Here is a 286,145-nt window from a genome sequence, read left to right as displayed (position 1 = left end):
CTGCAGCTCACAGACCCCAGCCCCTGTACCAGACTGGCACTGTAGCTCACAGACCCCAGCTCCTGTCCCAGACTGGCACTGCAGCTCACAGACCCCAGCTCCTGTCCCAGACTGGCACTGCAGCTCACAGACCCCAGCTCCTGTCCCAGACTGGCACTGTAGCTCACAGACCCCAGCTCATATAAGTACTGATGGAGTTTGATGATCAAGGGTTATTCAGTGTCCAGGCCTGATACTCTGACACAGGCCTCTAGGGGCTGTAAGACATTCCAGACCTGCCAGGTGACCTAACTGGTTTTGCCTCTCAGGCGATCTGATGCACTTTATGGGCATTCCCTTCTGGAGACTCCGAGAGAGATGGGCATGGAATTCCTGCCTGGGATGAGCTGCGAACACCACACCTCCTCTCATCTCACACCACAGGTTCAGGCATTTTCCTGCTTTTTACTTTTAAGAGGGAGATGTCTTTATGTGTCTCCTAAAACAGTGACATTGAAACCTATCAGTTTCTGGTATTTCTGTTAATCTCTCAGTTACTGAGTTGGTAGTGACTGAAACTGACACGCATTCTCTTTAGTCCAATGAGATAACATTTTTGTGCTACATGTGCCATTGGTTTGTTCTCCACTCATGAGGAAAGAGCAGTTCAAGGAAACTCGGGGCCAAGACAGACAACCCCCCATGTGCTAGAGATAAGGTTAATCTGAAAATATATGGTGGAGCAGCAGGTGGTGCTCATACGTTGGGACCAGAATTTCAATTAGCGAAGCAATTTCTCACACCTGTGCAGGGGGCTGCTGAGTGTCTCAGTGTGGAGCAGCGCTTCAGTGGAGGATGAATGATGAGGTAGATATCTTCCTGTGCAGGAAAACTGCTGTACCATAGCAAGGACACATGATACAACCACTATGTTTGAATGCCTTTAAAATAACCTTTGGGCTGGGTTATGAAATAGCAAAAGCCATTTGTGTCAGTCACAGCAGGAGAGCAGAACGGATCAGATTTATAAAAACAGGTGCTATGGGGTAGAATAATGTATTGCAGTCGATACAGACTTTACAAGAAATGGATCAGAACAGTTTTTTATTTTTACATTTCACTTAAAAATAACCAAGCTACCGATTATTTTGTTGATCTATTGTTTGATTGCTTACAGTATTTTGTTGAAATGACCGCTCAGTTTAAAACATTATAATGTGTTAGATTGTATTACAAATACAGTAGACGCTCTTCTCTTCGATTGGACACTAAGAAACATTTACCTTTGACCTGTGAAGTCAGCCCGTGCCAGCTCCAAAGATGGCTGCGCACATAATGCTGCCCAAAGTAACAAGCATGATATCAAACATTAAATATTTGTGTGCACTGAAGAGTATTAGGAGGTCTTTAGGTTTGTCGTCCACAACAGGAACCACGGAATTCACGTCCAGGAGAGTTCGTAACATGTTTACGGAGTTTTTTAAAGAGCGATACGGCCACCGAGTGGTCCCATCCGCACCGGTCCGACCAAGAGGAGATCCCAGCCTCCTGTTTGTCAATGCGGGCATGAACCAGGTGAGACAGTCGTTTGTTTCAACTCCCCTACCCAAATCCCAAAACCCAAAACCCAAATACCCAAGTCTGATCTGCAAAAGCAGTCGTGTCTGTGTGAAAGCTGCGGGGATTTGTGCAAACAGTAAATCTAAACGCCACTGTAATATCTAAAGACACAGTCTTTATAACTGTGTCTTTACAGTTTAACTGCGGAAACAACTCTGTAGTTAACTACTCTGTAGTTAAAAAGATATAGAGTAATGTTTAAAAAGACTGGATCTGCTTGCTTTCAGTGTAGCGCTCTGTTCAGTGTTAGCTAGTGAAGTATTCATAGCAGCTTTGCTGTAGTGCTGTTGCACAGGGGTCTGTGTGCACAAGCCACCCTGATCATTTGGTCACTGGTTGCTTGTTGATCCCCAATTCTTGTCAAGCAGACACGGAGGGAGTAAGGGAGTAAGTAAGCAGTATTGTCCAGGTGCCCCATAGCTGCCTGTGTGGAGAATACATCTACAGACATTTTGAGCTGGTAAGAAATGAGTGACAGTTTGCTGCTACATTACAGAATCCAAGGATCTAGTTGAACTGTTTCCTGTGGCACAGGAGCATCCAGGATGTGGTTTGGCACATTGACAGCTGGTTCCAGTCACTCCCCCTGTGTGTGTAAAGAGATGCCCTGTCTTCTGACTGCTGCCTCTGGGCCAGTGTTTGAGGAAACACCAGCTGCAGGTCGCCTTGGCTGCTGCCAGTAAGAAGTGCAGGTCTCCGCAGTGACGGCTCCCATCTTCTCCCCTCAGTTTAAGCCTGTCTTCCTGGGCACCGTGGACCCTCGTAGTGAGATGGCGCGGTACCGGCGCGTGGTGAACAGTCAGAAGTGTGTGCGTGCTGGCGGCAAACACAACGACCTGGAGGATGTGGGCAGAGATGTGTACCACCACACCTTCTTCGAGATGCTGGGGAACTGGTCCTTTGGAGACTACTTCAAGGTGAGCCCCAGATTTCCTGAGGGGCCCTCTGGACACCCGCCTTGTCTGTGGGAAGAGTGGGGTCTGTGGTGCTGCAGCTATTGTCCAGTGGTCCTGAAAGACACGCAAACATGCAAAATGAGTGGTGTGAAACACAACGTGAAAACAGGTTAAATTGTAATCACTCACCTGCGTGGACAGGTGTCACTCTGCTGCCATTGCCCAGGCGGTAATGGAGTGAACTCCACCCCTGGGAAGATGGTAACCTCAGGTTACTGAGTGTACTGTATGAGGAACAGTTCACAATATTGTATAAGACTAGTCTGTAAAGCCTGCAGTTTGGCACATTATCTGTTTGATTCTTTCAAACAGGTGGTGCTTTTAATGAGACTCTGGGGCTGGATAGCTGCTCTGATAAAGGTTAAACAAATCAAATGTCATTATTATTGGACACTCTACTTAGCTGGTATTCTTATGCCTGATATTGCTCTGATATTTGTCTGTAATGTACTAGCAAGTAGAGCCTTTTTTTCCCAACATGACACATTCTCAATGGAGAGTCTTGGATTTACCTCTTAGGAGCATAAGAAAGGTTACAGAAGAGAGGAGGCCTTCTGGTCCATCTGGTCTTTACAGCCAATTGCTCCGATGATCTCATCCGGCCCTTTTGTGATAGAAATGAGGGTATCGACTTCATCAACGGGCTAGACAGCTTGTTCTAGACTCCCTCAACCCTCTTGTTCAAAACCTCATGTCCTTTCACGAGAGATTCCAGCTGAGCTCAGACCCCAGCTGGGCGGTGGGTTCGTACCGCTGTGTGAGAAGGAGGGCTTGTGGGAACAGGCCGCGATCTAAGGCAAGAATGTGTGATGTCACCACCTGCAGGAGGAGGCCTGTGCCATGGCCTGGCAGCTTCTGACGGACGTCTATGGGATCCCCAAAGACCGTCTCTACATAACGCACTTTGGCGGAGACCCTGCTCTGCCCCTGGCTGCGGACCAGGAGACCCGAGAGATCTGGCTGGGATTGGGGTACGTGTCCCCTAGGCAGGCCTGTGCGATAATGCCCTCGGCAGCTCCTGAGTCCTCATAACTGCTCTATGCCCAATACGTGAGTGTGGGATCCCTGCATCTGACAGGCTTGTTCACCTACAGTACATGTCATTCACATGTGTGAGATACTGTTTGATAAACTGCTGAGTCTCCACTGAGGCATCTTCTCACTCTCTTGAAATCATGTTCATATTCATAGCTAGGAGTGGTTAACATGTTCAAGTGAGGGAATTAATTTAAGGTGATAGGAGGAAGAATATTTGTCTGTACATGTGTGTATAAAATTGTGAATTCTGCTTGTTTTAATTGTCCACAGTCAACCCAGATGAAAAGAGTCATTAACAAAAGACACCCAGCTGAGTTTGGATTAATTTACAGTAATTAGCTCTCTCCTGAGAGGAAGTAAATTTTGAACTCTATTAAATTTATTATATACAGTGAAACACCAGGCAAAACCAAATACTTTCTGGTGTTAATTTTTTTATTCATTTGTACAAAACTGACTTTTTTATGGATTTAAATGCCACCAACTTTCACCTCCTGTGAAGTGTCTATCCTCTGTTTGATGAACTTAACAAGAGTGTAGTTAAGCACTGTGGGTCTGAAAGAAGTGTTTCTGGTTTAGAGTCCAGCCAGATCACATCCTCCCATTCGGGCTGAAGGACAATTTTTGGGAGATGGGGGAGACGGGACCCTGCGGTCCGTGCACAGAGATCCACTACGACCACCGTGGTGGGCGGAACGCTGCAGCCCTGGTGAACCAGGACAGCCCTGAAGTGGTGGAGATCTGGAATCTGGTCTTCATGCAGTACAACAGGTACGGGAGTGGAGGACGGCAGATCAGAATAGCCAGGAGAGGCACTGGAGCTTCTGGGCTTCACTCCAGCTAAGAAGTTGTTTAACTCAGCGTGACCCTGCCCCGTGTCTGCCCCAGCGTGACCCTGCCCCGTGTCTGCCCCAGCGTGACCCTGCCCCGTGTCTGCCCCTGCGTGACCCTGCCCCGTGTCTGCCCCAGCGTGACCCTGCCCCGTGTCTGCCCCTGCGTGACTCTGCCCCAGCGTGACCCTGCCCCGTGTCTGCCCCAGCGTGACTCTGCCCCAGCGTGACTCTGCCCCAGCGTGACCCTGCCCCGTGTCTGCCCCAGCGTGACTCTGCCCCAGTGTGACTCTGCCCCAGCGTGACCCTGCCCCGTGTCTGCCCCAGCGTGACTCTGCCCCAGCGTGACCCTGCCCCGTGTCTGCCCCAGTGTGACTCTGCCCCAGCGTGACTCTGCCCCAGCGTGACCCTGCCCCGTGTCTGCCCCAGCGTGACTCTGCCCCAGCGTGACTCTGCCCCAGCGTGACCCTGCCCCGTGTCTGCCCCTGCGTGACTCTGCCCCAGCGTGACCCTGCCCCGTGTCTGCCCCAGCGTGACTCTGCCCCAGCGTGACTCTGCCCCAGCGTGACCCTGCCCCGTGTCTGCCCCTGCGTGACTCTGCCCCAGCGTGACTCTGCCCCAGCGTGACCCTGCCCCGTGTCTGCCCCAGCGTGACCCTGCCCCGTGTCTGCCCCTGTGTGACCCTGCCCCGTGTCTGCCCCAGTGTGACTCTGCCCCTGCGTGACCCTGCCCCGTGTCTGCCCCTGCGTGACCCTGCCCCGTGTCTGCCCCAGCGTGACCCTGCCCCGTGTCTGCCCCAGTGTGACTCTGCCCCAGCGTGACCCTGCCCCGTGTCTGCCCCAGCGTGACTCTGCCCCAGCGTGACCCTGCCCCGTGTCTGCCCCAGCGTGACCCTGCCCCGTGTCTGCCCCAGCGTGACCCTGCCCCAGCGTGACTCTGCCCCAGCGTGACTCTGCCCCAGCGTGACCCTGCCCCGTGTCTGCCCCAGCGTGACTCTGCCCCAGCGTGACTCTGCCCCAGTGTGACCCTGCCCCGTGTCTGCCCCAGCGTGACCCTGCCCCGTGTCTGCCCCAGCGTGACTCTGCCCCAGCGTGACCCTGCCCCGTGTCTGCCCCAGCGTGACCCTGCCCCGTGTCTGCCCCAGCGTGACCCTGCCCCGTGTCTGCCCCAGCGTGACTCTGCCCCAGCGTGACCCTGCCCCGTGTCTGCCCCTGCGTGACCCTGCCCCGTGTCTGCCCCAGTGTGACTCTGCCCCAGTGTGACTCTGCCCCAGCGTGACCCTGCCCCGTGTCTGCCCCAGCGTGACCCTGCCCCGTGTCTGCCCCAGCGTGACTCTGCCCCAGCGTGACCCTGCCCCGTGTCTGCCCCAGCGTGACTCTGCCCCAGCATGACCCTGCCCCGTGTCTGCCCCAGCGTGACTCTGCCCCAGCGTGACCCTGCCCCGTGTCTGCCCCAGCGTGACTCTGCCCCAGCGTGACCCTGCCCCGTGTCTGCCCCAGCGTGACTCTGCCCCAGCGTGACTCTGCCCCAGCGTGACCCTGCCCCGTGTCTGCCCCAGCGTGACCCTGCCCCGTGTCTGCCCCAGCGTGACCCTGCCCCAGCGTGACCCTGCCCCAGCGTGACTCTGCCCCAGCGTGACCCTGCCCCGTGTCTGCCCCAGCGTGACTCTGCCCCGGCGTGACTCTGCCGCGTGTCTGCCCCGGCGTGACTCTGCCGCGTGTCTGCCCCGGCGTGACTCTGCCGCGTGTCTGCCCCGGCGTGACTCTGCCGCGTGTCTGCCCCGGCGTGACTCTGCCCCCGCGTGACTCTGCCGCGTGTCTGCCCCGGCGTGACTCTGCCGCGTGTCTGCCCCGGCGTGACTCTGCCCCAGCGTGACTCTGCCGCGTGTCTGCCCCGGCGTGACTCTGCCCCGGCGTGTCCCTGCCGCGTGTCTGCCCCAGCGTGACTCTGCCCCTGCATGACTCTGCCGCGTGTCTGCCCCAGCATGACCCTGCCCCAGCATGACTCTGCCGTGTGTCTGCACCAGGGTGACTCTGTGCATGTCTCTGCGTGTATTTTCTCTCCAGGGAAGCGGATGGCAGCCTGCGCCCTCTGCCTCAGTTCAGCGTGGACACTGGGATGGGTCTGGAGCGGCTGCTCACCGTCCTGCAGGGCAAGCGCTCTAACTATGACACTGACCTCTTCACCCCTCTGCTTGCTGCCATTCAGGAGGTGAAACTCCCTGCCTAGCTCCAGGCAGTTAGGAGGTTTAGGCTGAGCTTCCAAATGGCTCATCTCTTTAGTGTAGAGCAGAGGAGATTCCAGGAGGATTTTGTTCAAGAATGTACTTATGTGTGGATCTGGGCTGCTGAAATAAGCATTCTCAGGCATGATCCTGTGTTTTAAATTGCTGAATTTGAAATCTTAACTTCTGCTTTCTGTGTTGATTAAAATTAGGATAGTCTCATCAAGTAAACAACTGACTATATTTGTTCTACTTACTGACTGAATGATGTAGTAGGAAATGAGGATGCCAATACTTAGTCTGTGATTGTATTGTATTTAAGGAAATATGATTGCTATAGTGCAATTGAAGTTTATTTTGATGTCACAGCTCTGTGATTTGTGGTGGTGTAAGCGTGTTTCCTCCTGTGAGCGGCAGGCAGAGTGATCCGGGCTTGTCTCGGCCCATTCTGGAATGCGCTGCTGTCTTGCAGTGCTCCCAGGGCCCAGGGTACCGTGGACGGACTGGGGAGGCCGACGTGGGTGGAGTCGACATTGCCTATCGGGTGCTGGCCGATCACATCCGCACACTGGCGGTCTGCATCGCTGACGGAGTCTATCCTGGCATGTCCGGAGCCGAGTGAGTCGCCCACTTCCCGTCCGACGTGAAAGCAGTGGTGATTCGCTGAAAGAATGAGCTGTTTTATTTCACCCTGTTGTGAGACACATCACTAGTGGACATCGCCAAACCGTCCTGCGTGTGAGATCTGCACAGCCGCAGTTCGGGCCTTCTTGTGTCACTTGTACACTTAATCAGCCACAGTTCTTCTCGGGCTGTATCCGCTGTTCTCACGATGATCCCACTTTGTTTTGCTACACTGTGCTCTGTTTTTACTGTATGCTGTGAGTGTAGTTAGGGCTTAGTTATAGGGTTTGAAGAGCCTGATGGGTAAAGGCAGGAAAATGAAAAGACTCAGGGGGTCCTGAGGACTGGCGTGGGGAAATCCCTTTGTAAGTGCTGTTATGTGTAGATACAGGGACTCTGCAGGTGAAAGAGTTTTGAGTGGACAGTAGGGCACAGTGAGGGCATCAGGTGGTGAGAGTGTGTGACCTCCCGTCTCCCTGTCTCCCCGCTAGGCTGGTGCTGCGGAGGATCCTGCGCCGCGCTGTCCGCTTCTCCGCTGAGGTCCTGCAGGCTCCTCCAGGGGCCCTGGCCACTCTTGTGCCCACTGTGGTGCAGGTGTTGGTATGTCCCTGCCTGGCATCCAGGGGCCTTGTCTCTGGGCGTGCCCATTCATTGTCGTACTAACATTTATTGTAAAATTCCAAACTTTAAAAACAAATGCAGAATTGCCCCAGAGTATGTGATGACATTTGGGAAAAATACTCTGAAGTAAATGCACTCACCCCATTTATCTGGCTGCTGATTGTATCCAAAGCAGCTTTGTACCCATTTATGCACCTGGAGGAGTTTTTTTTACTGAGCAGCCTGAGTGACGTCCCTTGTTCAGGGGTACAACAGCAGCATTCTGCTCAGGATTTGAACCCACGATCTTTATGGTACAAGTCCTTGTTTTTTGTTTTTCGCAGGGGGAAGCCTATCCAGAACTGATCACAGAAACAGAGAGGGTAAGCTGATATTGGTGTTTTATAAGGATTTAAATTTTCCCCTAATTAATCCTGTCCAGGAACTGAGCGTGTCAGTTTCCACAAAGCATATTTGATCATCAGGCAGTTTGAGAGTATTGTGTCTTCTTGTTTCCAGATCAAGGATATAATTAATGACAATGAGGCCCAGTTCCTGTCCTCTCTGAGGCAGGGGAGGCGTGTTATCGACAGGACGCTGCAGAAGATGGAGAACAGCAAGGTGTTCCCAGGTGTGCTACACAACCTCCATGTTTTTTATTTCTTCTTGTTTCTCTGCTGTGAAATATTGTTGGTGGCCATGTGGTTCAGTATAAGGGAGACAATTGGAGCAATGATACCAGATGGACGTCTTCTAAAACAGGTGTTTCACTTATTGTAGTTTGTATTTTGTAATGTAGACAGCTAATTCTTCCTGCATTTACAGGGGCAGACTCGACACATTTGAGGGTTGAAAAGGGAGGAGGGGGTGAGAGGTGTTACAGTCTAGATGTTTTTCAGATGTACTTTATCATTGTAAGGGTGCGCACGTAGTGAGATGGTTGTAACCAGCCCAAGATGTTTCTGTCCGTGCTGAACTCGTTAGGGTCTGTGGCCTGGTCTTTACATCGCAATTTGGGCTTCCCCCTGGACCTGATTGGTTTGATGGTGGAGGAGAGGGGTGTCTCTATGGAAACAGATGTACTGGATAAATTCGCTTCAGAAAAAGCAAAGGTATTATTTTTGTTTCTTAGCTTTTGTCATTTGCAACCTGCTACTAATAATATTTTAATACTGTTAAGTACATGGAAAGGTTTACATATATAGCTGCACGTGTCTGGAAGAGGTACAGTCAAGCATTTTGCTGCTGATCTCACTTGACTGTGGTTCCTGAGACAGATGCTTTTGTGAGGTCTGTCACAGCAGCTCTGTGTTGCTGTGGTCTGTAGAAAATTCATACGCTTCTCATCATTCACTCCCAAGAGAGGAGATAATTTAGGCATGGCAATGGATACTGAAACAGGGAGCCTGCTATGTATTGTACAAAACATTATGTTTCAAAACCCCCAGACCATTGAATTGTTCATGTTGTACATGTATGTAGCTCCTCCAGGTGACTGAAGTGTCATGGCTGCCGGTTCTGTGTGTTTTGTTAGTAACGTCAATTTAGACATTGTTAGTATAGCTGCTGCAAGTCCTTCGCTTGCTGTCAGCAGAGAAGCAAAAGGGATGGGTTTTGTTGCCGAGGTGAAGGAGCGAGTGGGAACGATGATCCCTTTGATGCTTTCCAGCTCTCCGCCCAGGCCCGCCCTTCGGAAAGGGAGAGCCGCGCAGCTCTGGATGTACGCTGCCTGTCCGAGCTCAAGCAGAAAGGGGTTCCAGCCACAGATGACTCCCTTAAGTATGCCTACACCCTTGGACAGGATGGCAGATACGGTAAACCACGACTCTCTTTGAGCTCTTGCAATGTCATATGCCTCTACATTGAACTGAGCACATTTCATTTGTATGTTCCATCCCTCGTTTGGAAGTGCAAGTTCATCTGCATGCCGTCTAGAGCTGCTTGAACTTGTGGCGATAGCTGACACATCTTCTCTCCTGTGCCAGTGTTCCCCCCTTGCCAGGCCACAGTTCTGGAATTGTACTGTGGGACGGCCCTGGTGGAGGAGGTGCCAGAGGGCCAGCGGTGTGGCGTCATTCTCGACCGAACCTGTTTCTACGCAGAACAGGGGGGGCAGGCTGCTGACCAGGGCTATTTCACTCGAGATGGACTACAGGTGTGTCTCCTCACACTGCTTACTTTCCCAGCCCACTGCATAGTGGTGCCTTTTTGGGTGTGTAAATTGATATTCTAATCTTTCAGTTAGATGAGTTTGCACATAATTTAGGAGATATATGTGCATGATGACGCCCATCTCTCTTCTGTTTTCCATTCTTTTCTGTCGCTGACTACCTTTCTGCAGGTCACTGTTTTTCCTCAATGATTAGTAAAGAAATCTCACTTGATTACTGATACACTGATCTTGAATGCCTGTATTGGCCCCAGTTTCTTTCCTTCTTGATTATTAAAAAGGATTTTTTTTTTCTTTCTGTCTTGATATTAAGTTCTGAATAGCCAGTTCTGAGTTACAGTAGCTGGTTGAGTTTCCATGACAGCGGCAGGCCAGCCATGAAAAACATCATCCTATGTTTTATTTTAAAAAATTGTCCTTCTGGAGTGTGGAAATAACAGGAGTGACCGCGGTCATCTTCTCTTGCCCAGGATGTCCTGTTCCCTGTGGAGGATGTGTGGCTGGCAGGAGGGTACGTGGTCCATGAAGTGACCACAGCAGAGACCCTGAGAAGGGGGGACCAGGTGCAGCTCTTTGTGGATGAGGTACAGTGAAAACCTGAGTGGAGACCCGGGAGAGATCCAGACGTGCTCCTCTCTGCTTGGCCGCTGTGCTGGGGTAGGCTGTCTGAGCGCGGGCCTTGCTGTATTTCAGGCTCTGCGGCTGGCCTGCATGGTGAAGCACACGGCCACCCACATCCTGAACTTCGCCCTGCGGCAGGTCCTTGGGGAGGGCGTGGAACAGAGGGGGTCTCACGTCACCCCTGACAGGCTGCGCTTCGACTTCAGCGTCAAGGTACCAGTCCTGAGCTGAGCAGCTGCCTGAAGAGACAGTGTGTGCCATGTTAACATGTTCCAGCATGTCCCTTCATAGCTTTGATCATTCATTCTAGTGTCCCCTCTGAGTCTATGCCATAAAATGACAAATCCTGATGTTATGATGCCATTTATTTCATTCATTTCCTTCCAGCTCAGCTTTTAATGTCCTAGGTCAGCTCATTATTGGCTAATGGGACCGATTTAACAAGTTCTCCCAGCCCTTCAGATACTGGTGCTTTGAAGAGACCTCCAGGTTCAGGACTGGCCAATCCTGGTTACACAGTGGGAGAAACACAGTGTGAAATTGCTTCTGTTTCGTGTTGCTGTCAATACAGGAAGCGCTGAGCACACAGCAGCTACAGCAGGTGGAGTACACTGTGCTGGATGTCATTTGGAGTGACGACTGGGTCCACACTGAGGAGCTCCCACTGGGTCTGGCCAAGGGACTCCCAGGGCTGAGAACAGTGGATGAGGTGAAAGAGGGTGAATTTTCCTTGGTTAAAACCTGGCTTGAATTAAAACAAGGCCAGTCAGAGCCAGTCAGCGAGAGAGTTCGATCGTGTCTTTGTTTTCCAGATGTATCCGGACCCTGTGAGAGTGGTGTCAGTGCGGGTCCCACCCAGAGAGCTGCTGGAGTCTCCCTCCTGCCCTCAGACCTCTGTGGAGCTGTGCTGTGGAACGTACGTCTTAGACATGTTCACTACCTATCTAGTTCACCTGCAAATACTCAAATGATTTATTTTATGGTGTTACAAATATTTTTTTTAATTTCCACTTTTATGGTGGCAAACATAAATATTTGCATCTTGTGTCATCACATACAGTAGTTACACCAAACACATGCCAGGATGAATGTCTTCAGTTTGGTCATGTCTGCCTCTTAAGGATTTTACGCAAATTATTCTGAGGCACTGATTAAAAATGAGCATATTTGGAAATTTGTGGTTTTTTGAAAGATAAGCTGAAATCTAGAAAACACTATTCTGCTGTATGCTGATGCACAGATGTGAGTGCTTCTGCACCTTTTGCCTCTGAGGACATTGAGCTGAACTAGGACATAAGAAATCTAATGTAGAACTATTTGATTCCTGTTGATGATTAGTCAACTCGAATCTCCTGTTGACAGAGATTAAGTCTCCATTGCAGTGGAAATTTGTCTCAAGTTCCCTACCGGGCAGCAAGAGAGGCATGTCCACGTATCTGACATTTCTGAGGACTGCATGTCCACTGTAGTGGACTGTGCCAGTGGCCAGTGATTTCACTGCTCACTGGCTGCAGCCGAGTGATGTCATCAAGCTCCTCCCACCTGTACATTGTGACATGGGGGCTCTGTGCTAGGGCACTGACAGACACAGCCAGTCCAACACTCGACTTCTGCCCTGCAGACACTTGCAGAGGACGGGAGAGATCAAGGACTTGGTCATCGTGGCTGAGAGGCAGCTGGTGAAGGGAATCAGCCGGATTGTTGCCGTCACAGGGGAGGAGGCCAGAGAGGTAGAGGTCTGGAGCCTGCAGGGCTCCTGGAAAGCGTCGCGTTACAGCCTGGGCTGTTTAGAGTTCGCCCAGCTGAGAGCTCGTCCTCGTGTTAGACCTGTCCTCTAGTGCTGGTGATTAGGCTTGTACTTTCCGCTGTCAGGGTGCCCCTTATTCCAGGGGTCCCCAGCCCTGGTCCTGGAGGCTCACACACCTGCTGCTTTGGGATCCAGCCCAGCTCTCGGTTACAAAACCTAACCCTTAATTGACTGAATTTGAACTCTCGAACTGTTTTCTGCTCTTAAGCGTGTTCACCTTTGCCTCTTACCACTGCATTTCATAAGAAACATAGAATTTCATACTTATGAAAAGAAATGAACTTGCATATGTTCCAATCAAGCAGCTTACTAGTTCAGTTTTAAGGCTTCAATTCAGCTTGACTAGAATAGACACCTGCAGGTGTGGAGGTCTCCAGGACCAGGATTGGGGACCCATGTTTTACTCCACTTCAGTGACCTTCAGTCCTGGTACTGGAGAGCCACATCCTTGGAGGCTCAGATAAACATTGCTGAAGCGCTGCTGACCTGCGACTCATTAATTTAGTGTTTCCAAGTACACCTGGAGTAAAAGCCAGACCATGCCGAAGCTCCTGGGATTAGGACTCGTGTCGCTTTTCTAGCACGCTGGGAAGCTGAGCTGATGAAACTGGTGAGGAACACTGAGTGGTGCTGCAGTGTGGGGTGCAGGTCTGGCTCAGGGGATTTAAGCTCCTCTGTCCTCTGGGTTTATTCCAGTAAAAACATTTAGCATCACGGATTTTATTTTTCTTCTGTGTGTTGTTAAGGAGCTGGAACCTTGGAAGGGCCGGGGTTTAAATCCGCGTGTGTGAGTGATGGTTGTCTGTTACTGATGTCTGTTTCGGTGGGAGTGGCGGCTGTGAGCTCCGCGGGCTGACCCTGTTCCCAATCTCCAGGCTCGAGAGGCGGCGCGCCCCCTGGCGCAGGAAGTGGAGTCACTGTCGGCGCGGCTGGGTGCGGCCAGCCCCTCCCTCTCCTCTGCGCACAGACTGTCCAAGGAAGTGGGCCAGCTGACCGACGTGCGTAGCTTCCCTGCTCTTCACAAAGGAAGACCTGAAAGGGATTAGCAGATAGGATGGAAAATGTAAAGGTTTATTCCATGCTGAAAAAAGAAGAGAAAAAACGTTTCGGCTGTGGAGCCTTCTTTGGGTGTGACATCCAAAGAAGACTCAACAGCCGAAACGTTGTTTCTTTTTTTTTTCAGCATGGGATAAACCTTTACTTGTTCATTTGCAGCCTACGCATGCTGATGCAGCTACCTACCTGAACTGGGATGGAAAATAACTGTTCCCAGTTTTCCAAGTTAGTTTTTTCATGATAGTTGATAGTGATGACCAGGGTTAATTCTGTTCTTGCTGTGTTCTTGCTGGGTCTTGTGAAAATGGCTGCAATCCAGTGCAGTTCAGTATTATAGTTATAATTAATCTAAGTTATAACTGTTCACGTGTGTGTAGCGGTGGCAGAATGTCAAGTATAACATGCAGACTGGTCACTTATTAAGATTTTTTTTAATGCCGCATGCCATTTCTACAGCACCTTTTATAATGTCAAACTTAAAACATGACTGGGTTATAAAAGTGGTAGCTGTTAATAATAAATTATATAATTTTAGCATTACTTCTCTTAAACATAGATTTAATGTGTTGAATCTGTCTCTGCAGGCTGTTGAGAGTACTGTTATACCCCAGGTACAGAGGAGGGAACTTCAGAGCAAACTGAAAGCCCTGCAGAGGACGACCAACACCACTGTCAGGAAACTGGAGATCAGAGAGGTAGAGATTGAAAATTAAGTGCAGAAAGTTATTTGCACAGTTCCCCAGTTTTAAAGAGAGTATGTAGCCTACTGAAGAAGATTGTTAAAATGTTCACAGCAGAGCTGGTAAGTTACAGGACTGTGTGGAATGCGTGATTCAAGCTATTATATGAATGAGAAGTCATGTTACAACCTTGTATTGTCTCATGAGAAAACAATCTTAGTTATCTGTCATGTAGTAACTTGTGTTTGGAATTAAAAGAGCAGTTAAGATCCAGGAATCTGTATTGAACAAACAGCTGGGTGCTGAATCTATCCACAATAATATGGTGTTGTATGTTCTCCTCAGACATCACAGCCAGTGTTGCTAATTAATTGAAGATAAAGGTAGCTCATACTTAACATTGCTGTTGTTTATCATCATATTGCTTTTGTCTGTTGTCCAACAGTAATGCTCAGTTTGCACATAGCTATTGTTTTCTCTGAAAATAGGACTCTGAGTCCATGTGATTATTCCTCATATACAGTCATTTGAAAAAGAAAGTACACCCTCTTTCAATTCTATGGTTTTATATATCAGGACATAAAAAATCATCTGGTCCTTACCAGGTCCTAGAATTAGGTAAATCTAACCTCAGGTGACAAACAACACATAACAGGTTCCACTATGTCATTATTTATTTAACACAAACTAAGCCGATATGCAGAAGAAAAACTAAGTACACCTCATGATTCAGTAGCTTGTAGAACCACCTTTAGCAGCAATAACTTGAAGTTATCGTTGTGTGTATGAGTTTATCAGTCTCTCACATCGTTTTGGAGGAGTTTTGGCCCACTCTTCTTTACAACATTACTTCAGTTCATTGGTGTTTGAGGGCATTTTTTTATGCACAGCTCTCTTAAGGTCCCACCACAGCATTTCAAAGGGGTTGAGGTCTGGACTTTGACTTAGCCATTCCAACACTTTGATTCTTTTCTTTTTCAGCCACCCAGTTGTAGATTTGCTGGTGTGCTTGGGATCATTGTCCTGTTGACCCAGTTTTGGCCAAGCTGTCGGACAGATGGCCTCACATTTGTGCCTAGAATACTTTGGTATAAGGAGGAGTTCAAGGTCAACTCAATGACTGCTAGGTGTGCAGGTCCTGTGGCTGCAAAACACACCCAAATCATCACCCCTCCACCATCGTGCTTAATTGTTGGTATGAGGGGTTTGTGGTGATATGCTGTGCTTGGCTTTCACCAAACATGGCGTTGTGCATAATGACCAAACATCTCCACTTTGGTCTCGTCTGTCCAAAGGACATTGTTCCAGAAATCTTGTGGTTTGTTCAGATGCAGCTTTGCAAACCTAAGCTGTCCTGCCATATTCTTTTTGGAGAGAAGGGGCTTTCTTCTGGCTACCCTTCTATGAAAGCCCATACTTGTTCTCGCTTTTTCTGGTCGTACTGTCATGAACTTTAACATTTAACATGTTAACTGAGGCCTGTAGGTCCCTAGATGTAGTTCTTGGGTTCTTTGTGATTTCTCTCAGCATTATACGGTCTGACATTGGGGTGAATTTGCTGGGACGCCCACTCCTGGGAAGATTGGCAACTGTCTTGAATGTTCTCCATTTGTAAACCTTCTCACTGTAGAATGATGGATTTCAAATTGTTTGGAAATGGCCTTATAACCCTTCCCACATTGATGAGCAGCAGCAATTGCTTCTCTGAGTTCATTGCTGATGTCTTTTCTCCTTGGCATGGTTAACACACATAAATGATCCAGACAACCAAACTGTCAAAAGGTCTGCTTTTATAGAGGTGGTCACACTTCCTGATGAGCAACTAATCAAGTGCATTTGATTAGCAGCACCTGGCTGCTCATTACCTTCTTAATCCTATGGAAGCAGTTAGGGTGTACTTATTTTTTTCCACATGAAACACAGTGAAATCTGTTATGTGTTGTCTGTTATCTGAGGCTAGATTTGTCTTAATTATGGAAGTTGGTGAGGACCAGACGATTGTTATTTATGCCCTGATATGTAAAACCATTGAATTGAAAGAGGGTGTACTTTCTTTTTCACTGGACTGTATGTGTATGTATTGAAAAGGGAAGCTTGGGTTTGAAGTGAAGGCGGACTCTTGATGAGAAAGGACAGTGCTCACCCTGAGCACTACATGAATGTTGCAGGATAGCTTGCTAGAAGAAGGCTGATGCAGGAAAATGTTTTATTCAACACCAGGCTGCCAAGAAGGTGCAGGCTCTGTTGAAAAGACACACAGACAAGAGGCTGGTGGTGGACACTGTGGATACAGACTCAATCTCTGTAAGTCCAACCTGTTTTTCCTAAAACTCTAATCTTCATTGACTTAACAGCTGTCAAATGTCTGGAGGAAATCGACTTTGAAGTAACTTGTCAATATCTCTTGTATTGAGTATACAAAAGTATTGTATTGTCAAGTCAATCTGTTCATTTTATTTAAGCAATTATTCTAAGCAATGCTTAGCGTGCTACAGATACCCAGAATCCTTTGTGCAAAACAGCAGCTCTATTCAGTGATTGTTCATGGCACTTATGATGTGATTTGTTCCAGGTTGTGATGAAGACGGTCAATCAGTACAGTGACCAGTCGCCAGGGGCATCCGTGATGCTGCTGTCCCACCTGCCATCGGGGAGGGTGCTGTGTGCCTGCCAGGTTCCCAAGGTGAGCCCCAGCAGCTGGGCTGTCTGTGGCTCGAACCAGTGGCCTTCTGAAAAGCGCAGTGAGAAACACTGGAAAGTGGACAGTGACGTCCTTAATTTTTACAAATGCTTTGTTCGGGAGGGAGGGTGTTTCAGATGGGTGGCTTGTGAAGGTAGTGTATGAGAGGGGTCCCAGGCCAGTGTCTTTTCAGTCTACTTCTCAAGGAGGCCTCACTCTGATACTCCACATGTTCTCTCGTGTCTTATTCCAGCGGTGTTGTGGATTTAGACAATAATTATAGCAGACGGTTTTATACTACAAACTCCAGCATCTGGTATCAATTCTTGCTGTTATTTCTCTGGTCTAATCATTGTGAATTGAGCAGCTTTGAGGTAATTTTGCTGACAACACTCCTGAAACCACACAGCTCTCATCAGTGTTCTTTTCAGGGTGTCTGTTACTCTTTGAAAACTGGGTAAGGAAAGCTCAGTGCTCTAATTCACACAGTGACCTGCACAACACAATTTAATTCAGTGATACCAACCAAAATAGCAAAATTTCCAAATTTATTTTTTCATGTTTTGTTTTATAAGAACATCCTAGATCCTGGAGGTGCCCTACGATGCAGGGATGTCTTGTTTCTACTTGCTGTTTAATTTCTTGCACAGAAAGACAGATCTAATAGTAATCCATTGGGAACTGAGCGCACTAAGAAAGGCGACTCTACTTGTGATGCACCTTGGCAGGAACTACCAGAGGGCAAATTCACTCGATCTCCTTTCCTGCAGAGCATCTAACATTTGCTAAGTAATATCATACCTCACAGTTAGACTCTCTTCATTTGTATCTTCGGGATGTAGCTTGCAGCGCTGGCTCTAGTTGCCGATAGAAGAGTGACCCGCACAGCTGTGCTTCTGTCCCTCTCCTGATCCTCCCTCTCTTTGCCTTCCAGGGCTCCCGATCTCTCTCTGCTTCCGAATGGGCTCTGGCTGTCTGTACCCGGCTTGGTGGCAATGCAGGGGGCTCTGCCACTGTGGCCAAGGGCACAGGAACTGCCCAGGATATTGGAGAGGCTCTAAGATGGGCTCAACAGTTTGCACAGAGCAAGGCTGCACACTGAGCTCACTGTGACCTGCATTAATGACTTTTGCAGACTGTAATATTGGGAACTGGCAGGCTCCAGTGTGTTGGCTTTTTTATAGGATTATGTTGGATTTATGGGATGAGCAAAAACACTTTTCATAATGATATGATCCTATAACCTGTTGCTGTGTACAGTTTTTGTATGCAAGTTCCAGCATGCAGCTAGAAAATCCACATTAAGAATTTGGAGTAATTGCATTTACTGGAAATATTCATGAGGCTTTTTTTTTTCTGAAGCCCCCCACACAATAGTTTGTGATGTCAATGTAGCACTTGTGACGAAACAACGGTTGTTCTTAAACTGAACAGGAACTCACTTGTATGCCCGATGTTACCTTGTCTGGCCAGAGGCCACGGTGCTCCAGAATGTGCAGTTACCCCAAGGGCTGAATGAACAGGGAGGTTTCCACCACTTCTTCAGATTCAGCCACTCAAAGCGACTTTCTTTGTATTGTGATATCAAATTGACATTATTCATAAAAATCTTGAGGGGCCGCGATGTGCTTTCATGGTCCGTACAATCCCTCGCTCTGGCTTGAATGATGTGCTTTCCTTCACAGCAGAGGGGAGTCCAAATGCAGTTCTGATTGCTTACAGTCCCTGCAGCACCACCACCCAGCTGGCATTGTGCCTGCAGCCGCCTGGAGCCCCTGTGCCCTCTCTGGCAGGCAAATACATCTGAGGCTGATGAGCTGCTCTCAAATGCAGCCTCTCCCTCTCGGGCTCTGCCTGTGTTCCTGAACCTGCTGCCTGGGACTGTGGTCCTGCGAAGCGAGACACTTCAAACGCTGATTATAGCTGCTGTGCAGAATGTGTTGGTTCTGAACCACTGTAGTGTTGATCGAGGTCAGTATCTTCTGGTGATGCTGTATAACAGCTGATTATAAAGTCGACTTCCTCTTCTCTCTCAGTTTACCACAATGGGTTGGTCTGATAAGGACAATGTTACTGACCTGTTGTGAAATTGCCCAATGGATGCACTGTGGACACTGCTTGTGCAACACTGTGGAGATCCCTGTTGCAAATCAGTAATTGGTATAACTCCTCCTCTGACCAGATTCCGTTGTGTGCCGTGGAAGGGGCAAGCACAGGTCTCTCAGCTTTGAAGAAACAAAGGTACCTGCCCTGTTATTACTCAAGGAGATTGTCATTTTGCCACAAGGGGAGCGCCCAGCACGGTATGACGGTATGAGTCATCGCCCAAACTTGCCCAGACATGCTGGATGAGTGTAAAGTCTGATTCAAGTCCAGTCAGGCTGTCAGGGTGGGAGGGGATTGGAGGTGCTGTAGTTCAGATCAACATAAACCTTATTCAGTGCACAGGGACAAACCTGAAAAATAGTTACTGGATGGACTTTAAGGCTTTTAGATCCACTGTGAAAAATGTAGAGTTAGACCTTAAAATGTAACTTTTCTAAGACCAGTACCAATTTCTAAGACCAGTTATTAAATCTCAGTAACAAAATAAATGTATTAATGGTACAGAAATTGTAAATTGTAAATTTTGAATTTAATTACAAAATTGTGAACTTTGTGAAGATACTGTAAATTGCCATGTTGTCGCAAAACCCTGGTCTCGCCATGGGTGAGAGCAAGAGTTTGCACAAATTGTGACATTCCTTCTTGGTCACTAGTCACTGTAACTGTAATGCCAGCAGCCATGTCACCCTGCAACTCACAACTGGCAGCCCACTGAAGCTCAGCAGGTGTGAGCCTGGCCACTACCTGGATGAGAGACCTCCTGGGAAAAACTAAGGTTGCTGCTGGAAGAGGTGTTAGTGGGGCCAGCAGGGGGCGCTCACCCTGTGGTCCATGTGGGTCCTAATTCCCCAGTATAGTGACAGGGACACTATACTGTAAAAAGGCGCCGTCCTTCGGATTAAACGTAAAACCGAGGTCCTGACTCTTTGTCGTCATTAAAAATCCCAGGACGTTTCTCTAAAAGAGTAGGGGTATAACTCCGGTGTCCTGGCCAAATTTCCCATACACCCTTATCAATCATGGCCTCCTAATAATCCCCATCTATGAATTGGCTGCATTACTCTGTTCTCCTCCCCACTGAGAGCTGGTGTGTGGTGACATTCTGGTGCACTATGGCTGCCGTCACAACATCCAGGTGGGGCTGCATATGCTGGTGTTGGAGGGGATCCCCATTACCTGTAAAGCACTTTGAGCGGAGTGTACAGAAAAGCACTATTTAAGTGTAAGCAATTATTAATTATTATTTGAAATGCACTCATCAATGCCGATACTTTCTAACCCCGAAATATAAAAATAACGTTGCAGTTCCCTTTTTATACAGTGGGTTTCAACATGCTAAAGAACATTTGCTGTGGATGGTAAACCCTGTTGGGAATTGTCATGCTCTGCTTCTACAGTATATCATGTTTCCACATTGAAACACATTTTTACAAAAGGACAAAAGTTAAAAAAATTAAGGAATGAAAATTATCTGCAGATTATATAAAAATTGGATATTGACAGCAGGGAAAATGAAATTGTTACAGCTCTCGCAGTATTTCAATGTAAAAGAAGTTCATGCCAGTGGAATTATGGGTAACAGACTCAAAAAGATAAGAATTAACCAACTTGCCCTACCCACTGGAGTTAACTTTTAAAAAAAGGGCTGCTTGTGAAATGTTTTAGGAGAGAGCCATCCCCTTGGTGAACTTCCTTGAACTTTACACGTTGTGGCAAAGTATCGATAACTGCAAACTGGTCAGCTTGTTAAGCTTACTGTACAAAGTGCTATCCCATGTTAAACTTGCACTGCTGCTGAAACTGTATGCTGATTCCAACCTCATGACCAGTGTCACCAAAGAGTCAAAAGCACGTAAAGCACAGCTTTAACTTTATTTTTTCTGATTGCATTTATTTTTCTCTGTTACTTTTCTCACACCTCTAATGAAAACTTTTACTAGTCACTTCTACACATGAATAATGCAAGTGCAAGTTTTCAAAAAAGATCTTCCTTAAAGTCTTAATAAAAAAGTCTATTAAGGAACAAAAGTATTTGCTACTGCCTGTTATCAACTTAATCCTAATACAGGGGTGACTTCAGATACCTTGTTTCCTCCAGGCTGGAGCCAGATAGCAACAGCATACAGTGGTCCAGCAGGAGTACATTTTGTACAAGACAACACTCAGAAAACAGCTCAGCCAAGATGGCGGCCCACTGAAACTAAAAACATTTCTGTCCCAGCAGCTCTGAGGCCGCACCCTCTTTCACAGCGTAGTCAGCAGGAGAGAGAGGAGGGCAGCAGCACAAAAGACACCTACAGTACAGACGCTGAGGAATTCAAGCTGGGGAGAGCTCCAGGCAGCTGGATGCCCAGGGCTCAGGAACAAAGCTGCCTTTTCAGCAGAGCGAGTCTGAGCAGCTTCTGTTGCCACGTGTGAGCAGAGTACAGGCCTGACTGAACACAAACCTGAGCTACAACTGGTTTCTGCACCTGCCAGGCGGGCAGCAGAGCTGCAGCCTGACTAGGAGTCAGTGATGCGCCTGCCTGGGCTGTACTGAGGCCCCTGAGGCTGGTGGACAGCTGACTTTCCAGCTGTGAAAGTAGACAAGTAGACAGCTTTTTTTCTGTCATTTAGTATAGACTTCAAAAACAACAAAAGTCAGTGAATTAGTTCAAAAACAAGTTTATTGACCCCAATTAACAATGACAGTTTTCTGTTCTTAATTTCTTTACAGACACAAATTTTGAAAGAGCAGTGCCTGTCTCATATAGTACTGGACACCATTCAAGCATCAAAAAATAATTTGCATAGGAGAATGTATTTTTAAAATGTATTGTTCTGTTCTTGTTTTTTTTTAGTTCTATGAGATTTATTGCTTATTTATACATTTTTCTTTTTAAGCCATACAGTAGCAAACCGTCTATATAAAGTTAGAGGAAGAAAATGTAAAAGACAGCTGGCAGTTGCCTCATGGGATTGGGCACTCCTCTCTCACTGTGCTTCAGGTAGGGCGGAGGGGGGGTGTCTTGTCCTCAGCTTGTCCAGTCCCCACCCCTCTTGAGCATTACAGCATAGTGAAATTCAGCCACTGTGGAGGAGAGGTCAAGCAGTCAGGTTGGAGCAGAAGGAAGCCCCAGGTCAGCTGCGGACTGGGAGCTCTGTACACACATGCAGGCAGCAATGCCAGACAGTGAGCTGCTGATGGTCCCTGCTGAGGGTAAGGTGTAGCTCACACCCCAATCTGATGACTGGTTGTGTGACTTACAGGAGTCACTTGTGCTACTGGAGTCAGGATAGTACCAGTCTGGTCTGAATGATGGTCCAGTTTTACAGATACCAGCACATGAGTGCCCATATTTGTGACTCTCTTCTATTTAGTGACTAGTAAATTAAATAATTACTATCAGATATTATTAGATCAGTGGAATGATGTGTAATAGATTTAAACTATAAACAATTAACCAACTTGCCCAACCTACTGGAATAAACACATTATTTTGGGAAGAGTCATCTCATTGTGAGACAGGAAGGAGAGCTTTTTTTTATCTTTGTATTGATATATTGGTTTCATCGTTGCAGGAGGGTCAATAACTCCTTAACTGTCCAAATATGTTTTTAAGGTGTCTAATGAGGTGCATAGCTCAGTATGCCTGCACTAGCTTACCTCCAGAAGAGTGAACTCCACCTCTCCCTGTTTCTTCTGGTCCAGTGTCTTGAAGATCTCTGCAGAGAAGCAACAGTGCCAATGAAGACCAAGCCAGTAACTGCTAAGCTTAATTTCTGACTCGTACTGATGTGAATACCACATCACATCAGTTTGCTGAAAATCACAGATTTGTAGAAAATGTATACCTTCAAGAAACTGATCAGTTTGCTATAGTCAAGTAAACAATTAAAGACATCCACTACAAATAAACCAATCAGACTGGTTGGGCCAAGAGGCCTTCTGTCTTTTGGAACTGTTCATATATCCTTAATTCATTATTAAAATGCACATAAAAGTCACTTACTGAAAAGGGACTCCAGACGAATTAAACAGCCAACGAAGTTATCAAAGTCGATGGTAAGGTTTGGGTCACTGTATCGAGCCACAAGGATCTGGTGCAGCGCATTGTTTAATTTGAAACCTAGAGTCAGAGAGACAGCTGCAGTCAGAACTGGGAATGTCTAGCCCTCATTAAGCAGGGTTTGCTCGTACTGCCACAATATTGACAGAGAAAACGTGAGCAGTGTGGTTGAGAAGTGTGTTGGGCTTCAGGCTGTCCAATCCTGTGAAGAGACGTTGCCGAGTTCACAGGATCTCACCTGCCTCCTCCACTGCCACGCGCATTTCTGGGGAGCTCATGGTTCCAGACCCATCTGCATCCTTTCCGCGGTAGATATTCTGCAAGGAGCAAAGACTCAAATCTTTCAACAGACAAGCTACACAGAGCACTGCAGGCTCAGGCACAGGGTACAGGGCCTCACGGAGAAACTGTGAACAGCTCTTTGTATCCAACTTATGTGAGGCCCTCATAACGTGCTCTATTGTAAAAACAAAGTCAGGTGTGAAAAAGCACTGTGAAAACTTGAAAGAAGCAATGGAAACTGTAAAAAAGCATGATAACACCTGAGGGAAACTGGAACTGCAGAACAAATTTAACAGTTTAAGAAGTTTGAACTTGGGACTTGAACAAAGAGCATCTGAGTGTAATTGAATCGAGAGGCTTCTCCTTCATCTTTAATCTGATCTCAAGCAGAGATCGGGATCAGCTGCTTGCTGTGTTTCTAGAATTCCATCATGGCATGATAACTGAGATATAGAACTCTGACTTTTTCAAATCAATGAAAGCTGGTGTCTGCAGGATTAGATACCAGATAGCTTTCAATCTTGGTCCACAGGATCTTGAACTCCAATAGGCCCAGTTTACCACTTCCATCCTTCTGAGACAGGAGTCAAGGAAACAAGCAGGGAAAAACCATGTTCTTAAGAAGAAATTTCAGCTCCTCCCTTTTCAGATTTCACATCAGAATCTGAAATGAGGAGTGAGCTACCGGATTATGTTATTGTGATAAAAATATTCAGAATTGAACAGAGCACAGAATTTCCAGCTGTTTTCAATTCCGGAAATAATTTTTACTGTGTAGTGTACTGAGCCTAGATCTATGACAGTGTCTTACCAAAACTACAAGCTTTAACTTGAGAACTTGAGAAAGGATACGTCCAAGAGGTCGACCATGTTACGGCAGGTTTCCAGGCTGAATCCATCAGTTTTAATATCTGAACCTAAAATATATATATATAAACACACTCACGTTTCTCTGTAGTGACAATTGAGATTCATGCAATTCACCGTTGGTAACCTAACCCAAGAGAGGTGTTAGAATGGCTCAACAAGTGACTGTGCTACAGGGGCACCTTCCTGCTATAAGCTGTGCCTGTTACTTTACCGAGAAAATGTGGGTGGAGGCAGAAAGGTGTTGATTTGATTCAGGACACCACAGTAACACCCACTGATAAAACCTGACCGATTCAGCACTTTTTCAGATTCAGGTTAACAAGTTGAGCTCTCTCTTAATTTAGCACTTCCTTAAAGCGTCTTGGAAATCTGAAACTTTTCAAAAGCTCAAAATAAGGGTCCAAGTAAATAACTGGGGCTTGGCTGGCGTCGCAAGGATTGGAAAGGGAATTTGGATTGGGATTGGGGTTAGGAGGCTCAGACTTCTTTCCAATTCAAGGAGGAAATGTTTGAAAAACAGAAGAACCAAGATAAATTAAAGAAACTTACGTCGTGTCACCACTTTGTTGAGGATGGAACGTAGCTCGAATGCTGAGATTTCACTGTCCTGTGAAAGAACACAAATGTGTGGATCAGGAATAATTAAGCAGGGGATGAAAACGAACATCCTGCTGGCAGCTCTTGGAAGACAGTCACGGTCTCTCCTGGTTCTGCCGTGAGTTTCCTGTTATGTTCTGAATGTTTCACCCTGACTTACAGGGGCTATTCCATATATGTATATCCATAACTGCTGCAGTCAAGGTAACAATTAATTCCATCTGATCATTACGATTGGGCTGTAATGAAAACCCTCCTGGGTGTGTGTGAGCTCCTGCTTTAAGAAATAAAGCTCAGGTACTCACCTCTCCGGCCAGCTGTCCGAAGAGCTTCTTGAATCTGTCGTCAATATCACCCTCAGATAAAACTATCTGCAAGAACAGAGAGAGAGGAGGTATTCCTTCGCAGACAGTCCCGTTTTCCGATGGACTTCGAATCCCCATTAAGGGTTAGATCAGGATTGGCCAGCCCTAGTTCTTTGGAGCCACTATTGAGCAGTCTTGTGTGCCACCCTAAAATGATCATTTTCTGAAGACTTTAAACATATTTTAATCAATTTAGTAATTAAATTGATTTAACTAAGTGGGGAATGGCTATTTGTGGTGGATGAAAGCTACAGAGTAGCATATTCACATCTCATGATCTCTAAACTACCCACTTAAGACAACAGAACAGAATTGCTCCCAGTGTTTGGACACTGATAACCTGTGGGGGACCCATCAGACCTGCTGGACTGTGGCCCTCTGGGAACAGGGCTGGTCATGCCTTGGATAGAGACGCAGCTCAGTATTCTGAATAAGATTCTACCCCACATCTTCATGTATGGTGCTAAAGTTTCTAGAAGTCCTTCAAATTAAATTGTCTGTAGAAATGTCTCTGCAGAGACCTTCAGTGGCTTTGTCTACTAATGATGACCAAGAAAAGGCTGAAGGGTGAAAGCAGAGAGGGGCGCCACAGCCTGTCGGTGATCTTTACCTCCTCCACATTGGACTCAATGGGGTCGTCCATTTCTCTGAAAAAAACACAAAGTCATAAGCTTTCCAGTTTAGGATTTGAAGTACAAATACTGCACTTCCCACATGTCCAGTAACTTTTGAGTTATGTGGATTTGGTAAGAAAGAGCTACCTCAGCAATTCTAAATATAATCAAACTTTTCAGGTGAACATTTATCTGGGCTTTGATTATGCAGGCTTCTGATGTATTGGAAAATTCAAGCTAACAGAACCCTGAAGAAACACAGAACAAATACATTTTCTTTAATCACCCAGTAATAATGGTTGCTGGCTCCAGCTGAAAAGGGCTCTTCTACGCCCCCGTGTGGCTGTGCTATATATTAGTGTCTCTGTTATATCCCAGACCTGTTCAGAGACGCCTTCGAACAGGGGTGAGCTTGAGTGCCTGGCCTGCCTCGCCCTTTAAGTGACTAGTCTGCAGCACTGTGAACCTACTGGAAGTCGGCCTGCTTCTCGGAGAAGACACGTAGGCAGAAGTCGCCGTTCTTCTGTGGCTCGAAGGTGGAGGGCACGATGAGGTACTCCCCTGGGGGCAGCGTGAAGCGGTTGCAGACCTCGCGCAGGTTGATGAAGGTCTCGGAGCGAGCACTGGACTGGTGCCTCAGGAAGAAGTCCCTGTTCAGGTGAACATTCCTCTGCCCTGAGAACTGCAGGCAGGGAAAGCCACTGTCAGCTGCTGGCTTCAGGTTTTGTTCCATTGAGCTCACAAATGTATTTACAAAAGGTATTTACTGGTGTAATTTGAGCAAAACACCATCTCATGTTTAAAACAACAGCAAGTTTAAGATTTAAACCTACATACTGACAGTGACAACAGTGACAAATAGCACTTGGAATCTGGAGAAGACTGTCCTTGTTCCTGAACTTGTTTTTGTGGACGCATAAATCTTAATATTATTTTTCAGTGATACTGTGCAATACTGCGCATATTTTGTTTCTCTCACAATAAAATCACACAATTTTATAATAACAGATCTCTATTTTAACTTTTTATCGTTTTCTTGCAAATGTTTTAGCAATACGCAGGAGGGCTAATGTCTTACAATTGATTTACAAAAGCATAACAATAGCTTGTTATTTCACCTGTGGCTTTTGGCTGGAAGAAGTACCAGCCAGGTAGGATAACAGAAAAAGGCAGAATGCAAACCTGAAGAATTTGAGATGTACTGTGGCGGAATACAAACTACTTCCTCAAGAGTGTAATTCCTCTTGTAACATACCTCTTTGGGAACCTATAATGACAAGAAAGGAAACACACAAATTCACAGATATTAAAAGGAGATAACAAAGGTTTGATGTAGCAGAAAGTGTAATAAAATCTAGGAGTGAGTATCCAACTATCTTCCTGCAATGGTTCATTCACTGCAGTGGGTGATTGCACAGTACATCTTCATCCCACTGATGCATTATTAATACAAGTAAGAACAGTTCATACAGGTGTAAGAAGTAGTTTAAAAGGTGCTGTAGTTTGAATACAGCAGGAAACAGTGATGAAACTCATTATGTCCATGTATAAAACATAGGCAGTTAAACAAGGAGCCATGAGAGACAGGTGGAGCGTAGAATCTACAATACAAGTTTTGTATAGCACCACCCTTATTCACATTTGACCTTTAGGACCTTTAAGAAGTCAATGATCAAATCCAGCGCAAGGCTCAGGAGAGATACTTGGAGTCCAGAGTGCCACGGCCAGCTGGTTACATCAGAGGGGACAGGAGAGACGGAGCAGGCAGGAGGGATGAGAGTGGAGGGGAAGGCACGATGCCTTCCTGCAGACAGGAGAGAGTGGTGCAGAAAGGGCAGCAGGAGTCTAGGACTAGGACCGCAGTTGGAATGGGCAGCCGGGGAAGAGCTGGGGCAGAAGAGGGAACCTGAAGCCAGCAGCTGCAGTGGGAAGAGCTCCAGGGGGCTGGCACATCCAGTCACTGCCCTGGGAAACGTACAGATATGTATGATGATGTGAGACACTGTAGGATGCTGCAGGTTCCGGGTCTGCTCACCTCGTAGATGGCGAAGCCGATGGTGTGCATGTCCTCGCCCGCCTTCCTCAGCTGCCGGCGGTTCTTCTGAATCAGACCAACCACGAAGCTGCAGCCCACCTCGTTGTCTTCAGGGTCATCATCCTCCTCCTCCAGCTTGATCACAAACTGCGGGTTCATCCAGAAGGTGTCTGGGGAACAGGAAGGGGCAGGACCTCATCAGTCAGAACTCCCTACTGTAGAACCGACAATAACTTCTGTTCCGTCAGACATCCAGTATTTCTTACAGGCAAGGTCTATAGAAGATGGCTGTACAAATTCCCAAAGGTCAAAAGAAGAAACTGAAGTGCTTGTTTTATTGTTATATTAATTTTAGCATAACATATTTAATGATACCCGCTCTAGTTTCAGTTAAAATTTTCCAGTAAGCTCTGTAATGCATTAACTGAGTAAAGAGCAAGAAAAAAAATCAAGCCTCTTGATTTAAATCTCTATTTCATTTTGTCCACTACAGACCAGTCTCTCTGCTGATGCAGGTCCAGACCTTACATTTAGCTCTGCAGGAGCACAAGAACAAGAAACACTTCAAGCAAGAGAAGATCACTTGTTCAAACCAGATTGCTGTGGCTCAGAGAGCAGCAGGGTGGAGCTGGGCAGTTCACAGTGTGTTGTGAGAAGGGGTCCTTGTCCTTACTGGGGTAGTTGCGACAGCCCCCTGCTGTGGAGCCTCTCCTCCAGCTCTCATCGAACTTGGAAAGTGCCCACTTTTTGTAATTCTCGGACAGGGCGTCGGGGGTGAGGTTACAGATCTCAACTCGCGAGTAGTGCCTCAGGAAGTCAGAGAAAGACATCCTGGACGACACAGGGAGAAATAAGCACAATTAACCGGTGTGTCACTCTCTACACCACAACCCAGCCTATCTGGCAGAGCTATTATTATATTAAGACTTCAGTTTGTCCTTAGTCTCAGTTCAGCACAGGTTAGAGCAGATGTGTTGTCTCCTGATTTCCAATCATTTTCTAACTGCTTTATCCCCTACAGGGTCACAGGGGAGCTGGAGTCTATGCTGGCAAGCATTGAGCACAAGGCAGGGTACAGCCTGGATGGGAAACCAGTCATTTGCAGACACAGACACATACTGGGAGGATAACCATGTGAACATGGGGAGAACATATAAAACTCCACACTGACAGCAACCCAGGTCCAGAACTGGACCTTCCTTTTTGCAAAAATAGAGAAAACTCAGGAAGAGAAATATAGGACAGGGGAGGATGAATAAAAGAAAAGCTGGTTTTACCAAAACTCTCCATCTTCAGCTTTGTTGCTCAGTCTCCCTCTGTCTTCATCACTGACCTCCCTCCACTGCACAGAGCTGTGCACAAAAAGGCATTTCACCATTTGCAGTATTCTGATAAAGCTGCTGTACAAACATATGCATCAGTTTGTAAGATTTCTGCAATTTAGTTCCTCAGTTGTAGCACCTCCTGTTTGATGGATGTAACTCGATTGTTCTAATTAGATTATTAATAATACACAGGAGGTGAAGATGAGTGATGTTCTCTGTGTGAGAAGAGACAGGTGACACAGACAGCAGAGCCTCACCCGTCACTCCAGGGTCCAGTCCACTCCACCTGGCCCCAGGGATTCCTGATCCTGATCAGCTTCTCCTTGTCCCCTCTGTAGTTCACCTGCCACAGATAAAGCCAGTCACCCCTCTCACAGATGTGTGGTGATCTGCGAGAGAGGAGCTTATTTCTGCTCCAAGCAAGTCAAACTGTTCAGCTCTAGAGATTCTGTGATATATATACAGACAAGCAGTTTGCAGGGTAGGGTGATCCTGCAGGTTGAGCACCGACGCCTGGATAAGAACTCTGTACACCTGCAACCCTGAGTCTATACGCACAAGGCTTTACTAAATCAAGAGTCCCGTAAGAAAACATCCAGCTACACTGACAGCAGGAAAGACATCTAACATTTACTGTACACTGTAGTCTGGTCACAGGCAGGGACTTAAATTCACTGCAGTTCCTTCTGAAAACAAGTCACCAACATGACTATTTTCAAGTAACCTTTTGACTTAGATGCTTAGGGAAGATAAGGATAAAGGAGGTCATCTGCAGCTCATCTGACCTTGAAGGCTGCTTGCTTAATCGAACCTTCAAACCTTCAATCTAGAACTTCTAACCTTTAAAATATCCATTCTAAATACAGTATTTTATCTAGAACAATAGGAAATGGGGATGAAACTTTTTTCCAGACGGTAACTGAGAAGACATTTCGACTCCTCCACTCCCCCAGCCCAGCACGGCAGGCTCACACTGACCTCATCGGCGCCGGTCACAGAGTAGGCATGTCCCTTCACCAGCTTCTGTGACGTCACAGCTTCTGTCTCCGCTGAACTGGTGATCTAAACAGTACAGCCAACACATCAGCCAGCCTCCATGTGTGCTCGTGTACCAATGATGGCCATGACAGCGTAACAGCACAGCTTCCTCAGCAATCACACTTTTCAACCAGATCTTTATTTCCTTCTTTCTTACACTACTCTAAAATTTTAAAACGTTTGTTTTCATTTACCCTTTCGACACTGCTATCCAATATAATGTTCCTGTCTTTGTTTTGATCCCCAATATAAGTATAACCATTTCCAGCTGGACACCTCTGAAGGAAGAAGAGCTGAAGACAGCCACTGTCAAACCACACTCCCTGTCCGTCGGGCTGTTCCCCAATCGCTGGCTCTGCAGACCTAGCGAGCTCCCTCTATGTCTCGATCACCTGTCTCTAGAATGTCCTGAAGGTGTTTTACAGAGTGGTGTTGGTCAGGACTGAAGACCGGCTGCTCTGTCCTCTGGAGTAGAGGACTGAGGAAGCTGCTGGGTCAAAGTGAGGTGAGATGAACTGCGGTGAACACCCCAGGGTTCCACTCACATCGATAGAGCAGCCCAGCAGAGAGCCCCTCTCGATGGCTTTCTGGATGATCTTGAAGAGCTGGGGGTTCTTGCTCTTCAGTTCGTACACCTCTGCACACCCGCCGGTGAAATCCTCAAACCCCTCGGTGGTGCTTCCGCCCGACAGGGACTCGTAGGATCCATTCAGTCTGTCGATAAAAAATCTCTTTACTGGCCTGCGACACACTCTGAGGAAGAGCACAACTGCAGTTATTCCACAGCAGACAGGCCAAACCACATCACATCAACACAGCATGAAATCCAATTCTGCACACGCAAATTACAGCTTGCTTACAGAGACATTTTGAACATCTTCTGAGGTACACAGACGTACTGGGATGAAATGAGTCAGTATGCAATATCGATTCATTACAAACAATCACCTTCTCAAAACGAAAATGCCACAGAAGACACTTTCTGCTGGTATTTGTCAGCAAATATTTCCAGTGTCTTGTTAACAAGAGTCAGTGCACTCCAGCAGATTTCTGGACATATTTTCACACAGCCTTAGCAGAGCAATCATTTTTGTCCATTCACTCTGAATTATTCCAACAATATATTTATATCTAGCTACTCTCGATTTTTAAACTTTCCTGTCAAGCTTATCACTGAGTTATTTAGGGTTATGGTGTAGGATCTCTGTGTGATGCTGACCTCTGTCTGTAAAGAGACCAGTGACCCTACTCACTTGGCGTAGGCCTTCTCCAGCAGGGCGCTCCAGAACTCCGAGCCCTCAGCTGAGTGGACAAACAGCAGCTCCCCGTCTCTGGTGGGCAGCCGGTCATCGATGACCACGTCCACCCACTCTCCGAACTGCCAGAACTGTGGGCAGGGAGACAGAAAGCATTTGAACTGCCAAAGAACGATTGTGCTACACAGTTTATTTGCTGGTTTAACTGCCCATTGTCAGACTTAAAAAGGAAAACCCCAACATACCCCATCTCATGTCCCATCTCTGCTTACATGCTTTTTTTAAAAAATAGCATTTTTCCTGTCACTAATTGAAATTGTCAAAGCATTACATTGTGCCTTTTATTAACAACTACTTACAAGCTGAGAAATATGTTTCACTTGACCAATGAATTATTCCAACACTGGTGGCAGTTTTCCACCGCAGAGTGAAATAAAATACCGTAGGTTTCTGAAAAAATAGTACTGTACATTACAACAGAAACATGTGGCTCATCAGAAGTAAATGGAACTCTGTCACGGCAAGGTCATCACCTGAAAGAAAGATCCAGACACCTTCTTCTGGCACTCACAGGGGAGAAACCCAGTCAGCAGGATCAATAAGGCACACAACTCCAATATAATAACACACCACTGGAAATATGTGCTGTTCCCTAGTCCTGTTGTGTTTTCTTGTTGGTTCTTTTCCTTGCCTTACCTGGAAGTGGAAGATCCCGGCGTAGCTCTCCTGGAAGCTCTGTCCACTGGGAACGACTCGAGCCAGGACTTCCTCGTTCAGAGTCAGGGAAGCGATGGCAGCCAGGAGCCAGCAGTCGCCTGGGCAGAAACACAGTTACAGACTGGCGTCCTGGGCTTGCTGAGAAACAGCACACCCTTCACAATTAAAAAGAAAGATATTAATTACAAGGATTACCAGTCTCCCCAATTTGAATTACATGAAAAATACATTTTGAAGTCAAATAATAGATCATTTTCACTCTGCTGGTTACAAAACTGAATGGATTGTTGTGTTGTAAATTGTCCAGTAGGTGGCACTATTTTGTAAGCAGCATGGCATCTTTGCTTTTAGAAAGGACAGCTTCATTCTTTTTGAACAGGTTGTCATTCTCCTCAGCAGGTGAGCTGCCCCCAATAAAGCTCATTATGCAAATCCCACTATCAATGAACATCCAGAAGAAAAAAACATGCAGGGATTCCTTTAGCTCTGCTGAGAGGGAGAGGGGTGTGGGGTGAGATCTCACTGTCTCGCCTGCAGGGAAACAGGCGTATCCCAGAGATTTCAAATTCATCCACACATCATTTCCTTCCCTGTGCTGTATCTTCCTGCTGCTTCCAGGCTAACTGAGCTCAGAGCTGGCTGTGCTACACCCATGAAAACTCAGGCATCATGCACAGCACTGGAATGAGAAAGCATAACCTGTACAGAACAGATATATAATTATCTTTGCATTCCTGACATGTATGTCAAGGTGCAATAGAAATATCTTTCACTAAGAGACCGCACTGCACCTTGGGTAAGCTGTGGGGTCAGGCAGGTTATGGGTGGTGGCCCAACCTGCTGCCCCTGTCTGAGTGTCAGAGCTGGAAAGAATAAGGGCCGGGACTCAACCTCCTTTCCTTTAGAGAAGGGGTGCCCAACCTTTTTTAATGTAAGATCTACTTTTTCATTTGCCAGACCAGCGCGATCTACCAGAGTGAATTTGAAGCTCTTATACAGGGAAAACAGACTGTGGACACATGAGTACAATAACGATACCCATCACTAAAATGACAGCAAATAAAAGCAAGTGACTCATGCTACAGTGAACAAGTAATGTTCCCCATTTTAGAAAAAAGAATATCCTACCATGACCATTGTCACTGAGAAGCTTATTGGAGAACTCTTTTTTTTTTAACGTGTTGACACTGCTGATCATGTCGATGACAGTTTCATTCTGTCCCTGCAGCTCAACATTCAGCTCATTCAGCAGTTCAGTCAAGTCTGTGAGGAAGGCTAAATCCAGAAGCCACTGGTCATCCTCTAGTTGGGCATATTCACCGTGTTTAGACGACTTGAGAAACTCTTTGATTTCAGACAACAGCTGTCTGAACCTCCCCAAACATGTTTGTTTTTGAAATCTACAAACTGCAAGTCAGCAGCCTCAGCAAACGCTTTTTTTATGACTTCTCGATCCCTGAATGACTTGTTGTGTTGAGCCAGGACGTGGCTCACACGGAGCGATGCAATGATTGCTGCTTTCCCTCTTGTATTAGGCCTCGTGAAAACCGATTGCTGCTGGTTGAGATTTTAATTTTTCCATTCTTCTTTTCCGTAACTCACTTTTAGCGGGAAATTCCACATCATACATCTCGTGTGCAGTTTTGAAATGTTGTTCTATATTTCCCTTTTTCGTGTAGACGCTAGCATTGCAGATTTGAATGGAAAAGTACAAAAAATAATCATCCTCCCATTCTTTGTGGTACTGGTAAATTTTCAGTCTCTTTGCTTCATCAAACACTACAACTATCGGAAAGGCAATCAAACTTATCAAACTGTTGGCCAATTTGTCACGAACAGTCTGTTTCTCTCCACTATGCACTGTAGCGAATGTGGGGTTCTTGGGTAGCACACACAATACTCTTTATTTACGGAGCTCCTGTAGCCTTTTTTTCCCAGTGTCAGCCAGCAGGGAAGAGACTTTTACAACCCGTTCGCCAAGAACTGAATACACACAAGGGCAGTCAAATGTATGACATTAAATGCACAGATCTGACTACATTTTTAGGCTATCGAAAAAAGTAAATAGTCAAATAGCCCATTTATTTTTTATTTATTTCTTGTGATCGATTGACTGGTAGATCGTGATCAACTGGTTGGGCACCCTTTCTTTAGAGAGCTTCCCTGTTCCCTGAGGGCCTTTACTGTCAGTATAACACATAAGTATAGGAACTGACTAGGAATTCAGCTGCAGCTGGAATTATTTCTGGAAAAGTACTTTAGAATCTACACACTGGGGAGTCACTCAATACAATCAGGGCTCTACAAACAATAGAACAATGACCAGCACTCATGAGCACAGTCAAAGTGGATTTCACAGGCATGATTTAACATACAGTATTTAAGGATCAGCAGAAAATAAGCATCACAATATGAGAAAAATGATCTGCTGTGCTGACATATGAATTTATATTTAAAGTCAGTAAATAGGATTTGTTTCATCTGGGACTCATGGTAAACTGGAAAACTGGGCCTGATTCAGATTCAGAGTTGATACAGAAAATGTTGATTGAAGGAGCAGTGGTGGTGGAATAAAATATAAGAAACAGTGACCTGTTTCTGGACTAAACGCATATACACATCTACTGTTCTCTTTCTTTTTCTTTTTCCCGTTTACAACCACTTTTGTGCAATATATGCCAGGGACCTGTGCAATACATTATATTTATATTTATATCTATGGTTACATCTATATTTATATTCATACGTGTGATACGATTTTCTGTGTACTGTTCTGTTCTAGTTTCCTCTTGTGTGTCCGGACTGTGAGTAACTCTTGTATTGTATTGTATGAATTGTACTATTAGTATATAATTCGTTACACTGTGGCTGTGTTGTGTGTGTTAAGCTGCTGTTGCACTGCAATTTCCCTCACGGGATCAATAAAGTATCTATCTATCTAAACAAAACCAAGAAGCTTGCAAATCCAGCCAGAGTAACGGAGCAACATGACAGCTGAGCTTCAGAATTACCTGCCAGTGCAGACATTGAAGCTAAACTGATGAACCAATCAAAGGGACATATGTAGCCATCTTCAACACACTATACTACACTGACAGCAGGATAGGCAAAGGGGTTTGCAGCAAAGTTTACATTAACTAAGAGAATTTAATGTTAGAGTTTCAATACTGCCTTATAATATTAAATGTATCCACTTGACAAGGGTATGTTTGTGTCCTAAATTACTATTCATACATTCAAGAATTATACAGCAGCTCATTGTAGACAGAATGTAGTAATACCACTGCACATTCACCTAGGTTACTATATCTCTCACTGCACAGCCAGACACTGCGAAGACCTCTGCTGGGTTTTCTAATTACAATTACAGGACAATGTTAAGAAATTAGGTTAACAGAATATTTCCCTGAGGAAAACAATAATCTTTTCCATACTTTACTGGAAAACAAGCTGTGGTATAAAAGCAGCTTTGTGTGCTGCCTTTACCACAGAGCTTGTGACAGAGATTCTGTTTCTGTAAATATTTTGCACCAGAGTTGGTAAAAAGTTTGATGACTAAACTACACAGATAGCAGCAGAGAGGTACGAACTGTACAAGGGATTTCTGGATCAGGAGTTCTTTTAATCACTACAATCACCTGATGAGCCTTTCGATTCATGCAGGCTTTCCTGTCCTTCCACATTCAGATATCAGTGGACTTAAACTAGCAGAAGAGTTGTACTAACACCACCATACAAAATAATTGCATTTTATTAGGAGAAGCTTTGTCAGTCATTATCCCTCCCATCTGCTTTACTCTCATTGCTGCTGAGATTATTGTCTGTTGCTCCTAGTAGCTCCACCAGCAGACTGGGAAGCCCACAGGGAGACTGGACAGACAAAGAGAGACAGCAGACCTTTTCCATCAAGAGCCAGGACAGACAAGTTTAAGAACAAGAGAGCTGCTCTTTCTTCATGGTAATTGGCAGATAAATACCAGCCCCAGCTGTTACAATACCTCCACCGTTCTTGTTTTAGAACATCAGAGACAACCCAGCCCTCCAGCAGCTGGGCCTATCCAAGTTAATATGGTTTATTTGCATTCTCTGTTAGACTCAGTTTAACATACTGTAATTAATTCTAGTGCTTCAAGCTCAGACTGTCCCCTGTGCTCTTTCTGACTAGCTCTGTGAAAAAACTACTGAGCCCACAACGGAAGGACTGCCTCAGGAAATTAATCAATTTCCCTCCGGGATTAATAAAGTATTATCTATCTAAACCCAGCAGACCACTCCCTCTCCTCCTGTAGGCTGTCACCTTGCACAGCCTTCTCAAAGTCCTCCTGAGACTCACTTCCTCGGCTCTACCTTGGTTGCACACAGGTCATGTTGTGCTTTACTGTGCCTCTCTGTTCTTTAGAAAGTCTTACTGATGTTTACTGGAATACACTTAATTTTGTAATGATTTGTTTGCACAGGTCTAATAACAGAATGTTATCAGATTTATAATGATTTAGCTAAATCACTTGAATTTAATACTTTAAATGCTACAAAAATTAATCCATTATGTATTTTATACAAATTATTTGAACACTAGTAGTTTGGTGACCAGTGTCAGGTTTTAGAAATCACTTATAGACCTGGTTCCGTATTTTAATATTGATGGACATCTCTCCACCACAAGTGTTGCTGCATATGAATTAATAGCAGCAGAACCAGTAGTTAATCAGATTTTATCTACCATCAACTGGCTGTTACAACTTTCTGTCCTTCATGAGTTTGTGAAAGAAAACATTTATACACTAAAGGATTTCTTGCTATTAAATAAATTAAAAGACTGTTCTACTTAAACAGATTTTTTCAATAACATTGTATTTTTCTGTGCAAGATAATTCGCTTCTCAAATAGCACATTGAATATATTATTGAGTTAATAAACATAAATTACTTGTATTAAGGTAACTACTCAGTTACACAAATAATTATAATTAAACAACAGCTGTTTATGGAGATACAAAAACTACATAGAGAAAAGGCAAAACTAAATTAGACTTGTGGGTGCTGTTCTGGTGATCTGGAGTGAAGCGCTCTTTGTTAAAGGTTATATGGCTGTATTTTCAAGTTTTTAGAGTATTTACTCAACTCTCAGATTTTCACAATGAAACTCCTGTGCTAAAGTCAAGACAGAAAAAGTGTGGCTGTGACCCTGAGCCAACAGCAAGCAGACAAACAAGAGTGGCATTCAGAAGAGCCCCTGCTGGCAGACCGAGCCGTGCAGAGAGGAGAGCAGTGTGGACGCAAGAAACACTCTTGCATTGCAGTGAGTGTTACACTGCCAGGGCGGGTGTGCTGGCTGACCAGCGATCCATACTGAAACTTACCAAGAGCCCCTTGGCAGATATCAGTCCGGGTGGCACCTCCAACTATAAACTGGGGCCTGGAGCACAGCTCCTGCAGAGGAGAGCAGGTATGAGTCAATCTACAGGCTGTGCTGAACACAGGAAACACTTACAGCACCAACTGGCTCCAAGTGCTGAACCTCTTACTTCAACACTGCTGTTCAATATTAAATGGTAAAAGCTTAGATTAATAAATCCTTCAAGTCATCTATTTCAGATATACCACAATAGGTAAACTTTTGATATTTCAGCAAGATTTGAATTTCTGATATAATAATTATTTTATTATATAATAAATGCATTTCTGAAATCATGAATGCAATATTGATAATACAATAGTTGAATAATTAAGTACAATAGAATAATTAAGTCATCATTATCAAAGACTAGATATTTGCTCTAACAGAGAGCTCTAAATGGAAGGATACTGTCAATGCAGGAAGGCATTGCACAAGCAGAAGAGAAATGGTAATTCTGTACAAATGGGCCTGTAAATCATCTTTGTAAACGAGTATTTGTTCTCTATTGATTCACCTGCTGGAATGAAAAAGTTACCCATAACATTAGCTACCCAGTCATTTCAAGAAATGGCTCGAGGCGTTCAGAGGAACGCTTAGCCACAGAGAGCAAGTGAAACAGATGAGCTGCCTCTCATTTGGAATTTCATCACATGTGTTCTCTTAGCTCCATGACTATGTACTGTAAGTGAATCAGAGTGTCCATCTACAGGGCTCTGCAGGGCTCCCAAGCCTGCAGGATCGTTTCTCCTGGGAGCTCTGAGGCTCACTGGTTGACCAGTTCTCAGTGTGTGTGTATGTCTGCAGAGAGAGACACAGCACCGAAGGGCAGCCTGTGCTATCCGCACTCTCCCTCCTTTCAAACCTTCCTGTCATCAGCACACAACACGAGCAGCAAACTCACACCAGAAACATGGAAATGTCTACCCCTGGAATATGAGAAAGGTGATTTCAAAGCTGAATAGAAAGGTGCCTTAGGGTCAAGACAAGTCGCTCCTAACTCGGTACACTCAGTCAGCTCTGAGGTCTGTGCCAGAGGAGGTGGGACTTCTGCTTTGACAGAATTTGCTGTAAAAGTTTGTGGGTGTGGTTGCTCAGTGGAATGCCCTGGATACTAGACAAAAATAATAACATTTTCCATTTTCTAATAATAAATTATTAGTATTTTCAAATTAATTACAATTCCAAAATTAATAATTTGAGGTCGATTGGATGGTAAAAAAGGATTGTGATTTTTTTAACAGAATTGTAATTCCTTTTAAAAGCTCAAGTTCTAAATTCCTCAGTACTTTTAAAATAGCAAAGCAATTCTGAATCCAGCACAGCGAAAACCTACATGTTGAAGGGATTTAAAAACAACACTGACTGCAGGGCAGCCACGGCACAGCCTGCTTTCCGCGGAACTGCGAACTCCTGCCCATCAGCCAGCAGCGACGCCCGCAATGTCTGACTGCGCCAGGAGATCATATCATCTTACCGTCGGTCTTTTCCAGGTTACACCGCGGATTTTGGAGGAGCGCGGTCCCAGTTCGTTGAAGCCCAGGGCTGAGGGCACGGGGGGGAAGGTCTCATCCTCAAAGAGCACACCTGACGCCAGGCACTGCTGTCTCAGAGCTTCAAAATCCTGGCCCAGGTATTTCACCGCTTTTTCGTTGGTGCCGAAACCGTGCGCCTTTGCCCTTTGGTGCTGAAGCTTAGAGGCAATCCCAGACATGTTGCACAAACGGCTGAGCTCTGCTCTGCTTTGCTTTCCTGTCGCTTGCAGCTGAGTGCAGACTCCGAGCGTTCAGTACCGCCTGGGTGTGGCGAAGCGTCACTTTACAAACACGGGAAAAGGGCTGATCAGGGCTGAACTGCGTCTGTGAGTCACCAAGATGTATTCAAGATTTTTTGGGAGGATGTACCTATTCATTAATCAGTTTAGATCCAAATAAACTTTTTGTATTAAATTCAAGAATAGTTTAATCACGCCCAATTAAAAGTATTGCGAAATAATGTAGTTTTTTTCTCCATAGGATTATGTACAATCCCGAATTATTATTCACTAGAACCAAGAAGATTGCTGCTTTTTATCAAGTGTAGGAACGTATATTTTTCGATAGACCAATATGTTATATGTAAGTTTGTTTTTTCATTGATTTTCTCCATGTTGGTATCAAAGAATATTAATGACCCCTTTGTACAGGCTCTTTTCCAAAAGGCAGTGACGATCTGGAAAATTAAAAGAATACATCTGGATTTATTTCAGTTTATTTTTCAGTGTGGACTTGAAGAACCTGTCCTCTCTCAAGAGGCTCGCTGACCCACCCTAACAGTCTAATCGAGTAATTGGCACCAGTCTTTCTCCGTGGGCACGCGTGCCGCGCCCCTGTCACAGACTGAGTCACTCACAGCTGGAAAACATGACCGTGTGCCTTCCTTCCTGTGCTCTGAGTGTGCGTCTGCTAACAACACTTAGATATGAATAATGTACAGTGATCACTATGTAAATCATTTTTAACGTATCACACAAATGTTGACTGCGTTTATGTTTTATCACCTAGCACAAAGTGATCAATCATCTTCTTTAATAATAACAACAATAATAAGTGGGTCCAGAGCACAGTTAATGAACATTTCAGGAAGAAACGAGAAATATTACAATTTATAAGTATTACAGTGGCAAAATATCTGTTTTCAAAATTAAATTTATTTGTGCTTATAAAAACTTGTTTCCAGATGGTAATTAATTTCAAATTCAGGTTTTAGGCTTTAGAAGACTGCACAAGTCTATGCAATGGTAGCATTCTCAAAGTAAGATGATAAGGAATAGAGCCCAGAATAAAGAACAACATTGCTTTTATTCACAGAATACAATCCCATTGCCGATAGTGTGTATCACTGGGGTATACACAAGAATTCTCTGGATTTATTTTTATTACTGAAAGTTCACTTGTAGTACTGTTGTGTCTGTACCTATTTCAGGAATACTGAAAGTCACAGTTTGGGCTGCTGATACTTTATGGATCTGAAGTTCCATGTCAAAGAGCAAGTGGAGGGAAGTTATTTCTGCCTTTACATATACAGTACACTTGTTTATATGTCCTTATATATATAAACCACACACCAGAAATAAAGCTATGTTTCAGAGTCAAGATAACAAGCATACTAAATGAAATGTATTCCCCAGGAGGTAATTTTCACATTCATACAAAACCTAAGAGGTGTTTAAGGCAGTGATATCCAGCTCAATTCTGTAGAAATGGAAGGGGATGGAGTGTCCAGGCATTAAGGGAATGGTCTTCAGGAGAAAGGAGATTTAGTTGATAGCCAGGCACAGCCACTGAAAGGAACAACAGGACAGAAGAGGTCAGCCATGAGTGACACATCAGCATCTATGGCACAGCAAGCCCACCTTCTCTCACAGCCACCAAGAGCTTCACAGCACACAGTCTGACCATTTTGTTTTACAGCCACGTTTTCTGAGCTGATATTAATTATTACATGTATGTCTCTGTGCAATAAAGCTGTAACAGAAGTGATTCATACTGAAGTTCATACTGTATGTCTGTGACTGGAAAGTGCCCCCAGATTGTGCTGTAAGGATGTGAGAGAGCATGGCTGTACTGAATTCCTGCTCATTGCCTGGCCTTGCACTGACCCCATTGCAGAGTCCTACAGCACCACACACAGAGTGTGTCTGGGGTTGCACTGAACCCACCAACACTGGAAAGACATACAGTAAATATACCAGTGCCTGATATATTTAATATGTTTTTCTTGTAGGTAGTTATAGCCCTTCTTCATTTGCTCCCTGTGTGGCAATCTGTAGATATAATTAGTGACTGTTAAGAAGCTGTTTAACAGTGTACTATTAATTATACTTACGTGACTTCAGTATATTGCAATGTTATACAAGCTCACAGACAAATGGATTGCTGCCATTTCCAACATGGTAGTCAAAACTTTTGGCTCTAACAAAAACTTTGTTACAGCAAACAGTAGTTTAATACATCCCAGTATTTTACCAGGGCCCTGCTGGCCTGCACTGGCTGACCTTTGATCTGGGGCCGGGGGTGACCAGCATCTTACGGACATGGTGTTGCACAGAGTTCAGGCCCCCTGTCTCTCTATTCAGGACTAGGAGTCAGTGCGTTACCTGTGACATGTTCAGCTGCACAGTCCCGGTCTTGTCCTTGTCAAGAGTGTTAAACATCTCTGTTTGGGAAAGAAAACATGAAAAGATGCTGAATGATGTTTGCAAGATATCTCCATGAGCAGTAGTACTAATTTACTGTTCAGTGCCCTGACCTTTAGTATGAGTGAAGAGGTTATTATCTAAATATAAACATGAGCTAAAGGCAACATTCCTTCCACATCAGCATGAAAAGGAATGTGAGTGAAATAAGTATTATTTCATCGCAGATGTGAATGGTGTCTTCTTTATGATATATTGGTCTGTGTCACAGGATGTAATCAGGATGATCAGGCTGTCAAGTTGGGACTGGGACAGAGGCACACTGCTGCCACCTGCCAGAATGGCCAGACAGTGTTTCCTCAGTCTCCAGTGACAAAACAGTAAAGCCTGTCACCGTGCATGAAGACGGACTTACTGAAGAGCATCTCCAGTTGGGTCAGACAGCCCACGAAGCTGTCAAAGGCGATGGCGTACTCAGCGTTCGCATATTGATTCACCAGCAGCTGCAGCACAGTGGTGTTGAGCTGGAACCCTGCAGAGACACACAAGAAGCTGAAGAGATCACAGCTACGTCTGTTCACCTCAGTCAGCAGCTCCCTGCTTGTTAAATAAGGCAGTGTGTATTGTTAGTAATTTCCAAGTGTTATATGAAAGGAGGTCAGGTGCGCTCTGATCACAGCTGGAAAGACAAACTGGAGGCCAGTTACCTGCTTCTAGCAGAGCTGCTCTCAGCTCATGGGAGCTCATGGTGCCGGAGCTGTCCGAGTCATATTTTTTGAAGATTTCCTGGGGGACATAAATACAGTTTCAACTAAACACACTGAAACTCCCTCTGTGTGGATTCAGGAGACAGTCCTTTTCTTGAGCACTGAGCTCATGAGTCAGTGCTTTAGTGTGATACAGAATGTCACAGAGAAGCCAGATCATCGAGATGAAAAATAACAATAACATGCACATGAACTTCCCTTTTAAAAGTCAAAACAATGTATGAAGTTTAAAATATGCCTGCCTGTATGATGTACTTTGTTTTAATCTTGAAAGATCTACTAGTCTTAGGTCAATTATTTAATGAGTCCAAGGAGCTGACTGACTCTCAAAGTGGGAGGCACCACAGCTCTGCAGCGCAGTGCCGTTTTTCATGGGGGAGCAGTCTGGCGCTCACCAGGTACTTCTGAATCTTCATCCACAGCACATGGAACTCCACCAGACCCAGCTTCCCAGTTCTGTCATTCTGGACACAGTTAAGGTCATTTTTACATGTAGTGAAATTTCATGAGGGTGCTCACACAAAGCTGTTGACTTTCAACAATGTTACACAGAGGTCTTATCGAATATCGGGATTTTATCCAAACTCACAAAGTGTTAGAAACTGTTCCACCAGATTTTCTGAAAATTTAGTGAAGTCACATACTTGTGGCTGGTACTCATCATGTTTTGTGAGATTTTTGTTAGGCTAACATTTATAGAATTAATTGCCTACTAATTATTCAAGCATTGTAAATTTCTGAGTTCTGTTACTTCTGCTTAAGGTAAGCTATAGCTTGCAATCTATAACCCATAGTGTTTTATGCTCAGAAGGGGAGTTCTTGTAGAATAACTGGCTGAGGGGTCCATCCATATTGGTCTATTTATATCTCACAGTTTTGAAGAAGCTAATCATTAGACAATTCAGCTGAAAACTACAGCTCCCATAACGCCATAGTAGAGATGGATCTTTTGAAGACAACCAATCCATTGTGTGTCCTCTGAAACACCAATGACACTACCGTGTTACAGGCCCCCTGGAGGCAGAGCAGCCTCTGCAGCAGGGAGCTGAGGGAGTCCAATCCAACACTAACAGCTGCACCACACTGCCTAAGCAAGAGCAACTAAGCAACAACAAACTTATACTTGTGCTTAAACATTATACTGCAAGAAATCATACAATTATACTCAAATGTAAAAAATAAAAGACACAACTTCACATGAATGCATCTATGTTTAGGATGAATTTTCCTGACTGCAGAAGGATACGTCCAAGAGGTTGACAATGCGACGGCAGGTCTCCAGGCTGAAGCCGTCTGTCTTAATATCAGCTCCTAGAATTGCAGCAGAGAAGTCAAGTGCTGAGCAGCAGCAAGCAGGCCAATCATGACCGCTCACAGGTTAAATTTCTCTGTCGATCCCTAGCAGGCCAGTCATGACCGTTCACAGGGTTGGATTTCTCTGTCGAACTCCAGTCAGGAGCATGACCCTTTTCTCAAAGAACATTAACTGAAAGTGATGCTTACTTTTGGACACAACTCTGTTCAGAATTTCTTGAAGTTCAAAGACGGAGATCTCAGAATCCTATGGAGGAAAAAAAGGTTTTGAAGGTTAATCAGGAAATATGTATGACATTACACCAATTATGTCTGGGCACCTAAAGAGTACAATTCTGTAGTGTAGCCTTACAAAACCACAGTGAATACAGAGTTTAGCTTTTGTTACCAAGTTCAAATACAAGACATTGCTGTTCAGGAAAGAGAGTAGCCACATTAATCCCTTGTTTGTATCTTTGGTCCTTAACGTCAGATAAAAAGGCAGCTTCAGGAAGAGCTGGACAACAACAAGGAAAAAGGATCAAGGTACCAAAAAAATCCACAAACTTAAGGTAAAGACATGAACATTCAGGACTCAAACAGCAGGCCTTTACACTAGTAATAGTGTTGACTGGAAATAGGGGTGTTCCAGTGTTGACTGGAAATAGGGGCACAGCACTGTTGGGGAAACAAAAGCTGGGTTCCCTCCTAATTAATGCGCTAGTGGGAATAGTCTGTTCCCTTCGATCAGAAACATTGCAAATGTAAGAACTTACATTTCCAGAAATCTGTGAAAACAGGCGCTTGAAGTGGGGATCCACATCATTCTCCTGGGCCTCGGGCTGTGGAGATACAGTAATATACAGCGACTAAGAGGGAGGAATGAGGAAAAGAGCTGCTGGCTTGGCTCTGATGGCAGCCTGGCTAGACGAACACAGAAAACACTCAGAGAGCTGCTGGAATGATCTCAAGTATGAATAATGAGACACCAAGAAGCAGAGTGAAGGAGATGGAAAATGGCTCATCTTACACTCAGGTTTTCAGAGCTGGTGTTAAAAACTGAACCGTGACCTTTTCCAACAACACGAATATCGCCCTTCTCTCTGCTCAGCCTGTTCCCCAGTTCAGCATCAGTCCTTATGCAGGCGGAATGGGGTATTGCTCTTCACTGACATCAGGCCCAAACAAATACAAGAAAACCGGAGCGGCTGACACTTGCTGTCGGCCGGTGCACATGTGTGGCTGCTTCTTTCCACTCAGTCAAGCTGCACCGCATCAGAAGAGATGATGAAAGGGCTGCTTACCTCCTGGATTTTTGCTTTAACCTTATGATCCATGGGGCTGCAAGAGCAGAAAGAAACAATGTCCTGGCATTAACATATGGCAAGTACAGTATATCAAACTCTGAGCATTAAACTAAATAGATACGTAGTGGTTGTATTTACAGCCCAACCTAACTGGCTAATCCTCGGGGATGTTCCCTGACCTGGCAGTGGCCTGTTTCTCGGAAAAGAAGCGCAAGACGAAGCTGCCCTTCTTGTGCGGCTCGAAGGTGGAGGGCACGATGATGTACTCCCCTGGGGGCAGCTTCATGCGGTTGCAGACCTCGCGCAGGTTGATGAAGGTGTTGCTCGTGGCCACAGCCCTCTGCCTCAGCAGGATGTCGGGCCCCAGGTGGATGTTCGTGCGACCCTTGTACTGTTTCGGCACCAGGAAGAGCAAAGGTTCCTTTCAGCGAATAAAGTCAAGTTGGGCTGTTCTTGTCAGTTTACAGGTAAGAGGATTGCCCTCTGAGCATATAGATCTTTTGAAGAGCTCAGCCTCACACTGCGTTTGATTTGCCCTCATATGCTGTGCGCAGTCTAGTCGGCAATGCAGTGTACACCTTTCTCTTTATCCATCCGACCTTTTTTCACCTCAGAAATATCGCTAGACTACACCCTATGCTATCACTAACTGTGGCTGAACAGCTGATCAACACATTTGTGTTCTCTCGAATTGACTACTGTAATGCTCGACTCCCTGGGGTATCTAAATCCACATTGAACAAACTGCAGTATGTCTAATATTCAGCAGCCAAAATCCTGACCAGGTCTAGTGCACATGATCACACTACTCCTATCCTGGAGTCCTTGCACTGGCTTCCGGTCAAATTCCATGTAGACTTTAAAATCCTCATGCTCACCTATAAGACTCTGCGTGGCTTGGCACCTCAGTACCTGTCTGACCAATAATCACCCTACTCCCCATCTTGCAACCTTCGCTCTTCTAATTCTGGTCTCCTAACTGTCCCCCAAGCCCATCTACACTCTAGGGGTGACAGACCCTTCTCCTGTTATGCCCCCAAGCTCTGGAACTCTCTGCCCAAGGATATCAGAGAGTCACCCTCTCTAAACTTCTTCAAATACAGACTCAAAACCTTCTTCTTTAGAAAAGCCTTTACTTAGTACCACCATCTACAGTCTCCTCTGCATTTTACCTTCAGTGAAGAGAAGCAAAGAGTTTCACACTGACTTAGGAAAGTTAGATTCAAGCTCCCATCCCTTGTACGTACCTCCTTGGGAACCTGAAAAAGAAAATCAAAACAGCACTTCTTAATGTCTTTTCTCTTCTTCTTCCAAATGGGAAAGTGTTCTCTTCTTTCAAATGTGACATTTTCGAAAAAAGTCACAATGGACTCCCTTCTCTGCTCTACTACTGGCATGGCAGTTTACAGCAGGATATAGCAAAACCACGATGAACTTTGACAATATTTAAAGAAAAAATCAACGTAATATTTAAAAAACAGAATATGTGATCTAGTATGTGGGTCCCATGTGCAATGTTTTCAAAGACCGCAGGGACAGCTCTCACACAGGCTTGACAGTTACACTCCATACCTCATATATAGCAAAGCCGACAGTGTTGAGGTCACGCCCGAACCTCTTCTCTTTCCTGGTGTCCTTCTGCATCAGCCCCACCAGGAAGGTGCAGCCCTCCTCACCGTCGTGGGGGTCATCGTCCACTTCTTCCAGCTTGATGGCAAACTGGGGGTTGGAGCAGAAGGTGGCTGGAGAGACAGAGAAGGCAGACTGTGGTATTTTCTTCTTTCAGAAAGCAACAATTTCTAACGATTCTTCATTCAGGGCCATTGCGATCTCTCTGCTTTTTATTACTCTGGATCAAGACAATAACTTTGATACTTTGGTGAGTTGTGTGGAAATGTTCCACTTTGCTGATAAACTTTAGAAGTGTCCCAAAATAACAACACTGTCACACCTCAGCGAGTGGACTGTCACAGCAGGAAACAGCCTGTGTTAATAAAGGCTACATTCTCCCTGAGCACAGCAAACTACCTGGGTAATTCCGACAGCCCCCAGCTGTGGAGCCCACACTCCAGATCCCAGAAAACTGATAGTGGTTCCACTTGTGCACATCGTCGCCGGTCAGAGTGTCCGGAGTCAGGTTGCAGATCTCCAGTCGGGAGAAGTGGCTCACAAAGTCAGAGAAAGACATCCTACACAAAATAGAAACCGCAGATCAACTACGGAGAGGAAGAAGCTGCCTACAAGGGTTCTTTGAAAAACATCCTAGAATTCCCATTTTTCCAAGGTCTGAACTGGCCAATTCTCATTTTCTTTATAGCTCTTTGGAACTGTCTACTCAGCTGTCTTGTATGAGATGCTTGGTGCACTTATTTTACAGCACAATTTCAAAAAGTATTTTTGCCAGTCAAATGATTCTGAAGCCTGTTGTTCCAGTTGCCTTAGTGCTTGGACAAACAGGCCTCAGGACACTGGACACTGCATACCAGAACTCTCCATCTTCTGCAGCATTATCCAGCTGGGCTTTCTCCTTCGGGTCAATGTAGTCCCACTCCCGCGAGCTGTCAAGAGGAAATGGGGCTGAATCAGAGCCTGATGATTACAGTGACACAGCTGGACCAGCATGGAGATGAAATCTCAGGCAGAAATTGTCTTTATGCGGACATTGTTGTAGAAGACACATTTATATATAAAACAGAGCATATTTATATATTCATTGATTTATCCAGCTCAAAACCATCTTTGAGCTGAAATCATGACAGCTTGGCAGCTGATACTCCACAGCTCAGCTCAGCTCAGCTCAGATTGATTCTTACTTTACTTGGCATTATGACTTTCTGACAAGCACCACTAGTTCACTAGTCCAGTCCAGTCATTGTGAAGACAGTGTGTCCTGTACAGCATGTAGCACACTCTGGTCTGGGCTCTTGTCCCAGGATGTGGTGTCAGAAGCCCTTACTTGTCACTCCAGGGCCCGGTCCACTCCACCTGGCCCCAAGGGTTCCTGACCCGCACCAGCTGGACCGTACTGCCCCTGAAGTTCACCTGGAGAGAAACCAGACTCAGGCTCAGGCTTATTTTACAGTCTCAACACGGTATATTACAGCCTCAATAAGTGGCCTGAAAATACATCTTTTGAACTCCAATCCTAATTACACACTTCATATACTTAAACGTGCGCAGTCTGCAATGCATGTATCAATCTGTTAATGAAACATACTTAAATAACAGTACAGTATAAATATATTTCAGACATATCTCATAAACTTTTCTGTTTCCTTACAGGTATTTTAATAATGATATGAGTGTTAGGACGTGTTAAGTCCTAACCTCTTAAGTTCTTTACACATTTTAATATGTGTAGAGAAGTACAGTATAAGGAAAGCAGTCCTAAGTATCTTGTGCATGTACAATGTAATATGAATCATTTCAAAATGTGTTTGAAAATATAACGAGCTAAATTTCTTAAAATCATTTCAATACATATACTGTATACGTATTCAGTTCATAAAATATGTGTGTGCCTAAAATGTATTTAAAATCTTATAATCACATATTTCAGCTGTGTCATTCAGGACATTTTAGTACTACAGAAGGAGCATGAGGTATACTTTCAGAACCTGTCGTTTATGGTCACAGACACTCCCTCTTCTTTCCCTGCTGTGTTTCTGGTTTGTCTTTACCCCAGAGAATCACAGCAAACACTTCTAAACCTTTGTCTGCCCTGCAGCCAAGCCACCCTGAGGTCTGAGCTGGATTGTGAGAGAGAGGGGTCCGATATCACCAGAACGGGCTTGGCAGTGTGGCCCTACCTCCTCGGCCCCAGTGAGCGAGTACGCATGTCCTTTCACCAGCTTCTGAGAGGTCACGGCCTCAGTTTCATAGGCGCTGGTGATCTGGACAGGAAGACAGAGTGAAGTGTCAGAGCTCAGCTGGTGAGACCAGAGCCACTTCAGGACAAGTACTACAGAACCAGTACAAACACTGGAAAGAAAACATAACATATTTAAAACAGCAGAATGGAGCACCCCTCATGTTGTACAGCTGGTATTAAAAGAGTTCACATTGAGCCCATGCTGTCCAAACACATTCAGCCTCTTTGTCCTCCATTTGTGAGCCCAGCCCATTTCACTTGTGCTGTTTGTCAGGATTTCCCTGCTGAATCATCTGAGCCCTGAGACTTTGGCCTCAGCCACTGCACTGGCGCACTTACATCAATGGAGCAGCCCAGCAGAGAGCCCAGGCCCAGGGCCTTCTTGATGATTTGGAAGAGGTTTGGGGGGGCCTGCTTCAGCTCGTACGTCTCCGCTATCCCCCCGGTGAAGTCCTCGAAGCCTTCAGTGGTGGAGCCCCCAGACAGAGCCTCATAGGAGCCATTGACCCTGCAGGAGACAAGCCCAGCACAACACAGACATGTTTACTTTGAGTTACCCTGAGAGTGGGGTCATACAGTCATCTGACAAGACAGCCATTTGTGGAAGGTTTAATTTGGGATACTGTCTTAACATGAAAAACAAAAAACAGGGACTGAGTTTTCTCTTTTTCTTCGATGTGACAGGAGAAAACAAACAGCAAAATTAGTTGTTTGCAAACAGGGCTTCAAATTCATGGTTCAGCTGTTATCCAAGACCAGCCTTTAAATGTTTACTCATGTCCTTGACTGTCTGCCCAGCTCACTTCCTTCATGAAAATCTCACTTCCTGCATGGAAATACAAGTGTGCTTCTTTTCAGAGGCTGAAATAGTTTCATGCAGCAGTTTTGAAGCACCATCTGAATCGGGAATGTTCTAGCTGGAAAATTACAACTTTCGTTATTCTTTTCTTAAGATTTTTTCACTCAGTAACAGAATTTGTTTCCTATTTTCTGAAAAGTGAACATGTGTATTGCTGGCTCTTTTCAAGAGACAAAAATGGACTGCTCAGGAACTTTCCCAGTGAGGACTACTCACTTGGCGTAGGCCTTCTCCAGCAGGGCGCTCCAGAACTCCGAGCCCTCGGCTGAGTGGACGAACAACAGCTTCCCATCTCTGGTGGGCAGCCGGTCATCGATGACCACGTCCACCCACTCTCCGTACTGCCAGAACTGTGGGCAGGGAGACAGCAAGTCACTTGATGGCTATCTAATCATGCATGAACCATACAGGGTTTTCAGGGGTTCCTGACTACAAATTATAAACCACTATTCTTCCACTTCCACTGCCTGTCCTGCTTTTTTCCTTGCCTTACCTGGAAGTGGAAGATCCCGGCATAGTTCTCGTCGAAGCTCTGTCCACTGGGAACGACTCGAGCCAGGACTTCCTCGTCCAGAGTCAGGGAAGCGATGGCAGCCAGGAGCCAGCAGTCACCTGGTGGAACCAGAACTAGACATCAGTCTAAGCAGATCTGGATGGGCTGAATCCAGATCAAGTCTTTTCAGTTTTTGGTTGCCTTTTGCAGTTAGTAACAGAAGGTAATCATTCTTTAGTGAGACAAATGCTGACAGAATACAAAACTGAAAAATATGTTAAAGCTTTGAAACCAAATTAGAGAAAAACATTCATTTAAAATCTATCTATACCATAAAACAAGTTAAACCCTTTTCACCTTTCCTAATTTATCTTTCAAAACAACAGCCTTTTTTTATTTGTGGGCAGATAGGCCACTGCAGGGCTAACTTGTCAATGCTCATCAGCAGGTAGAGGGTATAGGCAGAGGATTTTACACAGCAGAGCAAACAGTGGAACAGAGCATGTGCTCTTGGTTCCCATGTGATTAATGTCCAGGCATGTCACACTGACAGGAGACACGCTCTCATATGCACACTAGCATTCTCCAGCCAGAAGATCATAGTGCCACTTGCACTGTTCTGCTGTACTGACGGGGTGATTGGTGACTGTTGACATGTTGCACATAGATAACATAAGATAGTTATTTCTGCTTGTAAATTGTATTTTTTTGTTGCTCAATTTTAGTTTCAGTCTCACTGCTATAGCAAACTGTGCTGTGCTCATGCAAAAAATGTTTGGAATGTTTAAATCTGTCATCTCAAAGCTGAAAATGTATTGCAGTGTCTTGAGCCTCTGAAACACATTATATCTGCCAGGACACCTGAGTGTGGACAGGACTGTGATTACACAGCTCTCATTCCATGGCCTCTAAGTACTGGGACTGGGAGAGGGAGATTAATTGGTACTCAGACTCAGACTCTGACTAGGATAGGAACAGAGACAGAGAAAAGGAGAGAGACTGGGACAGAAACAGAGACAGAGACAGGGAGAGGGACAGGGACTGGGACAGAGAAAGGGACAGGGAGAGGGACAGGGACAGGTAGAGGGACTTGGACAGGGACAGATCCTGTCTTTCTGTGACCCTGATATGAGTGCATGAGTGTGTGTGGCTGTCAGGGCTCCTGCTCTGTAGCCTGGAAGTGAGCTAGTGGGCACTTTGAGTGCAGGGAGTGCTGTGTGTTCCATCTGCCTGCATAGTCTGTCCATAATCATTCTTACACTATTACACACTATTTCAAGCCATTGAAAATACAAGATAGAGTCTCAGATGCAAAGAGATCAGGTGAGCTGGCTCTGCAAACACCCATGTAAGAACAGAAAGGCAAACACAGGCTTGTATGACTGGGTGTGTGCTAAGGATATGCTAACGTCCACTAGTTCAACCCTTCTGTGGTCAAGCCAGGCTATAGAAAGTTTAAAAAAGAGCTTGAAATACAACTAAAAGGGATGGCAAAGCCTCTTTCTTTCCTTTTCTAAAAGTTCATGTAAGCATTCCCATTCCCATTGTGTAAGGAATCTGAACAGGGTGCAGCCAGGCACATATCTGTGGAGGTGTTGGTTGTTGAAGCGGGATGGGCAGTGTCCAGTCCCACCCATGGCGACTGGGGCAAGCAGGAGCCTTCTCTCCCTTCAGGGGGCTTTAGTGTACACAGAGCAGGAGGCTTCTGCCCGCCACAGTCAGTGATCATAATAGCAAGTAACATTAGCAGCCACCTGTAGACCGCAAGATAAATAAACCAATAGAAACTGCCATATACTACGTTTTTCTAAAGTAGAAATATTTTCTAAAAATTCTTCAAATTGCTCAGATCTCTTTTGTATTTTCAATCTGGTCAGCTGACACACAAGACATGCAGAACAATATGCCTTAGACAAGAAACTGGCTTCTGATGTTTTTGCTTGGAAAAATACATCATTATACTGTACATCCAAAACTGCAGCTCTGCCCGTGAGTGGCAGCAGGGGGCGCTACCAAACCAGCTGGCTGCTGTGTCTTTTTAAATGCAAGAGCCGAGACGCAGCACTTCCCTGACGCAGCGCTTGAGGAAATGTAATTAATTTAGAAATGCAATGTTTTGCGACTGAGCCATAACCTTGTCAACATGGCTTCTTTCCTTGATTTGGGTGAAGAGGCTCCCTAGACTACAGGTTTAAAAAGTACAAAGGGCTGTGGAAAACAGAGGACAAGACAAAATAACCAATAAGAATTCAAGTGTTACCGTGGGGCATCACAACCCAGTTGGACAGGTTGGGTCACTACTGAAGCTGGATAACGTTGTATTTTAGATGCAGGCAAGTTATAGTATTACACTCACGCTCACTCACACGCACACACACTCAAGCACACACATACACACCCTCACACAAGCACAATGCACACACATTCATACTCATGCAAGCACACAGAAACACGAATGCAAAAACACGCATGTACACACACATATGCGCATATACATACATGCACACATGCATACACACTCTGCATTGGGTTTTGCTTCTTTTTAACTAATGGGCAGGAACAGTTACCTTGATAGACCATTGTGAATGTCAGTTTTTTTTCTTTTTTCTTCAAGAGCAACAACATAACATATTGCTTTCCATATGGATCCCTTATCAAATTACAATAATTTAGACACTAGTTTTATACAGTACGCAAAGCAAGTATATAATGTCACTAACTGGAATTGTAGCTGCTTCCAAGTGGAGAGCCTGGGTCATCTACACTGACACCCCACCCAGATTCACATCACCACCTGAGTCTCTCCCCAGCATTGATGCAGATTTCCAGCACCAAAGAGCTGCAGTCCTGCGAACTAGCCTGCTGGACTGGAGCTCGACCAGGCCCGTCACAGCCACACTCTGCACAATTCCCACTGGCTGCTGTTAGACAGTAGCTCATTCTTATAGGATCTTCTGAGCTGTGCGACCCAGAGTATCAGATTAATCAAACAGCTGCCCAGTGCTCCCCTCCTCTGCCCAAGTACCTCTGACACCAGAAACCTGCCTGTCTGCGGCACTTCAACTCACCCAGAGCTCCCTGGCAGATGTCTGTTCTGTTCGCTCCTCCAATGATGAACTGAGGATTTGAGCACAGCTCCTGCAAAGAGGCAATTTTAAAAAGCCATGTTAAGATTTGTTAAAAATATATATGATACTAATGTAATATAAAGTCTGAGATAAAGTCTTCTGTTTCATGCAACATTTAACTGTGAACACCTGAAAAATGCATTAATGAATTAGATGAACAGCCAACTGAACAAATGTACGTTAACTTTAAAAAACAAAGTAATAATAAGAATAGAAACAGTAACACCTGTTTTTAATTTATAAATGACTATTTTAGGATGCCTGATCACAGTAATATGAATTTAGCCTCAACCTCTTCTCTGTGTCTGTTTGTGCCTGTGTGTGTGTCTATGTGTGCTTGTGTACTGTATGTGTCCGTGTCTGCGTGTGTGAATGTGTGTTCCTGTGTAAGTGTGCATGTGTGTCTGTATATGTGTGTGCATTTGTGTGTGCATCTGTGTTTACCTGTGTACGTGCATATGCATGTGTATGTGTACAGTATGTGTGTGTCTGTGCGTGTGCATGTCTGTGTGAGCATGTGCCTGTGTATGTGTGTGTGCGCATGTGTGTGTGCCCGTGCATGTGTGTGTGTGTGCACCTGCGTGTGCATCTGCATTTACCCGTGTATGTGCATGTGTATGTGTGTGCCTGTGCATGTACCTGTGTATGTGTATGTGTGTTTGTCTGTGTATGTGTGTGCATGGGTGCCTGTGTGTATGTGTGTGAACTGTGTGTGTGCCTGTGTGTGTGTCTGTGTATGTGTGTGCACATGCGCCTGTGTGTGTACTGTATGTGTCTGTGTGTATGCCTGTGTCTGTGTGTGTATGTGTGTCTGTGTGTGTGCTGTATGTGCGTGTGCACACTCCTACAGGAAACCTGATCCTGACAGACCGGGTCAGAGTTGTCAGGGTGACCTTGGGTGATAATAGGACAAACAGTGCCAGGTGTGTCAGTACACTTCCCTGTTACCACTTCACAGGGAGACAGTGAGGCTCTGATAGTTCATCTCTTCCTTTATGATTCTGCTGTGAATGGCTTTGTTTTCATATGAAGCCTAATCCCTTCAGATAATTTCTCAACCAATAAATTATCTGTAACTGAACACAACAGATTGAAGGCTTTCCATCTTGAGTGGTTGGGTAGTTAAAACAAAGTTACCAAAATACCCCAAACATTTCATACTCAGCAAGAATAACAAGGCCAGAAAAATAAAATTATGAGCTAAGGGCTAAAAACTGATGCACAGAAATACAGTTTTTCATGATTTTGAAATGTGATTTTCTTTAAAAATATAACCATGCTATTAGGCCTATCCTCCATCAAGCAAAGCCACCTGATGTGGCAAATTCTTGACATGCACGCAGAAGGACTCAGCTGCATATTCAGACCACCTCCCTCTGTACAAACAACAGGAGCACAATGGCTCTACACCTATGCAAATTTAAACAAGGTCCCATTTAAATCCCAAATCCTGTCTTAAACCGTTCACAATGTAAGAATCCCAGAGCCATAAGATCCTTTCTTCTCCAGGACAGAGAAAGCTGGCGTCACTGTGTAATTCTAGAGTCTGCAAAGGTCTTTATGTTGGAGAGAAAGTAATGCTGGTGCAAAATAAATTTTCTTACAGCTGATACACCCCTTTCTTTACAGTGCACAGTATTTAAAAAAAATCCTGATAGATTTCTAGTTAGAATCCTAATGCTTTCTTTTATTTGAGCACCCAGGACACTTTTTAGTTTGAGTTACTTTTTCTATGTTTCTAACTTTCTGTCTCTTCAACCAACTTTTAAAAGCAAAGCAAGCAGAATTCCCTGATCACAAGACTAAGATGAAGGAATCCAGCCTTCCATAAGGGCTCTTAAGGGCTCTGAGGAACACTGAAAGCATAAAAGCATATTCCTCAGACAATCTGTTGGATTGTGCACAGAGCAATGAGGTGAATTAAAACGACACGTTTTCGCTCCCTGATAGTTACCATGGAAACAGCCTTGCTCATAGACACTCAGCAGAGTGACCCGTGCCAGGCACAGTCATAGGCACACACTCTTTGCCTATGGACATGTGCCTCAGGTGAGCTCCCAGTCTATGATTTTTTTCATAATGCTTTTTCATTATTGCTTTCAGCTCTGCAACAGCAGTGCGTTGTAAGATACAACATTTCAGGGATGAAGTTTATAAAAGCTTTAACAAAATAAAAAATAAACAGTGATGTTAGCCTAGTGTTTAATGAAGAATTGAAAATTCACTTGGAACAAAGGCCAGAACAGCCAGTGTGCCCAGAGGACTGGGTCCGCGAGACCCTGCTACAGGCGAGGTTGAGCTCTGTACACCTGTCTGTACACCTGTCGGAGGAGCAGAGGCTGCCTATGACTGAAGCACACCTGTGAGTGCTCCTGTCCCTTTTCAGGCAGTCTTCTCCTCAGTTTCAGACATTGCACCATGCCCCATATGTCCAATGATGACCGTTGAACTTTCATGAGGTCAAGCCACACTGAGCTTGGTGCAGGGACCAGGTTACCCTAATGCAGATTCGGCACCTCATTAAACCAAGCAAAAGCTCTCAAAGCCCCTGTTTCATTCAAGATGAAAGGAGTCAAAAGTACATCATAACTGTACGTCTTGCAAGGTTTTGTGGGCAAAGTCATCAGTCATATTAATTAACAATACTATTGTTACTGCTGCTGCCATTATTGTGCACAAAGGAGCACAGTAACAAACAGCACCACAAATGACTCTCAACTGAATTTATTTGTTCAGACAGCCCTGAGCAGGGCAGATCCGTTCCCTAAGATGAATTAAAATGTACAAAATAAAAGAAACAGCATGTGATCCCCCGGGGACCCATAAGCGAAGGGCAACAATCTACGATGAGCAGCAGATCCCGAGACTGAATTTGTTGAGCTCTCTTACCTTGGGTCTCTTCCACACCACCCCTCGGGTCTTGGACGAGTAGCGACCCAGCTCGTTATAGCCCAGGGACTCAGGTTCAGCAGGGAATGTCTCATCACTAAACAGGATCCCCTTTGCTAGGAACTGCCTCTGGAGGGACTCGAAGTCCTGGTTGTTGTACTTGACTGCATTGTCATTGCTGCCCAGCCCTTCCTCCACGGCCTTCTTCTTGGCCAGGTGTGAGGCGATGCCTGCCATGCCTTGGTCCTGTGTGTCTGTGTGCGGGAGAGAGAGCAGCAGTCGCCCCTGGTGTCAGCCGTTCTGCTCTTCTGCATGTGTTTGCTTATAAATCCCTCTCAGGAGCCTGAGGAGGAGTTAGCGAAGGTAAGGGAGGGGCATCCCTGACTGCCCTGTGCCGGTCTCCACAAGGATAAGCAGGAGCAGAGCCTGAGCAGACTCTGCTGGTGATGCTTCTACACAGAATAAGGAAGTAGTACTCTGGGCAGGCTGCTCCTAAGCTAAAGGTGTCCCTTTATATTTTATCCAAAGTCACTAAGTCCAGGAACAGGAACCCGCTTCCCACACTGACTTCCAGCAGGGTGAACTGACCACGCGATCCCTAAGATCGCTGATCAGGAACTTTATAACAAGATAAAGTTCTCACTTCACACCCCAGTCCTCTGACTGTACTGTACCAACAGAGCACAAACCTCTCGCTATCTAATACTAGGCACCAAAAGAAGAAACTTTGACTCTTTCCATAGAGACAAATCATCAGATCATCATCTTCACATTAATTTCAAGGTACAAGTTGCCACTTCACACTTCAGACATCAGACACACAAAACAGAGCTATGGCTGGAGACACAGTACAGTACAAAGAGATCAAACAAAAGCCAGACATCTGCTCGACAGTAGGACAGGAGAACAGGAGGGATGAGCGTGGGGGCCAGACCTGAGAAAGCAGACGTTATGGACAGACAGGATAAACAAGTGAGTCACGCGAGCTGCCACTCCCTACTATTATGTGGGAGACTCTGCTTCCCCATTCTGCCTCACGGCCATAGAGAGTGGAGGTTTCTGGGAATAGGTCACTTTGCAGATGTGTGATTGTTAGGTTATTGTAGAAGCACTCAGACAGGGTCCATCAGCAGAGCCTAAGAGGTCTGCTGACCTGCAGTCAGTAAAGACAGCATTGTTCCCACCTCTCAAATCATCCTATAAGTTCAGCAAATGTTTATTACTCAGACAAATAACTGGTGTAACACCATTATGGTAGCAAGCATCCTTTACTGGGAGGATCACAGGCAACAGACACACGTACATGGCTGTAAGATTAAAAAACAATGCAACAATGCTATTAAGTTGATAAGGTGCAATGTTCCAAAATAATGAAAAACGTTCACTCCTCTTTAAGCTCTAACTTAACTTCTCCTTCAGTTGTCCTCCCTATTAACAGCTAAACTGCTTTCCGGATCAAAACAAGACTTGCGTTCTCAATTTGAAAAGCTTACAATGTAATGTTAATGCATTTCCTTGCTGCTTTCCCTCTGGTGTAGCACATAATAGAGCCTCTGCTCTCTTCCTTGTCAGCAGAGGTTTACAGACATCAGAACCTTCCCCTTCCTGGTTCATCACTGTCTCCTGACTGATTTTCTTCTTCCACTTGGTGAAGTGACAATTTAAAACCAGGAAGTGGAGGTTTCAAGAGTTCTGCATCTGCTGTCAGGAGACAGAGTCCATATGCACTGGAGCGGATTGAAAAGTGACAGAGCAAGCAAGCAAAGCTTTGAAACTGTGGGTGACAGATTGGATAGTAATGTGGAGGAAGGTTTGACTGGTTATGACCAGTTTTGTGTTCCGTGAGCGCTTTGGGCTGTCAAGAATACATTTAGTGCTCAAAAAGAGAGTTTTTTTTTGATGATCTTTTGCACTGTTTGCTATCTCTTTTGAGAAAAAATCTAGATAAACATTCATCCCATCAACACTGTTGCCACTGCAGCGCGATAAGTATGGTGAGTTGGGCAGGGTGGTCAGAGTAGCGTTTCTGTCTGAGTGAGGAGGAGCGATTCTCCTTACAGAGCCCTGTCTTGATTTGAAGTGGTGCTCCATTCAGAGGCATATTGTTGCAGAAAGACAGTGGGAAGACCAGTATTGTGCAACAGCAATCATGGTTTCAGACAAACTACAGACAGGGGATAAGATGGGGATGGGCTGGAGGTGAGACAGCTGTGGTTGTACCTCTGAATCCTAAGGAGAGCTATTGCTTCAAAACCCTGGGAGGAGGCTACCCTATATTTGGAAATGTTTGGGATATGTGAGACACACACAGAAACCCAATAAGTGGGCAAGACAGGTCTTGTTAGTTGATGAAGGTCTTGAACATGATGAAGGTCTTAATGGTGAAACAGTGGTGTCACTCCCCACCAATGGGATTTGGACCCATTTTATAATATTTCATTTAAGAAAAGATAAAAAACAAAAGACCCTGGAAATGTTAATTGTGATATCATCATCAAAACTGTTATCCAGAAGAACTTAGACAAAGCAAGTATAATTCAATGTCTTAAATTCTAATATAAATGTACTGATGTTCTGTGGATGCACAGCCGAAACGTGTTTTCTTTCTTCTCTTCTCAGCTTGGAATTAACCTATTACTTGTTCCTTTGCAGCCTACACATGCTGACACAGCTGAACAACAATAATAATAATAAACTTTATTTTATATAGCGCCTTTAAATGTGGCTTCTCAAAGCACTATACAGAATGACAATAGCAACAACAATAATTAAAAATAAACAATAATATATTTATAATAATAAAAATACACAAGATAAACATGATGAGAATACACAGAGGAGACAGTAGATGGTGGTACTACTGTAAAGAATGGAACCAGTTAAGTAAAGGCTCTTCTAAAGAAGAAGGTTTTGAGTCTGGATTTGAATGAGTTTAGAGAAGGTGACTCTCTGATATCCTTGGGGAGAGATTTCCAGAGTTTAGTGTGTAAATGGGCTTGGGGGACAGTTAGGAGACCAGAATTAGAGTAGTGAAGGTTGTGAGGTGGGGAGTAGGGCGATAATAGATCAGACAGGTATTGAGGTGCCAAGCCACACAGAGCCTTATAGGTGAGCATGAGGATTTTGAAGTCGACATGAAACTTGACAGGAAGCCAGTGCAAAGACTCCAGGATAGGAGTAATGTAATCACTTGCACTAGACCTGGTAAGGATTTTGGCTGCTGAATATTGGACATCAATGGGGCAGAGGGAAGTGAAACAGGACTGAAATAAAGTGGTGGGAACAGGATCTAAAATAGAGGTGGTGGATTTCATTTGTGAAACTTGTTTACTGAGGGAAGAAGAGTCAAGAAGAGAGAAGTTGGAGAGGAGGGAACCAGAAAAGAACGATATATATAAAAGCAAAGCTCAAGTGAGCAAAATTTTCATAAATATTAGTACAGCCTATTGATTCACAAATCCAGTGTGCTCATTCTTGAAATACAAAAACCTGCTTGATATCATTGATAAGGACACCGATTACACGCATTATTTTACTATTTAAATAAAATTTACTCCATGGGTTCTTCCATCATCTTAAAGAATACTGCACATGATGATTTTGATTAATAGCTTCTAGAGGGTTTCCAACACAGCATTTTAAAAATAAGAGCTAATGTTCTACACATTAAATTTCACTAATGTATACATCAGACACTGTTTCTGAATCTGTCACATTTCATAATAACATCAGCAATATCTTATGTTACAGTAGGACTATCATTATTACTCATACTGTTACAATAAAGCCTTTTCTCTGATTTTTTGTCTGATTGGCATTTGGCAATGGTAGGAGGATACGGGATGGAGAACATTGTTTCAACCACATTTCCCAGCAAGCTGTGGGAAATGACCCTCTGCCCTTTTGTCACTTGACCAGTTGGAGGAAGATGATTGGTTAGTTGACAATTTAAAAACCAGGAAGTGGTGCATGAGTGTGGTTGAAGTGAGGATCTCCATCTTAGAACTTTGTCTCTCTTAACGCAGCCTTGTTTGTTACTGTTCTGTGTATCTGACACATTTGGCCAAAGCAGAAACTAACCTTGTTAGTGCTGCAGTCTGCAGCTATAGGACAACAATGAAACTGATCCTAACATTAACTTCACCATCATCCCTAACCACAGCCCTGCCCCCTCTCCATTTTCCTGCAGCCTGACACTAACAGCACTGAGCACAAAGACAGGGTGGAGTCTCCTGTATTAGTTACAAGCACTGAATCAGCTAAACAAACAGGTTAAGCACAGAGCACCACATTTGTTTGCTTATGTTTCTGCAGATAACGCCAGCACAGCACCACACCAGATCTGCACCGACTTGGACATCATCGTGACACAATATAACAAGATCATAATGGTCACTTACAGGGTTTTCCTCTCCCTCTCTCTGCATAGTCAACAGGGGCTTTACATACTGTATAGACATAAATAGTGGTTAAACAATTTGTCAGGCTCTTCCTGAGGCTATACTATGGACTGACTCATCCCTGTGTGGCCTTCCAGGAAATGCAGAAATTTGCATAAATACGAGGAGGTCCAGTGGCTTCATGGAGTCTCCTATGAGGATTTTGTATGTTCTGTTTCCTCTGGGTGCTCCGGTTTCCTCCCACTGTCTAAAGACATACTGATATTTAAATTGGCACATCCATGTTCGTGCATCTGTCCTGCGATGGACTGGTGTACCCTGCCTTGAGCCTGTTGCTTGTGCGGATCCCCTATTACCCTGAATTGGAAGAAGTGGTTAGAATATGGATAGATGGACATCATGTTAATAAGAAATCACTGAGAATATTGTGTTCAGTGTATCACTGCTCTGGAAAGTCTTTTAAAAGATCAAAATATTTAAGTCCTCATTTCAAATGCAGAGGTAAGTGAAAAGAAAGTGAATGTCTTTAATCTTGAAGAGAGAAAATAAAGCCATGCAAGTCTTCGGCAAGTTTAACCTAAAGGATAGTATTAAGCTGAATAAACAAGGACCTGGAGTTACAAAAAATAGTAAAGTGCAGACCATTTAGGGCTGAATATAGGAGTTCTGTACACAAGAATAAGTTTTCTTGAATGTGTTCCAGGCATGATATTGATCATCCTTGAGAACCAGGTGGTCAAACAGCTACCAACAACCCCATGAACAAGATCTCTCATAGGCTCCTTCTCGTTTATAACTTACTGTACCATCTGACTTTTAAAGGACCATTCAGCAACTGGTGGTTTGCAGAGGATAAGTAAAAACAGCACGCTATCAAAGGCACCTGTCTCTGTCAGCATGAATTTGAGCCATTCTCATTTGCAAGGATGATTTTGTGATACGGATGATTACTTTATCTTGAGAATCTCCATACCAATGTTAGTACTGCAGAGATACGCAGTGTTTGACTCAATGAAAACTCTTCACAGGGATAAGCTTAACATGCAACTTTGTGGTACATTAGTGGAAATGAGATTTTAAATCCAAAAGTGGGTTTTAAGAAATGTATTTTCTTTGGAAAAAGTAATAGGTTTATTCCATGCTGAAAAGAGAGCAACACAACGTTTCGGCTGTGAAGCCTTCTTCAGGTGTGAGCATGTACTTCCTTCAGCGGTTATGAGCTCCACATTACGAGCTACTCTTAGATTAACCTGGGGGGCATTACTCTACTGAAAATGTTCCTGTGGAAAGAGTCATGGCTGAGATACAGACTGCTTATACACCTTGACTGAGAAAGAAAACTTTGTTTGCATAAATAGAAAAGATCCACCTATTATCCATACTGTTTTAATTTCAGAGGATCATGGAGAGCCATCTGTTGACCAGGAAAGCACACAAGGCAGGATGCACACTGAATGGGATGTCCACTGCAGGACATGCATTTCACGACATATAGAAATGGCAGTTAACCAGGACAGCATGTTTTTGGACTGTTGAAGAACACCAGAGTGCCCTGATACAAACTCCACACAGAAGGTCCTTCCGTCTGGAGTCAAACCCAGGTCTCAAGAGCTGTTTGTACGTTCCCTTTTGTTTTTTCCTTATTCAACCTATGTTTTTAAATAATTTTACCAATACTCTTCTGATTGTGGGGGGCATGACATTTCTGTATCTTGTTAACCACTTAACAGGCTATTTGTCTGTACTGCAGTTCAGTCTGCAGTCCAGTTGTACAGCTGCCCCATTCCTTGGACAAGAAAGATAAAAGCATCAGTCATCAGCAACACTGCTTTCTAATTTGCTTAATGATGTTTGTATAGGACTCAGATAAAGTGGATATTGACACCAGTCCATGGAAATGTGATACTGGTGCAGACAGGGCTTTAATCTCCACAAGAGGAGGTGGCAGCTACAACTACTGTTTGCAGTCACATGTTGGCATGCTGGAGTGGAGTGACAGCTTTACTTACCATGAGCCACACCCAGAGCATGCACACTGGACAGCGCAAAACCTGGCCGCAGCCGAGAAGAATGTGTGTCTGCCATGCTTTCCCAAACTGCTCCCAAACTGTTCAGGCTTCTGAAGAGTATAAGGCAAGGATTTTATTTTGTTGGTGGGTTCTACTCTTTTTTCAAGAAGAAAACTGCTCCCAGATAAATGATACAGTGGCCTATTTATTGGTCCAAAGCTAAACAAAGTATAAGGGCGTCAGTCTCCCTTCTGTACTTCTGATAGCCTTGTCAAGTTACACCTGGGCTGTTATTTAAAGTTTCCTCCTTTTATAAACAGACACAGGCTGTTTGTCAATATACTTGTGGAAGATGTATAGCATGAGGTACACAATGAATTAGGGAGTTTTAAAAGATTTGCCTATTTTGCAAAGACTTTATTCCTTTGCTAAAATTCACTCAACTTCTCTCTGACTCTGTAATGTAAAACAAACATGTACACGTAACAATTATAAAGTAAGAAAATACCTCTTTATAGTTTTTTTTCCCATAACACCTTTCTTTGGTCTATTGTATTTTCCTCATCAAAACATTCTGTGGTCAAAGCAGAAAAGTAAAATAAACAGAAAAAACATGAAAAAGCGAGGCATGATAAGCCCCGATGCAGGCTGCAGAAAACAATGACAAAATAGTTCACGTGTCTGAAGGAAATATATAAGGTCCTCAATTTCAGATCTGCTGCTCTGCTCCTGCAGCCTTTCCTCACCCCGCTTGAGAAACAGTATTACTCTTCTGCTGCAGCTGTATAATACCTCACTGTGTCACAAGCAAAGATACCTGTCACACACAGGACACACACCACACCAGACCAAATTTAAATCTGTAAGATCTTAACAAATCAAACACACTGGTATTGTCAATTTTATCCACAGCTCTTTCCTGGTTTATATTCCAGGCCTTACAGCCAGGTGCTGCTGTGTGTGCATGTGTCTGTGTATGCCTACCAGTTTGTGTGGGTATTGTGTGTGTATGCGCATATGCGCACCAGTCTGTGTAGGTGTTGTTTGTGTGTGTACTAATATCGTCTCTCTTTGATTATAACTTGGCTCTGTACTGTCTGCATTCCAACAACAGTAGTGGGAAGAGACTGTGTAAGGAGTTGCAACAGTGAGTGGTTAGGATACCTAGTGTATACCCTTCTCTTGGGAAATCTCAATATTTACAGCATTCTTACAAGATTAAACTCAAACCCTGTATGAATAATGGACACAAAAACATGGTGGTGTTTCAAAATGACTGTTGACTCTGAAGCAATACATCTGTGTACAACATAGGATATCTACATGCATGAAAAAGAGAACATCATCATGGTGACAAGACAACCACTATACAAACTGGGTACTGGAGTTTCAGAAAGACACAGAGATTAATTCCTGGCTTGAATGATCTACAGTTTTTGACTGCATTTCATTAGAAAGTAATGGGTGTCTGGCAGAAATTACACAGCCAGAGATCAGCTCAGCATGGCTGGACCTGGTCCGTGCAGGGATGGGAGGCCTCCAAGGAAAAGACACCCAACTGCAGCTGCAAGTCCAGCTCCGCAGTGTAAGGTGACAGGAGACACTCCAGTAGGAGGTGCTACCTTTGGTGTCAGGTAAGATGGTAAATCAAGGTCCTGACTGCTCTTACTCTTCAGTGCTGGGGCCCTGGGTTCCATTCCTGCGCTGCTGTCTGCGTGGGGCGAGGTCCTCCAGGCCCCAGGCTCAGAACACGGGAGGTGTCTGGGATGAGGCCTATGCCCTCAGAAGCACGTAGGGTATCCTGGTGCTAGGTGGGCCTCGTGACTTCCGTACCTTAATCTTGAGCCCTGAGGACCGGAGGAGCTAGGCTTTAAATCGCAGTAGACATAACAGGCTACACCTGGGGAACACAGCAACAATCACGGAACTAATGACAGGAGTAGTGGAGCGCCCTCTAGGGGAGGAATGTTGGCCTTGACATTTAAAAAACAGATTATTATTATAGTTATATGAAGTGATGACAGACAATGGTACTATGACGTTTTGATACCTTCTACAAAAACTGAAAAGAATCTGAAATGACCTCTAGTGGTCTCTCAGGTGAAATGAAAGAAATTCGCCATGAGAATTCCTGCAAGAACTTGAAAGGTTTCGTTTACAGTGCTACATGCAAATCTTTTTCAATGGTACCTTTGTTTTATTACAGTACTTAGTGTTTATTATTATGTTTATTATTGTTTCTTATTTTCAAAAACAACATTATTTCAGCGTTGTCACTGCTCCTTCATATATTGGTTCAAAATGGGTCACTTTAAACAGGAAAACAGGAGAGAAACAGAAGAGAAATAGGAGCTCTGGAGATGAAATGTTTATAAATGCCTGCTAGTTAGTCTTCATACATTAATAATGTGTTCCACCATATAAGCAACTTGTTGGCACATTTTATTGATTTGGCAATCTACAAAGTACAGTCTTCTTCTTTGCTGACACTATTTACTATTTAATTACTTGTTATAGATTACCCTTTCATTTAGTCACATAAATTGAAACAATGATTTATTTTAATTAAATCTTCAGTTTTAAAGACAGATTATGTCTCCATCTGCACACAAGGGCACCTGCACAGAAATCTCTAAAAGATAAGGACTTCTCGGCCCAATTACTCAGGTGGCGTTCCTGGCAGAAGAACTTACTGCACTGTCCTCCCCGTGCCCATGCCTGTCAGCTTCAGTTCTGCTAGTGATTTGTGTATTGATTCAGACAGCCCAGTGGAGGTGCTGATGGTAAAAACGGGTGAAGACTGTTACAGGCCTCACCTGTGAGCTGGCCAACTCTTCTCTTAGGGCTCTATGCACTGACTCCTCCCTGTGAACAGCCACGCCCTGATTTACCATCCCCATGGTTACCTGATCCTCTTCCCTCTGAAAAGCCACGCCCTGAGTAACTATCACCATGGTTACCTGATCCCCTCCACCCCACTGCTTCATCCCTGTGAACAGCCATGCCCTGAGTATCACCATGGTTACCTGATCCTCCCCACCCCACCCCCTGCCTACAGCTTTGGAGGAACACCAGAGTTACTTTGTTAACAGGGAACCCTAGCCAAGCCCAGTATGGGAAATCTGGGGATTTCTGGATCACGTTTTATCTAGAGTGTGGATTTGAATCAGGGTGTGGGCTCTTGCTCAGTTCCCTGAGGGACGTTTGACCACTCCTTCTCTCCTTCAGAGCTGACTGTCCTTTGGATGAACGTTTGCTCAGGTCCTTATAATATACTGTATATTGTTTTGGTTGAAACAGAATGAATATTTGCTGGGGAAAAATCATGTGTAGTCTGTTCTCAGCTCACCAGAACAATACAGTTTAGGATAATTTATAAATTGCATCCATGTATGTTATTATAAGAAAAACCAAACTGCTTTTAAACTGGCAAGTTATTCATTATTAATATTGCTCCTGCAAAGAGATTAATCTTTGTACATCTAGCAAAATGTATTTAGAGTTTAAAGCAGCCATACAGTTTTGTTATTGCTTTACCACATCTTGTCTGTTACCATGCAGAGTTAACAGAGTTAAAATATCGTGGAGGACAGCTCCAGGAGGACAGATCCTACCTCTGTCTGTGTGTCGTCATCCTCCCAGTGTGGCGGGAGGGCTGCCTCTGTGTCTCCTAAACAAACGGCTGGGATTCTTCTGAATGAACCACAGCTGGCCTCCCATGCCACGGTCTGTCTCCGACTGCTCAGTCCAGGGCCTGAAAACTCAACACGGACTCTGTGTGCAGGTGAGAACAGAGGTGCATATTTGAGGAAAGAAACTTCTTACTGCAGCCACAGATACCTGGGTGGAGCCTTGACAAACATGTCTGAACCAGAGAACACTTTATGGTATTTACATGTAGGTGTTTCAAAGCACCTGTTTGTCCAAAAGCTTGAACCATTAACTAATGTGCTTAGGTTGTCTGAAGATCTTTATTCTTGCATAATGCATAACTCTTCCCACCCAGTACAAACAGATTCAGATGAAGGGAACAGGTAACGGGTTTATTCCATGCTGAAAAGAAAAGAAAGGAAACACAATGCCCACAGCCAAAACATTGTGTTTGCTTTCTTTTTTCAGCATGGAATAAACCTGTTACCTATTCTTTTGCAGCCTACACATGCTGACGCATCTACCTACTTGAACAGATTCAGATGAAGCCTAGGGGGGATATTCCTTTCTAATTTCACTTTATATCCTTCCAGGGAGTTCTGAATGATTCAGAAATTCTGGTTCAGGGGGAAGAATCCCTGGTCCACCAGCACCACTTACAGCAGCTGCTGTTTCCCTAGAGGTCTCCCTCCCAGAGCTGAGCAAGTCTGGTCCTGCTGGGGTCATGAGCAGACAGGATCGGTCCCCACAGGCTGATACTGGAGCAGGGCAGCCCTGACTGGGGTACCAGGGGACTTGAAACACTGTGACAGACAAGAAGAACATCAAGAAACTATTTATTGTTTACAGCAGTGGTTCTCAAACTGTGGTACGCGTACCGGCAGTGGTATGTGGAGTGCCGCCAAGTGGTACGCCAAATGACCCTGGAACTGTGTCGTGTGCACTGAAAAATCGGGACAGGTTTTCATATTTTGTATTTTAATACGTGTCGAATATGCAGCCTACGTACTACGATACACTGTGCACTAATACTTCAGTGGACACAAGAGATACTCTGTAATTCTATAGCACTCTATAGGAATGCGTGCTACGGATGCAAGTGACCAATTGTATTTAAAAAAAGCTACTGTATCTCCAGCAAATAGGGAGAAAGGAGAATGTGCGTGATTTTGGAACAATGCCAACGTTGTAAACACAGGAATGCATAGAAATACGTGCTACGAACGCAGGTCATCTTGTGAGCACACGAAAGCGTGATAACAGAAAAATATTTAAGAGCTGTTCTAATTTGACAAAAATACACCGAGCGTCTCTGTGTTTCGCTCCCATGCGCATGAAATAAAAACTTTAAATATGGAAACAAAAACAGAAATGCGGAAAAATGCAAGCTTGCGGATTGCTAAAGCAGGTAAGCTACACTATTTTTGAAGAACCTTATTTACCGTTGGCAAAAGAGCTGACACATATTATGTGTAGAGAAAAAGCTGCTAAACAGCTCGACCTGCTGCCCCCCTCCCCCTGAAAGACACAGTCATTCATAGAATTATTGAAATGAAGGATTAAATCAAAAGTACACTGATAGAGCGCGTTAAGGTGAGCAGATGTTTTTCACTGCAATTATATGAGTCTATAGTCGATTTGGCCAATTTGCTCGTTTACATTAGATACAAGTTGGAGGGTACGTCCCATGAAGACTTTCTGTTCTGTAAACCGCTACCAACAGGAACTACAGGAGAGCACATATTTCAGCTTCTGAATGAATTTATTGAAGAGAATGGCCTCGACTGGATAAAATGCGTCTGAGTTTGTATAGACAATGCTAGAGCAATGACAAGCTGGCATAGCGGTGTAGTTGCACGAATTAGATAGGTTGCTCCAGAAATTAATGTACGGATTACAAGATCCACCGCGAGACCTTTGCCATCAAGAAAATGCCTGACGATGTAATATCTGTTAGACTCTGTTGTGAATTGTATCAAGGCTCGAAAAATTAATTCACATCTGCTTTGCTCAACTAAACAGGCTCACCCCTCTCACTGCAATGGTGCTTTTTTATTAGTTGTTGTTAATGTTTTTTTTTCTGTAAAACACTTTGAGAAGCCACCTTTAAAGGCGCTATATCAAATAAAGTTTATTATTATAATATTATATGTATGTGTGAGTGTGTGCATGCACGCTCATGTTGGTCATTGAGAATTTCTGGGGTTCCTATGAGAAGATGACTTGTAAGTGGTACTTGGATGCTTTGGTTGGATTAGGGGTGGTACTTGGTCCAAAAAGCTTGAGATCCACCGGTTTACAGGAATTTCCTGCTGCACCTAAACCATGGTTGTGCTTTAAAGTATGATGCTTTGGAGTCTGAAATTCTAGTTCAGCCGTTCCATCTTACTACCCCTCCCCCTCCTCCCTGTCACCACTGTAGTGGAATCAGCCCTCCCTGGAACACCAGAACTAAACTATCTCAGTCCACCAGCGACCCAGGACCACCAGAACTGAGCCATCTCGGCCCATCAGTGACCCAGGAGCACCAGAACCGAGTCTTCTTGGCCCACCAGTGACCCAGGAGCACCAGAACCGAGCCATCTCGGCCCACGAGCACCCCCGGGGGCACTAGAACCGAGCCATCTCGGCCCACCGGCAACCTAGGAATACCAAACTGAGCTGTTTTGGCCCATCTGTGACCCAGGAGCACCAGAACCGAGCAGTCTCAGCACACCAACAACCCAAGAACACCAGAACAGAGCCGTCTTGGCATTATCAGGATTGCATGGGCCTGCTACCAAAAATTACTAGAAGAAACTACATAAATAACAAATCGTATTTTATTAAGTTATCCTCTGTATAAAGTTAGCACCCTGAAACCTCAAAAATGATAATCGCGATCCTCAGTTCAACAGCTGAGCGTCTACAAACGTGCTGTAAAATGGCAGTCAAGACGGGCCGAGTCCAACAAGAAAGTACTCAAGTCTGGTTTGCAGTTTGTAACCGGAACAAGTCTGTCATAACTTATTGTGGGTCCGTTTTCCTGCAGCTCTTCTTGTGATGCTTTGATATTGGTAGAAATGTTGTATTAAAAGTTTGAAATCGGTGCCATAGATCACCTCCTGCGTCGGAATTCACGCTTACACATAGGCGCAGGAAACAGCACCATCAACCCAGATCTGTGTACAGTAGCTTGTTCCTGTTCAGATTGCAGTTCGTCCGGCGTAGTTGCGTTATTGAAAACCTGCTTAGTTCTGTCGCAGAACTTGGCTCCGAGTACAGCTGTGTTACCGATTGCAGCAGAAACCTGGTTGTTGTTTCAGGGCAAACATCATCCACAGTTAACTGGTGCAGGCTTGCTGTAAAAGACCACGCCTGAGTAGCAAGGGGCGGAGAAGGAATTTAACTTTTGCAACATATAATTTGGCTAAGCTTCTCGGTCTGCGTGTACTCCTGAACGGCTCCTGGCGAACATGACCGGCATGGCATCTACATTGGCCAAAAAGCGGGCACTGGCGGCGGGGTTCGGCACCAACTCCAACGCGGTGAAGTACCTCAACCAGGACTTCGAGGAGCTGAGACGGCAGTGTCTCACCGCGGGCAAGCTCTTCTCGGACTCGACCTTTCCAGCCGCGCCCGAGTCCCTGGGATTCAAAGAGCTCGGTCCGTACTCCTCCAAAACCAGAGGAGTGCAGTGGAAAAGACCAAGTGTAGGTTTTTTTCCTTCCTTTACATTAACGTTTTGTTTCCGCTAATTCATTTTCTGAGCCGCTCGCGTGTTTTGCAGTCGTCAAAAAAGCTCATTTTAACTCTTGTGCCAACTTGGCTTACGTCCTTCTTAAGCAACTGTGTGAATCAGGACTGCAGCTGGCAGTGCTAAAAACACATCGATTTCGAAAGAGTTTTAGGAGCACTATTAATTTTTACAAACAAAACTAGGACATCCGCCAGCGAAGTGTTGCCTGCTGTAATCTTCTGAAGTGCGTGACAGCTGGAGTGCGTTGCTCTTCAGTCACTACATTTTAGTTTCAGAGCTACGCCTATGTATTTCTGGGAAATCGGGTTTAAAAAGCAAAAAAAAAAATAGTGATGCACCCGTCGGACCTTTTCACTTGTAATACTTGTCAATAATTAACACTGTCGATTTTCTGCGTTTTATAAGTAAATCAGACTGTGACTTAAGTGGTTAAGACTTTTTTCTGAGGAATTTCTGAGTCTCTGTTTCTAACAACGCACCCCTCGTAATGTACACATAGTCGCATAGAACATAAGACAGACCAACAAAGCGCAAACGTACGAACATAACATTATTATGTACAAGACATTACTGGCCCATCTAGCCCGTTTGGTTGCTAGCAGCTAATTGAAAATCCAATCCTGCCGTTTCGGTTTTGACAAGATGGCTGGGCAGCTTTTTCCAAACTCCTGGTGGAGATAATGAGTCTTAGGAAGCCGAGCGGAATTTGTTTAGGAAAAACAGTATTTGCTTCCAAAAATGGAGTGAAATTGTTAAAACAGACACAGTCTGCCCATTTGTACAGGTTTTGTGAGACAGTGCTTGCTTTGGGCTGTACAGTGTTGTGATGGAGTCCCACCAGTTACAGTCAGGAAATAAAGTCCTACATCAGGGATGTTCAGATCTTCTGCAGAGCTGCAGGCTGCAATGTTTTCATATTTGCAATACAGCTTTCAGATGCTATTGGCTGGTTTAATGAGTCGAGGTTCCACAGCCAGTAAAGGTTTCCCTGGAAAGGAATTAGATCTTTATGTGTGTCTCTCTCCCTTCTGTTCACAGGAACTGTGCTCCAGGCCTGAGTTCATTGTGGGCGGAGCCACGAGGACAGATATCTGCCAGGGGGCGCTTGGTGAGTCACAGGGCTGATTTAGAGCACGGGTCCGAACTCAGGGTTCGGGCAGGCATCTCCAGCTCTCTCCCCGAAGATTAGTTCCCTTGATTCTGTTCCCTTGATTAGTTAATTATACAACTCGGTCTTCTTAGACATAAAGTATACAGGAATTTTAAAAAGATTTTTTACATCATATTTCTCAAAACACTCACTTATTATAAGACAATTTGGAGTATGCTTATGAGTATTACATTAGTGCAGCTAATTAAATAATTAAACCAGCTACATAACTAAGAGAAACCAGAGTGTGAGATCCGGGTTTATGATTCTTAAATCAACCGCTTAGTTTAAGACCTGAGGCCCAGATCCTGAAGCCAGTAACTGTGCACAGTTGATCTGGAGGCCCTTGGTCACTGCCAGTGTCTGGATCCTGCCTCAGAGAGGGGTGTCTACTGCAGTCACATGACACATTAGAATTGCACTTGGGTTTGAACCCCTTCAATCTGGCTTCCATCAACTTCACAGCAGAGAAGCTGCCATGGTCAAAGTCACTAGTGATCTTCTAATAGCTTCTGATTTTGGTTCTCTTTCTATACTCAGGCTTCTTGATCTCAGTGCTGCTTTTGACACTGTTGACCATGACATCTTACTTTCTCATCTTGAGACTGTTTGGAGTTTCTGACACTGCTCTCAAATGGTTCAAGTTTTACCTCACTGATCGCTTTCACTTTGTCTCTCTTAATGGGTATAGGTCTGAAATTGGTCTTGTTAAGTCTGGTGTTCCTCAGGGCTCAATACTGGGCCCCGTGCTCTTCAGAATTTACATGTTTCTACTTGGTCATCTTTTAAGATCACATGGCCTCAGCTATCATTTCTACGCTGATGATAATCAAATATACATCCATACTAAACCTGACACTGATGTGACTTGTCTCTATTCTATCTAATTGATCCTCTGACTCAAAATCTCCTTCATCTTAACTGTGACAAGACTGAAGTCATGCTTATTTGCATCCCCCATCAACTTCGTAAAGCCAAATCTTGTAACCGTATCTGTAGGTGGTTCTGTACTTTTTACAGTTTCTGTACAATTTAGCTTCAGTCTAAATTGAAAATCCTTTGGGTGATATTTGATTCTGGCTTAACATTCGACCCACATGTGCAGCATATTGTCAAAACATCTTTTTTTCACCTCAGAAATATCGCTAGACTGCGCCCTATGCTATTCCTAACTGTGGCTGAAAAGCTGATCAACACATTTGTGTTCTCTCAAATTGACTACTGTAATACTCTACTTGCTGGGGATCTAAATCTACTTTGAACAAACTGCAGTATGTCCAAAATTCAGGAGTCAGAATCCTGACCAGGTCTAAGTGATGACATTACTCCTATCCTAGAGTCCTTGCACTGGCTTCCTGTCAAATTCCGTGTGGACTTTAAAATCCTCATGCTCACCTATAAGGCTCTGCATGGCTTGGCACCTCAGTAGCTGTCTGAACTATTATTCTAATTATGGTCTCCTAATTGTCCTCCAAGCCCATGTACATTCCATGGGTGACAGGGCCGTCTCCTGTTATGCCCCCAAGCTCTGGAATGCTCTGCCCAAGGATATCAGAGAGTCACCTTCTCTAAACTCCTTCAAATCCAGACTCAAACCCTTCTTCTTTAGAAACGCTTTTACTTAACTGGTTCCATTCTTCACTCCTCTGCTTTTCTTAGTATCGCCATCCATGGTCTCCTCTGTATATTGTAATTGTGTTTTATCTTATGTATTCTTTTTAGTTATTGTTGTTGTCATTCTGTAAAGCGCTTTGAGAAGCCACCTTTAAAGACGCTGTATAAAATAAAGTTTATTATTATTATAAAGACAGCCTGAGGATCATGGGAAATAGACACAAATCCCACCGGGTCAACAGGACCCCGATCCAGGACCCCTCATGACTGGGGTACAGCCATGCGCTATTGCTCATTGCTGGGCTTCCTGGCACTGCTGCTGGCTTCCCTGCCCTCATGCCAAGCTCTCTGGGCATCAACTGCCATCATTCAGCCAGCCTGGCACTCCTACTGCCTGGGGTATAACTGTTCCCACTGCAAATACTAAGGATATGTTTTCCTTATTTATTGTCCTGAAGAAGAGCGTGCAGTTGAGCTATTTGCAATGAGGCAGGTTTTGAAAGGAAAATTAAAAGAATGTCAGACATGACAAACTTGTTATGCGTAAACCAGCTCTCTCATGTGCTCAATTAAAAAGCGCTCCCTCTCCAGCAGCACTGCTCTGGGCCCTCAGCAGGAGGTCCAGTGGCCAAAGACGAACGTGTGTGTCAGGGCACCTCAGGTCGAACAGGTTCCTTCAGGAGGCATTAGGGATCCCTCAGCAGTGTGTACTGCAGGATACTGTATTTGTGCAGGAGTATTCTCCCCAGCTCTCTCTGCATTACCATGCTTTTGCCGTGACTTCACGGTGCTCTCCTACGCCTTGTTTTACAGACCCTGACACATGGTGCGGAAAGCACTAACATTTTGAGGACTCCTCTGTTGTTGGACTCCATTATTTCAGAACTGGAAATGTCTTGTCTTTCTGGAAAAAAAAAAATGATCTGCTCATCTAAACAAAAACTAAAACTATTAGTGAAAATGTCGGGGTGTTGAAAATAAAACCCGTGACATTCCCAGGATGTCCGAGAGAGAAGACAGCCTGAGGCCTTGTAGCTGCAGCAGAGCTGATTCTGGCACGCAGCCCCCTGTACTAAAACATGTCACGAGTTTGTGCTCAGGCTCAGGGCTTATACTGTAGAAGCTCCTGGTCCGAAACAACTAACTGATCAAGTTCCCTGTTTGTTCTTATTAGAAAGACAAATTAGTACCCAAAACAAATTAAAAGACCTGTGATTCCAAATGAAATGCCATGCAGTTCTGTGATTAATTCAATACATTGTAGTTATTTTCTTTAAGTTTAGTTTGCACAGCTAGCTCATTTGCAAGTTTTAAGCTTTTAAAGTTTTCTCCAGATGTTCTAACTGGCACTTGTGCACTTGGCTAACGACAGGTTAGCCTGGCTGAGCCCTGGGAGCAGCAGGTTGCTCTGCAGATCAGCCTGCAAGCCGCAAGCAGACCAGTGTACTGACTGCGCACCTACAGGAGTGAGGGACAGAGCACAGGCACAGCTGCCCTATCCTTGCATGGCCCTAGAAGCAGGGCTGCTGTCTCGGCTGGGAAAGGTGACAGTCTGGTAGTCTGCAGGAGAGAGCAATGGGGGCACGACAGTGGGCAACCAGAGCAGGAGGAGGTGACTCTCATCAGCAGGAGCGATAGCGGGCATGTGTGTCACATGAAGCTCTGGGCAGGTAGTGTTTTCTTTTCAGGGTGGGCTATCTCTACAGCTCACATGCAGTAGAATTCCAGCCCCACAGTACCCAAGGAATGAAGAAGGGGAGAGTAAGAAAGTTGCACTCCTGCCAGTTCTTAGTCTCTACTAATGCCCATCAAAACCTTGTGTAGCCCCAAGCCACTTCCCCACACAGCTTTCAGATCCCTATCAGAAACCACTGGCACAGGACCAGCTAGCATGGCTAGTAATGAGGGTGGCAAACAGCAGAAATATACGATCAACAAGAAGAGTAGGAATTCAGAGCAGAAGCAACTTTAATACTGATTCCTTAATGGCTCTGTTTTGGAAGAATCTGTAATTCAAGCACAGCCTAGGTAAAGTAACTAAATCCAAAACCCACAAATGAATAACAGATGTGTTCTGCACAATGGAAAGCTTCTCTCTTTGGCATCTGTAGTGCCTTCTCTGTGCAAGCTCCATATTGTGCTACCCTGGAAAAGTGATCTATACCATAAACTTCTGGAGCTCCCAAATTAGATTTTATTTTAACTAATTCAGCTTGTTCAAGAAAACAGGCGACAGAAACGCTTACAGCTTCCAACGTGAGATTCTTGTGAGATTCTTGTTAGCCAGTACCACTAAGCCCCAGAAATAAGTGTAATTATACAAATATATGGGCCTTGATCTTATATTGGGAAAATTCTAAAGGTGACTGTTTAATCCAGTTGAACATTTTTTAAATAAAATGTTTTGCACAGTTACTACTGTAATGAAATTTGCTGTTGCCGTCTTTGTTGTAATTCATCAGCGGAATTTTCGTGACTTTTCCTGAATTAGCGTTCGCCAGCTGACCACTGAGAGGTCTGTTACTAGAGCCTTTTGTAGGATTAAAGCAAACAAGAACAAACAGTAGTTATACCTAGTTAAAGGTACATTTATTCTCGTTTATGCAACTTGAAAAACCTGTTCTGAGTTCAGATGTTCAGCTAATCTGGATCCAGCTGGTTCCTCTCACACTAAATTACCATTGTCACTTGGCTGTCACCAAGGCCCCGAGACCCTTGTCTAAACTTCTCAGTGACTACAAGACAGCATTAATCATTCAGTAGCCTTTCATGAAATATTTCCAGGGACTAAGTGTTGAATAAAAAATGTAAAACTTTATTTCAAACTTTCTGCTTTAACAGGGAAAACTGGCAGTTATAATTACATGGAAATTCTTATCTTATACTACCTTGAGGGAATTAAGCACCAGTATTCATTGAGCAAATGCTCAATTTACCCAATAAAAGTTGTTAAAATGTTTGGTCTCAAAGTGCCTTGGTTTTAAGGGACTAGGAGACATTATGGTCATCAGGTAGAGTACTTTCCCAGAGTTTGTGCTTAAAAGAAAACCAGTTGAGTCTCGGTTTGTTTTTTCAATCCTGAGAGCTGTTCGAACTGTTCTGTTTCACTAGAGGAGTATCTGTTTTTGTGTCCATGCCCTACTTCCTGTCACATGTCAGTGCAGTGTCGCTGGTAGTTACTATGGTGGTGGTGATCAGTGTTTGCCTTAGAAACGGTGGATCAACAGCTGCTCTCAGTAGAACAGAAGCAGAAGCATGACTTGGGTTCACAGATGCAGCTAATTTGGTGCTGATACTAATAGGATGTCTTTCTCTGTGTGGTTTTTCAGTTTTTGAAAAAAAAATTGCTTCAAATTTTTTTACTTAAAGATCCAGTGTGTGATGGGTATAAGGGCAAAAAAAAAGTTTGAAAACCGGATGGTCCCCTCCTTCCTCACCTTGCTGGTGCTTATGCGTTCCGCCGTCAGGCCTGAAGGGGTGTTGGCAGGGAGGAAATGGTGTGTGACTCATCCACAAGTGGGCATGACTTGTGGTGAGGAGTCTGTGGGTTGGACTTTTTCTTTGCTAATCTGCTTTCTTTTATGGTTGATTTATAGATATACGTGTATACATGTGACTTGGCATCTTTTAAGCTGTACTGTTGTTGAGTTTAAAACATTGGTCCTTATTATAAAACACAATACTTTAGCGGTTTTACTAAAGATATTTATAGCATCTGTGCAGTGTTTCAGTTCTTGTGTACTCTCGCTGCTGCTCACAACTGCTGTGTTGTTTGAATAATCTTGTATTTTTTAGAATAGTGATTTACCTATTGGTTTTCACAAAGTTATGCAACCTTCTTTCATGTCTCTGTGCTCTTGACAGTGGCTGTGGTTTTCTAAGGCATGCCAACAGGAACTGGAACTGGCTTTGCACATCATGCTGGTCCAGTCAGAATCAAAGGATTGTACCATAGATGAGTACTGTATATGTAAAGTCCTGTTTACACAGGATGAGCTTGTCTAACATGTAGTGGATTCAGCCAATACTATCTGGAGTTTTGTTTCATACAAAATATAAAGATATTTAGCTGTTTTTACAAGCTTTGTAAACTTTTTTTAGTTAAGAATTTTGCAAATGCTTTTTTCATTAAAGAAATTTCATTTCTGTGACCTTTCTTGGTTCCATCTCCCAGGTGACTGCTGGCTCCTGGCGGCCATTGCCTCCTTGACCCTTAATGAGGACGTCTTGGCCAGAGTTGTGCCAAGTGGACAGGGCTTCGGAAATGACTATGCTGGGATCTTTCACTTCCAGGTAACGCAGAAAACAAAAACCCTTTTGGCCTCTGGAGATCTTTTTCCTTACTCTGACATGGGCTGTTGAAGAAGCCTGGCGTGCCTAGGGCTTCCTCCTCGGTATGCAGCTGTACATCCTTCAGTTTGCATTGAAAACCTGACCTAAAGACACAAGGAGGTGAGGGGAGTATTATTTCTCAGGGTGTTCCTGCTGTGTTACATTGTGCAGTATTGAGAACAACATTGTCAGAGGCCCAGCCACGATAACTTGTTGTATAGTCAAATCCGGCAGGCTTTTTCGGTGTCTTTGTATTGCAACACAAATAAGGGGACTAAATTAGTTTTATTAAGGTTTGATTGTGTCAATTTAATGCTCTTCTGTTTGAAATGAGTTACAAATTCAAATGGTTTACAGATACCTGCCCTTAGGGAGCAGCCATGGGGAGCCCTGGTGGTCGAGGTCTGGCCAGGTCAGGCTGCTGTGACAGTCTGTAATTACTGTCCCTGTCCTCACAGGTGCTGCTTGGCTTTTAAGAACCACTTGCCAATTAGAGGAGTAAGAGTGTGTTGAGATATTCAGTAACTAAAAATTTATGATTTTTACAAAACCAGTAATAGAACAGTCATGCGATATTTCACAGTGTTGTGCCAGTGTGCCCTTGGACAGCTCATTGTTAGCTGAAATGTGGTCGAAGGAAGTTTTTGGTTTGGAATAGGAAGTCAGGCTGAATCACAGCAATGAATTATTACAACATGAAAAAAGACAGAGTTTGTGATTGATTTCCAGAGTGATTGCCAATTATTATTCTATTTATAAACATATGAAAGGTTAAAATAATAATATCTGACACTCCAACACAGCCCCTGTCCACCACAAGGGGCAGTAAGACACTAGAGATGCCGCCCTGTCAGCCTGGGAGGGGGGCAGCTCTGGCTAAGCAGTTGCAGGAGTGGCTCACATGTGGCGGCTTGCCAGGAACACCCTGGCTGAGGCCTGAATCACACACTCCCTGCTGAGGCCTGAATCACACACTCCTTGCTGAGGCCTGGGGAATCCCAGTTACATTCCACTGACAATATTTCCCATTTTGTCCCAGAGGCCCAATCTATCCTTTTTGAGCATAAACATTTTGAGTCCATTTGGGTGCCTCAGCTGTGCAGTTTTTAATGGCTTGTGTTTTTTGTGTAACACCAGTGTGTGTGTGTCTGTTGTTTACAATGCTTCTGTCTTTATTTTGTCTTCTGACAGAAAGGCTCCTGGCTGTCCAATAGACATGCCTACTGTCAGAAGCAGTTAACTAGACATAGAGTTCAGTCTTGGTAGAAACTGGCAGAAACTATAAATACTGTCAGATTCAGATTCCTAACATTTCTTTTGTAATATTTTTGTCTTTATATTTTACAAGAATTATGATTTGTCCACAACAGCTGCAAGGCTGCCTTTGTAAAAATGCAAGTTTTTGCACGAGAGCCTTCTCTGGTGTGTACAATCTAGTAATGCTTAAAGGCAATTTTTAACCACTAGAATTTTTTTTTCCTTAGATAGAAACAAATGCTGGTTTTATTAGCTGCAAGATGTAAACCAGTGTCCTCTGGGAGCTATGCTAAACACTAAACACTTATACTAGGCTCTCGGCTGGTGGAACCAGACCTCCAAAGTGAATATTATTAACTAATTCTAATATAATTAAAGCAATAGCAGGGAGACTCTGACTTGTTGGATTGAAGAGGTGATGAGGGTGTCTTGGCCTTTATTAGTCCCAGGACAGGAGGAAACATGTCAAGCTTTGCTAGCCAGCACAGCACCCTCTGAGCAAATGCCACATCTTGATGGGACAAGGCTGTGCACCCCACAACCCTATGAACACTGTCCACCCAGCTGAGTGTAGGTTAGTGTAATCTGGCCATCCTAAATTGCCCACTCTCACTTTAATACAAGAGGAGTAGAACATTGTGCTTTCGACACACTGTGGTGAAGAGCTCTGAGATCCCTTATTGTCTCTTCATATAATGTATGACAAGTGTGGTACTAAAGTCAGAATGGATGATATTGCACTGGGGGGATATAAACAGTTCAGACGTGTATTGTTTTGTGCAAGCAGTTTCTCAGTGCACACTTTCCCCTCTGTAGTTCTGGCAGTTTGGAGAATGGGTAGATGTTGTCATCGACGACCGGCTGCCCACCAGAGACGGGGAGCTGCTGTTTGTCCACTCAGCGGAGGGCTCGGAGTTCTGGAGCGCCCTGCTGGAGAAGGCCTACGCCAAGTGAGTAGGGTCACTGGTCTCTTTACAGACAGGTCAGCACACACATGCGCTCTGACCCCAAGCTCCTCTCCCTGTCTGTGTGTCTCATGGAGAGCAAGTTGGGGTATCCTAATACAAGAAATTGTATATAGCCAATAAAGTGATCTTATTTTATCTTACAAGCTTGCAAAATGAAAATGTGTCTCCTGCAGGGTCAGCGGGTCCTCTGCAGCTCTGTCTCATCTCTTCTTCGTTCACAGTGGTTCAGAACTCTGCTATGTAAACTCCCTACTCAGATCTACTTAGTCTTTGACATGTGGACCAGTTTTTGTAGTTTTTCATCAATATACCCATGTACAGTGCCTTGCGAAAGTATTCGGCCCCCTTGAACTTTTCAACCTTTTGCCATATTTCAGGCTTCAAACATAAAGATATAAATTTTTTATTTTATGTGAAGAATCACCAACAAGTGGGACACAATTGTGAAGTGGAATGAAATCTATTGGATTTTTGAAACTTTTTTAAGTAATAAAAAAATGAAAAGTGGGGCGTGCAAAATTATTCGGCCCCCTTGCGTTAATACTTTGTAGAGCCACCTTTTGCTGCGATTACAGCTGCAAGTCGCTTGGGGTATGTCTCTATCAGTTTTGCACATCGAGAGACTGAAATTCTTGCCCATTCTTCCTTGCAAAACAGCTCGAGCTCAGTGAGGTTGGATGGAGAGCGTTTGTGAACAGCAGTTTTCAGCTCTTTCCACAGATTCTCGATTGGATTCAGGTCTGGACTTTGACTTGGCCATTCAAACACCTGGATACGTTTATTTGTGAACCATTCCTTTGTAGATTTTGCTGTATGTTTGGGATCATTGTCTTGTTGGAAGATAAATCTCCGTCCCAGTTTCAGGTCTTTTGCAGACTCCAACAGGTTTTCATCCAGAATGGTCCTGTATTTGGCTGCATCCATCTTCCCCTCAATTTTAACCATCTTCCCTGTCCCTGCTGAAGAAAAGCAGGCCCAAACCATGATGCTGCCACCACCATGTTTGACAGTGGGGATGGTGTGTTGAGGGTGATGAGCTGTGTTGCTTTTACGCCAAACATATCGTTTTGCATTGTGGCCAAAAAGTTCGATTTTGGTTTCATCTGACCAGAGCACCTTCTTCCACATGTTTGGGGTGTCTCCCAGGTGGCTTGTGGCAAACTTTAGACGAGACTTTTTATGGATATCTTTGAGAAATGGCTTTCTTCTTGCCACTCTTCCATAAAGGCCAGATTTGTGCAGTGTAAGACTGATTGTTGTCCTATGGACAGACTCTCCCACCTCAGCTGTAGTTCGCTGCAGTTCATCCAGAGTGATCATGGGCCTCTTGGCTGCATCTCTGATCAGTCTTCTCCTTGTCTGAGCTGAAAGTTTAGAGGGACGGCCAGGTCTTGGTAGATTTGCAGTGGTGTGATACTCCTTTCATTTCAAGATGATCGCTTGCACAGTGCTCCTTGGGATGTTTGATGCTTGGGAAATCTTTTTGTATCCAAATCCGGCTTTAAACTTCTCCACAACAGTATAATAATGCTTTAATGCTCTTCTGTTTGAAATGAGTTACAAATTCAAATGGTTTACAGATACCTGCCCTTAGGGAGCAGCCATGGGGAGCCCTGGTGGTCGAGGTCTGGCCAGGTCAGGCTGCTGTGACAGTCTGTAATTACTGTCCCTGTCCTCACAGGTGCTGCTTGGCTTTTAAGAACCACTTGCCAATTAGAGGAGTAAGAGTGTGTTGAGATATTCAGTAACTAAAAATTTATGATTTTTACAAAACCAGTAATAGAACAGTCATGCGATATTTCACAGTGTTGTGCCAGTGTGCCCTTGGACAGCTCATTGTTAGCTGAAATGTGGTCGAAGGAAGTTTTTGGTTTGGAATAGGAAGTCAGGCTGAATCACAGCAATGAATTATTACAACATGAAAAAAGACAGAGTTTGTGATTGATTTCCAGAGTGATTGCCAATTATTATTCTATTTATAAACATATGAAAGGTTAAAATAATAATATCTGACACTCCAACACAGCCCCTGTCCACCACAAGGGGCAGTAAGACACTAGAGATGCCGCCCTGTCAGCCTGGGAGGGGGGCAGCTCTGGCTAAGCAGTTGCAGGAGTGGCTCACATGTGGCGGCTTGCCAGGAACACCCTGGCTGAGGCCTGAATCACACACTCCCTGCTGAGGCCTGAATCACACACTCCTTGCTGAGGCCTGGGGAATCCCAGTTACATTCCACTGACAATATTTCCCATTTTGTCCCAGAGGCCCAATCTATCCTTTTTGAGCATAAACATTTTGAGTCCATTTGGGTGCCTCAGCTGTGCAGTTTTTAATGGCTTGTGTTTTTTGTGTAACACCAGTGTGTGTGTGTCTGTTGTTTACAATGCTTCTGTCTTTATTTTGTCTTCTGACAGAAAGGCTCCTGGCTGTCCAATAGACATGCCTACTGTCAGAAGCAGTTAACTAGACATAGAGTTCAGTCTTGGTAGAAACTGGCAGAAACTATAAATACTGTCAGATTCAGATTCCTAACATTTCTTTTGTAATATTTTTGTCTTTATATTTTATATTGGATTCAGGTCTGGACTTTGACTTGGCCATTCAAACACCTGGATACGTTTATTTGTGAACCATTCCTTTGTAGATTTTGCTGTAAGGCCAGATTTGTGCAGTGTAAGACTGATTGTTGTCCTATGGACAGACTCTCCCACCTCAGCTGTAGTTCGCTGCAGTTCATCCAGAGTGATCATGGGCCTCTTGGCTGCATCTCTGATCAGTCTTCTCCTTGTCTGAGCTGAAAGTTTAGAGGGACGGCCAGGTCTTGGTAGATTTGCAGTGGTGTGATACTCCTTTCATTTCAAGATGATCGCTTGCACAGTGCTCCTTGGGATGTTTGATGCTTGGGAAATCTTTTTGTATCCAAATCCGGCTTTAAACTTCTCCACAACAGTATTACGGACCTGCCTGGTGTGTCCTTGGTCTTCATGATGCTCTCTGCGCTTTCAACAGAACCTTGAGACTATCACAGAGCAGGTGCATTTATACAGAGACTTGATTACACACAGGTGGATTCTATTTATCACCATCAGTCATTTAGGACAACATTGGATCATTCAGAGATCCTCGCTGAACTTCTGGAGTGAGTTTGCTGCACTGAAAGTAAAGGGGACGAATAATTTTGCACGCCCCACTTTTCATTTTTTTATTAGTTAAAAAAGTTTTAAAAATTCAATAGATTTCGTTCCACTTCACAATTGTGTCCCACTTGTTGGTGATTCTTCACATAAAATAAAAAATTTATATCTTTATGTTTGAAGCCTGAAATGTGGCAAAAGGTTGAAAAGTTCAAGGGGGCCGAATACTTTCGCAAGGCACTGTAGATATTCATGCCGGATAAAGTTTTTCATTTTTATTTAAATTTACACTAAAAAGGAAATTACAGTATATACAGTGCCCTCCAGAATTATTGGCACTCTTGGTAAAGATGAGCAAAAAAGACTATGAAAAAATGTCTTTGTTGTTTGCCAGCTTGATCTTACACTAAAAATATGAGAGAAATCTAACCTTTCAGTGAGGTAAAATGATTCAAAGAATCAAAATTTAAACAAAATTTAAACATTTTTCTCAAATGTTTCTCAAATGGGCACTGTACTTACATTTAAAGTCTTTAGGAATGCAGGTTTTTTTTAAATAGTCACATATTAAGATTTACATTTGAAGTAAATTATTTTAAGGTAAATTAACAACTGTAAATTCTACATGTTTTTGCTTAAAACTGGGTTGTTCTTTTTTGTCATTATCGTGATTCATGTCCATGACATAGAGAGGTTCAGATTCAATGAGACAGAATAATTAGTGCAAAGCCAAACTGGGCTTTTCTCCTGCAGGGTCAATGGCTCCTATGAGGCTCTGTCTGGGGGCTCCACCACTGAAGGCTTCGAGGACTTCACCGGGGGGATAGCTGAGACGTACGAGCTGAAGCAGGCCCCCCCAAACCTCTTCCAAATCATCAAGAAGGCCCTGGAGGCTGGCTCTCTGCTGGGCTGCTCCATTGATGTAAGTGATGATCCATTGATGTACTGTACTGTCTTCTGCTTTAGTGACCTTAATCTCCCATCTCATCTTTTCTGGTTTAGCATTCCAATTCTGATCCATGTGAAGTTAAAACCAGGACCAAATAACCAACAAATGATTTTGGTATTCTACTTTAAAATCTGCCATACTTTTATGTACTTTGTCTCACATGTAGTACTGTAAACAACCCTACTTTTTTCCAGGTATAATTATCTCTCTTTGAGCTATGAAAAATGATTCAACTACACGGTAATGTAGAATCAGTGTGGCTGTTCCTATTACAATGTAGCTCTGTTGTGCTGCCGAGGCAGGTGAGTGTGTGCTTCAGGGGCCTGACAATGTTTACCTCTCTCCAGATCACCAGTGCTGCCGAGACGGAGGCCATCACCTATCAGAAACTGGTGAAGGGACACGCCTACTCCCTCACTGGTGCTGTGGAGGTAAGCAGAGGAACACCGGTCACTGCTGATGCCATGCAAAATCTGCTCAAAGTGCTTCGTGCCGCCATCAGGAAGGACCTGATGCTGAGATGTGTCCTGTGTTGCAGGTGACGTACCGGGGACGCCTGGAGAAGCTGGTCAGAATCCGTAACCCCTGGGGTCAGGTGGAGTGGACAGGAGCCTGGAGTGACAGGTACCTGACTGAGGCATCAGAGAGAGCTTTGGAGGAGGGGGAATGGGCTGCATTTTAAATTTTTACAGAGGTCTCTAGCTCATCCTCTTAAATACAGTTTGTGTGTCATCTAGATAAGTGGTTCTCAAACTGTGGTACACGTACCGGAGCGCCGCCAGCTGGTACGCCATATGACCCTGGAACTGTCTTGTGTGCGCTGAAAAATCGGGACGGGTTTTCATATTTTCTGTTTTAATACAAATCGAATACGCAACCTACGTACTATGATACAGCGCGTGCTAATACTTGAGTGGACACAGAGCTACAATGTAATTCTATACCACTCTATAGGAATGCATGCTATGAACGTAAGTGACCAATTGTATTTAAAAAAACGTATCTCCAGCAAAAAGAGAGGTAGGAGAATGTGCGTGATTTTGGAACAATGCCAATGTTGTAAGCACAGGAAAGCATAAAAATGCGTGCTAGGAATGCTGGTAATCTTGTGAGCACAGGAAAGCTTGATAGATAACAGAAAAATATTTAAGAACTGTTCTAGGTTAATTTGAGAAAAATACACCAAGCGTCTCTTGTGTTTCACTCCCATGCATGCGCATGAAATAAAAACCTTTTAACTTCTGAGACAGACTCCTGAAACGGAAATGGGGAAAAATGCAAGCTTGCGGATTGCTAAAGCAGGTAAGCCCCACACTATTTTTGAAGTGTGGAGAAAAAGCTGCTAAACAGCTCGACTTCCTGCCCCCTCTGAAAGACACAGTCTCTCATAAAATTATTGAAATGGTGGATGATATCAAAAGTACCCTGGTAGAGTGCGTTAAAATGCAATTAGATGAATCTGTAGTCGATTTGGCCAATTTGATTGTTTACGTTAGATACGAGTTTGAGGGTACGTCCCATGAGGACTTTCTGTTCTGTAAATCGCTACCAACAGGAACTACAGGAGAGCACATATTTCAGCTTCTGAATGAATTTATCGAAGAGAATGGGTTGACTGGATAAAATGCATCGGAGTTTGTACAGACGGTGCTAGAGCGATGACAAGCCAACACAGCTGTGTAGTTGCAGGAATTCAAAAATGAATTCACATCTGCTTTGCTCGACTAAACAGGCTCACCCCTCTCACTGAAATGGTGCTTTTTTATTGTTTATTTTTATTTGTTGTTGTTCCTATTTTATTCTGTAAAGGGCTTTGAGAAGCCACCTTTAAAGGCGCTATATCAAATAAAGTTTATTATTATAATATGTGTTATATGTGTGTGTGAGTGTGTGTGCACACGTGCGCTCATGTTGGTCTTTGAGAATTTCTGGGGTTCCTGTGAGAAGATGACTTGCAGGTGGTACTTGGATACTTTGGTTTGATCAGGGGTGGTACTTGGTCCGAAAAGTTTGAGAACCACTGATCTAGATTATCAATTCAAACTCCACTGAAAAAGGCTATGGACTAAAATTTAGGCCAAAATAATTTAGTCCAGGTGTCTGAAAAGGGATAAAAAGAAGTTATTGAGTAAAAACGTGCACTCTCCTGAAGCAAGTTTTAGGCCAAGGGAGAAGTTAGGAGGAGATTGGAAACGTGGTGGTCACCAGCTGTCCTTCTCTCTTTGCAGCTCGTCTGAGTGGAACTACGTTGATGCCTCAGAGCGGCAGAATGTGAAAGCAGATGATGGAGAGTTCTGGTGAGATAATCTTCTGGTGCTTTCGCTCAGTCACTAGGTCTGGAGGGTGTAAATCTGAGTTACATATTGTGAATGTGAAATGTCAAACATTAAATGTAAAATTAAAAGTATGTTACATATTTCTTCTCTGTCATTAGTGAAAAGTGTGCAACAAGGTTGCAGCCAGTAAGTTTTGAAAGGGATCAAACTGCTGTTTCTGCATCAGAATGAAGTGAGGCAAAGGAAACGGAGTGTTTTTATCATTGACGGTTGCGTCTGCTCTCTGCTTGGGGGCAGGATGTCGTTCACAGAATTCATGAAGCAGTACTCACGGCTGGAGATCTGCAACCTGACCCCAGACACCCTGTCCAGCGACTCGTACAAGCGCTGGAGCGTTTCCAAGTTTGACGGCGCCTGGAGGCGGGGCTCCACCGCAGGCGGCTGCAGGAACAACCCCTGTAAGGATGAGGACTCAACCACAGTGGTCCGCAGGGCTCAGGGCTGAGCGTTACCACAGCGCTGTAGCACTTCTGGGTTTCACATTCTGCAAGAGATATCAGCAGTGCGCACAGTGCCAGTATCTTGATCACTGGGACACAAGATACGAACCTCAACATGTGTGCATGCCAGACTGCTGAGCTGAAGTTTGGATTGGAGGTTTAATCTTTCACATTTAGAGGGGCTTTTTGACTATTAGGATATAATGTTTGTTTTATTCCTGCCAGCTGGAGCCATTTGCTTTTGTATTGTACAGCTAGGGAGCAGCTTTGTGCTGTTCCGTATTGTCCCATATAGTCCTATACTGAAAGCTTCAGCCATAGAGTTTCAGTCCTGGTCCCAAACTCCCTGCTGTCCTTGGGTTTTTATCTTGTAATAATCTGCTTAACAAAACTACAGCACCTAAAGTGCTGATCTGTTTAAAGTGCTTTTAACAGACCTTTCAGTACGTTTGGAGCTGATGAACACTTAAAAAGTAAATAAAATAATGTGTTTTACTATTAAAGAGGAGCCTTTAGAAGCAGGGTTGCTGCATGACTAGAGTCTTTTAAATCTAAAGTGGGTTAGACAAAGAGAGAAAATCAGCTGTTATTTCACATGTTAATCTCAAATGTAAATAGAGACACAGAGGTGGCGATAATGTCTCAGGTTTACTGTCACGATTGTAGTCCCTCCTCCTCAAAGGCGCTCCGGCTCTTTTCACTTTGGACTTATTCTGTGCACCTGCCCCTTGTTCTAGCCTCGTTCCCGTTCCCCTTAAAAGCCAGACACTCAGTCAGTTCCAGGCTCTGCATCTGATTTCTGTATCGTGCGAGCCCGGGTCCGGATGAGTTTGGCTCCATCATGGTTTTAAGTCTTTGTTCCTGTTCCCCTTGACGGTTCCGACCCGGTTCCTGATTTTATCTATATTGTTTTTGGATTCCCTGTCTGGATTATTTTTGGATTGTTTGCCTCGGCCACACACCCCCCGTGCACCAGCGCACTTTGGACACACCCCCCTGTTTTCATCCCCGTATTCCTGCATGACTTTCCCCCCGGTGTTTCTTCACTATTTCGGATTGTGTCGTCCGCATAGGGTCTGGAAAGAACTGTTCCGTTACATTTACGCCTGCTCTTCCCCCAGACACCTTCTGGATGAACCCGCAGTTTGTGATCAAGCTGGAGGAGGAGGATGACGATCCTGAAGACAACGAGGTGGGCTGCAGCTTCGTGGTGGGTCTGATTCAGAAGAACCGCCGGCGGCTGAGGAAGGCGGGCGAGGACATGCACACCATCGGCTTCGCCATCTACGAGGTGAACAGACCTGGAGTCAAGCGATCCCATAAGGCATTGCCAGTAACCTGTGTGAAGAATCTGGAGTTTTGTCTGCTTGTGTGTGGATTGTAGGAAAGCCCAAGGATTGCCTCTGTCTCTGACGCTCTGAGATGTTAAAAATATTTTCATGTTTCGTACTCTTTATTGTTAACTGATCAGACTCTTCACCTGAGCCTGTGCTCACTGAAGACATGGCAGCGAGTGACCTCTGGGTCTTTGTCTCTTTCAGGTCCCTCCACAGGTGAGCCCTTGTCTGAGAAGGAACTCCAGCACAGGGACTGTCATTGAGTTCCACACCACCAGAGAATCAGACTCATTGTCTTTATCCCGGTTCAAATCTTTTACACATTCGTTTTCAAAATCTTCTCCACCTGTTATCTGTCACAGGTCAATTAGTATCCATTCCCATTCCCTGAAATCCAATATGAGAGGGTCTTACTTCTGCACAGGTGCCCCAGAGAAAAACGCTGTTGCTCAATGGAAGGAAAAGAGCTACATCGTATGATAGAGCTACACACATTTCTTTTTAAAACTTAGATCACTGAATCAGACCAGTTTTCAACAGAGCTACAGCTTCTCTGTCCTGTAATTTGTCAAGTGAGAAATGTAGACATGGAGGTTGATACTGGATTTGAACAGAAGTCACTGGGTGTTTCTGCAGCTTGAGCAGCATGAAGCCATCTGTGACACCAAAGAAGAAAGCAATGGCAAATTTACCAAATTATTTCTTAGCCATTTCATGTGCTTCCTTTTAAATGCAGTCCTAAAATATTAAATTGCTCAAATTCAAGGTAGGTATTTAAAGGCGTTTATATGGGAATTGGCTGGGGGATCTACTGGAAAATTCTAATACTAAACCACCTTCCTATTTCCTGTGTGAGAGATCAGAGGAGTACAGGGACAGTGCTGTACCTGAGGAGTGTCCTGAGTTTGTTACCTGCGTGAGAGATCAGAGGAGTACAGGACGGTGCCGTACCTGAGCAGTGTCCTGTGTTTGTAACCTGTGTGAGAGATCAGAGGAGTACAGGGACAGTGCTGTACCTGAGCAGTGTCCTGTGTTACCCGTGTGAGAGTTCAGAGGAGTACAGGGACAGTGCTTTACCTGAGGAGTATCCTGTGTTACCTGCGTGAGAGATCAGAGGAGTACAGGACGGTGCCGTACCTGAGGAGTGTCCTGAGTTTGTTACCTGTGTGAGAGATCAGAGGAGTACAGGGACAGTGCTGTACCTGAGCAGTGTCCTGTGTTACCCGTGTGAGAGTTCAGAGGAGTACAGGGACAGTGCTTTACCCAAGGAGTATCCTGTGTTACCTGTGTGAGAGATCGGAAGAGTACAGGGACAGTGCTGTACCTGCAGGATGTGGTTTGTGTGCCACCGAGCTCCTGCTGCACTCCCTTGTCAGACTCCCTTGTCCTGCGCCCTCAGTTCCGTGGTCAGACAGAGGTGCACCTGGACAAGAACTACTTCCTGACACACGCACAGACCGCTCGCTCTGAGACCTTCGTCAACCTGAGGGAGGTCTCCAATCACTTCAAGCTGCCCCCGGGGGAGTACCTCATCGTTCCTTCCACCTTCGAGCCGCACAAGGACGGCGACTTCTGCCTGCGAGTCTTCTCAGAGAAGCAAGCCGAAACACAGTAAGGGTTTACGGAGGAGGAGGAGGAGGAAGAGGATGTCAGGTTTTTTTTTAAATGTTCTTCCAAAAAACACAGATATACAAGACAACCTGCCCCCTCATGGCTGTGAACAACATGACTTGAGAAGGAGCTGACTTGTCAATACCTTTCTGAAACTAAGAATGCATGTTTTGCATATTTAGTACTTTTAATAGTCTTAATTTCTTTAAACTCAGACTCTGTGTCTAAACAGATAGCAGATGAAGACTCAGTAAATGGCCTCTCTTTTCTGAATGGGTTTGCAGTGCTGCTCCTGTCAGTACAAGATCTGGCGAATGTGTACAGGGTGGATGGGAGGCAGAGGGAGGGAAACAGAAGGTGAAGTTTGTTTCAGAAAGAGAGTCCATTGACACCCCAGAGGGTGGTGCTGCAAGACTAGCTAATTATATAGTTTAATCTAATAGCCAACAAGAAATACTGCTCTCCCTCAGCACAGACAGCACTTTCAGATTAGCTGTCAATTTTCCAGACACTAAAAAGCTTTGGAGAGGGGAAACTGTCCATGCATGTGGGGAGTAGTAATCAAAACATGAAGAAGAGGAAATTTGTAAGGATTGGAAGACTCAGGAGTCGCAGGCAGCATTTATGTGTTTTAACGTTACAATAAACATTAACAGCCTAGAACCTCCAGAATCTGGAGTGGATGTATGAGAACTGTGCCCATTGCTAATGAACTAAAAGATTTAACTAGATTATATGTTAGTATAATAGTATCTATCCTATTCATAAAAGCTTCTGTTCCTGGGGGAATCTTTGAGGACTCAAATTCTGCTTCAGCTGGGATTTAGGAAATGAGAACACTTGAATTGGCTGTCAATGACAATGAGTGTTGGTTTGTCACCTACAGTATTGTAGGCAGTTGCTTAAGTAAAATAGTCTTTGTTGAACATGACATCAAAATTAATCATAACATAACATTAAAAGTTACTCTTGAAATTATTTTCCAGGGAAAATTTGTCATCTAATCTTTGTTTTCTAAAATTCTGTTTTCTGAAAAATGTCAGAACTTTCATGTTGGTTTAGATATTTTGTATAATTGCAAGGGAAAATAAAATATTACATGATTATAGATAGAAGAACTGATAGTAAACACGAAGACTGATACAGATTTTTCTCTTCAATACTTCAGAGTCATAATGTCTCTTTCAGAGTACTGTAATATCCTAGTGTAATGCAATTATTGCAAACTGGACGGTATTTGAAGATTATTTAATCACTTATTCGTGTTTTAACTTTATTCCAGACTTCGTGAAGATCCTGTTGATGCGAACTTGGTTGATGTAAGATGTCATTTTGAATTAATTTTACTCCACATGATTATTTCAACTTGCACTAAAATTCAGTTTATTGTACAATGAATTTGCACATTTCACACCAGTATTGTATTTACAGTATTTTTTTTTTGTTCATGAACAGGAGAAGGTTTCTGAGGGTGAAATTGACGCAGGCTTCAAGAACCTGTTTGTCAGGCTTGCTGGATCGGTGAGTGTCAGCCAAACGGGAGGTTTATACTGTACCTGTAAAGTCTCAGTCCAGAAGAAAGATTGAAACAGGACACCTGTTAGTACTGACCAGTTTATTCTACTCTTCAATAGCTTTGAAATGCAGCAACTTTGAGGCAGGATATCAGGAAGGAATCGCCCTGAAAGTAAGAGCAGGACAGGGCTGAAAAGCAGAGTCCAGCGCATCGTCACTTGTTAATACAGCTGTTTGCACAGAAAGCCTTTAAGTGGTTGTTTAATTTACATCCTGATGAGTCTGAAGATGACAGCTTGCACACAGTGCAGGTTGGGTTTCCTCTTGATGAACTTCCAAAGCAAGAAGTGATCAGAATGTGTGAGGCTGAAGTGTGTCCAGCACAAGTGCTCAGACAACTGGCTTGATATGTGAAGGATTGCCCTGTCTGCAGGCAGACCCCTCTCTTTGCGGATATAAGGCTCAGTGTAATCTTCAACGTTGGAGGTTCCCAGTGCAGCTGAAATGTTGTTGCTGACACCCCTAATCCTGGCCTGTCTTGGCATTACTCACTTGGCTGTCCTCCCCTCCTGGGGGAGAAGCTGATGCAGGTCAGGTCTTTATTGCACAGTTCTACTGCTGCAGCCTGGTTCTGGATTGGGGACCCACTGGGTGGAAAGGGGATGGAGATTACCATTTTCCTTGTACGCATTGCTTCACTTTGTTCTGGTTTTGAAAATGTTATTTAAAACCAGTTCATAAAAATATTATATTTTTCAAAGGATCTGGATTTGCTTTGGAAAGCAAAGCAAAAGCACATTCACAGCATTTTGCTGATTACAATACTTCAGAATAAGTCTTTAAATATAGAACAAACAGCAAAACTGATACACACAGAATTGTGAAAAATTGTTAATTTAGGGAAAGACAAGTACAGTACAAAGAATTTGTGATTTGGGAACCATGTCCTCAGAGGTTTTGGTTCTGATTAGCTCTGTAGTCTCATGTTTCTTAATACCATATGTTTTTATTCACAGGACAATGAGATTTCTGCAACAGAACTGAGGACTATTTTTAATAATATTGTCTCCAAACGTAAGTCCTCTTTTCTCCCTTTTAAAGATTGAAGTTACATTCAAATTTTCAGTGAAAGTGTTACAATTTTGTCATCCATGCTATTCAGAACTAACTAAACCATCTGTGTTAAAGAGAAGGCAACTTTTGACTGTTGTAAACTTTTGCTCTATGCTGTTAATGTTTTACAGGCTCTGATATAAAAACCGATGGCTTTAGCTTGGAAACGTGCAGAGTCATGGTCAATCTAATGGATGTATCCTATCTCATTGAGTTTTTATTACATCAAGCATGTTACCAAAGTGAGTCATATTTTTTAGTAGTTTCCTATAAAACAAGAAAGGCATTTTATGGATATGGCCAGCAGCCATATCACTCTGTAACTCACAACTGGCAACGTACTGAAGCTAAGCAGGTGTGAGCCTGGTCAGTACCTGGATGGGAGACCTCCTGGGAAAAACTAAGGTTGCTGCTGGAAGACTAGGCGAGTAATGATTGGCTACAGACATCTGCTTGGTCTGCGCCTTGGCTGCGCAGTCGAGCAGGTGATAGAGGTTGGGGTGCCCAGATGGTAGAACTGTAATATTTGTCTTCTCTAGAACTGATTAATGTAAGACCCTACTCGCTGGGGTACCTAAATCCATTCTGAACAAAGTTCAGTATGTCCTGACCAGCAGCCATATCACTCTGCAACTCACAACCCACTGAAGCTAAGTAGGTGTGAGCCTGGTCAGTATCTGGATGGGAAACCTCCTTGGAAAAACTAAGGTTGCTGCTGGAAGAGGAGTTAGTGGGGCCAGCAAGGGGTGCTCACCCTGCAGTCCATGTGGCTCTTAATACCTCAGTATAGTGACGGGGACTTCGGATGAGACGTAAAACCAAGGTCCTGACTCTCTGTGGTCATTAAAAATCCCAGGGCTTTTCTCGAAAAGAGTAGGGGTATAACAACAGCGTCCTGACCAAATTTCCCATTGGCCCTTACCAATCATGGACTCCCCACCTAATAATCCCCACCTATGAATTGGCTTCATTACTCGGCTCTTCTCCCCACTGAGAGCTGATGTGTGGTGAGCGTTCTGGCGCACTGTGGCTGCCGTCGCATCATCCAGGTGGGGCTGCACATTGGTGGTGGTGGAGGGGAGTCCCCATTACCTGTAAAGTGCTTTGAGTGGAATGTCCAAAAAAAGCGCTATATAAGTGTAAGCAATTATTATAATTCTTATTATTTTATTGTACCATTACCATGAAATGGTAAATTTTAAAGATGTAGCTATTTAGCAGTAAAGTGTCATGAGCTTAAGTCTTGAGAGTTTTGTGCTGGGAGGCTTGGGGCACTGCTGGCGCAGCTCGCTGTCCCAGGACAGCAGGTGGACCTTAACTCCCAGGCAGGACAGTGGCAATGGCAAGCTGGGAATGGCAGAGTTCGCCAGCCTGTGGAAGAAGATCCAGAGGTACCTGGTAAGAGCTTTTTTGGGAATTCAGATCTTCGCACATACAGTATAATATTTCCAGACATCCCTTTTACAAATACTTTCTTATGGTGTCTTCCAGAGCATCTACAAGAAGAACGATCTGGACGGGTCTGGCACCATGAGCACTCCGGAGATGCGCATGGCCCTGAAAGAAGCAGGTATCTGACATTAGAGGGAAGAGTAGACTGATGAAGGGGAGGTGCTGTGTTTCCCTAAACATGTATATAAAGGATTAATTGGCTTTGCTATGCCTTTTTTAATAGTTGGATTTCTACTACAGGTGCTTATAACAGCCAGTGCAATAGCTGGTGTAGCACATGCACTGTAGCCAACTATATAGCATCCACTCCTGTGAGTTTTGGAAGACTTGAGAAGTCATGAACACAGTGTGTTGGTGGAGCAACTCCCAGTGTGAAATTTAAAAGACTGAGAGTGTCTGCATAGCTAGGAGGGACTTTGTACTGTGAATGTAGTGCCCACTGGGCCAGGAAGTAGCACCACACGAGATAAGGCTGTGCAGGAACTCCAAAAGAAAGATCATAGCTATTGGGTAGATTTTATGCTTATATTGCAGAATCAAATGACCAGACCAAGTTGAGCTTCTGAACATAAAATCTGTTATGTTCAAACTGCAACTGCTGGCGAGCAGGGACTACTGTAGGATTTACTGTATGTCTGATCTAAACTAAAATCTTCTGCATGCCTGGTCTCCTTACACAGTAACCATGCTTTCCTGGAGCAGAGGAAATTAAGAGCGTTATTTACTGCACCATTTCATTTAGCATAGAGCATGAAGATCTTGTATCATAATGACTAACTACAAATAATGACAAACAGATGTGGCAAATAGCCTTCTCTCCTTTGTCACTGAAGAGAGGATGCTGCTGACCGTGTGCTCTTTTCCTTTGACCAACAGGTTTCACCTTAACCAATAACATCCACCAAGTCCTTGTGGCCCGCTATGCTGAACCCGACATGACTATTGACTTTGACAACTTCGTGGCCTGCCTGATTCGTCTGGAGACGATGTTCCGTGAGTTCCCTTTTTCCCCTTGAGACTCTGGCGTGCCAGTGGCTGGGAGTGATTTTCTCAAAAAGAAACAGAGCTGAGCGACACTAAAGGTGCTTCCTGAGGGGCTCGGTCTGCAATGTGATCTCTCTAGCACAAGCTGAGCTCTGTGATCACGGGTTTGAACCCGGGTCACATCAGTAGCAGACAGTTACAGGGATTTCCCAAGCGGTAGCACACTGTGGTGGGACACTGCCGAGTGCACGATGAGATTGCTCGGCCAGGGTTTTCTTGGCTCTTGTGCAGCGACGCCTTGACCCTGCGTCCTCTTGGTGCCGTCGATGAGGCTGGGCTTCTCCAGTCCACCCGCAGGGCGGTGCTTCTCTCTCCGTGTTCTCCCCTGTGTGCCCTTGTGCATCTCCTGGCTGATGAGGCCAAATTGGAACTTTTTGGTCTGAATTCTTTGCATAGCGTACTGTATAACGCAGATGCAACCCAGCACATCTGTCAGTCAGCACCACCCCTACAGTGGAGCATGCTGGCGGCAGAATCACACTGGGGGGAAGGTTCACCTCAGTGACTGGGAGGCTTGTTAGGACTCTTGGAAAATGGACAGAGCAAAGAACAGACAAACAGAACAGGAATACCTCTGTCTATCTGCTAAAGACCTAAAACTGGGGAGAGAATTAACCTTTCATTAGGACAGTGATCCAAAGCACAAGGCCAGAGTTACTTAGGAGTGGGTTAAGAATAAGAAAGTGAATGTCCTTGACTGGCCCAGACCTTCCTTTGGGAATCTGTGGTAAGACTTAAAAACTTTTGGCCGTAAGTGATCCCCAAGCAACGTGAGAGCTCAATCACTGAAGATGGAATCATATCTGCATTAAAGAGTGGGCAGAGTTCCTAGAGACTGACCCAAGAAGACTAATTGCTGCCGAAGGTGCTTCCATCAAATATATATTTCATAGGTCTGAATACTTAGGCAATCAACATATTTTAGTTTTTGCTGACATGTATTGTAATTCATTTTGCTCTAAAAGTCTTGTGTTTGAGCATTCAAGTTCTGAATCAAATATTTATTAGAAATGTGTATGTGTAATTCTATAAATGTAACAAAATGGAACACCACAAGAGGGGTCTGAGTAATTTTGCTAAGCATTGTACTGTACTCAGAGTTTTTCATCACTGTGTAAATCTTAAAAAGCTTAAATATCAGGTCTTTTTCTTTCATTAGGAGTCTTTAAGAATGCTGACACAGAGGGAACTGGGGAAATAGAGCTCAACTTTTACCAGGTGAGACATCCTTCCTGAAGTGGAACATAGTGAACGAAAGATATTGGCTCTTCAGAAAGTAAAACATGTTCAGGCTGCAATAAGCTGTTATACTGTCAGCAGGGCTGCTGCTTTGGAGTTTCCATAGGGGAGGGTAAGACATCTACACCCCTGGCTGCAGACTCCCTTCCCCTTTCTTGAAGAAAACATTCAATGGGCACTTCACCAGAAAGAGAATAGTGCACATAATAACACTGTGAATCTTTTAAAAAATCTTTCCAGGAAAAGTGGATTAATCGTGGTATTTTTTCAAGTTTCAGTTAAAGGAGTGTTCGTAAAAGTGTTCATAAAAGTAATTCCCTATATTTTTAGTCTTACCAAGCTAAGCACACGTCCACTGAACAGAACTGAACCAGATCTAGAGTTCTGGGAGTGTTTAGTGTTCAGGAGCTTTTCCTCAGTGTCTGCACTGGCACTGGCAGCCATGTCACCTTGCAACTCATGACTGGCAGCCCAATGAAGCAGGTGTGAGCCTGGTCAGTACCTGGATGGGAGACCTCCTGGGAAAGCTAAGGTTGCTGCTGGAAGAGGTGTTAGAGGGACCTGTAGGGAGCGCTCACGCTGCGGTCTGTGTGGGTCCTAATGCCCCAGTATAGTGACGGGGACACTATACTGTAAAACAGATGCAATCCTTCAGATGATATGTAAAACCGAGTTTTGGTGGTGCTGGAGGGGTGCACCCATTACCTGTAAAGCGCCCTGAGTGGAGTGTCCAGAAAAGCGCTATATAATTGTGAGGAATTATTATTATTATTATTATTACCAGTTAGGTGACACGGCAGGCAGCTTCTGTATCCCAGGGAAAGGTGAGAGAGTGCAGCCTGTGGCCCATGGCTCACCAGTGGCCCTGGAGAGGTCTCATGTGTGCTGCATGTTTCAGATGTTTCCAGATGTTTAAAATGTGCTTTGTGCAGCTCTTTCCAGCCTTGATAAAAAAATTAAATTGTTACGTTCATCAAATGTGTTCATCTCACATTTAAATTAGACCTAGTCAAAGAAACCAAAGTCCAATATTTCCTATTAAAATCTTGGTCTATGTTTCATTTAAAAATAAATGTTTCTTGCATCATTGGTGCTGATTAAACATAATCTGCTCTGTGGAAAGTTAGGGCCTTCAACAGTGTGCTGTGATTGGAAGGGGTTTGGGAGGCTCTGAGGCAGAGACGGTGATGGAGAGTGGGGTCAGACTCCCAAATGCCCATTACCTCTCGGAGGGTTTGGGTGGAACACTGCGGGGACATGTCGAGACACGACCGCAGAGCCGGATACCACACTCACGTGCTCCATGTTTGTCTCCCCAGTGGCTGACTTTCACCATGATCTAGAAGACCTCTGGCCAAGCCTTCAAGCAAAACGGCAAAACCCCAAGGCAAAGTGACCAAAAAGACAGGAACTGTTGTTATTGTTGCTAAAATTACGTTTTTTTGTGGATACGAATCATTTTGAATGCTGCATTATATTTTATGTATTGGACAGAATGGACATTAAAGTAGGACAAATCTTGTTTTGGAATGGAGCACAGCAATAAATCTGTTATAACCACTACAAAACTGGGTACTGCCTTTTTGTCTTTTAATTTAATTTTAATTTAACTCCACAAATTGTTTCTAGATGTTGACTGCTGTATTTAAGACACAGTGATCTGTGGAGGTTTATTCTAATATTCTGCATTTTCCATCTGTTTAGCATGTTCCTGATAGAAGGCATTTATAGTTAATTTATATCTTAATGCTATTAAGATATAATATATTATTCTTTGAATATTAATTGTTTACTGTACATATTGTTGAAAAATTACATAGATCTACAGGAAGGAAGTATTGGTTAATTAGAATTTCTTGATTAGATCATTCTCTTTTCTGTGGTCAAGTTTCCAACACACACAGTCAGCTCCCTGCTTCAGTCGATGTGTCTTGGTTTGGGATGAATTTTAAGATCCTTGTTCAGAAATGCCACTGGCTGTGTGCAGGATCTCTCACCTTGGAAGCCATAAGAGTTAAACAGTGGATTCTTCATTCTTCATTAATGCTTCTGAACACTGGTAACCATACAATTCTGGCCCTTCTGAAGGAACACCAGGTTTTATTTTTAACTATCTTCATGTTAAATGTAAAGATATATTCAGCATTTGAAAGACAGATGCAGTCACATTGATATGTATTTTTTATTGTAGTGCTAGAGCTCTGCATACGTTTTCTGTTACCTGCCATCCACCACACCTACCCTTTGAAGCTCTAAACTGTGACCAGTGCAGCTGTGGTTCTGGATTAAAGCAGTTGTTCCATCCCAGAGGCACCTTCCTCATTCCTGCTCGGAGAGCCGCCAGCAGGTACTGCGCTTTCGAGTAAGGTCATTTGCCAGTGGCAGATGGGCCCGGCTTGAGAATTGACAACGGTCCTGCTGGGATCTGCTCCTGCTGGGTCCTGCTCCTGCCTTTGGCTTCTGTGTAACCAAGGTATCTTCAGAAAACTTTCAATTTCATGGTGAAAAAAACAACTTGATTATAATATGGACCTGATGGTTGTTCGAAATCTGCCATATGCTCAGGCTGTTATTCATAACTTTACTCAGTGTAAACAGTTGCCTTACATATAATCTTTGTAGAGCTGAATGCCCTAAGGCAACTCCACACATGCATGTTTTGATTTATAATCCATTTAAATTTCTTGAAACAATTACTTCCGGTGACAGGACAGTAGGGTGTGGAGTGTGGCATTATTAAATAGCTCCAATTAATTACAACAGAGCTTGTTAGGGTGTTAAATGTTAAATGTAGCTTATCCTTTTTTATGCTCTTATTCACAGTTGGTATCTGACAGTAGGGAAAAAAGTGAAGGAATAGTATAAAATAAAAATGTATGAAAGGTTCTTTGATGATTTTAATCTGCAAAATGTAACCTTCACAGGAGCCAGGGAACCCACTGCTAATTTTAAAAGACATATATGGTTGAAATATAAAAGTAATGAGACTATGCCAAAGTATTCCCTGTGTGGCTGTGTTTCTCACACTTTCTTTCAGAAATATGCAATTACTCCCCACCTCTTTAATATGCCACAGACAGCATCAGGAAGAAACAAATACTGATATTATATTAGTGATATTAGTATCAAGAAGAACACAGTTACTATTAGACCTAAACACTTGCATGTGGTTGGTATCAGGAGTCTGTTTTCCCTGGTGTGTAATAACTCAGACCTGTTTTCTGTGGTGACTGTTCTGTTAGTCTGGTGCTGCCTGTGGAGAAGGACAGACCCTTGAACTGAGGGCACTGCAGAGATCAGAGAGCACTGGACATCAGGTCTGCTTGTCCAGTCTGATGGAGAGAGAACTCTGAGGGACAGAGAGGCACATTGCAGTTAAAGGTAGGAGACCACTGTCTTTACTGTGAGGGTACAGAATTTCAGGGAAATATTCTAAAGTCTTAATCACTGTTGCAGACTGATAAATATTTACTGCTAACAGTACTTAATGTGAATCTTCCTCCTTTTAAAAGTTAAGATGCCATTTAGTATGACAGTGTTCTGCACGGCAGTAACGTGTAACTTAGCAGTTCACTCTCTGTCTGTGGGAGAAAGTGTGACAGTCTGACCTTGAGCCTGATAATACACGTCTTGGACACGTCTTGGCCTGTCCTCTGATAGGACACACCTGTGTGACGTCAGAAAGTTGCTGTCAGCAGTGTGCAGGAGAAAGCGGGGAGAAAAGTGAATAAATTTAAAGGTTCAGGTGGAGAATCACAGTAGAGAATCTTATTAATAATCTGCTTCTTGGAACCTCCAATCAGCTTTGTAAAGCCAATGCAGTTACCCTATTTGTGGATGGCGCTGTAGTTGAATTTCAATCTAAATTCAAGAACTTGGGGTGATATTTGATCCAGGCTTGATGTTTGACCAGTATATGAAAAATATTGTAAAAACATAATTCTTCCATTTCAGGAATATTGCCAGACCGCATTCTATATTGTCTCTGACTGTAGCAGAAAAGCTGATCAACACTTTTGTAGTTAGGCTGGTCCACAGATCAGAAAACAGGGAATAGACCCTTTGCGGGTTACAAGGTCACAAAGAACCAAAACAATGTATGAGGGTAATCCAAGGCCAGACTCAAAAGGTGAGCAGGGAGTCCAGAACCAGAAGGAGATACATGAGTGTCAAGGTCCAGGAACACGATCCAAAAACTCAGAATCAAGGGACAGGCCAAAATCAAAAACCCAGGTAAGCAGTCCAGGGGGAAAACAAAAGATCAGGGGCCGAAAAAACACCAAACTGAGGAAAACCAATCCAGAAAGCTACAGACAAAACTCAGGAACAATGATAAGGTGAACAAGGAACAGGGACGTAAACAGGAGTAGGAGACAAAATCAGGAACAAGGGAACAATGTACCAAAGTCTCAGACTAGCACTCAGAGTAGTGGCAACAATATTGAGCACTTTTTGAACCTTGCGCAGGGTTTATGTAGGCTGGAGGAGGGGAGGCATGGTGAGCTACAGACATCTGGCTACAGACATCTGCTTGGTCTGCACCTCGGCTGCGCAGTTGAGCAGGTGATGGAGGTTGGGGTGCCCTCTGGTGGCCAGATGATAGAACTGTAATATTTGTCTTCTCTAGAACTGATTAATGTAAGACCCTACTCGCTGGGGGAACCTAAATCCATTCTGAACTAAGTTCAGTTTGTCCAGAACTCAGCAGCCAGAATTCTGACCAGTTCTCGTGTGCAAGTGATCACGTTACTCCTGTCCTGGAGTCCTTGCACTGACTTATTGTGAAATTCAAAATCCTCATGCTCACCTATATATTATGCCAGCAGCCATATCACTCTGCAACTCACAACTGGCAACCCACTGAAGCTAAGCAGGTGTAAACCTGGTCAGTACCTGGATGTGAGACCTCCTTGGAAAAACTAAGGTTGCTGCTGGAAGAGGTGTTAGTGGGGCCAGCAAGGGGTGCTCACCCTGCAGTCCATGTAGCTCCTAATACCTCAATATAGTGACGGGGACACTATACTGTAAACAGGCGCTGTCCTTCGGATGAGACGTAAAACCAAGGTCCTGACTCTCTGTGGTTATTAAAAATCCCAGGGTGTTTCCGAAAAGAGTAGGGGTGTAACCCCAGCGTCCTGGACAAATTTCTCATTGGCCCTTACCAAGCATGGCCTCCTAATAATCCCCATCTATGAATTGCCTTCATTACTCTGCTCTTCTCCCCACTGATAGCTGATGTGTGGTGAACGTTCTGGCGCACTATGGCTGCTGTCGCATCATCCAGGTGGGGCTGCACATTGGTGGTGGTGGAGGGGGGTCCCCATTACCTGTAAAGCGCTTTGAGTGGAGTGTCCAGAAAAGCGCTATATATATGTGCAAGTAATCATTAATTATTATTATTATTATAAGGCTTTACATGGCTTCAGTACCTGTCCACAGCCGAAATGTGTTTTCGTTCTTCTATTTTCAGCATGGAATAAACCTATTACTTTTCCCTTGTAAGCTATCACCCTACTCCCCACCTCACAACCTTCATTTTTCTGACTCTGCTCTCCTGTCTGTCTCCCAATCTTGTCTACATTCAATGGGTGACTGGAGCTTCTCCTGCTGCGCCCCAGAGCTCTGGAATTCTGTCCCCAAGGATATCAGGGAGACACCTTGCCTTGCTTTCAAATCCAGACTCAAAACCTTCTTTTCAAAAAGGCTTTATTTAATTCATTCCTGTATCTGTTCCTTTCATCTTCTTCTGCATTTGAATGGCTTGTGTTCATTTGTGTTTATTTTAATTAAGAAACTTGTATTATTATTATTAATATGTTGGCTGTCATTGGACTATTATGTTGTCAAGGTACAGCTGACGTGCGCTGACCCTGTTCCTCAAACAAAACTAAAACACTGTACATAACTGCCCAGTGTGTCGTAATAGAATACCTACGTCTAGGTCTTGGGAAGACACTTAGACGAGGGTATCGGCAGTGTGTCCACAGTGGCAGATCAAATATCAGCGCTCACGCTGCCTCGTGCAGGACGGGAGGCTGGGTCAGAGCTCTGCGGGCACCCCAGCCACCAATCTGTGTTCAGGGGTCTCGGCGCCGGCTCCTCTCCCCTCCCCCCGTCAGCTGGGCAGGGCTGGGCTCCACACTGCAGCAGCGCCGCTCTGAGTGCGCAAGTGTGCCGGTGCCTGTCAGCCGAACACCCGAGCGCAGGTGAAGACGGTGCTCCGCAGTGGTGAGTGTCTCAGCCCGGCAGCCGCGGACAGGTACGCCTGCTGCGGGCTGCTGTGGTTAGGATGAGTAGTCTGCAGGTTTAGGTACGCTGTTTTGCTCTGATCCTTTACTTTCTGATGTTGACTGAAATGCACATACAGTTAAACTGTGTACCAGATTTATGATTATGTGCTGGTAGGCTTGTGTTTTATTAAAGGTTCAAAATGTTATTCGTAAGACCTCCCACTTTGATTTCTTTAGAAGATCTTTATTGACTAGGCAGTCGGAAGCTTTAGAACAAAATGTCTTGTTTGAAAACCATAAAAAGCATGTGGGTTATTTTTCAGTTAATTTAAGACAAGTTCCGACAGTATACAGAGACGGTGTGATGTTTATTGGAGGGCTCTGCTCCGCAGTCGGCAGAAAGCCCTGTTGACAGGGTGGGAGAGCCGGAGCTCCAGTCCCACCGGGCAGCGCGCAGATTGTCCAGGCAGCCTGTCCGCGCTCTGTGCGCTGATCGTCTTTCGATTTGGACAGTGTTGCGGAACAGAGGCATGTAAATATAAAACACTGCTCACAAACACGTGGAAAATATTGCCGTGCTTATGCATGACCCCGAAAAGCCAAAGCTAAACGAGTCTCAGTGCCCTTACGTCAGCTTTGAACAAACGAAGCCATGATGAATCCGAGTCACTGCGGGAAGAAGCTCAACTGCATTTGACCTGGGAGAAATCGTGCTGTGCCTCTGCCAGAACCAGGTCTGCTGGGGAAAGCAGCGCCCCCGTTGGTTCAGATATTAATCTGTACGGCCTTTGTCTTTTTTATTGTTGTGATTTCTTTCCACTCAGAACAAACCGCTTTGCAGTCTTCTTTATGACTAGCCTTGGGGAAAGGGAAAGATAGGATTAATTTTAGTTTGTGCCGATTTCTTTTAACTTTACAGTCTTATTTTTAAACTATACACAACGTCGTTGCCATGAGAATACTATTCGTATAAATTACCATGAATTAAAATTATTTTTCCTCCAGACGACAGCTAAGCGAAAACCGTTTTATTGACCGACGCATGCGCTTGTGGTTTTGCTCGGTAAAGCTGATTGCCGAGATGAAGCCGCTTTGCGCAGAGCGACTAATGGGATGCAATTAGATGAGCTTTCCGCTGCTATGTTTGGATTCCGCCCTCATGCACTGGTTGCTTATAAAATTCGGATCTGCATTTTAAGTAAAAATAAACACTTATAGGGGACCTTAGATCCTCCAGACCCTGTTTCCTTGAGTTTTTTTCCTACTCAGGACATTTTTAAATCCCTGAAAAAAACTATACGACTTACTGTACACAAGTCATAATCAGCATTTTGACTTTATTGCTGTTAAATGACTTAGTTTTCTTAGGAAAGGATGTCTGAGGAATCAGAATGAATAGATCGTAACTACATAAGTTGTATAAACACAAATGAGAGAGAGAAAACACAAAATGAAAACACAAATGACAGAGAGACCCATCATATTTAAATCCTACCTTTTCTAAAACAGGAATGTTTACTTAAATCTCTAACCGCTGTCCCTCACTCCATGGAATAGAAACATCAACATGCAGTCATGGGTGGTACACATTAAAATTAATTGGTAAAACAGTATTGTAGGATAAAACAATATTATTGGACACATTTTAGTTATGTATACTAATTAAATTAGAAGGATTAGCATTACATGGTTCTTGCTATGAGACCACAGGCGATTCAGACCTGTCTCGTTTCAAGGCCCACATCCCTGTGCGAGGCAATCGGGCCCGTTCATGTGGGAGACAGGTGATTAAACACAAACCTTCAGTTCTGTCACTTATGCAGCTCATTGGAAAGAGCTGAGTGCCAGCGTTTTAGTGCAGATTCTCCATAAGCCAGTTAATTAAATAGAACTATCTTAGTGTGTACAGTAAGATTAACATTCACGTTTATTTTTTCATCGTATGGAACGGAATTCTGTTTCAGTTGTGTAGTTCTGAGCTGCTGTTCTGAAATTAGATGAACTGGCTATGAAGAGCAGTGACATGCTGTAATAGATTGTGGTCCCTCTGTCAGAGGATTCACCACAGCTCATCAGGCTGTTTTGGTACTGGGAGGTGTTGTTGGCCCTGACAAAGCTCTTCAGAGTCAGCAGATAAGCATGAACCTGTAAACACAAATGTTAACTCAGAGGAAGGACATTTAAATTTGGAAACAAGAGGCATTGATTTAGACAAAAGGGTGTAGGAGTCTGCACTGAGCCAGTAAGCCATGTTGTTGAAGCTGGTACCCTGGCATCTTTCAGGATACAACTAAATGAGATCATTGGATCAATAAGCTACTAACTACCAAATCCACTGAATGGCCTTGTTTTGTTTGTAACCTTTCTTAAGCTCCTATGTTAAATCTTTGCTAGCTTGCACAGATTCATAATTTATGATGCTAATGAAAGATTTATGGTCATACTGTTCTACAGAGTAAATTATACTAATGGTTTTTCTTAGACATTTTGTATAGAAAGGAAGACAATCATTTTTGGTGCTTTCATTTTCCTGTAGCAGAGCTGTGCTAATCATATTTTTTAATTTCTCTAAGGAGTAAATTAATATATACTGATGGAAAATAAAAACCTACATACTCTGGCCCTCCTGTCTGCTCGGAACAGGCTGAAGAGTGACTCATCCGTGGACCTGATGCTGCTGCCGATGAGTCCATCACAGCCTCTGTCTGGCCCAAGCCAGTCGGGTGTGACATATAGGAGGTATGAGCAGAGGGCCTCTGACAGGTCGCAGTCCTGTCACTGATGTAGGCATTGTGTCTGCCGGCAGTTTCAGCAGCAGTACGGGTGGCAGATCTGAAACAATTTCTCAGATGGTCTGCTGAAACCTTCTCTGCAGTCGGAACACAGTGGAGCGGTTTACTCCCTAGTGTCTGGCAACGCTGGCACATGACATGCCTGCCTGCAGCATGGCAGTGGCCTTCTCTCTTGCTTCTGGTGACATTCGAGGCATTATGGAATGCACAGAAAACTGACTGTGTGTGGCCTTTTTCTTGCAGTGACCTAAGCTTTGAATTAAGGCCTTTTTAAAGGTGACCTGATCAAGCATTGTTCCACCTGCACCGCATTGGGTAAAAGTGCACCAAACGAGCTTTCGTGTGATTGGCAAGTTGCAATGCCTCACTGCACCAGCTGTATTGCTAGTCAGAGGGCTTAAACAAATTGACAACTTTTTGTGAAAGTACATAAGCTATCACTATAGTATTCTCATTCAAGAAAATGCTGCGTTTCTTTTTTCCATCAGTATACTGTATATTGGTGCTGATAAATCTGCCAGTTTCCGGGAGCGCAGCCCCTCCTGGTGTTCGAGGTGAGGAACCAACATCTTTTTGTTTAACTGGTAATGGTGTTTTCCTCAAAAGAGTTAACTAAAATAATGTAATTCGACATCAAGGTGAAACAGACTCCTTTGCTGGAGTTTTGACTAAATGTTTTTACAAATTTAATGTTTTTGACTCAAATTCCTGACTGTGTCCCTCGCACAGTACTGCAGAGACTGTTCCAGGCAGTTTGTGAAGGCTGGCATTTAGATGTCTGGTCTCTGTCAGTGGCTGAGTGAGAAGGAGAGAGGGGGGCTTGGGTTACCCTGGGCTCTCTGGGCTCACTGGGCTGCTGCTCGTACAGTAGCTGCTGGCAGCCTGACATCATGCTTCACCTGCGGAAAAACACTTTCAGCATTCCTGCACAGTGCAGTGGCACCTGGCAGGTCTTGGGAAAGACATGCCAAGTCTTATTAGCTTTCCTCGAGGGAGGCAGAAGTGCCTGTAGCTGCTGAAACCATATTGATTTAAAACGAGAATAAAATGTAATTCATCAGCAGGTTATGGGTAATTGCTGCATCATCCTAATGGCTCACAGTGTTTTGCAGAAAATTGTAAAAGCAGAAACTCAGGTAATGTTTTAGTAGACAGGCATTTCATGTCACAGGATTCCCAGTTTTTCTGAAGTGTTTATCACTTTGTAATGGCTGAATATCGATGATCTGAAAATATAGTTACATTGCAAGACCAGATACCAAAATACCTGTCAAATAGTTAGAGATCCAACAGCCCTGGTGACTGTGCTGCAGGGCTCTGGGTAGCAGCTGCCCACTGTGTGTTTCTGCTCAAGGACGTGATGTGCTATGAGCACACGTATAGTTCTGTTGTCTTCAGTAGCACATGATGAAGATAAGAAATATTCAAACTTTTTAAAAGATCTACTAATGTTTTACTTTCTAAGATTTACTAAGAAGAACTCAGTAAATGTTCTCCTACTGGGAACTGAACAGGGTTTTCACAGCACAAGAGCAGGATGTGCAGCAGCATGTGAGCATGATAAAGGTACACGTGAGCACAAGCCCTTTGTGTGAAGAACTCTTCATGGTATCAGTATTAAATGCTCTTCCCAACGTTTCCACTTGTGTCTGGATCATGTTTCATTGCTCATTCTGCAGATGTCCAGGGGTCGACTTTCTCAGTGCTATTGAGGATTTTAAATAGGAGTCAAGCAGTGTTCTCGGTTCAGGACTGAACTATTTTGATCTCCTAGCCTGGCAGTCTCAGAGGGTCTAAAATCTGACATAACTTCTCTTCAAGTTATGTGAAGAAATGTATTTGGTAAATAGGAAAATGGACCCCAAAAGAGCAAAGATAAGATTAAGCCAGTCATGGGCTGGGTGTCTGTGAGGGACTAAGGTCCTCTATACCTATAAATATACCAACAGCTGGTCTTTTGATTCAGTTGCTGTTGCTCAGTGAGCGAGAGTGTACTCATAGCAGGTGGGTGTCACATTGATTAGTACTGACTTCACCACGTGCAGTGTGACCGGTCTGCAGCTCCCTCCTTCTCCAAGTTTCAGTGGAACTCCTGTTCCACAGGGCCTCAGTTCCGAGTACATCCCAGTTTGCCAAATTCAGCCCTTCCAGCGCCCGAGGTACTTGACTGGCTGTGTGAGGTCTGTCGGTGTGCCAGTGGGAAAGTTAGACCAGCAGCTCAAATGCAGCCTGCAGTCCCAGTGGCAGTTCTGGCTGGATGAACCCCTCTGGAGTCCTCGCATTTAAATTCTTAAAGCTTCAAGCTGCTGTTTTTAGAATTTAAAGATAGGCATTCTGGTGACTAAAATGCTTTATAAAGGTTTACCATTTTTAACAATAAAATAAAACCATGCAGTTTGTTCAGATCTGACCTGCAGGATCTGAGTGACTCTGTGGCACTGCTGGAATGTGACACAGCTGGATTTCTGCTCAGTGTGGCACTAAACACTGAGACCTTCACTGGGGGTAACCGGAGGTGCTAGAAATTCCTTCTCGCGTTGTGTAAATATTTGAATGCTTCTCTGACAGCTGTGTTAGGAGGAATTCTAGCAGCCTAAGCTATAAAAGAACTGTACGTGTTTATTCTACATAGACAATACACTGATTAGCTGCAGATATACAGTATGGAGTCATAAGCACTGTATATTAGTAGCTTATAAATATCTGCAAATTACAAATGAAGTTTTCTTTCTTCAAGCCTGCTGTGGCCCAGAGAAAATTTGAAGGTAACAGATTCATGTTTCTTGCTGTGGCTTGCTTCTTTCTTTGTCTATGTTTTAGTGCCTCTCAGAGCGAGTCCTTTTCCATTCCGAAAATATTCCCTTTTTTACCTTTTTTTTTCTGTTTTGCGTCCACATCCACAACACTACGTAAGACAGCTGTTCCACAGGATCCCACTAAGAGTGAATTAAGAGAAAAAGTTATTCTGCTAAGCATCAGCTGCAACATTGCTATTTTTACAATAATTCTTACACCTTACCTTTCCATTTACCACTAATACATAGTTTGATTTAAAAACTGTGTGTCATGTACGAATAAGTACTGCAAATAAGTAGTAGACTGCAAAGTATGTACTTATTTGTATGGGATATCAGAAAGCATGACTCAGAGACACAGTAGATCTGTGGATTAACATATCCAGAATAGCTCTTATTCTCTGCAGCGTAAAAGACGATTTGGGTCTCTGGAATCACTTATGCTTTTAAAGAGACTGTATAAGGATATTTCAGTATAGCGAGCTGACAGGGAAGCTCTCAACACAAAAGCCACTGAGGTACAGCTTTCTCTTTCAAACTGTGTGTATCCCCACATTTCTCTTGTCCCATTAGTGTTGCAAATTCAAGCTCTTGACGGCCTTTTCCTTTCCCTGAACACTGCAGGGTTCCCACTTGCCCTGAAAGACCTGGATAACTGCCAACATCAGCTGGAGCACAAAGAACAGCATAACAGGAGAAGCAGTTAAAAACAGTGGTTTACTGTCTGTGATGCTCTGCTGCTCAAAGTCTTTAGATCTGCTGGCTTTCAGTGGCAACTTTACATTGTTGAAAATTGTTAAAACTGTCCAGGGAAAAGTTTGGGAAAACTGGCCTTGGAAGGTACTGTGGGAACCCTCGTGTCTTACTGGCTACAATATTGGTTTAATCATTAATTTTGCTTATTCATTGTCTTGATTGCATCGGAAACTAACTGCACATTATTATTACAGTGAAAAGGAACCAGCAATAGTTAATTTGTCTGTAAAGTAAAAGAGTTTGTTTTGGCTCTTTGACCTTGCTGGGAGGGGTCAAAGGTCACAGACAAGGAGACCACTCCTTTTATCTGCTGCCAGGGACAGATCTGATGTTAGATAACTAAAATTGCCCTAGAGTTTGATAGAAGGCTTTGCACCTTAAATACCTGTTAAACAATATGGCTTTTGAACTATTAATTAGCAGAACAGGGCTAATGCATTTTAAACTTAACACAATTAACCTGAAGCTAAACACTTTACTCAGAAAAACATGATGCTCTGAACACGTCTTAATCTCTTTTGTCCACTTTATGTTTGATCAGTCAGAAATGTTCTCAATTACAGCCCAGGTTACTGTCACAATCATTTGCAGTGTTTTGCTATATATCATAAAGGAGACTGCTGCTCTGCTGTTGCTGTACAGTGTCTGATTGATTTCTGGGGGACGTTCTTGATGGTGATGGTGGATGTTTCACAGAGAGGGAAAGTACAAACTACTCTGAAGTTCATTGAAATTGCAGGGAGCCTGACAGACCAGTTACACTGACAAGGCAGGAAAAGAACTGCAGGTCCCCTCTCTCTGTCCATAATATAACAAACACTCAAGATTCTATCTAGCTGAGACTGTCTAGCAGCTGAGTGGCAACTTCGCTCTTTTTTTTCTCTTGTCTTAATTAAGAAGCAGCGTTGGCAAACAATGAAGTAAAGCAACCAAGACAGACGGATTAAATATCATTGCTGTATTTTAAAGACCTGATGCTGCTGACCAAACACGCTTGCCGTGGCAAAATAAAGTGGGCAGCCAGCTGCTGGGGTTCTGGGACTGCAGCTCAGGGAAGGGTCAGGAATGGGCTGGGCCAGTGTTGTCCCATAGTTACTCTCTGCCTTCAGAGTTTTAAACAGTGGAGTTCCAGAACAGAACCCAGCAGAAATAATGTTCTATCCTGCTGGGTGCAGTCGTGGTCCCATCCTGTGTGTCAGGTTTTACTGCAGAATATGTCATGGTGGAGATGGAAGCTATTTATATTCTGGCTGCTGGTAAACTCCCCTTTTTATTTTTATCCCTCTCAGCATGTTTCTGTTTGGAGGGATCTCTGCTCGCATACAGAAGGACAGGCTGAAGGCTGAAGGGATGGGATCCAACGACAGGGCTCTAAAATTCCAGAACCAGGACTACGACGCCCTGAAGCAGGAATGCATCGAGAGTGGCTGCCTGTTTGAGGACCCCCTATTCCCTGCTGAACCCCCTTCACTGGGGTTCAAGGAGCTGGCACCCCACTCCTCCAAAACTCGGGGTGTTGAGTGGATGCGCCCCACGGTAAGAGAGCTGACGTCTCCATGCTCGTCCCTCATGGCAACTCAGACAAAACAGTTTGGAACAGCTGCCTCTGCTCATCTTCTTTGCTGAGTGTTACCAAATCTACAGATTTGAGCAGAGCTGTTGTATGGAAGATGTGTCTTGTGCTGTGAGGTTGTGTTATAGTGCGGAACATGGAACTTTGAAGCAGGAAGTTGTTCTGTAGTAGACAAGATGACAGGCCCCAGGTTGCCACTGGGAAAAGGAGCACGCTGCGGTCAGTATTGCTGGACAGCCACTGTGGCGTGGGAGGTAAACTGGCGCCATGGAGTGTCAGCTGTTTTAATGCACACATGAGCTGCTCCAGTAGTGTTTGTATTTCAAGTGCACTGACTGGAGACAGGATATATTTCCTGGATTATTAAACCTTAATTTTAGTGCCATTTACTGTGGCATTCAAAGAGGCATACGGCCACTTTAAGTTGAGTGCCCTCGATCTCTTTAAGGGGATATGTCACAGAGTCACAGAAACATTGTTCCTTTCTAGAGAAACAAAATGCTACACATACCTAAAATGATTTAGAGTTAAAAACCTTATCAATTTACCCTAAGGATAAAACCTCAGACTACAGGTTTTGAGTCTAATTTATAGTCAGAGTTTTTATGTTTTACTGAAATTAAGAACTACGTGTTCCTAATATTTTTACATGTCATAAAGAATTCCTTACTGGCTTCCCATTGTTCCACACACTTGTACGAGTCATCAGAAAAGATGCACTGAAGCTCAGAGGTGTCTGATGAGGAATGCTGACACAGTTGAGGCCTGTTAGAGGGCAGTAAGCTGTCTCTGCTCATCCATCTCACAGCCCTTCTAAAAGCACACAACACTTTCTGATGAACAGGAAGAGTGTTGGAGTTCAGCACTGCGCATTCTGCTATAATAAATATTCAGGGGTTTCCTCTCTTTCAGCAGGAGGCAAGTAATGTTTTGGGTGCAGTCTCATTGCAGAATGGCATGTTTTATTCTTTTGTGACTGCTTTGGGCATGATTTAACCCACTGTACATTTCTTCTGTGGCACAGGGGACACAGAGGTGACATTATCAATTTCAAGCAGTAGTTTTGTTTTTATACGCACAAACCTCGTGCCTGAGTGGTGATGCACGTTGAATTTTGTGGTGCTGTACACCTAGTTTTCTGTGCAGGAAGCTGATGTAGACATGCATGTTAAGAACTGTAGAAATGTTCTTTAAAGTTCCCACTTGGAAAAAGAGGCTGTTCTTGTCACCAGTGCAAATTCCCTGAATTGTGATACAATCAGCCTCCCCTGCCCTTCCTTCCTGGGCTGTGGGGATCAGTGAGGACAGGGAGAGTGGCTCTGGCTCCAGGCCTGGGCGGCTGTGAGCAGTACCGAGCTGCTGTTGAATTTGGAGTTGCTCTTGGTTGCTTTTCTGAGTTATTCTGAGTTGCAGATTTGTTGGGAGTAGTTGCTGTTGCCGAGTTGCTCTCTAGTGGAGAGCCAGTACTGTGAGGGGGTTGTTCTGGACCTCGGCATGGGACGCATGGGAAGGAATAGAAACTCACGCCCAGATAGTCCTTTGCAAAGAATGTATAATCAAAATAAGTAAAACCCAGGAAGCAAATCTTACAGAAAATCAGACCCAGGTTTGACAATGGTGGTTATTTTATATTGTTTCTTTGAAAAGGAAGTTTATTGCCCTTTATCTGACTCTTTATGGCTGTGATGGTTAATTATTAATCACCAGCATATATAAGGGAGCAGCAGATTTAATTATCCTCTTGAACTTATTTTAAACAATTAAACAAATGGGTTTTGTAACATTTTCTCTGTTCTGTTGGAACAGTTCCTCAATTAGCAAAAGTCTTCATTTGTTTCTTTGATTAAAACACCATAGTTAATTCACCTTTGTGTAGATTTTGTAAGGAGCTGAGGGACAAAGGACATTAAATATCCTCTCTGTTTTTGTTGATATTTGGCTGTGATTTCATTGTCTGACACAGGCTCTGAAGAGCCTGAATGATCACAGTGTATTTCGTTATATGACCAGTGTTTTTTATTTCAGTACTAACTGACAGTCTTTCAAACATTAGTTGTATTAAATCTGTACACAACGGTATCTGAACTTCAGTGTTTTCTGCAGGAGCTGACAGCGAATCCTCAGTTCATTGTTGGAGGTGCTACAAGGACCGATATCTGCCAGGGAGCCTTGGGTGAGTTCTGTCTCCTCTGAACAGCAGAACAGCAGAAGTTTATTGGTACAGATATTGCCAAAAGAGACAGTCATACCTGTTGCATGAACCAGGACATTTAACAAATACTTCAGTCAGAGCTGTGGCCACAGGATATAAAGTTTACAATAGAAAGCCTGCAGTTTCTGCAGTTCAGACCCTGGAACTGCTGCACCCCATTTTGCTTACATGAACACCAGGGCTTGAATCTCACCCAGACTTTTATCCAGTGTTCAGAGGAGTCAGGTGAAAAGGCGAGGCTGGGTACATTGTGCCAGACAGGGAGGGCTTTCAGTTGAGAGTGGAAACCCACCAGGAATCTGTGGCTCCAGATGTTTAGCATCGCAGATCGAAAAGTCATTGTCAGTATGAAACAAAACTTTACTTAAACAAGGTAATAGAGTCTCAGTAACTTGGATGCCTTATTTTTAATATTCCTTTAAGGTCATAACTACTGACATGATTACTACATTTGGATATTATCTATGGCACATTACCCTGCAGTGAACTGTGATTCATGACTCTGAAATTTCTTAGTCTTACCAACACACAAAAGAATGCATCTTTACTGAGCTGGGAGTTCTGTGTGCACTGGGGATTCCTTCAGAGGAGAGCAGGATATGCTGCTGGAAGGGAGGAGCAAGGAACGCACACTCTGCTCTCTACTCAGCTGCTTTCTCTGTGACATGCGTGGTCGTCCGGTGTTGTGCTCGCATGGCCAAGACTTGCTTCTGATTAAGTGTTCTGGCACAGTTTCATCTGGCAGCTCCCTCATGCTGCCTCCCCTGCATTGGCAGATTCTCCAGAGCAGAGACACATGCCAGCTTAACCTTGTTAGCTCCTCAGAATGTTTTCACCAAAGAAGAACATTGCCAGTATTGGCCTTCCTAAACCAGCCTTTTCTCATAAACTAAGTTCTTGAAGTGTTGGTTGATGTCCTAAGATGCAATATGTTGTTTTGTTCTTAATAGCTGTTGAATTCAGTCCTATTGTTATGTAGCTTTGTGGGTCTTTATGACATTTTTGAAGACGGCCCTCTGCTAACTAATTTGAGAATTAGTGACTTAGACATAATAAAATATGGTGATTAATTAATATAAATTTATTACAGAGAGCCATGCCATTTTCTGTTCAGGCTGTTGTCAGTGGCATGTACGGTATGTAGTGATTGCCCCAGGACACCACCCCAATGACACAGTCTGCCAAACTCTTTTGAAATTTCAGAGATACAAGCCCAGAGGTACCAGCTAGGACCCTAGTAAAGGAATGGCTGCTGTGCTCAGTTCATGTTCTGAAGTTATCTTTAGTTGAGAGAGTTCCAGTACTGGGGGATGGGGTGGGAATTGTGGCTTGCTTAGTGCCTGCACTGATGAAGTGGCTGGTTTTAAAAAGACTCAATGCAGGAGAAGCTCTGAAAGGGTTCATTGTCTGCAGCTGTTGGCATATCACATTGTTCTCCAGGCCTGAGAGGAATGCTCCTAACATCTGAGGATCATGATGAACTGTGGGAATGTGGGGAAAAAAGCTGTTTATATTACATGCTTCCGAAGTGGTTTATCTTATTCAAGAAAGTGGTTTTACTTTTGTTAGGTATTTCTGTCTTTGATCCAAGGCCACAGTAATGTAAAATGAATACAGAATTGCTGGTTTATGGACCTTTTTACAGGTCGCCTTTTAAAACAGCAGCTTGGGTGTGGCCTGCTGTAAGTGGTATGCACTGGCTCAAGTATCACTTTCGGGAATCTCTGGGCACATGATTCCAATTCATCCCTTTGACTCTTAGTTGTGAATCATCTTGTTCCCCTCCCATCTCCTGAGTGACAGTGTTCTGGTTTCGTCACACAAGGTTAAATCCTTTAATTCTGAAACTTCAATTCACATTTCAGTTACAATCTGAGCAGTGTGCAAGAGTTGTGGGGTAGGAATTCATACACTCTGCATCGTAGGACTGAAAAGATGTTGCTTGACGGTTTTCTTGGTAACTGTTTTTCTGCTTTGTCCTGCTTTCTTATTCTTTGCAGTCGGTGTGTGTCCCGGTGTTTCAGTGTGTGTCCCTATGGTCAGTGTGTGTCCCAGTGTTTCAGCGTGTGTCCCCTGTGGTCGGTATGTGCTGTGAGCTGAATGTCTGTGCTTCTCTTTCCCCAGGTGACTGCTGGCTCCTGGCTGCCATTGCCTCTCTCACCCTCAATGAGAAGCTGCTGCACAGAGTGGTCCCACACGGCCAGAGCTTCCAAGAGGACTATGCAGGGATTTTCCATTTCCAGGTGGAGGGAGCTGAATGAGTTCCTGCTCAGGGTCTCATAAGTTTCAAGCAGGGGTTCCAGAAAACATAGCTGTGTACCTTTGTAGCTCCAGCTGTTCCAGCAGTGTGTCCAAACAGCTGCTTCACATTGTTGTTAACCTGGCAGTTTTAATCTGTCTCACAGGGTTGTCTCTCTTGGATCAAACACACATTGAATGTCATGAAGTTGCTGTATATATGCATTGCAGGGTCATTGCTAAAGTCTACCAGTTGCTGATGTGACTTGTAGATGTAGCTGTAGCTGAAGATAAGGCCTTCTCAAACCTCTATATTTTCAAAGTGCCTGTATGTAGTGGAAACAAGAGTATTTCTGTAGAATCTGCAGGTGATTACAGGCAGACACTGGGCTCTGTGTCACAGTTGAGCCTGGTGCACACAGAAAGTCTATATTCTAATACGCCTATCATCATGAAACTCATGACTGGCACACTAGCTAAGCAGGTGTGAACCTGGCCAGTACCTGGATAGGAGACCTCCTGGGAAAACTAAGGTTGCTGCTGGAAGAGTGGGACCAGTTAGTGGGACCAGTAGGGGGTGCTCAGTCTGCAGTCTGAATGTGTCCTCATGCCCCCAGTATAGTGACGGAGACACTATACTGTAAACAGGCGCCGTCCTTCGGATGAGCCGTAAAACCGAGGTCCTGGCTCTCAGTGGTCATTAAAAATCCCAGAGCATTTCTCGAGAAGAGTGTGGATATTACCCTGGCGTCCTGGCCAAATTTCCCATTGGCCCTTACCAATCATGGCCTCCTAATAATCCCCATCTCTGAACTGGCTTCATTACTCTGCTCTCCTCCCCACTGATATCTGATGTGTGGTGAGTGTTCTGGCGCACTATGGCTGCCGTCACATCATCCAGGTGGGGCTGCACACTGGTGGTGGTGGAGGGGATCCCCATTACCTGTAAAGCGCTTTGAGTGTCCAGAAAAGTGCTATTTTTTGTAAGGAATTATTATTAATTATTATTAATATTAAATTGTATGAGGATGTGAACAATGAAAAAGACAATCACAGTCATTACTCAAACTGTTTAAATAATATACAGAGATGTACACATATTCTACTAAGTCTGCTGAGCCACAGCACATTCACAAACTGTGGTCTGAAGATGAAGATCTGGGAGAGACTGAATACACCTCATTTATAACCTTTCTTATATTCTGTTTTCTTTACCAGCAAGCCAAGCCTAAAGAGAAAGCAGTGAAAAGATGTTTGAAATCCATCTTTGCTTGGTTAGACTTAATTCTACAGGGCCCAGATTTATCTTGGCAGATCCTATTCTTTACATTTGCTGTGTCGTGAACATGGCGGAAATCTTTCTCTTGGGAAACCTAGATACAGAATGAATGAATTCTCCCCTTGGCGCAAAGACTGAAGAGCACTTCTGTACCTGGCTTGCAGTTCTGGCAGTTCGGGGAGTGGGTGGACATCGTGGTTGATGACAGGCTCCCGGTGAAAGATGGGGAGCTGCTCTTTGTCCACTCTGCGGAAGGCAATGAGTTCTGGAGCGCCCTGGTGGAAAAAGCCTATGCCAAGTACGTTCATTATGCAGTTTCTGCAGATCCCAAGTACTTTTAATAAAGTCAATTTCAGTTCTAGCGTTTTGGGTCAACTAAACAAATTTGGAATTAATTAAAACATGTTGAACCTCTTTAATTTGAAGGAGTAAAAGTTCTGGGGCAAGTGGCTGCATGTTACTCCATTTCCCCAGCAGCAGTCTTCCTCTTCTCCTGCGGGATTGCAGGCTCCTGAGCTCCTGGAAAGAGAGCTGAACATACAGCAATATGTTTTTGTTCTAATATTAGACCAGTGTTAGAATGCATGGAATTACTGTACCCCAAAATAAAACATGTTGTACTTGACATTGATATTAATCTCATGATCACAAATACAAATCACAGTTGCTAGTGTTGGTCCTGAAGAGTGTGTTTCTCTACCTCATTATCCAGAGGAAGAGTGTTAGACTGGTCTAAGAAAGGCCTGGCGATCCTCTGTCTGTATTGAACTGCGGCAGGCTGGGGGAGACCAGGAAATCCTGGGGGGTCGTTTTCTTGCCTGTGCAGCAGCCCCTCGGTGCTGGGGCCCAGCTATGTATGGTGTGTGATTGCAGGCTGAACGGCTCTTATGAGGCTCTGTCAGGAGGCAGCACCACTGAGGGCTTTGAGGACTTTACCGGGGGCGTGTCGGAGATGTACGAGCTGCGCAAGGCCCCCAGAGACCTCTATAGGATCATCAGTAAAGCCCTGGAGAGGGGCTCCCTGCTGGGCTGCTCCATTGACGTGAGTAAGACACACTGCCTGTACTATTGTTAATTGTTCCTGTGCCCTTTAACCTGGAGCACAACATCAGAATGTAGTGATGAGTGGAGGCTGTCCGGACTGCTGTGGGGATTTGATTTAGTTTTAATTACATAATCAGTACAGATCTCACTAGGAATATTGCCCACTAAGGGCACATGCATTATTATTATCTAAGTTATTATTGCTTTTGTTATGATTCTTTTCACATTGCAGATCACCAGTGCCTTTGACATGGAGGCAGTGACATTCAAAAAGCTGGTGAAGGGTCACGCTTACTCTGTGACGGGGCTGAGAGAGGTGAGTGAGCCCAGCCGCCCCCCCAGGCTTCTGTCTCTTCTCTCATCCTGCTCTTCTGCACATCTTTCCCAGTCTTCTACCAGCAATCCCTGCAAACTCTGCTCCACTAAACTCAGCTCTCCACCCCTTGCTTTATCTGATCTGACGCCTTTACCTCCTCCTTCTCCTCCAAAATCTCTGACATCCACAAGCTCTTCAGTACTTCACCTCCTGCCTCACCTACCCATTCCCTGCCTCCTTCACCACTGGATCTCTCTTCTCCTTCTTCTCAGCCCTCTGTGCCTCCTGATGGCTCCCGCTTGCTGTCTAACCTTACACTTGTATTCACCTCTCCCTGCTCACCTCTTCTCCACTGTTGCCCCCAGTTTCCTTCTCAATAGTTTCCTATAGCTGTTCTGTCCTTGCTGATTCGATCGGATCTCCTTACTAGGTGCCTGATTTTTTATTTATTTAAAAGAAAATCAAAAGTAAGAAACAATGGTGTGTCCATACCTAACTTAGACATTTCATGACTTTAAGGGGAACAGGAACACTATTTTTATATTTTTGGGTTAAAAAGAATCGGCATTGATGAATACATTTCAAGCCTCAAACCTCCAATTTACATCACAAAATAGACAACATTTCCAGGTATGCACAGTGACATATTCTGCAATTCAGAACGAGGCAACAAAACATCTGGTGATGTGATGCGGCCTTATTACATTGTAAACAAGCAGGTTTGTGAACATCTCTTTAAATTATTTTGAGAGAGTTTTGCAGATAAATGGTACTTGTTAACTCTACATGCAGATCACGTTGGAAACTTTCTGCAGTGAAATGTCTGCTGTATAATCACTCATACATCTTATTACATTAGTCAGTTGCTCTTCTTCCCTGACCACACTTACTGATACTTTTAAGCACTGCTTGCACCTGGTTCTCCTCCCGCATGACTGCTCGCATATACAGTACCAGCTCTTCACTCTGTCTGCTGTTGTCCCTCCGAGGTCTTGTCATAGGTCCCCTGCACTTCTCTCTCTACACCTGTTTGCTGGGCGCTTTCATATCCTCCCACAGCTTTTCTTATCATTTACATGTGAATAATGTTAAAATCCTCCTCCTACGGATACTTATGTATCCTCCTATACATGCCTGTTTCTCAGCCAGCTCATTCCAGTTGTAGATGGAGTTTGTTTCGATTTTGTGAACTTCCTGTTTCTGATGCCCTGGGCTCCAGGTGTGCAGGTGTTGACCTCAGCTGTCAGTCATCTCCACTGCTCTCTTTCTCTGCGGCAGGTAGACTACCGAGGTCGCAGTGAGAGGCTGATCCGGATCCGGAACCCATGGGGTCAGGTGGAGTGGACTGGAGCCTGGAGCGACAAGTGAGTCTGACCTTTGACCTACCTGCATGTTATCTGATATCATCCAGCCTTCCTGACTCCCATCCCAGGCAAGCAGAGTGCTCGTTGCAGCCTCACTGTTGTTAATATTGTTAGTTCTACACTGTCAGTAAGAAGACAGCTCACAGACGGGGTGTTGTTAACTATTCAGTTTTAACTGCTCTTAGTTTAGCCTGCGTATTCCGGGGATTGCCTGCCCAGAAGTTGTCCATGTTGCCAAAATGCTTAACAATTGAATTCAAATCCTTATAGAATATACCAGTTAACACTATATAATTGTGCAGATTGGAGGCTCCTTCTTATGCACTGTGAATGTAGACATTGGAGAAAAACTGGTGTTTGTCAGTGCAGCCAAGGTTGGGTTATAAGGTCAGACAGATACTTTTCTGTTACCAATCTGCTTTTCCTCTCCTCAGTTCTTCAGAGTGGAATGAAATCGACCCCTCTGAGAGAGATGATATGCATTTAAAAATGGAAGATGGTGAGTTTTGGTAAGTATGTGTGAAATGTGCCATTAGGATTGTAGGCCTGTGGCTGAAACCAGGAATGTGTCCTGAATGTCTCTGTCTTATGCAGTCCTTAAATTGAACTGATCTCGTTAAGATCACATTATTAGCCATATAAACTTTCTTGCATTAGGAATTTGTTTTACTCATACCCCAGCTTGCTCTCCGTGAGACACTTTAGAGTCTACCTCCAGAGCACAGCTATAAAATTGGTCCTGGACTGTTGGTACTAGTAGAGGAAAGCAAGCAGCCAGGAACAGCTTGCGTATCTGTGTTTCTGAGAGTCCTCAGGCTCTGCTCTCCACAGGATGGCATTCCAGGAGTTCCTGCGCCAGTTCTCCCGCCTGGAGATCTGCAACCTCACGCCCGACGCCCTGAGCGAGGACGCTCTCAGCTTCTGGAACACCATCAAGTTTGAAGGCAGCTGGAGGCGGGGCAGCACTGCGGGGGGCTGCAGGAACCACCCCAGTGAGGAGCGCTCTCTGTCTCCCACAGCTTTCCACAAGAAGACCTTAATTAAACTGACAGACAGGAGGAGTTGGCAGCACATCTGACTCGTTTGGTTGCTATTAGCCAATAAGATGGACCCAATTAGACGCATTTTGAAAGATCTTGGTGAAACAGCGTATACAATAAGATTAGGTCATTTGTTCTGAAAACTTACAGCTCTTCTTGTAAAGTACCATTTATTTCCTCTTCTAAGGCTCTTCTAATCACCTGAGCTAAAGTATTACATAAGATTAAATAAAAATATTAAATCTAAAACACTGCAGCAGCTCTGGGAAGTGTGACCGTGCGCGGCGTCATGTACAGTGCCTTCAGAGTAGCTTTTTGTCTCTTTGAAATGTAACTCATGCAGCCAAGGTTGGATTGTAACTCCTTAGATGGGTCCAAAGGCAAGAGTTTTGCAAGTCTGAATGAGTTCATGGTGTATTATTCTATCCCTTGCTTGGTAAAATGTTCTCCTCTGTGTCCCTCAGACACCTTCTGGATCAACCCCCAATACAAGATCACTCTGCTGGAGGAGGACGATGACCCCGAGGATGACGAAATGGCCTGCAGTTTTCTGGTGGCTCTGATTCAGAAGGACAGGCGGCTGTACAGGAAACAAGGCCAGGACATGCACACCATCGGCTTCGCCATCTACGAGGTGAGGTGGCTCTGGAGCGCCCTCTGGCCACCTTCTTGGGAGAATCTAAAAGATTCAGGAGCATCCCAGTGACAAGTGACATGGCCTGTACTGCAGACATGAACTATTTGAATCGGGCCTCTGTCTTGATCTGACTGGGATTACCCAGGTAGCATTGCACAGCTAGATAAATTCCTGTGGATTTGGGACACTGAGTTAGCAAGAGTATCTGTCACTGCATCTGTCCTTCCTTTGATTCTGGAGCTGTGGAAAATATCTATAAGAATACAAGGGCATGTGTAATCATCAGATATACAATATCATTTATAAAACTGCCATTGTATTGGCAATGTTTGTTATACAGTGGTGTGAAAAACTGTTTGCCCCCTTCCTGATTTCTTATCGTTTTGCATGTTTGTCACACTGAAATGTTTCAGATCATCAAACAAATTGAAATATTAGACAAAGATAACACAAGTAAACACAAAATGCAGTTTTTAAATGAAGGTTTTTATTATTAAGGGGAAAAAAAATCCAAACCTACATGGCCCTGTGTGAAAAAGTGATTGCCCCCTAAACCTAATAACTGGTTGGGCCACCCTTAGCAGCAACAACTGCAATCAAGTGTTTGCGATAACTGGCAATGAGTCTTTTACAGTGCTGTGGAGGAATTTTGGCCCACTCATCTTTGCAGAATTGTTGTAATTCAGCCACATTGGAGGGTTTTCGAGCCTTAACGCTTTGTTAAGGTCATGCCACAACATCTCAATTGGATTCAGGTCAGGACTTTGACTAGGCCACTCCAAAGTCTTCATTTTGTTTTTCTTAAGCAATTCAGAGGTGGACTTGCTGGTGTGTTTTGGATCATTGTCCTGCTGCAGAACCCAAGTGCACTTCAGCTTGAGGTCACGAACAGATGGCTGGACATTCTCCTTCAGGATTTTTTGGTAGACAGCAGAATTCATGGTTCCATTTACCACAGCAAGTCTTCCAGGTCCTGAAGCAGCAAAACAGCCCCAGACCATCACACTACCACCACCATATTTTACTGTTTGTATGATGTTCCTTTTCTGAAATGCTGTGTTACTTTTACACCAGATGTAATGGGACACACACCTTCCAAAAAGTTAAACTTCTGTCTCGTCAGTCCACAGAGTATTTTCCCCAAAAGTCTTGGGGATCATCAAGATGTTTTCTGGCAAAACTGAGACGAGCCTTTATGTTCTTTTTGCTCAGCAGTGGTTTTCGTCTTGGAACTCTGCCATGCAGACCATTTTTGCCCAGTCTCTTTCTTATGGTGGAGTCATGAACACTGACCTTAACTGAGGCAAGTGAAGCCTGCAGTTCTTTGGATGTTGTTGTGGGTTTCTTTGTGACCTCTTGGATGAGTCGTCGCTGCGCTCCTGGGGTAATTTTGGTCAGCCAGCTACTCCTGGGAAGGTTCACCACTGTTCCGTGTTTTCGCCATTTGTGGATAATGGCTCTCACTGTGGTTCACTGGAGTCCCAAAGCTTTAGAAATGGCTTTATAACCTTTTCCAGACTGATAAATCTCAATTACTCTGTTTCTCATTTGTTCCTGAATTTGTTTGGATCGCAGCATGATGTCTAGCTTTTGAGGATCTTTTGGTCTACTTCACTTTGTCAGGCAGGTCCTATTTAAGTGATTTCTTGATTGAGAACAGGTGTGGCAGTAATCAGGCCTGGGTGTGGCTAGAGAAAATGAACTCAGCTTTCCAAAGATGTGATAAACCACAGTTGATTTATGTTTTAACAGGGGGGGCAATCAGTTTTTCACACAGGGCCATGTAGGTTTGGATTTTTTTTTCCCTTAATAATAAAAACCTTCATTTAAAAGCTGCATTTTGTGTTTACTTGTGTTATCTGTGTCTAATATTTCAATTTTTTTGATGATCTGAAACATTTCAGTGTGACAAACATGCAAAAAAATAAGAAATCAGGAAGGGGGCAAACACTTTTTCACACCACTGTATTTACCCACTTTGGAAGAGCCAGTCATGTTTTTCACACCTCGGCTTGCACACTACACACAGGGAGACACAGGAAGTGTAGACAAGTTCCTCTGACCTACACCGCCCTGTACCACAGTTTCACTGCTGATTGGAGGAGAGACATGTCCCTCATCAACAGCACCACCTGCCTGTAAGAGCCTGGGAGTCTACAGGGGGTGCTGTAAGGGTGGTGGTACTCCTCAGCTAATTGTGTACTGCTACCTGTGGAATCCCAGTCACAGTGACGTTACCCAGACTCGAACCTGCGATCATAGAGCTTTACCTGCAGTTACCTGCAGTTCAGCCTTGAGGAATACCCATAATTCTTTTTCAGTTCATGTGTACAATACGTTGCTTACTAACTTTGTTATTTTTGTTCTTGTGTTTTCACAGGTTCCAGAAGAGGTACTCCCCTGTCATGTCTCTATGGTCTTTTTACAGATTTTTAGGATTGACTGAAAAGTTCCTGTTTTCTTATTAGTAGATACAAAGTAACCTGCAAAGTACATTATAATGATCTTTTAGGTGCACAGTGTGGTGTGACAGAGACCCAGAACACTATAACCTGCTATGTGAAGCTCATGACTTTATTCAGTCTCTACAGATTATTATGTGCATGTTTACACTACTAGCAAAGACACAAAGAACAGTGTCAAACTGTACATGACACAGATGAGCACAGCACATGTATTCTCTTACTGACTTGTCATAAAGGAAAGGCACAGACTCACTCAGAACTGAGTAAAAAGATACTTTCTGTGGCAAATGGAAATCTGACACTAATATAATGATAAAAAACGTTATTTTATAAAGCACCTTTAAAAGTAGCATCTCAAAGCACTTTGCAGTAGGTGTAAAAACAGTTATAAGAATAGCAAACTATAAAATAAGCACTAATATACGGCAGACAATACATCTAGAAATTGGAACAGTCACAGACACTAGTTGAATAAAAGCCTTTCTAAAAAGAAAGGTTTTGAGTCTAAATTTAAATGCACTCAGGGTAGGTGACTCTGATGTCCTTGGGGATAGAATTGCAGAGCTTTGGGGTGCAGCAGGAGAAGCCCCTGTCACCCCTAGACTGTAGATGAGCTTGGGGGACAAACAGGACCAGAATCAGCTGAACGAAAGTTGAGAGGAGGGGTGTAGGAAGATAATAAATCGGACAGGTACTGAGGTGTGAAGCCATGCAGAACCTTATAGGTGAGCATGAGGATTTTGGAATTTACATGAAACCTGATGGGAAGCCAATATATGGAGGCCAGGACAGGAGTAATGTGATCTCTTGGATTAGACCTGGTCAAATTCTGAACATATTGGAATTTGTTCAGTGTGGATTTAAATACCCCAGCCAGCAGGATGTTGCAGTTATCAATTCTAGAGAAGACGAAAGTGTTGACTAGCATTTCTCCTACAACATAAGACACAGTTTGACAATATTTCTAAGATGGAAGAATTGTGTATTTACAGTAGTTTGAACATGGGGGTCAAGAGTCAAGCCAGAATCAAATATCACCTTTGAAGTCTTCCATTTTAATTGAAATTCAAGCACAGTGCCCGTCCACAGACATATGTAGGTGACAGAAGATGTGAAGGAAATTTTGTCTTCTGGGTTTTTTTTTATCAGAGATGCATTATAGAGCACAGAAACAACTACTTCAGTGTGAGGATTAGTACATACATAGATTTGTGTATCTTAATACTCCACACCATGATGGCATCCTAAAGTCATATGTGCTCCCAGCACACAGACTCAGCTCAGTGCTGCCTCTCACGGCCTCCCAGCACACAGACTCAGCTCAGCTCTGCCTCTCATGGCCTCCCAATGCACACTCAGCTCAGTGCTGCCTCTCATGGCCTCTACAGTACAAGGGCTGCCAGAACGTGCACCTTAAGAAGGACTTCTTCCTGAGGCACCAGTCCTGCGCTCGCTCCGAGACCTTCATCAACCTGCGCGAGGTCAGCTCCCGCCTGCGCCTGCCCCCGGGGGAGTACCTCATCGTGCCCTCCACTTTCGAGCCCAGCAAGGAGGCTGACTTTGTGCTCAGAGTCTTCACGGAGAAGCAGTCTGAGACACAGTGAGTGAGACCAGAACCTGACCCAGTGAGCGAGGCCAGCCCCTGACCCAGTGAGCGAGACCAGAACCTGACCCAGTGAGGGAGACTGGAACCTGACCCAGTGAGCAAGGCCAGCCCCTGAGTGAGGTAGACCAGCCCCTGACCCAGTGAGGGAGACCAGCCCCCGACCCAGTAAGCGAGACCAGAACCTGACCCAGTGAGAGAGACCAGCCCCTGATCCAGTGATCAAGACTGGAACCTGACCCAGTGAGAGAGACCAGGCCCTGACCCAGTGAGCGAGACCAGCCCCTGACCCAGTGAGCGAGGCCAGTCCCTGACCCAGTGAGGGAGACCGGAACCTGACCCAGTGAGGGAGACCAGCCCCTGACCCAGTGAGGGAGACCAGAACCTGACCCACTGAGTGAGGCCAGTCCCTGACCCAGTGAGCGAGACCAGAACCTGACCCAGTGAGCGAGACCAGAACCTGACCCAATGAGTTAGGCCAGTCCCTGACCCAGTGAGCGAGACCAGAACCTGACCCACTGAGTGAGGCCAGCCCCTGACCCAGTGAGGGAGTAGTTGTGTATTTATTGTGAAACACTATGCTTTGTTCAGCTACACACCAGCAGTATTAGTTGTATAAATTGTGTTGCTTCAAGGAAAGCAGTGGAAAATGTATAAAAATACATGTAAAAGTTCAAAGATGTAAATACAGCAAGAGATTATGCAAGTGTGAAGAGTAGAAAAAAGTTGTTTTTGTCTTATAATTTGAAGCCATAGCTGCCAAGGAAAATGTTTAAGCCATTTTGCGTTAGCTGACAATTGTCCTGGACCATAATCCTGGACAAAATGCCCTGAACCTTTAAGTCCTGTATTTTTTTTCCAGGAAATATCTAGGATTCAAAGAGAAATATGTGAAAATGGCAGTGATCCTTATTAGGAATAAATTGCTTTCTGTTAATGGGTGGACTAGTTAAATTTAATAAAGTAAATACAATTTATGCAGCTTATCTTTTATTATTATGTTTCATGTATAATATCATGTAATATACATTATGTATATCTTTTCCAGAGAGCTTGATGAAGAAGTATCAGCAGAACTTGAAGAGGTGGTAAGATTTTTAAAAAGAGTACTTTTCACAACTGGGTTATATCATGGAAATTGTGTACAGGCAGTACTGTGGAGTAGAGATCAGGACTGGACTCTGAACTGGAAAGTTGTGGGGTCAAATCCATGGGGAGGCACAACCGTTGTACCCCTGAGAAGGTTCTTCATTACCAAACTGAGCTTTATAACCAGATCCACAAGTTGTTAATAATTCCATTCTGTGTGGAAGCATACAGTAGGTACTTTCACCCCCTGTGCTGGTGTGCTGGTTAGTGCAGCTTTTTCGCAGCTCTAGGGTTCTGGGTTTGAATCTTGCTTGAATTCAGTGGAGTTTGCATGTTCTCCCACAGCTTTGTGGGTTTTCTCCCGGTGCTCTGGAAGGACATACTGATCAGGTCAATGGCCACATACCTTTCATGTGTGAGTGCACCCGGTGATGTTTTCACATGTGCTCAGTGTCTGCTGGGTTAGACTCCACAGCGCCCCTCTAAAGATAAAGCCATTACAGGAAATGGAAATGTAGTGATACAGTAAGTAGCCAGGGCTCTGTCTGTTGGTCAGCATGTTACATGTTGCATGTTAATTGGTATCCTTCACACATTTTTTGTATGAGAGTTGTGCTAGAAAACGGCGATAAACAAATAATTATTCAGAAATTGCATTTTTTTTAAAGTTTGTGTGTCACTGTGTTAATTGTATTGGAAAAAAAGTCTAATACAATTGACCATTATTTTCATGACATTTATTTTCTATTGATAGCAATGAAAACAGATGTGCATTTCTTGTGATCACCTAGTCCTGTGCATTGTTTACTGAACAATGAATCAGGTACAGCTTTAATCAGTTGAACTCCTGACTTGGTAATGAAGAATATGCCCGGTTGATTTTCTCTGTTTTGGATTTTCTTAGGAGGAGATATCGGAAGATGATATTGACGAATCTTTCAAGTCTATGTTTGCACAGCTGGCTGGTGAGGTAAGTTGGTGTTTTTTCTTGCTGATTTCCTGGCCTTTGGGCAGGGACCTGCCTGTCCTGCAGGGTTGATTGCTGGGGCAGGTGTGGGACTCGTCCCAGGAGCCCAGTCTTTGTCATTTCCACGGACCAAGAGACTTCATGCGCCTAGTTTGCAGTTACTGGCCCATGAAAGCCACAGTACACGAATACATGTAATTGATTCCAGTGGATTACTGGTGGCCACAAGTCAGAAGGACAGTCTTCCTGCAGGAGTGAGAAGATGAGGCAGTGATGCTGATAAAGCTCTTGCACAAACATACACACTCTCATTCTTTCAAATCTGAAATCAAACTTGGAATGTGAAAAATGAGACAGCAGCATATTAGCCGAAATCTTCTGAAATAGCCAGTATGTTGTTAAGAATATCAAAAGTGTCTTTAGAGTGTATGAGTAAGGTGAATAAGACCTTCCATACTGTAGGAGGTGATAAGGGCATTTCTGACTGTGATCTTTGCTTACTTGCATTCCAGGACATGGAGATCTCTGTCCGTGAACTCCAGACCATCCTCAACAGAGTGGTGTGCAGGCGTAAGTGTCCGAGTCTCCTGCTTCCTTTCAGGATGTGTGGGCTTGATTGGTTGACATGATGTAAAAATCCTCAGGTGTGCTCACAGCTTTAATTTGCAGTGCTCAGGGAATTGACTGGGATATGTATTCACTATTTATTTTTCTGCCATTGTCACTGAAAGTTGCTTGATTGTCATGTGAGTCCATTCTCATCGCATGGATCCTTGTCCATGGAGATCGCGTGTGACTTCAGGCATGTGGCATTCTGCAATCTGATCAGGGCTGACAGCGGAGCCAGTAATGAGGCCATAATGACTTCAATCCTCTTGCAGAGAAATTGCAAAGCGTGTCCATGGTCATTATGGTCTCATGCAAACTAAATATTGAGTTCCATTTATAAGCATTGGAAATATTAGTATCTTGTGAAGTCAGCCTGGTCACCAGGGCCATTGGCAACTGTAACACAGTGAACTCTGGGAGTCTTTCCCTGCTTCATCTCTTAGTTTATTTTTATGCTTTTATGGGACTGAGGTTGTTAAAGTGGATGTACCTTCTGTGTCAATGTTTCAGACAAGGACTTAAAGACAGATGGCTTCAGCATGGAGTCCTGCAGAAGCATGGTGAACCTCATGGATGTATCTTTTATCAAGGCAAAATAAAGAGCAAAGAACCAGTTCTCACAAGAATAAAAACACAGTACACTAAGCTGTATAAAAGAGCAAAAATGTACCTGTAATCATTTTTTCCAAATTATAAAACCAGCAGTCATTAGTATAACTTATATTTGATTCAGGTTGTTTTTGTAATAAATTGTCGGTTTAACTTATATCCCAATTACTTAAACTCACAGAAGTGATCTTCCTGTCTCAGGTTCTGCAGGTTAAATGATGCTTTATCATCATCATCTGTGGATAGAATTACATATGGTGGCAAAAAAAAAATTTGTAACAGAATTTTATGTGGGGGACTTAAACAGTAATTGGCCTTTAATTGTGAGCTACAGAAAGCGGGATGTGCCCAGATCTGTTGTTTTGTGACCTGTCCACCCATGTGGGGTGAATAAACTCTGAATAAGCACATGGCCGGATGGTCCTTGACCCATCCTCTGGTACAGAAGGACGGAAGTGCACGCCTGGGCCTGGTGGAGTTTCAGATTCTGTGGAACAAGATCAGGAAGTGGCTGGTAAGCATGCTGCTGCAGTATTGGTACTGAGGATTGCACTAGCACTCAACACCCCACATTGTCAATTTGTCTGTCTCTCTGACTAGGCTGTGATTTCAGTCTTCATCAACTGTCACGTCACTCCTCAAAGTCTGAATGCTTGCAACACCTGCTACAGAAAATGATCTATTTGGTCTTTTTAAGCACTTCATGTTTCACATTGAATAGGATGGTGTGAGATTAAATATCTCAGTCATAACAGTGCCTGCTCATGTAGATTGGGCTTCAAACAAAGAATGTATGTTTTCTGGCTGCAGGATCTCAGAGTGACCGTTCACAGCTTAAAATGTCCTGAGCACACAGCACTGCAGTTGTAGTTCAGTTAGACATTGTGCAGCAGAATGGTGAGCACAATGAGCTGTTGACTGACGTAATGCAGAGCAACAGCTGAAGAGAACACTGATCAAGTTGTTTCACTGATTTGTGCACTCTGACGTCTGACTTTTTATGAGAACTCCTAGGGCAACCCAGGGAAAAGTGTACCTTTTCCATCACCCCCAGGGCCCCGGTTTGAGAACCTTTAATAGAGTTGTCTCTTTACGAAATAACTGATGTTATTTCCTGGTTCTCGCGCTCAGGGCATCTTCAGACAATATGACCTTGACAAATCTGGAACCATGAGCTCCTATGAGATGCGTCTGGCTCTTGAACCAGCAGGTATGTTCTATGATGCTGTAGAGTCTATAGTGTTATGTGTAGGTGAATAGGTAAGTATCTCCTAGTTACTGTGGCTTTTCTAAAGGACAGATACCCTTCGTTCTGCCTTTGTTCATATTGTGACACATTTGTGCTTGTGTTATTTTGATCTTAGACAACATCATAACTCAGCACTGCAGTGTACAGTGTCTCTTCCCCGTCTGCCACAGATATGTTTCTTGAAGAGTGTAGCCAGTGTAGCCAGTCTACACAGCCAGTTTACTATGGTATTTTTTGTTTGAAACTTCAGTCCCTTATAAATTTGAGGCAGTGTTTCTCTCTTATCACGCAGCCCCATTTGTCATTGCTTACTGTTATTGACCTAAACGCAAAAAAAACAGATTAGATATGTGAAGTATGTGAAGTGGAATGAGTCACTATAGTATAAATATTTAAAACTGTTAAAAATGAATTCATCTGGAGCTGAATAAGTCCAACAAAACAACACAGCTCTACAGAAGACATCAAAGCTCAAGCTCCATTTTTCCTGTGTTTTTCATATTCACGTCTGTTTCAGGCTTCAAACTCAACAACAAGCTGAACCAGGTTCTCGTGGCTCGATATGCTGACAATGAGACCATTGACTTTGACAATTTTATCTGCTGCCTGGTCAAGCTGGAAGCCATGTTCAGTAAGTGTGCAGGCTGCTCTCCTGTCTGCTCTGCTTGCAGCTCCTTGCAGAAGGGGATGGCAGTGCTAAATGCCAGTGAGCTGTTCATCTGCTTGATTTCTTATATATTTCTGTTATGCCGTTAGTTAGGTTAGATTAATCTTTTATTAAGTCTTTCATGATATTTTATGTCTATAATATACAAGAGAAAGGCCTACTCTAGAAGGCTCATTCGAGACTAATTTTCAGCCTTGGTGCTGAACTGTAGTACTTAGTCTTAAGTTTCCCAAGTCAGTGTTCGTCACACTGTTCAGGTCATCCTCAGTGCAGAAATGTAGATTTTTAAAGTCACTTTCACGATGTTGCATTGTGTTCAGTGCAGGAGTCTTTCATTGATGCTGCTGTCTGCTGTGAGCAGCTCAGTCTTGAGCAGAAGATGAAAATGCAGTGCTGTAATAAAGATCTGAGAGGCACTTCCTGCCCAAACCCTGCATTATGCAGGATCAGAGGAGTGTTCCCATGGAAACAGCTGACCTGCGTGTTTCTTTCCTCAGGAGCCTTCCAGGACCTGGACAGAGAGGGGACAGGCGTGGCTGAGCTGAATCTCACAGAGGTGACATGTATACTTATTGTCACAAAAGTGTTTTTCCATGTCAGGTTTTTTTTAGAATTGTTGGTGCTCTGGTGTTTAAGACTGCTGAAGCCCCCTGTCTCTGAGTGCCCTGCCTGGCTGGGTGTCAGACTGCGTGAATCTCTCCGCATTTTGCCACAGCAATTTCAATGTCTCTGTCACCTCCTCCATGTTAGTCTCTGCTACAGATTTACACAACAGGTCAAACACGTGGTCAGAGTGTCAGAAAACAGCGTTAAACCTGTTATCAGAGAGGTCGTACAGGCTCTGCATGGTGTAGGAGCCCTGAGCCCTCTGAAGGGGGCGCTAGAGAGCTAGATCACAGGGAGTTCTGTGTTGTCTAACATTCCTGAAGCCCCGCCCTGATTTTTTTTCTGCTGAAGTTATGCAAGACGTGAGGTGTGTTGAAATGCCGAGTTCTTATCTGAAACATTTGTTCTCTTCTCCAGTGGCTGTTCATGACCATGTGTGGTTGAAGACACCCTGTGTCTCCCAGAAGAGCTGCAGTATAAGGGCCAGTGCATCCTTCCTGCAAGTGCCTCCCCCATGAAGCATTGCACCCAACACCTTTTTACAACTCCTCCATCCCTCTACTAACCCAAAGATACCTGCCTGTTTATTCGTTGAAGTGGCCGAGTTGGGCAGGAGCTTCTGTTGTATAGCCACAGTTCGGAGCACGTCTGCTGTTCTCTCTCAGCCTGCTGTACGAGTTATTTTCATATCATAACTATGCAACCGTCCAAAACATTGGTCTAGAAAGGTTCAGTCACAGTGCAGAATATACTGAAACCGTGAGGTCCTGTACAAGTCAAGCCCTCAAGCCTCTGCATTTCTGTACATAGTGTTGCCGAGTCACATAATGCTCTCACTCCAATTTGCAGAGCACAAGACACAGTTTAAGACTACAGGAACTTACAATTAAGACACTTGATTTAAAGTATATTGCCCTTAGTTGGAAAGGTTATTAACTACTTGATATTTATAGCTTGTCTATAAAAACAAGAAAAGGGGTCCAGTAGAGCAGCTCTTGAACGAAAGGAAAAGAGAAGGGTGTTCTGTGTAGGACTGGCTGTGGCTGTTTGCTATAGTTATTATATCTAGAATTGTCACATGCCAGCAGAGATACTGTTGATCACAGCCCTCGATGAAAGACCTTTGACAAAATGACAGAACTGTCTTAACAATTTGCTGGCGATTTTGCTTAAACAAGACTGATTTTCAGCCTTCATATAGAGAAAAGGCAGCTGCATGCTTCAAAGACAAACTGTGACTGTCTTGTAGAAACTAATCTAATAAAATATAGTAGATTATGAATCTGTTTAAAACTTGGCAAGGTATATAAATTGATTATGTATAACATTATACATAATATATAATGATTATTATTAACAAATTATTAATCATAATATTGATTATTGGAATTAATGAGGTACAGGAATGGAAAAAGGTTCATTCATGTGTATTGATAAAATTGGCAAGTAAAATTGATTTAACCCAGTTCAGCAATTTTTAGTCTTCTCTCACCACTATTAAAGTGCACCAGTGCACAATGATATGCAATACTAAAGCCATATATCCAATATATGCAACACAAGTCATGGAGTATAAATTTTGGTTTGTTAACATTTTTGTATGATTTTATAGGCAATTAAATTATATGTTGTTGCTCGATCAGGATGTGCAGAATGTTTCTCGGCTGCAGTTTTCGAAGTGATGGTCTACATGTTAAGGAGCAATCCCACCACTAGGTGGTGCACTGTCTGTTTCTGCCTGTTGGTCTCATTTCCTTTTGGTGGCTGAAGCTTGTCATGGTTTTGAATTGTATGCTGAGCAACAACAGGAACTTATAACTGAAACATATTCTCAAGTTTCTTATCTGACTGTGTACACACATAGCAAGTACACTGACAGTTTATTGACATGATTAAGTTCAATGTGCTGATTGCAACTCACAACTGACAACCCACTGGAGCTCAGCAGGTGTGAGCCTGGCCAGTACCTGGATGGAGACCTCCTGGGTAAATCTAAGGTTGCTGCTGGAAGTGGTATGAGAGGGGCCAGTGTGGGTCTTAATGCCTCAGTATAGTGACACTATAATAATACTAATGATAACAATAATTGCTTACACTTATATAGCGCTTTTTCTGGACACTCCACTCAAAGCGCTTTACAGGTAATGTGGACTCCCCTCCACCACCACCACCAATGTGCAGCATCCACCTGGATGATATAATGTACAAAGGTGCTGTCCTTCAGATGAGACATATAACCAAAGTCCTGGCTCTGTGTGGGCATTAAAAATTCCAGGGCGTTTCTTGAGAAGAAACTATGAATGTTACCACTGCATCCTGGCCAAATTTCCCATTGGCCTTTACCAATCATGGTCTCCTGATAATCCCCATCTATGAACTGGCTTCATCACATCACTCTAGCTGCCATTGCATCATCCAGGTGGGACTGCACAGTGGTGGTGGAGGAGAGTCCCCATTACCTGTAAAGCGCTTTGAGTGGAGGGCCCAGAAGAAGTGCTATATAAGTGTAAACCTTTTTTTTATAAACAATTGTCATCAACAGATCAACAGGGTGTCTACTATGAAAGTCACAAGCTGCTAGTGCATGTGTGCTGTTGAAAGTAATACAAGCCTTAGATCTGACATGCATGCTGCTGATGCGGTCTTATGAAGCTCTGTTCCCATGTGTCTCATGGAGCTTTAACAAGCACCTGTCCATTCACTAGTCTCTGACTTGAGATACCACATCCTCCCAGCTCCTACAGAGGTTCACCAGCCTGAAGCCTGGCAAGTAGAGTTTTCACAGCACACCTGTCATGTTCTCTCGCGGGAAGCCCTTGTTACATGAGTGGAATAAGGCCATGCTTTATCCTTTCCACTGATCCAGAACTACTACTGCAGCCATAAAACCAGTGTAATTCTGAACATGTTCAAACCTGAACTCTCATTTTTCTTTCAGTATTATGAAAAGACTTTCTGCCATATAATAAGTTTATTTTGCTGTGTGTTTTTTTTCATGTGTTATTCTTTACATTAGCCTCACAGTTTACAGGTGTAATTCTACTATTTAATACTTCCCAAGCAGTTCTGTGCCTTCATGTGGGAACTTATTCAGTGAGTAAGCTATTGACAGGAGTGCTCAAGCAACTTGAAGAGTCTGTCTGCACAGGACAGAGACACACAGGGATGGTCCACCTGCCTCAAAGTGCCTCTCTTATTTGCCACAGTCAGATTCTTGTACTGGTTGTGTCAAAATATTCTGGTTAAAATGTCATATTTATTAAACACGTAGTAATCACTTTAAAAGGAAAACTGCAATAACCAATAGATTTTCCCTAATTTGCACTTTACCCTTGTATTTTGATGAGGATTTCATCGGGCTCCTCCTCTCAAACCCTTGCAAGTTATTGCTCATTGTCTCATCTGTGTAAACAGTACCAGCCCTCCTATCTACAGGACAGCAGAGAAACAGAACTAGATTAGGTTGATTAGTTGGCTGAATGGCCTCCAATTATCTGTGGTCTTACTGACAAATGACATGCAAAAAGGAGGGAGAAGGAACAATAAAAGAAAGACACTGCAATCAGTTTTGACCTACGGTACACCCATTTCTGTCGAGTGTGATGTGGGCCAATATGGTCAAAACAGATCCCAGATGCTATGAAATAGTTCTAACTTGTTAACCTCACTAAAACTTTTCAAGTGGGAACATCATATACTGTAAATAACCCTATAGAGGACCAGGGTGGTAGGTGGGTTTGAATGTGAAATTCAGATGGTAAGGATAGAATAATAAAAATAATAATTGCTTGCACTTATATAGTGCTTTTCTGGACACTCCACTCAAAGTGCTTTACAGGTAATGGGGACACCACCACCAATGTGCAGCATCTACCTGGATGATGTAACAGTAGCCATAGTGCACTAGAACACTCACCACACAGCTATCAATGGGGAGGAGAGCAGAGTAATGAAGCCAATTCATAGATGGGGATTAGGAGGCCATGATTGGAAAGGGACATCCTGTAAATCCTGGGATTTTTAATGACCACAGAAAGGCAGGACGTTGGTTTTATGTCTCATCCAAAGGACGGCACCTGTTTACAGTATAATGCCCCCACCACTATACTGGGGCATTACGACCCATATGGACTGCAGGGTGAGCTCCCCCTACTGGCCCCTCTCATACCACTTCCAGCAGCAACCTTAGATTTACCCAGGAGGTCTCCCATCCAGGTACTGGCCAGGCTCACACCTGCTTAGCTTCAGTGGGTTGCCAGTTGTAAGTTGCAGAGTGATATGGCTGCTATATTTTGTATGAAGTTGTGCATGTAGTCCACATTGAGAGGAGCTCCCAGGCTAAACAAGAGTGGGTCCTCAACCACAAATCACGTACCATCAATATCTGTGACATCCCTTATTCTATCCTCAAATTGCTTTCCATGAAAACAAGCCCAAACACTCAACATTTCCTAGACGCCTTTTCACACTGACTATGTATTTGGAACTTTTAGGAGCTGAATTTATGTAATCTATGAGGAGTGCAATGTATTCTATGGATGATTTTAAATTGCCTTTCTACTGTCTGGTTTCATGTCCAATTTGAGAATTTTGGTCCACAGTGTCTCATAGGTTAAACTAGGGCTGGGCGATATGGCCAAAAACACTATCACGATAAAAATGTTCATATCAGTCGATATCGATAATTATCACGATAAATGTCAAATCATTATTTCTTTCAAGTTTAAAAGCAGATTTTTTCTCCTGAGTGAAAGTTGAAGAAACCAGACTGTTAATTGCTAAATTAAACAACTTTTTATTTTAAGAACACAACAAACACTTGCCAAACAGCAGAAACATTAAACAAATCTGTTACCTGCTCGGTCTGCAACATGCACGCGCACTCGTGCACAGTATTTTGTGTGCATGCGCAAAAGCATAAACATATATATCGAACATTTGTTAAAATTTAATCAAGGAAAATTATATTGCGATAATTATCGTTATCGAATTATCGCCCAGCTCTAGGTTAAACCAGTCTTTTAAGAGATTGTGCACTACACATAATTATTTTACCTAAATGGGAAACAATTCACACTATGCAAACTATTTGAAAGCATATTTTCAAATAGTATATCCTTATAATGTCTACCACAAGATGACGTTGCTATAGGAAGGCTGTTCCGGGCTAATGATGCCTGTGACATCAAACTAAATCTCGACTTGTACAAACTTTAAGAAGTAATTACAGAAGCATAAAAGAAACGGCTAAATGAGGGAATATTAAGTTAAAAGGGGGTTATGTTTTGATTTAATCGAGATTCCATAATGCCCATCAAGTGAGAAACCCCATACTAGAGTGACACTGAACCAGCGCTCAATCTGATGAGCAAACTGCTGCTGACAGCTGTTGTTTTATATTCTGAAGGAAATGAGCATGTTTCCATACGTGGCGATGTGCATTTTTTATTTTGTCATACAATTACAACAGACTAGTCTATTAAGCTATTTAAATAGCTTATACAACAATGCTTCGTATCTGGATGGATATACATCCAACAGATCACAAGCTTGGCGTTTACCCATTACTCCAAAGCTTTTTAAGGTCTATAATGATATTGGAAGTATTAAAGAGCATATATAATATCTCAGCACCAGGGCTAAGAAGGACTTCAACGTCTTCACGCTTACAGACATGAGCGGTGTCACCATTTCTCTCATGTGGGGTTATTCACAAGAGCATATTGGCTACCCCTGGCCAAGAGCAATGACAGAACACATCACATCGTAACTTACTGTAACAGGAATGCTAACCAAGGGATGCTGTGAAGGAACTGATGTTTTCTCTTTATTTTGATTTACAAACAAAATGTATAAACACACAAGCCGTTCTTCAACAAAATTACAAAATTAATTGTGGATTAAAGAGAAAAAAACAGCATTGTGACCTCTGCAACACTTGTCCATGCACATCAAATACACGTCGAAGGCAAAGAGCTACAAAACAAGGTGAATTACCGCTCTAGGTTCGACTCTTGTCCTGAACAGTTTAAACAGATACTTTTTTAGTTGAGCAAGACCACAGGCAACAAGTCTCAGGCGGTCTGTCTTAACAAGAATGGAGCCTAGTCCTTTGGCTTTCCCTCTCTGCCGTCCAGCAGCCCCAGCAGAACAGCGTCAGCCTCCAGCAGGGTGGTGTCCGTGTTGGCCCCCAGGAACCGGGAGGTGAGCTCCAGGTCCAGCAGCCTCAGTCGGACCCTGGTGCCCCGCTGGTACTTCTCTCCGTCAGCGGCTGGCCTTTTGCACACGCTGTGGAACTTTCCTCCGAAATCAATGTACAGATCATCATTGACGATGTGAAAGATCCTGCCCAAAACCATTTTATCTTTTGCAGGTCCCATCTGCAGAAGCGGAGAGTGTCTCAGGAGCGAGGCAAAAGATTTCTCCTTCTTGGATCCAGGAGCCAACCCGACTGCGCCGGCGTCCCTCCGCTGCAGACCGGAGTGGAGATCGAAAGCGGCCGCGAAGCCGCTTCTTGGCTTCTCGGGCCCTGAGGTAACCGTCTCCTTTTCCGTCCCATCTCCAGAGTCACCACTGCTGTAGTGACTGTGTGGAAAAACACTCGTAATCACGACGCGTCCCCGTGAATGAGCCCAACAGGAACCCCTGCGCAGCGAGCACACCGCCCGACACAGAGCCGCCATCTTGCTCACCTCGGCGACCCTGAGGCTGGGCGATGGGATTGTGGGATAGCGAGTCCTCCGGGTACAAGGCCGCAGTATTGTTTTATTATTGTGCAGGTTTCAGTACTGCGGCACTAATGTCAGCCCTTTTGAGTTAATCTGTTTCCTATTTCCATACTGTGTCACAGGAATATATACATATACTAATACAGGTGGGTAGCTGCGTCAGCATGCGTAGGCTGCAAAGGAACAAGTAATAGGTTTATTCCATGCTGAAAAAAAGAAGAAAGAGAACACAACGTTTCGGCCGTGGAGCCTTCTTCAGGTGAAGAAGGCTCCACGGCCGAAACGTTGTGTTCTCTTTCTTCTTTTTTTCAGCATGGAATAAACCTATTACTTGTTCCATATACTAATACTCCTAGTCATTAGTTTGAATAACAGAACTTTAAACCATAAGACCTTTTTATATATCTTTATTGTCCATCCAAAAGTTTGGAAATTTGTCTTTGGTATCAAAATGAAAATACAACAAAAACGTTAAAAACAAACAATAGTACAAGCTATACAACGACACATACACACATTTTATTCTGTCCGTATTCTACTATCATTACATTAATCCAACAGCATCATATAGCACACTTAGCAGAGTGTAATACACCCTGCACAGGGAACAAAAGATTTCTTGTATATATTTGTATACTATTGTTACATAGCCCCGAAACGCTTTGCAATTTTCACAGTCTTCTACTTTGTCGTAATCCATACCTAGACTTTTAAAACCTATTCGTTAAATCGCTAAAATGCATAATATTTTCAAGGAGCATTATTTAAAATGGGCTCATAGGCGGTGCAGAACTGAGGCTGAAGGAGTCACGTGACACAAGGCTGGGCATTCGACTGGGACGATCTGTGACGTCACTTGGTGACGCACTTCTCTTACAAGAATTTTCCGGAAGCAGAAGAGCTGTGTTGTGTTCTAGATAGTGTGAAGTACTGTTCAAGATGGAGGTGTTTGTGTGTGATTTTTCATGGCAGTCTTATAGTTTATTTCTCTCTCCTGGCGCCTCTGTTGGGAATTTAATACATCTCTTTTCTGACACGAAGGTGAGTAGCCCTGTTTTTGTAGTTTGTAATTGTATTTTGCGCAGTTCTAAAGGACTGGGATTTGAACGTACAGAGCGTTAGTATTGACTTCTACTAAGTGGCGAATATATTGCGCCGGAGCACAAATAATATTTTATGTATGTGCCTCATTAATTCGTCTCTGTATGTTTTTCAGTTTAGATTATATTCTCGTGCGACTTTCTGTCACAAGCAGTTTCCTTCCATTTCCAGAACTTTTTTTTAGAATATGCTCAAAGTTGAAAAGATTTGGGTTCAGTTCAAAAGAGATCAAACACCTAGCAGTTGACGTTTAATGTAGGCAAATATAGGTTTTGTATGCAGGCAGTAGAACCTTGAACTGTAACGACAAAATCTGAAAAACTGAAAAGAGGCTACTCAAGAAAAACACTTATGTTGAAACAGCATTTACATCTTGTAGAAAAAGTTCGAAAGCATGTAAAAGGGAAAACAAGATGTTAGAATATGTTGTTAAAAATGTAGAAAGTGAATTAAAGGATATTATAAAGTGTAATGCAATAGTAAGATTAGAAAGTAAGTCGGAAAGATTGCTGCTCTGGAATCAGTCTAGAGAAGAAAACAAATTCAGGGAATGCCCTACATGGACAGACAAGGAATTAAACTGTTTTAAGATTAGAGAACTCGATACAACTATTCATAATTCTCAAAGGTACTGATAAACTCAACCCATTTGATTTCAGGACACAGTTGGAAACAACAGCAATTTTCACAGTCTTCTACTTTGTGGTAATCCATACGTAGACTTTTAATAATAATAATAATAATAATAATAATTGCTTACACTTATATAGCGCTTTTCTGGACACTCCACTCAAAGCGCTTTACAGGTAATGGGGACTCCCCTCCACCACCACCAATGTGCAGCATCCACCTGGATGATGCGACGGCAGCCATAGTGCGCCAGAACGCTCACCATTTTAAAATCTCTTTGTTAAATCGCTCAAATGGATAATATTTTCAACCTTGTAGTGGATATAGTGGTTTAAGTTCAAGTTTTTCATTATACTCATATACAGGTATATGGTATAACGAAATGCTATTTAGCTGGCTCTCAGATTGTAAGCAGTACAAAAAAACAACAATAAAATTGTACAAGAAAAAGAGACAACAGGCAATGTGCAAAACAACAACAGGTAACAGGTAATGTGAAAAACATCAGATGTGGAAAATCACACATCCACAGAATGAAATTAAGGATAGAAAATGATGGGGAGTGAGCTTCTAGACATGTGAGGTAGAGGTAGATTTCAATGTGTGTTTAAGTTTTGATAAACAGAGAAGGCACTGTGAGGTTTCAGATCGTAGGTGAGAGAGGCTGGGAGCTTAATAGCTTGATAGTGCGGGGGGTAAAAACTGTCTTCGAGTCTGGTAGTCCAGTACTGTTTTCCTGATGGTAGAGGGTCGTACAGTCTGTAGCTGGGGTGTGTGGGGTCTTTGATGATGCTTAGAGCTTTCCTCAAGCACCGTCTGTCGTGAATGTCCTGGATGGATGGGAGGGCAATCCCAGTGATGGACTGGGCAGTTTTCACCACCTGCTGTAGGGCTTTGCGGTCAGCAGTACTGCAGTTGCCATACCACACTGTGATGCAGCCTGTCAGTGTACTTTCTGTAGTGCCTCTGTAAAAGTAAGTGAGTATCTGGGGACATATCTTAGCCTTCTTCAACCGTCTTAGGAAGGACAGTCGCTGTTGCGCTTTCATGACCAGACAGGTGGCGTTGAGAGACCATGTGGTTAGATAATGGATGGATGTTCTTGTGTTTTTAAGATTATCTTAAAACATGCAGTGAATGTTGCACAATTCTAACACAACCACGTTTTAAATTCAATTTAATTTCTTATTTTCTAGTTATAATGCATTTATTTCATATTTTGTGTTGTCTTGGTGTGCTCAGCATTGAGGGAAACTGAATCTGCTTGTTTGCTATCAGATGGATTTGATTAGTTATGTTATTTTAGTGTCTTTTAGTCCTTATTTTCAGTGGAGTCTGTGTCTGGTAGGGTATCCCTGAGGCTGATTTCTACGTTAAGAGCAATGGGCGACTGGCTGACCAGGATGAAAAGCTGTTGCCTGGACAGGTATATCGCTTGGAGCCTCGGCTCTGCGGAGGGAAAGGAGGTAGGTAACTGACCTTTTTTTTAATATTTAACCGGAAGTATAACAGCAGTTGCTCTTGTAATGCAAAAAAAAGTTTCTCAAACCTGTTCTTGTTTTACTCTGCAGTTGGTTGGGTAGAGGAACGGTCTCAGTCTTATTAATGCTACATTTCTAAGTGCCAGAGAACATTATGGCTCTATATCAGGGGTTCCCAGATTTCACACACAACTCAGTGAAATTGTTCCGTATATTTAGAAACTGTGAAAAATTACATATGGTATTATTGCAAAATGAATGAAGAAATCATGTAGATCAACAATTGAAATACCTTTCATCACTCAAGAAGAAATTTCCTTTAATAGAGTTAAATACTTGCTTAACGGAACAATTACTTTCAGGTCTTAGAAAATTGTTTAAAAGAGGTGATTTGATAAAATCATCATGGTTTGGGGTCTACAAGACTACTTAAGTCCCTACTATATGAATTGGCTTCATCACTCTGTTCTGCTCCCCACTGAGAGCTGGTGTGTGGTGAGCATACTGTATGCACTATGGTTGCCTTCCCATCATCCAGGTGGGGCAGCACGTTGGTGGTGGAGGTGAGTCCCCATCACTAGTAAAGTGCTGTGAGTGGAGTGTCCAGAAAAGCACTATATAAGTGTAAGCATTCTTTATTTACTCATTTCCTAGACCTTGACAAGTTGTTTCCTGCGAAGCCTCTGTCTGGGATACTTAGTGACACATAGAAATAAACTCTGTAAAGTAACTGAGAATTCTCATGAAAGGGTTTGCAATGAATTCAAGGACAATTAATCAGAGTCCACTGTAGCTCAGTGGTTTTACAGGAGTGTTCTAGTGGTTTCCTATACTTTGATCAAGACAGTATTTCTTGTGAATTGGTTTCACGTACGGTAATGAGTGTGACTGTGTGTGACAGGTTTTGGGTCTATGCTGAGAGCTCTGGGGGCGCAGATTGAGAAGACGACAAATCGTGAAGCCTGCAGGGATTTGAGTGGGAGGCGTCTTCGAGATGTTAATCATGAGAAAGAGTAAGTGGTTGTTGTAATGCCCGTCTTTAATAAAGGTACATACTATAGCTATAGTAGTAATCCATGCAGTAATCAGTTTTTATAGTATTTTTCTGTTTTTAATGCTATTCTGTTTAAAATGTACCAGATGGCTCCTGTAAAAATGTGAGATTTAATTGCCAGGAAGAGAGCACATGAAACTGATGAGCATGAGGTCTGCAAATGAGAGGTGGCAATTTGGCCTCATCTGCTGTTTGGTTTCTTCAAAAGGGGTCGTGTAACATTTTGGTATCACAGCTGGGTGGCTTGTTCCATACTTCCACCACTCTTTGCGTAAAGAATCACCCTTTGTGGTCACCAAGTCCTGTTAGGGCCATGCAGGTGTTGCAGTCGGCCCCTGTGAACTGCCAGTGGTGACGATGTTGGCACTGTGGCTTGTGCAGGATGGCCGAGTGGCTGAAGAAACAGGCAGAGCGCGAGGCAGAGAAGGAGCAGCGCCGCCTGGAGCAGCTGCAGCGCAAGCTGGCCGAGCCCAAGCACTACTTCACTGACCCCACTTACGAGCAGCAGTGCCACGAGATGTCCGAGCGCCTGGAGGACTCCGTCCTAAAGGGTACTCCCAGATTGTCCTGGTACACTGTCACCACTGTTCACCTGTGTCCTGTGGTTCCCCTGGCCATAAGGTTGTCTTTGCCAATGTCTCTGGGGATTTTGAATATTTGAACTGGGTCCACTCACAGTGTTCTCTTTTTCAAGACTAATCTCAACTTTGTCATTGTATTAGTTCACCTAGAGCATGTCCATTAGCTATACTGTGCTTTGTGTTCCATTTGAAGGTATGCAGGCATCTTCTAGCGGAGTGGTGAAGGCAGAAGATTTCTGCAGTCGAAAGAGACCCACATCAAGCAAACAACAGAAATCACGCAAGAAGATATGTTTTTGGTATGACCTGACTGTTAAACTGGAACAATTGTGTGCAAACTTGATCCCTGCTGTAGCTGGTTCTGTGAATGATTTGCTTCATTTAGATCAGTTTTAGTATCTTTCAGGGTGTCCACGCATCATGTTGCTTCACAAGAAACATCGCTCATATTCACAAACTTCATTTGAAAGTGACGGAAATCTTTATTTTTGCAGGCTCACTAACATTTAAATGAACAAATTTAAATTAAATGTTAATTGATTATGATGATTAACATTTATCATCAGCAGAAAAGCAGCGTTTCACAGTAGAAGTCAGTCTAATAGTGTGTGTGCCACTGGAAGCAATACAAGCTGTACATCTGTGATTCATGCTTTGCACCAGGTTGCAGATGCTGTCTTGTGAGGTTCTATCCCGTTTAACTCAAAACCTGCTTTTAAAGCCTGTTCACTGGACTCAGAGCTGTAGATGCTTTGTGATAGCTCATAATGGGGTTTAAGCAAGTAGGGTACTTTTCTATGCAGTTTGATGATCAATATACTTAGAAAATAGAAATATATTTAGATTACAAAATCTTAAAACCAGTGATTGTACAGGACTGGACAGATGAGGGCCCAATATTGAACTATTCTAAATAAAGGCAAAATGATACAGCTTAACCATGAAATGATATAAATATGTGACTTGATGCAATGTTCCATTTTGTCTAAGTCTTTAATTGTTTGTAATTGAAGCCTTTTTAATTTGCATTCAATAGCGTTAATTTCTTGCTTAATTAATGTCATGCCTTAACAGCTCTTTATATTGTGGATGATTGCTCCTGGTTCTGGAAAGCTATCATGTATCTGTTTTACAGTGACTTTAGATTTCAAAAGGCTAAACCCTTGTAATTTAGGCTGATCAATGATTGTAGCTAACCACTCAGATTAAGTGAAAAAAGTCTGGTGGCTCTGAAGGATCATTGAAGATTTATTTAGGGTTTTATATAGTTAGTCTTAATTACAATTCTGTAGTCATCTACAAAATTGTAATTCTGTCTTATTGCACTGTGCTTGCCTACTACTACCTGCAGGACAGGGGTGGATGGGCTGGAGGAGCTGGGGAGTTCAGAAGATGACAGTGATGCTAGCGAGGAGGAAGGGGGCTCTCCGTCCACATCTGGTGTGAGCTCAAGTGCAGCAGGCAGCCCTACTCGGAGAGGTCCAGCCCGGTGTGGGGTGGAATCCAGCTCCACCTCCAGCCCTGAGCCTGCATCCCCCCGGTCCAGCCCGGAGCAACCAGAGAAGGAGGCCGCAGTAGAGCTTCTGGCTGAAACGGAGACGAACAGGCCAGAAGCAGAGTCCACGGGAACAAGCGGTGGTGCAGTGGAAGAGCAGAAGGAGACCCAGCCCATAAAAACAGCACATGTAGAGTCTGAGCGCAGTGCCACGCAGCCTGCTGTAAGTACACGATTATTTCCATCGTATAAATTTTGAGTTCACTGGATCAAGTGTGGGTGGGATGCAGTGCTTCTAGCCTTTTGTTCTGTTCTGAACTGTTGCATGACTTGTAGCTTTTGACTAATCACTTATCTGTCCCTAATTAGGATGAGGGGCCTCTGGATCTTCTGCTGTTCAGCAGTGTGACAGAGCTGGAGGGGCTGGGCCTGGAGAGACTGAAGACGGAGCTGATGCACTTGGGGCTGAAGTGTGGGGGTACCCTGCCGGAGAGAGCAGCCAGGCTCTTCTCTGTTAGGGGCCTGGCCAGAGAGCAGATTGACCCCAGCCTGTTCGCCAAGCCTGCCAAAGGAAAGAAGTAGGCTGGCGTTAAGCACCTGGTCTGCAGAGAATGGCAGGTGCACTTTTGGGGAAAAAAATGACTCATAAGACCATTTCCTTTCCCTATTTAACAGTATTTCACATCCACCTGTGATGTTATATTGCGTTCTTATTACTCTGTAATGGATTCATTTAGTATTTTTATAGTGCTCCAGTAAAAATGGCCTGATGAATGATCTTAGAAGTTGCAAATGTGTGATGCTTTGTAAAATCATGGCAGACATGAAACATGCGAGACTTCAGCAGTAGGTCTGTACAATGATTCCAAAGGGTACTTATACAACTGATGGGTTGGTTATAGTACCATTATTAGTACCATCGTACTACATGTTTAAGCCTATATCTGTAGGTTCTTACAATATATGTGTTACCTTTACTCTTGTTTGATTGAGGTACATCTCAGGCTGTTTTTCAGGTTTAATAAAGTTAACATTTCAGGTAATAAATAAATGTGATTATTTACTTAATTATATTTGTTTTTCCTTTTATGTAATACATTTTATTTCAGTATGCTTATGTTACTTTATTGCTTTCTGTGGTTTTTAAATTAATGTCTGTATTTGACCACCTTTTTTGGTAGTTTCTTTTATATTGCAAGCCTAAATATAAATGTCAATTTCCTGCTCATTTGTAAGCACTTGAGCAGTCTTTATCCTGACTACATTAGTGAAATAATGACCTTCATGTCACTTGCAATCTTCCAGGTTACCAACACAAGGCTCCACATACTGGAGACAGTGCCTTTTGTACTTTTGCTCCAGGACTTTGAAAGGATCTCCCAACCTATACCTGATTGTGCAAGTCAGTCAGCACTTTCAAATCCTGTATTTAACACTTGCTATTGAACTCTAGTTTTTAACTACTCTTTAATGTGGTCATTTCTTGTCTAAGAATGGTGCTGTATAAACTGAATGCCAGAACAGAGCTGTGGAGACCAGGGCTGCTGCTGCTTTTGTGGGTCTCAGGTTCTTTTTGGAGTTCGCATGTTCTCCAGGAGCTCATGTGATTCTCCATTTTCTCCACAAACACACGGCTGGTTTATCTGCAACGGACAGGCATCCCATTCAGGGTGTGGTTCCCGATAAGATGGGAAAAGCCCTGGATTGCCAGCACCTTTACCATGCATGGATATAACTGAAGAAATAACATTGTAAAACCTATTGTTTTGGATAATAGAAAAGTCAATTACACTTTTTCCTAAAAAGTAATCTAAAACACGAAGGCCTCCTAGTGGTAATTCACTCCCCTATGCAATGTATGGAAACAATATCTGAAAGTAGATTTTAACAAAGGCCAGATTAAGTAAAATGTTATCTTAAATGTTATCAGCTCAGCTGGCACACAGGCAGCTGCAGCGTAGCTCTCCCTCAGCTCTCAACTTGAAAAATCAGTCACGCTGAAATGGACAAGCTTTCCCTTATTTTATAAAAGTCATGATTCCATCAATATTTCACATGTAGTGAGCTCCTGTTTAGCTCTACAACACTTAAAAAGTTCCACTCAATCTGATGAAGCTTAATTCCTTGGCTTGATTGAGAAGAGTCCATAGCCCAGAAAGTTTCCTGGTTTTTATTTTTATTCAAAGATCCGAGAGTCGTTCAGCCTCTCCCTTACCAAACAGTGCTTCTAAGTCATAGTAAATCGGCAATCAGCCAGTTTATCACACAAACTTGTTGGCAATGGCCAATACTTTGGAGTACTCTCCTTCAAGCTGGCGCAGGTGTGTGGGCAGAGGCACCTTGATTCTGGTTCCGGTCGGGTTCCCGTTGTCTTCGATCAGAACCACATTGTTGGAATCGAAACGGGGGGTCATCCGTGACCCCGGCATCTTGTGGCCGACAATGACCGCTTTCTTCTTCTGCCCTTTGATGGCGAGAAGGATCTTGTCCCCCACTTTGCCAACACCGGATTTGTTGTAGACGTGAATGCACCTCGGGGGCCGGTGATAGGGAGTGTTCCCCAGCGGGCTGTTGTCCACCACGCGCACGCAAGTCATCTTCTGAATGGCAGCACAGGTTGCAGAGAGACTGGTGGGGAATGTAAGGGAAAAAAATAAGACTGCTCCTGTCTAACAGGTATTACAAGCTGTGTGCTCTTATGAGCACAATTCTGATCAAGCTGATAAGCAACTTGTTTAATACAATATTTTGACTTTGTGGGCTGTATGCAAATCTACTCAGCAAGAATGTTGTAATATCCAGTGCTTGATTTGGGCTTGCAGAGGAGTCAGCAGCTGAAGAAACCTGTCTGCTATCCAATAGGTCTGTATCTGCGTGCAAGTTAGGCTGGACAGACAACTAGCAAATTCAGGACAATGAATAGTAACAACATGCTACATGCAAAGTACGGTAATAAACACTATCAGTATGAAACAGGCGGCACTAAACATGAAGACAACCTGAGAAAATTGTTTTTCTTCTCCGAGAAATTGGGGGAACTGATAAAAAACAAATACTTGGATGTCCCACGTATACAAAAGTATTGGGACCAAAACCTAAAAATCAGCATTTTCCTGTTGTATACACAAGAATTGAAATTCATATAAATCAAATTATTCTGAGTTCAAAAGGTCACCTTTTATTTTCAGGATATATCTAGCAAACACAGATAATACATTTTCAACCAAAGCATATGTTGTTCAGTACCCCAAAATTTAGGTGACCATAAGTATTGGGACACTTGACTTAAAGCAAATTAAAGAAGTGAAAAAGTCTGAATTTTGTTGCAAACCTCTTGCTTGCAATAACTGCGTCAAGCTTCTGTCCCACTGCCATCACCAGACTTTGTTTTTTCACAAAGTTGTTGCTTGTTGGTCAGGCTTTCTGCCTTCAGTCTCCTTTTGAACAAATGCATGCTCAATTGGATTCAGAGCTGTTTACTGATTGGGCCAGTTTAAAATGTTCCTCTTTTTCTGTCTGATGAACTCCTGTGTTAAGCATGCAGTATGTTTCGGGTTATTGTCCTGCTGCACAATGAACTGCAGCCCAATAAATCTGGTGCCATTTTTTCTTACATTTGCAGACAATATCAGTTTATCTCTAAATTCATCCTACTGCTGCCATCTTCAGTTAAGTCATCAATAATGATGATGGAGCCTGTTCCAGGAGCAGCCATTCATGGCCAAGCCATGATACTTCCTTCACTTTGCTTTACTGATGATGTGGTAAGCTTATGGTCATTGGCTGTTCCCATTTTTCTCCACACTTTAGCCTTTTCACCACTTTGATAGATGTTTATTTTGGTTTCATCGGCCCATAAAACCTTGTTCCAGCACTCTGTTGCTCATCTCTGTACTTTTTTGCAATCGAGTTCTCCTGTTCTTGCTGCTGATGAGAGACTGACACTTTGCAGTACAGCCTCTGAACTTTTCTTGGTGAAGCCTTCTGGGGATTGTCGTACTTGAGACTTGCATCCACACACTGGCGATTATTTTTTTATTTCACTAACAGTAATTTGTTTTTTTTTTTCTGTCATCCACTGCATTTGTCTTTTTTGGATGCCCTCTTCTCTGGCTTTTCTTGACTGCTCCAGTTGTTTAGTTTATTCTTAAGAGCATTCCAGATTATTGATTTTGCACATTTTAATTTTCTGATGGTCATTTTCTTTCCTCTCATTTACAAAATGTCCTCCTTTTCTGTCATAGTGAGTTATCTGATCTTCACGTTGTTTTGTTTTCTCACTAATTCAAGTGAAAGACTTCAGAAGCAGTTCCAAAAGACCTCAACTATGCCTAGACCTTCACAGGTTTTTTATGTGTGTGAAATGTATGGAGCTTGGAACCCCCTGGCAATTACAAAACCCTTGTAAACCTGTTTGTCCCAATACTTATGCTCATCTAAAATATGGAGATTGAAAAAAAAAGTGCTGTTGTTGTAGAATGGTAAAACATTTATGCATAAAAATAGCTATAGGATTTGAAATCCAAATTTCCTAAGAATACAGCTATAATGCACTAATTTGAACTCTTGTCCCAATACCTTTGGAGGGCACTGTATGTAGTACAATAAGCACTCTACAAATCGAAGGAGGGTGTGTAAATTCAGTTCACTTCAAGTGACTCAGTTTTGGTCACCGTGATGCAAAATGTGTACTGCGACTCTAGAAATTAGTTCCAACTGGAAAAGTATAAATTAATCTATTGGAATAATAGCTGATCCGAAAGATATGCTCTACATAGACTAATCGGACGATCCGAATTGATGTCCCTGAAAAGAGCTGGAGAAGGTATGCTCCGAACTTTGTCACAATCTTGAATTCTGCTGCAAGTAACTTTATTCGAGTTCGTTATTTTTAACCATGAAAAAAGGTAGCTAATAAAATACAGTACCTGAAAGCACTCTGCTGTAATTTTCCAGACGCCTGCGTGAGAAGCAAACCGATTCCCTTCACCAGTGTCATAGCTGCCTGAAATAAATAGCAGAAGCACATCAATACAGACAACCCTGTACCACAATGATCGAGCGGGCAACACTCGACACAATTCAGCCGACCATTACGAATAGTAGATAACAGCAAATCAAAGCAGCTTCTTTTTAAACGAGAACATGGACAACCGACTTCAGCAAGCCGTGTTCTACAGAAATTACCACTTTCTTTCATTTCAACTATTTGTATAGCTATTCTCCAAAAGACAGGTACAGTTTAATAAACTTCCTATCGCGTTTCTATTAGAAGAATCGTGCGTTTAGTTAACTAACACTTATTCATCACTGCTGTAACTCTTCCCGTCGCGTTTACATTGGCTTTCGACCCTATGGGACTTGAGACTACAACCCCGACGACTCACAATAAGAACGAGGCAATGCTCTACAGCCAAGAAAGCGAAAGTGCAGTAAATATTAAGAGCTTTTGAATACGATCTCAGCACAACATACCCTTTCCCCCGCTCCACGCTCCCGCAATGTCACGGCTAGGGTCTGAGGCTACGTCACCAACACGCGACGAGTACAGCAGGGTAGAACTAGCTGGGGGTGTACACAATCCTGTACGAACATGAATACAACTGATCTTAGAAAGACCACTTACAAAGTCATTTCCGTTTTTATTTCCTTATTCAAGCTGTGTTATTTTGTATCACAACGTCACCGAAACGCGTGGTAAACACCACTCCCCTCGAGTACGCGCAGCGCACTTCCGCTGTTCCGTGTCGTGCGCAGGCACGTACCCACGGGCGCGCGCTCAGTGACGGCGTCGGCCATCCCTCCCCCCCCCCCACAGCTCATTCACAGCCAGGCGCTTCGTCCTGTCCGCCGCAGTGAGCGACCAGGGTGATGTGGGAGAGAGCGTTTTCCTCTAGCGCGACCCCAAAGCAAGTGGATTTCTGAGGGATTTATTCTGCAGTCGGGTGGAGCGAGAGATTGGGAGCTGCGCCCCAGAATTTGCCTCGCCGCTGTTATTCCCAGGTAGGAGAGAGAGGGCTGTCTGTGCGCGTCGGAGGCGCTGTTGGCGCAGCGCTCTTGCTGCAGGATTCCCACTGTACCGGCGCACCGGCCGTCACGCCTAAGACCGCAACGTTACTGTAGACAACATGCAGCTGTTTGATTGTGTATTTTACGACTGCCGAACAGTCGATCTACTACAGCGTTTGCCTAGGTATTTAATATATACATATGCCCGTACAATATGGTATATATAAATATCTTTATGCACTGTGTTATGGCATGTCCCGACACGATCTGATCGCGAAATCGCCCCGCCGTCCTCGCTTCCAGCGACAACACAGTAATCCCCTGATCAATGGCATGCCTGGCGCTGAAGGATCTGCGCTGCGCTGGTGCGGGCACGCGTGGGACTGCGCCGGAGCGGGTCCGGTCCGGTCCGGCCCGGCCCAGCGCTGCGGGCAGAGGATCAGCTGACCTCTGCCTTACATTTCTCCTTCCAGGTAGTGCGGTATGCCTCAGTCACGGTTCATTTCTTCCCCGATACTGTTCCTGCTTACAGCATTTGGGGTCCGCCGTCACCGTGAGCCATAATGCTGTTTCGGTCCTGTGGGAAGGCGTGTATCGGGCGATTCGTTGACATCGGTACATGACGATCACAGTCTGTGCGGGTGCCTGCTGTGGGTCGGAGGGGTGGCCGGCTAGTGTTTGTGTGGGGTGTGTGGTCTGCAGTGTCCACAGTGTAAATGAACAGAGAAGTTTCTTCAGGGACGATCCTGATGGCATTTTATTAGAAGTTATTGCTTCTTTCGGTAGCGAGCCCCGCAGTTATAACGAAAGAGAATTTAGCGCTGTGAATATTGACCCAAACTAAGGACGAGGTTCTCGGATCCAGCGACCAAGAGAGGCTGGCTCTAGCAAGCCCAACTAGGGTTGAGTGGCCTCTCCTTTGAAACCTTTTCAGTAGTCTGAAAAATTAGACTGCCAACAAACAGTCCAAAGAGAGCTTGAAAGTATCAGATATGTAAAACTCAGGGTTTTCAATTTAACTAAAAACACAAAAGATAGTGTTATAAAACTTTGTTAAACATAAATCATTCTTACGACAAATGTACTTGTTGGTGTATGAAACGAGATTGGAGTGCGGGTTCTGCAAAATCACACTCCACGAGTGAGTCCTGGTACTGTTCAACACAAGCAGTGTTTCACCGGTGTTAATCCGCAGTAGGCAGGTTAACGCTAATCCCTTTGCGTTGGTATTATAGTTGTAAAAATAGATAATCAGATGGGCATGGTGGTGGTAAAAAATGCCTAGAGAGTGGTAATCCAAACAATCAGTTTTATTCTAATATAGCACTTTTCAATACAGAGCGTTCCTTCACAAGTCACTTTGCATTTGTATATATTACACAGTAAAAATACCCCCTTCAGAATATCTGCTCAGTTGTCCGAAGGTAGATCTGAGACGTACCGTTGGAATATTTCTTGGTTTGATCTAGAGGGAATCTCCTCCTTCATTGTAGCAGCGAATCAGTACAGGTCGGACTTGAGTCAGCTGCATATCTGGCAGACAGTTTATATTTAGCAGGTTTTGCCTGTTTTATTTGTAGCTACTGCAGTTAAGTTTTTCGTGGCATCGCCTCCAAGAAAACGATTTGTTTTACTCCTGTAATGATAAAAGCAGAGCAAATGTCGCAAAACAAATGTAAAACAAATTCCCATTAATCTATGAAAATGACATTGGGTATTAACATCAAATATGGAGCCCTTTTCAAAAAGTTAAAACTTTACATTGAGTTGTAATTTTTTATTTTTGGCTATTTTTGTTGGGAAATTCTTGAAAAGCAAGTGAATTATGCATCTAGTAACAAAGATTTGGCTGTTTGTTTGCTCATTGTCCTTTTAGAGGGAATTAAATAACTCGATCAAGTCTTTTGTAAATCATTAACCGTGGTATCGCCCTGTTTTTCTTTTTTTATAAATCTCTTTGCGTTATCATGATTCACAAGGAGTCCTTGAAGAACTGAAGTGCCCACCTGCCTGTGGTGTATGATCTATAATCGGTGGCATTATCATGGCAGAATCTGTTTCCAGAGCACAGCCCCTGTACCAGAGAATAAGGGCACGTCCGTGCACTTTCCTGGCCCACTCAGAGCAGGGGCTGAACTCGGGCACATTATCCCATTATACCTTGTCTGCGCTAGACTGGGGCCTATAAATAGATCAGGGCATCTGATGATCATACGTCTGTGAACGCAGTCTATGACAGCAGGGCTGCAAGGGAATCGACAGGAACACATGCTTGAGCTACACTCACACTGCAGCATAAAGTCTGTTGAGCACTGGTGCTGCTTAGGCAGATTTCTCGTTATCCTCACAAGTGCTTCATTGCAGTGGACTTTGGGGAAAATTTGGAAGATTGAACTTGGGGGGCAGGGTGGGAGTCGAAAATAGGAACGCTTGCAGAGCAGAACACTGGCTGCCTCTGAGATTGTGTGGAGTTCCGCACAAGCCGCAGTGGTTTGTGGTTTGAAGAACAAGGTTTGTAAAAAAATACAGAACCTCATTTAGGTTCAAGCAGCTTCCAGTGGTGGACGAAGTCTGGCATACACTACGTGGAACACTTTTCTTCAGGTGCAGGACTGCTGTGTCTCTGCTGCCTTCCCCTCTGCTTCTCTGCAGTGGAGAGTCAGACCTACTGCAAGCCCACCTGGTTGGGTCACATGTCAGTACCCACGCTCTGGCCTCATCAGTGCCACTTCTCTCTGGGGCTGCAGGAGTAGAGCATGCGTTTAAGAGAATGAAAAGCACAAAAGAGATTGATCAGATTGGTTTGTCCGATACTGTTTCTGGAAGTCAGGGAGTGCCCAGAGCTCGCTGTGGGCGTGGGGCCACTGGTGTGAGATGAAGCCATCCTGCTGCTCTCTTTGGCAGAACAGGCTGGCCTCCCCGGCTGCTGTTGGGCACTGCACTCAGGTGCCTGTGTCTGCTGTGTGTTTGTGATTTACAAAAGGCGTACGTAGCTATCTTGTAAACCAGTTTCATTTTGCTTGGGTGGTGTGATCACCTCATTTTTGTTCCCTGGATGACAAATCAAAGTTGCACAACCTCTCAGCTGAAGGGCTGTTTTTGAGGAGACAGGGACTGGAAAGCATGAGACAGACCAGTACATATCCATATTTATTCTGCATTTTATTTATTTGCTGGACAGAATTCCTTATAAGCCATGCTCGGCAGAAACAACTTTAGTTTTAAGAGTAAATATTAAAATCTTTTTCTTTGTATTCATCTAAGCAAAGATCAGTTACGTACACCTACCATAGGGGAACATATTATGGCATTAAATCAATTTTCATTTGTACAACAAACTGACCATTTATTTTGGAACCCCTAAAAATAACTAGTTGTTTTCAAAATATTAGCTATATATTTTTAAAGCACAAATGATAGGTTCCAATTACCAGTCCTTGCGGCCTGTCTGAAATTCCACGCTGCCTGGGGCCTGCACTCTTTCATCAGGGATAGAGGTTGGGCTGCTGTGGGACTCGGGGAAATGGTTAAGGGTTCGGGTTTGAGTGGGGGGGTGCTCTGAGACGAGGTGGTTTATGGTGCTCAAGTCAGGACCATGTGGACATGTGGATGTGTGTGGAGCAGTGTGGGCAGAGGCTGGGCCCGGGTCACACTGTACTGCGCCCATGTGCTGTAGTCTTTTGGAGAAGTAGCTGGGTGAGCTTTTGAGATCAGTCAGCTGCTGAAAATGGGAGCGTTCATAAAATGAAGAGATTTTATGTTTTCTGTGTGCCAGATATCTTTATGTTTAAAAATCAAACTGCTCGGGCTTAACAAAACGAAGAAACATTGTGGACGTTTTCTCCCAGGGCTTATTTGCCTGCTTATGGTACACTGGTTTAAAATTTCAGTATAGGGTAAGTGTTCCCCCAGCAGCTGTTTAAAAAAAAAACACTCATACAAATTTTCTTCACTTGAACTGTGACAAGACTGAGGTTGTGCTACTCGGCACCCTCCATCACCTACGTAAAGACAGTGCATTAACCTGTCTGTGGACGGGCACTGTGCTTGACTTTCAAGCAAAAGGAGGAATTTAGGGGTGATATTTGATCCTGACTTGACTTTTGACCCTCTAGTTCAGACTATTGTAAAAACATCATTCTTCCATCTCAGAAACACTGACAGTCTACATCCTATGTTGTCTTCCAAAACATTTTTCTTCTCTAGAATTGATCACTGTATCTCCCTATTTGCTGGGGTATCTAAATCCACACTGACCAAACTCCAATATGTTCAGAATTGGGCAACCAGAATCCTGTCCAGGTCATGTGTAAGTGATAATATTAGTTCAGGTGGGTAGCTGCGTCAGCATGCGTAGGCTGCAAAGGAACAAGTAATAGGTTTATTCCATGCTGAAAAAAAGAAGAAAGAGAACACAACGTTTCGGCCGTGGAGCCTTCTTCAGGTGTGAGAGAGACAGGGCAGTAGGCAAAGGTAAAGTAGCGGGAGAACAAAGGTTGGGAGGGAGGAGGAGTGAGAGGCGGGAGCAGGGGACAGAAAGAGAGGCCAATCAAGAGGTGTGAAGTCAGAATGGGTGCAGAGAGGTGTGAAATGAAACTTCCAATGAATGGAGAAAATTTAAAAGAACAGTAATCTGTCGTTAAGGGAAGGGAGAATGTGTGATCCTAACTGCAGAATAATTTTAGTTTCGGTGGTCTTTCTGATGTATGAGTTCGGAAAACCGTCTTTGAGAACACAGACGGAGAGATTAGTGTGGTCGTGGCCGTCAGAGGTGAAATGAGAAACAATGGGCTTGGAGAGATCTTTAATCTTCACAGCCCTGACGTGTTCTCTGAAGCGGTCTCCGAGTTTCCTTCCTGTTTCTCCAATGTAGATGGCTGGGCATTTACTGCAAGAGATACAGTAAATAAGGTTGCTGGAGGTACAAGATGCTGTCTGGGTGATCCGGAATTGTCCTGAGGGGCCTTGAATGAGTGTGGTGGTGGCTGTGTACTTGCAGGTGATACAGCGAGCTCTGTTGCAAGGGAAAGTGCCTGGTGTGGATGGTTGTTGAGGGCGGTCAAGGGAGCTGTGAACAAGGAGGTTACGCAGATTAGGTGGTCGGCGATATGAGATGATAGGGCGATCAGAAAAGAGGGCCCCAATGGAGGGATCATCCTGTAGGATGGAAAAATTCTGGTTAATGGTCCTGGGGATAGGAAGTGTGTTAGGGTGGTAAGGAAGTACCAAGGGAATGCGGTTGTTACGGCGGGAGTTCCTGATCGGGTTGATGGTCCGGGGGGTGTTTTTGGCTCGGGCAAGGGCCCTGTCAATCACACTGCTGGGATATCCTCTGTTGATAAAAAATGAGTACATTTCGAGGGCTTGGTTCTCGAAGTCGATGTCGTCGCTGCATAGTCTTCGTAACCTAAGGAACTGTGAAAAAGGAAGAGAGTTTTTAGTGTGGTTGGGGTGAAATGAGCTGTACAGGAGGTAGCTGTGTGTACAGGAGGAGCTGTACAGGAGGTAACTGTGAAAAAGGAAGAGAGTTTTTAGTGTGGTTGGGGTGAAATGAGCTGTACAGGAGGTAGCTGTGTGTACAGCTACCTCCTGTACAGCTCATTTCACCCCAACCACACTAAAAACTCTCTTCCTTTTTCACAGTTCCTTAGGTTACGAAGACTATGCAGCGACGACATCGACTTCGAGAACCAAGCCCTCGAAATGTACTCATTTTATTTTATTTTTATTTTATTTTATTTTAAATTATTCTGCAGTTAGGATCACACATTCTCCCTTCCCTTAACGACAGATTACTGTTCTTTTAAATTTTCTCCATTCATTGGAAGTTTCATTTCACACCTCTCTGCACCCATTCTGACTTCACACCTCTTGATTGGCCTCTCTTTCTGTCCCCTGCTCCCGCCTCTCACTCCTCCTCCCTCCCAACCTTTGTTCTCCCGCTACTTTACCTTTGCCTAATGCCCTGTCTCTCTCACACCTGAAGAAGGCTCCACGGCCGAAACGTTGTGTTCTCTTTCTTCTTTTTTTCAGCATGGAATAAACCTATTACTTGTTCCTTTGCAGTGATAATATTACTCTGTCCTGGAGTCCACTGGCTTGCTGTCATGTTTTGTGTTGTCTTTAAAATTCTCATCTATAAGGCTCTACATAGCTTGTTACCTCAGTACCTGTCTGACTTATATCTCTACTTTTATTCTCACTATCTGACTCTGCTCTCCTGTATGTCCCCCAATCTTGTATAGAGTCTATGGGTGAGAGGCTGCTTCTGCTGTGTCCCAAAGCTCTGGAATTCTATCCCCAAGGATATCGGAGTCACCTACCCTGTGTGCATTGAAATCTAGACTGAAAACCCTCTCCTTCAGAAAGGCCTTTACTTATTTTGTGTCTGTGTTTGCTCCATTTTCTAAAGACTATGTATCTTCTGCTGGAGTTCTAAAAGTATTTCATTCTTATAACTGCATTCTGTTGTTGGAGCTATTGTTTACACCTATTGTAAAGCATTTCAACATGCTACTTTTAATGGTGTTATATAAAATAAAGTTTAATTATAATAGGTCAGAATGAATATTAACTACCCAAGACTCACCTGCATGTCTCACGTATGGCACAGCATTGCAACGAAATGAATTTCTTGACTTTGGGGGTGAACTTGTCCTACCCAGCCTGTCTTAACAGATCTGGGCTGTGTCAGACAGGGGTTGTGAAGGAAAGGATGTACATTATGGCATCAATGCCTTTATATTCATTTGTACATGTACATACATTTGTTGCTCAACATCATAGACATTAATTGTAAATTATACATATTTATGATATTTCATATTTGTATTTTTTAGGTTTGTTTCTAAAGAAGAAAGGTTGCTGTACAATATAGACCAGTTTAAGTAATTTACAACTTAATAATTATAATTTATCTGAATATACATTTAATAAATTATAGCATAATTTATATAATTCTAATTATAAGAAAATAATTCTGCAAATATTTTTTTAGTAATGAGTTTTTTATGTGCGCACTATGACTTAACCTGATAGAACAACCCGATTTTTGCGCTTTTCTGCTGTAGTTCAGATTTCAATTTGATATAGAGAATGGGTTCAGGACACATTTTAGTAATGTTGTGTATTTCTAATAACTTTATTTTCTTCTGGATTTGCAATACAATTGTTAGGCATATGGCAGATCATGAGTTCTGCTGGCTGTGAAGTCTGCACCAGAAATAGCGTGGTTGCTAGGTAACTCTCAGGTGCTGTGGGCCTACAGCCTCTCTTACCTGATCTGCTGATCTGCTCCGATCCTGCGTGGTGGCAGAAAGCCACCAATGGTGGCCTGGCTGAAACTCCTCCTGCTGCTGGGTTACATTCGCGCTCAAGCCAATTAGAGAGCACCTCACACTTCTCAATGACTAGATCTTGGTAGAATATGCATGCCTTTTTCTCCATCTTTCTCTTATCCTATTGCCTTCTGCGGTGTGTCTGTGATTTGGGTGAAGAGCTTGTGGGCAGGAGGTCCCTGATTCTGCTGCTGGTGTGCAGCAATGACCCTGAGCAAGCTGACCTCTGTCATCTTTCTCCTTCAGGTGAGGAGCACAGCTCTCTAGGAGTAGTCATTGGTGTACGTCTCACTCTAATCTCTGGAAGCTGTTGTAGATAAGAGCACCTGCTAAATGTCTTGTGGCAGCAGACAGCTCGTGGGTCCTGTGTTGAACAGTGGAAGTGTGGAGTTCTTTGTATGATCCAGTTTCCTCCCAAATTCAGAGACTGACGTCTTTAAATTGTACCCCCCATATGTACGCATGTGTGTACCGACTAGTGTGTTTCCTGCCCTGCAGCTATCTGCCAGCTTTTTTAGTAGTTTCCTGTACAAACAGTAGGACCTGTTTCAGTATTGCTCCATATTTTCCTTATTGTAACTCAAAATCTGTGGGTAACAGATTTTAATATATTCAGAGCTAGAATATTATTAATAAAATGCTGATTATGAAGTGATATTCAAAGCTGAATATACTCCAATCTGAGTCAAATAATTAAATCTGTTACCATCTTAAGAGGCACGCATGGTTTTCTTCAGATGAGGAATGAGTGAAACTGTAACCTGGTGGGACCTGGCAGTTTCTCTGTTCCTTTGTCAGTTCGCTGCCGTGTCCCTAACATGTCTTTCCCAGGCTTGAGAAGTGCGTATCGGCAGCATGTGGCAGGGGGCAGGAAAAACACGGCACTGGGAGTTTTCCAGCATGTAGCAGCTGTGGAGAACAGCCATGGTGATGCTGTGCCCCCGGTATGCAGTGCGTCCTGCAGTGTCTGATCTGTAGTCTGCAGAGGTCTTATCGGCTTTTCTCTTCTTGTCAGGACTCTCACACTCGGCTGAGACAAATCTGTGGCTCCAGACGCACACAAAGATCTCCCCGTACCAGTACACAATTAGCTTGAATAAATTCTTATTTCCCTCGGCTGGTTTAATTAATTATTAATCGGCATCTTTAGTGTCAGAAAAGAGAAGAACCCAGTTTGAATATCAGAAACCTGATATTGCAGGAGCAACACTAGAGATCTGATCTCATACGCAGAGAGGAATTGCGCCAAGTGAGATTGTCACAGAATTGATCGCTATTATTATTAATAATAAATAGCACTTTTCATTGTGTGCAGCTTCCTAAGCCTCATGTCCTGATGGGAATGCGCGATAAAGTGCCATTTCAGCAGCTCTCAGCTGTCATGCACATGAAACGATTCAGTATTTAAGTTAGAAAGGGCCCAGACTGTATGATGGCTCGTGTGGTTCTGCTGATGTGGGCCTTGCAGGGAGAGAGCCATGTCTGTAGCCAGATGAGCTGGAGTGGGCTGCACCAGCGTTTTTTGGACCTGCTTCTGTAGCCCAGTATCTTTGGTCTCTTCTGGCTTTTAGCTCTCGTCACCTTTCAGTGGTTTCACTGGGCCCCAGCTTTAAACAAGAGACATTTAGTTCATTTTAGTTCTTCGGAACTAAGGCAGCTGGAGGTCTCAACTTCTCCAGTTTACAGCATTTGTAAACTTCTATTAATAACTCCTATTAATAACTCCAGTTTCCGCATTTATATTCTTCCCTTCTTTCTGGACAGCAGTGCAGACCCCAAATTTAAGATAGATTGATAGATAATACTTTATTAATCCCGTAGGGAAATTGATGTGTTACAGCAGTCCAGCCCAAGACGAGCAAAACAGACATCAGAATAGTTATAAAACAAAAGACCACAAAATAAATAAAAATAAATAAATACATAGGTGTGTGCAAAATGTGCTGATCATAGTCACTGTAAAAACAATAAAATATGTGCAAAATGTGCATAGGTTTATACAGACTGATTGTCCAAAAAGTACAATGGAGCAAACATGCTGTCCATAGAGGAGCAAATGAAGGGCTAACAGTCCTAGCCAAGGGCAGCGTCATACACCCTGACAGCCGCCGGGAGGAAAGACCTGCGGAAATGTTCCCTTGAACACCGTAGCTGGAGCAGTCCGTTGCTAAAAGTGCTCCGCTGCCCAGTAACAGTCCCATGAAGCGGATGAGAGGTGTTGTTCATGATGGCTGTGAGCTTGGTCAGCATTCTCCCCAACACAGTGCCAGCCTTCTTGATACGTTTATTGAGCCTATTTCCATCTTTTGTCATGATGCTGCTGCCCCAGCACACCACAGCGTAGAAGATGGCCGCCGCCACCACTGATTCATAAGAAATGTGTAGCAGTGTTCCACACACACCAAAGGACCTGAGTCTCCTAAGAAAATAGAGTTGGCCCTGTAGGAATGTACGCCCTCTATGTCCTCACCCTGGATGGAAACAGGGTTCAGCGGAGACTTATTCCTTCGAAAGTCGAAGATCATTTCTTTGGTCTTGCTGGTGTTAAGCTGGAGATGGTTAAGATGACACACTCCACAGAATTGGTAATCAAGCTCCTATATTCCTCTTGCCTTCCCTCTCTAATACACCCCACAATTGCAGAGTCATCCGAAAACTTCTGCAGAAGACATGTCTCAGAGTTGTACCTGAAGTCAGAGGTGTAAAAGGTGAACAGGAATGGAGCAAGGACAGTCCCCTGTGGAGCCCCAGTACTGCTAACAATCTGTTAGGACACACAGCTCTGTAGCCGTACATACTGTGGCCTGCAGGTCAGATAGTCTATAATCCAGGACAGCAGGGGAGTGTCCACCTGCGCCGCCCTTAGCTTATCTCTCAGTAAAGGTGGATGGATGGTGTTAAAGGCACTGGAGAAGTCAAAGAACATAACTCTCACAATGCTCCGTCTTCTCCAGGTGAGAGTTAGCTCTGTGTAGCAGATACAGTAGATGACTGCATCCTCTACTCCCAAGTGTGACCGGTAGGCGAACTGCAGGGGGTCCAGTGCTGTACTCACCAGGGTTCTGAGGTGGTCCAGTACAAGCCTTTCCGGAGTTTTCATTAGGTGTGATGTAAGTGCCACTGGTCTGTAGTCATTCAAGACTTTAGGGTGCCCCTTTTTGGGTACTGGCACCAGGCAAGATGTCTTCCAGACCATCAGAACCTTGATGAGCTGTCTCAAAAAGAATAGAAAATCAAACTGCTCGTAAATTGTTCCAACCCTGGCAGAAGTTTCTGTTTCATGAACCTTGCATCATCAGTATGTTGTAATACAAGGGTCACAATCTCTTAGTAGCAGTAAAACATTGATGACCTGTTCTATTCAAGTCCATTTAAACCTTTTATGGATCACTCGAAACATCCTTCAGCTCAATAACTGAAAGCAAAACAATATCCGATGAAAAAGATAGTTAAGTAATTAAGATAGGAATTGAAGTTACTGTATTTTCCAGCAGTGCGCTGTGCAACATTGGGCAGAATGGCCTCCTCTCATCTGTAGCCTTTCTTATGCTCTATTCTGAAGCCAGGGGGATGATCTTTCAGACAACATTCCAAACAGGCCTTTCCTGACACTGTTTCTGTAGTTTGGCTTCTCTGACAGTTCGTAATTGATGTGTTTAACTCGGCTGCCCAGATATGCCACTGGCCTTTCCTCTGTCTTTGGAGGCCTGGCTCAGCAGCACTCTCTGCTCAACAAAGATAGTCTTATCTGCGTGGAAGGGGGGGCTCACAATCCGGACTTTAGTCCTTTTCTCTCGCACTCTTGCTGTCATGTGCAGCCTGCTCTGAGCTCTCTGCTCGTAGTTATTCAGCTCTGTTTTCATGAGCGTGAGTGAGATCAGCACACAACAACCTCTGCAGTAACAAGCCGCAGACGACCTAAGCAATATATTTATTTGGACTAGATAGTCCACTACATTATAGACCAGGCTCGGATGCATAAGTGTCAAGTAATATAGAACCCTAGTCTGATAAGTGAGGAGGGTGGTTTTACCTGCGATTTAACTAACTGTTCTTCATGCAGATCTGTCCTCTCCCACATGACTGGGGATTCTCAGCTGCTGCTGGGCATCAAACAGGAATCACACATCACACAGTCTCCCTGAGAGCTCCATGAACAAAGAGCTGTAAAAATAATATCCTTACAGCAATGAAGTCAACAACAATCCTGAGAAAGCAGAAGGACAAAGTTCTTCACTGAACACTATCAGCATAGAACAAGCAAACGTTTATCTGGAACTAGAGTCTTGTAAGATAAATCTCCTGGCCTTGATTATCTGACCAATTACCTGACTAATTGTATTTAATGAAATAAATGTTATTCAGAAACCATTAATGCAACTTATCCTTACTTATCCAACTTATCCTTAACAGTCTCTCCAGGTGATGGTAGCATCTATAATAATTGCTGAGACTTATATAGAGCTTTTCTGGACACTCCAAACAAAGTGTTTTACAGGTAATGAGGACTCCCCTTCACTACCACCAATCTGCAGCCAGAGTGCACCAGTACACTCCCTTCACACCAGCTATCAGTGTGGAGGAGAGGAGAGGGATGAAGCCAGTTCATAGATGGGGATTATAAAGAGACCATGACTGGTAAAGGCCAATGGGAAATTTGGTCAGGAAACCCTGGGATTTTTAATGACCACAGAGAGTCGGGTCGTCAGTTTTATGTCTCATCTGAAGGACAGCGCCTTTTTTACAGTATAGCGCCCCCATCACTATACTGTAAAGCCTTAGCTTTCCCAGGATGTCTCTCATTCAGACACTGGCCAAGCTCACACTGCTGGGATTCAGTGGAAGAGCTAAGTAATGAACTTCACATTTGAGATAGGGATGAGAACATCATTGGGGAGTCATGACCTATTTAGTCAAGGGGGGCTAAATCGATCCAACAGGAATTTTTCATTTACAGTGCAAAATACTGTGTATTCAGTGAAATAAATGAAAGCTGAGAATATGAAAATGTTTACCTTTACAATTTCTAGATCGAAACTCCTGTTTTATTTTGTGGACCACTCGCCCTTGCTCTGCAGGTAGCCCACTACATGAATTAGGCTCTGCAGACTGGCAAACACTTTCATAGTTTCACTTTCCAGGAGTTCCTCTTCGCTCCTTTACCTTGAGTGTGTTACATGTTAACCGCAGGCTGCTGGTTGCTGATAGCCTCTAGCATCAGTAAATATTCAGAAAAAATCTGTTTTATTGTTTGTAACATATACCAAAAGCATTAAAACCTTACATATGTTTTATACTTCTGTTTAACAGTGCAAGACATCCTGCCTTCATTCACACTACAAAACTTTTGATTCAGAAAGTAAAGCCACCGTCTTGGCTCAAAATCCAGGCCCTTTGGTGTGGCTTTGAGCCATGATAGCGCCTGTTAACTAGGATAAACTACACAATAAGGTACGGCTGTCATGAATGAGTCTTTATTACACAGAGGGAGTAATATTCCATGAAAAAAGCTGTCAAGATAGGCTCAGCGAGGAATTAGACATTCATCGGGGCTAATTAAGAGGCTTATAAGACCAGTTGGGAAGTAAAAGGTTTTAGTCTGCGTCTGTGTTCAGCAGGAAAGAAGAGAGTGAAGTTCCTACTGTTGCCCAACCCAGCTGCCTCGCGTTGTCCCTGTGCTGTAACACCAACAGACAGACAGACAGGCAGTCTCGGAGACGGAGAGTAAGGAAATGGCAAACCTGGCAGCTGGTGTCTCAGGGATGCAAGCGTTCGTTACAGAACAGCATCTTAAGTAGTGTTTTCACTGCATGGCTACTCTGCAACTAATAGTTTCAATAGCCCGAATTATTTAAAACGAGGCCCTTTTCCTTCACTGCTTTCATTTTGATTAATAGGTATGAAACAAGTTATTACCATACTACTTGATTTTGTAACTTCAGACCTTGAATTCCAAGGCATGTCATTCATGAAACATCATCTTCAAACAGAATTTTGCCTTAACCAGTTGAAACAGATCTACATTAAACTTTTCTCAGAAGGTTTTGGGTTCCTCTCGGAATGTCCTTAAAAATATTAACTGCATTACTTGAAGTGCTGAAGGAGAGAGGTATTTGACTGCCAGGTATTAGACATGCTAGTCCCACACAGATTGTTGAACAAGGAATGTATTTAAGCAGTTTTTGTATTAAGTAAAATATTGCTTAGTATGTAAGGGAAAAGTTTTATTTTATTGTTCCACATATTGATCATCACACCTGAAACCCTAAGTGAGTCGAACCCAAAGGCACCAGTGTGGACTCGTTTTGGAACCTGCCTGCAGCCTGACACAGTCTTGGCATCTGAACTTGTTGCTGACACAGGGACTACTGAACGGTTATAATAAACAAGTGTGATGAATTTGAAGATTTAAACATCACCCTTTAAAGCCTAGTTTAACAACTCTTGGAATTATGCACACAGAAAAGGGAGTATTTGTGGCCTTTTAAGAAGATACCACCCTGGTGAGTCCTGTCCTTGATATTTATATATATAATTGCATATTTCCTTATGATGTAGGTTGCACAGAAAATTATGCTTTTCTGCCTCACGCACCCACCATGGGAATATCGCCATAACTGCTTTGTCTCTCCGTGCATATAATAGTGTTTGTAATGGAAACCTCACTTTGTAATTTACTCACTAATTCTGCTACTGAGCAGTGAAGGCCTGTCTGCTAACAGGATCAGCACGGCACCTGTTACACCGGCAATCAGAATCAAACTTTTCTGAGTGCAGGTTAAGCTCTGTGATCTAGATATGGTGAAGGCTGAACCTGGGTTGTGTTCCTGGCTGATTGGGACTTATCTCACCTTGGAGGGACGGGTGGCTGCAGTGCTTGTATGCCTGGAGGGCTGTGGCTCTGTGGCTGTGAGCCAGGTTGCACAAACACAGTTGTGGGTGGGTGTACAATAAAAAAAAAAACTGTTACTAAATTCTAAACAGTTGGCAGATATGACAGAAGTAGAACAGGATTGATAGAGGTAACCCAAATAAGTCCTTCAAGCTCATCAAAGAAACAAGCACCAGAGGAAACTCACTGGCAATCAGTGCTGTTTTATTTAGGGCAGAAAATAGCAGGCCCTCCTTTTATCAAAAGAGCTGTTGGGGTCCATAAATCACTAAGAACCAAATGAGCAAGATCAGTCAGATTGCTTCCTCACATTCTCACCTCGCAGGCATGCAGAGGTGAGAAGTGCCCCACTCGCTGTAGGCACTGCGTTGTCCTCGAGCAGGTCTGAGCGGGGGAGCAGATCAGCTCCTGCTGCAGTGAGGGTCCTGACTGGAGATGCAGATATGGGGCGCTTGTTGAAAGGACATGAGTGAAGCCTCCCTCAGAGCTGGAGGCCATGAAGCCTCTTCAGCAGTCACCCTGCACATACCCAGGGCCTCGGTCAGCACTAAAGCCATTTTTTATGTCCGTGTATGGCTGCCTTGGAGTGAACTAAAGAAAAAGCACTTGGCAAGAAAATTCTGTTTGTCCGTCCAGCTCGCGGCTAGGATTAGGAATGGTGTGCTGTTGGTGAAGAGACACTAAAGGAAAAGAGATCGCAGAGGACAAGGATAATCGCATTAAAGTGAATTACCAGTTAATTTGGTCTGTGTTGTGTTGTGAGTTTTGGAGAAAATCATGCAATGGAAAAATACTGGAAGAATGTAGGGAGGTGTAACAGAATCATTCATTTCACATAATTTATCATTCAGTTATTTCCACTAAATTCTTAAAAGGTTAAAAAGAAAAGCTTAAAAGTAGTTTTTTTTTCTGTGCAAGATCTTTGAGCAAACTGTCCAGCAAACTGAAGCCAGTTTTCCAGGGGTTCTTCAAGAAATGTCCAGAGGCTATCCTTGGATCCAGGTCCAAATAAGCAAGAAGGGCTGAATGGCCTCTTGCCTGCTCTTCATTGTTATATTATTGTGATGTGTTTGAAATTGATTCCTCCAGTGTCATGGAAGTCTTCCACAGTGATATGTTTTTCATGTATATGGAGTTATTTTATCCAAGTGTAATTTCTCCTCCACTCCTTAGAATGCAGAACCTTGCCTATACCTGTCGGTTGCACTGCAGAGCTTCTAATGAGCTTGAAAGGTGAGCCGGACTGTCTGTGCATGATACAATAAGCGTAAATGGGCAGAAAGAAGAGAGATCGTCGCCATACCATTATATTCTCTCAGCATCTGCAGATCTTCCTAAGACCTCGACACAACGATCGTGTGTTTTGTGGAAAAATCTTGTGATGAGCTTTTTGCTCTGTCGCAATTCTGGATCGGCTCCTGTACTTTGACCGATTTGTTGCTGGTGCAACTAGAAATTAAAATTTAAACATTCTTTAAAAGATAGGACAGGTCTTTAGGCAGCCCATTATGAATAAAGGAGATAATTGCAGGTTTATAATGTGTGTATGTGGAGAGCAGCTATGTGTTGTCTTCATTAATGAACTGGGTGGTTCTTTCTGTTGTGGAGAAATTACACAGACTGGACTGCCACATGCTCCGGGCTTTAGAAGCTGATAGCCTGAAGAGATGTATAGGTTGTTCTTTTTAATTGAATCTTAATGGTCATTATTCATGGATTGCCTGTAGGATATTTGTCAATATGTTTTTGGAGGAGGTATTGTACTGGCTGTGATAACATGGTTCAGACATTTGGTCCAGACCTTCAGAACCCTGGTGTAAAGGTTTGTAGTTCCAAATGCACTTCCTCACGGATTTGGATCATGTTTTGCAGGTGGCTGTGAAGAAGTCCAGAGAGCTGATGGTGTTGATGTGTTGGAGAATGTTAAATGTTTTTTTTTCTTGTTTGGTCTGTTGAGATTGTAGTTGGACAGAGGGGGTTTGTTTTGTTCATTTTGTGTTCATAGGCCGTAGATGCTCATGTCTTGCTGTTTCAGTTTTATATGTTTTTGTTGTTAAAATGTGATAAAACCACTAACAGACAAATGACAAGTCAAATGGTGTGGCCAGTTAGTGTCAAATGGCCTCTTGTTTTCTGCTTAACATATTAATTGGAAAAATCCTCATTCCTCTAAGGCTCCTATGTCTTGTCTGATCTACTTGAGAAATTGTTCAGTTTAGCTTGACCTACCTGGGTTTGTTTCCTCCGTTCATGTTGCTGGCTTCAGAAGAAAGTAATTCTTCTTGGGACGAGGGACTGGTCTCCTGGCCTTGCATGAGGAGTTTCCAGAAGCAGTAGACACTTCTGCCCTAACTTGGCAAGGAAGAAATGGGATACTGCAGGAAAACTAAAATGCTTTTTCATGCCCCAGTGTATCCCAAATGGAATGGTGGGTCCTGTTGAATCATCAGAGGTAAAAAGGCAATTAGTTAAGCATCTGAGTTAATTACATGTCATGCTAATAGTAGAATTTATAGTAAATTCTAAATCTTACAATTATTGTGTAATCAGCAGAATTATTTTCTCTTCTTACTTGTGCATGTTTAATTGTCAAGCCAACCGGATATTCTTAAATTTGACCCAGTCTGATGACATCAAATTACCACATTGATTGGTCGGTTTTATTTACATGCATGTGACGCATTTATTCTGTGGTTTTGGAGACCTTAAATAATGTACTTGAAACTTCGGGATTATATTTCTTATCAAGTTGTGCTCAGTGCAGCTAGTGTTTGAACAGCCTGAAGAGCGGGCAGTGTGATCGCTACAGCTTCATTGCGCGCAGGACTTTGGTCGCAGGGACGCGTTTTACTGTCTTATTCTGCACTGAATTGATCCGATACCCATGTCTCTAAAATTCGAGAAATGGTGCAGACGAATCCGAAGTTCACACAGAACTCCAGCTACTTAAGGGGTCTTTACTGGAGTCTTAACGAAGCTGTGTTGAAAGCAAATGAGGTGCAAATACCCAGCATGTCCATATGCACGCTCTTGAACTGGATAAGGCGCTAAATGCTGTGGTTTTTGTTTTTAAAGTTTGAAAGTGATGGCTTCACTTCAGTACATTTTCTTAATCCGTAAAATGGAATAAAACTGGTATATACGGAGTATCCACGTTCCGCAAGACAATTTAGGACACTGAGAAAATTCTTAATTTCTCCTGCTCCATACACATTATTATGCTCCATACACATTATGGAGCACATGCGTGTTATTTACATTTATTTTATATAAATTACCCAATACGTACAGACCGTTCGATGTGAAAAGCGTTAACAAAATTGTATAGCTTTATAGCTTGATTTTCGTTTCTGAAATCGGAGAGATGTTTGACACGGACGCTCCTTGGGGTCGCCCTGTTGCCGGCGCGCACTCACAGCCGGGCAATTGTTGGGCCGGAGCTGCACCCCTCCTTGAGATGATGTCACCCCGTCTCGGGGTGAATATCAATGCGTCTTTCTTTTGTGAGCTGCGCGCTTTGGAAATAGGCTTCACGAGAACGAAGGATGTTTTTTAGTAATTGCATTTGTGCTCACAAGACAGGCTGCACGGCTTTCATCGGGGTCTTTTAATTAAAAGGCGTGGGGGCTGAGGCGGGACGTGGTTGAAGACACTCCAACCTTGAGTCGCCAGGAGACGAAACCAAAATCTGTTTCTGCACTGTCTTCCTGCGCAACTATGGACTGCGATGTCCTGTGGGCTGTTCCTGCTGCCGAGGTAAAAACACGCGTAAAAATAAAAGATACTTTTATTTGAATGAGAATTTCAGATATATTAACGAAAGGGATTCACAAAACCCCAAAATGTGTAGGCATTCACACACAACACTGTATATTGATAAATAATGTATATGTATAGAGATAATAATCATGTGTGCTGTTACTACTGTATGTTTTGAAGCCAGGGGACTACATTAGCTACTTCTATCTCTATGCAGAATATGCTATAAACGTGCTTGAAAGCTGTGTGCTGGCGTGGTTGCAGGAGTTGCTGAGGAGGGCACTGTAACAGTGGTGATACAGGCTGCGATTTCTTTAGCTACATTTTTTCATCGTCATCAGCCCAAAGCAGGTTAAGTAACTGAGGTCTGAAGTGAGAAGGCTGCCGAAAGCTTATTTTCTTTGTGCTCAGCAGTAATGCGTTGCAGGAGTCAGCTGTGGAAAAGTACTGCACTTGTTTTTGAGTTACTGGAAGATCTATTTATTGGGAGGTTTTGGCAGAAGAGAGTGTGACAGATATTTAGAAAGAGGATGGAAATCTGCACACACAGAGCCCGTGGACAGAGGGCTCTGTAGGGTGAGACCTCGTCTCTTTACAGCACGGCAGCTTCTCCAAACAGGCCATGGTGGACCAGATCAGGTGAACAGTGGGAATCCCTGTTACACCACAATGCTGGGTACGGAGGAATGACAAGGCCTGGAATATGATACTGGAATAATAAATTATTCATGTTGTAGTTCTTTTCACGCTTGATGATTGAGCTGTTGAGAGGCCAGCTGGGAGTCTGCAGCTTTGGAAGCTCTTTGTTTCCATTTGCTTCCAAAATATGATTAATTATATGTGAAATATTATGATAATTTGTTTTAAAATATGCAGCATCTGTTTTTTCTTTCTCAGTTTTCTACCCGTATGCCTTCTCACTATTTTAGAGCTCTGTGAGGAGAGACATGCAGACAGAAGCTGCTCGTGCGAAGCTGGCTGGTTGTGTTTCAGGCAGGTCAGGGCTGTAGCAGACTACTGGGTCAGAACAGGATCACCAGTGATGCAGTTGTGCCTGTCGGGCTCACCTGCTGTTCCTCAGGCAAGTGCCTTAGTCACTGAAAGCAAGCTGAAGACATGTCTCAGTATTCATATTGTCATTGCTGTTTAAGTTTACGTGATGGAAAGCAAACAAATTATTTATATATTCATACCCACACACTACTTTAAAGGTTTACAGAGATTGGAAACCCAAAGAAATTCCTTTGCTTTCCTTTTCTTGAGTACATACACATGTCTGTGGAACTTTATGTATGAAATAGATACAAATGAGATGGATCTCTTAGCAGTTTTTTCTAGCAATACAGAAATATGCTAAATGTATTTTTTACAATACAAAGTTAAGTTTTAATTACCTAAACTGAAGTTTCCTTTGTCTTAGTACCGCACAACATGATAGTTTTATACGTAGATATGAGGAGGAGCCTCTTGTCAGGTTTCAGGGAGGGGCTGACATTTCAGCACTGAGGAAAGAGCCAGAGCTCCTCAGAGCTGTAGGCCAGGGAGTTCAAGAGCATTAGCACTGGCTTTGTTCAGAATAAACCTGCCTGGAGCTGTTCTCTGCTTGGGGTTTGCCACAAGGTATATTAAGTCTGACGGTTCGCTCCATAGGCTAACTTTTAAGAACTGCGAGGGGGTCATACAGAAACCAGGAATTATAGCACCTTAATGCATTGCGCAGTGTTCACAGCAGCACCTCTCTCCAGTATTGATTAATTCCAATAAACAGAACAGACACCCACACCTCTGTGTGGACTGATCGCCACATGCAGGTCAGAGTTTGGAGGATGGTGTTGGCTTCGTCTTACCGATACACAGGGCAGAGAAATGTAGGACTGTCAGGTTCAGGTTGTGCTCGGGTTGTGCAGGTGTGCCAATTAGAGTAGACAGGATTTCAGTAGGGTGTTAAGTAGGGTTGTGCAAGTCTGCAACTTGTTACCCTGGCTTCTTTCAATTGATCCTCAGATTAATTAGCTACTGGCAACCAAACTAGCTGAAGGGGCTGAGTGCTCTCTTATTGTTGGCATCCCTAAGTCGCCTTTTCAAACTCTGTTTCCATCTCAGAATTAGCAATAATGATCATATCATATAATCTCATCTGTGGATTGTGGCTTTTTATGTACAGCATGAGATAAAATTAATTTGTGATTTAATTTTCACTCAGTCGTAACATTCAGCTCACAGATGGGCAAACTGTGGCATGGCCTATAATCACAATTGCTTGTACACCACTGTAAAATCAGATTTTGTGATCTTTGTGCGTTTGAACACTCAGCCATATGCTGTGGGAGGATATAGCACAAATTGGAAAAGCAGTGAGCTGTCAGACGATTAGCAGTAGACGTAGTGAACGATTGTTCTCGGTGCTCTCCTACAACAGTATGGCTGTGCTCTTGTTTGTCGTTACTGTTTTCTTTTCTGTTTGCATTCTGTTTCCATGTGGATACGGAGCAGGTATTTCCTGCCTGTGTTGGAGTCGGGCTGTGTGAGTGAGGTCATCAGAGTTACCGAGTCAACTGCAGTTGCTCACAGATAGCCTGCAGCTGTACCTGCCTCATGAGTGCTTGCTGCTGTGAAAACAAATAAAAAGCACACATGAGCCCTCAGTGAGAGACAGGAAATTGAAGAGATACGCAGTGAAAGATTTCTGAAGAGGTGAAATGCAGTTTTTTGCTGATTGGCACTTATAATGAGCTTTCGTTCTCATCTCGTGCCAAGAGGCACCTCATTTGGATTCTGCAAAAATATTACAGTCGTGTTTATTCTGATGAATGTAAAGTCTCTAATTATATCTAATTATTGTTGTCACATTCCAGGCTGTTCACTATGCCGGGAACTTTCTCCAAGGTAATTTTGGAATAATAATAGGAAGAAGAAGAATCTTATTAAAGGTTATCTTTAGTCAGCAATGCTTTTTCCAATGCCAAGAATGGTTTCTAGAAATTTAAAAATGACCTTTTTCCTAAAAGTAGGTCTTCCTGCACTCCGAAAGAGCATGTGCACATGACTTGCAGTTCTGGTTCCGCTGAAAAGCCGTCCTTCCCTCTTCTGACTTTCTGTGTTCTTGTTTTGCTGCAGCAGCTTGAGAGCAGATGGGTATTAGAGGAGGGACCGATCAGGTCGTGGAGGCAGAGCAAAATGAAAGAGCCAAGATGAGAAATAGAGCTGGAGGCCACAGTTGTGCTCAACACAGCTGGCAGCACCCACCCACCAAGCACACAGATTTAAAAAACGAATTGAGGAATGCAGCGACAGCATGTTAAATTTTTAATTTTTGAAATACCAGTTATTTTTGTTCTACCCACCCAATCTGGAATAGCCAGTTGTGCTTTTTCATGTCTCAGCTCATAATAATAATTGCTTGCGCTTATATAGCGTTTTTCTGGACACTCCACTAAAAGTGCTTTACAGGTAATGGGGACCCCCTCCACCACCACCAATGTGCAGCATCAACCTGGATGATGCGATGGCAGCCATAGTGTGCCAGAACGGTCACCACACATCAGCTCTCAGTGGGGAGGAGAGCAGAGTAATGAAGCCAGTTCATAGAGGGGGATTATTAGGAGGCCATGATTGTTAAGGGCCAATGGGAAATTAGACCAGGACGCCGGGGTTACACCCCTACTCTTTTCAAGAAACACCCTGGGATTTTTAATGACCACAGAGAGTCAGGACCTCGGTTTTACGCCTCATCCGAAGGACGCCGCCTGTTTACAGTATAGTGTCACTGTCGCTATACTGGGGCATTAGGACTCGCATAGACCACAGGGTGAGCTCCCCCTGCTGGCCCCACTAACGCCTCTTCCAGCAGCAACCTTAGTTTTTCCCAGGAGGTCTCCCACCCAGGTACTGACCAGGCTCACACTTGCTTAGCTTCAGTGGGTTGCCAGTTGTGAGTTGCAGGGTGATATGGCTGCTGGCATATCACCCTGCTCATGCTGGGACCCAGGCACTGACCTGCGGTTGTACAGCACAGCCTGTGCCTGGTTGAGTCACCCAGGAGGCTCCCTAAAGTGTGGCGTTACGAAGTTTAAATTCTTATTGTTAGCACTAAATTTTACAATGAGAGGACTTTGAGTGTTGTTCCATTGTTATTTTTTTATACTTATTTGACCAACCACTTTTATTCAGTGCAACATTGTTTAAATCTCAATCATTTTAATCTCACAGTTGACTGTGTATTTGTATAGTGTGCAATACCAGAAAGAACTGTCAAACAAGCCCAAGGTGGCGATGTAAGTCACCTTAAATACTGCAGAGTGACGACGACGCCCTGGCCGCTGTCTGAGTGCAGAGCCTGATTGGACCAGGAACAGAGTGAACAGCAGAGGCTCAGCTCTGTCAATGCTGTGCAAAGGACTGGATAGGTGTGATGAGTACAAGGAAACTCTTCTGTCAGAGCAGGAGGACTGCATTCTTGTGCCCAATGATTATCCAGTGGTCAGGAAGCACCTTCATTCATGATTAGCCTCTGTTTGTGAGTCCCTGTGTTGTGGTTTATGGGTTACAGATGGCTTGAATATCATTTGGTCTGTCGATCTTCCTTCATGGTGTTTGTTTGGAGATGTGACCTGAAGTGGCGATACTCTATCTAGGCTACAGGAAGATAAGGTGTTCATCCTGTATTAGTAGACAGTACAGTGAGCTTTCAAGTCAGAGGATGTGTCCTGAGAGAGTTGAGATTCAGGAGAAGAGAGCAGGCAGCTGAGAAGCAGGTGAGCAGAAAGACACAGAAGCAGATTGCCTAGCAGAGCTGGGCTGCAGGGTCTGCAGCACTCTTTAGGACACATTCCTGGAGTCTTTGGAAGAGTAACCATGCTGTGACAGAAAGCTCAGGTAAGAGGAGGGCAGTTTAAAGCCTGTTAAAATCTGTTTTATATAATGTTCAAGTAACTGGGGTGAAAGTTTTATTTCACTGGTTTTCAGGTGAAGTCACGCCCTGTCTATTTCTTCATAAAACATGTACACACCCTTTTTTCTGATTGTAATTCCTTTTCTTGCTTTAAATCTTTAAAAAAGTGGAATCACTTCTGCATTTCCATAGTAAAATGCCAGAGTGTATAAAATGCAGTAGATCATCCAAATGGCTGGTGACCTATACATATCTTGAAGTAAAAAAGGCATTTTTAGTATTTTTGGTTCACAGCTGTGTATATATGTTTATATATGGTCTGGTGTTGATCATACTGTCAAGTCGGCTATAAAACTACCACCCTACAGGGCTGCGCAGGTGGGAGCCCGCAGGTGGGAGCCCGCAGGTTTGGCTGCAGGGCGGCACAGTAAAGTTTAGGACTGCTGCACAGTAAGATCCAACCAGGTGCAGATACAAGAGAGACGTGTGTATCACTTGGCCAGGTCTACTTTTGGTTGTTTGTCTCCAGTTCAGTTTCTTAGTCTGTGGAAGGTTATTAATTAGGCCTTTAAACATCTTTTATTTCTGTTCATCTCTCTGGGGCAGGACTAGCTCTTCAGAGGAAGGGGGAAGGCCATAGAAGTTTGGCTATAACTTATGTGATCAAGGACGATAGACATAAAAAATCTCGTTTTATTTAGTTCCCTTTGTTTAACACTTTAACATCTGCTGTGGTTTGCCCCTCGATTCAAAATACAAAGGAAAGCCCTGACCCTGTTATGCTGTCTTATTCCAGGACTGTGAGACATAACAAATTTTTAAAGCTCCACCTACAGTGAAAGAAATTCACATGGAATAAACAGAATATTGGTTCTTCATCATTGTAGTTAAAATATTTTAAATTTTGGCTGTTCTGTTACTAGTGGATTTCTCTGGTTTGGTCACACTCTCCTCAGGTAGTCTTGGTACTGGTCACTATTCACGCTACACTTCGGACAGCTAATTTGACTGGGGGACTGTTTCTTTCTTCAGCCTGGACAGAGGCACTGCTTCGGGTTCAAGGGTGAAAGGAAGAGGTTGGGACAGGGTCGTGTTGAAGACTCCGATGGTGTGGGTGGGATTGTGGGGCAGGTGAGCTCCTGCAGGTCCTCTGCTCTTCTCATGCTGTTCCTCTCACACTGTCTGGTTGTTCCCCAGGTGCGAAGGATGAGGAAGTGAGGATGCTCCCTGTGCTGATCGCGACGATGGGTGGGCTGGCAGAAGCCTCCAACACGTCCAGGGACTACTGCTACTCTGCCCGCATCCGCAGCACAGTGCTGCAGGGGCTGCCCTTCGGCGGGGTCCCCACTGTGCTCGCCCTCGATTTCATGTGTTTCCTGGTGAGTCGCGAGGCGCCCGAACAAGCTGTAACGGGCCTGGGGATTAGTTGCGCAGTCAGACTGCTAGAAAATGACTCCATCTTTGATTGTCCAGAGTACTTCGTGTAAACGTGATTTGTCAAGTACAGACGAGAACTAGCCGACGTGCCTCGATGACAAGGAGCTGGAAATTAGCCTAGTACAAAACCTTAAAGAGGCTTTCTGAAAATCAGTTGCAGAGATCTTCCCTCTGCATAAGTAGAGCCCAGAGCAGCTAATGAACTGTGGAAAGAAATAGGCTGTTTTCTTGAGCTTGGAACTGACAGCTCCATTTTCTGTTTTTACTTACAGGTTCTGCTGTTTGTGTTCTCCATTTTAAGAAAGGTGGCCTGGGATTACGGGCGCTTAGCCTTAGTGACGGATGCAGACAGGTAACTCTCGCAACACCTGGGTGTGTTGTTTTAATTCGGTTTTGGGGTGGGTAAGCTATTGGTGATACCAAATAGTCAACTGCTGAGCTCATGTGAGCCCTCCTTCTTAACTGGTTAGCAAGCATATTATAAGCTGTCCAAAGGCTTAAACACCAAGAAGAGATGTTCATTCAGTTGCACATCACATATGAAGGGCTCATTATTTCTTTGTGAACTCACTATTTCATTTTTATGTAAATGTTCACTTATTCTAGTGGTTGAGTTTAACAATTTATCCACACAGTGATGGACATCTCGGCAGTCTGTGCCTTTTTAGGCATATTCTAATAGTATCTAACTGGAAATTGATTTTTGTTAATCTGGGTTCAACCCTGAGTGAAGATGTGAAAGTTTGTATTTAGAGCAATGTAAAAGGAGTCCTCTTGCATAATAGTTTTAATTCCTTCAAAAATAACACCAGTGATTATCTTATTGTTGTTTTCTTATTTAATTGCATATCAAAACTAAAGTAATTGTATTTAATCAAAAAGTTAATCATTCCTGCTGTATTCCAGTGTAGTGATATAGCCTGCTGTAGCTGGAGTCCTCTTTAGAAGCAGTCTGGTCCAGTGAGAAGCTTTAGTTTAAAGTTCTTTTAGGTCATCTTGTATGTGATATTCAGAAGTGGCTGAAACAGAAACAGATGTTATTTGTTCACAGAACATCTTTTCTTGGTCTTAATATTTGGGATCCATGAAACTGAAGTTTCATCTGCAAATAGCACTCAGGAGCAATATTCATTTGTATGATTCTCATCGTATATTTTTTCCCCAAGACACAAGCCTGGCCATGGCAGATTGCTTCTGACTTTTTAAGTGTTCACACTGAGTAAAAATACATATTATATACATGTTCATAATCTAACTTCCTTTTTTCCTTAAAATATTTAAAGATATTGAAGAAGGTGAAGGGTACACGTGCCTTCTACTGCGATTTCAGTAAGATCAAAGAATTGCCATTATGTGACAAATAAAAATACTATAATGTTAAAGAATATCAGTTTTTCAGAACTGCAGTTAGAAGTTAGAAGTGATACAGTTTACATTGTACGGAGGGTTGTGAAACCCTGATGCCGGTGCCTTTCTAAGTGACAAAACTGTCCCTTAACACATACATGCACACTGTCAGCTAATGTGACTTTGAATACCACTGGTTTGCAACTTCTTTAACAGGCTGTAAATAAATAAATGTCTTATGTCTGATTGACCCTTTTTTACACAAAGGGTTGTAGGAGGCTGAAACACATTACCCAGTCATGGTTTCAGAGCTAACACTCTGGTTTCTTTCAAGCTGTGTGAGATCCTTTGATTAGTTACTAGCAACCAAGTGAGCAAAGTGAGCCACACGGCCTCCTGATTACACCAACCAAATCTGTAAGCAGTGCAGAAATGAAGTCGTCCCGATGTGGTTTGGAGCGCAGTGGCAGTTTGGTGCAGCTGTGTTACCTCATGCCTGCAGAAGCACAGTTGCACCTGGAGGCCTTCTGGTTAGCAAACGTGCCCAGTTACGGCCAAGCTGTGATGCATGTGATGCACACTGTTTGCACACTCCCATCACGTCAGTTTATGCAGTAGGATATGAAGAACATACTTTGTCTGGTTTTCTGATTTGCGGCCTTGATTCCTAAAGAGATCTCTCTCAGAGCATTGCCAGACAGAAGCTGATAGTTCAGGTCTGGGGCTCAGATCCAGTGCAGTTCATATTCCTGCAGCCTAGAAGGTGCCAGGTGTGCAGTATATTGTGAGCAATCGCTTCAGAAATTAGTAATTTCGTTACTTTTCCCTGACTAGAGAATTGGCATTTGAGAAAAAATATCATTTTTTAGCCCTACTGCTGTCCCAGTAAACAAGATATGTCTTGATCTTGTGTGCATTGAATCACTGTCCGAATGCCCAGTGCTGTCTGCAAACAGAGCAATTGTTCATCAGCTTGCTGATGAGAACTGCAGCTACTGTCCACAGTGGCCTGTAGAAGGAGGGCATGCTTTCTTCCCCAAGGATAACAGATGGCGGGGGGAGGGGAGCAGACAGAAGTCTTGGGACAAGTGTCCAGTCACGTCTGACACTGCAAGAGCTTGGCTGCTGCATAATGAGATATCCTGGAACTGTGCATCCTGCCCCCAGGGAGCTCTGCTCCTGAAGCATCCTGTCCTCACCTCGCCTGTCAGATTGGAGGGATGCTTTGCGCCCTGAGGAATTAACAGCCATTTACTGCAAACTTTTTCCTGTGAAGAATTGGGCCAATTTCTGCATATCCAAAAGACAAAAGATGCCAGTGAGGAGATTGTTTTTATTGTTTATTTTAAAGTATTTTTAACAGTTTTTCCATTTTTTTTCATTTGAATAGTATTCTACAATTGTCCATCACTGTGCGATGTAGTTATATAAGGGACCTGCAAAAAAATGCCAGTTTATTTGATGATAACCGCCTCCCTCAGCTAAATTAGAAATTGCTGTTGATAATGTGACAGGCCTCACTGACACATCCATTGTAAAAGCACTGAAGGAGGCAGAGTTCATGCACACGGTCAGGGCTACTCAATACACACATTTAATTTCATTATTGCTTTTAAAGTCTCCTACTATCCAGTCTGCTGTAAACTTCCTGTAACCTGCCTCTTGTCAACCTAAACCACGCCCTGCTCATCTATTTATAGGAGCATAAAGAAGGTTGCAAGTAAGAGGAGACAAATAGAGCCATCTAGGTCTTTTTGTTTTTACTACTAGCTAACTGATCAGAGGACCTTATGCAACCATTTCCTGAAAGAAGCCAGGTTTTGGCTTTAACAGCATGGCTGGAGATATTGTTCCACACTCCCACATCCCGTTGTGTAAAGAAGTGTCTCTTGTTCTTTAAATTCACTTCCCTGTAGTTTCCATTTGTGTCCTCTGGTTTGTGTTTCACTGTTGGTTTTGAAGAAGTCCAGCAGGTTGAGTTTGTCAGTGCCCTTATGGATTGTGAATACTTTAATCCAGTGGTTCTCAAACTGTGGTACGCCATATGACCCTGAAACTTTGTTGTGGGCGCTGAAAAATCAGGACGGGTTTTCTTATTTTCTATTTTAATACGTGTCGATTATGCAGCGTACGTACTACGATACAGTGCGCGCTAATACTTCGGTGGACACAGAGCTACTATGTAATTCTGTACCACTCTATAGGAATGCGTGCTATGGACGCAAGTGACCGATTGTATTTAAAACAAAAGCTATCTCCAGCAAGTAGGGAGGTAGGAGAATGTGCGTGATTTTGGAACAATGCCAATGTCGTAAACACAGGAATGCATAGCAATACGTGCTACGTAATCTTGTGAGCACAGGAAAGCGTGATAGATAACAGATAAATATTTAAGAACTGTTCTAAGTTAATTTGAGAAAAATACATAGAGCGTTTTTGTGTTTCGCTCCCATGTGCATGAAATAAAAACTTAAAATAAATACAGAAATAAAAACGGAAACGCGGAAAAATGCAAGCTTGTGGATTGCTAAAGCAGGTAAGCCCCACACTATTATGTGTGGAGAAAAAGCTGCTCAACAGCTCGACCTGCTGCCCCCCCCCCGAAAGACACGGTAGGACAGAAACACTGTTGCACTGGTGCTTACACCCAAAGAAGGCTCCACAGCCAAAACATTGTGTTTTCTTTCTTCTCTAGGAATAAATCTATTACTTGTTCCTTCAGAAACACTATTGCTTAGTATGTTAGTATGTATTATGTTTCAGAATTGCTTTGTATTATTTAAGCTCTCGGCCTGTAGTGGACAGCAGGTTTCACTCTGTGCGAAGAAATTCTTGCACTAAGTTGTTCCCCATGGGAGCAGCCCAGCCTGCCGGTTGGTGGGTAGATTCAAACTATCGCATGCGTTAGGATGTGTAATAAACACTGAAGATGGGTACCTTCCAGGCAGCTCAAGGATTACAAGTACAGTTGTGTCTATATGCATAACTACATCTGCGTATTTGACATTCGTGAATTCGCTTGTTCGTGATTTGGTCTGGCCAACGGGGTCTTGCATGGAGACGCTTGCAAGAGTAGAGTGGGACGAAACCAAGTCGAAGCCTGTCAGATTAACGGTGCAGCAGACGAGGATGATGAGATGAAGCTAGCTGGTGAGTGAGCCTCTCCCTGCTCCCTGCCCAAGTACCCCGCAGTCACACCTCAGTGGTGTCTTGTTTCAGTAGTAGTGTAGTGTTCCTCATGGAGCTGGGTTATTAGCTGTCCAGCAGAGAGAAACTGCAGGTGCGCACTGGACGCAGAGGAGTGATTCATGATGTGTATTTATCTTTTTGCAATGAGTTTGTGATTACTGTTTTCATTTTAGTTGATCATTATAATTTTAATTAACTTATAGACAATGCATTAGTGCTTTAAATGTCATATAAGGGAGGATTACTTATGTCTTCTACCTATACATACTACATTACTAGTACTGTTTTATTATATAATCTTTATACTACATTATGCTTAGTATAAATAATTTAACATATAATGAAAACCATTGTCAGTATCACCGCTCAGTTAACATATTGATTAAAAGTATTATTTTCAATCAAGTTTCCAAGGTGCAAAACTGGACACCCTTAGAAGACAAGTAACGCGCTCCGAGGAGAAAATGTTCTTCCTCTCTATATTTTTACCAACGTTGAAGAGCACACCTGGCACTTTAAAGGTTAAAAGGTAGTGTGCTGTGTTTTCAGTTAGGGGGAGTGTTACTCTGTTGTACCCTTGGACACCTGCCAGAAGAAGAGTTTTGTGAAAACGTACAGAGCTGTCTTCAGTGGTTTATATATATGGACTAGAAGAACAGTCCACGATGACACACGGCGTAGTCTTGCCAAGTCAGTCACAGACAGATGTCCCTGCCCTTCCCTCTGTCCGGGAAACATAGTGCAAGGTGAACGGTGGACTGAAGCAGATTTAATCCTTTTACATCAGTGCTGAGGTACTGTGGGGAAATAGAATATTGATCTTCAATTTCCCTTTGCTGCTTCGGTCTTGGTCCTATAAAATGCGTCTGTGCTGTGTAATGGTTCTTGCTGGTCACCTCACTTTGCCTGGGAATAGGTTAAGCTTATGTATTGTCAGTGTTTATTGTCATGTTCCTGATTGCTATACTTGTTAAAAACTTTTTTTCCCTGTTTTGTTTTGCCCTGAAGACAGAGGAAAAGGTTCAGCGGCCTGGAGGAACAGGAATAGTATGTTTTCTTTTAATGTTTTAACATTTACACCTTTCACTTCTCTCCTGGACTGATTCTATTTCTTTCTCTTTTTTCCCAGCTTTCTTGTGAAATAGGTTTCCATCTTTTAAGCTTGACGGGTGTGGGTCAGGAGGGAGTCACGTTTGTCTTTTATTTCTGCTTCACCTCAGTTTCTTTACTTCAGATCTCAGGAGCTGGTTTGTGCTGTTGCTGAAATATTGCCTGAAACATTTCTGAATGGATGGCAGGTTGTTTTCATCGTTCAAGTTAGTTTTCCAGCATTGTTTGATTACACTGGGAGCCTTTTCAACATGATGGGGAACTCTGGGCTGTCCAGCAATCAATGAAACCAGCCCAGTAGTTTTAAAGTGTGTGCTCCTGACGACTGGTTTCTACTGTACAGTTCTGATTGTCTTATTCTTATTGGCTGAGGATCCAAAGCTTTGTTCACAAATGTACATCTCTGCTTTTTAATTTTGGCATAGCTATTTGTTTTTCTGGCCTGCATCCTCAGAAATATACATTTTGGAACCATCTACCTCTTTTCACACAGTGACGCGTCCCAGCACAGCTCCCGCAATAGAGAGCACCTGGTGGAGGACCGATGTAGCTTTCACTGCTAACAGTGCAGACTCTGTGGTTCCTGTCAAACTGAATACCCAAGAGCCAGTTGTCCACCACCACTACTAATCCTACTACTGATCTGATACCTGCACCCAGAGGAGTGCACACCCTTTGTAATGCATACCTCATGAGCAAGTAGCCTTAAATGTTTGGAGGCAATATTCATATTGCTGTTATGAGCTCATTCCAGACCTGTTTCTGTTGTTGTATCATTTCTAAATCGGAATACTGGATCATACCTCCGGCTAACCTTCAGTCTCTGAAACCTTCTCTTTCCCACCTAAGGATTAATAGCTGATTTCAGTCTTTGTCTAGTGCTTTCACTTTCTGTACAGTAGGACGTGTTTAAAAAAACTGAGCAGGAAACCAAGCAAGGGCTGTGTGCTGCAGTTAAATTGAGCTTTCAGATTCCCTGCAGTGGCTTCAAAATATTTAAACTGCGTCTTATTTAGAATCACTAGGAAAAAAAAAATTGAATCCTTTGCACTTTGATTTGTAGAGTGCACAGAACTGATAATAATGATAAATTTAATTCTTTAATTCAAAACATGTTCACGAAAATGTGAAATGTTTTGTAAGCTGCCTTTTAGCTCAACTTGCACTGTGTTTATTAAACACTCCTGCTGTAGTGTTTGGTGTGATCTCTGATCACCTCTAGGGTGCAGATTGTACCTTGAAAGCATGTCAAAAGACTAATACTGTCTTCTTCATATGTCTCTGCCTTTTCTCAAACAGTATGGAGCAAAGAACTGGTTTCTGCCGAATGTACTTGACAGGAGGCTGTGGAAAAAGCTGAATAGCTTTCTGCTCTCAGATTCAAATAACTTTAACACCTCACACCTACGACTAGAATCTTTGCTGCGGCTATTCTATTGTTAAAACTGAAAATGTTAAACATTGCATGAAATGTGTCTGAGAAGCCATGGGAAATGCCGTTTATTAAGGATCTTAACAGACTTTCAACTGCACATCGTCCTTTAAAGTGAAGCATTAGCATTGTGGCCACGAAAAACTCTAAGGGTGTCCTGAAGCAACGCCCAGTTGTACTCACATCAGACGAAACACATCAGGTCCCAATCCAGACACGGGTTCAAATTCCTGTGCAGTATTAGTCTGACACTCAGTATTATTTAGATACTTGAGGTTTGAAGACTTTTCAAACAATTGTCAAGGTGAGAAACATGAAGTTTGAATCCATACCAGCTACTTTCTATTTAGTTCAGTTCAACTTGTTTGGGAGTCTCTCAGCCTTTGCTGGTGACATTCTTGAGGAGCCTGAGGAGATCTGGAACAGATGAGTTTGACTGATTTGAATGGATGATAGCTGTTGGGTGTGTTTAGCAGGTGACACCTTGATGAATTGGATGACCTAATCTTCAAATATGTGAATAGTGTTTGCAGATATGTTTGAACACTATCTGCTTCCAGTGCAGAGCAGTTAACCCAGTTTCAGGCAATTGCAGAACAGCAAAGCGCTTTATATTATTTGTACTTCTTTCTTCAAATTGAAACATCTGTGTAAATTTAGGCAAAATGATTTGTATCATTTAGGAGCCTACAGATTCTGAAATCTGAAACCTGATCAAAGTGTTCTGGGCCACAGTTCTAACCCAGGCCTTCCTGACTGGTTCAGTGCCTTGTGACGACATTCTCAGTAAAAGACCTACATTGAGACCCCATGGGTCAGTTTGCATATAAGCTGACTTATGTGTATTTTCACTTTTATGAATGCAGCGTGGCCTCAGCTCTCCACTCAGAAACCCAGGATCGATATGAACGACTGACATCTGTCTCCAGTTCAGTGGACTTTGATCAGAGAGACAATGTAAGTCTGCTGGGTTCTCATACCCATGACTTCTGGCAGCTGCTTCGCAGACTGCTTCTCTTCCCTTGCGCCGGGAGGACGGAAGCTGTCCTGCCTGAGATCTGCGAGATCTGTCCTCCACACCGGTCCATTCATGCAGACCTCATCGCTGGGAGAACCCGCCTCCCTCGCAGTTCACCGCCCTGGAGGAGATTAGAGGGAACACTTCAGGATTGATTGTTAGTGGAAGACTAGTAATATGCAACTTGTACAGCTTCACCAGACTGGGAGGGAAGTGCAGTATTCAGTCACATTGTCTTGTTCTGCTGGCTCAGCAGTTTGACACAGAGGTCCTGCTTCCTAAGGGCTCTGCCTCTGCGAACTGCAGTACACTGCTCTGCGGTGCAGACACGCACTCCTGACTGTTTGTCATGCTGTGGGAGTCAACAGCAGGTTCATTGTCACACTCAGCACTTTCAGCAGCTTCAGAAATGATGCCATTTAGAGCTGTGAGATGTAGCTACAAGATTTTCTTTTTGTCCGAACACCAGCTTGACGTTTTTAACAAAAGGCGCTAGGGCTGGGCGATATGACCAAAAACATTATCACGATAAAAATTTTCATATCAGTCGATATCGATTATTATCACTATAAATGTCAAATCATTATTTCTTTTAAGTTTAAAGGCAGATTTTTTCTCCTGAGTGAAAGCTGAAGAAACCAGACAGTTAATTGGTAAATTAAACAACTCTTTATTTTAAGAACACAACAAACACTTGCCAAACAGCAGAAACATTAAACAAATCTGAGGTAGAGAGTATCCATGTCTTTTTTATGTCAAAATATGCATGAGTAAAATTTACAAAATAAATATCTTAATAGAAAAATTAAATACTGCAGTCTGATAAAACACGCATAGAAGATGGCTCAGACAGACTGCAAAGTTTAAAGTGCTCTGTGATGTCTGATCGTAAAAAGCCAAAATATCTCCAAATTACCGAAGTTGAATGACCTATTCTGTCGACGATGTCATCGTCCTTCGAGCTGGTCGTTGGCAGCAAGCACTATGTTTGCTTCGGTGTCGCTCATTTCTCCACTCTTAACTACAATCTTGTCAGCCACCACCATGTGAGTAATCAACACCACGTTAGCTGCCCGGTCTGCAACACGCACGCGCACTCGTGCAGTATTTTGTGTGCATGCGCATATCATACGCAAAGCATAAACATATATATCGAACACTTATCGAAATTTTGTTATATTATATCGAGGAAAATTATATCACAATAATTATCGTTATCGAATTATCGCCCAGCCCTAAAAGGTGCTCTGAGAGCCATGTAATGAAACTGGTACGATATATTAATTTACATTTTATGGCAATAAAAACTTATAATAGGAATATTATAAGTTTACACTGCACCAGTGTAGGGTTAAAATTGAATTTGAGTTATGCTAAACTGGAAAAATTCCTTAAAGTTTTTTTAAGCGGTCTGTGGTCTAGGTGTTACGCCAGAAGGCACTCGAGAGGAAGGGCTGTCTTCCTCTTCCTCCAGCTGCATGCTAGTCCTCTCCAGAGGGCAGGAACTGCCACGGTCTGAGGGAGAGAGGAAAGCAGATGTTTGTCCGCATCTGCTGTCTCACAGGCTCTGAGGAGGAAACCGTAGGCTTTAGTCTGTGTCCTTCATTGACGGCACACAAGTGTTCAGGCAGCACAGAAAGCAAGACAGTGATGATCTTCCAGTCATTTGGAGCTGTTGCGACTCCTTCTCTCAGTATCAGTAGTGTTTTACACCAGATAAATGTCAACAAAGCTCTGTCCAGGAATATAAACAGTTTTTGTGTTTGTTAAATCTGAGTAAAAATCTGCAGTTTTTAGGCCAAGTGTATTATAACCATGTTTCTATCACATTGCACCCATATAAGTGGTTGTAGGATTCTGGGATTGTTGTATGTAATATAATTTATTTTAAACTCTGCCCAGGTTGTTCAATCCCAGAAGATGACTAAAAACATTTCTCTTTGCTTTAGGGTTTCTGTTCTTGGTTGACCGCAATCTTCAGAATAAAGTAAGTTTGCCTGTCTCTAAGGTAAGTTACAGCATGAAAAAATATATTGAGCCCTGTCTTTCAGTGTAATCTCAACAAATATAGAAAAGATAGATTTATATATTGTTGAACTGCTGCACAACACTCATATGTTTAGACTGCTTAGTTACTATCTCTGACAGAAAAATAATTTCAAAACTCATTTGCTCTCTGATATTAACTTCTTAAAGCAGCACAAACATGGTTTCTTTATATTGAAATGGGAAAACCTGGAATAAAAATAAATTCCATAGGCTCATCAATAAAACGTACCATCATGCCAGCATCCTTTATTGGGTGGAGCAAGACAGTCCTTTCCTTGGTGCAGAATGATCATGTCTGGAAGAATTAGCTTAATTTAATTTTGCAAGCTTAATTTGGAATTTGTGAGTTAGCAATATTTCTGTGGAAATGTATTTGTATTTGGTTTAGGTCCAGTATATTTTAGCTTTTTTGTGTCCTGGACTTCTGGACAGACTTGTAAGTCTACTTTGGTTAAGATAATTCTGGCTCTACATGAAGAGCTGAAGTGCAGCTTCAGTAGCCCAGGGGGCAGGCAGTGCTTATTGCCAGGGATGGGTCCCAAGTAAAGGGGAACGTGCTGAGTCACTGCTTGTCTGAGGCAGTGCCAGGTGGTGTGCAAAGTGCTGACTCACTACTCTCCTTCAGGGATGAGGAGATCCGGGAGAAGTGCGGAGGGGATGCTGTGCACTACCTTTCCTTCCAGCGGCACATCATCGGCCTGCTGGTGGTTGTCGGGGTCCTCTCTGTGGGGATCGTCCTGCCTGTGAACTTCTCAGGAGATCTGCTGGGTGGGTCTTCTTCACCTTGCGTCTGGTTTCTTGAAATGTGGGGTATCTTTCAGTTATATGATAGAAACGTGGACCAATGTTAAGGGTTCTGGACTTGCAGCTAAGACTTCCAAGAAAAGGCTTGGAGGGTTGTGGGTTCAGATCCCACACGAGACACTTCTGTTGTACCCTTGAGCGAGACGCTTCACCAGAACAATTCCTCTAAACCACCTAGCTCTGGAAATAGGTGCAAATGTAAGTCATGTTGAATAAAACATGTCAGCCATTAATAATAATTTTAATCTGACTTTAATGCATAATGTGAGCTTCACTGAGTGGTGGACCAGCTAATGTGATTAAAGGTGATTTCAGTGCTTAGTCAGTCTTGGGACTCTTGTAGTCTAACTGATGAATTTTACAATCATACCAGGCTGCTAAAGTCAGCCACAGTGAATTCTCTCGTTTCTGATCCATCAGTTCAGCACTACATTCCTTAATGCAGTGTCACTGAAATAATTAAGAGTTTTCTTAATTAAAGGGAGACTATGGGTACCTTTTGACAGTGCATTGATAATAGCAGTAATTTCAGTGAGTCCTGAAAGACCCTGATTCAGCTATTGTCTTGAATGACAGAGCATGCACTGCCGGGACAAGGTGCCTGTAATGCAGACCATACTGAGACCGTATTGAGCCTTATTTTCTCAAGTCCATGAAATATTAACAAGCACTTTAAAAAACCTCCACAATAGAACACTTCTTCTGAAAGGCCTAGTGCACTGCAGAGATTACAGATGTTCAAATTAATTTGCACTACATCAAACATAATAGGTGATCAATTGATTGAATCTTTAAACTTTCTTTTTTTAACAGAAAATAATGCCTACAGCTTTGGACGAACCACTATTGCTAACTTAAATTCCGGGTAAGTATATCACACTTAATTCCAAATGTGGCCTAATATAATTGATTTAACCTTTGGTAGTAATAAGTGATGTACAGTAAAATGTCCAAATTCTTTGACACCACTTGATGGGAAATCTGAATACAACATGCATCTGTAATTTATTTATTTTTGCTTAATTAAAAATTTAAGATGTGTTGATGAGAAATTTGTGAAAAACATTGTTGCTCAAGCTCCACTTGATAGGATTTACTGCTCAGTTCCCTGTGATACCACAGCTCCAGCTGTGTATGTAGAACAGCACCGCGGTCAGAAAGCTGGAAGAAACTTGAGAGTGAAGTTACCATAACTCTCTCATGTGATGCTGTGATGTCGGTTTCATATCCTCTATCTTGGTCTGTCAATGGGTTGTTAATGCCTATAACTTTAAAATCTTAGGAACTAAAATTACATTGTCCTTTTTTCCTTGAACAGGAATAACTTACTCTGGTTGCACACTTCATTTGCTTTCCTTTACCTGCTACTGACAGTGTACAGCATGAGGCGCCACACCTCCAAAATGCACTACAAAGAAGACGACCTGGTGAGCCGCACCAGGGCCGAAGCACTGGTTCCTGGTTGTCTCCCAGCTGGCTGTCTGCGCTCGTGATTTATCTGCTGAGCACAGCAGTCTGTCCCACAGTTTTTTCTTTAAGTGCTACTTCTTTTGTCTCCGTATGAGCCATACGGTGGTTAATCTTGCATTTACTCTTAAGATATTGGAAACGGAGCTTGTTTAGCAGTTGATTGGTTTCTGTGCATGAAAATTCTAGTTTTTTTTTGCTTTGTGCTCGGAAAACTCAGGTCAAATGTTTCTATTTTGGGAATTACAAGAGACATAGTTCAATTATAATGCAGCATTTCATCTTTTTTTCTGTTTGCCTTTTAAAGACTTTTCATATAAGAGGATACGTTATAAGAATCCAAGGCTAGCAGCACCTGAAGTTGGTTTCACTGCTTTGTAAAATGTAAAAGATTCTTTTCATCTACAAATTTTCTTTTTGTGTTTTGCCCTGTAGGTGAAGCGCACTTTATTTATTACTGGGATTTCAAAATATGCTGAAGAAAATCAAATTAAGATGCATTTTGAGTAAGTCATTTTCCTTAATGTTAGAAATTGGTAAGAAATACTGTTAGCATGGGACAGATCTCTGAATAAGCTCATGCCTCAGATGTCAATTGAAAATCCGTATTTAAAGATCCCTAGAAATTAACGCTAAATTATAATGAGCTGTAATTAATGTTTTCAAAATAAGTAATGGATCCTCTTTAAAGTGGTTCAGAATTGTGATCCACTTCTGTATGATTGTCTTGAACAGACATGCCTATGATAACTGCAAAGTCCTGGAAGCGCGGCTGTGCTACAACGTGGCCAAGCTGATGTCCCTTGACGCTGAGAGGTAAAATGTGTCCGAAACGTTCTGCACCTTTCAGACGAATGTGCTTTTATCCACAGCTCTCAATCTGGCCTCATCGCATTATGTCCCAGCTGTTTCCTGTGGGCAGGTTGAACCAGCGATCCTTAACTGCGTGAACTGCAGCTGGGCCTCCATTATGGTGCATTATACAGGATCTCCTGTCCAGTTTCATTGTCGCTGGTTCCACTGCATGCCACTCAGTGGTTTTCAGCCATCAAGTGAGGGAGGATAAATGAAAAGTCTGAATGAGCGCTGCCAGACTGATTTTCTGAAACAGGACAGTGATTATAATTGCTCCTGGTGTATATGCAGAATTGGCAATACAGATGCAGCCATTCAAAACGAGCGAGGTACGCTGCGGTACAACGCGGTGGGTGCGTCGCATCACAATCGTCATAACACGTCATATCGTGTCATACCGTATAATACCGCAGTTACGATAATAGTATCTGGAATCACCGCCAGGTGGATCTTATAAAGCTTAACCTCTTAAACACCCGGTTTCAAATCAGGATCACTGCTGAGGTACAATATCCAATTACGAATTTAAGTTGTTTACTCTTTAGACTTTTAATTTTAAACTGTGTATTAGAGCATGTTAATCATTAAACATTAAAAAGTTGGTATATTTTATAAAAGCAAGATTGCTCACAACCTACACAACCTACCACCTTTATCATAAATATTTTGATTATGCAGAAATATTTTATGCATCAAAGTCTTTACGGAAGATATTACTAATAGTATTAATAATGAATGACCTTGGACAGGCTGTAAGCTCATAGTATTACCGTAGTCCACTTTCTTTGTAACTGTCTTTCTAAACGAAAATACATTATTTTTTCATTGACAAAAAGTAACACGACAGCATTTCGTTGATCCGATCATGTATTCGTTTCCAATCATACAAAGTAAGTTTTGAGAATCTCCGATTCACCAAGCCTTTCAGATGCTCATAAACGATATTAAATTAGGAACATAAACATATTATGTAAACTGTATATGGCTGGAATTGGCAGTTTAAAGAAAAAATACACACCGGTATTCCATTTTCTCCCTAAACATTTTAAGCATCAAAGTCTTGCACGTGGTTATTTTGGAAACTTTTTTACGTGCTTCTTCTGACCATATTAAGTTTATATTCTTTGTGAAAAGTGATAATGTTTTAACCTTTTCTGCGAATAAGCTCGTTATCGGAGTAAACAAAAGCATACTTTTAGAATTTGATTAATAGGGAATATAATATGGAATCACGTATCTAAAGAAATTAACAACGATATAATTATATTCATGTACTGTAGCTCAGATGCTCACAGTAGTGCACTGTCTTTGGAAATGTCTGCTTCAGTTTCACTCTTTTCCACGTGATTACATCTGTGGCATGATGGCTTAATAATAATAATAATTGCTTACACTTATATAGCGCTTTTCTGGACACTCCACTGAAAGCGCTTTACAGGTAATGGGGTAACTGGATGATGCGACGGCAGCCATAGTGTGCCAGAACGCTCACCACACACCAGCTATGAGCTATCAGTGGGGAGGAGAACAGAGTAATGAAGCCAATTCATAGGTGGGGATTATTAGGAGGCCATGATTGATAAGGGCCAATGGGAAATTTGGGATCTAGTACCTGGTGCAGTTTTTACAAAAAAAATAATTAATCGAATCCTAGGTGTGAGTTCATAAAGCCTGAATTACGTACTATGCCTACGTCTGCGAAACATCGAATTAGTATGACAGAAAGCTGCTGTATCAGAATTTTATTGAAACTTCATTTAAAAGGAATTAAATTTTAAATTGCTAGTGTGCACAACAACAATTTGACATCAGTCTCTATTTGAGCATAAAGGACTAGGTCACGCTAACTCGGGCTGTAAAATGCGTCACTAATAATGGTAAATCCTCCCCCAAAGTGTTAAATTACAAATCAGATGAGGTGGTAAATTATCAAGTATTTGGTGTTTTATAGGAAACTCAAGATGTTGATCATTGCAACAGGTGACAGAGATGAGTTATCTCTACATGACTTACCAGCCAGCTGCCATCCATTTAGACCTCAGAGCACCACCCAGACCGATCTGTCTCTTTAAACATCTTGAGTCTCCCATTCTCTATGACGTGGCCATAAATCTTTGTAAGAATCTCCACAGGCTTCTCACCCTCTTGTGTAAGGAATTTCTTGGCACCTCTATAAACTTTTTCCATGCATTAGTTCAAGTACAGTAGGTAGCTGCATCAGCATGTGTAGGCTGCAGAGGAACAAGTAAAGGTTTATTCCATGCTGAAAAGAGAAGAAAAGAAACATAACATTTACTTTTTCCATGCATTTTCAATGTCCATGATCCTTGTGCTTTTCTTCCAAGGAGGAATGCCTAGAAACCTCCTAGAGGTTTCTTGTTTCTTTTTATATGTACAACTTACGCATGTGTACCTGTACAGATTCAGACACGTATTTATGTATTTGCACCTCTGTTATTTTCAGGAAAAAGGCAGAGCGCAGCAAGAAGTTCTTCACAGACTTGATGGAAAAAGAGCACATGTGCACCATGATCAACCCCAAGCCCTGCGGTCACCTCTGCTGTTGTGTTATCAAGGGCTGTGAGGAGGTAAAGGCTAAAAGTGCTCCAGGCAGCAGCAGCAGGGCCCCAGATCTCACCCTGGCCAAAACCACTTCTAGGCCATAAAAAGGACTCTTGTGAAGCACTGAATGTGCTCTCTGATTAATGGATAGGAGAGCTCTGTACACTCTCTACAACTTTTGTGGTTCCAGGAACCTATTGTACTTATTGCAGTGCTGCTGGATTGTTTGGGCACAGAAGGGAGTCTTGTGGTGAGCTTGGTTCTTCAGACGTGCACTTCTATGGACAGGTGAAGGAGAGGGTCCTGGGGGTTTGGAGAGTTAAGGCCCTTCACAAGACTAAGTGCATCTAAAAGTTAAAGTTTAAACTGATGAGATATTGGTCCATGGCAGGTAAAACCTCAGCAAAAAGACTTCCTGGAATTAAAGCAGGAATAACAAACTTGAATGTTATGGGAAATTGCTTAGTTTTTAATTTTGTTTTGTCTATTGAAAACATTTTTCCACCAGTACTTCACATATCAAGAAGACTGGAAATTACAAAGAACACTTTCCTCTGTTAGAAGTACATGCAGATTCTCAGAACTCCAGAAATGTTTTTTGAAACACAAAACAAGTGTTTAAATCAAGATGAGTAAGAAGTGAAAAGGCAGGAATGTGTAGATGATACAAACTTTAAATGATGATAAAAACTCTAGGCCTGGAAACAGACTCTTTATCATTAACCCTCCTGCGGTCTCCTTCCTGCCTCACCCAGGAGGAGGCTGTCAGTTACTACACCAAGCTGGCAGCCAAGCTGAAGGAGGAGTACCGCACGGAGAAGGAGAAGGTGAACACCAAGCCCCTGGGGATGGCCTTCGTCACGTTCCAGAACGAAGCCATGACTGCGATGTAAGGACAGTGCTTTCTTCCTGAACCTCTCGTTCCCTCAAAATTATCATCATGTAAAAAAAATGACAGTCGATAGTTTTTTTGTTTTGAAAGGCCTATGGTTCTGAATCTGTACTTGGTAACGGGCTGTGCTGACTTCTGTGCCCGGTGCTCAGTGGGATATGTGAGTGAGGAGTGTCTGCCCCCACTGAGCAGTGGTAATTCGTGTTCTGTCGTTCTGCTGTAACCCCCTCCACAGTTACAGAACCACTATGTTTTAAAATATGTCTATAACCAGAATTGTGTAACTTGCGTAAAGGGAAGACCTTTCTCTGTCAAGAACCAGTAAATGTCCCAGAACCAGATGTAGCTCTTGCTAGCAACACTGCACACTCACAGGCTGCAAGGAGCCCACAGGAGTTCCTACTGTGCACTATATCAGGAATTTGCACCATATCGTTTGTCACATCAGTTCCTCCGGTTTTAACAGCATTCTGCAACTCTTTGAGATTGCAGCTCCTAGTAAGCGGTGACAGTAAAGTTCGTGATCCTCCTGCCTCCCAGACTAGTGTCGTCAGCATTTCTTTCTCTTTCAAGCCAACAGAGCTGCAACAAGACGGAAAGGCAGTAGCCGATCAGCACTGATACGTTCCATATTTGTTCTGGCCTTTTTATACTAAGGACACTCACTCTCAATCCAAAATTAAGTGCTTTGCTTTAGTAGTTAAAAAACACGATCATCTTGAATATCTCTTGTTAAAGTAGTATTCATGGATTGTTACTTACTAAAGCAAAAAAATTAAAGACTTTCAAGTGTCCAAGTGGTTCATGGTGTATATTCACAAAGAAATGAATATTTCTGACCCCTTACATTCTTAAAACTGTGCAGCCCTGCGCCCCATCTGCCTCTTCACTGTGCTCACTGTGTCCCACTGTTCTGCACAGCATCCTGAAGGATTTCAACGCCTGCCAATGCCAGGGCTGCAAGTGCAGGAGGGAGCCCAGGTCCTCTACACACAGCGAGAGCCTCCATGTCCACAACTGGAATGTCACCTATGCTCCCGACCCCCAGAATGTCTACTGGTGAGTCTCTAAAGTCCAGCATCGGCTACAATAGCAGGGATTCCTTCCTCCTTGTGGACTCCAGTGAAATATTACTGTTGCCTTTCAGTTCTCTTAATACGTGACTTAAAAAGGGAGCAAAGCCCTTTTGCCAAAGCTGTGTGGTGTACTGTGGCTCTCTGGGCATTTGAGCTCTTTTCATTGTTCAAGAAATATACTTGATATCTTGCATGAACAAGGTTACAAGAAAACACCTCTTGTTGAAGGGCAGTGATCTGGTTTTGCATTTTAAAGCAGAGCATTAACGATAAACGAATTCAGTGGAAAATAATTCCGCATGGTGGTTGCACAGGTCTTTTCTGATTAAGTGACGAGCTGTGGTGTGAGAGGTTATGTACAGTAGACAGAAGAGTTGAAGAAGAGGAGCTCGGAGAGATATACCTACATGAAAATATTTGGTACTGCTCATTAAATGTTTTTGGCAGTACTGCTTCAGGGTTTTTGAATTTGACCACAATACCTTCGTTGCGGATGTCTAGAATACTGGAGACTCACTGACCAGACTGATGAGGCTTTCTAAACATAATGAGACTAGGCTTCAACTTTACTTTTTCTCCTGCAATACTGCTAGTTGCTGTTACGGTCTTATGTCCATGCAAGACAAAGTGTGTTAAACCTGTATGTTGCCACATCTATACCCAAGCCAGGACTAGAGGGCTTGTGTGGCTGGATCTTTTCAGGTTGGTTCTGACTTGGCTTGACCAAACAGCTAACAAAAAACGGCCTGGAGCGCCCCACTGCAAACGGCTTATAGCACTGTAAGGTTTAAAGAGCACGTTGATGCTGTTGATTTAAGCTCATTGGTGAAAGGGACTAATGGACACACCTTAGATCTAATTATTGCAAATGACTCCTTTGTCTCCCACTGCTCTCAAAACTACTGCTATTACCCCAGTGCCAAAGAAGCCTAACATGGCTCTCGACAATCTTAACAACTTCCGCCCCATCTCCAACTTACCCTTTCTCTCTAAAATTCTAGAACATGCTGTCACACTTCAGTTACATAACCACCTCATGACTAACAACCTTTTCGAACCCCGTGAACTTCACAGTACAGAAACCGCCCTGGTCAAAGTCACCAATGATCTCCTAATAGCTTCTGATTCTGGTTCTCTTTCCATACTCATCCTTCTTGATCTCAGTGCTGCCTTTGACACTGTTGACCATAAAATCTTACTTTCTCGTCTTGAGACTGTGTTTGGAGTTTCTGACACTGCCCTCACATGGTTTAAATCTTACCTCACTGATCGCTGTCACTTTCTCTCTCAATGGGTTCAGGCCTGAAATTGGTCTTGTCAAGTCTGGTGTCCCCCAGGGCTCAATACTGGGCCCCTTGCTCTTCAGCATTTACATGTTCCCACTTGGTCAGCTTTTAAGATCACATGGCCTCAGCTTTCATTTTTACGCTGACGATACTCAAATATAAATCCATACCAAACCCGACACTGATGTGGCTGTCTCTATTCTATCTAATTGCATCTCTGACATAAAAATTTGGATGACTCAAAACTTCCTTCATCTTAACTGTGACAAGACTGAAGTCATGCTTATTGGTACCCCCCATCAACTTCGTAAAGCCAGTCCTGTAACCCTGTCTGTAGATGGCTCTGTACTTGAACTCCAATCAAAATTGAAAAACCTTGGGGTTATATTAGATTCTAGCTTAACAATCGACCCACATGTACAGCATACTGTCAAAACATCTTTTTTTCACCTTAGAAATATCGCAAGACTACGCCCTTTGCTATCATTAACTGTGGCTGAAAAGCTGATCAACATATTTGTATTCTCTCGAATTGACTACTGCAATGCTCTACTCCCTGGGGTATCTAAATCTACTCTGAACAAGCTGCAGTATGTCCAAAATTCAGCAGCCAGAATCCTGACCATGTCTAGTGCAAGTGTTCACATTACTCCTATCCTGGTGTCCTTGCACTGGCTTCCGGTCACATTCCGCGTAGACTTTAAAATCCTCATGCTCACCTATAAGGCTTTACATGGCTTGGCACCTCAATACCTGTCTGAACTTTTATCGCCCTACTCCCCACCTCGCAACCTCCGCTCTTCAAATTCTGCCCTCCTTACTGTCCCCCAAGCCCGTCTACATTGTATGGGCGACAGGGCCTTCTCCTGCTATGCCCCCAAGCTCTGGAACTCTTTACCCAAGGATATTAGAGAGTCACCTTCTCTAAACTCCTTCAAATCCAGACTCAAAACTTCTTCTTCAGAAAAGCCTTTACTTAACTGGTTCCATTCTTCACCCCTCTGCTCTTCTTAATACCACCTTCCACAGTCTCCTCTATTGTTATTGTTGTACTGTTGTAATTATAATTGTGTCCTATCTTGTGAAGTCTTCTTATTTATTGTTATTGTCATCCTGTAAAGCGCTTTGAGAAGCCACCTTTAAAGGCGCTATATAAAATAAAGTTTATTATTATTATTATTATAATGTTGTTCCCGATACGTTCATTTTAAGAATCTAAGGTAGCTTAGAAATGTGACGTTATTTGGCCCACCTACAGATGCAGCCATTCAAAACGAGTGGGGTACACTGCAGTAAAACGCGTTGGGCGTGTCATGTCACAACTCGTCCTATCGCGTTATACCGTACAATACCGCACAATACCGCAGTTTTGATAATAGTATCCGGAATCACCACCAGGTGAATCTAATAAAGCTTAACCTCTCATGTACAGCATTTGAGCTGTTGCCAGAAACACCCGGTTTCGAATTCCGATCACTGCTGAGGGACAATCTTTATCCAGTTAAGAATTTAAGTTGGATACTCTTTAGACTTTTAAACTGTGTATTACAGCATATTAATCATTAAACATTAAAAAGTTGGTATATTTTATAAAAGCAAGATTGCTCAGTTGGACAAAAGTACACAACCTTCCACCTTTATGGTAAATATTTTAATTATGCATAAATATTTTATATATCAAAGTCTTTAACTTGGTAATTTATATGGGTTCTGACTTTAACGTGCTTGTTCTAACATTAGTAAGCTTATATTCTGTACTTCATAAAAAGTTATAACGTTTAATTTTTTTTTAAACTTCTGTTGTTCTTGCACTGTAATGTAGCGAGCTGCACCCAGGCGGTTCAAAGCACGATCGGAGCATTACTTTCGGTTTGGTTCTCATATGCTGAGTGTGTAAAAATAGTCCACTATTATAGCTTGTTGTTGACTCTGGCATGAATTTGTGTATCTGGATAAATTAAGTGATGATATTGTGATTAAGGATTTCTTCACTAAATTCTTTAAGTCAAACAAAGGAGGGAAGAAGGGTTATTTTTACAATTGACACTCCGAGATTCTGACTGGTTTAATTTCCATAATTTAGCTGAAATAGATAAAGAAATCATGCAGTAGTTATATGTATTGGAAGGCGATCTGTTTTATTAACAGACGCTCTGACTCAAACCTGTGTCATACAGTGATATACAGTAGACGTGGGTAATGTCATCCCCATTAAACAATGTGCTTATTGCATAAATCCTGCTAAACTAGAAGCATTGCAGAAAGTGTACATTATTTACTGAAGCACAGTTGAGTTCAAAGAAGGAAGACTGTGATGCCCCCCTGTTTATTGGTACCAAACATTGATGAGACGTCACGGTTCTATACAGATTACAGAAAAGCGAACATTGAAACTCCACCAGACATCGTATGTACTATTTAACCATTGTCAAGGACCGATGCGCTGTTCCCATTTGTAACAGGGTTACTCAGCAGCCAGCAGCCATATCACTCTGCAACTCACAAGTGGCAACCCACTGAAGCTCAGCAGGTGTGAGCCTGGTCAGTACCTGGACAGAAGACATCCTGGGAAAAACAAAGGTTGCTGCTGGAAGAGGTGTTAGTGGGGCCAGCAGGGGGCGCTCACCCTGTGGTCAATGTGGGTCCTAATGCCCCAGTATAGCGACTATACTGTAAACAGGCGCCGTCCTTCGGATGAGACGTAAAACCGAGGTCCTGACTCTGTGTGGTCATTAAAAATCCCAGGGCGTTTCTCGAAAAGAGTAAGGGTGTAACCCTGGCGTCCTGGCCAAATTTCCCTTTGGCCCTTACCAATCATGGCCTCCTAATAATCCCCATCTATGAACTGGCTTCATTACTCTGCTCTCCTCCCCACTGAGAGCTGGTGTGTGGTGAGCGTTCTGGCGCACTATGGCTGCCGTCACATCATCCAGGTGGGGCTGCACATTGGTGGTGGTGGAAGGGAGTCCCCATTACCTGTAAAGTGATTTGAGTGGAGTGTCCAGAAAAGCGCTTTATAAGTGTAAGCAATTATAATTATTATTACTCATTGGAAATTAGTTTCTTTTAACTCTGAGTTTTTAATGTCGGGCGCTCTGAATTAGTTCAGCTTTGATGCAGTATAAATAAATGTATTTCCCACAAGCTATCCTGTAGTGGTTTTAAAACTATACAACATCACACTGTTTGCATGTGGCACATCTTTGTTCTAGTTTTAAAACTACAGCATGGGAAAACAAGTGTTAAGAAATAAACAAGACATTTGATTGCTGGTTGCCTCATGTTAAAGAGGAAATACAGAGGGAGTTTCAGAAATTAAACAGAGTCCTGGAACATCCTGTCTCAAATATAGACGTTTAATAAATTGAAGGTTGTGAAAACAGTGACAATGACAACAGAGCATGCTCCTGAAAATTCCCATCCCCCAGAACCGTCTATTCTACATAACATTACACAGCGGGCTGTTAACACTCCTAGCCTTTGTGAGAAGTACGGAGCTGCGTTACATAAAGTGGCTGCAATGGAATATACTAGTAGGTGAAAGTTAATTCCTTAATTCCAAGTTGGAAAGAAAAGACATAATGTGTCTTCTCTATAAATCTTCAGTTTACAGATCGTCCAATGTCATTTATTATCAATAATATCTTTCATATGGCATTAAAATTGGAATGTTTTTTTCAGGTGTAAATCCACCTATTTTCTAACCACTTTATCCAGGACAGGTAACAGTTCCACCCTCCCAGTTCCCTCTGCCTGCCTGACCTATTCCCATTTTTAACCATTCTGCGAATCGCAGAGGGTGAGAGAAACTAGGGAGAGACAGAAAAAAGTTAACCCTGGTTTTCTGATATTCAAATGTAAAGTATATTTGAACACAGTCTTGCAAATTAATGTCTTTATATATTTGTACACAGTCTTGCAAATTCATGTTTTTACAAGATGTGGAAGTGCAACAATTTATCACAATGCAAATTTTAATACTAATGATTAATTAAAATTAAAAATAAAACATGTTTACAAAGAAAGAGGATTACAGCAATACTACTAGCTATATAAAACCATATATTTAGATCCTTAAATTATTATCATTATTCATTTCTTTAGATAATCGATTCCATATTATATTCCCTATTTAGCAGATTCTTAAAACTATTTCTGTATTTCTACGAATACGGTCGTTATCGGAATAAACAAAAGCATACTTTTAGAATTTGATTAATAGGGAGTATAATATGGAATTGCGTATCTAAAGAAAATTATCTAAAGTAGCTAAAGAACTGGCTTGCCAGCGCGGTGATGTCACCCCCTTTCCCTCTGCCTATCTGACCTCTTTTTAACCCTTCTGTGCACAAATCGGTGTGAGAGAGTCGTCTTGATTTTGGCCATAGTCCGTCTCTTTTCCAAAGCTATAGTGCAGTAAGTTCTCTGTCCCGACAAAAGGTACAGGTAAACGTACTGATGAGCTAATATCTGGGAAAGGCTTCTTTCCTTGAATCGAACACAATATAAAACAATGACAATTAGCCTCGTAACTCTAGGAGGTCAGCTGTTAAATATACTGTAGTTATTGTTAACAGAACACAGCTTTGTCAGTGAAAAAAATGACCCTGGGCACGTTTCCTCCCTCTCTACATTCTCACAGTAGACTAGGTGAATGAAAGACAGTCCCCCTTCCCCCTACGGACAGGAAAAGTGCCCGTGGGCACTTAAACTTAATATGGTCAGAAGGAGCACGTAAAAATGTTTCCAAAATAACCACATGTAAGACTTTAATGCTTAAAAAGTTTAGGAAGAAAGTGGAATACTGGTGTATATTTTTTCTTTAAAATACCAATACCAGCCATATACAGTTTGTAATGTAGGGATTTCTATATTTATGTCTTTATTTACCACTAGGTTACAGTAGTGACAAAGGCTAAACTTTTAGCTTCAGTAATGCGTATGGCCGACATTACATACATGTTTGTAATGACAATATAGTGTAGATAATATTTATTGTCAGTAATATCAGTAGAAGTTTGAAATTATTTGTTGTTATTAATAAATTACTTAGCTTCAAACATGTTGTGATATTTAGAAATATAAGAAATGTCAATATAGTGTCCATAAAATTTGCTATTTAATTTTTTCAAAGAAATGTTTATTGGTTTAAAGAAAACTCGGCGACGGCTGGGTCCGAACGTCGGACCTCAGGCTTATAAGGCACACACTTAATCCTACTAAGCGGATTAAAACATGCACAATAAAGAGATTAAATTATTAAATCTTTTCACTAACGACCAGTGCACCACAAGTGCCCTGTCGGTAATTTTGGCCAGCCAATCACATACCGGTATAACGCAGTGACCTGTGGGTAGTTGCGTGCAGTACGGGTTTGTACTGCGCATTTTAAATGGCTGAATCTGTAGCTCATTTGTCATTAAGTAATCAAAGGAACGCATTCAGCTTTTTCTTGCAAGGAGACAGGGTTATAGGCTTTGGCAACATGGATGGGCAGGTTCTTCCATATTCCCACAACCAGTTGCATAAAGAAGTGCTTCCTGCTCTCAATTTCAGTGCACTGCCATGTTATTTCCTCAAGTTCATGTTTCACGTTTTCAAGTTCAAGTTTCAGTTGATTCTGAAGATGTCCATTGAGTTGACATGTCCAAAAATTACATCTCCCAGGCATTACAGTACCTTAGTCTTGAATTTAGTCCAAGTCTTGTTTCATGTTAACATGTTAACAAGGAATTTTATTCTATTGTAGTCTAAGGAAAAGTAATCTCTGGGATCTGGACAAAACTGCCTGGTCATTGGGATCTATCAACTTGATAAAGAGCTTGATAAAGTCCTCAGATTAATTAGTAGTTTGTAGTAAAAATGAGACAGAATATCAACTGTATGACCCTTCTTTTGGTGTGAAATGGTAAGTGTGTTTAGATGTCTGAAGCTGTAAATTCTGTCCTTTTCATTGTGAGCCCTGACACATTGACTCCCTCTGTGGTGTGACCTCATCTGAAACTGTGACACTGGCAGCAGACCTGCCACAGCCCGTACTCTGATCCCTTACTCCTCCTCATCTTCATATGAGCACTCGCTGCAGGAGGGCGGAGCCAAGTTGACAGTTTAGCTGCAGCATATCAGTAAATTGGATTTGGTCTTTGTAGGAATGGAAAAAAAATCCTGTGTGTTTTTGTACAAAATTAACAGAACATCAAAAGTCGAAAGCAAAATAGAAAAGTTAAGTGACCTTTAATTTCTTGCTCGTCTTTGCATATTTTAGAATAAGAAGGTTACAAAGGTCTCTAGACTATTCTGTCCACTCCACTCAGTTTGTTGTCCAGTAGCTAATGGATACAGAAAATCTCAACCTTTTCTTGAAGAAAGCCAGTGAGTCTTCTTCAACAGCTTAGTGAGGTTTAAGATAGGTCTTAGACACAGCTTATGGAGTATGTAGTATTGCACTACATTTGTTGTTTAACCAAATAACAATTACAACTGTTCTTATAAAACACTGGTACTTTAAAACATCTCAGATTGTTATGACAAATGCTCCATCAGAGATGGGATATTTTCTGCAAACTAAGCATAATGTACAAGATTGCTCTTGGCTGTTTTCCTAAGTACTCTGCAGTGTCCATTCCTTAAGTCTGAAAATACAAAGTAACAGTGCAATAAGTGGTGATTGCGTATTATTGGTGATTAGACTGAAGTCTGACACAAATCATGGTTGGGACTTTGAAATCAGTGTTGCAGAAGAGTTTGTTTGACCTGTTCACCATCTGTGCCATATTAATGATGTGCTTATTAATAAATGAACTTTGGAAGAGTACCAAAACGTGAGCAACAGTGAAATCTGGTTACAAGACTCCACAGAGGTCTAAACCAGTAGCCTTTAGTCATCTACGTTTTGCTCATTCCCAGAGTGTTTGGCTGAATGCTAACTCGTCATCCTGCCTGACACTTCTAGATCTGTGCCTTCCCTTACAGTAGTGCCAAATGCAGAGGTAAAAACAAGAGAAGGTGTGAATGAGAGGAGGCTCTTTCAGTGCAGCCCACTCTTCTGGTTCTCAGTAGCCTGATGATTTAGCTCTCTTGTTGAATGCATGAATCAGCATCCATGACATGACTTGGCTTTTTGTTCATCATGCCCGTGACCCCACCGTGTGAATAAATGCCTCCTGTTCGTACTTCTCAGATTTAGCTGTGCTTAGTTTCCATTCATGGTCCCTAATCCTGCTCTGTGTCTTGAATTTGGAATTAAGGGCTTGGCTTTGACGTTCATTTCAGAATTTGGAAAACCTACAAGTGTGTCTTTATGGAATTTATGTATGTACTTTGTATTGTGCTTTGTGATAAAATACCATTAAGTGTTTGTAGCATATTTGGGATCTGATCTGGTAAAAATGATTAACCTATTTTCCTTGTATACTATTCTTTTTAAATTGGTATGTATATGTTTCTATGTAGTATCTGCTCTAAAGAACAAATTGAACATCGCAAAGACACTGCAGAACTCGGTTAAGCGTAACTGCAAGTACCTGTTAGGATCCTCTTTCTGTTTGAAAGTTTACTCTGCACTGTCGATTGTGCTGGACTGAAGCAGGAGGTGCCTTCAGTCTTCACCTGAAACTGTACTGTGCCAGTGTTGTTCATGCACAAGCATTCATGGATGGATGGTTTAGCATTAAGGTGAGAGCTGTAATAGTGAATCTCAAAACCCACATGAAATGTCCTCTGTCCAATGACAGAGGACATTTCCTCTGTATTTCAATATACAGTCAATAGAAAAAGTGTCTTGTCTGGAAACCTTGCAAAAATTGGGAACAGATCAGGGACATCCCTCTGGGGTGCAGATTAGTAGCTTCACCTTGGTTAGAGTAGATATCCAGAAATAACTTTTTACAGATTTAAAGCAATACTTTAATACCGCAGTAATTTCAGGGTTATGTATGAATATCCAGCAGAATTAGAGAGTGAATTGTATTAAATCTGACACACACCAAACACAAATCCTAAATCCCATACCTGATGGTGACTTATTGAATCAGATGCTTCTTTCCTCTGTGTAATGAAAACCAGATACTAAACACTGGGTGTGTAGTTTGTGATAATCTAGTTTTCATTCTAATGCAGACATTTGCCAGAGTTCTCAACTGCAATTCAGTGGTGTTGGCTCTCCTGGGTTATATAAGAAAACTGGATATCCATGTCAGCTGACAGTTCATGCTGTGTGTTTTGCAGGGAGCACTTGTCTCTGGGTGGCCTGTCTTGGTGGCTCCGCTGTTTGGTCATCAACTGCATCCTCTTCCTCCTGCTCTTCTTCCTCACCACCCCTGCCATCATCATCACCACCATGGACAAGTTCAACGTCACCAAGCCTGTGGAGTACCTGAATGTAAGCACTCCCTGTGGCTGCTGGACAACACAGGTCTTCCTGGTCCTGCTCAGGGCCCCACAGCTGCCTCTTTTGCTCAGTCGTTGCAGCCTCCTAAACAGTCATCTCTCAAGAATTTAAGGATCTTAAATCTAAATCTAAAGGATCTTAAAATTAAAATTAAAAAAAAAACACAGGAAGCTACTCAACTCTGTGGTTCAGCTGATTCTTACAGCCACTTGTAAAACTGTGTGAAGAAGTGCCTCCTATTTCCATCCCCTGAATAATCCTACACATCTGGATGTACATGTTCTTAATTTGTTTTTGGTTTAACAGGCCTCAAATATATATGCTGCTACTTAATTTAGGACAAATTTGTCCTTCCTTAAAGCAGCCAGCATAAGCCGGAGTGTCTGGGGTGATGTACACTGTGTGTACCATTTGTGTGCAAGGATGACTAGCGAGTCACTTGGCTGACACATGACAGCCGTCTTCCAGCCACCAGTCATCTCCCATCAACTCACCTTTACTAAATCACAATCTATAGGTGTCTTTATTGTCCTAGTCTGTAGCTTATGTTTATATTGTAGAAAATCTCAAATTAAATTGATAAGGCCATAAAAGAAAGCTACTGTGTGAAAAAATGTATGCAAATAATTTAAAAATAAAATAATAAAAGTGAATGATTAAATTAAATTAAAAAAATAATAATTTTCAGTCTTAACATTAAATCAATGTATTAAACAGAACAGTCTACAATTAATAATTGGTTAAAACTATATAAGTTGTGTCCCAACTCCAGCAACACTCTTCCCCTCATGATTCACATCAGGCTGCTGAGCTAAAACCCACATCTAGTTTTCATTGGCTTGTAGGTAGTAAAACTATGTAAAATCTTCCATGACTGAACATGATGGCAGTTCAGCCCTCTGCTTGAGAGTGGCCCCAGAACACATCTCCCCTAGTTACAAGCATTCTTGTGGAAAATTAGTTTTTAATTAACCTGTTTTTGAGTAAGCAACAGAATCTTCCATGCAAATTGAGAACTACGGGTCCCACAGGAGTTCCCGGGTATTCAGGGCTTGACTCTGGGCTCATTCAGACTCCGTTGGTACCATCTTTACAGATAACCGTTTCTCAGACTTTCCTGGTCACACCCTCTCTGAAAACAGTGCAGTATTTCCCAGTTGTGGTGTGAGGATCAAGGGAGGATGCCGACAAGGCCAATGGATGTTCCTACAGCTGAGGTCCAACTTGGAAGAGTTCCCGTTGCTTTGCAGAGTAGATGAACGCCCACTGGCTTACGCTGTGCTCTTCCTGTGTCTCCCCAGAACCCCATCATCACCCAGTTCTTCCCCACTCTTCTGCTGTGGGCCTTCTCTGCTCTGCTGCCCACCATCGTCTACTACTCCGCCTTCTTCGAGGCCCACTGGACAAGGTATTGAACATGTTGTTGAGTGAGGAACCCTTTTTTAATTCTTAAGAAAATATAATAATATTTAGCAAAGGAACAAGTAAAGGTTTATTCCATACTGAAAAGAAAAGAGACATAACGTTTAGGTTATGGAGCCTTCTTCAGGTGTTTTTTTTAAAGAGGCTTCATTATGTAATCATTTAGCTGCTGCTTTTAGGGATGGAAATTTTCTGATTCCACAGCAGTTTGATGCGTTCTAGGTGCTGCCATAGGCTGGCAATTGTGCACAAGCTGTGCTGGATATCTCCTACTTGTTTCCGTATTTTAAGTACATTTCTGAGAGTAGACATGTACAGCCAGGATTAGGAAGCTTCATGATATCAGGTTATTTCCAATAGTTAATGTTGCTTGGAATGCAAGTGGGTTAGCAGCTTGTCCATTTTCTTTCACTTCCTTGTTGATCTGTGTGTTTGGGTGTGCTGGTTACCTGATGTTCTAGGAGGCGGTGGGCTCCCATGAACCTTTGCCTTCAGAGTGGCCCGGTCATGTGAGATTGCCATGAGTACTGGAGTGCATAGACACACACAGCTGTCTCCTGGAAGCTAGGAAGCTCTTTAAATTGATTTTATTTAAGCAAACAAGACACCTTAGTGAGAGCCACAGTTGTTGGTTGTTAAAAGTAATCGTTTGTCTCTAGTGACTTAAATGACACAAGTTTTTTTTTCCAACTAGACATGTCAAATACCCTCCTTAGAAAGAAACAGAAGAGAAAGTAACAAGGTAGGAGAGGAAAGGAGGTTAGCAAGAGGTTAGCTTGTGGGAAGAAAAGGTGCAGAGAGGGTTAATGGGAATTAATTTTTTGAGCTTCTAAAGTTTTTGTTTTAGAAATCAAGTCCCATTTCTGAATGCAGGCATCTGCAGGCAAAGAGGTTTGCAAGACAACTGGCCCCTACAGCCCGAAACCTGATTATTTACCTGGAGTCCTTATGGCTGGACTCAGTGCTGTTCCCTTTGTGTCTCACCTGTAGGTCTGGAGAGAACAGGACAACAATGCACAAGTGCTACACTTTCCTCATCTTCATGGTTCTCCTCTTACCCTCACTGGGGCTCAGCAGGTAGGCAAGCACAGTGGAAATGACTTCTCCCTCCAAAAGAGAATACATGTTCAAAAGCTTATTTTAAAAACTAGAAATCTGCACAACTATTGGTTAATGGAACCAGCCTGACCAGCATGGGGTGGACTGAGAGCTAAGCAAGGCCTTCTGCAGAGATGCTAAATGTCTGAGACGCTTGATGTTTTTCACGCTATGAGCCCCACAGCGCCTACAGGGTTAGCATGGGGAAGGTGTTGCAGCTTTGCTTTTAACTCTGTAAAATTCTGGACATCTGGCCAACCACAGGGGCCTGTTTGTCATGCTGGACCATGGAGGGTGCTTTGGCCAGTCTGACCCTGTGTGAGGCTTGGCTGTGTCTGACCAGCTCAGCTCAGCTTTCCTCTGTTCTTGCTGGACAGCACCACTCCATAGACCATGGAGAACCGGGTCTCCACGGTATAGAATTCACTGACAGTTTTAAAACTTCTGATCAGGAAGTGTTAATTTATTCAGTAATATTACGCAGAGATTGATATTTAGTGTTTTTCTTCTTACCACTTTCTTAAATATACAGCTTGGATCTTTTCTTCCGGTGGCTCTTTGACAAGAAATTCTTGGCGGATGCTGCCGTTCGCTTTGAGTAAGTTAAATGGTTTTTAACTCCCAGTACGAAACGCATTTTAACTCCCAGTACGAAACTGTTCCGTTCTTCTTCGCAGATACAGCCCTGCCTCCTTCAGTCCTGCTCTTGTCTCTTCCTCTTCCCCAGGTGTGTCTTCCTCCCAGACAACGGGGCCTTCTTCGTGAACTACGTCATCGCCTCGGCCTTCATCGGAAACGCCATGGACTTGTTGCGCATCCCTGGGCTGCTGATGTACATGATCCGCCTGTGCCTGGCCAGGTCCGTGGCTGAGCGGCGCAACGTGAAGCGGGTGAGCTCTCCCCACGGACCACAGTTATCCATTTCCTTCTTTTGTCCTGTTGTTTAGCTGCATTTACCAGTCATTTTATAACAGTATTGGAATTCCTCTGAATAATTTGGTGGAAATGTGTCTCTCTCATATTATTTTTTACAAGCCAGCCCTACTGGTTTCAAAGATGCCTGAAAGCCTGTCTTGTTTCACAGCACCAGGCGTACGAGTTCCAATTTGGGGCCGCCTATGCCTGGATGATGTGCGTCTTCACGGTGGTGATGACCTACAGCATCACCTGTCCTATTATCGTGCCCTTTGGTGAGTCCTGCAGGTCCTGTTTCTCACAGGGCGAACACACTGTCCTCTAGGATGTTCGAAAGTGTGGAGTTTGTCTTCAGTTTGAGCGGATTCAGGATTGAAACCGTTATCTGCTCCCCCTAGTCAAGAATAACCCACCAAATGGAACAGAGCAGTAGAACTTGCAACTTGTTTTGGGGGAGTGGCAACCACACTTGGCGGAGTGGTGGCTCTGTGGCTAAGGATCTGCACCTGTGGCTGGAAGGTTGAAAGGTTCAAATCCCGCAGCCGGCAGAGGAATCCTACTCCGTTGGACCCCTGGGCAAGGCCTTTAACCCCAGCTGCTTGAGGGACGCTGTATAAATGCCTGACCCTGCGCTCTGACGTCAAGCTTCTCTCTCCCTGTCTGTGTGCCCGTTTGTCTCATGGAGAGCAAGCTGGGGTAATAAGATAAATTCCTAATGCAAGAAATTGTATATGGCTGATTAAGTGATTTATTTTATCTTGTTTTCACAACCCTGTAATGACAAGGCCCTCCCTGTGCAGGACAAGATTTTTGCCAACAAAATCATCAAGGCTCCTTGTGTGATTGCTTATTAACAAACACCAATGGAAAGCAAATCCTTGCTTGTCCAGATCCCAGGTCACTGTTCGTAAGAGTAGGGGTGTTAAAAGTGGTGTTTTGGCTGAATTCCACTCTGGGATTGCATAATCTAGCAATCATGAAGTGCTGTTGTTCACTTGATCTCTGTGTATTGGCCTGCTATGCATGACTCAGGTGGGGGCTGAGCTTCAGCCTGGATGCACGGGTGAATAAGAGTGTTGGAGCGAACTATGCAATACAATATAAGCAATTATAGACTATTCCTAAATGAAAGTGAGGTTTGTGAACCTCCAAAGCAGGGTGACTCTTACATTGAAATGCAAACAAGAAATATTTTTGTATTTCTTGTTGCTTGTCTTCCTTCCCTACAGTGATGTGTATGTAAATCCTCTAAAGGTTTTTGAACAGAGCAAAATGGAAGTTGAAGTTGAAGTTCAAGTGTTAAATGTGACCCAGCTCCATCAGTCAGTCTTTGAAAGAATGCCACCCTCTACTGTTTGTAAGCAGAATGAATTTCTTATAGCGGTTTCTCTTAACCATTTCAAGCTTGCTAGGTTCCTCAACTGGTTTGGACTGCTTAGTCCTTTTTAATGTCCAGACTGTCTTGCCCTGTTCTTTATTCCCAGTTTTGTGTTCTTAACTGCTGAGAGTGGGCACTGGTGTGAAAAGATAGCCCACTGTTTCTGCATTGATGCTCACCTGGCTCCCAGTGCCCCACCTTCTGACTGCCACAATGTGCCCACAGGTCTAATGTACATGCTTCTGAAGCACCTGGTGGACAGGTACAACCTGTACTACGCCTACCTGCCAGCCAAACTAGACAAGAAGATCCACTCTGGGGCTGTGAACCAGGTGGTGGCCGCGCCCATCCTGTGTCTCTCCTGGCTCCTCTTCTTCTCCACTGTCCGCACAGGTGAGGCCAGCCTCCCTTGGAAAGGGGGTTGGAATGACTGGACTTCCTCAGACTGGAGGGTCAGGAGACGATCTGGGAACAGGGCAGCTGTGTTCAGACCTTGCCCTCCCCTGTCACACAGACACCAAACAGTATCGGATTCAGACGAATCCACTTAATTCCAGCCTGAACTAATGTCATCAGGGCACTCAGTGTCCTGCAGGACTGCACCTGGATCAAGACTGACCTGGGGTGGAGCTTCTAGCAGAAGGCAGTCCAAGACCGCAGTGCTCATGTCTTTCTCCTCGCAGGATTCCTGGCCTCCACCTCCATGTTCACCTTCGTGGTCCTGATCATCACCATTGTGATCTGCCTTTCTCACGTCTGTTTTGGCCATTTCAAATACCTCAGCGCCCACAACTACAAGGTAAGGCCTCACTTCTAATTTATTTTACATGTATTTAGTGCTCCAGTCGGCATCATGCATCAACTGTAGAACAATAAACACAAAAGTATGACACCAAAAAAAAAAACTTGAAACTGTCATTATTTGGCACCTGACACTGATATGTGAATCTTGGGATCATGGGAATCATGGGACACCAGCATTTGCACCTGGACAGTTCCAGGTGCAAAATGCTGGTGTCCCATGTAAGAAATAACCTTTTGTTACAATAACCCAGTTTTAGACTCAGTGTAAGAATTTCACTAAATAACTGATGAATACACACATTTCTTTCTAAGGAAAGTTTAAGTTCATATCATTTCTTCACTCAGAAAAAAAGAAGCAGATGGTCAGGTAATTCTGGATGAGTTTAGTTTTCGTAGCTGCAGAAGACTGGAAAAATCCTAGAGAATCAAAACAAATTTAAAAGCTTTTTTTTTCTTTTTGGCTTATACTCTGAAAGAGGTTGTTGTCAATTAACTATTTAATTATTTTCTTCAAAAGCATTAATTCTAGTTTTGCCTGCTGGAATCGCTGGCGAAAAGTGTGTTTTTTGTCACTTGCAACAATATGTTGCCAGCAAGATGTGTCAGATGTCTTCCCCTTCTTGGTAACTTAGTAAAACTACGTTTGCATCTTCCAGATTGACACCCAGGAGACGGGAGTTGATGGTGTTGAAAATGGTCGTCCTCCTCGATTTTCCCCCTCCAACAAATCTGCAGTAAGTTTAGCTTCCTTTGGGGCTGGAACCCTCCTGCAGGAGGTTTTCTTGTCTCTTCGTTCTCAAAACCACAAGAGTGCTAGGAAATGGACAAATTTCTGTTTACTTATTAACCCTCAAACCATAGTTTCATTAACCATTCTGTGTCTCTTAAATCATCTTATTTTGTATGTTTAAGCTTTCTTTTTTACAAACAAATGTCAAAAGGGTTTGGTTTCAGTTTCACCACAGGGTTTTTTTAATGTATCTATTTTTAACCAACATATATGTTGAATATATTAGATTTTTCTCAGCTGGGTTTGGAGCAGGTGTAGTTAAGTTTTACAGAAGCTCAGCATATCTACACAAAATTAGATAAAACAAACATTATAGATCTGCAGACATAAGACTGATAACTTTTTTCCACTTACAGCTGTTTTTTAGTTGTGCTACAAAAGTTAACCTTTTCTTAAACTTTTCAAACATTGGTTGACTCTTACACTCACTGACACACTCATGCAAGTTCACTGTGATACCAACACCAGAGTACATGGGGGTCACGCATTGAAACACCCAGTTCTAGTTGGTCCACCTGACAATAATATTACTGTTGTTTCAAAGCCTAAACTCAACCAGCTCAACATTATTGACATTATGAATAGACTTAATGAAACCACAGTAATATTATTGTCAGGTGAAAATGTGTGAGGTTCTCGAGGTTAAAGGTCTCCCCTGTTCCCTTTTCTTCCCTCCCTCCCAGCAGACGTTGTACATCGCTCAGGTCCTGCAGGACCCGAATTCAGACGAGACGGGGGCAGGCAGCGGGGAGGATGACGGCCAGGGCTCCTCTCAGGATGAGGAGATGATTAACGCAGGGAGCAGCATCAACGAGGGGGACTTCCAGTCAGGAGAAGACAGCCTCATAGCCAACGAGGTTCACCAGTAGCAGCTGGTGCCGGGGCGAGAGGCCGAGGGGAAAGAAGGACCAAGCACAGTACTGATGAACATCACCACAACACTAAACCCACAGTTCACCTGGAGACGGAGACCTGCGGCACGGGTCTGCTCCGCTCCTCTGACTCCCGGCGGAGCCGCAGGGTGTAAGGCAGGCTGGAAGGCCCTGCGCAGCTCTGCGTGGCCGGGGAGGGGCCTCCTCTCTCTGGCATTTGTCCGTCCAGAGGAGCGGCGCAGCAGGGCGGCATTGAACATGTAAAGATTCTTTTTTCTAACACTGTCAACCTTCACAAAACAAAAACAAATCAGGAAATTTTTATCCAGAGAGTCAAACTGCGGTGATAGACTGTTTTAGATTTCACCGATAGGCTAAATTTCAATTATCCTGGGTGACGAGGGTTTTGCCCTTTGTATTTATGAGTTAACACTAATAAGCTCTGAGGTTGTGAATATTGTATTCGTCCACACTTTATTTATTTTTAATGCGATGTAGCAACTTGTTCATCGTCTCCATAATAGAAACATGCTAAAGGAAGAACTGTTTTCCAGTTTAGCGCCTCTTGTGGCCTGGGCAGCCAGCCAAGACCGGGCACAGTGTGACGCCCTGCACGTTCAGAATATACTGTAGAGGCGGCAACATTGATTTCTGTCATTGTGTTTTTTGCGGGTTTTCTTGGGAACACTACTGCTTCGCTTCTCTGTATTTGTGTGAAGAAAACCTCCCCAGTAATGGTCTTGTTCCATTACTGAAAACAGACAAAAAGGAGAAGTGAAAATACTACTGTCTGTACACTGACCAGAAATGTGTGTGAGGTACTCAGTGTGCTATGGACCCAGGGCCACCTTTTGCACTTTAGTGTTTCAGATCCTTGTATTCTGAAATCGTGGGTAATTCTGTAGCACAACAGGGACTGTCCTCTATATATATAACAGGCAAAGCTTACAAGCACTGATCGTGATAGATGGTGAGAGGTGGGGAGTAGCAGGTGTCACACACTGGAGGTGTCAGTGCATGCGTGAGCCAAAGGCCAATATATTCGTCAAAAATAGAGGTTTCTCTTCAAAGAATATTAAGATGCTATTGACCTTACACAAACATCATCACTCCTGACAAATGAAGCTGGCAGTTTTCAATTCTGTGGTATCTTTTAGTATTACCATTAATAGATAGCAAAACCTTTAATGCAGATCATGATTTTTTAGCACTTTTATTTGACAACATTTTCAAGTAGTGGCTTCATCATGCTGATGAGAATTTTTTTTTACCTTTAGTTTTGAGACTAATTTTGCTTCTGTATGGAGATATGCCAAATACATTTCCATCTCATTTCAGTTCACTAACTGCCAGCTTCATCCTGCAGATCGTAGTCGGCATGGTTGAGCTTTTCTGTTTGTCTGTTTTTTTAAATATGCCTTCATGGATGCTTGCATGCTAGTTTCCTCTCCATTGTTCTCCTGTTTGATTCACATTGTCTGTCCTTTGCTGCAGCCACACAGACGCCAGTACTGGACACGATTAACCAGTGTCAGTCTGACTGATTAAGTGTAAAATACCTTTTGTGTCGCAGACATAAGAGGGGCCCGGCTCAGGCTGCCTCTGCCTGTCTTTGTAGTACACCTGTTTAAAGGTTCACTTCTGAAGCAGGGGAAAGCTGACTTAGAGTATTTCCTTCATGACATGAGAAAAGAGGAGGGTTAGTAAGGCAGTCTCATCCATCTCCAGTACCAGTTGAGTCTTACAGCTCAGTGTGGAAAATGTGGAATGTGGAGAACTTGCTGACATCTTCAGCCGATAGCTGAGTGGGAGAGAGAATCTGACCTCATGATTATAAATCATCCCTCTCTATTCAGTTACTTTCAAATTTGTGCTGTTTGGGGGGCTGAGTAGTGGGTGAGTTTGATTGAAATGCTGAAACTGCTCAGGGAGCACGGCAGCAGGGGAGCATCTTCAGCACACCCACACTGTCAGGAAACAGCAGTGAGATCCTGTCCCTCCAGGATTCCACAGCTGGGCTGTACGTCTCGTCTTTCCTTTGGAAAAATCTAGCTCACGCATGAGGTCAGCAGTGTTGTTCTTGCTTCAGTGTATTATGATCTTTATGAAAGATGTTTTCTTTGTTTTCAGTTTGAAGTGCTAACCTTTAAACCTTAACTAATGGAAATATACTACTGCACTTGAATATCATATTCCTGTTCTTTCTAATGTATAAGAGAAGAGGTTTTTCAGTGTATTTTATTCATACTTTGTTAAAACAATAGTTATCCTGCTGTCCAGTGACTGCACTCTTTCCTTTTGTTTGGCCCCAATACCATGAACATATAAATAGATTTTATATATTATTTTTAGATTGATGAATACATATTCTTTTCAATGTGTAATAGTACTGTATTTGGCAATGATGATGCCATGCTATGTACTAATTTAGAGGTAGGAATAAAACAATGTTTACATTTTGATAATGCTTTCCCTAAGAAATTGTTGGGTTGTTTAGACACCAGAACATTCTGTGGTGTTTTCAAAATTAAAATGTACAAATACTGATAACGGGCATAAACAGAAGATATATTTTCTAATCTTATTTAACTGAAGTTTCTCAAGAATTATTTGTAAGATTAGATTCTTACATACTATGAAAAATTTGATAGAAAATCAAAAGATGTATTCTAAGAATCTGTGTTATGCTCAAAGAAGCCATTGCAAAGAGTAGCATGCTGAGTTTCATTTAGAAGACATATGCCTCAAACAGTAATTTGGCAGTTTGGTCGCGCACTGCAGGGTCTCTGATGGCATTAAATAAGGAGGAATCATTTTAATGATATTCATGAGAGGAGAAAGTGAAAAGATTTTACTTACAGGCACAAGTACTCTGTAAGTATTGGACAGGCAAATCAAGATGATTTTGGTTATTGTTTGTAATACTTTGAGTTATCTATTTCTGTTATTCACCATCTACAAACTGCATGTTTAAAGTTGGCATCAGAGCTGAGTGATCCTGTAGGAGGAAGGGAGTTTTGTGAGCAGGGTTAGCTGGGTTTTTAACTCTTGAAAAATGCTGTGCTCACAAGCAAGGGAGAGGTATTCAGTAGTTGGAAGAGAGTTTTTTTGTATTTTGGATTCAAAATATGAATCATTAGACTATAGTATATGATTGGAATAGCTACTGCTGTAAATAAGATGTTTAGACCATAGCTAAACAGCTTGATTTAACAGTAAGCCTACTAGTTCAATAATAAACAGAGTACTTTCCAAGAGTGTTCACAATATTCAGAAACACACCTGTCACTATAACACTTAGGACTATATCCTTTGAAGAGGCAATGTATAGCCATCGGACTGTATTGAAGTACCTTGAAAGCAAGAATGCATTTTATTTTGCTTTTGGTGTTGATCAGTGAAATAGCAATCACTTTACAGGAATAGAAGATGACAAAATAATTTTTCAAGAAAACCTCCATTCTAAAATTTGAACAGCTACTTAATATGTCATCTATTGCACTGCCCTGGGCTTTCAAAATGGAGAAGGACTGGGAAATATATAGCACAAATTCAGTTTGCAGTACCAATGATTGTTAGCAGTAATTCTAGTGTTTATCTGTAAAGACTTTGTGTACAGAGGTCTGCAGACTGCAGACTGCTGAGGTGTGATGCATAAAGAATAAGGGATCAAAACACTAGAGGGCTTTGAGAGCACCATAGAACATATCCAATCCAAATAAATATTGCTATGGAGATCTTCTCTGCTTATTTCCTGTAAACTGGATATTTTTGTCTTGGGTTGAAGAAGTTAATATAAAGGATGTCTGAACAGGCCCAACAGCTTGTTCACGAAAGAGGCTCAGTCTTCTAGGTCTCCTGCAGCCACTAGAGGCTGTGTCCACTGTATATCCTCTGTGATTTCCCTATTAACTCCAGTAATATCTCCACGGTAAAGCTAAAGTTTTCCATACGAAGATGAGAAACCTGTGTGGTGATTGCATAAGGAACTTCCAATATGAGTTTGATTAATGATTAGATTTTCAGTTTTCTTTACAGTATTTACATTGCCACATGCAAATCACCATGCGGCCCATCGACATAATGTACCCATATAAAACTTCTTCCTTTATAATAACACTCAGGCCAAGTGGGGCTGAAATCTTAACTCCTACATTTGTTTTGACTGTTAACAGATGTTTGCTATTTTTTTCCAACCTTTAACATTCCTATTAAGAAATCTGTAAATTTTAAAAACCTTACAACTTGAGACAGTGGTGTTACCAATGTTGGGGGAAAGTTACTTTTTAAAAGAATCCTTAGTCCTATTGTTTAATAATTACCTTTTTAAAAAAATTAATAAGATGTAAGTGGATAAATAACTTTTAAACATTATCTGTTACAATGATCTTCTGTATGTAGTATATGTATACTTATTGTGTGAAGTAACCTCTAAAAAGAAATTGCCCCCAGATTATTACTTTTAAAAAGGTACTGGAATACTTTACTCAATTATTTGTAAATAATTAGGGTTAAAAATGTAGAGGATTACTTTTTTCCCAAAACTGGGCGTCACCTTTTTAAGTATGTGTTCTCTAATTCATATTTGATTTTATGAGAGATGACTGTAAATCCTCTTGTGAGGCTCTAAAATTACTGTGTTAAAATGAACTAACCTGAAGTGTTTTTAGCCAGGTTAGACATCTTTTCTGTTTCCCTTAAAAAAAACTTGAGTTTCCCCGATTTTCTAGTTCAGGTCTCATACCTGGAGCACATCTGGAATGAAAAGGAGAAGACACTGGTTATCAAGGAGCCGGGTGGCCAAGTTTTTTCATTAACTAACTTACAGTATAAGTTTTTTCTAAATGGTACTGACTTTACGCGATACAGGCACAAAAGAGCTTTGAAATATTTTTGTGAACCATACCAAAAGACATAGACCCAGCTGCACAGAACACGTTGTATGTTAAAGACTGATTATAGAATATGGATCTTATTTCCATTTAATTGGGTTTTTAATTTCAATATTTTGTGCTCTCCTAGGATCACTCACCTTAGTGTTCCCTGCAGCTGACCACCTCTACATGTTTTGAACAGAGTGCTATACACCTGAACACATCAAATCAGCCGCTAGCTGAGGCAATAACAGCAGCTCCCTGCATTGGCACAATGTGCCAGTTCTGAGGTCACAAGGATTTGTGACTGTTATCTTAGGGTCAAATGTAATTAGCAGCCCAGAAGAATTTTATAGGGTTCTGTATAAAAGGTAAAAGGGTTATACGGGGTGTTCTGTATAAAAGTGTTGATCAGTGAAGGTGAGAGGCTGCATGAATGTGAAATAATTCTTGTATATAGTCTTCACTTATGGCACTATCATTGTTAAATAAAGGTAGTGTGTGTTAATAAGTACATATGTACAGTTTATGTAAGTGATGAATGGGAGGGGGGTAAGTTAACATGTACAGGATAGTCAATTTGTTTTTGTTTTTCAATTCTCTGCTTTTAAATAGCTGTTTTGGTCTGCCATACCATCTGTCTTAGGAGTTTTATTTTGTAATTAATTTGCAGTTTTAGTGGGTTGTTTTTTTTTGTCCTGAGGTTGTGTCTGTATGGTGATACATTTGTAAACCTGTTTCAGTTCCTTGAACAATAAAATCAATGTTCATCCTTAAGAGTTTGTCACTCTTATTTTTACCCTGTGGTGAAAATGGTAAGAACGTCAGGGAGAATAAAATACATCAAATATGCCATGATCCTTTTAAGCAACATGATTTTAAGCAAAATAATGCTTTTTTTATATAGCACCTTTAAAAGTAGCATATGAAAGCACTTTATCTTAGGTGTAAAAACAGTTACAAGCACCTTACACTCAGCGCCTCCCATAACCTACATAAAGCCAGTGGATGGTGCTATACTTGAAATTCAATCTTTGCTTGCTGTGCAAGTGATCACATTACTTCTGGCCTTGAGTCCTTGCACTGGCTTCCTATCAGGTTTCCAGTAGAATTCAAAACCCTCACACTCACCTATAAGACACTACATGGCTTGGCATCTCTACCTGTCTGAGTTATTGTCTTTCTATTGAGGTTTTAATAGCTTCTGGGGAGTTTTTATTCAGCTGCTGGTTTCCAGTGTCAGATTCTAGGTACTATTTGCTGCAGTGTGGGAGGCAGCTCAGCCTTAGCTGTAATGTGACAGTCTGCTCTCTGCCATTCAGAGTGCTGGTGTCCCATCTGACTGAACATAGGAGTGGTATGGATGTGAATACGTATTCTGGTACAGAGCTGATCTCAGAGAAATAACTACTGGGCAACGGTATTCAAGAGCATGCTCAAGTCACCCACAGGCTGCTGTGGAATTCATGAAGAGTGATACGATACATGTCCTATTATGTTCTTGGCTCCAATTAGAAGCTCTGTTACAAAATTACAAATCAAGTTTTGTGGATCTTCTACATGTGTAAGGTGAATATTGGCGAGCTTGTCTGAAACAATCTATTGATTCTCAATCAGTATTATCAAAGTTCTGTTTTTAATTGCTTACACTTATATAGCGCTTTTCTGGACACTCCATTAAAAGTTTTTTACAGGTAATGGGGACTCCCCTCCACCATTACCAATGTGCAGCATCACCCTGGATGATGTGACGGCAGCCAAAGTGCGTCAGAACGCTCACCACACACCAGCTCTCAGTGGGGAAGAGAGCAGAGTAATGAAGCCAATTCATAGATGGGGATTATTAGCAGGCCATGATTGGTAAGGGCCAATGGGAAATTTGGTCAGGACGCCAGGACACCCCTACTCTTTTCAAGAAACGCCCTGGGATTTTTTTAATGACCACAGTCAAGACCTCGGTTTTACATGTCATCGGAAGGACGGCGCCTTTTTATATTATAGTGTCCCCGTGTAATGGGGACATAAAGCACACTTGATTATACACAGCAGCTTTTGTGCACAATGAAGCATTGCGCTCAATATGATTGTTTGAGCTGACCTGAGCCTGCTGCATCAGGCCAGCAAGGAAAATGGAATTGTGCTCCCTGCCCGACAACAGCAGCTCCATCTCGGTTTGGAAAGGCACTTTATAAATAAGTTATTATTTATAATGTCCAAAATAAAAACAACAAACTTGCAGTATCATAAAATGTTGAGTTGAAAAATTGTTTTTACATAAATACATTTCATGAAGTTAAACTTAAATTAAATCTAAGCTTATAAGCACTCCACACACCAGCACCACTGCACACACCAGCACCACTGCACACACTGGTAAGGTAGCCAGTTTCGCACGGCTGCTACTGGCAGTTTTTGCAGAAATTGTTCCATAGGAGTGAAAAGCGCAGGAACACAAATTATTTCACTCCAACTATACTGTAGCGCATTCGCCCGGCGCTGCGGCCAAAGAGCGCCCGGCTGGGGTGCGCAGCGATGGGCAGGACGGGAGTAGTAGTGGTCAGGTCGAGGATTAGGAAGGCCGCTGACCAGTGCAGCTGACCCACTCTGGCGCTCGCTCGCTCTTTCAATTCAATTCAAGGTGCTTTATTAGCATGAATAATACAATTTACACAAAACAAAAATAAAATCTACAGACATTTACAACAAAGACATATCATAAAAGATTTACATATACTGTAAACATATTGATCATTATTGGGAGACAGACTCACTGTTTCTCAGGCTGTGACAGGAGATCGCATCAGTATGTGGTGCCAGTTCAACTGAGTTCTCCCAGTATTGGGACCGGTTGTGATTCTCTCAGGTGTGGGAACTCTGGGATTAGAGTTCTGAATTTAGGGAAGAATATCTCTAATCCCAGAGTATATGTCACAGTGCAGTAGGAAGTGCACCTCTGTCTCTATTTCTCCCTGTTGGCAGTGGGTGTCACACCCTCTGCAGCCAGAGGGCGCTCCTTCTCTGTCCTGTCGCTAGTTTCCGGTCTGCTGTCCTTCCGGTCCCTCTCTTTCCCTTGGGCTATATATTTCCGGGTCTTGCACTCTGTCATGGCTCAGCATTGACGTTCGGATGTCCTGAGACCCGCCTAGCACCAGGGCGCCCCACTGCCACTCCCTGACGGCATAGGTTTCTATACGGCATTCCTGAACTCTTTGCACTAATGAGCCCGGGCCTTTTTCCCATCTTGCCGCTACGCATATGGGTCTTTTTCCGCTCTCCTGCTCCCCACGGTTAGTCCCTTTGGACGTCCCTGACAGTGGGAGCACAGCCTGTCCTCTCTGGGCAGTCAGGTCTGCCTGTGTCACCCATTTTCTATTGCCAGGCTGTGGTCACTGAGCCTATACTTCTTCAGGGTCTGTTTCTTTTTGCTGTTTCTTATCTTGGTCAAATATTCGGCTAGTGTGTATTTTCTGTTTAGGGTTTTGTAGCATTCCAGTTTATGTTGTGTTTGCGTGAGGGTGTGAGATATTGCTGTTTGATCTGTGCTGTGATGTGGATGAGTTTGAGTTGTGGTGCTCTAGCAGTGCTGTCCTGATGCTGGTTAGTGTCAGTGTGGCTTGGGTCAGTGAGCCTCAGGATCAGCTGGCTCAGGGGGCTCTGTGGTGGTGGGAATTTTGGTTACTGTTTTTTAGGTGTAGCCAATATTTTAATACTATAGCGTTTGCAGGTTCTTTTTCAGAACTAAAGAACAGTGGAGACACGATTAACCAAGCACTGACTTTATTTAACAACCACACCAAAACCAAACACAAGATCTACACACACATGAGGAGACTGACGAACACGTACACACATTTAGGGTGGTAATTACCTAACAACACACTATACTTTTACAGGACTACACAGGGCACTAGAATTACTAGGACATTATTTACACAGGTAGGGTCAGCCGCTGGTCATCGTGCTGACCCTCAGACTCTTCCCGGCTACCACTCCCAGCATGCCCAGCGGTACTGCGAGCGCCTAGGGGCGCTTCCTCCTCACCACCAGGCGAGGGCGTTACAATACTCTTTTCTGTATGTTTAACAATAGTGGGTACTGGCCTAATTCGTCCCTGCACCCGTTGTTAGGTGTTTTTCTCTGCACACAGAGGATGTTTCTACAGATCTCCATGTGCAGAGTTTCTGTGGGGTGTTTGTCCCATTGAGTGTACTCCTGGTCTGTGAGGGGATCCCACACTTCACTGCTGTATAGGGCAATGGGTTGGATTACACTTTCAAATATTTGGAGCCAGATTCTTGTTGGTGGGTTGATGTTGTGATGTTGATCTCGATCTCTCTCTCTCTCAGCTTGGCGTGGGAGTGCTGGCTGGTTGTGCCGAAATAAATAAAGCACTTTTTTACTCCAAGAAGTCACAATTAATATCCCCAAAAAACCGAACTCAGATTTGAAGGAATCTGTCCAACAAAATAAATGCTACATACAAGAGGAGGCCCTTCAGCCCCTTCCAGCAGCCAATTGATGCAAAGAGCCAGGGTATCATTTCACACTCCCACAACCCTTCGGTAAAAAAATGTTATGTCTACTAATGCCATGTGTGCAGCGAATCAGCAGGAACAACAGACCGATCAGGGACGGACGGTGCGTGTGACATAGGGCTGCTGTGTGACTTCAGCCCGGCAAAAGGAGCAGCAGGCAGCGGAGCCGCTGCAGCTGCAGGCCTGACTGCCGACACGCGACAGGAGCGCCTCCTCTGGTCATTTGCGTGGTCGAGTCCTAGGCGGCGCCAGCAGAATCGCTGCACAGCCCCCGACAGGTCGCGCTCGTAGGGCTGTATACTTGCTTGGTTGCTACGTGGAAGGAAATGTTGCTATAAAAAAGTTAATAATATAGTAGTATTGACCGACGACTTAAAGCCACACACGGGCTTGAATTTAGGTGGAAAGAAACACAAGGTGCAAGATTCTGCGTGGATAAAAAAGTGTTCGAGGTTACAGGGACATGAGAGACTCGACCACGGCAGCAGCGCTTCTGTAATTCGGGGTCATGGACGGGGCAGCCACGATTATTTTAATATCCGCTGCGATGTTTGCGGGCTGCTTCCTTCTAGGACTGATTCCCCTTGTAATCAAACTGTCGGAGGTAAGTTTGTCAGTCATTGTTTTCACAGCTCTTTTGACTTTTATACGTGTTACGTCCTAAGAAATCACTTTCAACGCATCCTGCAGCTGAAGTTTAATTGTGGCGTCGCAGACGGTTGTGGGCTTTTTCACGAAGTAGGATTTTAACACTTTTTTTCCCTGACAGTATTGCTTTCATATCTTTCCTTTGACGCTGCTTATGAAAGCTCTTCCGCCGTTTCGCTATACTTGCTGATGTCCCTGATGACATCAGGAGAGGGTGAGGTCTGGACCGGTCAAGTCATCGGGTGTACTGTGCTGCAGAGTCCAGTTTGTTCTTGAGTCCCGATCAGCTTGTTTTCAAGTATGTTAGTGACGTGTAATGGATCTCTTTGATCGCTTCATTTAAACTTCATTTTAAAACTATCCTTACAGACAGAGGCGCAATAATGCATAGTGAGATCTTTTTTTATTTTGTTTTTAGCTTAAGCATTGCTCAAGTGTGGAGGATCTTATGTAACTGGTTCTTGGCACAAGGAACAATGAGAAACAGTGGACTGAATGACTTAAAATGTACAATAAGACGTTAATAGAGGTAACTGCCAAAATATAGGAAACACCAACATGAAGTGTCTTATTAGCAGCCATATCACCCTGCAATTACAACTGGCAACCCACTGAAGCTAAGCAGGTGTGAGCCTGGCCACTACCTGGATGGGAGACTTCCTGGGTAAAACTAAGGTTGCTGCTGGAAGAGATGTTAGTTGGGCTCACCCTGCAGTCCACATGGGTCCTAATGCCCTAGTATAGGGATGGGGACACTATACTGTAAAACAGGTGCCGTCCTTTGGATGAGACTGACTCTCTGTGGTCATTAAAAATCCCAGGGTGTTTCTTGAAAAGAGTTGGGGTGTAACCCTGGCATCCTGACCAAATTTCCCATTGGCCCTTTCCAATCACAGCCTGCTAATAATCCCCATTGGGGTGGTGGAGGGGATCCCCATTATCTGTAAAGTGCTTTGAGTGGAGTGTCCAGAAAAGCGCTATATAAGAGTAAGCAATTATTATTATTAGGGCGTTGGGCCAGCACAAGCTGCCATACCAGCTTCAGTGCACCTTGGCATAGCTATACTCACAAGAGTAACATAGTATTTGTGAAGTTCTCAGCAGACTCTACTTGATGAAACTGCTGCTCTTGCCATAGATTGATGTTTGCTGTCAACTGCTTAGCATTCAGCTGCATTCAGAGCTGCTTGTCTGAGTCGAGACGCAAGGCAAAACCCTGCACGAACGTCACAGTCGAGGAGTGGTTTCGCCCACAGTTGCCCCTAGTTGATGAGGTCTTTCTTTTGGACCTCCAGGCCAATGTCACCTTAGCTACTGTTCCTCATGAAACATCGGCAAGTTGAGTAGTCTTCATCACTGAAGCTCCTAGCAAAGCTGCCTCAACAATCACCCCTCTCTCAAAGTCACTGAGATCTCTTCTTCTAGCCTTGATAGCCTGTCCGGCATTTTTATTTACCCTCAGTATTTTAATTGTTTAATTAAGTCAAGAAGGACTTAATGTGTGACTTCCTGTGTGGAAGCATGAGCTTTCAACATATTTTTGTATCCCTCATTTACTCAAGTGTTTCCTTTACTTTGACAGTTACCTGGAGGTTTGTTAGTCTAGGACCCATTCTTGTACTTGTGACACAAAGATGAGATATATATGTGTGCTGCGTATGTCTCAGTCACGAGGAAGAATTCTCCATCTTGTTTCCAGTTACCCACAGACTGGCTTCTCCCAAAATAGTGAAACTGTGTCCTTTCACCAGTCTTCCTGCTCCTCATAGACATATCAAACTGCAGTTTGAAACCCCATACCTTAAAGCTTTGTGGGAATAAAAGGAGAAACCGATGAAACATTCAGCCTTACTAAAAAACTGAATTGCTGTGCCATCAATAAAGACTGTGTTAAAACCTATCTCACCTGTGTCACCCAACAAAACCACCAATCTCTGAGCTCCGCTGCCTGATGGCTTGAAATATTCCTTCAGGAGAAGCTACAGTTTGTGAGCGTTCTTGGAGCTGGGTTATTGTGCGGAACGGCTTTGGCGATTATCATCCCAGAAGGAGTGGAGCTGCTTGGAGATTCCTGGAGAGGTGAGCGGAACAGAGGGAGATTAACTCACTCATGGGCTGACATCCAGAATTCACTTCAAGCTTGATCCTCTAGGGGACATTCTGCGGCAGAGCCGACACAATACAACCAAGACAGAAATCACGAACAAGTTCAGGACAGCTTATCTTGGGAAATAAGACCTATTATACATGAAGAGTTAAATTGCAAAGGGCAATAAATGATTTCTAAAGTTTTTTCCATTACACCTTGCACAAAGGGGCATAGTGCAGATTCCCATACACCACACAATTCTTTCAAGATATTTGTTTCACAGCTGTTAACTTTTTTGTTTTTCTATTAATCATTATTTTAGTTTTTAAAAGACCTAGAAAAGTATAAATAGCCATTCTGCAATTGGGCCAAGTGCTTCTCCTGATAGCTGATACCCTTCTTCATACTCTAGACTCCCAGGCAGGAATGTATCACTGTGCATTGAAACGTCATCTTCTTCTTTGCTGCACTTTGGAAACAGCCATCATTACGGCTTGGGTTTTCTACACAGTGCATGTTTGCATCTGTGGGTTGTGATTTATTCATGTACAAAGTGCATGCTGACACAGTGAGCTGGTTTCAAAGTCTAAGGCAGAGGGTAGTTGTTATATAGCACTTCAAAAATTATACAGTTTTCAGGGTGGTAAATATATGTATTATCCCAGCACGTTTGGCTGAATGGCCTTGTGTTCTAATGAACAACTAACACTGCTTCAAGATTCCAGGCCTCCCTGCGTCAATGTGGTGGGAAACAGTAATGCCAGCCTTGCCAGCCTCCCCCCCGTGTCCAGGGCAGACCGCAGTACCCCCCTACACTTCGTCATTGGAGTTTCACTGGTGGTGGGGTTCACCCTCATGTTCATCGTGGACCAGATTGGCAGTTACTGCTCCTTGCATGGCAAGTAAACCCCTTATTTTTTATTTATTCGTAGTTACTTCAGCCTCACAAGACACAGTTCTTAGAGTCCGTTGTAAACACAATAACAGTCTGGAGGATACTGAAAAAAAAGCAGTGAAGGGTTTGTTAAACAATATTTTAGAAATGTACAGGAAAGTCCAAGGGGATTCATTTTTTGGTTAACATTTTTTCTCATCTTCAAATTTCAATGCCATGTATGTGTACCACTGAAATCCGAATTGCCAGAGAAGCAAAAGAAGCAGAATTCTGTGTCTAGAAGTGGGGAATAAAGGATAATGGCTCTCTCTGTTTTTCCCTGCATCGCAGATCCACGGACAGGCATGTCAAACAGTGCCAGTATCACAGCCACTCTGGGCCTGGTCATTCATGCTGCAGGTATGAACAGTCACCACTGCAAAAGTGCATTGAAACACAACTGCAGAGGTTGTGTTTTAATAACCATGACTGTGCAGGAGCAAAACTAGGATCAGATCATGAACCTGCAGGTGATAATTACTGGCAGAAACTGCAGGAAGATTCAAGAGTGAGAACATAAGATAGATTTTACTCAAAGATTTATGGGGAAGAAGTCTGTGTGTGACTTTTCATCTAACGATAAAAAAAAGTATATCAGAAAATGAACAATGCTACTGAATATCTCTTTGTTAGTTATAGCTTTAATGGAATAAATGCCATCATCTCTATCCCACATTTCACAGGTGTTTGACCAACAAAATGAATATTTAATGTTTTCCTACCTGTGTCATCTCCTGCCGTATTTGTATATTCAACTATTTTAAATAGTTTTCTTAAAAAAGAGGCCCAATTGCTGAAAAGCTGAAGAGCTGAATGGTGTGAACCTCCTCTGTTTGTCATTAGTCTTGGTTTGCTGTTTAAAGTGCTGACACACCCGTGGCTTAGCTGAAGGCAAGGTCCCCATTCCGAATCAGACAGTACGTACAGATATGTAAAATTAAAGATGAAAAAAAACTCTTGTGTTTCACCACAGCAGTATTAAAGAGAGCCCACGACCAGTGAGACCTGTGCCGAATTGCAGTGTCTTGTGCCTGGGGCTGGTCTGTTGTGTGCTCATGGCAGTGCAGGTTGGTCACTCTGATGTCGTCTTCTCGTTGTCTAAAGCTGACGGTGTGGCGCTGGGGGCGGCTGTGGCCTCGGCCCAGATCTCCGTCCAGGTGATTGTCTTCTTCGCGGTGATTCTCCACAAGGTGAGAGGGATTCCAGAGCTGCAGGGGCCATGAATGAGTCCTAAGCCCGGTCCGGGTCCCGTGGCTTTGCAGAAGGAACAGAAGGTCCATTGAAGCTTTACTTGAGCTGTAGCACTGAACCAGGTTGTGGGGGCGAAACAAACAGGATTGCATGTTTCAGATTAATTGTAAGAGATTCATGAATCCTGTTTATGCTTCACACCCCACTGGTCTGGTCGCACCACAGGCCCCTGCTGCCTTTGGATTGGTCTCCTTCCTTCTGCACACCAGCCTGGAGAAGAGGCAGATTCAGAAGCACCTGTTCGCCTTCTCTGTAGCGGCGCCGCTGCTGGCCATTGCTACCTACTTTTTTCTGAGCATGGTGAGTGTCCAGCTTGCAGAACGTCCAGCTGGCTCGTGAGTAGAGTGCGAGTGTTGTTGCAAGATTTTAATGACCTCGGTGTGCTAACAGTCCTTCTATTGCAGCATTTCTTGGTTTATCTCGGTTTCAAACATCTTACTGAGCGAAAGAAAACATAATTCTCTGCATGATACCAGCTTTTAAGAGTTCTTTGATGACTAGAGAGCTAAAGTTTAATATAAATTATATTAATTTTAAGTTTGTTTGATTTATAAATATTAAACAAACCTTGTTTAGTGTTTATTTTTGGTTATCATGATATAAAAAGTATACTGCTGTGCTGCAATCCCTCCAGAGAAGAGACAGGCTACCCGGCCATGTTGTGAAAACCAATACCTATACAAAAAAGGCTGGATGAGATTATTGAATCTCAACTAGGATAAATGAACCCAATGGCCTCCAGTCCTAAAGAGCAATCACGTTCATCACCGGGCTCAAAGGAATATCTCCTAACAGGAATAACAGTGTAATATATATATATCCTCTGACAGGATAAAACTGAAATCTTTTATAAGAATGGTAAGAACCAGATCCCATTATAGTTTTCAGTGTTTGTGTTGTCAGAATCCTCAAAGGCATTGACAACCCAAAGCAGTGAAACATGAACCAGAGGATGTGAATGGAAACTGTGGCAAAGTGTTTAAACTGAGAACAGTTCATGAAACAAAGGGTTGTGGTAGTCAGGAGCAAGCTGCCCAGCCATGTTTGAAACAAAGGATGACATCCTTGAATGTCTTAGCTACTAAAAATCAAATAAACTACAAAGGAACAAGTAATAGGTTTATTCCATGCTTTTCAGCATGGAATAAACCTATTACTTTTTCCTTTGCAGACTGCACATGCTGATGCAGCTACCCAACTGAACTACATCAAATAAACTAGGCTGCAAACCTCCTAATGTTATTAAGATTGTGCAATGTATGCAAAAGTGGAAACTTGCTGCCCTTCTCTTGCAAGTGGTGAAATCAGTCTGTATCCCTGTCTTCAACTCTTTCGCAGACAGGAGGCTCATCTGAGCGCAGACTCAAGGCCACGGGGATTGGAATGCTCTTCTCTGCTGGTACTTTCCTGTATGTGGCGACTGTGCATGTTTTACCCGAGATCAGCAGCAGGGGACAGCAGCGATCCTCACATCTGCACCACCATGCCAGTACAGGGGCTTATCAGCAGGGCGGATTAGGTGTCTTGGAGAGCCTCACCTTGGTTATAGGTGCAGGGCTCCCAGTGCTCCTGTCCCTTGGACTTCACGATGATTGAAGAGGGCAGGGAAAGTTGGGCCAAGCTGTCGCGTGCAGTGCTGTAACTGCAATGCAATTTATAATTTTAATGCTAAATGTCCTTGGGTTGTATTGGTAAAAACCCACTAGAAATGTATAGCACATAATGATTTAGTTTTTTTTAAATCAGGATTTCTGAAGGGTCTTTTAAAGAGTGCAGTATCAGAATTGCATTGAGTATGACTTAAAAAATGTTAACTCGCAGAAACAGGATACTATTCCTGGTTACGTCACTGTCTTTCCTTTTAGGCTTATTTTTAGGGAGGTGGGAAGGTTTCCACCAGTCTGTTGCATGAACTGTTTTTTAAAAGTATGTTTCAAAATTTCTGTCTGGAAAGACAAATTTGGCTCTTTTAACACTGTTGCATTAAAAAGGCAAAGGAAGTTTTTTGTGATTTTCAATCAAATTTCTTGCCAGCATATGGGAATAATAGTTGACATTCAGGCTCAGTGTTGACCTGAATATGAACCATGGGGAAAGCTGTGCTAGTGTAAGAGCTGAGAGAATAGTTTTGTGCTAAAAGACAAAAGCAGCCTAAGTGTGTATGCAGGTCAGAAGACAGAAGGGAAGACGGGAGGTACAGTGTCTCATGACTCTATAGTTTTGTCATCTTGATGTAATCTTTGTTACAGTGCACTCAAACTTAATTTCCTACAGGAGGGAATCAGTTATGGCTTTATATTCTGCCAGGTGATTCACTGGGCATCTTAATTGTACATGTTTTGCTGTAAATCTGAAAAAGTGAATGCTGGAAATGTGGTTAACCCCTGAAAGTGTGAACATACATTAAGACTTTAATTTTTTTAACATTAAGTTTTGGTTACTGCATACAGTAGGTGCAAATGGGACTAAAGCTTCCAGTCCAAGCAGAAAGGCACGGTTTATAGTTCTGTCCAAGATGCATCTTGGATAAATGTTGTATGATGCATCACTGAATTTTTTATTGTCATAATTTATCATTCCATTTTTTATTCATTTTTTTAATGGAAAATTTTACAATTTAATTCCAGTATACTTCAGTGATGAGGTTATGACAATTATATGTGAATAACTGTGCAAATTGTTTTTTAAAAAACATTTACATATTGTGTTTATTGTATTATATTTGATACCTCATTCTGATTTGGAAAAAAAATCTTAATAAACTGCTGAGGCTTGTCTTGAACTGCATACAGGGTGTGGGATTACCAAATTAGGACTGATAACTTCTGGGTAAATGTGATAAAGAGTACATGCGTTTAAATATGGATGTACAGTATTTTATTGAAGGTTTTGTAGAATATTTAGTTTTTTTTCCCTTTTCACACCTTTAACTGATGACATTTTTATGGTCTGAATAAACTAAGCTAAATGAAGACAGTAAAAATCTTTAATAAAATGTTGCACAATATCATTGTCATTTAAGTAGTGCAGTCTCCCTTTTATAAAAAAAAAACCCACAATACCATAAAAGTTATTTTTCCGAGTCATTTCCTTTTTACATTTTTAAAATGGAATAAAGTCTGTATCTAAAGTTAAAGTTATTTGTGTTCACAACATCAACATGAACTATAGCATTTCATGTAAAAAGAGGCTGGTGCTGGAATCTCTTATGGGCATTAATGGTGCTAAAATAACACACCTTGGTAATGAAAAACTGCGACCGAAGTCTGAATCACATCGCCAACTAGTATTCATTTTTGCCACAGCCTGTCACAAGGGCCGCATACACAAACACAAGAGGACCTCTCATACTGCAGGACTTTGCCTTTTCCCCAGCTGGAGTTTGTGCTTGGCTGGCTCCCAGGCTGAACCCCAGGAGTGCTGTGGTGGCCCTGACATTCTTGGCACAGGCAGTTGCCTTGAAAGCAGACAGAGCTCCTTTCATGGAATAACTAGGTCAGCTTTGCAGAGAGTCTGCAGCCACACACAACACTATTTTTCACACATCCCCCAGGCCCTTTCTGTTAATGACCTTTATTAGGGAAGCGTGACAGGCAAATGGATCCTGCTGTTTATCTCATTGCACGTAAAAAAGGGTGATTCTTCAGAGGACTCTGAAGATTAACTCTTTACATGTTCCAAAACTTCAATGTAAAGAGATCATTTTAAAAAGCATACCCTATAGACCACACTGTTCTTGGGAAAAATGAAAATCTTCAAAGATGGAATTATTTTCCTATTGGAATTAAAAAAAAGGAAATTTATTTTCCAGTAATGTAGGTTTCATTTATGCTTAATTGAAGTGCAAATATTTAGAATATCTACAAGTTTTATATCCAAACAGTAGTGAAACTGTACCATTGAGGAGCAATGATATTTGATACATGCACAAACAGAACCAAAACAGTTCACAACAGGAGATGCAGTAGAGATGTTATACCCTTGAAATCTAGAGCTGAGCGCCATCTGGTGGACAGTGATTATTCTGCTCATGTACCTTTGTTACCCATGGGAACGCACAGTACCAGTTCAATGGCTATTTGTGCCTGATTGTATTATAGCATTGGAATAGATCAATTAAACAGAGCAAGGTAAGTGATTAATGTAAGCTTTCTTTCAATTTTTAAAACACCACAAACCTTTCAGTACAAAAACATTACTTTTTTGTCATTTGAAAAATAAAAAGTACCTCACATTAATCTTTGGTTAGAGGCCAATTTAAAATACCTTGCTTTCACACATGACAATACATGTTTCTCTAGTATAAAATTCTGCTAATTTGAACTTGAAACTCTCTTTGCCGTGATCATTTTTTTAACAGCCTTGTATACAAGAAATACCAGAAGTGAGTGTCACTACAAATACAGTAGATATAGTTTAAATTTTACACTTGAGCTGAGAGAAAGACTTATCTAAAGACTTTTTCAAATATCCAAAAGTATTCAAAAATCCTGTAAAAGCTAAAGTCACCTTATCCAACTACATCAAAGTGAACAATAAACCAGGTCCCCAAGAACACAAGCTGAAATGACAGGCAGATTTCATTTGGGAGGGAAAGCAAGGCATGTCTTCACACCAGGAGTCTGACAAGTGCAGCTTTGTTGAAATTCTTGGATGAACAAGAGAACAAATTGGCAGAATAACACTGGTCTGTAAACTTTCTTCTATTTTAGAGTTTTTTCTCAAATAGCAAAGATAGTGTTCTTGATTACTTTATTCTTAATATCCTCCCTCTTGGCCACTGTGCAGCCTGCAAATGTCAAGAAGCATGATTAGTTCAAACTTATTAAAACCACAGTATGCTCATGCCTTTCTTTTCATTCTACTTTTTATAGTACCTCTGGTCTGATCGCAACAAGATGTCTCCTGGCAAAAGACAAAGCAAGAATAGCAGTGATAACTTCATTTTCAAACATGTGAGAAAATTAAGATGGATCCTACTGTAAAGGTTTCTGGACAAGGGTGAAGAAACTACCCACCCCACCTACTTATTTTCTAGCATGCAAATAGGCACCAGCATGTGAGCAGCGTAGCATAGTGATTAAGTCTTTGGCCTCACAACTGACAAGTTGTGAGATTTGAGCCCTCGCTGCAGACTCTGTTGTTGTACCTTGAGCAACATATTGTGCCCCAGATGCTCCAGCTGTATAAATAACTTGAGAACTGTGGGGACTTATTTGGTTGCTCATGTCTAGAAAGCAGGACTAGCTCTGGCTCAATGAGCTATTCTTGTGGCTCGAATAGAATTGCCTACCTAGACTCCAGGATAATAATGCATTAAGTGGCTGAAGGGAAGAGTGACCAAACAAATACACTCCATAAAAATTCAAATACAGTTTATACTTAAGTAGTTTACACAGACTCAAGTTCACATAAAGTAGGGTCAGAATCAGTGTGAACTCCTGAAATGCACAGTGTGCAAAATAAGAGCGCTGTGTCCTGAAGCCACACCTGGCTCCAGGTCAGCTGTCTTCCTCAAACAGTACCTGCAGCCTGGGGCTTTGCTTTTAGGGCGCCAGAAATAAAAATAGTATGAATTTCAAATGTGTCCCATGTTATTGTTCCATAGTGCTGTAAAACATAATATAGTTAGCTGAGGAAGTACCTTCCAAGTCACTGACTTTGCGAGCTTGAACATTTCCATATTTGTGATATGAAAAGGTGAGGATGAAAATGTAACCTATTGCAGCTTAATAGGATTCTAGCTCTTCTCTTTCTGATAAGGACCAGACAAGTTTTAGTTCATTTTAAACAGCGAAAAATAAAATAAATGATTATTTTCACCACAATCATCAAAAATACAAATAAAAAATGTATAAAAATCTTCACCAATTGCCACAATTGTTGCGAAAATCAGATGCTGTGTCATGGCGCTGAGTTGTGACCTCACAACTTGATCCTGGAGAGGCTGGCCCTGAGCTGGGCCTCCAGTGCCATTTGGTCAAAGGAACGACTGTGAATCTGCTCCCTCACCTTCTCCCTCATCTGGAAAGAGGCGCGTGCCACCTTGCGAGACTCCTCCACTGCCGCCTCCTTGTCTCGCAGGAGCTGCTCACTCCTCCTGTCCTTCACTGCGATGTCTGCCTTCAGCTGCTGCTGCAGGGTCTCCTGTTCCTCCTGCACCTTCTCGTACAGCAGGCGGTGGGATTTGTCCTTCTCTGTGTTCGCCTGCCTGGCCAGCTCTGCTCTCCGCTGCATGAGCGTTCCCGCAACCTCCAGGGCTTGTCGCATCCTCCTGTCCATGACCTGAGCCAGGGCCTCTTTGTGTTTCTGACGCTCTCTCAGGTGTTTCTCTGCTCTGCTCTGGGCTCGCAGCAAATGTTCCTCCTCCCGGAGAGATCTCTCCTTCAGTTCCTGGAGGCGGGCCTCCAGCACCCTGTGGTAGTTGTTGCTGGACTTCAGCAGTTTCTGCTCTAGAGCAATCCTCTTCAGAAGCTCCTCAGCCTGGATCTGGCTCTCTACCTCTCTTTTAAGAAGCAAGTGTTTCACTCTCTTCTGCTGGTTCTCCAGCTGAATCTTCCTCTTCTCCCTTCTCTCCTTCAGCATCTTGCTCCGGCCAGCACGTATAATCCTCTCCTGCGCCTCCCTGCCCTGCTTCTCCCGGAGAGCTTGCTCCTCCAGCTCTTTCTCCTTCAGAAGCTGTTCCTGGCAGCGCTTCTTGCCATTTGCCTCCTGTTGGGCCATTTCCGTCTTCTCCTGCCGCCTTGCCTCCTGCTCCTCAGCCAGCAGCCTCCACCTATCCTCGTGCAGGATGGCCGACTGCTCCCTCAGGCTGGCCAGCTGCCTCTCCTCCTGCTCCACCCTGCGTCTCCGTGCCTCCAGCTCCAGCTGCCAGCGCTCCAGGCGGCAGCACCGCTCCTGCCTCCGCGCCCGCTCCACCCGCTCCTTCCGCAGGCTCTCCCGGCGCCGTGCCTCGTCCCGCCGCAGCTCCGCCTGCAGCCTCCTTTGCTGTTGCGACTGCTCCTCCTCGTGCTTCACCAGCATCAGGGCAGCGATCTTCCGGTCCTTTTCAGGCACGGTGATGCTCATCTGCCTTCGGATATCCCGTATCAATTTCTCCAGCTTCTTCTCAGTGGCCAGCGAGTGACTCAAGTCCCCCAGGCTGAAGCTTTTAGCAATGTACTCACGCAGGCCTGGGTGCTCCCAGCCTGCTCTGGGGGACTTGTGTTCTCTAGACTCCTGCAAAGAACGCCCCTTGGGGGATTCTGGCTTACTGGTATCCAATTCAGAAGACTTCACTCTCTTACTGGGTGCCCAGCCCTCCTCTGCTTTCTTCGCTCTGAAGTCTGAAGGCTGCATCACCGTGGACTGCTCAGCTGACTGCGGTTGAGCAGGAGTCCTTAGCGCTGTGGGAACAGGGGTCCTCCTACCCAATTCCTCCTCCAGGATCTTCTGTCTCTCCTCTCGGCATTCCCGAAGTCGCCTCCGACGGTCTTTTTCGTGAGCCTCGTACATTTCTGTCGCTTTCCTCAGCGGAGCGTCCGGGTTGTCCACCACGAACTCCGACAGGGCCCGGTGCAGCAGGTCCACAGGCCTGACCCCGAGTCGCGCACACGCCTCTAGCGACCGCGGGCTGGTCAGGACATACCTGCTCCCCTCGGCTGCGGTCGATTCGAAACTGTAAAGATCCAGGTGTAACATGGGAGAAGCGGGTCTGTCTGCTTCCATGTTTGAATTGTTTGAACTGTGGAGGTTCACTTCGATTTATCAATTTAGAAGTATATATCATTACACAGCGTAGGTTCTTTTAACTCACTGGATCAAACATCAGTAATAAGGATACGCACCTGTCTTGCATTTGGTTAGAAACAGTTTATTATTTTGACACGTCGTAAAATAAACCTGTGCAACAAACTCCGTTTTGTTGACACGGTGGATTGGCGTACAGACGCCGTTTTCGTCACCATGGCAAACCATCAACAAGAGTGAAGGATATTTTACAAGAGAGGCTTCTTCGAGACTCCCCCATCACTGGCTAGCGCCCCCTAGCCAGGCATGGTTACTGCACCGTTTATGTGGTCACAACGTCGAAGTAAATGTTCCCCCGTGGATAGCATACCAATCCACACAGACAGACAGTATTGGAACATTGCTACTTTTCCTTCTCTAAATTATTTTGGCATCAATCAAACCAGACTTGCAGTTGTAAAGATCACGGTGTAACATGGGAGAAGCGTGTCTGTCTGCTTCTATGCTTCGTTATATTCAGATACGTGCAACTCGGTGGCCATCTTAAAATTTTGACCGGTCGGGTTTCACTTCAATTTAGAAGCGTAAATCACTACACAGTGCAGATTCTTTTAACTCACTGGATACAGATACACACTTGACATGCATTTAATTAGAAACGGTTTCTTCATTATTTAAAAAAAACTTTTACCTTTTTATCTGGTAATTGGTTATAGGTGTAATGTCGAGGTCACTGGAATGTAAACGTACAATTGAAGAATATTTTAAGAAATGAACTTATTTTAGGAAGCAGAATTTATCTTCGCTTCGGGGGTGCAAAGAAAAGCAGCACAGAATAAAGTAATTGTATTTATGCAATGCAGTCAAATTAAAGCATTTCTTAAAATAAAATAGCTTACAGAAAATGTTAATTCATCAAGTCTAAATAATTTAGTGTGAACCTATGTAATTACCTGAAATTACATTTTAGTTTGTAGAAATACAACCAAAACTAAACAAAACCATCTAAACATCAATTTATTAACAAGTGATAATAGCACAGCAGATTTACACACACTGGTGAATGAGATGATTCTGGATAAAATAAGGCATGCAAACCTGCTAGCAGTTGGCAAAATTATGTTTTTTTAGACAAAGCAAACTCATGAGACTGGAGAAAAGGTCTGTGGACGCAGTTGCTGAGACTGTGGAATGTTCTCACGCTTAGTGTGAACGCTGTTTAATTCTCATCACACCAGACCACAATACAGAGAATGTTGGGCGGAAGCTGTGCCTCTTCCCCTGTAGCCTGGAGCATGTGTAGCCAGGGATAAGTGTGGGGCACAAATGTGTGCTGGGGATGAGTGTGCACTGGGCACAAATGTGTGCTGGGGATAAGTGTGCACTGGGGCACAAATGTCTGCCGGGGATGAGTGTGCACTGGGCACAAGTGTGTGCCGGGGATAAGTGTGCACTGGGCACAAATGTGTGCTGGGGATGAGCTTGCTCTGGGCACAAATGTGTGCCGGGGATGAGTGTGCACTGGGGCACAAATGTGTGCTGGGGATGAGTGTGCACTGGGCACAAATGTGTGCTGGGGATGAGTGTGCACTAGGCCACTGGACAGCAGAGTGAGGAAGTGAAAATTGTGAAATCAATGAAACTAGGAGATCTGAAATATCAGTACTGCATCAGGGTGGTGTACTTTCTTATTGGACACTGGAAAGTTTTAAAAGTTTACTTACCAATTAATACACCATTCTCCATTTCTTTATAATTTAATTTATATTTTAAGTTAGCAGAATCATTTGGCATTTTAATAATTTTCTATTTTGCTGTGTGGAACATTTCTGATTAACACAAATATTTTGACAAAATCTAAAGGTGTTTAACAGTCTTTTCAGATGCCAAGATAAATATTAAAATTTACTGCAGTTAAAATTGTAGTGTTTTCCCACAAGGGTTTGATTAATTCGGTAATCAGGAGTGTTTCTCTTTCTTACTGGCAGCTTACATATAATTGCTTACACTTATATAGTGCTTTTCTGGACACTCCACTCAAAGCGCTTTACAGGTAATAGGGATTCCCCTCCATTAATTACTTTTTACTTTTTACATAGACTCAGATGACACAGCACAAGAATAAGAGAGAGAGCCCTTTTGTTTAATTCACAACAAGCTCACTGTTATGTTTTAGATTGTTTCTTTGAATCAGAAAGTTCATTACTTGCGTCATTATTTTATGTTTACATATTTGTCACTTTCTATTTTTTATTTCTATGTAGAATTATCATAGTAATAATGTTTAGTAACATTGCTACACAATAGTTCTACTAAAATGCTTGACTGCACTTGTGCAAGAGACTCCAGCCAAACTGAGATTAAAGGGCTAATTCTCTAAAAACACTGAGCTAAAAATTTTGATTTGTATTAATCTGCATTTTTGCTTCTCTCAACCATGTTACTTCTTGTAGGGACCAGCCTGTTGTCACCCACGTGGCAATTGCAGATGACAGATATTTCCATTTTTAGTATTTTTACTTCTATGTTAAAAAACACCTTTTTACCTGCTTGGTATAAATATGATTTCAAAACCATTTGCTAGTCACACATTAGCCAGTATTTTCAGTGTTGGTGTGTTGCTGTTCATTAATGTCTCAGCAAGTTTGTGATAATGGATGAGACCTGGACAAACCTGAGATAAGAGCAACGTTTGTTAAACCTATTAAACACAGAAGAAATCAAGCAAATCAAAAGTACTCATACTTTTCTGAAATGGAAAAAATAGCCTATCAAATGGGCACCATTGCCAATGTATATTGATAGAAAGATTGCCACTGGTAGCTCTATCTCTTCAGATGTCAGAAGCTCAGCAAGGCTGGGCCTGCTCAATACTGGTTTGAGACCTCTAAGGAAAAAAAGTTTCTGTTTGAAAGGGGGGTTTACGGCAGTAGGTGGCACTCTTTTTTTCACCAGAATTTCCAAGCCAGCGTCCCAATATAGTGATCATGGACACTGTATAGGAGGCACTGCCGTTGAGATGAGAACCATAGGCTAAGGTTATCGCTTCTTGATTATTAAAGACCTCATGGCACTGTTAAGAGTTAGGGGTGTCGACACTAGTGTCCTGTCTGAATTCCTTTCTGTTTATGTGAGGTTGCCAACCTTCCTGATCTCCCTTAATTCATTTCTGGAAGCATCTTCTCACTTCTGATTGCTGTGCATTGGAGCTGCTCATAAATAATCATTTCCTTTTGTGGGTGAAATATGTTCCTTTAGAAATATGTTCCTTTAGACACTTTGGAATCCGGTGAGGTAAAACCACTGAATTATTGCAGATAATCTAATAATGGAGCCAAATAGCGGAGAAGTCACTAGCTGAGCTTTAATAGTGGAAAACAGCTGTCTTTCAGGTGCTGTACTTACACAAGCTAAATAGTGAGGTTACTTCTGCTTAGCTCCTAGCCAAGGAAAGTCACACGGATTTCCGGTGTCTTATTACTCATTACAGAGCAGCTGCCTAGCACGTACCCATGAGCTGGTGCAACCAATGTTCTGAAGTTTTATATACAGTAAAAGATTGTCACTCAATTTCTATTTTTTATAGCTTGCAAAGACATTTTATTTTTTTCCTGCTGTTTTTTTATTATTATTATTAATAATAATAATTATTATTATTACTTTTCTTGCATGCATTGGAAGCAAGGTCAATATAACCTTTTAATCCTGTTAAAAAACATTTAACAGAATAATATAACTTTTATTAGAACAAATCATTTTAATTACATAATATACATAAGGTATTATGTATTGCTAATTTGTATGTGTAGATGGAGTGTTTTCATAGTGTTTTAAGATTATACGTTTAAACTTCAGACATTCAGTAATACATCGTGTTTATTTTCAAGTGAGAAACACTTCCCATGTCCACTAGTCAAGAGTTTACTTTTGAGTATAAAACACTAAAACAAACGGCACTAAACCCTTTCCTCCACTACAACTCTCCAAGTCAGATCAACAATTTTTCAACTTGTTTTACCCAAGATTCATGTATTAGGACTTGGCATGTGGTGGACAGACTAATTTTATTCCAGAAAATATAACATTATCACTCTTCCATTTACCATAATCATGAACTCCTTACAGGTAATTCTCATCCCTGTAGTTCACTTCAGAGTGATGAAGAGGCTTATAATTCTAGCAGACATTTTTCATGAGGATTGTTCGTGCTCATTCCAAGACCTGTGCTCAGGAGATGTGTCTCACAGATTATTAGCAAAACAGCCATTCAAGACGGGTAATACCCACTGACTGGATAGCTGTATAGCTGCTATCTGCAAAAGGGCAAAGAAAACTAAATCTAGCAATTTAAGACCAATAAAACTTTCTTATTATGTGGTATAGGACAGTAATCATCATAACTAAAGGGTAAGCAGCAGTATGGAACAAGCTACCCAACCATGCTGTTGGCTGCATGAGATAAGGGAATCAATTAGCCACTAACTATTGAAGGGGCTAGGTGGTCCAAATGGCCTCCTTTGTAACATTTTTTATGTTTGGAAACGAGTTCAACAGGAGAAAGATAAGCTGTGCTTAACTTGTTAGTGTTCTTTGAAGAAGCAACAATGGTAACAAACACAACCCAAGCATAGGTTATTTTCAGATTTTCAGAAAGCCCTAAAGTTTATCAATTGATGTACTGTACCAGAACTGAGGACTGGCTAATGAATCGAAATTTGATAAACAGACACAAGGACCACCGCTATTCCTGATATATATAAATGACCCAGTTTCCTGTATAGTGAGATGAAAACTGCATTCCAGTGAAAGCTGTGGATAATGGCAAAACAGAAAGATTAGCCAACAGTGTAGAAGCGGCAAAGAACATTCAAAAAGCTTTAGATAAACTCAGCAATGTTTTATGTACAGAACTGTAGTGTTACATGCAAGTAGTGAAAACTAAATATAAACAGCCACTTTTTCAAGTCCAGTGTTTTCCATTTTATCTTTAAATAATGTGGAGAAACATTAAAAAAGTCAAACACTGTAGTTCAACTAACACATAGTTAAAAGTGTAGAATGTAAACCAGCTATTATTTTAAACGTACAATGCACTGTTTAGATCTCATTTGAGTATTGTGTAAAATGTTGGTTACTAGGACACACAAAAAAGATATTAGTATTGTGCCATCAGTCCAGAGAAGAGCAAACAGGAAAGTTGCTTTCATCCGCTAGTGTTTTCTTCTGTTATAATTCACTTTAATATTAATGTAGCCCAGTTTAGGTGGGAAGAAACAAATGTGTTCTCTAGCAATCTTTAACTCACATCAATGAGAATCTTCAAAACCTGATCCTAAATCAATATGAACTATACATGAGCAACCAATATGAAATATCGTAGAAGCTAATTACTTTATGAATCACACATATTTGACTGATTTCCCGATGTTAGATCAATATATCTGTCCAAAAGGGCAGTTAAATTATGCATTTAACTACAAATTACAGATTATCTTAAAACTAAATGGGTAAACCTTCAGCAGAAGACACTGTGTTTCATTAAGAAGGAACAACTGAGTGCAGAGTTCAACAGTGCAGAATGTTTAAGGCTTCCACACTACAGTACATATTGTATCATTTTATCAGCCTTCTGTGGAATTTCATACATATCCTTGTGACAGGTTGTCGTCTCACAGTATTTAAATTAAAAAATCCAAGAGCCTTGTTAAAGGATTGAAGGCCGATCAACAAACCTTCCTGATAAACAGACTCCTTGCCTTCAGAGATTAAATGTGATTAAAACATAGATGAAAAATCTTACTACTCTTATTACACTAATCAGTATTTTTTTTGTTTTAGTTGCATCCAAGAATGTTATCAGAAAACTAGTATTCACATATCTCAAGTCTTAAAATGATTGAATACAATAAAAGAAAAACTGAATTAATTGTTTGTGGACTTTGAACCATGAATACTCTGTAGGAGTATTCATTTTATTTAAAAAAAAACTTTGAATTGTTTTTTTGCAATCCTGTCAGATTTATTATACAGCAGTCTTTCAGAAACTAGTAATGAATTATTAAGATGATGCCAGGAAAGCACAAAAATGTATTCCATGGCTACTTTTATTTTGAAACCAACTCTATCCTTTTTTTAAATAAAAATAGAGTAAGTAAGGTGGTTTTAAGACTGCAAATGAATTCCACCTAAAACAGTTTCAAAAAGGGCTTAATCATGTGCAGATTAACTGGTGAACATTTAAAACATTTCACCTGCACAGGGCAGGATTAACAATACTCTGTAGCAGACAGGACAAAAGAGAAGCAGTGCAGTGGATGTGTTTTGGTCCTTTAAGCTTACAAAACATTAAAAACTCTTACGCTGCAGTTCTGCTGTGTGAAGACTTTCTTTAGGCCTGTTCAAGTTGTGGAACTTCACAACTGAACTACAGACAATAACACTCAAGACCAGTGGGACACAATAAACAAAATGTGATTTATTTAAAATGCACACACAAACTACTTTTCAGTTCCTGAATACATACAGATGTCTTTTTTGGCTTACTATTCTGAAGATCCCAACTGCATGTAGAGCTGCTGATTGCTCTTATAAAAATAACCATTAGATTAATGTTTTTATAGGTTATTTTGAGTGCAAATCCAGGCTATATTGTATTTCAATATTGTAGTTCAAAAAGAAGAAACTGAATATTTCTAGATGAACAGAAAGTGGACTCAATTTTCATACTCCAGTTCTGGCTGGAGTGGCAGCAGCTGTTGCAGAGTAATAAAATACAGCAGAAATAAAGCATTTCAAATGTTCAAACATATTCTCAAATCTGCACTACGGATCCCGGCATCTTTTCAGTCCGGAAACTGCTGTCTTTCTCTCTCCTCAAAGAATTCAGATGTTCTAGCTGCTACCACTTTAAAACAAGCTCCTTTACAATGATTGCACTCATCGGACTATAAACTACAATAAAAAAACAAAGCACAGCAAATTTCTTAGAATTAAACAGTTAATTGTTCTTTGACAAAACTTACATAAATAAAAAATTCTGTGTGAAGGAACAAATGCATTTTAAAATAGAACAGGACAATACTTTAATACTGTGTTTTATTTTACAGATTGAGATTAAAAAGATCTTAAATCTTGTTCTTAAAACCAATACACATCATTCGATTCCAAACGGTGCCCCAGACAATGGAAGAGCTGAGCTGATTAAACCAGGGGGGTCTCAGACAGAGCTGAGAGTCATCTCCAGGAGCATGATCTCAGTTACAAAATACTGCCCTTTCTTCAAAAGTGTATTTCTAAATAACAGCCTACAGAAAAAAGAAAACATTACTATCTTGTAATTGAAACATTTTATCTTGTAAAGAAAACATTTAAATTGTTTTTTCTACAAAGTGAAAGTTTTATTTAAAAAAATGCATTATTGCCACTGTTTAAAAAAAAACTCAAGTGGGATTCATGTCAGTTCATTTCACTTACACATGTGATCAAAATACAGTCAAACAGGTGTGAGTTAAATTTACTATTTAAATTTTTAAAACTTTAAAAATGTAAATACTATGACTATAGCACAGAGGTAATAATACAATAATATATATGATACAGCTGTAATACTTCATCAGATTCATATTCACATTCTATACATCTACTGTTAAGAAATATAAAAACACTGTGAAGGACTTCCCTGTGGGACTTGTCCAAAGTAAGTGCTGAAAGGGGGTATTTGAGTCATGAGAAATCTTAATGAAAGAAACTACCAGAAATGTTCTCCCCTATTTAAGTGACAGTAAGTAAACCCTTTCTTTTGTGTTAGTGCAACTTACAATGTCTTTCAAATACTAAATTCAAATGCAATACTTTAAATAGCAGTGGGTTCTACTTTATGTAGCCCACCACAGACTAAAATAAAAAATAAATTTTAATTATAAAATAAAACAGGCCACATTGTAAAATCATGACTGATTTTTTCTGACTAAAGAGTGCATACAGAAATATAAAATCATCTTAAGAGCAAGTAAATCTAAAACCCTTCTGTATTTACAGGGGATATGCTCATATACGCAATATAATCAATCACCTTCTGAGATCTCCATTATCAGTGTGGCTCAGATCAAAATGGTTTAAAGTCAAGAGCATGGTTTCATTCCAGCATCCCCAGACAAGTAAAAACAGGCTTAATCAAAAGCATAATCAAAAAACATTAAGTGGCACTCTAGAAAACAAGTATTCCCTCAAATGGAGGACTTCCTTCATTCTCCAATAAACAATGTAAAAGCTAGGCCAGCACTTTGTAGAAACACAGCTTCTGATTTACCAGTTATATCCAACAGGGGGAAGCCTTATCTGCCCTCCATGGTCACCACATTACCAGCTGCTCTTGAGCTAAAATCTTGGAAGCCCTTGAGATTCCCTGAGGTGAAGCTCAGGTGAAACTATTGAGAAAAAATCAGTTGATCGACCAACAGCCCATTGAGTCTCAAATAAACAGAAAAATGCACAATCCAAAAATAAAAAATTATACATGCACATGAAAAGCAGAACGAAGGGCAGGCAGCTTAAGCAGCATGAATTTCTGTATGTTCTATACTTCTGTTCTGACATGAAGAGTCCTTTGTTTCAAGGAAGTACAGAACCTTCCATGCAGCAGTGGAAGGTTTTTTTGTTTTTTACCATCTTATGTCAATCTCAGTGCTCTTCCTTTTAAAAAACATTAATTCTAAAACTAAGAATTTAAAAAACACTAATTAACCAAGTGACTGCAAAACTGCTGCAGAATCTTAAAGGGGGAATCCTTGGTTGATCTTTTCCCTTGCGGAAAGAAAGAGGTGAAGAATCGGTCCTTTTACACGACTGCTCGGAAGAGGAAGGAGAGGGCGGCTCCCAGCGCCAAGCCCAGAGACAAGAAGAAGGCCATAATGGCTCCAGCCGTCTCGGCCTCATGAGGCGGCACTTTCCTGTGGAGGACCAACATAAAACATCCTGAGTGTTACGTCACCTGTATGTCACTGAGGAGCCAGGGAAACCCACTCACAATCTCAGTTCTCAGCCTTCCCACCCTGCAACTCTTGGGAAAGATTTAAGATTAAGACTTAAAGATTGAACATTTAATAATAATAATAATTGCTTACACTTATATAGCGCTTTTCTGGACACTCCACTCAAAGCGCTTTACAGGTAATGGGGACTCCCCTCCACCACCACCAATGTGCAGCCCCACCTGGATGATGTGACGGCAGCCATAGTGCGCCAGAACGCTCACCACACATCAGCTCCCAGTGGGGAGGAGAGCAGAGTGATGAAGCCAGTTCAGAGATGGGGATTATAAGGAGGCTGTGTTTGGCAAAGACCAGGGGGAAATTTGGCCAGGACGCCAGGGTTACACCCCTACTCTTTTCGAGAAATGCCCTGGGATTTTTAATGACCACAGAGAGTCAGGACCTTGGTTTTACATCTCATCCGAAGGACGGCACCTGTTTACAGTATAGTGTTCCCGTCACAATACTGGGGCATTAGGACCCATATGGACCAAAGGGTGAGCACCCCCTGCTGGCCCCACTAACACCTCTTCCAGCAGCAACCTTAGTTTTTCCCAGGAGGTCTCCCATCCAGGTACTGACCAGGCTCACACCTGCTGAGCTTCAGTGGGTTCCCAGTTGTGAGTTGCAGAGTGATATGGCTGCTGGCTGGTAAAAAAAGTAAACTTAAAGGTTTACTGAAGTGACAGATGCATTAAAATTAACTTGTTATAGTCTATAATACCAGCAGTTGTGAAGTGGATATTTATACATGGTTCAATGCCATGAATTAAGGAGAATGCCAGTTCTGAAGAATACAGCAGGGAATAAACTAAAACTAATGTGGAGTGAAGTAAATACAGAGAAAAAACACCATCATTTGGGAATTTTTTAACATCCAAATTCAGTCATTCTTAATTTGTTTCAAATATACAAAACAAACAATGTCCAGGTCTGTGTAAAAGTCAGAACACTATCTACAGTACACTATTGGTTTGTGCTGAGAACCAAGACACTCTGTCCCTGGAAACTGAAAGTACTGTTTGCATAAAGATCTTAAATTAATATTTGGCTGAGGCTGTTATTGAAAGCAATTTTACATCTGGACCCATTTAAACAGCCGGGTATTATACTGAATACTTTCATTTAAAGTATTCACCAGCTCAAGGTTACAAACTTCCAGTTACAAGTCAGGTTCAGCTGTAAGGTGACACAGCTCAGGCTTGACCAACAATGAGTTTAAGCCTTTTTAAGATTTTCAAAACGAGTTGTGCTTCTCATATGATGCAAACAAGAAAACTATATTTTTCCTCCTGTGACTATGCACATCCACTTTCTCATGTCTTGTAAGTAGTGTGTAAGGCCTACTGTCTAGGCTGTTACTGTACATGAAAATCTCTTCTCAACTAACTCATCTGGTGAAATAAAGAGTAATGTAGCACTGCTCAGTGATGTAAGGCAGGCTTGGCTAGGCTCAAACTCAAGTTCAAGATCGGCTCAGTGGAAAAAGGGTTTAGAAAACTACAGGACTGGTGCACTGATTTCAAGGCCTGCTTCTCTGTTAAATGCAGATTCAAAGCATTACATGTCTGTGAGTGAGTTCTTACTTGGGCCCAAAGCACATGCAAAGGCTGGCAAGGTATCCATTGGAGAAGGCAAAGACAATCATGAAGATGATGAACCAGACATCGTGCGCGAAGATCACAGGCAGGTTCACTCTCTTCTGGACGTTACACAGCATGAACAAGGGTACGAACACCACACGGGCAACCACCAAGATAGGCAAAAGCTTGCTGTCCTTCCCTGGCTGGGGAAAACGGAAAAACATTCAAAAGAATTGCAAATGCTGAATGGCACATAACCTTTTTCATTTTTTACCCATTATTGTGAAGTCACTTATTTCTGGTAATTCCTAGTAAGATACATGGCAATTGCTGGAGTTATCTCAGGTTTGGTTAAAGCCATCATGGCCTCTAGAAGTAGGAAAGGGAGGCATTAAGGCACTAACATTAACAGTCCTGCATGCGAGCAATTCTGGACAATGGCCTTCTTGCTTTTGCTAGCTGTACTCAGTGCCTTTGTTTTATTCAAAAGCAAAAACACTCATGGAAAGTGCCACAGCCCTTGTATTTCTTGTGAGTTTAAGTACTGATGAACATAAGGAATGAATTAGAGAAAGAGAGGCTAAAAGACAAGTCTTGCAGCCAGGATGAATCATAGTTCCCTCTTTGCCAGCTGTTTTTTTCCTGTTCTTTTGTGGTTTGGATGTTCTTTTACAGGCAGTCTTTAAGAAGGGGCCCTGCTGAGGTCAGTAGAGCTAAGACCATCCAACCAGGCCAGATGACCCATTCTCCCATTTCTCCTGTGCGGTGTGCTCAAACCTTGTTCTTCCCCCTGTTGTGCATTTAAACTACTTTACTTCTCAAACCTTATGCTGCACAGTCTTCCAATTTCTTCTGGATTCAGATTATTTTTTTTCCCTCACAGCAAACCTTCTGTGCACTCTGTCTCTGTGATCCATATCCGCCTCTTAGTCTCACCAATCATCACTGTATCTACGATCTCCTTTAGCTCTTCCCTGTGCACCAGGGGACACTGGGCTAGGAGGGCATGTCCTTCGGATTACATTAATTAGAGTCTACTACCCTGTCTGGAGACTACTTACATATTACACATCTCATGACACTGTTTGTAAGAACAGAAGTGTTAACTCTGGTGTCCAAGCAAACTTTCATTTTAGGTTTTAAATTTTAGTACAATGAGACACTTCTAACTAAATCTAAGTACATTCTCACAGCTTCACCTGAGCTGCTGGTGCAGAATGGCTGCCTCAAGTCACCAAGGTGGGGCTTCATTTCAATGCTGGACGAAGGGTTGATGTTTGTGCCCTTTGACCCAATATATATCTACACAGAGGAGTGGCCAAAGCTAGGACATGGTATTGAAATCTTTTATGTGATGTGATGCTTATTCCATATTCTACGTTTGCTGAGAGTTTGCTGATTTTATATAAACATAGAATTGTGAGCGAGAATTGAGAATTGTATAGATGTGCACATAATGGAAACCTTATTATGATCTACAGTGTCAATAATTATGTAATTTTGATTCCGGACTGCATTTAATGTTCTTCATTCTGACAGTGTGGTGGCAGAAACAAGCATCTACAGCCTTGTGTAGTACAAGGACTTTTTGCAAAACTAAACCATTTCTAAACATTAAGGGCTGCACATATCCACTGCCAGACAGCCTAAACATGGAAAATATTCAAGACCATAGAGACTCTAACAGGGCCAGTCGTAGCATCTAAGATTGAGTAACATCTAAGGATCAGAGGCCTCTCTTGCTGTGGCTTGTGAGTGTTCATGCTTCAGCCTTTAGAAAATTACTGAAAAGAATGGTGTTCATGTAAGGATAACCAGGAAGAAACCATTGATTTCTAAAATGATTATTGCCACCCACCTGACCAAAGAGTGTCTGGATGAATCACAAGACTTCTAATAGGATGTTCTCAGGACAGACGAGTCAAACGCTTCTGGCACCAATGAAATGTTTTATGCAACAAAAACCAAACTGCCTTCCAGCTGAAGGCCTTATCCCAGCCATCAATCATGGTTCGGGACTGCTTGGCTGCCTCAGGACCCAGATAGACTGTCATCATTGATAGAGCCATGAATTCAGAGCTGTATCAGCATGTTCTGGAGAACTACACCCATCCATAAAAAGAAACTTTGCATTTGGATTGGCCAAGTCAAAGTCTGGACCTAAACCCCATTTAAATGGTATGGCATAACCTGAGCCGTTTCCGACTTGATGAGAGTTCTACAAGAACTGGGCCAAAAGTTTCTAAAAGCAGTATTCTTTGTGTACTGCATTTAATTAGGTTGGCTCCATCTTTTATAAAGACTCCAATTATCTTTATAAACATCCAACTACATTTTAGGTCTAATATATACAAAAACATGGAGCAAATTGGGAGGTTCACAAACCTTTTCTTAGAACTGTAAAACTTGCTTTAAACCATTATAGTTTTTAGAACGGTAACACCAAAATGTTTTGGTACAATGTTGAGAAATTAAAATCAGATGTTAATTTCACAGCATATTCCTTACATTGTACAGTTTGTGCAAGAAGGAAAACACTTCAGATGCAGTAAATATTTTCCATGATTCCACTGTTTATCAGGGAAAAACTCCCAAGACAAACACCCCTTGCCAATTCATTATGGGATAGTATTTTATTTGAAACCATAACTGAAACAATGTGGTTTCCAGATCAGAGCAACAGAAAACAAAAAAATGTTTGTTTTCACCAAACAAAAAAGTAGTACATAATTCCAATCAGTGGTTCTTAGACAGCAGGAGAGGAGCAGAGAGAGGAGCTGCAGCAGGAGAGGAGCAGTGAGAGGAGCTACAGCAGGAGAAGAGCAGTGAGAGGAGCTGCAAAATGAGAGAGGAGCTGCAGCAGGAGAGGAGCAGAGAGAGGAGCTGCAAAAGGAGAGAGGGGTTGCAGCGGGAGAGGAGCAGAGAGAGGAACTGAAGCAGGAGAGGAGCAGAGAGAGGAACTGAAGCAGGAGAGGGGAGCTGCAGCAGGAGAGGAGCAGGCAGACAGAGGACTGGAATGCTAAGTTGGAGGCTGGAACTCACCCACATGCAGATGGCAGTCAGGCTTCTCCCAGCCCAATCCAGCAGGTTGAAGAGCAGGAAGCAGGACACAGGGATGAAGTACTTACCTATAGAAGCAGAAGAAAGAAGCCAAAGCAATTCAAAACTAAAACATCTTTAATTATTAATGCAGTCAAGTTTTCTGAAACTATGCCTTTTTGAACTCTATTGGCCACTTGTGTCCTACAGGAATGTAGGCTCTTTGAGATGAATTATAAAATTTACAACTTTGATTGCGAGACATTTTATTATTTTAAATATGCCTTTGTGTGAAATAAAAGACAAAAATGTCAGGGTTACCAGTGAGACAAACCCAGCACTGTAACTTAATCAGTAAAATCCCAGATTTGGAACTGCAGAGTGTCTGCTTATAACACCTTAGTAATACACACAGTAACAGACTAGTCCAGAGCAACAAATATACACTGACTGTTATATAACTTTTACTACTGGATTTATGTTGGTCGGAGAACTAAAATGTCTTCTTTGCACTCAGCAGGATGAGAGCCATCAGTTTCTGTCACAATGAGGATGTAACACACACAACAGCTACAACAACCACATCTACAACAGAACCACCAATTTCAAGGTGTAGAAACAGTTCTGGTGTCTTGAAAGACTCTGGTATTATCCTCCAATAATTATTATAGGCCTTATTTTTAATCTAACACAAATGGATCTTCTATCTTTCCATTACAGAGGTAACTGTTTCCCTTAAATTCTTCAGTACACTGCACAACTGTTAAGCTCTTTTGCAAAAGGGAATTTTATTGGTTTAGCAAAAGGCTATGTTAAATAAATGTGAAATTCTCTCCCTTCTCTCAGAGGGGTTGGCACTGAGACAGATCTACTCCAGTCTGCAGCTCCCCTCTTGTTCCTCATGAAGGGGGCAAAAGAGTAAATAATAATAATAAACTTTATTTATCGAGCACCTTTCATACAAATAGCAGCTTAAAGTGCTTTACAAACCAATGTAAAAATAAAATCTAAAAATTAAAAGATATACATTCAGTTGTAAAAAAAACACAGTAATACAGTAAAGCAACATAAATGTCAATTTATTCTTAAAGAAGAAAAAAACAGAAAAACGAATTTAAGCAAATGAAAAAGATATGTTTTCAAATGTTTTTTAAAACAGTATACCAAGCTTGACTGCCTAATGGTAATGTCTAGTGGTAGTGAGTTCCATAATTTAGAAGCATAAAAACAAAAAGCGGCCTCTCTACTATTTCTGTACTTCATATGTGGTATTTGCAGATCTCAGGTCACGTATAGGAACATATAAAGACAGGCATTCAGTAAAGTATACAGGTGCTAGGCCATTTAAAGCTTTACGAACTTTTAAAATCTATCATAGATAATACAGGTAACAGTGAAGTTCTTTCAAAAACAGGGGTGATGTGTGCTCTCCTTTGTGTTTTTGTTAGGATCCGTGCTGCTGCATTTTGAACAGGTTGTAGGGGATTTATTGTTTTCTTGTGGAGCCCACTAAACAGGGCATTACAATAATCAATTCTAGTAGTAACAAATGCATAGACAAGTTTTTCTGCATCGCCCTGGGATAAAAAAGGCCTAACTGTCGCAATGTTTCTTAAATGATAGAACGTAACTTTACTAACCTTATTCATATGAGGGACAAAACAAAGATCAGAATCTGGAGGTCTTCCGATTTAACACATGAAGCATAAGAGCCCAATTTATCCTGCAAGAGTTCTCTCTGAGTTTTAGTACCCAATATCAATATTTCAGTCTTGTCCTGATTCAATTGATCTTCAGATGGAATAGAGATATACTATACAGTTGTGTATCATTGGCATAGCTATGAAAATTGATCCCATGGTTCCTGATTACATTACCTAGAGGTAACATATACAATGAAAAGAGCAGAGGTTATAAAATGGAACCTTGCGGAACTCCACAAGAAATATAAATTTTTTTATGATTTATTTCCTAAAGCAACAAAAAACTGTCTATTCATCAAATGGGATTTAAACCATTCTAAAACCCTGAAAGACCCTGAAAGACCAACCCAGTTTTCAAGTCAATGGATCAGGATCTTGTGATCAACTGTTTCGAAAGCTGCACCGAGATCAAAGAAGACCAAAACAGAGGCATTATGTTCATTGGACCTCAGTCTCAGGTCATTCACAACACGGACCAATGCCGTCTCTGTACTATGGTTAGTATAAACCTGACTGAAATTTTTCCAAAAAATTGTTAAAGACCAGATATTCATTTAATTGAATAAAAACAACTTTCTCTTAAATTTTACTTAAAAAAGGTATGTTTCAAATAGGTCTAAAATTGCAAATAACAGCAGGATCCATATTAGTCTTTTTTAATAAAGGCAGTCTTAAAACTCCAGTTTATAGAGAGCAATTTACAATAGTTAAAACATCATTTGCACACAATCACAAACCTTGTTAAAAAAAGTTTGTAGGAATAGGGTCAAGATCACATGTGGAAGACCTTAATTTGTCTTTAACAGTTTAAAGTGTTTGAAGATTAATAACGGAGAAAGATGTCATAACAGATGTAGGCGACTGATCAGGACAATTGGGAAAATTGTTGTGGCTGTCTGAGCTATGTTCTGTCTAATCAAAGTTATTTTATCTTGAAAATGAATTGCAAACTCTTCACATTTTGTAGAAGATAAAACATCATAAGAAAAATTATGATTTTTTAACCCTACCAGAAAAAGTAGGGTTAATTAAACTGTCTATAGTGGAAAAAAGTACTTTGGTATTATCTTTGTGTTTGTTAATTACACTAGAGAAGTACAACTGTCTTGCCCTTTTTATGGAAGTATTGTAGGTAGAATTCTGTTCTCTCAGAATGTCATAATGGACCTGCAGTTTAGGTTTTCTCCATAAGCGCCATGATTTGCAACAATTTCTCTTAAGCTGACATATTTCTTCATTCATCCAAGGAGTTTTATGAGTGAGTGAGATTTTCTTCCATTTGGCTAGTGCAACAGTGTCAAGAGTTTCCCTAAGTTTAGCATTCAGAGCATAAACCAGATCATTGCAAGAGGGAGACATCGCTGTGCATGAAACATAATTTAAAATGTTTTTAAACTTCTGAGCTGTTTTTGAATTTATGTCATGCTTTTTAACATAACATTCAGGTGCTTTCTTCCTGACTTGAAAATTAAAATTTTGTGAAAGAATACACAAAAATGGTCCGATATCAGTACATCAGATATTAGTAACACCTCTGTGTCTAAACTTTTACAGACAACCAAGTCCAAGATGTGACCAAGTTTAAGAGTAGAACTATCCACATGCTTCTTATACTCAAACATCTCCAAGAGTCTAATGAATTCCATAGCGTTAGTGTATGATGAGTTATCAATATGCAAGTTAAAATTAACAGTGAAAATAATTTTATCATAGCTGGTAGATGCAACTGATAATGGTTCAGCAAATTACCCATGAAATCACCATTATACTTGGGAGGTCTATAAATAGCAACAAACAGCACAGAAGTATCATATATAAGAGTGAGTGCCACATACTCAAATGATAAAAACTAACCAACAAAATTTTACAGTTAAAATTACCACTGTAGATACATGCCACTCCCCCTCCTCGCCTTCCCTGTCTAGCAGCGTGCATAAATCTATAGTTGTCAGGAGCCAAATAATGAGGAAACTTGAGTACCCAGAGAATCCGGGAGAACAAGTCAACTCCACACAAAAAGGTGTCTGATCCAGACAATAATTCACATGTTAGCTAAACTGTATGGCATATGACCCAACATAGCACAGTCTATGCCCAAAAGCCCAGAGTGGTCTTGAGTGACTAAACATAACTGTAAATTGTTCGTCCTGACAAATTACTTCTGACCTTGTCAGTTTATGAGTTAATTAAATTGATGGGGAACAGAATATGAGTAGTAAGGTAAAAACCAAAGCTAAAGTTAATAACGGTGTTAAAAAGAGATACAGAAGAAAAACTGTCTTGGACAAAACATTCGTACACTTGCATTGATCCCAGGGACCAACTACTTCTGTTTGATTATATAAAGCCTCAGACGAACTGGGAAAGCACAGGGGCAACATACCCCAGGTGCTGTCCCCTGCGATTGTCGATTTGACATCTGCAGTCACAGCAGGGAACGTTCCGATGGTCACGGTGAACACGAAGCATACGGACAGAGCCATCACCCAGATCTGCAGGCAGGAAAGAAAATGCCTCTTCTGAACAGCAATGCCTTCTAAAGGGTCTCTTCTGAACAGTCAATATTTCCGCTTTTTTAAAAACAGCCATAAGAATTGTTTAATGACCAAGTATTCAGGACTTCCATTTAATGTTTCATCAGAAAGATAGTACCAACACAGTTTCTGGTTAGCACACTGGAGGACCGGTTTGGAAATACTGCTCTACAGAATTCGGAAGGTGTTATAAATAAAACTCTCATCTAAACATGTTCTTTGGAATGGTTTGGAAGTACAGTATGTGTTGCTGCAGATCACTTTACCTTTTTGAAAATCTCGAACACTGAGGAGCTTGTGTGCTTACTGAAGGCTACACTGTTGTCCACACCATTGATGTTCTCTGTGAAGACAAAAATGCAGAATTACAAAGCAAGATGAATTTGCCCAGCACACTAGAGAAGCTGGAATGTTAATGTGCCAGACACAAATTCTGCTTCCAGTAACTCTTTTAAATAAAACTGAAGAAACTGTTAAATTTAATAACTAATTTGTAATGGTGTTGTACACCCAATGTTAATGTGAAGTAGCCAGATGTGTCGCAGTTTAACAGTGGCAGTAACATTGTGGTCGCCACTCAGGTTTGGAAAGTTTATACTATGCACAGTGTTCCTGCTGCCGAACAGCAAAATAGCCTGTGCCAATTTACATTGAATTGCTGTTGTGGAGTCAGAGCTCCAAGGGAACCAGATACCTTTGGCAACTTTGAAGTGCAGGAGCTGAGAGTTGGTGGTCTTTGTGCTCTGTAGCATTTCAGAAGCATGTGTAAGAAAAGAAAAAGCACACAGCTGAAATATGTACTGTATATGCTTTTTATAACCTGTTAGTTCAGTTAGTTTTGACTTTTGCTATTAACAAATAAGATCATTCCATATGAAGTACAGAAACATGAGAAATGTGCAGGACATGGGGTGGGTCATACTCCAGAGCTGCTAACACCTCAGGCATTTACCTTTCTTTAGCAGATCCAGTTTGGTCTCCTCATCCCTGACGCCTTCTGCAGGATTGGCACTGTTGCCTGTTGAATAGTACAGAAAGAAATCCTGCAAAGCAAGATGGTATAAAATTGCAAAACAGTTAGGATGATCCTAATGAGAAGCTGAAGTTCATTTTCCTTCCATGTTTAAGATTAAATGTTACTCATACTAGGCAGTGCAATGATGATCTTTGGGTTTTGATAATAATTTGGCTTTTATCACAGTGGATGTTTTGCAATTTTGTTTTTGTAAAAATAATAAGTGGTTTCACAAAAGTGCTTCTCATGAACGCTGTAGGGCGTTAACTACATTTGATCTGCTTTGGCTTTTATATTCACTGACTTTTTTCCAGTTCGTAAGTCTCCTTGAAGAACATGGCAATAAAAAACGGGCATCTCACCAGTTTGGGAAGGGTGACGTAGGAGACAATGGCCACAATGATCACCACACATGCTGTGATAAAATACCCAAAGGAGCTGTCCTGCAACTCTGAACCACCTGAAGAAAAGAGGGAGGGGAATAAATCACAGCACCCACAGCTGTCCAAACAATGAATATCGGATTATAAAACATCTCAGTTAAAGATTCTGTATTCTAGTGTATTTAATAAGCTAATTTTAAACTTTAGAACTTAGATCATATTGAAAATACAGTTTCGCAAACTACTGTATTTTGTGAAATACAACTATTTTAAACAAGAACATTGTAACCAAAAGCCTGGGCACAACGCATGTGGCCCAACCTCAGACAGCCTTGTTGCAATCAGCAAGTAAAGAACAATCTTATGCAAAATAAATACCACCTAATCTAGCAGACACACGTTTTTTAAAGCCAGCCTGGTAGCATAACTAGCAACAAGCGACAAGAGAGAATGCAGTGCATTTCCTGTAACAGTTGTGTGCTTTCTCATGTTCTGATCTTAGCTCTTTGAAGTTGGCCCCCCTACAAACAGTGAAACGCATCTCTTTTGTTAGTGCCGGTTTGTGCCGTTGAAAGTAGCGTTTGTGCTGCTTTTGTTCCCGAGATATAGTGCCTTGTTTTTCCGGTTATCACATGACCATGCAAGCTGACTTTGACCTCCAGTGACCCCGTCTGCCGAGTTCAAGCGTCTGTTACCTGCGCGAGAGTAACAATTCTGCAACTTTGGTCCTCTGTTTGCCCTGGTGAAGGTACGGCGGTGGATTTTGCATTTAATATCATTATCTTCTATGCGTTTGTGTGAACAGGAAAATTAAATGTGTCTCCAATATCATACCCGAATCAGAAGTTACGGGTGTAGCCTTAAAAAGCGAACATTAGCAAACAACTGTATGTTCTTACAAAGAGGCTTTAACGAACACGTCTTAATACCTCGTAGCGGTGTCCTTTTTTAAAAATCTGAAGAAGTAAAAAGTTTCGCATTGTCTCCTTCTTAAATAAACATAGGCATCAAGGGACATGTGAAGATTCGATCTGTGTGTAAAGTCACGTATTTAAAAAGACTTGAATTTGCAACTTTCTGAACCATTGTTGCTCTTTTTTATGCAAAACACATTCACCAACATGAAAAGGAACCAGGGATTCAGGACTATATATATAATATATAATATATAATATATATTATATATATCTCGGGAACGAAAGTGGCACAAACGCAGCACTAACGATTGAGACCAGCCCGGTTCCCATACGACGTTGTACGGGGACTGAGTGACGTCACGACCCCGAAGAAGCAAGGTGTTATATCTTGGAAACGAAAGCAGCACAAACGCAACTTTCAACGGCACAAACACAGCACTAACGAAAGAGGTGGGTTTCATCGTTTGTGCCGTCTGTAGGGGTCCCAACTTCACGGAGCTTCAGATCTTGTTTTAAAACAAGTTAATACGTACACTTCAAGAGGAACATCCTAGAGTGAGTGATTATGCATCATTCAGACCCACAGACGTAAACCTAGCTCATACTGTGACAGAGAACAATACAAGGGATGCAATCAGCTCATTAGAGAAATCCCACTTTCCCCAAGGCCATCTGTCTGAGCAACACTTACTTGCAATGGCACAGATCATCGCAGCTGCAGCAAAGGTGCCTGCCAGGCCCTGCCCACTCATGATCGGGGTGGTGTAGGTGGCGGGCAGCAGGCCTGCCAGGCCAAACAGGCTACCCTGCAAGATGGCTCCAAAAGCTGTGGGAGAAAAGGAGAGTGAGGCACACAGAAAACAGGAAAAATATGGCTCAAGGTCATAGGACCAGGTTTAGGAAATAAATCATGTGTATAAGCCTAGTATAATCCAATATGCTCCCATGCTTAACTAAGTTGCGAAGCAATCCTTATCTTTACACTTTCACAGCTAAGAAAAAGAGGCATGTACTCGATACTTTAAGGGAACATATCTTCAGTAATGGGGAGACCAATACAAAAGCATGTAGGTCCAGGTTTGCAAGCCTATATACAAACTGTGATTGGTTACTCTTCACTCTTGAAAATGCTGTGAACCTGGCCATTGTCCTTTCACCTACGAGTTACAGCATCAGAACATTCCCTTGCAAATGACAGACTCTTCCGTATCTCCTGTGCCCAGCTTTGTGTTTAACATTATAATAATTGCTTACACTTACATAGCGCATTTCTGGACACTCCACTCAAAGTGCTTTACAGGTAATGGGGACCCCCTCCACCACCACCAATGTGCAGCCCCACCTGGATGATGCGACGGCAGCCATAGTGCACCAGAACGCTCACCACACATCAGCTATCAGTGGGGAGGAGAGCAGAGTAATGAAGCCAATTCATAGATGGGGATTATTAGGAGGCCATGATTGGTAAGGGCTAATGGGAAATTTGGCCAGGAAGCTGGGGTTACACCCCTACTCATTTCGAGAAACGCCCTGGGATTTTTAATGACCACAGAGAGTCAGGCCCTCGGTTTTACGTCTCATCCGAAGGACGGCGCCTGTTTACAGTATAGTGTCCACATCACTATACTGGGGCATTAGGACCCACATAGACTGCAGGGTGAGCACCTCCTGCTGGCCCCACTAACACCTCTTCCAGCATCAACCTTAGTTTTTCCCAGGAGGTCTCCCATCCAGGTACTGACCAGGATCACACCTGCTGAGCTTCAGTGGGTTGCCAGTTGTGAGTTGCAGAGTGACATTATCTGCCTGCAAAGTCCCTGGGTGTCAGAGATGGCATCCATAAGGCTTTATTCTGAGAAGCGTAATTCTAGAAGCCAAAGTTCTTCTCTGGCATGTAGACACACACACAACAACATGCCCCCCGGGCCAGAGAAGAACGTGTGTGTGTGTGGGGGGGATAGAATTTATAGCCCCAGCTTGTTCTCCACACTGGGCCTCTGGGAGGGACTTATCAGAAACAGGATGAGCCAAGATGAAGGCAGTAATATGAACTACATAGCACTCAACAGAGACAAACAGAAACAAGCAGCCGAAATGTTGTGTTTCCTTTCTTCTCTTTTCAGCATGGAATAAACCTATTACTTAAACCTTTACTTGTTCCTTTGCAGCCTATGCATGCTGACGCAGCTATGTACTTGAATATAAATGCCATCAACTAAAGCAAGGGAATGACAGGTGTGACAGAGGAGATTAAAAAGTGCTGTCACTCCCAACAGAAGACCCCTTGTGTTTAACTGCAGTTAGGTGCAGGCAGGCTGGGCTGATACTCACAGTTGATGCAGATAATTTTGATCATGGTGAGTGTGAAGAAGCTGACCGGAGAGAGAGAGATCTTGACCACCGCTGCTGTCAGCACGAACACAAACAGAATTACAAACAGGCTGCCCATGATGCGCACCTTCTGTGGAATCCTAGGGAAAAATACCACAAGATAATGTAACACCTCTCCTTAATAGCATAGGCATCAGGGATAGCAGGAGTTGCAGATATTTCTCAGACATCTGACACTAAATCTCATCTCCCCCTTTTTAATAAATGAAGTCACCATTGTCACTTTCCTACCCTAATGTGCAATACATGATTTACAACCTCTTGTGATAAAAAACAAGTAATTAACCTAGCCAGCACACAGCCTCAACTATTACTGTTCTACTCTTTGGTAAAAGCAATCCACTGTTATGTGATTCACGGGAAGAGCACAGGAAGCTCCTTACTTCTGGTGCAGGAAGGAGTTGAGGCAGGTGAAAAGCAGCAGAGGCAGCATGGCGCACAGGGTCATAAAGTTGTTGAATTTCGCCTCCAAGTAATTTTGGGCCACCCCATCTGTCAGGTTGCCTGTGATGTTGATTGCCACCTCATCTTTAAGCCGACTCGTGAAATACTGCAAAGTAAGCAAAATGAGGAACTAGGGCCAGAGAATAGTGTTTAAAACAACTGGAAAGGCATAATTGGTTCTTCCCACTTGTTTAAATGAAGCAATGGCATTTCATCTCAAAATTATTCCACACATACTGGGGTCAGCACTGTAGTAAAGCCACTCCAGGCAGGGCAGATTAAAGAGGACCTCACTCCTGGTCAGAACTGAAATGGCTACAATAAGCTCAATAACCAGTCAGCATGTTTTGGGATATGGGAGGAGATGGATTAAACAAAAAACAATATGAACATGGAAATATGCAAACTCCACACAGGTGTCCCTGCCCAGAATTGAACCCCAGGCAACCCCTATTGATGCACCAAGTTTAATGCACTATTGTGTGAACATTTAGCCTCTTAATTCCTCCCCAGTCATTGTGAAAATGAGATGACAAATTGCTATAAACTGCCAGTTTTTCTTTTCCTGTGCAATGATAGAGATGTGTGACAAACCTAGTGGTGGAAGGATTGACTGGCTATAGATCGGAAAATCTGCCATTTCCCGTTTTAAATATGTGATCGGCCGATGTTCCTTTCTTTTGACTGATCTATGACGCAAAATATTTGAACCAAACTTTCGCCATGTACCTTGGAATGAAAACATGTCATCCGTCTGCCAGTTTTTTTAAATATCTGATCCAGATCAAACTAATGCTATTTACAATGTTTGTAAAACTAACGTGTCTTGTGGGGGGAGCAACGATAAAGAATTTTAATACAACTAACCTGATATGACACTAAAGAGCACATCACCCGACTGAGTACAGTGAGTATCAGAAACTAGCAGAGCTATGTAGAAACCAAGAGATTCGAGCCTGAAGTGTCCGTTTGTCAAGCCAAGCTTTATTGTAGGCATACAAGGAGCAACACATTTGAGGCTTATTGTTGTGTAGCTCAAAAGGGGATATGGCTCTACACAGCTTTTATATACTTTTCTCTACACCCTCCCCCTCCTGTCTTTCAGGTAGCTGTCTCAAGAAACTGCAGGACTCAGAAAGCACTTAAAACATTCCCTCCTTATCAAGGTGTTTAGTATAAACATTCCCCCATCAGGAGTTCAGTACAGAGAGGGAGAAGCATCTGTGCTTAAGCAAGCGTGAAGGTTAGAGTTTAGCATGTGAATTCAGCAGGAGTTCACAGCTCCTACCACTATATGGGTACAGAATATCATACATATTCTGATAGCAGGCTCAATCAGCTAGGAAAGATGTACAGTATAAAGCTACAACGACATTAAGTCAGTGCAGGTGACATTTGAGAGATACCAAAAGTACAACAGCAATAGCCCGAAAGCAAACTGAATCCCTTCCAAAATAATGCAATTTATTGTGCTAGATAACCAACCATTTTCGGTTGTTGAAGATGTAGGATTCTGCCACTTGATATCTCACCTAGAGCCACACTATGCCATTCCCAGTCAGAAATACTTTTCAGATAATGGCATTTGGTCATCTTCATTAGATAAAAATTGTTAGACTGCAGCTTGTCACTTCATGTGAGTTGGCTGCATCAATCGTTGTCTTACTTGTTGATAAAACAATTTGAGCTTATACCATCTTTTGTGTCTTTGGCTGGATAGTAACACACCAACCCCCCGCCCGGATCGTATCCGTATCAGCCGATCCTGCTGACAGAAAATCAGCGATTGGTACGGGGCTCACAAAACGATGATTGGTCCACCTCTAGACAAATCTTTTGAGGTTAAATAAAACTAGTCATGTCTTTGTGGAATTAAGGAATTTTGTAACGCACTGCTTAAAAATAAAAGTCTTATCAAATGGGGAAAAACCCCAAACTCTCAGATACCATTGTTGCAGTCATGAAGAAGTTCCATGGCAGAAGAGTGCCCAGCCCCAGGATGAAGAATATCAGCCACACAGCTCGGTACCTGGAAACAGCAACAGACAGGGTGGCAGACAAGAACCCTACTTCTTTGCACTCAGACGTGCAAACAGAATTGAAACTAAAAAACTGATAAAGTACTTACTTGTCCTTTGGAGGATTTATTGATGTCATTATGTCTTGGGTTTCAAATATCCACAATGAACCTGACAAAGAATGGTTGAATAGTTATGAACTGTGCAAATTTCAAACCACTGGCAAGCATACAGCTTTCCCGAGTCCCATTCAACAATTGCAAACACCCTGAATCCAGACCCAGACTAGCATAGTGAAGATTAATAGTAAATACAACATTCATTTTCTGATGATCTTGTCTGTTCATTCAGACTGACACACCTGAAGAGGCTCCACAGCTAAAACTTTTTTTTAATTATGTAGAAAATAACTTCTACATGTTCCTCTGCAGATTCTTACATTAGAATGCTTATGAACGGCAGACCATCTGCATGCATTAGTAACCACTCGAGAACATGTTATGAATACAGCAAAGCTTTGCTTTAATACAAGTCTTCATATAGCCACCTTAATGATAGTACTACTGGAATTATTAATTTACATTTAGAACTATAACAAAAAAGGATTTACTGCATATAATACATATTCAATGCTGTATCTACATAGTAGATTAAGCTCAGGACAAGGTCTTTGATTGTGAGCTACACCAGGTGTCATGGAAGAGAGAACTGCAGACATCATGTATGCTTACAAATATTTTTAAATTAATTTCCAGAATGAATGTACTTAGTCTAAAAATCTGGGAATAAAGTTATCAATGCATGACTTGCATTCTGTGTAACTTATCATAACATATTATGACAATAATACATAACATACTACTTCAAATATTTAATGAACAGCTTAGGAAATTCCACACAGCAGAAACCAGCATGGATGTAAATTCAAACCGTTGTCTCGTTAATTAAATCAGACAACTCCAGTTTAGCTGGATGAGTGCCTTTCCATTGTAAGCCTCCTAACTAAGCGCACAGCTGGCTGCTGAACACCTGCCTCCCTGTCAGCATAAAAAGAGAAGGGAACCGGAGAGAACAACTCTCTCCACTTCACTCTAACAGTCTGTTTGTTTAGAAATTAATGAGTAATTACTATTGATCAAAGTATCTGAACAGCAAACTCTTTTGAAAACATGAATGTTCAAATCTATTCTAGACCACACAATTTCTACTATTCTTATGGTTTCACATTTTAATCAGACGGACTGCATTCCTTCAATCCCGAAAAAGTTATTTTTTTAAGAGAATCAAAAAGATTACTGGTATTTGAAGATTCAAATGCCTTTTCTACATTTTTTACAGTATAGCTAAAACGCACAACTCATATGCAAAACAGGAACTGTTTGTAGTACAATTTCAAACGCCAACAATGCAAAAAGGAGAACAGAAGCTTAATAACACTTACTTACTGCAGAGGTTCTACCTTACTGAAGCCCTTCATAACTTAAGAAATGAGAAGAATCAGCCCCTTTTATACAGTACATACTTCTGATGACACCTCTCCTTGGGCCCCTTTCCAAGAAAAAACAGCCTCTTACACAGCAGAAACACTGAGCACATTTCTGTTCCTGATAACTCAGCTTCAGTCCACTAGATACAGGGTGTCATGAAGGAGGCAACAAGCAGCCACACACTATGGACTTGTACCTTCTGAAATGGCAAACATTATAGCATGGGTGACTATGCTATATGAAGACTTCACACGAGATTTTAAAACCAAAACAAAAACAATCTGACTTGATTTAAAGACATTTACATTTATTTCTTCTAATGTCTTTGTGTTCTTCTAATGTTAAACAAACTTACTTAAAGTAAACAAAATTCTCAAACTTAAGTTTATAAATCTCATTGAAACGCTTATCTCAAAGATTAAATTAATTCCAATAAACTGATTTCTATAAATTCAAGAACAAGCCATTCCAACAGTATTAATTTCTAGTCTTTAAGGTTTGGAGTCAATTAGTTTTCTTCTTTAACCCCTGAGTCTGAAAGTACCCTTTGGAAAGCTGTCCGTCACCATTGTGCTGGTGACACGTAGCCTTGCACTGACCACACTGACCCCACTGCAGGCTCACAGGCACAGAGCAGGGGCTGCTTCTGAACAGGAGGATACATTGCCACCACTGGGGACGAGGAGCTGCTGGGAGTGGTTACTGTACTGGGACTCGCACTTTATCTGGCAAAGCCACCCAGAAGGCTACATCCAGCAGCCATATCACCCTACAACTCACAACTGGCAACCCACTGAAGCTAAGCAGGTGTGAGCCTGGTCAGTACCTGGATGGGAGACCTCCTGGGAAAAACTAAGGTTGCTGCTGGAAGAGGTGTTAGTGGGGCCAGCTGGGGGCGCTGTCCATGTGGGTCCTAATGCCCCAGTATAGTGATGGGGACATTATACTGTAAAACAGGTGCCGTCCTTTGGATGAGACGTAAAACTGAGGTCCTGACTCTCTGTGGTCATTAAAAATCCCAGGGTGTTTCTTGAAAAGAGTAGGGGTAACCCTGTCATCCTGGCCAAATTTCTCATTGGCCCTTACCAATTACCAATCCTAATAATCCCCCTCTATGAATTGGCTACATTACTCTGCTCTCCTCCCCACTGATAGCTGATGTGTGGTGAGCGTTCTGGCGCACTATGGCTGCCGTCGCATCATCCAGGTGAATGCTGCACATTGTGGAGAGGAGTCCCCATTACCTGTAAAGTGCTTTGAGTGGAGTGTCCAGAAAAGCGCTATATAAGTGTAAGCAATTATTATTATTATTATCCACAGTCAAGAGAAAAAAACATGCAGACTTATACTTCTCCAAAACAAGCAATTCTACTTACTACACCCAATCATGTGTGCCAATGCCCAGGACAGTGTCCCAACAAACAGGTTTGATGGACATCCTGTAAAGGTTTGGTTGTTCTACCACTTTCAGTATCATGGCCAATCTGCTCTCTCACTCGGTGGGTTTTATCAATCAATGCAGGCAACACCCACCACAAAGGTAGACAACTTGGCCCTACTATCCAGGTGTTAATGTGTACAAAAGAACACACTGGCCACTATGTCTAGATAATCCATTCATAACCAGGTACTGGAGAAACACATGTAATTACAGCGGCTGAAAATCTTCCACTGGTAGGCTTGATATGAAGTGGAGATGCACTAAATTCTTGGCTTTGGGAGAATAATTCCCAGGGATCCTTATTTCAAGGTGTTCCTGAAGCACCAAAGAGCTGCCATACTGTAAATCTTGTTAGTCCTTCAGACCAACATTGATGTCAATATGCAAGAAGACCAAAAGCTGCTGCATTATCATTATCTCTAAAAACAATACAGTATACAGATTAGGCAGTTATCATGAGTATTTAAAAAGTTAAGTCAACATAGTTCAGATTTTAAGGTCCTGGCTGTTACGTGAAAAATGTGTTCCAGGTTTCAACTGTTATACGTTATGTCCAGAATGGTGTGATGAACCAAGTTAATAAATGTACTTTCAAAGGGGCTTTCATTCCTTTCAAGGATCAACCGTGTCCAGAATGTTCAATAGCCAGGGGCTTTAAGTGTGCAGTTGTCTCATTTTGTAAACAAACCCTTGACTTGTACTCCTTTAGGTCCACACGTACACTAACAGAGTCCAGACATCTGTTTTCAGTTTTATTACACAACACTGTGCTTTTCTCAGAAAAAAAACATGCAATGTAGGATTCCTCCTAAATCCTGATGTCAGCTGCTGAAATGGAAAACTCGGTTATCTAATCCTTCACCTTTCACTGGAGGGTTCTTGTTAATACCATTTTGAAAGATGCTGTGTTACAGATAAAAGGCACATGACTGGTAGTAGTGCTGGGAGGTTAATGGATGCAATGCGAGGCAGATAGCAGTCTTCTGTGTCTGAGCAAATGTTTGAATAAACTGACCAAGGGAACAAATTAATACAGATCTACTGTAATGGCTGCATCTACCTGTATTTCACCTGCAAGAAAAAACACGAGTGATCCAGAAGTAAGAAAAATATGTTCAGACACCTGGTATGGTGTGATTATGTCAGAATGCAGGAATATGCCTGTGTATAATTATGTGTTGGATTAAACTAGAAAAAAAACTTCCTTCACAATCCAGAGAAACAAGCACTATGCAAAAAAATTAGAATAATAAATGCCAACATGCAAACTAATCAGATCTAGTGAAAGTGGGAGTCAGAAATTACTGATCTATACACATTTAATCTGAAGTTAGTGCTATTTTATAACTGTATTATAAATGCAAAGTAAGGTGATTTTATACATAGATTAATGTAGATGTACTTCAGTCTATTTTCTTTCAAGCTTGACTTGGTCAGTCATTGGTTCCCCAGTAGATAAAGTTTGAAAGCATTGAAGAAGCCTTGTAATGTTATACTGGACACTCCAGGCTACAATGGTCACTCCAGTTAGTCTGTTTATTCTAGGTCCAGGATCTGGTATTTGAAACCACAGGAAAATCTATATAATAGCTTACATTTTCACATTTGGAGCCCTCTAATGTCCCATGTGAACTTCATTAAGTTCCAGTAACTCCTGGGTAGAGCACTTCATTGTGGTGATGTGCACAGTTGGGATTCACACAGCCTAATCCCAAATGTTTAAATTCCACAAGACAGCTGGAGTTTGTTAAGATCCTGTCACCTGACATAACTATGTATTAAGATTACTGTTCTGACATAAGGCAATTTTGTACCATGAAATGCAAGGCATTAAGCCTGCACCAATCTATATTTTACTCCCATACAGTTTTATATTTTTATTATCCTATGTATTATACATTTTCCAGTCTGAGGTAGTGTGGGGGAGTCTCAGACTAGAGCAGGTAGCTAATGGAGCAGTACAGAGATGTGAGTATTCAGAAAATTTTAAAAATCTCAAACAGCTAAAACAAATTTTAAACATTTGCTAGTTCTAATCACATACTAGGGCATTACCTTTCTCTTTCCACCACATTTACAGAAGATGCATAAAATGGATTTTTGTGAGAAACAAGCAACACATCCAAATTCAGCTCAGAGAAACACTTTCAACAGAAGAACCCATCCAGACCATCAGTATGCTGCTGGGAATTTAAGTTTTGGGTCTGTTTTGTGCCTCAGGACCTGGACAGCTTCCCACCATTGAAGGGACCATGAATTTGGTATTGTATCAGCAATTTCTGGAGTAATTTGAACCAAAAGCGTGTCAGGCAGCAAGACAATGATCCTAAACACACAAGCAGATCTATGACAGAATGGATGAAGAAGGAAAAAATTCATAGTCTGGCCACGTCAAATTCCAGACATAAGCCACACTTAAATATTATGGGAAAATCTTAAGCAAGATGTTCAAGCAGGGAAACCCTCAAAAGTCATGATCAACAGTTACAGAAAAAGTGATTTCTGAGCAAGTACATGCCACCAGTTGCTGAATCTAAGGATTCACAAATGCATTTTGTAAAATAATCCAAACATGTTATTGCTGTTGTATGTTTAATTTTCATGAATCGTTTTAAGTCTATACTAAGTTTTAATATACTAGAGTATGAATTAGCCCAAAGGGCTCTCAAACCTTTTCTCTGCACGGTGATCACTGGGGACTGATGCAGTTAAAAGCCACGGAATTACTTCTACAAGACCATTACAGTTCCTGAACCAGTCACCTCAGTTACTACAGGAAGGTTCTGGATTGTTCAATCTTGGGGCCGCTGTAAAATCCTTCAATGGCCTAAAGTAGAGTATCCTGAACTTTGACAGTGCCAGATTCTCATTGCAGCCTGGGGACAGTGGCATAATTGTGCACATTAATGCTAATCTGATAAACTTAAACTTTATTACTGACAACTCAATTACAACAGCACTGCTAATCACATGGGTGAATGAGCATACTAGGTGGGCCTGTGCTGGAGCTGACTGAAGCATCCCCAGGACACGTTACGGCACGAGAAAGGTCATAACTAGTCTTTGCTAGTGAGCAGGCCATCTGCCAGATGGCTCTCCACAAATCACATGCATACGCCTCCTTTTCATAAAGAGAAATGATATTACTCGTAGGATCACACAAAGTTATAAAACACCATATTTTAACATTTCAAGTAATAAAAATGTCATCACCAAAGTCGAGTAGTGTAACCAAAACTTGGTTTGGTGAAAGTACAGTATATTTCAAGAAATGGTATTAGGATGTTTTCTGAGAGAATAGTTTCTGACACTTCCTCTTGCATGCAAATTTAACAGTTTAAAAATGTGAACCCCACAATGATACCCAAAGTGTGGGTACATTATTGTATCTTTAAAATACATTTTCTGTAATTCAAAGAAAAGAGTGAAATTCCATTTAAATGCAGTAAGATACAGAAGAGAACACTAAGATATTTTCTAATTTCTCTTCTGCTGCAGAGCAGGCTCCCCAAACGGAGACTCTGCTGATTTACTGCAGGTCAACTCCCATCAGCTGTGTTTAAGCAGATGATACACCTGGAGCACCAATCAGAACCTGTGCCAGACTAGGTATCACTCGTGCTGTTCTTTGTAGCTCTGAGCTGCCACCTTTGTCACAGTGATTGCAACACACTGTCCCCCTTTCTCAATCTTCTTCCCAGGAGTCATGACCTTCCGGGATTTTATTACCAAACTATCACAGTACACATTGCAATGAAGAAGCAATCATCCATGGAGCCAAGAATAGCTATTCCTGAAGTTTGCTGAAAGGATGTTATGCACACTGGGCAATTAGTTTTTCCCAGTACTGTGAGCAAGGAATAAGGTTTCTTTGCATGCTGAGTAAGAAATGGCCACAGTAAATCACACTCATGAGCTATTTTATCCTGTACCATACTATGGGAAGACAGCACATACCAGACATGCCTGAAGTAGATACATCAAAACATGTTTCTGTAGTATCTGTGCCTAGGCTACAGAAGAATAGCTCGGAACTAACATCACTCAGCTCAAACCGACCACTGGCAGCAAGCATGCTGGGCACATGAGTGAGCTGAGGCACTTTGTCATCTCTGGGGAAAAGTTCAGTGACATCAGATAAAATACCTGCTGTTAGAAAAAAACAAGAATTACATAAACAACTACCTGTGCTTCTACTTGTCATAACAAGCAAGTGTGCCTATCTGTAAATTTCAAACAGCTGCTTAATCCAGGTGCTGATTTGGACTCTGTAGACAGTGTGGTACAAATCCAAAAAGGCCAGAAAACACCAGAATACATTCTGGGAAGTTATAAAAAACTCCTGTAAAAACAAGAATATATATAACCTATACATGTAAAAAATAAATAAGGACAAAGTTGTTTAACAGTATTAACAGATGCAACTTTTTTAACTGTTACTCCTGGCAGGGGTAGAACCCAGGGACTGGAGAACTGCTCGTGTAGCACCCTACCCTTCCATAAAATGGGTGACGAAACTGAATCTAGTATCCGTTACTGACCAATAAATATGAGGTCTATTACTGTATATATAGGTTTGCGGACATACCAGAATTTAAGAAGAGAATAAAAAATATGGAAACAAGATCCAGGCAAATTAACAATATGAATTTAGGAAACGTAGGTCTTGTCGATCTTTGAACAAGCACCAACAGTACTCTACACACACATAGCTTTTGAAAAGTTACATTTTTAGGAGGCATTTGATCAATTTCCTTATAAAGGATGAATTGTCAAATATTCATCCTAAGGCCTACAGGGAAATATGTGCCTACTGGCTAATATTACTGGGTTGAAAACATTAAAGGGAACAGTTGTGAATGCTCAGATTAGGGTAATGCAATCAGTGAGGTACTACAGCCATCTGTTATAGGACCACTGCTCTAATTTTTATCTGTAAGCCAGAATCTGGTATACTTAGCAAACTAGTTGGCTTTTCAAACAATGAGGAGGACTAGCACACATTATAAAAATGATGACTGAAAAGATTTAAATACATTTTGAGCCTTAAAAAATACCAGATCTGGAAGTGCAGAGTATTACTTGCAGGTAGCTAAAGCACAAACTACAAATTCAGACAAAGAGAATGCTGAGCTTGAAGAGACCACATGTGAAACAGTTGCTAATTTTGACATTTACATCTCCTAGATAGCATGGGGAGTAATTTAAAAGGCAAACAAACTGATAGGAAATATTATGTAGTTAAAAGTATCCAATTTAATTCACAGGATGTGTTGTTAAAATTGGACAATGCACTGGCAAAATCAAGTGCAAGGTTGTGGTTTTGGACTCAGTCCAGAGAAGCATTAACAGATACATTTCAGAGTTTAACAGAATATCCTACATAACCTGAAGAAAAAAACTTTTTAGTCTTGGACACAGTAGACTGTGAGGAGGCTCAGTGAGGATTTTGTATACTAGAATAGTCTTCAACATGGACTTCAGAATATACTGTGAAACATACTAGTAGACAAATGGAAACTACAGGGGAATAAATTAAAAATCAAGAATAGGATTGTGGGGTCATGGGAGTATGGAGTAGCTGTTGAAACCAAACCCCTGCTTTCTTTACAAAAAAGGTTTAGATGAGATACTACGAGCAATCAGCTTCTAACTACCAAACAGCTACGTTGCCAAACGGCCTTCTTGTGTTCATATCCTTTATGTCTTTATATCACTTTCAGACAAGTTAAAGGAATAGTCTCTCTAGACAAACACAAGAGACTACAGTGGCACTTGATACAAGACCTTTCTGGATGAGGTCCTTGAATCTATAATCTACTAGCAACCAAACGAGCTAAATGAACTAAAAGGACTCACATTTGTTCAGACCTTATGATGTTCAAAATTTATGAAGATCACACGGAGAGTAAAAGTGGTAAGAAAAAAAACTTAAGAAGATACTACTTATATTACCATAAAGCAAAAATCCTAAGGCAAAATTCCATTGTGTCAGGACCTCTGTCAAAGATCTAAAGGTGCACAGTGAAAGAAACACAGACCTTCAGGTCACAGTACACTAGTTAACAAAAAAAAACCTTGTAATCTCATGACAAAGCAAACTGCTGGCAATTTTCTCAAGTTCGAACGAAATTTCCATTTGACATAGTGTCAGTAATATCTGGAAATAAAGAATATTGCTGATGTTCTTTCTATTCAATTGAATGTACACTGACATCAAATCTTTTCTGCAGATTTGCTGAAGGAGAAGCGTCAGTAATGCAACTGCTTCACAGTTAATTTTTAATATGGACATCACATCTTTATACACCATCATCCCCCACAATGATGGTCTTACAGCCCTCAGGCACACGCTGGATAAACGCACAGTGCTTGATCCACCCACCCACACTCTTGTACGTCTTGTGGAATTGGTCCTCACACTGAATGCTTTCTCATTCAATAACCTTTTTTACCAGCAGGTTAGTAGAGTTGCCATGGGCACCAGGATGGGACCCTGCTATGCCAATATTTTTGTCGTCTGGGTAGAAGAACTCTTCTTCGCTTCCTACACTGGCTTTCTCTCCGACCTCTACAAGCGAAACATCGCTGACTGCGTTGGTGCTGCCACATGCTCTAATGACCAATTAGAGCACTTCCTGCATCACTTCACCAACTTCCACCCATCCCTCAAATATACATTTAACATATCTTCCACAACTCTTCCATTTCTAGACATAAACCTATCCATTAATCATCCGACTCTCTACTTCAGATTCACACAGATATCTCCTATATAGCTCATTTAACCCCAAACATACTAAATACTCTCTCCCTTTTTCACAGTTCCTTCAGCTCCGTCGACTTTGCAGGGACAACATGGATTTCCAGAACCAAGCACTCAAAATGTCTCTTTTTTCATCAACAGATGATACCCCACCCATTTTATCGACAGGGCCATCACCCGAGCCAAAAACAGCCCTCAGATCATCAACTCAATCAGGAACTCCTGGCCTCGTAATAGCATTCTTTTGATGCTTCCGTACCACCTTAACACACTTTCTAGTCCCAGGACCATTAATGATAACCTTTCCATTTTACAGGATGACCTCCCCCTCGGTACCCTCTTTTCTGACTGCCCCATCATCTCATATTGTCAACCACCTAATCTGCGTAACCTTCTTGTTCACAGCTCCCTTGACTGTTGTCAGCAATCACCCACACCAGGCACTTTCCCCTGCAACAGAGCTCGCTGCATCACCTGTAAATATATATCTAACACCACACACATTCAAGGCCCCTCAGGGCTATTCCGGAACAGTCAGATGACATCCTGTACCTCCAGCAACCTCATTTACTGCATCTCTTGCCGAAAATGCCCAGCTATCTACATTGGGGACACAGGAAAGAGACTGGGAGACCGCTTCAGAGAACATGGTAGGGTTGTGAGGATCAAAGATTTCTCCAAGACCATAGTTTCTCATTTCACCACTGATGGCCATGATCACACTGATCTCTCCGTTTGTGTTCTCAAAGAAGGGTTTTTTAACCATATTGCAGGAAGACATCCAAAATCAAAATTATCCTGAAAGTAGGATCACTCCTTCCCCCTTCTCTCAACGACAGACTTGTTTCCTTCTAATCCTATTAATTTGCAGGTTTTGACTTCACATCTCCCTTCACCTCTCTCGACTTTGCAACCACCTGAGTGCCCACTCTGCCTTCCCCCTGCTCCCGCCTCCTCTACACTCCCGGCTTCTGTTCTCCTATGCTACATCAGCTGCTGACTTTCCTCTCTTTCTCACACCAAAGAAGGCTCCACAGCCAAAACATTGTGTTTCCTTTCTTCACTTTTCTGCATGGAATAAACCTTAATTCGTTCCTTTTGCTTCACAACTAGCTGCCCAATGTATCCTGAGTACAGTGACACAAATGAGGCAGAAAACATTGAGGGAGAATCATGCTGCGATATGGAGCGATCTCTCCAGGTCACTGCTCACATTTTCTTTCCTCAGTACTGCTTCTCAGATTCCCTTATCTTGTGTATCTCCTTATTTGTCTTCTCTAGGATTGATTACTGCAACACCTCGCTAGGTATCTGAGTAAACCTCAATATATCCAGAATTTGGCAGCCAGAATCCTGACTAGGTTTTGTGCAAGTGATCACATTATTCCTGTCAGGTTTTGTGTTGACTTCGAAATCCTCATGCTCACCTATAAGGCTCTAAATGGCTTGGGACCTCAGTACCTGTCTGAGCTACTATTATCCTACCCCCCACCTTGCAACCTTTGTTCATCTGACTCTGCTCTACTGTCCCAAGCTTGTCTACAGTCTATGGGTGACAGGGGCTTCTCCTGCTGTGCCCCAGAACTCTGGAATTCTGTCCCCAAGGAGACAGACTCCAAACCTTCTTCCTCAGAAAGGCTTTTACTTAATTGATGTTTGTGTCTGCCCCTTGCATCTTCTGCTGCACTCAAAATACTTTTACTTTTTCTAATACTTTAATATTTTTTATTGCACTCTCTTATCTCCTATCGTCGTTTTTTGTCTTACAGGAAAAGGCTTTGTGAAGCTACCTTTAAAAGCACTATATGAAATAAAGTTTATTATTGTTCATTTCTTTTTATCCAACTTCTTAAACTCATGCTTAATTTCACTAGTATTAATTGCATTTTTTAAACTGTTTAGTTCCGTCACTATTAAAAGAGTAACAAGATATTGATACTGTTTCCTCATCTAGTTTAATAACCTTTGACTCCTTTGTAAGTGTCCAAACAGCTTTTAACCTGCAGATGCTAGTTTTCTTACTTCTGTAAGGGTTCAAGTTTTATGGATATTGTGTTTTTTATCCGGGGAAAAGTAAGCGATCGAGAAAATGTAATGCTCGAAAGCAGTTCGTTCCTCTCCCATCTATACAGAGCGCCTCAGCTGAACACAAGCGCAGCAGAAATAACCACCGCGCACGTGGTCCCGAGCAGCGTGGTGTGCTGATGAGAGGGAGACAGGAAACACTCAATTTGTCTACAAGCGGGAAATGGGTCACTTTTACTTCAAACAAATTATCGCGTAATGTAGGAGACGACTAAATACAAAATGTCAAAATGTTAGAATCTGTGTACACAATTCTGACTATTAGAACAAAGGCAGCGAGCAGAGGCAGAGGCAAAGGCAGAGGGTAGGAATCTGCAGTCTACTCCATTATTTCGCGCTAAATTAAGAAGCTACAACTCAGTATAACAAATGTTTTTTGCTCTAATGCACTGATTCACAAGACAGCACAGTCATATTTAAATTCTGAAAAATACAATAAATAATAAGTTATTATTCAATGTTTTTTAACTTGATTAACATGTAGCTCCTCCCGTGCAGAATTAATTTATCAAGTTTTTACACGACTTGTATTGATTATAAACAGACATGATAATGTTACCAGATATTCTAGCATTTACATCAACAGAAAAGTCGCTTTACCTTCAGCCCGCTGCCCGCGCAGTCCTGCTCAGAACTCTGCTTCTGCCCAAGTGCTGGGAGCTACAGTACGTGCCTGAGTTTGTAAGAATGTCTGAGTTCCCCCTAGTGGAGATCACCCATATCGCCCACATGCACTCTCCGGACTCGCCAGTTCACGGTACTTGGCATTGTTTTCCTTTATCTCTCGGTTCTACAGGCTGCTAACACTAGACAACAAGTCTGTAGAGTTGTTTTTTTGGGGGGAGGGGGCGTTATGGGGCATGGGGAAATTAAAGAATAAATAGTTGCCCTTCTCAATGTCAATGTCTCCATGTCAGGACATTACACTATTTGGGAAATTTCATTAGGACACCCATAGTGTCCTAATGGGAGAAAACTGAGCAGGTCGCAGGACTACCCGGACCTCTGTGTTGAATGTCATGACAAACACAACAGAGGTCAACAGAGGTGGAAGCAAAATTTAAGTTTTCCTGCCCCAATGTTGGCTTTAACCATGATCCCACTGACTGAGACCTGCAGCCCTGGTCCTCTGCTCTCCCTGCTCATTCCAATACCAGGGTTGCAGACTTCACTGGGGACAGAAGTCATTTAACCTCTCCCTTATTAGCTTCCTTTTCTAAGTAAAGTTCACTACAGCTTCAAATGTATTCCTTTCATCTTAAATGAAAAAGACATGCAATTCTATATAACATGTAGACATGCCGTTAGTACACTGCAGATTAATACTGATTTAAGTAGTTGTCAATTATCTTCATTTACTGAACCTGAGTACTGATCACAAGACTAACTTGTGATCTTGGTTTCAAAGTAATCTTCCCCCCAGCTTGGTCAAATCAATTTGCTGGGATAACAGCCCGTGTTCCCCACAAACATTCCAGAGCTATTGATTCCAGTGGGGCTTAAAGTCCTTCTTTTCACTGTCTGTGCTGAACATGAGAGAGTTTTCATTACACAGGCTTACTCTAATGCTATAATTTGACATTTTTCAATACATGACTTTTATTTTTTCTTCCAAATTTGAGATATCATAATACAACTGCTGCAATACTGAGGTGGAAGCGACAGAGGAACATTAAAGGCACAAGAGTGCACATTTCCTTGTCACTTCAGAGCCTTTTTATTTCAATTTTCTCCTACCCTAGAAGTACTAGAATCTAATCCAAAACATAGTCCTGTTGTATGTTTCTTTTGCAAGGCAGTTATAAAAGGCACCATAAGAACAATTAACAATGTATAACTATGGTGTCTCCTTTTTGTTTCTGTTGGTTTTCAGTACAATTTCTATTTTTCATGTATCAGGCTTTACTAAAGTCATGAACGTTAGTATTTCTGTAAGAATATATTGTTTTTTTTTCTTTTTCAGGCACAACAAGGATGGCCAAGAGATGGCAAACCAAAACTCCTGCAAGTGTTCTTGGGAAAAATTAGGGTTTTCTATGACAGCACTGTTCAATGTGGCACATCTATACAGTAATGAAGAATGTTTGCTGAATGTGTTATCTTTTGTCTTAATCTGTGGCAAGTATGAGAATATTTCCACTGGACACCAGAGAGCACTTCACTTTCTCCTATTGTCAACTTTTCCTGCTCTGTGTAAGTGATTTGTTTAAATAATGGCATTTGGCTATTTCACTTGAACTGACTAAAAAAATCATTACAATCGTCTTGTAGTTTTGTCTTATAAATACCTTCAAATATCCAAAATGTGGGATACTTAAGACAACACAGTCAGGTGTGAACCATATAATGGAGCAAAATACTTTTGATAGTCATTCTTCACCACACGACTGTCCTCCTGGAGCTGAAGAGAACAGTGAAAACAAGATGAACCTTATTCCGACAGGAAGGAGCACAAGAACACTGATCATACCTCCAAGAGGAAAAGAACTACAGTACAGTATGTACTGTACGAGCAAACCTCACATGAATTTAAAAAAAAAGTGAAAATTGAATTTTACTGGACTCTTTTCATGTGTGAGATATAGAAACATCTTGTTTACTTTATGTCTGTGGATATGGTTATACACCAGAATCCATCCCACAAGCACATGGAATTTTAGTTGGGAGTTTCAAATGATCCTACTGCCGACTAATGTGTTTTTTCAAACACATGGGTGATGCTTCACAATGGGACATATTTGCTGCGGACTCCTGTATTAATTGCAAGAGACCTTCATCCAGTGTCCAGGACTGGTCTAGAGGCTTTTCTCTACAGATCTTTTTAATCACCTTGCTTTTAGGATAACTGGTTATATTACAGAATGGATCCTATGGCAGAATGAAAAAGCCTTCTTTTTGCCTCATTGCACTAAAGCAGCAGACAGATATTATAATGTACTGAATTTACCAAGTGTCATTGTTAATTCATTAGATTAGACTTGAATAAAAAGTGGAATTTAGTGCAGCCCCTGATCTGATAGAACAAAACCAAGTGCAGCCAAGGACAAGTAAGGTCACACAGTGGGGGTCAGTGGCTGTGGACATTAATCACAATCACAGACACAAGCATATACTGTATATCATGACAACATTTTAAATGCACAGTGTGCACCTTTCTGCAGTAATAAACTTGATGTTGCCCTTTGTTTTCTGTAATAAAAGTGCATGCATAATTTTTTTCTCATGTTATGAAAATTGAAAACATATGTTTAAAAAGTAAAACCTGATGACTAAGAGGACTTATTCAGTGCAAGAGCATATTGGTAAAATCTATAATCAACACAAACAACTGGGTTTTTCACCACTCATGAAGCTCATTTTGGATTTTTTTTATGTATGGACAGTAGTATTAAAAGTCTGTTAGGTTTACGTTTTGGGAGTTATGAAACTTGACACTAAATCAAATTTAAACAAGAAAAACACATCACAAGCCATTTAAAAAAGGCGCTTACTATTTTTTCATCATTTTGCCCCAAATTTTAGAACTTCTATAACTTGCATGTTATACTTTATGGGTATAAGTAAATATAATCCTTGAAAGATCTTACCTAGGCATTTAAAGAAATGGATATAGTTCTAGTTTTATATAGCATGATGTAAAACTGGAACACTTAAAAACATGGTGTCCCTGTAGATGTTTTTCTTGAGTTGTGGTTTTTGGTTATGAAGAAAGAAAATGCATTTTATTTTGTCACAGGATAAACAGTTATGCTTATTCATTCATCCACGCCCTGTCTAGTCCTAAAATAAGTCTTCTGTGGTTTTAAATTACATGGCACCTACAGTCTGTATCCACAGCCCTCAAGGAATGCCGCACATAAAGAAAGCTTGGAAAGATTGTTTCTGTTGCTTATAAAAAGGGACATTAAAGCCATCCACATGTATTTTCTTTAAAACACTATGAATTAAAGACATTTGGATTAAAGAAAATGTTTTATACAGTTTTTTATTATATCAAGTACAATAAATCCCTTATACAGTTAACATTTACACGGTACTCAAGAGCAAACAATAATTCCTTGTTTAATTTGATTGGACAAAACTAGAAACCTATGAACAGTATTTTGCTATTAATCCATTCATTTTATAAGTGCTTCTTCCAAATCAGATCACATGGAAGCCAGAGCCTAAAACAGTATGCAAGGAAGGGCATATCTGGATGGGATGCCAGACCCACAGACACACACATTCACACCTGGACCAAATTTCCCAGAAACTTACCAGGACGAAACCCATGTGAATACAGGGAGAACATACAAAGTCCATGTAAATAGCACCCCAAAAATCAAAACCAGGGCATTGCTAACCACTGCGCCACAGTTTTACCTTAGTATTCTGACAGGATTGTGATAAATTGTAGCCACGAGATATGGAAAGCTCCAGAATGAACTTTAACCTCTTTAACCTATGTAGCAGCAGCATGGAACTACTGTTCCCTGTGCAAGACAAGTTCATTGTTACAGTATTGAAATGATAATGTTTAATACTTTTCCTTGCATTCCAATCAAAATAAGATAAAAAAGCCTCAGTTACAGTAACTGTATGAAGTTAACCAGCTCTTCCCCAAAGAATTATTTAGGTTGAATTATGTTTAAGATTTTCCACATGGTACTTTTACAGTTTAATTGAATGTTTTGGCCAGGACGCTGGGGTTACACCCCTACTCTTTTCGAGAAATGCCCTTGCATTTTTAATGACCACAGGAGTCAGGACCTCGGTTTTATGTCTCATCCAAAGGTCGGCACCTGTTTACAGTATAGTGTCCCCGTCATTATACTGGGGCATTAGGACCGACATGGGCCACAGGGTGAGCGCCCCCTGTTGGCCCCACTAACACCTCTTCCAGCAGCAACTTTAGTTTTTCCCTGGAGGTCTCCCATCCAGGTACTGACCAGGCTCACCTGCTTAGCTTCAGTGGGTTGCCAGTTGTGAGTTGCAGAGTGATATGGCTGCTGGCAATAAATTATTAAAGGCTTTCTCTGCTGATCAGTGCTCCTACAGTACATTGAGCTACCAAAGCAAATTATCTTACATCTAGCCAAAAGTTAAAGTCTTATTTTCCTAAGCTCTTAAGAACATTGATCCAGCAGGTGCTCGGCTTCATCCTGGCTAGCAATTGCTCCCGAAGACTCAATCCACTGATCTCCTTCTTTTTTAGCTGTCTTTGCTGTCATTTTTCCCAATACACCTCCCTTTCAGCTTTCCACTGCCACTAGCCAGGCAACGTTTTTGCCGCTGGACTTCAGCCTAATTTTCCAGACAGCCCTCACCCAGCTATCTCATTATCCCTGTCACCTCCTTCATTCAGCCTGCTGCTTCCTCTCTTCCTTTTATAAGAACATGTAGCCACACTCTTTCTCAGCCTCTCCAGAAACGCTCAAAAAAGCCTGAGTCCGAAGAGCTGTTCTTCAGCGGCTGCAACATTTCCTATTAATACCGATAAGTATTAAATTATTTTCCAAATTGACAATTAAACTTTTATGCCCTTAATTATTAGTAAATCCCTTACCTTCACTGGAAAATCAGACTATGATCATAGCAATGTTAAACCATTGCTAGAAAGTTGAAAGCCCTTTTCCTAAAATGCATTTTAACTAAATTCCCATTTAACTATGCATTTTAACCAGCATTTTAACTATGAAATTCTGTAACTTGGCACAAAGCATGAAAGCTGTGACCTAATGAAGAAAACTGTGACCATAACCCCATGCAACACACCTCTTCACTGGCCTTAGTCACCAATATTATAGATCATAGTGCCAGACTTCTAAGGCAGCTAGAAACTCTTAATCAGTTCAATATACTATCAAGTGCTACATTTTTTCTGTTAGTTTGTCACGGTAGTTATACATGATAAGGAGGGTGCTTAACAAGATTTCTGGAAATAAGAGAAATAAAGAGATACAATCTTGCAGTTCATCAAAACTCTCTTCTAAATGTGTTGTTTTTAATATAGTGTACAAACCCCTTTTTAAACAAATCTTAAACAAATTCATAGTAAATAGAATCTCCCTTTTGATATATTTTCAATATTTTTTGTTCAATTTTAAGTTTTTAAAAACTGTAGTCTGATGCTCCACTTCAAAAGATCAATTACTTCATTACTCTTAAAATGTACAGGTACACCTTTAATGACCAACCATAAGTGTATAAAATATAACACTGCAAACACTAATAACCAGTCTCTAGTTGGCTGCAGTCATTTTGTAGGAGCTTTCTTCAGCATTGAGATAAATGTCTCATCTTATGTGAGACACAGTTCATTCCTGTTTTTCAGAGGCTTATTTCCTAAAGATTATGAGCCAAAGCCCCGTCCAACCAGAAACAAAAAAAATGGAATATGACTGCAATCCCTGCCCTTACCATTCCTGGCAGGAAAATAAAAAAGTGTTTGCTTAGCAGGTTGCAAAAGCCTACAGGCTTTCTGAGGTTTGCATTTAAGGTTGACCTGTAAATTTCAGATTTAAAAATCAGAGCACCACTCCTCTAAACAACAAGGTAACTTTCTGTACTGTAGTTTCAATGGTGTTTCTTCTAACATGTGGATTGCAGGGAACTCATTCAAAATCAGAGCTTTTTTTAATACAGAATATTAAAGACCTCATATCTTGAAGAGATTGTTAAAGATCTTAGAGACAGTACAACATACACTTGAAGAGTGTGCAAACAACCAAACTCTATGCCATGACCCTCAGGTGATTCTTGATATTGATAGGACAATATTGAACTGAAACTGCAGTGGAATATTGCAAAAATAAAAAAAATAAAAGAGTGGGCCAACACATGGATGGCATTTAATATAAATACAAAATGGAAAACATCTTCCAATTTAAATCTGGGTAAGTGCTTTTAAATCATACAGGAGGCTCTTTTTTACACAAAATACCGTGGGAGTCTGGAACGAGCTACCCAAGAATGTTGAAGCTCATATCCTGGTTTCATTCAAGAAGACTTTATGATATTCATATTGAGGTCCTCATCTAGAAACTCATTTTCAATATTTCTATATTTGTTTGAACACCGCTCACAAAAGCCAGTCTGATATAGTCTTTGCAGAGCAGTGTTTTAATTCATACAACAATCACCAGAAGGCAATGTCCAACTTTGTCTTTTCTTCCACCAAGCTAGAAAAATTATTTGATTTTTTGACAAATTAAATGCTATTTAACTTGCACAACAGTGCAATCTCTAACATAATTGATCTGTAATACTCAACAGTGTCTGTTCATTTGAGTTAGTAGTGCACTGAGTGGTTCAAAAACATACTATACAATATGTGGGAACTCTGCAACTGTGTGTGAAGGACAGCAGAGCATCACTGTTCCCCATAGTGGGCCATTTGTTTTAGAGATTCTCCTTTCCTGTCCAAAGGGAACACTGACACCTGCTGGTCCACCAACACCACTTACACCAGCAGAAAACCTAATGTCCCTCAAATGTTTTTCAACTCTGTGTTGACCAGGCTGAGCCTTGTAGTGTTTAATTAGAATCTCACAAAACTACATTATAACCTTGTTTAAAAAATTGCTCACACCTGAAGAAGGCTCCACGGCAGAAATGTTGTGTTTTCTTTGTTATCTTTTCAGCAGGGTATAAACCTATTACTTGTTCCCTTGTTTAAAAATTGTCAAGAACTCAAAATCCTTATGTAAAGCCTAAGACCTTGCAATCAGTCATGGTGACACTTTTCCCATTGGCTCTGAAAGAAATATTAAGTGCATCTTATATTTTACACTGAACTATCTCTTAGTCAAAGACCCATATCTTACTAGTTAAACAGAAGTAATTGCAAGATAGTAGCAGTCCTCCTAAATACCCCTCTGCACAGGCAGTGGAGTAAGAAGAGAGGCAGGAGAGTGGAATAGGTTTTTGCCCTTTTAGAATAAAGGGGCTTGCTAATCACTCGGACAAGGAGAGGAAGGAGGCAAAGCAGAGAGAAGGTGTGCAGAGCCAATTGCTCAGCTAACGGTTTGGCGCAAAAATGTAGTAAAAAAGGAAAAGGGACCCCAATTTATAGAGGTGGGGGAAGAGAGTCATGGTCAGGTGCCCACTTCCAGAATGCTACAGTATTGTGACATTGTATCATTATGCCATTTGCCAGCAGCCATATCACCCTGCAACTCACAACTGGCAGCCCACTGAAGCTAAGCAGGTATGAGCCTGGTCAGCACCTGGATGGGAGACCTCCTGGGAAAAACTAAGGTTGCTGCTGGAAGAGGTGCTAGTGGAGCCAGCAAGGGGTGCTCACCCTGTGGTCTATGTTGGTCCCAATGCCCCAGTATAGTGATGGGGACACTATATTGTAAGGTGCTGTCCTTCGGATGAGATGTAAAATTGAGGTCCTGACTTTCTGTGGTCATTAAAAATCCCAGGGTGTAACTCTTCAAAAAGTGTTGGGGTATAACTAAATTTCCCATTGGCCCTTACCAGTCATGGCCTCCTAATAATCCCCCTCTATGAATTGCCTTTTTCCTGGATACACATTCATCTTGTTTAATGGATCTTCTGCTGTTGAAGGACTAAAATATGTTTTCAGTCATCTCTCTCAGCTTTCCTAATATTTACCTGTACTTGCAAATCATGGTACTTGTTTTGACTGGATTTTGTTGATTTTTAATCATTTTATGAAAACATTTCTCTTCCCTTTTATTTTTCTAATTGATTTATGAAAGCTGTTTTTTATCTTTTTTCACGTTTGGAATACATTTCACGAGCAATAACAGAAGAAAAATGTTTTGGAATGTTTTTTGGAATTTAGATATGGGGACTTTTGGCTGAACCTTGGCTCCGTGGCTGCAGGATGAGGATGTGAGGAACCCTGCCAGCGGGAGAAGGTGCGGGGGAAGGATGCAGAAATACCAGTGGAAGGAAGAGAGGAACTTACTGAGCAATATACTGCTCTTCATACAGGAAGTGATTCATGAACAATTCCAGGGAGTCACCACTATCTGTAAAGCGCTTTGAATGGAGTGTCCAGAAAAGCACTACATAAGTATAAGCAATAATAATAATAATAATAATAATAATAATAATAATAATAATAATAATAATAATTATTATTATTATTATTAATTGCCAGTAATTAAAAACTGAAATAGCGTTGCAGTTTCCCTTTATAAGTTGATTGCCAGTAATTAAAAACTGAAATTGCGAAATGTCTGTATTATTTTCGATTAAAATGATATTGCACATATGCAAATTCAATGTATTAAAAGTAACATTTTTTAAAAGAAAATGAAAGAACAATTCATAAAGTGTGCTGAATACTGTGCATAAGGCAGGAATAAATATGCTGAACAGCAGCCTACGTATTTACCCAAAATTACACAACACTCAACGGAGACATGCCCAGAGATTTGCGCTCAGTCTGTAAGCGCTCCCAGCTACCCCACACTGTGCATAGCCATGGGGAGTGTAAAGGTCTGCTTTTAGGGGCTTTTCACAGCAACATCCGCTGCAGCTGAATACACATACAAACCGCGTTTACAGCGAGTTAAAATGAATCCCACAGCACCACTCTGGGATTGATGTCTACGTCTCTTGCTTTTTCCAAGAAAGTACTCGTAAGATGTCTTCATCTCAGATAAATTCATTTTAGAAAGCGAAACATTAAAAACTGTTGCTCATGGTGATTTTATCTGATCCCAGATAAAATAAATCACTGATGTCACCAAATATACAAAACTGAGTCTGATTGATTTTAGTAAACAATGTCAAACTACACCAGCATAGGGGACATACACAATTTGATCAATTACACGCCTGTTAAATTTAGATTACCCCCCATTCACGGAAAAAACGAATGAATCCAGACCCCTTAATGGCCCCTGAAATATTGTGTGGCGGTGTGGCCAATTTGAGAGAACAGGAGACGGGATGTATACATTAAGCTACAAGTAACTGAGTATTTGAACCTCGTTCTGAATTCACAATTTACAGCAGTGCTGACAAAAACTAATTAAGTACAAGCAAATCCGAATCATCATGATGAGACACCTCGCCACTGGTGGCCACTCAAGGCTGTCATTACATCTGGATCACCATCTCATGTAGACACGCATTTTAGGCAACATTCGATTACATAAACCAATACAAAACACTTACATCTTGTGCATAGTAGGGTTACGTCATCCAGCTCTTGAGCAAGTACTTTGAGAGTACAACACAAAGTTGTTCTTTCCTCTCCCCCTTCTTCTCTGTTGGCTGCTCACTCGGTCCTAGTGTATAGCTCCAAGTTCAGCATTAAAGCATTGGAGAAGGCCAGGCTTTTGAGGTTTTCATTATGAAAAAGGATTAAGGTTTCCTATATTTCTGGAGAAGTAAATGCTGCTTACTCCTGGTGTTTATTGCACAAGATCATTCCATATTATTTTCTTTTTAAAGTGAAAATTGTCACATCATCAAACTAATCATTTTCTCTGCCCTTTAGAGACAACAGGTTATTAAAGTTCAGTTATTAGAATTAGAGAAGTTATTAGTGGGTTAGAAACTGTAAAAGCATTCTCTTAAAAAAAGGCTAGTCTGTGCTTTCTCAGTATTGCTAGTGTATTTAAGAGGTCCATGTTATACATACTGTAGGCCTATGCACAAGGCAACAATGGGCAACACACAGCTATATGGACCTACATTTGTAAAGAAGTCTTTAACATTTGTAGTTACAGAAGGTGCTAAATGCAATAAAACAACATACAGTATAGCAAATTAGGTCTTCCTTTTCACCAGTTTGGAATAAGACCATGTAAGAACCAGAATGGGGTTGGATAGAAATGAATTCAGTGAAGAAAGAATCAATTTAAACAATCTGCCTGATGCAGTAAATGCAGTTTTTAAGCAAAATATCTGGAGGGATGACAGCAGCAAAGATCTACTTCATTTTGCACTTGTAATCCTGCTGACATCATGTTCTGTATGAAGAGCAGTATATTGCTCAGTAAGTTCCTCTCTTCCTTCCACTGGTATTTCTGCATCCTTCCCCCGCTCCTTTTCCTCCCGGCAGGGTTCCTCACATGCTCATCCTGCAGCCACGGGGCCAAGGTTCAGCCAAAAGTCCCCACGTCTAAATTCCAGAAAACATTCCTAAACATTTTTCTTCTGTTATTTCTTGTGAAATGTATTCCAAATGTGAACAAATCTAAAGCTAAAAAACAGCTTTCATAAATCAATTAGAAAAATAAAAAGAAATGTACATGCCATTGTGTGTCTTTATGTTGGCCCACCAGGTAGACACATCTGTTCTGACCAAACTATCCTATTCTCCTTCCCACATGCCCGTATGGTGCCCGGGCTGGGCACCATCTGAGTTGGATGCTGCATCACTGCCATGGATCCAAGAGGGGGTTGCCAGTTGTGAGTTGCAGGGTGATATGGCTGCTATCTATGAATGGGAAAATTGCCAATGTCCTGCCCATCCACAAGAACAAGACCAAACCGACTTATAGACTAAAAGGTCTGGACTCAGGGAAACAAAAATAGAGAATTACCTATGTTAAAATGGGATCATGTGGGTCCTATTCATTCCAAGGCTTAAGAGACCTAGTGCCTGTCCAACACTGACAGGGTGAAGAAACTGGAAGCTTTTAATTTTGAATTGTAGACTATGAGTGGGCCTGATACAAGTTTTCAAAATTCTCAAAGAACAAAATGAAAATTCATCAGATAGTTGGATAATGTGTAAGGAACAGAGTACAGATATTTAACTGGGACGGGTTGCTTGGAGGTGCATAAACCTTGGTTGGTTAATTTAACAAAGAAGAGTACATGAGACTAATACTATTATGTTTGAGATGTGGGGAGCGGTCATGATTTCAGTAAATAATGTATGGAAATCTGCTGTAAGTGGTGTTAGAAGGCCAGTAGGTGGTGCTCTTCCTTTTGAAAAACAGAATTGTCAAATCAATGCCTCTGTATGGGGACAGAAGACACTGCTGTAGAAGGAGCCATCCTGCAGGTGAGACAAACAAAGGTCCTGACTACTTGGTCATTATATATCCCATGACACCTCATAAGAGTAGGGGTGCCAATTCTGGTGTCCTGGATAAGTTCCACTTCGGGCTTGTAACACTGGTCTCCATAAATTCAACTGAATTAAACTGATGTGACAATTTCTAGTTTTTCCTCCTGATCTGCTGTGTAGAGGGGATACTGGCATCATCCAGGTAGGGCTGCACTGAATAAAGCAAGTTCCCTTCTTCTCTTTCATATCCTTAGGAATGATAAATATTATACAAATACACTTTCTATTACACAGTTTTCAAAGGTTTTCCTATATCCATTTCTATTCACAGCTAAGTACAACATACTTCATCCAATCTTCCTACAAAAGAAAGGCAATACCATTAGTTCAGAGAGTTCCTGCCTGCTTCTGTTTTAAACAGTCCTTCAGGTCTGTGAGGTCTAGCAAGATTTCCTAGTCTGCTAGGTTCCTTGTCTGTCCTTGTCTTATGCCAGTGGGAGTCACAGACTAGCTACACCAGTAACATGTTTTCAAAATGTTATTAATAGCCATGAAACAGGAGGAATACATAGAGCAGCTGTGACCTTCAAACAGTTTTTCAGTCACAGTCCATTACAATTAGTAGACATCTAGTTGTGAATGTTGATTGCTATAGGCCATTGAAGTGCTTAAGTACTTTAAAACTGTTGAAGAACTAATCTTAGTTTTTATCTAGTTAAACTAGCAGTAGTTTTAAATCTTCTTGTTTTAGCTTGAGCATTGGAATGAGGAACTTCTGGACTCCAGCAGCTGCTGTGCTGGTTATTGACTTTGCCACTAATACTGTATGTAAGCATGGACTCTTAGATCGGTTGTAAAATCTCATTCTCATTTGCTTTACTCCCATTTTGAATGAGCCTAGCATTTATTCCTTCAGAAATTAATTATCCAATATTTTAGGTTCCTATTGCTCTTATTCTGTATAACTTTACATTTCTTTTGCAACATTTAACTTCACATTAAGTTTGGATTAGACTAAACAGGTGGACTAACTGGAGATCAGTGGTATGTACTATATTCCTTTATGAGTCTGTAGGCTTTTGTTGTTGTCTATTAAAAAACAAATTTATTGTGTTCTTTTTTTTCTTGAGAACATAATTTTGTGAGAATTTAAAAGTCCTTTATTATTCAGTAGCATCAGGCATCAAAATCAAATACCACAATAAAATAAAACAGAACACAAAATATACAGTTCACAGCAACAAAAAAGATAATTCAGTCAAATTTCTTGTTTATTGATTTATATGGTGGACCATAGACATTACAAGATAGTTGAGGCTGTCAATAAGGAAGTATGACAAACAGGCTTAGTAGAAGAGCGGCCTATGTGATTGGACCTAGACTGGCATTTCATTGATTTTATTACCTTGTAAATAAGATAGCTCTTTACTTTGAACTGTTAATGCTTTTGATCAGCATACCATAGGCTAAGCCTCTGTCAGCATTTCATCATAGGAAATAATTAACAAAATGATACACAGACCAATGGTAATTTTTATGTGGGCGTTCATGTCCTCCTGATTTGCTTTTATCTCATTCAGCAAAAACAGAAGACTGTTGCTGCATGTTTTTTCTTCAACTTTTTTGTCAGTATTCCGGATTAAACTGCTTTGCTTCTAGTTCAGTTTCCACTGACATTTCTCTCACACGAAAAACAGATTATCTTTTCTGGATTTGTAATTATTATACCTGGGCTGGGACACGGGGTCCCATTCCCAATCTGAATCCTTGCGGACGCAGTCGCGACACGTGTCCTGAAAGCCGTCCATTTTTCAATCAGACTGCCAATAATTTAATTATCTGCATTAAGGCAGACAGCTTTTTTTTCTATAGCGCTGTTTATAAGGTGTAGTTTCTTATTCTCCTATCTCCAAAGCTTAACAGTTTACCCCTTCTTCAACCTGCCTTCATAAATCTACCAATTAGCAAAAACATAACCAATATACCCAATATATAGTGCAATATTTAAATAAATTTACTGATATTTGTTTTAATAAATTTAATTAATTTAGTAAGTCTGAGAAATACCTTACAGGCAAAATGCAGCCTTCCATTTTCAATCTGTCAGATTCTTAATTTCACCAGGCATATTTTGTATATATATATATTTGGACATTTTTAAAGATTTTTAAAGATTGTATAGGAACATAAGGTATGTGTAGCTATAACAATCAAATGTGCCACACTCACCTCAAGATGAAGTATACTTAAAACAGAAACTTCCTGGTTCACAGAGAAAGCAATGTGAAGGAATCTCGTCAATCGGAACTTAACTTTAAAATATTAAACAAAACATGACATATTAAACTTACATACCCCAGCAAGAGTTCACAACTGTTCTGTCCCAACTGCTTGATAATCTGCTAACATCTGCTACAAAGTTCAAAGACCACTGTGACTTTATCTCTAAGTAAAATTCTCAGTACTTAGTCAGACGTGAATAAGTGTTAGTTTTCAGGGTTGTTTTTCTAATCTTTATAGGCAACTAATGAGTTGTGGAATATCTATAACACTGTAGTGGAGTAACCTAAGCATAAACATTATCTCAGTCACTATGAAATTCATAAATCAAAACTTAGTAGCATGGTGATTTATAAAGATGGTACAAATTCGCTTTAACTGTGTTTGATTGAGATACATTCTGTCACATGCAAAGTACTGAACTATGTCACTAACCTCTTCAATTTATGTGGGAGATTATTTTTCTGTTATCTGTTTTTGTACATGAGAAACTTTTGGGCTTAATGACACTTTTATATAGGTTTGTATAAATATAATATAACAGCATGGTCTCTTTCAGTAGCAAATTAAAATACTGCACAAAAAATAACTTATTGCAAACATATGTTTCTTAATTCTCATCAAATATGAAAGTTAAAAGTTTAACAGAAATCTGAATATACAGTGCAGTTCATAAGTATTTAGACAGTGACACAATATTAGCTGTTTTGGTTCTGTACTCTAGCAAATTGTATTTGAAATAAAACAATGACTATGAGGTTAAAGTGCAGAATGTCAGCTTTAATTCAAGGGTATTAAGGGTCCCATTTAATGGGACCAAAAGTAATTGGACACATTAACATAATCTTAAATAAAATGTGGCATGTTTGCAAATCCTTTGCAATTGATGACAGCCTGACATCTGTGACCCATAGACATCACCAGACGCTGGGTATCTTTCCTGGTGATGCTCTGCCAGGCCTGTAATTCAGCCATTTTCAGTTTCTGCTTCTTTTGGGAGCTTTTTGCTTTCAGTCTTGTCTGCAGTAAGTAAAATGCATGCTCAATGGGATTCAGGTCAGGTGATTGACTTGGGCAGTCAAAAACATTCCATTTTGTGGCCCTGAAAAACTCCATAGTTGCTTTAGCAGTATGTTTGGGGTCATTGTCCTGCTGCAAGGTGAAGGGCTGTCCAATGAGTTTTGAAGCATTTGGTGGGATCTGAGCAGATAAGATGCTTCTGTACACTTCAGAATTCGTCCTGCTGCCGTCTGCAGTCACATCATCAATAAAGACAAGTGAGCCAGTTCCACTGGCAGCCATACATGCCCAAGCCATGACACTGCCTTCACCATGTTTCACAGATGAGGTGGTATGCTTTGGATCATGAGCAGTTCCATTTTTTCTCCATACTTTCCTCTTTCCATCACTCTGGTACAGGTTAATATTTGTCTCATCTGTCCATAAGGCTTTGTCCCAGAACTCTAGAGGCATTTTTTATGGACTTTTTAGCAAACTGTAACCTGGCCTTTCTGTAGCCTTTCTTACCAGGGGTTTGCATCTTATGGTGAACCCTCTGAGATTATGCTGGTGTGTTCTTTTCTTTATGGTAGTCGTTGACACATATATGCCTGCATCCTGGAAAGTGTTCCTGATCTGTTCAACAGTTAAAAAAAGGGTTTTTTCGTCACTATTGAAAGTATTTTTCGGCCATCCGCTACTGTAGTCTTCCATGGTCTACCACGTTTGCTATTGCTAAGTTCACCAGTGCGTTCTTGCTTCTTAACAGTGTACCAAACAGTTGATTTTGACACATCTAATGTTTTGGCTATGTGCCAGCAGCCATATCACCCTGCAACTCACAACTGGCAACCCACTGAAGCTCAGCAGGTGTGAGCCTGGTCAGTACCTGGATGGGACACCTCCTGGGAAAAACTAAGGTTGCTGCTGGAAGAGGTGTTAGTGGGGCCAGCAGAGGGCGCTCACCCTGCGGTCCAGGTGGGTCCTAATGCCCCAGTATAGTGATGGGGACACTATACTGTAAATAAGTACCGTCCTTCGGATGAGATGTAAAACTGACTTCCTGACTCTCTGTGGTCATTAAAAATCCAAGGGTGTTTCGCGAATAGAGTAGGGGTGTAACCCCAGTGTCCTGGCTAAATTTCCCATGCCTCCTAATAATCCCCCTCTATGAATTGGCTACATTATTTTGTTCTCCTCCCCCCCCTTCTCCGATGGCAGGTGGAGCGACGCGCCGGTTGGAAGTATTCTCGGTCGCAGTTAATGACAACGTCAACTCAAAGATTTGGTTCAAACCATCAAATGGAGACTGGTGTGCTCACAAGCGGACCCCGCTGATGTGGGATTAACGCTAGGAAAAAGAGAGGATGTTTTGGTTATGTCTCTGATTGATTTATTCTGATTTTTCAGCCTCATGATGGCCCCCCAGTGGGCAGTGATTCGTCGAATATACGTATATTCACGGCGAAAATATGGCTATACGTATATATATGTCGCCGCGACGTATAATCAACGTCGAATTGCAACCGTAAAATCGACGACATTAATAAACGCATATATAACGTTGAAAACACATCTAACAGTGCCTGAGGCTTTTTACTGTATACATCGTGTGTGCCGCAACTAGGAGTATACGGCACTCTGTACAGTGTACGAAGTAAATTATTTTCGCAGTAATTAATTAATTATATTTATTACTATATTTATTATACACGTGTAAATAATTTACTAATATTTACACGTGTAATAATTTACTTCGTACACTGTGCAGAGTGTCGTATACTCCTAGTTGTGGCACACACGATATAATAATAATAATTATTATTGCTTACACTTATATAGCACTTTTCTGGACACTCCACTCAAAGCGCTTTACAGGTAATGGGGACTCCCCTCTACCACCACCAATATGTAGTCCCACCTGGATGATGCGACGGCAGCCATAGTGCACCAGAACGCTCAACACACATCAGCTATCAGTGGGGAGGAGAGCAGAGTAATGTAGCCAATTCATAGATGGGGATTATTAGGAGGCCATGATTGATAAGGGCCAATGGGAAATATGGCCAGGACACCAGGGTTACACCCGTTCTCTTTTTCAAGAAACGCCCTGGATTTTTAATGACCACAGAGAGTCAGGACCTCAGTTTTACGTCTCATCCGAAGGACGGCGCCCCCGTCACTATACTGGGGCATTAGGACCCACATGGACTGCAGGGTGAGCGCCCCCTGCTGGCCCCACTAACACCTCTTCCAGCAGCAACCTTAGTTTTTCCCAGGAGGTCTCCCATCCAGGTACTGACCAGGCTCACACCTGCTTAGCTTCAGTGGGTTGCCAGTTGTGAGTTGCAGGGTGATATGGCTGCTGGTTGACAGTAAATACAGTAGCTGACAGTAAATACAGTAACTGTATACAGTAACAGTATACAGTAAAAAGCCTCAGGCGCTGTGTTAGATGTGTTTTCGACGTTATATATGCGTTTATTAATGTCGTCGATTTTACGGTTGCAATTCGATGTTGATTATACGTTGCGGCGACGTATATATACACGTATAGCGTATTTTTGCTGTGAATATACGTATATTCGATGAATCACTGCCCACTGGGACAGCTTGGCATACAAGGGTTTTGAGGAGGGGGTCTTGCCACCTGCCTGAAAAAAACAGTAAAATGTTTGAGTGCCTATAGATTTTCTATTTTTATTTTCTTGAGAAAAGTTGATGCCATTTCCTGGACACCCCGTCCCCCATCAGTGCGCTGTGCCTGGGGAAAAGTCTGTAGGGGGGCTTCTGAAATTCTGAGGGGGGGGTGATATTTCGGTTGAAACGGAGCTGTACGGTGCAGCTACCCAAATGAAATCTCGCAGCTATGCCATTGATTAGCGCTTCATGATAGAAGATAACGACTAGCAATCTGGTATTTGCGATGAATTTCAGTTTCACATTTTTCGTCACTCTCAAGGTTTGTATTGCCTGGAGCGAAAAGTACCATAAGCGTTCATTTTTGCAGCTACATCGATGGAGGTTCTGAATCGTTAAGAAAAAATTGTTGTAAAACCAACAGAACGCACAGACTGCTATAACTAGTTCTAGTTATATAACGATTTTGAGTATAATGATAAACTACTGCAAGGAATTGGTCCACCTGAGCAAACAGGATCATAATGTTGACACTCAATAACAACACTGATATGTGCAGTTCCTGGACGGATAGCCCTCCTGCACATCAAACAGTCCGAGTGACTGTTAGTGTCATTTAGTGTTGTCTGACCATTGACAAAGTACAACTATTTTTTTAGGGTGCAAATTAAGTTAGGTAAATCTTTTTGCCCAAAACTGAAGGGGCGACACTCCTCCCTCCCCCCGTGATGCCAGGCCTGTCCCCATCCTATTCCATAATGTCATTATATATAATACCATACAACAGTGACTGATCCTTACTAACTGCATGTGTTAAAATTGCACATCAGCACATTGCAGGGGGCACATAGCCGCGATTTATTATCAATGTTAAATTTCAACCATAATATCGGCAACATTAATAAACGCATACGTTGAGAAAATATCTAACCCAGCATATTTTCCGGTTATAAACCACAATGCATTGCTAGTATTCGTTGGTCACCATTTTGGACACGTTTTTCAAACGTAGAAGATTGAAGTATTTATCCGCAAATATCTCAGCAATCCTCTTTTGACGAGTAAGTATGAAAAATAATAATACTATCTGAATACATACAGATCTTTCTTAATATTATTTTGATTACAATAGTACGTGAATAAGCAAAAATAATGTGAATGGGGAAGATGACACAAAACCGTTTTGCCGTTTCTCTAATTATTCTTATTCTTTGTTGTACTTTCAAACTTTGGGTACTCTTTAATTAGGACAGACTTCAACTGCTATGATGCAAGCCAAAGTTTATATGTTTATTTCAGCTTTGAGCTTAGTAAACCGTTCATTTTTTAGATTATACTAAAGAAGATATTAATCATCATTTATTTGTGAAGTAATATTATATAATTTTCTCCTAGCTGCCGTGCTGAAGTCCCACACTACATCAACAGAAAAAGAAATAAAGG

At 42.5% G+C, this 286,145-nt stretch overlaps 12 protein-coding genes and 1 long non-coding RNA gene across 30 annotated transcripts; 7 read left to right on the top strand and 6 right to left on the bottom strand.

Moving 5' to 3' along the window:
• Positions 1-1,291: 1,291 nt before the first annotated feature.
• Positions 1,292-21,656, top strand: aars2 (alanyl-tRNA synthetase 2, mitochondrial (putative)). 4 transcript variants are annotated; one of them, XM_069179884.1, is made up of 22 exons: positions 1,292-1,554; positions 2,328-2,516; positions 3,381-3,526; positions 4,173-4,364; positions 6,490-6,634; positions 7,120-7,265; positions 7,763-7,871; positions 8,216-8,254; positions 8,391-8,502; positions 8,856-8,983; positions 9,541-9,685; positions 9,857-10,026; positions 10,512-10,625; positions 10,735-10,875; positions 11,234-11,371; positions 11,475-11,578; positions 12,284-12,392; positions 13,345-13,467; positions 14,110-14,220; positions 16,426-16,509; positions 16,778-16,888; positions 21,216-21,656. In XM_069179884.1, exons 1-22 carry the CDS (start codon positions 1,300-1,302, stop codon positions 21,219-21,221), a joined length of 2,817 nt encoding a protein of 938 aa, XP_069035985.1. In that variant the 5' UTR covers positions 1,292-1,299; the 3' UTR covers positions 21,222-21,656. The 4 variants fall into 4 exon arrangements, with proteins under 4 accessions (XP_069035985.1, XP_069035984.1, XP_069035986.1 ...); XM_069179883.1 differs by lacking the exon at positions 21,216-21,656 and adding an exon at positions 17,820-18,531; XM_069179885.1 differs by lacking the exons at positions 16,426-16,509; positions 16,778-16,888; positions 21,216-21,656 and adding an exon at positions 13,685-13,750 and having other exon boundaries at positions 14,110-14,200.
• capn2l (calpain 2, (m/II) large subunit, like) lies at positions 21,640-39,363 on the bottom strand. Its single transcript, XM_006638500.3, has 21 exons — positions 39,011-39,363; positions 37,499-37,568; positions 32,119-32,237; positions 31,420-31,553; positions 30,712-30,880; positions 30,107-30,190; positions 29,386-29,471; positions 29,081-29,155; positions 28,477-28,634; positions 27,804-27,973; positions 27,024-27,035; positions 26,239-26,450; positions 25,765-25,801; positions 25,095-25,160; positions 24,742-24,799; positions 24,175-24,239; positions 23,828-23,896; positions 23,279-23,357; positions 22,984-23,100; positions 22,638-22,696; positions 21,640-22,061 (listed from the first exon to the last, which is right to left on the bottom strand). The coding sequence occupies exons 1-21, from the start codon at positions 39,245-39,247 to the stop codon at positions 22,038-22,040; spliced, it is 2,100 nt and encodes a 699-aa protein (XP_006638563.1). The 5' UTR covers positions 39,248-39,363; the 3' UTR covers positions 21,640-22,037.
• LOC138223886 (uncharacterized) lies at positions 27,973-29,129 on the top strand. The gene is made up of 3 exons (XR_011182282.1): positions 27,973-28,071; positions 28,297-28,670; positions 28,825-29,129. It is a non-coding gene; the product is annotated as an uncharacterized lncRNA (long non-coding RNA).
• A 1,187-nt stretch (positions 39,364-40,550) lies between the features above and the next one.
• capn8 (calpain 8) lies at positions 40,551-66,429 on the bottom strand. Its single transcript, XM_069179889.1, has 22 exons — positions 66,341-66,429; positions 64,396-64,573; positions 56,318-56,571; positions 53,369-53,438; positions 50,301-50,419; positions 50,024-50,157; positions 49,288-49,456; positions 48,887-48,970; positions 48,034-48,119; positions 47,561-47,635; positions 47,106-47,266; positions 46,650-46,819; positions 45,257-45,498; positions 45,075-45,111; positions 44,547-44,612; positions 43,981-44,038; positions 43,724-43,788; positions 42,873-42,941; positions 42,418-42,496; positions 42,126-42,242; positions 41,672-41,730; positions 40,551-40,855 (listed from the first exon to the last, which is right to left on the bottom strand). The coding sequence occupies exons 2-22, from the start codon at positions 64,421-64,423 to the stop codon at positions 40,832-40,834; spliced, it is 2,166 nt and encodes a 721-aa protein (XP_069035990.1). The 5' UTR covers positions 64,424-64,573; positions 66,341-66,429; the 3' UTR covers positions 40,551-40,831.
• A 3,130-nt stretch (positions 66,430-69,559) lies between these two features.
• On the top strand, positions 69,560-97,175 carry LOC102686084 (calpain-2 catalytic subunit-like). Of its 2 annotated transcripts, XM_069179887.1 has the most exons (21): positions 69,560-70,069; positions 71,155-71,224; positions 77,055-77,173; positions 79,286-79,419; positions 83,325-83,493; positions 83,868-83,951; positions 84,059-84,144; positions 85,749-85,817; positions 86,094-86,254; positions 87,418-87,587; positions 87,838-87,849; positions 89,033-89,244; positions 90,527-90,563; positions 90,700-90,765; positions 91,776-91,833; positions 92,004-92,068; positions 93,202-93,270; positions 93,364-93,442; positions 94,201-94,317; positions 95,528-95,586; positions 96,927-97,175. In XM_069179887.1, the coding sequence occupies exons 1-21, from the start codon at positions 69,833-69,835 to the stop codon at positions 96,948-96,950; spliced, it is 2,097 nt and encodes a 698-aa protein (XP_069035988.1). In that variant the 5' UTR covers positions 69,560-69,832; the 3' UTR covers positions 96,951-97,175. The 2 variants fall into 2 exon arrangements, with proteins under 2 accessions (XP_069035988.1, XP_069035989.1); XM_069179888.1 differs by lacking the exons at positions 69,560-70,069; positions 71,155-71,224 and adding an exon at positions 76,311-76,412.
• Positions 97,176-101,594: 4,419 nt separating this feature from the next.
• On the top strand, positions 101,595-132,731 carry LOC102683266 (calpain-1 catalytic subunit-like). Of its 5 annotated transcripts, none has more exons than XM_015362564.2 (23): positions 101,595-101,835; positions 107,367-107,394; positions 109,470-109,716; positions 111,857-111,926; positions 114,090-114,208; positions 115,647-115,780; positions 116,356-116,524; positions 116,759-116,842; positions 118,121-118,206; positions 118,641-118,715; positions 119,038-119,198; positions 119,711-119,880; positions 122,264-122,275; positions 123,737-123,948; positions 125,000-125,039; positions 125,945-126,010; positions 126,520-126,577; positions 127,127-127,191; positions 127,671-127,739; positions 128,357-128,435; positions 128,992-129,105; positions 129,639-129,697; positions 130,165-132,731. In XM_015362564.2, the coding sequence occupies exons 3-23, from the start codon at positions 109,471-109,473 to the stop codon at positions 130,189-130,191; spliced, it is 2,115 nt and encodes a 704-aa protein (XP_015218050.1). In that variant the 5' UTR covers positions 101,595-101,835; positions 107,367-107,394; position 109,470; the 3' UTR covers positions 130,192-132,731. The 5 variants fall into 5 exon arrangements, with proteins under 5 accessions (XP_015218050.1, XP_015218053.1, XP_015218049.1 ...); XM_015362565.2 differs by lacking the exon at positions 101,595-101,835 and adding an exon at positions 101,902-101,917; XM_015362567.2 differs by lacking the exon at positions 107,367-107,394 and having other exon boundaries at positions 125,000-125,036.
• A 2,435-nt stretch (positions 132,732-135,166) lies between these two features.
• On the bottom strand, positions 135,167-136,467 carry mrps28 (mitochondrial ribosomal protein S28). The gene has a single exon (XM_015362548.2). The coding sequence runs from the start codon at positions 136,428-136,430 to the stop codon at positions 135,852-135,854; it is 579 nt and encodes a 192-aa protein (XP_015218034.2). The 5' UTR covers positions 136,431-136,467; the 3' UTR covers positions 135,167-135,851.
• An 849-nt stretch (positions 136,468-137,316) lies between these two features.
• Positions 137,317-143,885, top strand: sde2 (SDE2 telomere maintenance homolog (S. pombe)). Its single transcript, XM_006638497.3, has 7 exons — positions 137,317-137,516; positions 139,555-139,672; positions 140,589-140,700; positions 141,123-141,292; positions 141,516-141,621; positions 142,674-143,040; positions 143,187-143,885. Exons 1-7 carry the CDS (start codon positions 137,415-137,417, stop codon positions 143,397-143,399), a joined length of 1,188 nt encoding a protein of 395 aa, XP_006638560.2. The 5' UTR covers positions 137,317-137,414; the 3' UTR covers positions 143,400-143,885.
• Positions 143,886-144,973: 1,088 nt separating this feature from the next.
• Positions 144,974-148,549, bottom strand: mrpl14 (mitochondrial ribosomal protein L14). Of its 3 annotated transcripts, none has more exons than XM_015362550.2 (3): positions 148,444-148,549; positions 147,746-147,822; positions 144,974-145,445 (listed from the first exon to the last, which is right to left on the bottom strand). In XM_015362550.2, the coding sequence occupies exons 2-3, from the start codon at positions 147,814-147,816 to the stop codon at positions 145,079-145,081; spliced, it is 438 nt and encodes a 145-aa protein (XP_015218036.1). In that variant the 5' UTR covers positions 147,817-147,822; positions 148,444-148,549; the 3' UTR covers positions 144,974-145,078. The 3 variants fall into 3 exon arrangements, with proteins under 3 accessions (XP_015218036.1, XP_015218035.1, XP_015218037.1); XM_015362549.2 differs by lacking the exon at positions 148,444-148,549 and adding an exon at positions 148,293-148,435; XM_015362551.2 differs by lacking the exon at positions 148,444-148,549 and adding an exon at positions 148,205-148,282.
• Positions 148,550-148,605: 56 nt separating this feature from the next.
• tmem63ba (transmembrane protein 63Ba) lies at positions 148,606-213,548 on the top strand. Of its 4 annotated transcripts, none has more exons than XM_015362544.2 (24): positions 148,606-148,820; positions 172,903-173,084; positions 173,415-173,494; positions 178,687-178,725; positions 181,087-181,177; positions 183,188-183,225; positions 183,913-184,055; positions 184,905-184,956; positions 185,410-185,518; positions 185,994-186,064; positions 186,294-186,374; positions 188,878-189,001; positions 189,731-189,864; positions 190,789-190,926; positions 200,456-200,609; positions 201,920-202,026; positions 203,031-203,117; positions 203,671-203,736; positions 203,866-204,028; positions 204,223-204,328; positions 205,657-205,824; positions 206,115-206,230; positions 206,892-206,969; positions 207,712-213,548. In XM_015362544.2, exons 2-24 carry the CDS (start codon positions 172,926-172,928, stop codon positions 207,892-207,894), a joined length of 2,487 nt encoding a protein of 828 aa, XP_015218030.1. In that variant the 5' UTR covers positions 148,606-148,820; positions 172,903-172,925; the 3' UTR covers positions 207,895-213,548. The 4 variants fall into 4 exon arrangements, with proteins under 4 accessions (XP_015218030.1, XP_015218029.1, XP_015218031.1 ...); XM_015362543.2 differs by having other exon boundaries at positions 207,709-213,548; XM_006638484.3 differs by lacking the exon at positions 148,606-148,820 and adding an exon at positions 166,549-166,811 and having other exon boundaries at positions 207,709-213,548.
• A 3,928-nt stretch (positions 213,549-217,476) lies between these two features.
• LOC102685270 (zinc transporter ZIP9) lies at positions 217,477-225,244 on the top strand. Its single transcript, XM_069179995.1, has 7 exons — positions 217,477-217,910; positions 219,928-220,033; positions 220,762-220,941; positions 221,269-221,337; positions 222,082-222,167; positions 222,394-222,528; positions 223,567-225,244. Exons 1-7 carry the CDS (start codon positions 217,815-217,817, stop codon positions 223,822-223,824), a joined length of 930 nt encoding a protein of 309 aa, XP_069036096.1. The 5' UTR covers positions 217,477-217,814; the 3' UTR covers positions 223,825-225,244.
• A 2,342-nt stretch (positions 225,245-227,586) lies between these two features.
• LOC102685074 (coiled-coil domain-containing protein 177-like) lies at positions 227,587-230,227 on the bottom strand. The gene has a single exon (XM_006638494.3). The coding sequence runs from the start codon at positions 229,933-229,935 to the stop codon at positions 228,154-228,156; it is 1,782 nt and encodes a 593-aa protein (XP_006638557.2). The 5' UTR covers positions 229,936-230,227; the 3' UTR covers positions 227,587-228,153.
• An 8,470-nt stretch (positions 230,228-238,697) lies between these two features.
• LOC102684876 (equilibrative nucleoside transporter 1) lies at positions 238,698-281,157 on the bottom strand. 5 transcript variants are annotated; one of them, XM_069179993.1, is made up of 13 exons: positions 281,139-281,157; positions 255,123-255,183; positions 254,942-255,023; positions 252,934-253,100; positions 252,491-252,630; positions 250,851-250,985; positions 249,222-249,319; positions 248,797-248,887; positions 248,111-248,187; positions 247,694-247,802; positions 243,611-243,696; positions 240,572-240,771; positions 238,698-238,904 (listed from the first exon to the last, which is right to left on the bottom strand). In XM_069179993.1, the coding sequence occupies exons 2-13, from the start codon at positions 255,149-255,151 to the stop codon at positions 238,793-238,795; spliced, it is 1,326 nt and encodes a 441-aa protein (XP_069036094.1). In that variant the 5' UTR covers positions 255,152-255,183; positions 281,139-281,157; the 3' UTR covers positions 238,698-238,792. The 5 variants fall into 5 exon arrangements, with proteins under 5 accessions (XP_069036094.1, XP_069036091.1, XP_069036093.1 ...); XM_069179990.1 differs by lacking the exon at positions 281,139-281,157 and adding an exon at positions 267,392-267,489; XM_069179992.1 differs by lacking the exon at positions 281,139-281,157 and adding an exon at positions 256,458-256,545.
• Positions 281,158-286,145: the final 4,988 nt, after the last annotated feature.

The sequence above is a fragment of the Lepisosteus oculatus genome, chromosome 17 (assembly GCF_040954835.1).
Source record: "Lepisosteus oculatus isolate fLepOcu1 chromosome 17, fLepOcu1.hap2, whole genome shotgun sequence".
Classification (NCBI taxonomy): Eukaryota; Metazoa; Chordata; class Actinopteri; order Semionotiformes; family Lepisosteidae; genus Lepisosteus; species Lepisosteus oculatus.
This window is presented reverse-complemented; position numbering and strand designations above follow the sequence as displayed.

Bases quoted from the DNA above. Each gene is read 5' to 3' on its own strand.
- capn2l (XM_006638500.3), bottom strand. From the start codon at position 39,247: ATGTCTGGGATTGCCTCTAAGCTTCAGCACCAAAGGGCAAAGGCGCAC. The intron at 30,191-30,711 runs GTGAGTGGAACC...TGTACTGTTTAG, and splicing joins TGCTGGGCTGCTCTATCGAT to ATCACCAGTTCAGCGGAGAC. The intron at 22,697-22,983 runs GTAAGTGACTTT...GCTTCTCTGCAG, and splicing joins TCGTCTGGAGTCCCTTTTCA to AGATCTTCAAGACACTGGAC.
- tmem63ba (XM_015362543.2), top strand. From the start codon at position 172,926: ATGCTCCCTGTGCTGATCGCGACGATGGGTGGGCTGGCAGAAGCCTCC. The intron at 186,065-186,293 runs GTAAGTCATTTT...TGTCTTGAACAG, and splicing joins CAAATTAAGATGCATTTTGA to ACATGCCTATGATAACTGCA. The intron at 206,970-207,708 runs GTAAGTTTAGCT...CCTCCCTCCCAG, and splicing joins CCCCCTCCAACAAATCTGCA to CAGACGTTGTACATCGCTCA.
- LOC102685074 (XM_006638494.3), bottom strand. From the start codon at position 229,935: ATGGAAGCAGACAGACCCGCTTCTCCCATGTTACACCTGGATCTTTAC.
- LOC102683266 (XM_015362564.2), top strand. From the start codon at position 109,471: ATGTTTCTGTTTGGAGGGATCTCTGCTCGCATACAGAAGGACAGGCTG. The intron at 115,781-116,355 runs GTACGTTCATTA...GTGTGATTGCAG, and splicing joins GTGGAAAAAGCCTATGCCAA to GCTGAACGGCTCTTATGAGG. The intron at 118,716-119,037 runs GTAAGTATGTGT...TGCTCTCCACAG, and splicing joins ATGGAAGATGGTGAGTTTTG to GATGGCATTCCAGGAGTTCC.
- capn8 (XM_069179889.1), bottom strand. From the start codon at position 64,423: ATGGAACCCAGGGCCCCAGCACTGAAGA. The intron at 46,820-47,105 runs GTAGTTTGCTGT...CTGTCTCTCCAG, and splicing joins GGGCTGTCGGAATTACCCAG to CCACCTTCTGCTCCAACCCC. The intron at 44,039-44,546 runs GTAAGTTCTTAC...TTTCCTCCATAG, and splicing joins TTTCACAGATTTCTGGAAAT to GATTCTGAGATCTCCGTCTT.
- LOC102686084 (XM_069179887.1), top strand. From the start codon at position 69,833: ATGACCGGCATGGCATCTACATTGGCCAAAAAGCGGGCACTGGCGGCG. The intron at 84,145-85,748 runs GTACCTGACTGA...CTCTCTTTGCAG, and splicing joins ACAGGAGCCTGGAGTGACAG to CTCGTCTGAGTGGAACTACG. The intron at 93,443-94,200 runs GTATCTGACATT...TTTGACCAACAG, and splicing joins CATGGCCCTGAAAGAAGCAG to GTTTCACCTTAACCAATAAC.
- sde2 (XM_006638497.3), top strand. From the start codon at position 137,415: ATGGAGGTGTTTGTGTGTGATTTTTCATGGCAGTCTTATAGTTTATTT. The intron at 137,517-139,554 runs GTGAGTAGCCCT...TGTGTCTGGTAG, and splicing joins ATCTCTTTTCTGACACGAAG to GGTATCCCTGAGGCTGATTT. The intron at 141,622-142,673 runs GTATGACCTGAC...TACTACCTGCAG, and splicing joins CGCAAGAAGATATGTTTTTG to GACAGGGGTGGATGGGCTGG.
- LOC102685270 (XM_069179995.1), top strand. From the start codon at position 217,815: ATGGACGGGGCAGCCACGATTATTTTAATATCCGCTGCGATGTTTGCG. The intron at 220,942-221,268 runs GCAAGTAAACCC...CCTGCATCGCAG, and splicing joins CAGTTACTGCTCCTTGCATG to ATCCACGGACAGGCATGTCA. The intron at 222,529-223,566 runs GTGAGTGTCCAG...ACTCTTTCGCAG, and splicing joins CCTACTTTTTTCTGAGCATG to ACAGGAGGCTCATCTGAGCG.
- aars2 (XM_069179883.1), top strand. From the start codon at position 1,300: ATGGCTGCGCACATAATGCTGCCCAAAGTAACAAGCATGATATCAAAC. The intron at 10,876-11,233 runs GTACCAGTCCTG...CTGTCAATACAG, and splicing joins GCTTCGACTTCAGCGTCAAG to GAAGCGCTGAGCACACAGCA. The intron at 16,510-16,777 runs GTAAGTCCAACC...GATTTGTTCCAG, and splicing joins TGGATACAGACTCAATCTCT to GTTGTGATGAAGACGGTCAA.
- mrps28 (XM_015362548.2), bottom strand. From the start codon at position 136,430: ATGGCGGCTCTGTGTCGGGCGGTGTGCTCGCTGCGCAGGGGTTCCTGT.
- mrpl14 (XM_015362550.2), bottom strand. From the start codon at position 147,816: ATGACACTGGTGAAGGGAATCGGTTTGCTTCTCACGCAGGCGTCTGGA. The intron at 145,446-147,745 runs GTACTGTATTTT...ATTCCCCACCAG, and splicing joins TTACAGCAGAGTGCTTTCAG to TCTCTCTGCAACCTGTGCTG.
- LOC102684876 (XM_069179993.1), bottom strand. From the start codon at position 255,151: ATGACATCAATAAATCCTCCAAAGGACAA. The intron at 248,888-249,221 runs GTGAGATGCCCG...CTTGCTTTGCAG, and splicing joins ACGTCACCCTTCCCAAACTG to GATTTCTTTCTGTACTATTC. The intron at 243,697-247,693 runs GTATGTTGCCCC...CTGCTTCTATAG, and splicing joins CGCAGGGGACAGCACCTGGG to GTAAGTACTTCATCCCTGTG.